This window comes from Rhinoraja longicauda, chromosome 2 (genome assembly GCF_053455715.1).
Source record: "Rhinoraja longicauda isolate Sanriku21f chromosome 2, sRhiLon1.1, whole genome shotgun sequence".
Taxonomy (NCBI): domain Eukaryota; kingdom Metazoa; phylum Chordata; class Chondrichthyes; order Rajiformes; family Arhynchobatidae; genus Rhinoraja; species Rhinoraja longicauda.
The window spans coordinates 72,769,937-73,005,967 of record NC_135954.1 but is presented as its reverse complement, the minus strand read 5'-3'; the positions used below and the strand labels follow the sequence as shown (position 1 = coordinate 73,005,967).

The window sequence follows — 236,031 nt, the reverse complement described above, 5'->3', positions numbered from 1 at the left end:
AACCATGTGACGTTAGAATGATAACTATTCGAGTTTGAATGAAGTTTAGTTTATTGTCACGTGTGCCGACCAAGGTATATGCATGCATTTGTTGCATGCTAACCAGTCAGTGGAAAGACAATACGTGATTACAATTGAACCATCCATAGTGTACAAATATATGATAAAGGGAATAACGTGACATGAAGTGGTCAAAATAAAATCCAATGGCATTTCCTGATACAACAGATGGGTGTTAAATACCCATGGGTGTTAAATGCCCTACGTTACAGGACTCCATGCATTCTCCACTCTCTCAATGCTGTGACTCCTGTGCCAATGCACCAATTGCAAATAAATACCAGCAATGATGTTAATAACTGGGTTCAGTAAAATAAATATTGGGAAATATATTATGGAAGAGATACAAAAGAAACAAATAGGAAATATTTTTAATTATTTCAATTTTTCATTTGAAAATCTCCCATATCACTTTTCCTCTAAGACACAACCCTATACTTGTAAAGGTAACTATTCAAGGCCAAGAGTTTATATTAAGCCGTAATGGTTGATTATTACCGAGTTAACCCTAAATGTACCAAAACTAGCTTTTTCTGCCATCTTTAGTGAAGTATGCTAATTTCATACAATTGTAATAAGAGATACAATGTTAAAGTAAGCTTGAAGAGTTTTTGAAGTGCTTCCAGTATTTCAAGGATACTGGAGTGACAACATATAGATCATGGATCTTAAATCAATATTGAATTCAAGAATGTGGATATTAGTCAAATGAAACATTCCAATCTGGGTCATATCAAATTCTTGAGTGTTATTGTGACTGTGCCTGTTCATGTGAATGTAAAGTTTTCCACCACATCCCTGACAAGAGTTCTAAGGGTTGAGAGCTTCCCGGGATCGTGAGAAGAATGCACATTTTCCAGCTTCTGCCCTGCTCTTGTAGTTACAATATTGATATAGTTGGTCCAGTTCAATTTCTTTGGTCCTCCCCATCTTTCAATGATACTAATCCTGACCTCATTGAAAGTCAGATAAAAATGGTGTGACGATAACCACCAATTGTCAGCCTGAGCTCGGATGTTTACCAAGTCCTACTATAAATGGGACTGAGTTTTGTGGAATCATTGGGAAATAACCCTATTCCTGTGTTTATTACAGAGGAAAGTAATGAAAAGAATCCAGTGACAAGGCCATGAGAAGGCAGGCATGGGTTATTGATTGTGGACGATCAGCCATGATCACAATGAATGGCGGTGCTGGCTCGAAGGGCCGAATGGCCTCCTGCATCTATTTTCTATGTTTCTATCCGCCTGTCCTTTTGTCAGAATTCACAACAGCCTTGTTGTAGATTCCAAAAAAAATTCTCAGAAATTATTTCAAGAATTATTTTGGGAAACAAATTGACAATAAGCAGCTGAAGACACTTCTCTGAGGAATTCCAGTGATATTTTGTGACCACAGTATCTCAGTAAGAAAGTATTCTGTTTGCAATTACTTCAGATTTAGTTAGGCTTTTTGGTGCGATGTGTGGTTAATATGTTGTAGTTACTCTTACCCTACATATGGCACTGTTTATGATTGCCAGATCTGAATCAAGGTTATGATGACATCTGGGGTCAAATTTCTTAGGCAAAATCTGAACTGAGGATCAGTGATCAGATTATTGAGGATCAGTGATCAGATTAATGACATTTCAAAGAAATCCTTCATGATGATTTAGATGAGGCTGGCAAGATAGTAATTACACATTGCCATGTGGCTAATGTTGCAACAGGTTTAGTTTAGTTTAGAGATACAGAGTGAAAACATGTCCTTTGGCCCACTGGATCCGCGCCGAGCAGCAATCATCCTTACGCCAGTTGTATCCTACACCTTAGGGACAATTTACAGAAGCCAATTAACCTACAAAATTGCATATCTTTGGAGTGTGGAAGGAGCACCCAGAGAAAACCCATGTGGTCACAGCAAGAACGTGCAAAGTCCGTTCAGACAACACCCATAGTCAGGATCGAACACGGGTCTCTGGTGCTGCGCGACTGTGCCATCCTCTTTGTTTTGGGAGGCCAGTTTTGTGGAGGACCTACTTTTGTTGAGCAAGTCATTATCTCCACAACTGGGGTATTAACAGGGTATATGCATACCATGGACTAACTGCAAGCAAACAATAGTATTGAAAATATTGCAAATTCTAGCAGATAAAAACAAAATTACACAAACCAACTAAAATGTCTCAGCATCATGAAACCAGAAACTATTTTAACTAAAATGAATGTAATGTTTCTTAAAATTAACCAATTTTTTTCCATAATTGATCTTTAGGTTTACCTTGACTCCATTCTGGTAATGATCCCAAACAAGTCTTCATCAATTTCTTAAAGTAACAAGCATTTAATAAAGTGTTTCTGATTCTTCCCCATTTTTTATTTAAGTCAGGAAACGTCTAAAGGTGATTAGAAATCTCTTACACTCCTGATACTTCCAGAATCAACTATGCACAATACAGGAATAATTGAATGGATTATTATATTTGCATAAGCACGAGTTATTAACCTAAACCCAAAGCACTTACAACTGCTTAGCCAAATAAGAAAAAGTGTCATAAACATATTGAGAGAGAGAGAGATCAGCTGCTAGTGCAGATGATAATGGCGGTTTAATGACATTAAATTATCCTTTGTGACAACTCTGTGGGATCTGAAATACTACTAATTCCCAGTAGCATCTCAGCACAGTTGACTGGTCTCAGCTGTGCTTACTCTAAAAATCTACACAAGGTGCAAATCACGCGCGTTCAGTGTTATACAAACACAATTCGCACTGACAGCCTAAGCTGATTATTAACAATCTGTTTTTTTCCAGTTTTTTTTAACATTAACGAACAGTTTTAATGTTACATTTTTCCACTATCATTGTCTTTTCATGACTATTGCACTGAAGGCAATGCGATTTGATAAAAATTGATGGATTTAAATGTGATTTTAAAATTAAAACCTATAGAATAATGCCAGATCAAAATTTTGTAGACAGTCAATGTAAGTACATATAATCAAAACTGTTATCATTTTAAGAAATTACATTTTAGCCATGTTTTGAAAATATGCAAATAAAACATTTATTCCAGTAGTCTGTCAAAACATTACTACGTTGTTTCTTTTTCAAACCATTCATATTTACATTTATGAATTTTAACTTTATCAGAAAGAGTCCTGAAAATTGTAGTGGACTAATACAGAGCTACTGATTTTTTTTCTGGATATGCTGAGATACATTGTTCTACATTCAAACATTCAAATTTTCAACTGTTAGTCTGGCTCAACTCATGATATTAATGCCCCCATGTCAAAAATATTTCAGGTTCAGGCTCTTTGGTTCAGCAGCATATAATGCAGGTTGGAATTTCAATGTAATGCCGAGGGTTTACTGCAATAAGAAAGCTTCAAACTGAGACTCCATCTGCTGGATCAAGTGAACATTAATGATTCTGAGGCTACATTTGAAGTGGGGCTGACAGTTGTGACGTTCTAGTTAACAGTCATTATCAACTAACAATACCGAAAACTAATTAACTGCCTATTTATATTATGTTAACTGTGGGACATTGGTACGTATACAAGATAGCTGGTGTGTTTACCTGTGTAAAATAGTAGCTTTATAGTATATAGAATAGTTTGAGATGTTTTGTGAGAAGTAACAAGGAACTATTAAAATGCAGATTTATTGTTCTACTTGCTTTGAAACTGCAGCGGGAAACCTCATCACTCATACTTGAAGTCTGGTCATAGTGAAAATAGCACCAAATATCGTAGCAAAATCCTAGAAACAAGAGGTAAATTACCTTTTTACCTGATACGACTAGTGTTACTTAAAGAAAGAATATTGTCTTGGATGCCAGTAATATTTTCTATTTTTCTTTGAGTAATGCTATGAGATCATTTACTTTTATTTGAGTGAGTAGATAGGATGTATTTACTTGAGGAAATTATTTATCCAAACATTTTTTAGTTGTCCAAACTTAGATCCTGCCAATAGATATTGTGAATGGTTTCATAAGATTATGTGATACGAGCAGAATTAGGCCATTTGGCCCATCAAGCCTATTCCACCATTCAATCATGGCTGATCTATCTCTCCCTCCTAACCCCATTCTCCCGACTTCTCCCCATAACCTCTGACACCTGTAATAATCAAGAGTCTATCTTTGCCTTAAATATAGCCACTGACTTGGCCTCCACAGCCTTCTGTGGCAAATAATTCCACAGATTCACCACCCTCTGACAAAAGAAATTTCTCATCATCTCCTTCCTAAAGAACGTCCTTTAATTCTGAGGTTATGACCTCTAGTCCTAGACTCTCCCACTAATGGAAACATCCTCTCCACATCCACTTTATCCAAGCCTTTCACTATTCTGTACGTTTCAATGAGGTCCTCCCTCATTCTTCCAAACTCCAACGAGTACAGGCCTAGTGCCATCAAACGCTCAACCTATGTTAACCTACCCATTCCGAGGATCATTCTTGTAAACCTCCTCTGGACACTCTCCAGAGCCAGCACATCCCTCCTCAGATATGGTGCCCAAAATTGCTCACAATATTCCAAACGTGGCCTGTCCAGCACCTTATAGAGTTTCAGCATAACATCCCTGTTTTTGTATACAAGCCCTCTTGAAATAAATGCTAGCATTGAGTTTGCTTTCTTTACTACCGATTCGACTTTCAGATTATCTTTTTGGGAATCTTGTACCAGTGCTCCCGTCCATTTGCACCTCCGATTTCTGGATTCTCTTCCCATTTAGAAAATGATCCACGCCTTTATTCCTACTTCCAAAATGCATGATTTCACACCTTGCTACACTATATTCCATCTGCCACTTCTCTGCCCACTCTCTCAACCTATCCAAATCCTTCTGCAGAGTCCCTGCTGTCTCTACACTACCTGCCCCTCCACCTATTAAAGTGACTAACCAAATAGAAATACACACTGCACTCCACTGATAATTTTTTTATAATTGCAAATTTAAAAACATTTCTCTTACAGCTATAAATCTATTGTTCCAATTCAGTTACCATGGAAACATATTAATGATATAGCAAATATAAGAACCAACGTATAATTAAATTTATCATTCTGTTCCGTGGGGGATTGTGTCTCATTGAATGAAAACCAATGGGCACAGTTAAAAGAGATGTTCTCTCATCACATAATTATTCTCTCTTAATTTGAAATTTAAAATGTGTTTGTATGTTCACCCATTAGAATCTGATAGTTTTAAGAGCTATCTACATAACATGCAGGATGTTTCATGTCAGGTAATGTAATAAACAGTATGCTTTTATTAGAAACTGGACTGTATTAAATGGGATTATAAAGAACTCCATTAATTCAGCGGGATCATTTGAGATATTTAGCCTTGAGTGTTACATGTGATTGGAAGGAAGGTCTACTTTAAGAGTACATCAATTCACAGTTTAATATGTATAATATAGTTTATAATAATTAACATTTATGAAATGGTACAACTGTTTCCATATTTGACTTAGAGTCAAATTCTCTTGGGGCAATAAAATGTGCTCTGTACATGCAAGTGCTAGTGGTTGTAAATTACATGCATAATGAAGACTCTCCAAATTGTTTGACTAAAGGAACAAGTTAACCATATCTCCACGTCTGTCCATTCATACCCACTCGTCTCGCTAATGTGATTCCGAGAACGGCTGGGGAGAGACCTGAATTCATAAAGTCGTAGAGTGATACAGTGTGAAAACAGGCCCTTCAGCCCAACCTTCCCATAAATGTCCCAGCTAGACTTGTCGCAACTGCCTGCGTTTGGTCCATATCCCTCCAAACCTGTCCTATCCATGTACCTGTCTAACAGTTTCTTAAATGTTGGGATAGACGCTGCCTCAACTACCTCCTCTGGCAGCTTGTTCCATCCTTTGTGTGGAAAAGGTAACCCCTCAGATTCCTATGAATTAATTTCCCCTTCACCTTAAACCTATGTCCTCCAGTCCTCGATTCACCTACTCTGGGCAAGAGACTCTGTGCATCTACCCGATCTATTCCTCTCATGAGTCAATACACCTCTATTAGATCACCCTTCATCCTACTGTGCTCCAGGGAATAGAGACCCAGCCTACTCAACCTCTCCCGATATCTCAGACTCTCTGGTCCTGGCAACATCCTGATAAATCTTCTCTGTACCCTTTTGAGCATGACAACATCTTTCCGAAAACATGGCGCCCAGAACTGAACACAATACTCTAAATGCGGTCTCACCAACATCTTATACAACTGCAAGATGACCTCCCAACTTCTATACTCAATACTCCGACTGATGAAGGTCAATGCACCAAAATACTTTTTGACCACCCTATCTACCTGCGACTCCATCTTTAAGGAACCATGCACCTGCACACCTAAATCCTTCTGCTCTACAACGCTCCCCAGAGCCCTACCATTTACTGTGTAGGCCCTACCCATGTTAGACTTCCCTGAGAGGAGAGGACCCGGCGGTGATAGTGGAGAGGTCGGTGCGGCGGTCGATGATGGCGCCAATCGATGGACGAGGACAGACATGTGGAAGTAAGGACGCCACAGCCGGGGGAGGAACAAAGGCGGACCTGTGTTGGGGGACAGCATGGGGGGAGGGGGGAGGAGAATAAAGGGGGACCTGGTGCGGAGATACTTTGTAATACCCTCTCTATATGGTGACTATTTGCATACCTTAGGTATGCAAGCAAAGAATTTCACTGTGACTTGTCACATGTGACAATAAAGTACTCATTCATTCATTCATTCATTTCCCTCGTCAGTCAAGCTTCCTTACGTTTGTCTGCCTTGCCCTTCACTCTAACGGGGATGTACATATCCTGAGCTTTTGTCATCACACTTTTAAAAACATCCCACTTGGCTGATGTTCCTCTCCCCTCAAATAACCTGCTCAAGACAATTTGAGTGAGAACTTCTCTCATACCCTCAAAGTTGGCCTTACCCCAGTTGGGGAGTTTAACATGTAGGCCCTCCCTCTCTGTCCCTGTCAATAACTATCTTCAACCTAATTAAATATTGATCACTGGTCCCAAAAGGCTCCTCGACAAACACTTAAGTTACATGCCCTTACCAATTCCCAATACTAGATCGAGTGTTGCCCTCTCACACGTGTGGGCCTCTACATACTGCTGGAGAAAATTCTCTTGAACACCTTTAAGAAATTGCATCCCATCTACAACATTCACACCATGATTTTCCCAGTCAACATGGGAAAATTAAAATCCTCCACTACAACAACCTTATTTGACCTGCAGATGTCTGCAATCTCCTGGCATATTTGTCCTGGCATGTTCAGTTAATAATATTGCTTTAATTCTTACAAACAAGTTCAGTAGTAATTTAAGACTGATGTATTAAATGATGTTTATACCCAACCACTGAGTCAAAGTAAGTTTTTTAAGATTACCCTAATCTCATATGTATCCATGCCAAAGATGACAGTTTAAATTATGCTGTTGGATGTCAGTTTTGGTCATGAAACTGAACTATATGTATACAAACTGTTTGAACTTTATATTTGTGCTATTAGAGTAAGTCAAATCTTACACGTTTCTACTGTGCACAGAAGATTATGGCACTGAATAGTTAATCCCGATTTCAATATGCTCTGATTGATTAGGCTGACATCCATTAAATTGCTGCAAAGACTGCTCATAATGGTGACAAAAAGCAGAGCATTATCAAAACCACTCTGCTGTTTGATCTTTTAAAATATGAATAAGCAGATAATTGTTAATAATAGATTATATGTTATTTAATTTGTGGTCTTGTCATTAATTTTAATAAGCACAGTGATAAAAATGTTCTATTCTACATTAAATTGGGTCAGCAAATATTAGCATTGTGTTTAAAACGAGAAAATGGAAAAGTGAAAAGTCCAAATTACCCTTGTATGAAGAAGATGCTGCCTGACCTGCTGAGTTACTCCAGCATTTTGTGAATAAATCGATTTGTACCAGCATCTGCAGTTATTTTCTCATACCCTTGTATGAAGTTCTAATGACGACGAGTCGTTTAACTTCACATAAAGTTCTTTATTAGCCACAAGCATTGGAGACTGCAAAACAGATTCTCACGCTCTCGATTCATTCTTCAAAACTAACATCTTATCAATAAAACTGCAACCACGCATGCGCCAGACACATTCCATGGGATATCAGTCTAAAGACCCGACATGGATCAGGAATATAGTGACTGATCTACCATCCTTACTTTCAGCTTAGGTATTGATTTCAGCCATATTTCAACTCAATTTACATCAAGATACATTTATGGTATTTATTCACAAAATGCTGGAGTAACTCAGCAGGTCAGGCAGCATCTCGGGAGAGAAGGAATGGGTGATGTTTCGGGTCGAGACCCTTCTTCAGACTCAAGATACATTTAGATAAGTACTAGACAAAGTGGACCCGTTGGGCCCAAACCGCTCCTGCATTGGTGCAGCACCCTGTCCTCCCCTCCCTCCCCTCTCTCCTCAACCCCCCCTCCCCTCTCCCTTCTCCCCCCTTCCCCCTCCCTCCCTGCTCCCTCCTCCCCTCCTTTGAAACTTTAAAATGTGAATAACTTTAAAAATATAAGACCGATTTCAATAAAAGTACTTGCATTATCACTAAAGTGACAATGGTGAGTAAGGTGGGCCTAAAATTGTTGCGCTATTGTGTACTGTTTTGGCTGAAGTTCAGTCACAAACAAGATAACAAACGAGAGTTTTAGTGTATAGATTTCAATCTAAACCAACTGATTAAATTGTCAAAAATAGTTTGCTAGATGGATAGCACAGTAGTGGCACAGCTTATAATGTCACTGTCTCACAGCATCAGAGACCATGGTTCAATCCTGACCATGGTTTCTGTCTGTGTGGAGTTTGCATGCTCTCCCTGTGATCACGTGGGATTCCTTTGGGTGATCTGGTTTCTTCCCACATTCCAAAGACTTGCAGGATGGTAGGCTCATTGGCCAGTGTAAATTGCTATGTTTGTAGAGATGACTGGTATAGTTTGGAGAGAGTTGTTGAGAATGTAGGCAGAAATTTTAAAAGAGATTCATCTGGAAGTAGTGTTAATGGGTAGTTGATATTTGGCATGGATTCTATAGCCAAAGAGCCTGTTTCCAAGTTGTAGCTCTGTTTTGTGCATTCATAACTTATTTTGACAATATTTTACACACATCAAAAATGCATTTTTGGGGCCCATGATTACATTTGGTAAATTTTAAATTAAGATGATAGCAGCTTATCTAAGTGTGTATTCTAAAATATTACACTAAATCTCTCAAATCAAAAATAGTCAATGGTTTGCTGTGTCATCGACAACTTCTGTCACAAACCCTAAATTGAAATGAAATTTACAGTGATTGATGTGAGAATGCTGAATCTCATCACAGTGACAGTCACACTTTCTTCTTGGTTCTCAGAAAGAGAGTGGCATGTGGTGAATTGCCATCCAATCAAAGTGAGAGTGAATTTGTGACCAGTAAACAGATATCGAAATGTCATCTACTATGAAAAAAGTTACTTTGCATAGCAGTATAATTTTTTTTTGATATTCCCTGACTAATGCTGACTAGTGCAGAACATTTTGAAGAGACCTTTCACCACATTATACAGGCACAAGCAAAGACAGTTTCACTCTTCAGAAAGAATATCTCTGTGGAGAATCCTGAAACCAAGGTCATATTTCTGATCCAAACTTCTCCCACTTCTTCTCTGATAGCATGAGCACTTTTTCTGGCTGCTCCTGCTGTCTTCCAAATGATTCAATAACGCTTTTATCTACGTGTTTATTTATTTCATTTGTCTCCATCCACACACATTTCTCAATGTTATTTTCATTACTAGACAACTGACAGCTTTGTTAAATTATGATGAACCCACTCAGCAGACTGTAATGTGAATGAATAACTAGTGTGGTTCAGAAAAATATTTAATGAACATGCATAAACTGCAAAGTTGAACTGCAAACCAGCTATAAAAGACTCCAGAAGTACCAAGACAAAGTGAAGAAATCAAAGTGACCTGGTAAATTTTGTGCGGTACAATGTGCCAGTGCAGTAACGTCCAATTAATAATGCAATTACATGTCATGCATGTCATAAATCATTTTAAATTGCATATGCTATTGCTGGTAAACATATTATTTCAAAAGACTGTTTGATATGTTTTCTTATTTCATTTCTGATCTGAGTAGTGGTGAACTGCAATATGAAAAGATAAACTGTGATGAATAGCCAATTATTTTTAAAGAGAATATTATGGCACCCAGCCATGGCCACATGAGTCTGCGTGTTGCAATATTTCATTCTAGTTGATTTACTTTTAAAGCTCTGACAATGCATTATTTATAGTGTTTGCAGTAAGGCTCACAAAAACCCTCATATTGACTGACAATTGCCATTGTTTAAAGTTACGCATTTTCTTTTACTCAAGTGTATGTATTTTTATATAGATTACAGTGTTGTTTTAAGTCCACGATATAGGAGTGAAACTTTAAACAAAATGAAAAGCAGATTTTCACTTACGATTTTAGAATGGTTATGGTACTTTGTGTTTCAATAGTAATTTATAATGGACTGGGGATATATTGAATCTATATCATCTCTCAGCACAGCAATCCCTCCAGTTCCATATCTCTGCTCCTTTCCCATGGCTCTGCATGAAAGTGCCTGATTGACTCACTTTCCACCAGCCTGTAGGCAATAAGATCTATATTACGAAAATCAAAAATAACTGCAGATGGCAAAATAAAAACACCTGTGAAAAGGGAAATAGAGTTACCCTTTCAGACACAAGACCGTTTATTAAATAGTCCTGGTTCTGAAACGGTTCCTCTGCTTTTTCCACAAATGCTAACTAACTTGTTTCCAGTGGGTTACTGTTGCTATTCATGTGGACCCTGGAGTCTGCTCCACCATTCATTCTTCTTGTCCTCAGATTCACGTTTCTACCTGATTTCCCCATAATTCTCAACTGTTCTTTGGTCCAAACGGCCTTTAGCCTGTCTCGCCATGAACAAATTCAATGCCCTGGCCTTCCTCAGTTTGATGAAAAAAGCTTGCTGGACAGAAGTCCACAATGTTGTTAACCGACAAGAGAATTATTTTCTGCTCCATGTTAGACATTATTTTATTAAACATTATTTTATTGTGATGGACTTCTAAAGCATCTATAATTGAATCCCATTTTAACAGCTAATTCGGAGTGTTATTGTTATTTGCTGCGCTTTCCAAAATGAGTTATGGAAATAGGACAGGTCTTAATCACAATAGGCCCAATAATAGAATATCCAAACACCTAATTACAGTTTAACCTGGTTGCGAAATGCAAAGAGGAAAAACAAGTTGTGTGGAGGACTCCAATTTCAAATCATAACTGCCCTCACCACATGTTTCCCACCAGCCTAGTCACCCTGCTCCTTTCTCCTCCTTTGTATGCTTATCTCCCATCCCTGAATTCTCATGTTTCCTTTTTTTGTTCCCCCTCTTTCCTCTCCCCACATTTACCCTGTCCACTTCCACCCATATCCCTCTCTCCAGCTTTACATTCCACTCCTCCTCTTCCTTCCTTATCTGACACTCTTTTGTCTCATTTTGTAATTTACTCCAATGCCAATCACATCCCCTCACCTGTATTTCCCGATCACTTGCCAGGCTTTGGCCCACACTTCCCGTTACTTCCCCCTACAGAAGTGTCCCACCCAGAAATGTCACCTGTCCATTTCCTCCACAGATGCTGCCTGATCCACTGAATTGCTCCCAATCATACATTTTATTTTCCATCTGTTAACCAACTTGAGGGCGTGCAGCGTAGGTTTACTAGGTTAATTCCCGGAATGGCGGGACTGTCATATGTTGAAAGACTGGAGCGACTAGGCTTGTATACACTGGAATTTAGAAGGATGAGAGGGGATCTTATCGAAATGTATAAGATTATTAAGGGGTTGGACACGTTAGAGGCAGGAAACATGTTCTCAATGTTGGGGGAGTCCAGAACAAGGGGCCACAGTTTAAGAATAAGGGGTAGGCCATTTAGAACTGAGATGAGGAAAAACTTTTTCAGTCAGAGAGTTGTGAATCTGTGGAATTCTCTGCCTCAGAAGGCAGTGGAGGCCAATTCTCTGAATGCATTCAAGAGAGAGCTAGATAGAGCTCTTAAGGATAGCGGAGTCAGGGGGTATGGGGAGAAGGCAGGAACGGGGTACTGATTGAGAATGCTCAATAGTCAATAGTCAATAGTCAATTTATTTGTTACATACACATAAATGTGCAGTGAAATGAAAAATTACCCGCAGTTCAACAATAAGACCAATAAAAATAAGCAATAAAAATATGCAATAACACATACAATCATAAACCAACACCAAACAAAAGAAACATCCATCACAGTGAGTCTCCTCCAGTCACCTCCTCACTGTGATGAAAGGCCAGAATGTCTTTTCTCTTCCCCTGCCGTCTTCTCGCGCGGTCAGGCTGTTGAAGTTGCCACATCGGGGCGGTCGGGGCTCCCGACATTGAAGCGCCGCGCCGGAAGGTGAAAGGTCCGCGGCGGGCCGACCCAAGCCCCGCGATTCGGGGCGGGCGAAGACGCTGTCGCTGCCGCTGCCGGAGCTCCCGATGTCGGCCCCCACCCAGGGGCCTGCGGGCTTCCGACGTCCAGGCGGCCAAGATCACATTGAATGGCGGTGCTGGCTCGAAGGGCCGAATGGCCTCCTCCTGCACCTATTGTCTATAACTTTATTTGTTTTAGTGTAGCGACCATAGAGAATGGTCCAGGTCGTCGAACCCTCGGATTGGCCAGCGAGGTCACGTGGGAACGCGACCATGAGGATTGGTCCAGCAAACGACATCGCTGATTGGCCAGCGATGTCAGGTGCGCGTTTGGCGCCCGATTTAGCCAGTTCGGCAAAGTCTTCAAGGAAGACAGTAAGTTTATATTGGTTGTCCTGTAACTTGTTGTTTTGATTCTGTATTCGTGTATTGCGGCTGCAATAAACTTCGTCTACAACTAGCAAGTTTCGGACTCGCCATATTGGTGACCCCGAACGTGATCTGGACGATCACCAACTGAGCAGGAACCCGACGCCTCGTTGACGATGACCGAGCAGGGCACACCGGAGTCAGGCGCGGCAGGCGTTCATCTTCCGTTATTTTGGACGTACGCACCGCAAGCTTGGTTTATCCACGCCGAGGCTCAATTCCACATAAAGAAGGTGTCGGACGATTCCACGAAGTACTTCTACCTCGTCAGCGCTCTATCGCCGGACACAACCAAGCGCATGATGCGGTTTATCATAACTTCACCTGCGGAAGACAAATACGAAACCATGAAGAAGGCATTACTGCGAACCTTCGGGTTAAATAAGCATGGTGGTGCGGCAAAACTTCTGCACCTACCGGAGCTTGGAGACCAACTGCCTTCCGTCCGCATGGCTGAAATGATGGTGCTAGCCGGTGAGCATACGGATTGCCCGATGTTTGAACAGGCATTCCGCGAGAAACTTCCCGAGGATGTCCGACTGCTGCTTACGGATTGTTCTTTTAAGGACCCCGAAGCATATGCAGCGAAAGCGGACGCGCTCATAGCGGGAAAAAACAAGGCCAGTGATTCCATCAACAAAGTCTCGACATCGGTGACCACGCCACAGCGACGGAAAGATGGCGCCACGTCTCCCGCCAATTCCCCGAAAGCCCGCCAAAAAGATCCGCACAAGCGCGGCTGGTGCTATTATCACCTACGATGGGGTAACGAATCCCGCAACTGTCGTTTGCCTTGTACCTTCGCGGGAAATGCCTCGGCCGATCGTACATAGGGGCAGTTACGATTGGCCAGAACCGGCGCCTCTATGTCCATGATCGATTCACGGACACAGAATTTTTGGTAGACACCGGAGCCATCGTCAGCATAGTGCCGCCGACCGACCTCGAAACCAGATCGGGTAAGACAGGTCCCACCCTCATCGCGGTTAACGGCAGCCCAATTCGCACTTTCGGCACACGGAAGATGTCCCTTGCTTTAGGCCTCCGCACGTACGAATGGCCATTCATCATAGCCGACGTCAAACAAGCGATCCTGGGCGCAGATTTTCTCTGGGCTTTTTCACTGGTTCCTGATGTCCGCGGTAACGACCTCCGACCCGCTGCTGAAGATGAGCACGTCGCTCCGGCAATCGCCTCCTCGCCCAGCCCTACTGTCCAGGCCGTCGTCGCGGCCCCCGACTCGTATGCTGCGATTCTGGCAGAGTTCCCAGAGCTGCTCGTCCAACGTTTTGACGCACCTTCAGCTAAGCACGGTGTAGTCCATCACATCCGCACTGAAGGCCCTCCCGTTTTCGCTCGGGCCAGGAGACTACCGCCAGACAAACTGGTGGTGGCACGGGCGGAGTTCAGGAAGATGGAGGAAATGGGAATTGTTCGTCAGTCTGACAGCCCGTGGGCCTCGCCGTTACACATGGTCTCCAAGGCATCTGGGGGGTGGAGGCCATGTGGCGATTATCGGCGTCTCAATGCTGTCACCACGGCTGATCGCTACCCCATACCGCACCTACAGGACTTTTCATCTGGACTGGAAGGAGCGGTGGTGTTTTCCAAAATCGATTTGGTGCGAGGATACCATCAGATTCCGGTGCGACCGGAGGACATACAAAAAACTGCAACTATTACTCCGTTCGGGTTTGAATGGTTGCGTATGCCTTTCGGTTTAAAGAACGCGGCACAGGCTTTCCAGCGACTGATGGACCGCGTGGGCAGGGGTTTACCCTTTGTGTTTATTTATTTAGACGACATCCTGGTAGCCAGCCCCTCAGTGCAAGAACACCAGGCCCATTTGCGGACCGTGTTCCAGCGGCTCCAAGACCACGGGCTCATTATTCAACCCTCCAAATGTCAATTCGGCCTGCCTGCTCTCGATTTTCTAGGTCACAGAATTACCTCTGCCGGCGCTGTCCCTTTGCCAGAGAAGGTGGAGGTTATCCGGGCTTTCCCCAGGCCTACCACAGTAAAAGGGCTGCAGGAGTTCGTAGGCATGGTTAATTTCTACCATAGATTCGTTCCGGCAGCGGCGCGAGTCCTGCGCCCGCTTTTCCAATGCCTTGCAGGTAATCCGGTAGAGTTGTTGTGGTCCCCGGCCGCAGAGTCGGCTTTTACGGCAGCTAAGGCAGCCTTGGCAGACGCCACCATGCTGGTCCATCCGAGCCCCTCCGCCCCCACGGCCCTGACGGTTGACGCTTCTGACGTGGCGGTGGGCGGGGTTCTGGAGCAGCAGGTTGGTGGCCGTTGGCAGCCTTTAGCGTTTTTCAGCCGGCAACTAAATTCGGCCGAGCTGAAATATAGCGCATTTGACCGAGAGCTTCTAGCTCTCCATTTAGCTGTCCGTCATTTCAGGTATTTCCTCGAGGGCCGCCCATTTGTGGCATTTACGGACCACAAGCCATTAACATTTGCTTTTTTGAAATTGTCTGACCCATGGTCGGCCCGCCAGCAGCGGCACCTGACTGCTATCTCAGAATTTACCACAGATGTCCGTCATATCGCGGGTAAGCTGAATGCCGTTGCTGACGCCCTGTCTAGACCTGCTTTTCCCCCTATTTCGGCGGTGGACTGCGAAGTGGATCCCCAGGAGCTCGCGGAGGCACAGCTCCTGGCGGATACCGTTTCGACGTACCAGTCCACCACTTCGGGATTGAAGTTGGCCCAGGTAGCTTGTGGGTCGGAGGGCACGAAAGTCTGGTGCGATGTTTCTCTTCCTCGCCCCAGGCCGGTAGTACCGCCCTCCCTTCAGCGCCGGGTTTTCGATGCCATTCATGGGCTGGCACACCCGTCCATCCGCTCCACCTCTGCCTTGGTGGCAGCGAGGTTTGTCTGGCATGGCCTGCGGAAACAGGTAGCGGGATGGGCACGTTCCTGCGTGCCCTGTCAGACCGCTAAGGTCCAGCGCCACGTCCAGCCCCCCGTACAGGATTTCGAAGTCCCGGCTTTTCGTTTTTTCCACATCCACGTGGATTTGGTCGGGCCTTTGCCTTCCTCCCGGGGCTACACCCACCTCCTCACGGTGGTGGATCGGTTCACCCGGTGGCCAGAGGCTTTCCCATTGTGTGATATCTCGTCAGCGTCTTGTGCTAGGACTTTGGCCCTTCACTGGGTAGCTCGTTTCGGGGTCCCGGCAGTTATTACAACTGACAGAGGACCACAGTTCACTTCGTCCCTCTGGGCCGCGCTGGCGGAACTGTACGGGTCCAAATTGCAACCCACAACTGCATATCACCCCCAGGCAAATGGACTCGTAGAAAGGTTCCACCGCCAACTTAAGGCGTCCCTCTGTGCAAGGCTTGAAGGCCCAGACTGGGTAGACCAACTCCCTTGGGTTCTGTTGGGCATCCGGACGGCTCCTAAGCCAGATCTCGGTGCGTCGTCCGCAGAGCTGGTATATGGCTCGACCCTTCGAGTACCTGGAGATCTGTTTCCGGACACTTCAGCCCTGCTCCCTACAGTCCCATCAGCGTTAGCAGCTCTCCGGGAACGGGTGGGCTCCCTGGCTCCAGTGCCGACTTCACGTCATGGGTGTCCCATGGTACATGAACCGTCTTCCCTGAAGGACTGTGAGTTTGTTTTTTTGCGTAAAGATGCCCATCGCGCCCCGTTGCAGAGGGTCTATCAAGGGCCGTTTCGGGTTTTACGTAAGGGAACGGCTACTTTCACCTTAGACATGGGCGGCAAGAGTGAACTCGTCTCGGTGTCCCGGCTCAAACCTGCCCATTTGGACCCAGATCAACCAGTCCTGGTCGGTCAAACCCCTAGAAGAGGCCGACCTCCGTTAGTTCCGCCCAGTCCACAAACCCCCATTCCGACAGTTCCTCCGGGACCTCCAGTTTCGGCAGTTCCCCTAGGACCCCCCGTTTCGGCAGTTCCTCCAGGACCCCCCGTTCCGGTAGTTCCTCCAGAACCTCCCGTTCCGGCTGTTCCACCAAGTCCGGAACCTCCGGCTCCTGTGGTTCAGGCTGTCCCTCTCCGTACTCGTTATGGTCGCGAAATCCGGCTCCCTGCTAGGTTCCGCACCTCGGGTTCTGGGGGGGGGTCATGTAGCGACCATAGAGAATGGTCCAGGTCGTCGAACCCTCGGATTGGCCAGCGAGGTCACGTGGGAACGCGACCATGAGGATTGGTCCAGCAAACGACATCGCTGATTGGCCAGCGATGTCAGGTGCGCGTTTGGCGCCCGATTTAGCCAGTTCGGCGAAGTCTTCAAGGAAGACAGTAAGTTTATATTGGTTGTCCTGTAACTTGTTGTTTTGATTCTGTATTCGTGTATTGCGGCTGCAATAAACTTCGTCTACAACTAGCAAGTTTCGGACTCGCCATATTAGTATATTATACCCAATTTCATGTGCTGGAACCAACTAATCAATCTCCTGTGTGAGACTTTAACCAAAGCTTTCTGCAAATCCAAGTACACCGAACCCACTAGTTTTCCTCGTCTACTTTACTGGATTCATCCCCAAACATTATTTCCCTTTCATACGTTGATTCACATTTGTCTGTTTTTCTTTTTTTGCATTTCTATTGAAGTTGATCTGAATTCAAGTTTTTTGCCAGTTTACTTTCATATCTACTCTTCCTTTACTTTTCAATTTCTCAGTTATTCTTTGCAGAATTCTAAAGTAATCTCAGTCCTTGGGTGTACTGTTTTCTCTGTCAATTTTATAAGCCTTCTAAGCTTTGGTTTTCTTTAACATCTCAAGTTAATGTAACAATCCATGCCTTGACCTCTTCTCGACGTTTCTGTGCCATAAAATAACATGTATTTGTCATTTGCTGTTCCATTTATGCCAGATATTGCTTATCCATTGCCATCCCCTTTCATAATTTCCAAACCTACCACAGCAAAACCGCACCAATCTCTTGCATTGTTCCGTATATTTATGTTGAAAATCCCAGTTTCTGATTATACGGGGAAAATCCCTGTATAAATTGTTCAGATTATTCCAATGTTAATTAACCCTTTCCCATTGCAGTAAGGTTGAGAAAGTGAGCAGTTTCACACCAGTCTGATCTAGAAATCTCTCTTGTGTACATTCCAGGAATTCATCCTCTACATTATAGTACCAATTTAATTTGCCCACTCTATATATAGATCAGAGTCACACTCTATTCCCCCAGTTCCATGCGCCTTTACTTTCTGAGCGAAGAAGGGTCTCGACCCGAAACATCACCTATTCCTTCTATCCAGAAATACTGCCTGTTCTGCTGAGTTACTCCAACATTTTGTGTCTATCTTCAATGTAAACCAGCATTTTCAGTTCCTTCGTACACATTCTTCCAATGTTCAGTTAAGGGATACAACGCGGAAACAGGCCCTTCAACCCATCGAGTCCGTACTGACCAGCGATCCCTGCACATTAACATTATCTTACATACACTAGAGACAATTTACACTTATACCAAGCCAATTAACCTACATCTTTGGAGTGTGGGAGAATACTGAAGATCTCGGAGAAAACCCACATGGTCACGGTGAGAACGTACAAACTCCGGGTCTACTGGCCCTGTAAGGCAGCAACTCTACTGCTGTACCCTGTTGCTTCTTAGCTCCACACAAATTGATTCTAATTCTATTTCACATTCTGCTTCGCCAATCCTTAATGATTTTGTATTGATGTCAGCACTTACTAACAATGCTCCCCCACCTCCACTTCCTTTTTGCTTGTCCTTCCTAAAATACTTAGTTCTCAGCTTTAATAACCCTGCAGCCTTGATTTTGTAATGGAAATTCAACCATATTCATTTATGACTGTTAAAATCATCCTTATCAGTTTTCAGATGTACTGTTGATGCCTATTTATTCTTCTTGCCTTTTTTCTAATTCTATGTGCAGCTTTGCTTCTCTCTCTCTCTCTCTCTCTCTCTCTGTCTCTCTCTCTCTCTCTCTCCCCCACATTCCCATCCCCCTGCCAAGCTAATTAAATCCCTTTCAAATGCTGTAGAACACTCTCCCATGAGAATATTGGCTTTAGTCCCATTGAAGTGTAATCCCTGTCCAATTTGTACAGGCCTCACCTGCCCATGAAATGGTCTCAAAATCTAAAGTCATCCCTTCTACACCATCTCTCCATTTACACATTTACTAGCTTTCATTTTTATTCCAGAAATTAACAGTTTTGTGAAATGATAACAAGAGCATCCACAATCACCTTTATCACCTCTTTTAAAACTCTGATTTTTGGGCTTTTTCTGTTTTTAGGCTAATTAACTTCTCTGGGAACAAGCCTGGGTGACAGAAAGGTGTCGTAGAGATGCTGCCCTGCAGTGCAAAATTCCCGAGTTCAATTGTAACCTCGGGTACTGGGTGCTGTCTGCTTAGAGTTTACGCATTCTGCCTGTAACCACACCGGTTCCTCCAGGAAACCTGCTTTTCTCCCAATCCCAAAGATGTGTAGGCCAATAGGTCAATTAATTACTGTAAATTATCACAAGTGTGTCACAGAGTGGTAGAATCTGGGGGGAGTTGAAGAGAATGTGGGATGATTTTTTTAATGGATTAATGTAGAATTGGTGTTAATGAATGTGAACAAAATAATGTGAAGGCATGTTTCCCTAATCATCCACATGATATTAGAGATACAGCGCGAAAACAGGCCCTTCCCTCCACCGGGTCCACGCCGACCAACGATCCCCGCAAATTAACACTATCCAAGACACACTAGGGACACATTTGACATTTACCACGCCAATTAACCTACAAACCGCAATTAACCTACAAACCTGTATGGCTTTGGAGTGTGGGAGGAAACCGACACGGTCATGGGGAGAACATACAAACGCCATACAGACAACACCTGTAGTCAGGATCGAACCCGGGTCTCCGACGCTGCAAGGCAGCAACTCAACCGCTACGCCATCGTAGGTGATCTAACCTTTTCAGAGCAGCCTACAATGCGGAACCTATTAGGAAATTAAATAGACTCGGGAGACTGCTGAACCACCTGGCTATTCCTCCTCGTATTTGTGGTCGTCACCCATCTACCCTCTGTCTGCACACTCTTAAGCCTCAGTGTGACTATCTGTCTAAACGCGCCATCTATAGTCCTCAGCCTTGCAGTGAATTCAGCCTTTGCTCCAGCTCTGAAGCAGAGTTCAAACAGTTCACATGCCTCGCCTTTATCTTAATTTATAAAGTTGAAACTTGTCAGAAAATACCAGCAATTCAACCATCAGCTCCATACCTTTCCCTATCATTGCACTTGCATGCTTGAGACTAGTATCGCACTGGCTCTGCTTATTACCAAATTACCTCCTAATTCCCAAAGTACACAGTCTGAGAAACAAGTGTTCAGAGGACTCGCATCTCAGAGTTAAGATTGGGTTTTGTATCCTAATTTAAGGAGAAATATATTTTCTCGATGCGGAACAAATATGATTCTCTGGCCACTAAGTGCTGGAATAACTGGGCAGATCAGGCAGCATATCTGGAGTACACGGATAGGTGAAGTTTCAGGTTGGAACCATTCTATTAGATCTGTTGTTATGTGTAGGAAGGAACTGCAGATGCTGGTTTATACCGAAGATAGACGCAAAATGCTGGAGAAACTCAGCAGGTCAGGCAGCATCTCTGGAGAACATGGATAGGTGACGCTTCGGGTCGAGACCATTCCTCGGACTCAGATTCTCGGGGAGTTTCACAGGATAGAAACCGAGAGGATATTTGGTCTTTTTTTGGGAAATCGGGAACTTCTCCTGGAGTGTGAATCTTTTGAATATCTCAGAGGACTGGCGGCTGACTTGTTCAATAAATGTATAGGAAGTAACTGCAGATGCTGGTTTAATGGTTTACACAAAATGCAGGAGTAAGTAACCTGGTAGCATCTCTGGAGAGATGGAATAGGTGAAGTTTCGGGTCGAGATCCTTCTTCAGTTGTCAGGTGAGAGTCTAGAGAAATGGAAGGATAAGGTGTGAAAACGACAGATTAAAGCAGACGTTGATAAGGAAACATAGATCATTGTTGGCTGAGAGGAAGGTGACGAGGAGGTATACAAACAGTAAAATTAATCAGAACGACAGTGAAACTAGTTGGAGAAGAAGGGTAGGGGAGAGACAGAGAGAGAAAGCAAGGGTTACTTAAAGTTAGAGAGGTGTTGGAAAATAACTGCAGATGCTGGTTCAAATCGAAGGTGTCACAAAATGCTGGAGTAACTCAGCGGGCCAGGCAGCATCTTAGGAGAGAAGGGATGGGTGACGTTTCGGGTCGAGACAAGTTAATCAATATTCCCACCGCTGGTGTACCCAATATTGATTTATCTAACTTCAACACTTGCTTTCCCTCTCTCTCCTTCCCTCCCCGCAGCCAACAATGATTCATTCTACATTTCCTGATCGATGTCTGCTCTGATCTGTCGTTTTTTCACACCTTCCCCGTCTATATCTGTAGACTCCCCGACTCTCGCCTGTTGCCTCTCTGCAGAGATGCAGCTTGTGGTGCTGGGTGACTTCAGCCTGTGGCGCTGGTGCCTGTGCTGGTGCTGGGTGACTGCAGCTTGTGGTGGTGCTGGGTGACTGCAGCTTATGGCGCTGGTGTCTGTGCTGGTGCTGGGTGACTGCAGCCCGTGGCGCTGGGTGACTGCAGCTAGTGGTGGCGCTGGTGCCTGTGCTGGTGCTGGGTGACTGCAGCCCGTGGCGCTGGGTGACTGCAGCCTGTGGTGGTGCTGGGTGACTGCAGCCTGTGGTGGTGCTGGGTGACTGCAGCCTGTGGCGCTGGATGATTGCAGCTTGTGGTGGTGCTGGGTGACTGCAGCTTATGGCGCTGGTGTCTGTGCTGGTGTTGGGTGACTGCAGCTTGTGGTGCTGGGTGACTGCAGCTTATGGCGCTGGTGTCTGTGCTGGTGTTGGGTGACTGCAGCTTGTGGTGCTGGGTGACTGCAGCTTGTGGCGCTGGGTGACTGCAGCTTGTGGTGCTGGTGCCTGTGCTGGTACTGGGTGACTGCAGCTTGTGGTGCTGGGTGACTGCAGCCTGTGGCGCTGGTGCCTGTGCTGGTGCTGGTACTGGGTGACTGCAGCTTGTGGCGCTGGTGCTGGCAGTGGAGCGGTACCTCGCTGCTGCACTCTGAGTCCGGGCTCCACAGCGCCCCTGCTGGCGGCGCGGCGCGGCGCGACCCCAACCCCGCCCCCGCCGGCGGAAATGACGCGTCTGCTTTATGAGGCGGGCGGGCCGCGAGCCTCTTTCTCTTCCGGTTACGGCGCCATCATCGCGGTGAGCGCTCCGAGGCTGCGGCGCCGCTGCATCCGCCGCCATCCCCTTCCCGGGGACCTCGCTGCGCCTGGCCAGCGCCGGGTTCGCGGCGCCCGCCGTGTCGCGGTCACGGCTGCGCGGTTATTAGTCGCAATGGGTGGCCAGGAGGCCGGATGGCGAGGCCTGAGCCGCGGCGGGGTCGGCTGGAGCGGGGTGGGAGCGCGATGGCGGCCTCCGCTAACTTTGTCCCTCTGTTTGCAGGCTGACCGAGGATGGGGGCCTACAAGTACATGCAGGAGCTGTGGCGAAAAAAGCAGTCGGACGTGATGCGGTTCTTGCTGCGGGTCCGCTGCTGGCAATACCGTCAGCTGTCAGCGCTGCACCGGGCTCCCCGGCCCACCAGGCCCGACAAGGCCCGCAGGCTGGGCTACAAGGCCAAGCAAGGTACCGCTGGCGGGCGGGTGGAGCCAGCCTCTGCCGCTGCTCTGGGCAGAGAGAGAGCGAGGGAGGCGGCACTTGGTGGGGTGGAGAGGGGTGTGGGAGAGAGAGTGAATCTGGCACCTACTTGTGAATGTTGGCAGACATTAAAGATGACTGTATTGAAAAGGTTGCAGCGCCTGAGGTACCTGAAAAAAGGTGGGCTGGGGAAAGACTTGCAAGTGGCAGGACACGTTGTCAGAGCTGTTAACGAAAGGAATGTACGATTCTGGACCATTCGTAGAGACAGAGTATAAAACGGAACTTGTTGAACTTTTGTTTGTGTGGAGCAAAGAGGTAACACAGACCAGAAAGCTTTGGAAGAAGTTGTTCACAATCCTCTGATTTTGATTCACCGTTTGTATTTTGAGTTTTATAAAACATTGGTCAGACTTTTGCTGGAGTTTTGATCAGTTCTGATTGGCCTCTTAAACATAGAAAATAGGTACAGGAGGAGGCCCTTCGAGCCAGCACCGCCATTCATTGTGATCATGACTGATCGTCCACAATCAATAACTCGTGTCTGCCTTCTCCCCATATCCCTTGATTCCACTAGCCCCTAGAGCTCTATCTAACTCTCTCTCAAATCCATCCTATTTGGCTTCCACTGTCCTCTGGCAGAGAATTCCACAAATTCACAACTCTGGGTGAAAAAGTTTCTTCTCACCTCAGTTTTAAATGGCCTCACCTTTATTCTAAGACAGTGGCCCCTGGTTCTGGACTCCCCCAACATTGGGGATATTTTCCATGCATCTAGCTTGTCCAGTCCTTTTTATAATTTTATATGTTTCCATAAGATCCCCTCTCATCCTTCTGCACTCCAGTGAATACAAGCCTAGTCTTTTCAATCTTTCCTCATTTGACAGTCCCACCATCCCAGGGATCAATCTCGTGAACCTATGCTGCACTGCCTCAATTACAAGGATGTCCTTACTCAAATTAGGAGACCAAAACTGTACACAATACTCCAGATGTGGTCTTACCAGGGCCCTATACAACTGCAGAAGAACCTCTTTACTCTTATACTGTAACTCTTGTTATGAAGGCCAACGTGCCATTAGCTTTCTTCACTGCCTGCTGTGCCCGCACGCCAATTTTCAGTGACTGGTGTACAAGGACACCCAGGTCTCGCTGCACCTCTCCCTTACCTAACCTAACACCATTGAGATAATCAGCCTCCTTTTTGCCGCCAACGTGGATAACCTCACATTTATCTATATTATACTGCATCTGCCCACTCACGCAACCTGTCCAGGTCACCCTGCAACCTCCTAACATCCTCTTCACAGTTTACACTGCCGCCCAGCTTTGTGTCATCTGCAAACTTGCTAGTGTTGCTCATAATTCCCTCTTCCAAATCATTAATATCTGTGGTAAGCAGTTGCGGCCCCAACACCGAGCCTTGCGGGACTCCACTCACCACTGCCTGCTATTCTGAAAAGGACCCGTTTACTCCTACTGTTTGCTTCCTGTCTGCCAACCAATTTTCTATCCATGTCAGCGCCCTACCCCCAATACCATGTGCTCTAATTTTAGTCACCAATCTCCTGTGTGGGACCTTATCAAAGTCTAGATACACTACATCCACTGGCTCCCCTTCATCCATTTTACTTGTCACATCCTCAAAAAATTCCAGAAGATAAGTCAAGCATGATTTCCCTTTCATAAATCCATGCTGACTTGGACTTATCCTTTTACTGCTATCCAAATGCACCGTTATTACCTCTTTAATAATTGACTCCAGCAACTTTCCCACCACCGAAGTCAGGTTAACTGGTCTGTAATTCCCCGTTTTTTCTCTCGCTCCTTTCTTGAAAAGTGGGATAACATTAGCTGTCCTCCAATCCACAGGAACTGATCCTGAAATCCACAGGAACTGATCCTGATCCTCTTATGAAAAAGACCTGGGTCCAGATAACATTTATGCAATTTTTGGGGGTTGGGTTCTGGAGTTGGAAGATTGTTTGCATCAGTCACGCCTAGGCCTGAGGGAAAGCGGACATGTGTATTAATCAGGCTGTTATCAGGCAACTGAACTGCCCAACCACAACAAGAGAGCAGCCCTGAACTACTATCTGCCTCTTTGGAGACCCTCGGACTATCTTTGATCAGACTTTACAGGCTTTATTCTGCACTAAACATTCCATTTATCGTGCATCTGTACACCGAATGGCTCCATTGTAATGTATTCTTTTCGCCTAATGGTTAGCATGCAGCAAAAGCTTTGCACTGGACAAGTGACAATAAACTATACTGAAACTGACCTAAATTCTATGGTCCTATTCTGGTTTATTGAGCTTACAGCAGGTATTTTCTGTATTTGTTTTAATCAAAGCTGTAAAGAATGCAGATAAGATTTACAAGTATGTTACCAGGACTTGTGACTTCATTTCTTGGAGCACATGAGGTGCTATAAATTACATTAAATGTTCTGGTTGATATTCACAGGCTATGTTATCTATCGTATCCGAGTCCGTCGTGGTGGCCGCAAACGCCCTGTTCCTAAAGGTGCAACCTATGGTAAACCAGTCCACCATGGTGTCAACCAGCTGAAGTTTGCCCGCAGCCTCCAATCTGTGGCTGAGGTATGGTGATTAATCATGCATAATATGCTAACCTTCAGTACAATATGTCTTAATTTGAACATCTGTGGCCACTACCTACAGCTTGGTGTTGGTGTGTTCCCTCAAAGTAGTAAAAGCCTATACCCATTGATGTGATGGATTGCAAAGAGGATTTTATTTTGTTATTCTTCCACTGGATATCAGTGTTCAATAAAACTATTCATGGTCGCTGAATAACTAACGTGGAAGTATTTGTATTTGAAAGAAATTTAATGAGGCAGATATTGTATATTCATTGTGTAGGAAGGAACTGCAGGTGCTGGTTTAAATGGAATTTAGACACAAAATGCTGGAGTAACTCAGCGGGACAGGCAGCATCTCGAGTGAATGAATGGAGACGTTTCTGGTCGAGACGTCACACATTCCTCTCCAGAGATGTTGCCTGTCCTGCTTAGTTACTCCAGCATTTTGTGTCTATTGTAGATTCATTTCTTTTTTATGAATTAAATTGATGGAATAAAGGGACTGAAGATGTGCTTGCAGAGCAGGTGCAGCAAGTACAATGTTACAATTTCTTGCTAGTGGAATTGAATACTAGGTGAGCTTGTTCTTAAGTAATATAGAGGCATTGACTATGTTATTGGTCTCTATTTGAGGATGTGATTGTTGAAAACACTTTGTTTAAATATTATTGTTTGAGAGCCTTTAAAAAGGCATTGTTGAATAATTAAATTGGGAAAAACTCGTTTCTTTCCTTAAGGAACGAGCTGGTCGTCACTGTGGAGGACTGAGAGTTCTTGCCTCCTATTGGGTAGGTGAAGATGCCACATACAAGTTCTTTGAGGTTGTCCTCATTGACCCGTTCCACAAAGCTCTCCGACGCAACCCCGATACCCAATGGATCACAAAGCCTGTGCACAAACACAGAGAGATGCGTGGGCTGACATCTGCTGGCAAGAAGAGTCGCGGGTTGGGCAAAGGTCACAAGTACCATCTTACCATTGGAGGTTCTCGACGTGCTGCATGGAGAAGGCGCAATACGCTGCAGCTCCGTCGCTACCGTTAAATGTGTATCGTCTGTATATTTCACATTGGTAAATAAATTGTTTTGAGGAATTTTCCTGCTTTGTTGGTAAGCTTCCCCTTTTTCGTCCCAAAATGTAATAAGATTTTATGATCAATAAGTTCTTTTGATTTAATAATTGGCATAATTTTAAATTCAGTTTAAGAAGTCTCAAACTTTTTTCTTGGTATGTTCACTTCACATCCATGGGTGCATAGAGTAATTATTAAGCATAGAGCATAAAAGCTCTCATGAAAGCATAGAGCTCTATAGAGTAACAGGTGATGCTGACAAATGGGCCTCGTTTCCCAGTGAAGTTTATCCCATGTATTCCCATCCTATTAAATGCTCTGATCTTTATTCTTCAAATCCACACCCTCTGCCTCTGCATAAGGAGAGGGAATATGAGTTTAGAGCCTGGAAGAGGAAAGAGGAAGTGTGCAAACGGGGTGCGATTTATTTTTAGGATGGCTGTGAGTAAAGCCATGGTGTGATTTGACCAATGATTACATTTAAATTTAGAGCCTGTAAAGATGAGCTGAGATGGAAATGGAAGATGAGTGAATGGATTATTGCGTCAACTAGAAAATGACAGGATTGTGGTTGGCATTGATTGGTTAGGTATATTTTGAGCCTTTGAGGTGGCATAATTGTGGGTGAGACTTTTGGCAGGATGATGTTTGATGGCTGGTTCAGAATAGTTGCTGAAGAGAGGGAAGGAAATGGCTAAGGATCTGTTGTGGAGGCAAAGCAGTGTTGTAATTACTGGTTACAATTATTTTGTTCCGTGAAATATGTAGGATAAGGGGTTAAGAAATGAGCCATGGCGTGGAGAGTTTTCTGTCAACATTTTTATGCAATTTGAGCCAGCATGCTGATTGAAAATAGCAGATTGTTAATAACCCTGGATGTGATAGACTAGGCAAGCTGATTCTAACTTCAAGCCAAGTTTCTTTTGTACAGTCAGAAGAAGGGTCCCAACTTGAAACATTGTCTTTCCTCCACGGATGCGGCCTAATCCACTGAGTACCTCCAGCGTATATTTGCTCAAGGTTCCACTGCTTGCAGTTTCTTGTGTTTTGTACAGTGATCGTTTGAACATAGCCATATGAGATTTCAGGACAGATGACCATAGTTATAAAGACTAGGTGGAAATCCCTGAGGTTGGCCGAGAGTAAATGTAACTGATGCAAATTATTTTTGTACTAAAAGCTAGGATGTGAATTTACACTGGAGGAATAAGCTGCAGTGAACTAATTTATTACTGGCAAATTAAATAAACGGGGATAATAATAATAATAATAATGCATTTTATTTATATAGCGCTTTTCATATACTCAAAGATGCTTTACAGAGATTTAGAGAACATAGGGAAATGAATAAATAGATAAATAAGTAAATAAGTAAACGAACAGAGAAAGGAGACAGAAGGTGAGGTGACCTTCAGTGGTTGAAGGCAGTACTGAACAGGTGAGACTTCAGCGATGTTTTGAATGTGGTGAGTGTGGAGGAGTCTCTAACGGTTTGGGGTAGTGAGTTCCATAGGGTGGGAGCAGCGATGGAGAAAGCCCTGTCCCCCCAGGATCTGAGTTTGGTCCGGATGTGGGGGGATAGGAGATTGGCAGCAGCAGAGCGGAGGGTGCAGGTGGGAGTGTGCCTGTGGAGGAGGTCGGTCAGGTTATGGAGGGCTTTGTAGGTTATGAGGAGGATTTTGTACTGGATTCTCTGGGGGATGGGGAGCCAGTGGAGTTTGTAAAGGACGGGGGTGATATGGTCACGGGATGGGGTTGGGTTTGAAAATGCGCCTGTGCCTCATTGCTTGGAAAGCCAGATGCATAGTTTTTATAATTGAATAATTGGCACAGTCTGGTAGAACAAAAACAAGTTGTGCCTAAAAGTTATCAAAAGGGCCCAACTGAAATTTGGACATTTTTTGAAAAGAAATTTAATCCCAGTCATCCCAATACAATAGAGCCTATAATTTAAAGGAAGGTCGACACAAAATGCTGGAGTAACTCAGCGGGAAAGGCAGCATCTCTAGGGAGAAGGAATGGGTGACAATTTATTACAAATACAGTAAATGTTTAGGAATTCTGTTTTTACAGCAGTTGAGAGACCAATCATTGCTTCCATTGGTAGGAAACAACTGCAGATGCTGGTTTAAATCAAAGATAGACACAATGCTGGAGTAACTTAGACAGATTCTCCGGAGAGAAGGAATGGGTGATGTTTCGGGTCGAGACAGAAGAGTGAAGAAGGGTCTAGACCCGAAACATCACCCATTCCTTCTCTCTAGAGATGCTGCCTTACTCCAGCATTTTGCGTCTTATCTTATTGCTTCCATTAGGATGGGATTTGCTTTTATTCAAAACCAGTGCTTCTGTGCTCAAACTTCCGATGGTAGCCCAAAAATGTCTTCATGTACTTCATCTTGAAAATCTTGTCAATTTTCGCTGGTTCTTTTGATGCAAAAGCTAAACGGTTTCTGTTGTAGATGTTGCCACAAGCAGTGGATCTTTATAGCTGCTTGTAAGTGTTATTTTTAATTATTTCCACTAACCAGCTGATAAACAGATCCAAAATCTATATTAATTTATTTAGTTCTTGCTTTGGTACTCTGCACAAGAACACAAACTAGCAGTCTGGATTTTACTTTAAAGCTTTTTTTTAACAAATGTCATAACTGCAAAGTGATTTGCTGGGTTATAATGATACTTTCATGGCCCAACAGTCTTTAATGAATTCGGTTTGTCCCATTGAATGAATTCGGTTTGAAAATAGATAGTAAATTTTGCATATTAGCACCCTATTCTAAAGAGCGATGTTTTTAAAGATATCCAATTGAATAGGTTAGAGCTCAATTAGAAGAAGCTCAACTAGACCAAGTGGACCCGTTGGGCCCATTCCGCCTAGGGTTTCCATTGTAACTTGGGAAAATCGCGTTTTTCTTTAAAATAAATTGTTTTTGAAAGAAAAAGAAATAAATCTCACCCAGAGCAAGCCATGGACCCAAAGCCCATCCTGCATCGGTATAGCATCCCCCACCCCCACATCCCCCTCCACTTCCCTACCCCCCACCCCTGCCCTGCCATCCTCGCCCACTCCCCCACCCCCACACACATCTGTCATTGAGATCCTCAATATCCATCGGACTGATCTGAGTGTATAGTTTTTAAATGAGCTCTAAAGATTACCATGTGAACAATAGAAATGATTTGAGTATGTATTCAGTTATCACCCACTGATTTGTCGGAATCATAGGCCTACAATTGTTCGTAAATATGAAGAGTATGACGTTGGACAAAACCCATGCTTTATCTGCGGTGGAGTCTGCAGATACAGCATTGGCCTCATCAGCCAATTGGAACCCACAAAACGAGCTGAATCAAGCCATTCTTTCACAGGGAACTGCTAAAGTAGCAAGAGGTAAAGATGTTTCTGTCTTCATGGATAAAGTGATCAAGGAGGCCTATGATCTGCTTACCTTTATTGGATGCGGCACTGTACAAGGCTGGACATCATGTTGAGACGTACAGGACATTGGTGAGACTGCCTTGGGATTTTATGTAGTTCTAGTTGCCAGATTATAGAAAGGATATGATTAACGTGGAGAGCATGCAGGACATTAAATGGATGTTGCTGGGGCTGAATGGCTGTTTATCCTGGAGCAGAGGTGACTAGAGGTTTATAAAATTATGAGACATGGGTAAGGTGGATGATCCCAATCTTCCCAGGGTAGGAGAGAAACGAGAGGGCATAGTTTTAAGGAGAGGGGAGTTAGAGACCTTTTCACACAGGATGGTGGGTGTATGGAATAAGTTGCTAGAAGTGGTAGAGGTGGGCATAATTACAATGTTTAAAGCATTTGGAGAGGTATACAGATAGGAAACCTTGAGAGGGAGATATGGCCCAAATACAGGCCAATGGGTTAATTCGGGAAAGCACCTTGATCATCGTGGATGAGTTAGCCTTAAGGGACCTTTCCTCCTGCCTAACTAACCCCTATGATTTTTCAACCTGCTGTGATCCAGATATTTGGTTTAAATTTGATTGGGTAAGAAATGGGAATATCAAAAACAAACAATAATCTTAAAATCAAACAAGCCATTCATGCGAGAAGTTGGGAAGCATATTTCCACACAAAGGGTGGCACCATCCCATTCCAAATTTGGTGGAAAGTTTCAGCTTTATTTTATTTCCGCCATTCTGATTTCGCCTCACATTTTTCCGCAAAACAGTTGGTAAATACAATTTGTCAGTTCGACTGCTAGAGGTAGCTTGAGGTTCCGCGAGAAATCCTCCGCGAAAATGAGGCATCTAGGCTGGGCAAGGCAGCCAATCTCAACGTCATCGGGACTTCCACGGCCGATCGATGGCTTGAATTTGCAAGAGGTAAAGATGTCTGTGGCTGGGGCTCTGGAACTCCAGCCCAGCTGGAGCCAGCACATCTATCCGCATAGCCGACTTCCTTGGCTGAAAACCAGCAAAGCTCTGGAACCAAGAGTGACAGAAAATCAGTGGTGGAACTGTAATGAGTAAATATTAAATTTAAGTGCAAGATTATACAACTAAATTAATTAAGACGAGGTTAAAATAAAACACAGCGGAAAAGCCAATTACCACCTTTTTGGGCTGATTATCAATTAATGTGTGAATTTACTTATGTTATTAGTATACAGTGACATTCACATTATTTTATAATGTCCGTTTTTACTTTGAAATGCACAAGAAGAGGCTTGAAACTGGTAATTTTGTGTGTAAATTTTCAAAAATGCTCCAATTTTTTTACTCCCGCTGTATGCCTCGCGCAAGCCCTCGGCTCTTTTCCACTTTTTTTAACCTCATTCACACGCGTGCAAGGTTAACGATCGTTAGGGATTCACATACATAGCTCTGTATAAGTGATCTATGCTTTTCAATTCTACTCAAATCCTGGAAGGCAACAAAGGAAAAATAAAAGTTTTTGTTTGAACTTTGAATAAATGACCAAGTTTCAAGGATTTGTTTTATATTGCTCAAACTGAAGACTGACTGAACTGCTACGATATGAAAGTGTTAATAACAAATTAATCATGAAACTTTATGCAAATAAAACAATCTGAAGTAAATCCTTCAAATCCATGGGTCAGAAAAGGGCGTGCTAAGACAGACAAGAGTATGCCTGGCCTTGTCTGCAACTAATTAAGCCTCTTTGTTTCCAGGAACATGAACATTAGTTATCAAAACTACAGAGCTCCCTTTAATTTTTATAGTTATATCTTTTTTTTAATCCTCTTATTCTCTCTTCCCAATAGTTTATAGTTTTTTTTCCCTTTTTTTTTTCCTTTATTTTTTTATTTTCTCTCTTTAAAAATTTAAAAATTGAAGCTATGTAAGAACTCTTTAACAAATGTGCCTTTTATTTCTATTTGTACATTTGCTTTTCAAAAAATAAAAAAAAATAAAAAAAATACAGAGCTCTTTAATGGTTCCCATTGTCATCTTTCTTACAGTTCCCAGCATTGGTAGCCTTTTTATTGGTTATTGCCCTCCAGTAGATTTACCTTCACCCTCTCCTCCCACCACAAGGCTTCACACTTTGCCTCCATCTATTATCCACCTGCCTCTGTTCCCAACTCCACCCCCTCCCTATCTGGCTCCATCTGCTTGTCATTCTTCATCCGTCTCCCCACATACTGCTCAACATTCCTCCAGCTGATTGTTGCTTGGAAGTAGCTACATTATGCCAGATGTACATTACGCCAGACCGCAATTATACATTATGCAAGACTGAAGGAAATTAGATTTTGGCCAACTAGTCCAGACCAAGGTACCAAGCAGGTAAGGTAATTTTACTTTAGAAGCAAACAAACTACAGGTAGGAATGCATGACTGTTATGTCAGTCGAAGTAAAGACAGGCAGCATCTCTAGAGAGAAGGAATGGGTGGTGTTTTGGGTCGAGACTCTTCTGACCGAAATTCATGGGAAAGGGAAATTAGAGATATAGAAGATGATGTAGAGAGGTGTAGAACAGTAAATGAAAGATATGGAAAAATAACGATAAAGGAAACGGGCCATTGTTAGCTGTTTATTGGGTGAAAACGAGAAGCTGGTGCAACTTGGGAGGGGGAAGGGGATGGAGAGAGGGAATAGAAACATTGAAAGTAGGTGCAGGAGTAGGCATTCGGCCCTTTGGGCCAGCACCACCATTCAATATGATCATGGCTGATCATCCAAAATCAGTACCCTGTTCTGTCTTTTTCCCCTGTATCCCTTGATTCCCTTAACCCTAAGCTAAATCTTAACTCTCTTGAAAATGCCGGGGTTACTTGAAGTTGGAGAAATCAATATTCATACCACTGGGTTGTAAGCAAAATATGAGATGCTGTTCCTCCAATTTGCGTTTAGCCTCACTGACAAAGGAGGCCTAGGACAGAAAGGTCAGTGAGGGGAAGGGAAGGAGAAATAAAGTGTTTAGCAACTGGGAGATCCTTTAGGTCCAGGTGGACTAAGTAAAGGTATTCAGCGAAACGACCACCCAGTCGACCTTTGGTCTCACCGATGTATAAGAGTCCACATCTTGAACAAAAGATACAGTAGATGAGGTTGGAGGAGGTGCAAGTGAAACTCTGCCTAACCTGAAAGGACTGTCTGGGTCCCTGGCAGAATCGAGGGAGGAGGTATAGGGACAGGTGTTGCATCTCCTGCAGTTGCAGGGGAAGATACCTGGGGAGGGTTTGTTTTGGTGGGAAGGGATGTTAACCAGGGAGTTGCGGAGGGAACGGTCTGCGGAAGGAGGAAAGGGGTGGAGATGGGAAGATGTGACTGGTGGTGGGATCCCATTGGAGGTGGTGAAAATGTCAGAGGATTATGTGTTGAATGCGACGGCTGATGGATGAAAGGTAAGGACTAGGGGGGCCTCTGTCACTGTTGCGACGAGGGGGAGCAAAGGCGGAGCTGTGGAGTACCAAGGAGACACGTACGGGGGCCTCATCTATGATGGGAGAGGGGAACCCCTGTTCCCTAAAGTATAAGGACATCTCGGATGTCCTGGTCTAGAATACCTCATCTTGGGCGCAGATGCGGCGTAGACGGAGGAATTGGGAGTCGGGGGTAGAGTCTGCCTGAAGCAGGGTGGGAAGAAGTGTCGTTGAGATAGTTGAGGAAGTCAGATTTGTAATAGATGTCAGTCGATAGTCTATCTCCTGTGATAGAAAATGAGATCAAGAAAGGGGAGGGAGGTGTCAGAGATGGTCCAAGTGAATTTGAGTGCAGGATGGAAATTGGTAGTGAAGTTAATGAAGTCCATGAGTTCTGCATGGGGTGCATGAGGTAGCACCCGACTAGGACTGTAAAAGGAAGGTAAGGATGCAATCTGCCGAATTTGAGCTGATGTTTGCGATTGGAGGAAAGGAGTGAGGGGGTGGAGATAACCCAGCCAACCTAATGATGGCGGCATTTTCGCACAGGGGACTTCATTCGGACCTTGCAGTTCTCAATTAAAATACCTATGCTACAACAACTAAATTTTGGTGTTCAGATATTTGAATATATCAGGAAGCAATTGAATTTGATTTAAAGACATTTTTACTTGTGCGGCATGATGGCGCAGCGGTAGAATTGCTTACAGCGCCAGAGACCCGGGTTCCTCCTGACTTGGTGCTGTCTGTACGGAGTTTGTACGTTCTCCATGTCACCGTGTGGGTTTTCTCTGGGTGCTCTGGTTTGCTCCCCATTCCAAAGATATACAAGTTTGTAGATTAATTGGCTTCTGTAAAAATTAGAAATTGTTCCTGGCGTGTGCAGTGTGCGGGGATCGCTGGTCGGCGGGGACTCGAAGAGCCGCAGGGCCTGTTTTCGCGCTGTAACTCTTCCCTGAACTAAAGGTACATAAGTAGAAAAGATTTAGAGAGACATTGGCCAAATGCAGGCAACGTGGCCGGCATGGATGAGTTCGGCTGAAGGTCCTGTTTTTTTGTGTTGCATAATTCTATGTCCGTCTATGATTATTAAGTAATCACGTTCAATTATAGCTGTCCCCCTTTCTGATTTCTGGTTGCCTCATGGGGATGCAGTGCAATCTCTAAGCACAAGGAAGCAAAAGAGAGAACATTCTATTTGCCTTGTGCTCTTCTGGCAATGGGAGCAGGAATGGCTGGGGAAAATAACCACGTCAAGTCCGGTTCATTCTCCAATGCACAAGTACGATGAGGTACGTGCAATAAAACACTTACTTGCAAAAGCATCTCGGCACAGACTCGGACACATACAAAAACATAAATTATACATAAATTATACTCGTGTTGGTGACCTCCTGGGATTACGAATATCTGGTAAAACAAATACTAACAAGATTCAAATGCATTGCTGCAAACACTGTATCAGCTTCAACTTTCCAGCAACCTCACTGGAAAATGGTTCATAGCTAAGTGTGTGTATTGCTTTGTAAAATCACTTGGGATTTTATGCTTGTTTCTTGTCTTGGTTCCGAGCCTAGCCAGGATATAAAATGTAGCAATATAAAAATGCGTCATTGGATTTAATGACTGCTCTATTTCTGTCGCCATTAAACGAGCAAAATCATTATCCAAAATAATACCTAAATACTTTAGGCAACTAAAAAAAATTATCCCCGTAATTAATTCGCTCGACGATCTCGTGCATTCTTTGTCGATCTCGCCCGGGGCGTCGTTTGCTTTGAACTCGCGTCAGAAAGTGTGTCACTGGGGCAAAGGGAGCGCCGGGCGGCCAGAAATGGGGCGGGCGGGCGGGGGGTTGGAGGAGGAGCCAGCGCTAACTGGGTCACATGATAACCCAGAGCAGCAGTCCCTGAGAGACTGAGTCACTGCTCGTGGAGTACCACTGTAAGACGGAAGAGTGGACTGTTGGACGAGTACAGCGACAGTAGTTTCATCAAAACGTACTTAATAGCAGGGGATAAAGTATAGGAAGAAGCTGTCAACGAAACATTTCTGGGCTCGGGGCGAAATCGAAAAGCAGGGTTCAGAAATAATATTTTGTTTGAATTAGAAGGAAGCTGTTCTTAAGGATTCCCAGAAAAAAACCCGGATCTCATCTGGACCTCAGCAAAAGAAATGGATTGCAGTAGCAGCGGAGGTAATGTTATTTGTATTGCAATTTTCTGCGAACGTGATATGAATACATCGAAACCGAATGGAAAGTTCGTCTCTTGCGTCTATTCGCACGTTTCAGTTTGTTCGGTTGTGAATTTCGATTATTTTTCCCCACCCTTAAAAACAAACCCAGCCAAGACGTATTGTGCTTTCAATTTAAGTAGGCGGATAGCTTTTACCCGAGGAGGCTTTTACGAGACGTGTCTTGGACATATTGCTCTTTATTAATTTGGCCAGCGTCTGAATTATTTTGTATGATTTGGGTTCATTTGCGAGTGGGTGTGCATGTAAATAACAGTTTTTCGTTGTGCAAAACAACAAGGTCAGAGCGGGTGCTTTGCCCCTTCCGGCAGTAGCAGCAGCGGCAGTAACAGCAGCAGTACCAGTAACAGCAGCAGCAGCTCCTCACATGGACTTTCTCCCCTCCCCACGTGCGCCTTGTGTTTACGCCGCCGCGGCGCACGGTGCCATTGGCTCAGTGACGATGGGAGAAATGGAACGTTCCCCGGAGCTCGCGGCAGAGCGCACGTGATTGAGGTGGCGCGATGTTTATGTGACCCAGTTTTCTGCTCGGAGCCGCGGCTGAGAATGCTGCAGAACCTGGGTGGAGGAATCCACCCTTTCTTGCACACAGCAGGCCGGGAGCGCCGCCTGTAGCAAGAACGAACGCTTGCACTGTGTGGTGAACACGCTGCAGCAAAATAATTTGCCTGAACCATCTGTGACTTGCAATAATTAGAACAATTTTTAAAGTGGATAGACCCAGAATACATGGAGTAACTCAGCAGGACAGTAACCCTTTCCTTCTCTTCAGAGATGCTGCCTGTTCTCCCGAGTTACTCCAGCATTTTGTGTCTATCCTAAATATTTAAAATGGTGCAGCTTGCAACAATGTCTAATAGTTAAATAATATAAAACGTTAGGTTTTTAAATATTTCAGTCAAATTCTGCTTCTTAAGTGATTTCACCAGTTTTCTACATCATAGTTGCAGTGTTTCAGAGTCTGGAATGCATTTAAAAATATATAATGGTTTCCTCAGGGTACTTGTAGGTTTTAAATTTTAATGACGTTTGCATCGTGACTGCCGCCAAACATCTGCAGCATTGGTAAAATATGCTGAGGTAATCAAGCGGCAATTGACCTCCGACGCGATAGATTTCAATAGCAGCGGAATTCTTGGTGACTGTTCAAATCATTTTTATGTCGCATTTGTCTGAATTTCAGCAAAATAACATTGGTCAGTTATTTTTAAAATTTTAATGGCATATTGTTATGAACAGTTTTAAATAAAGTTTCAAGATGTCATTCCTGACCACGTATTTTGTTTCATTAAAGGACTTTAGTGGAAGAAATCAGCAGATTTTCTGCTGCTAATATTTCTATCTTTGCAATGACTCACTACATTAGCACGGTCATGGAGGAATTTGCTGTGAAATAAATTAAAACAATAGATACTGGAGATCTGAACAAAGTGGAAGATGCTGGAGAGGCTCTGTGGGCTGGGTAGTGTCTCTGGAGAGGGAGACAGTCAACCTTTTGGGTCTGTAATCCTTTGTTAGAACTGGGAAAATATTTAAGTACATTTTCAGAAGGAGAGAAGGGGAGGTATGTGTACAACAAAGACCGTGTGGATCAAAAGGGCTCAATGGTGATCATTTTCAGCACTGTTATCAGTTATAAGCCTTCAGACCTGTCCAATGAGTTGCTGACCAAGAGTAGCCGATCCAGGACAGTGACTGTCTTTCTGTGCATGCTGCCAGACCTAATGAGTTTCCCCTGAATTTTTTGCAGCAGAGGCTACAGATGTGGGCAACCCTTTCCATCCATAGATGCTGTCTGATCTGCTGAGTTCTTCCTGTAGTTTTTTCTTTGCTCCAGATTCTTGACTCTTCTGTCTCCAGGCCACAGAAAAAAATGGTGTAGTTTACTAGTTGCAGGATGAGCAGTATAAGAACGGGTTGCATGCTTTAGTTCCACCATACTGCTGGAGGAACTCAGCAGATCAGGTAGCATCTGTGGATGAAAATGAAGAGGGGATGTTTTGGGTCGGGACCCTTCTGACCCAAAATGTCATCAGTTCATTTCCCTCCACAGATGCTGCCTTATCTGCTGACATCCTCCAGCAGTTTGTTTCTATTCAAGATTCAGTATTTGCAGTCTCATGTCTCCAATTTGCCTACTTTCCTCAGCACCAATAAGAGTAGATTTTTCTTTTAAAAGTATAATGTAACTAAATATAAGGAGGAGGAACACTTGTACTCCTACGACAAAAATAAACACTTGAATGGTGGCAGAATGTAGTTCTTTTTTTTAAAAGTGCCCCATTTTACTTTATTTTATTGCAGGTGGTGTCATTACGTATATCAGTTCGAGTTCTGGTTGTAGTCCAGCCTCTTATCACAGTGATAGTTCTGAGAACAGTTTCCAGTCAACCTCTCCTCCAGTTCCTTCATCGCCTAACAGCTTTGTCTCCGATAATATCAACCTCGGTGACATGCTTTCCGAAAACTGCGCGCTAAAACTTGGAAGCTCCAACAATGCTCGGCTTGTGTGCTCTGTCAAAGGGGATGGATCAAGCTTGGGTCATATCAACAAAAGCACCAGCATCACTAGTAAGTTTGTTAATTTGTTGGAGACTTTATTTCCTTCTTTCACTTTGTAATAATTATACAGCAAGTGGGAAGCTCACCACCCATCTTTTGAGTTGTAGGGGGTGGAGAGTAAATACTGACCTTGCTAGTGCTGCACACATCCTGTAAATAAATTGAGATTGGTCAAAGTAGTACATTCGATTATAGACGGATGAATACAAGCTTTACTTAGTTTCTGATAAGTTGAAACTAATATTATTCTATTGTGTTTTATTAGAAATTAATGGAATGATCCTACTGTGTAAAGTCTGTGGAGATATGGCATCGGGATTCCACTATGGTGTCCATGCATGTGAAGGTTGCAAGGTGAGCAACTGGTGAAGACTTGATGACTTTAGAGTTTTTTAATTTTATCGTTGTAAAAGTACTTGTTTTTTTCTCTCGAGAATATCCTTTTGTGGTCTGGGAAGGTTGGCATTGAGCTTCAGTTTCTGGTAGTAACCCATTGCATTTGCTCAATGGGATAGTAATAAAATCCAGGTTTTGGTTCAGCCTCAGATTTAAGTAACGGTGTAACATGTGAAAACCATGTGGGGTTTGTAGTCTGTTGCTTTATGTGGCCACGTCATTTGCTCGCCGTGTACTCGGATGTGTGTAGTTCAACCAGTCTTTCTCTGCAAAGACGCATGTACATTAGTGGAGATTTCTGCCTTTATTTAAAAAGAGGTATTTCATTTATTGACTCTGAGCATAATTTTTAAGACAAAACAGGGATAAAATCAAGTGAGAATTTTGATCTTGAATGCGCTGCTATTTTACACTATCCAGAGCCAGCTCTTCAAACACACTGCCCTTGTTTACGGATTACATTCCCCTATTTTGTTTTTGGATCCGAATATTTGCAGGTCTTATGGAAAGTGCTGCTTTTATGATTTATTTTATGTAGCAATAGGTTTTGCAGCTCCGCTGGGCACGTTTTTTTAACCACATGGTGGTGCGCACAAGGAAATCAATGTTTCCAATATGGGACAAGTAATTATCCTATCTACAATTTGCCTGATGTTTGCCACTCCAGATATACAAAGTTTTCTAAATGTTTCATGTCTATCAAAACACTTTATATATTTTTTAAAATGCAGCTAGTCTTGTGCAGTTTAAGCGCAAAACAGACTGCTGGAGGAGCTCAGTGCGTCAGGCAGCATCTGTGGAGGGAAATGGACAGATATCAGATGCTGCCTAACCCGCTGAGTTCAACCAGCAGTCTGTTTTATGGTCAAGATTCCAGCATCTGCAGTCTGTTTTGCTTCCTTGTGTAGCTTAAGGTAGCTATTACTCCATTTGTAACATTAACAATGGTTCTAAGGAAGCACAACATGACTAACCTTGCAGATTGACTGACCTTTAATGTTTGCACAAAAGCAGCACAGAGCTGTTTGTAAATTTGATGAATTGGATGAATATTTTTCTTTGTTCTTGCAGGGATTTTTCAGAAGGAGCATCCAACAGAATATTCAGTACAAGAAATGCCTGAAAAATGAGAACTGTTCTATAATGAGGATGAATCGGAACCGATGTCAGCAGTGTCGCTTTAAGAAATGTCTTGCTGTGGGCATGTCCCGAGATGGTACTTACACTAGAGAAGAATCTTATTACAGTATTATCAATAACTGCAAACATAAACATATTCCATTGGGAAAAAAAATTGTGTTTGAGATCAGAGAGCCAACCTTTGTGTTGATAACCATTGTGTGCTGTTTTATAGCTGTTCGATTTGGACGCATTCCTAAGCGTGAGAAGCAAAGAATGATGATTGAGATGCAAAGTGCAATGAAAAACATGGTGAATGATCAGCTGAATGGCTACAGACAGAATGATGTATTACGTGAGGAAAACCCTTCCCCTCCATCACAGCCTGAGATACCTCAGAATAGAGTTGAAGTAATTGGGACCGTGTCGCGGGCCCTCAAGGAAACCTTTTCCTGTACCCAAGATAAGCCAGACAAAATGCGGAAAGAGATGTATTTTCAGAACACAGAAAATTCTCAGAGAAATGCTGATGACAAGTGGCTAACTGGACAACCTATCGATGGGATTAATGGAATCCAATGTTTCAATAATGCAAATCGTGATGAAAGCCACATGACAAATAATAACAAGCACATAGTTTGTCCAAATGATCACACAGAGAGAGTGAGCAGGCCCTGTCACACTCTTCCCGGTGGATGTTTCCAAAATATATATGCAGAAGATGGGTTTTCTCGAAGCCATGTCCCAAGTAAACGTGTTCGGACCACAGAGAGGAGGATGCATCTGGTAAATATGCTTTGATGCTATGCAAATAGATGTACTTTCATTGTAGAGTAATTGCTACATTTTTGCTTGCTTGAGCTACATATAAAGACAGCAATATTGATATGTAATTTGCTTTATGATTCATAAATACAAGCTTAAAACTGCCATTATATATCAACATGTTATTTCTATATTTTTTTAAACTTGAATTTAAAACAAATTTCTCATCAGGATTATTTTGTGTGACTTTTGAACAGGTGTGCCCAATGAGTACATCCCCTTATGTAAATCCTGATAAATCAGAGCAGCAAGTCTGGGAGGAATTTTCCATGAGTTTTACACCTGCGGTTAGAGAGGTCGTAGAATTTGCCAAACGTATTCCAGGATTCCAAGATTTATCGCAGCATGACCAAGTCAGCTTGCTTAAAGCTGGAACGTTTGAGGTATGTGCAAAAGATAACATTTTAAATATTGTGTTCTAAGCAGTTGCCAAGAGGAAGTGAGAATTGCACTGATCCAAGCATAATAAATAATATTTACATCATGACGGACTTTCAGATAGACACAAAAAGCTGGAGTAACTCGGGCAGCATCTCTGGAGAGAAGGAATAGGTGACGTTTCGGGTCGAGACCCTTCAGACTGGTTAGGGATAAGGGAAACGAGAGATATAGATGGTGTGGAGAGATAAAGAACAATGAATGAAAGTTATGCAAAAAAAGTAAAGGTGATAAAGGAAACCGGCCATTGTGAGTTGTTTGTACGGTGAAAATGAGAAGCTAGTGCGACTTGGGTGGGGGAGGGATAGAGAGAAGGAATGCTGGGGCTACCAGAAGTGCCCAAGTGAAATATGAGATGCTGTTCCTCCAATTTGCGTTTAGCCTGACTGACAATGGAGGAGACCAAGGACAGAAAGGTCTGTGGGGAGGAGAATTAAAGTGTCCAGCAACTGGGAGATCAGGTTGGTTCAGGCAGGCTGAACGAAGGTGTTCTGCAAAACAATCGCCCTGTCTGTGTTTGGTCTCACCGATGTATAGGAATCCACATCTTGAACAACAGGTACAGTAGATGAGGTTGGAGGAGGTGCAGGTGAACCTCTGCCTAACTTGAAAGGTCTGTCTGAGTCCCTGGACAGAGTCGAGGAGGAGGAATAGCAACAGGTGTTGCATCTTCTGCAGTTGTAGGAAGGCAAGGGGGTGGTTTGGATGGGAAGGGATGAGTTAACCAGGGAGTTGTAGATGGATCAGTCTCGGCGGAAAAGGGTGAAGATGGGAAAATGTGGCTAGTGGTGGGATCCCGTTGAAGGTGGCGGAAATTTCGGAGGATTATGTGGTGCATGCAATGGCTGATGGGATGGAAGGCAAGGACTAGGGGGACTCTGTCTCTAGGGGTCTCTGTTGCGAGAAGGGCAACAAGGGCGGAGCTGCGGGGTACCGAGGAGACACGAGTGAGTGATTGGGATAATGCTGAGAAACAATGTACACGTTCCTGAGCTTTTTACAGTTACAACAGAGTCCATGGAGAATAATATGAAGAACGGTCTCGACCCAAAACATCACCCATTCCTTCTATCCAGAGATGCTGCCTGTACCGCTGAGTTACTCCAGCATTTTTTCTATCTTCATAATAAATAATCGATGCTCTGATTTACTTGTATTATACATCTTTTTCACTTACGCTCCTGTTGAAGATGTGTGGGTCATTTACCGGACCAGTCGGCACCAGGGTATTGGATTATTATATAGGGAATTACAGCTAAACGCTAACCTGACCTTGCTTGCAATTAAGTGCTGGATGTCGAGGCAAAAATAGCCCCTCCTCCCCCTTAAACTAGGATGCTGGGACCTAGATGTAGCACCCACTATATCATACCCAGAAGGTGGTTAACTCAGCACAACAGGAACCAGGCCTGGGCCTCCTTAGGCTGTGCAGTTCAGCAGGTTTATTACAACCTGGAGGATGTTTCACCAGGATTTAAATGTATTTATTTATTCAGGCAAATTGAAAGTGTAGAGGTTTGGGTGATTCGAAGGGTGGGGAAAAATGTTTCTTGAAGGTAATCCCTCACCCTTGCATAAAAAGAATGTGATGTTTATTCTCTCTCTCCTCCATGGACTGCTGTGACTGGAAAAAGCTCAGGAACTTGTAAATTGTTTCTCAGCATTAGCCCAATCTGAATGTCTGCCTGCATTGATGTTAATTTTTGTTGTCTACTGGTAATTTGTTGCTGTGTCGTTGCCGGACCAATAGGGTTGAAAAATTTTGTTTAAAATATGTATGGTTTGTTGAAGTGTGCCAACTGCACTTCAGGAAGGTGAAGATGCTTCCAATGGAGCAATGGAGATTTGCAGAATGGTTCTGAAGATGAGGGGTTTTAGCTAAGGATTGAGACTGGGGTCAAAACAAGGCATTCTTGCATCAAAAGAGACTGAGGGAAATTGGTTGAGGTGATAATGACTGGTTTAAATGAGGTACTTCAAATGAAGATTTCCTATGTGCTGGCACGGTAGCGCAGTGGTAGAGTTGCTGCTTTACAGCGAATGCAGCGCCGGAGACTCAGGTTCGATCCTGACTACGGGTGCTGCACTGTAAGAAGTTTGTACGTTCTCCCCGTGACCTGCGTGGGTTTTCTCCGAGATCTTCGGTTTCCTCCCACACTCCAAAGACGTACAGGTATGTAGGTTAATTGGCTGGGTTAATGTAAAAATTGTCCCTAGTGGGTGTAGGATAGTGTTAATGTACGGGGATCGCTGGGCGGCACGGACTTGGAGGGCCGAAAAGGCCTGTTTCCGGCTGTATATATATGATGATATGATGATACAAAGACTGGGCAACCAGATTTATGGTTTGGACCACAAATGTGAGGAAGATAATCTTCACACAGTGAGTGGCAGAGGCTTGGAACATTCTAAGACAATGTTAGGAGGCAGACATGATCAGTGATTTCAAAAAGATATATTGGATAGGTACTGGAGGGAAATCAACTTGTCAGGCAACAGGGATTGAGAAAATGCCATTGACTAGATTGCTCTAGTTATTTGCTGAATGGCTGCCTCCTGTGCCACATTGATTCTGACACCAGTACCCTTTTGGCAATGCTGTCAGTAGTCCTGAAGTACGAGGGAAGTATCACCTCAACCAATTTCCCTCAGCCTCTTTACGGTCTGTTGCCAATTAAACATTTAAAAGGAATTTTAAGATCTATTGCTGATATTGCTGGCACTGTTTCTCCATTACATCTGACGGACTCCATGCTTGGAAACTGATGCTGGAATTTTCCCCTCAAAGCATTGTGGCCTCTGATACGAAACAAGAAAATGGTGCAAAACCTGTCAAATTCCTCCTGTTTCTGAAGCTACTTTTGTTCTTGGTTGGGGAAAGTGTGATGAGCCTAATTTATGAAAGCCTTTTTCCAAGGTTTATCCAGAATCTTTCTCGAAATGGTGTTCTGATGAATGGTTATTTCTGTCATTGGCAGGTGTTAATGGTGCGCTTTGCTGCTCTTTTTGATGTGCATGACCGGACGGTCACATTTCTCAGCGGAAAGAGTTATGGGATGGAAGAGCTGCAATTGCTGGGGGCCGGAGATCTGTTAATATCCATGTTTGAGTTTAGTGAAAAACTTAGTGCCCTGCAACTTGGTGAGGAGGAGATGAGCTTATTCACAGCAGTTGTCCTGGTTTCTGCCGGTAAGAGAATTTATGATTTATGATTATTCACATATACTTGTGTCACCGTTACCTTAGACAAAAAAATAATTATCTTGGTTGTATGATTTCAAAATAATTTATCAAACCTAACCAGAACAGGAAAGACAGTGAAAAGCTTCGGAAAAAAATTTGTTACTGTAATTGACATTTAGATGTAATTTTGCATATTGCTATTTGTTTTAATCGTATATAAATCACAGTACAGGTGAATTAACTTTTCTAGTTGGAAATAATTAAGTCTAACTAACAATTTCTTTCTAGATCGTTCGGGAATAAAAAATGTTAACTCAGTGGAGCAGTTGCAAGAAACTCTAATTCGAGCACTCCGGACCTTAATTATGAAAAATCACCCAAGTGAATCTTCAATCTTTACAAAACTCCTGCTGAAATTACCTGATCTGCGTTCTCTTAATAATATGCATTCAGAAGAATTATTGGCCTTCAAAATCCACACTTGAATTTATGGGCCATTCTCTGCATTTTATTTTATTCTATTCCTATCATATATTTTGTGGATGAGTATACATTATTTATGTATAGAAATTTGCATTTTCTCCTGCATTATTTTTGAGCTATGCAAAGTTGTATAATCAAATAACAAAATAGAACTATACAAAAGATATTAAAAGTATATTTTAAGATTTTAACATGGATGTAACTTGAGATGGTTGAAAATGTATAGATATAATTGTGTTTAAAATTTGCTGATCAACGTAACTTAGTTTATTTTTGTTTTGGCCTCCTTTATAAATTGGTTCTTTATAATAATGGGAAAATCTTAAAGCTTTTGCCAGCTCTTCTATGGTGCTGATATCAATAGGATCACAGGATCAAAGAACCTGGACTACTTCCTCAACATAACTTATTATTGATTTTTAAAAAGAACCTTTTTTTAAAAGGCCTTCCAGTAAACTTGTGGAGTTTGTGGTCAGCGTGCACCTTTCTTACTGATCCTTTTTTTTTTAAGTCAACTTGAAACGCGAAGAAAAAATTGCAGCCAGCATGTTTGTGTGTCTTGTCTTTGAATGCTGCATTGGAATTAACAATGTTAACAAATCTACTTATAATGTAACTTGCCACACCTGAGTAACATTTGAATATTGTCTGACTACTGTAAAATGTGCTTCTTGTTTATGACTTTTTGAATGTGAATGAATGCAGTAAAGTCTTGACTTGAAATACATTGTTTCCTTTAATTAATTGACAGGATTTGGGCATTGCTGGCTGGGCCTTATATTGGCCATTTCTTGGTGGTGAACTGCCTTCTTGAAGGCATTGGAATCCTTATGGAGAGGATACTTCCACAGTGTTGTGTAGCGTGTGCCACAGTATTTTATGTGGCTGGACCAATTGAGTTTATGGTCAAAGGAGCCTTCTCCACCTCCTCTTGAGATGCTTATGATGGGGGTCACACCTTTAAATACCCTGGGGCTGGGATGATCAGTCTCCAACAACCATGGTGCTGGCTCGAAGGGCCAAATGTCCTCCTCCTGCACCTATTTTCTATGGCCATTTTCCTATGTGTTGGTTATAATTTCACCCACTGCAATGTTCGAATACTTAATTGTCACGTATGACAAGTCACAGTGAAATTCTTTGCTTGCAAACCCAAGGTATGCAAATAATCGGCCATAAAGGGTGCTCACAAAGTTACAAACCCTCCTCCCTCACAGTGGTTCCCCTGCCTGAACGTCCATTGTTCTTCCCCCTCCTCATGGCAGTCCCCCCATGCTTGGTCCCCATTGTTCTTCCCCTCCGTCACGGCGGCACACCAGGACGGGTCCTCCTTTGTTCCTTCGATTGTTCCATCAATCTTTCCATTGATTTCAATCACACCATGTTTCTTTGATGCCATACTCCGTCAAATGCTGTCATCAGGGCAGTCACTCGCTTTGCTGCTGGAATGCAGCTCTTGGGAATCAGGGTATATGGAAATCCAAAACAGTACATACGTTAGTGGCAATGAATGACTTTGTGCTAGTGTGACTAATTTCTAGAAAGCAAAACCTGGTGTATTTGCCTTGTTTTTAAAAAATAGTTGAAAACAGTGTCGGTAACTGAAACAAAAGCATCCGAGTTAAACTGAACAAGACTCCTCTCCAGAGATCTTGCCTGTCCCGCTGAGTTACTCTGGCTTTTTGTGTCTACAGTTTAAACCAGCATCTGCCGTTCCTGCACAAAACACTGATACCCTATATCCATGTGTCGCCTATGGGAACCTTTTGTAGTATTGTATGTTCAGTAGAGTATGAATTTTCCCATTGAGCAGCATTTACTAACACCATGCTGATGCCTCCAATAAACTAATGGGTGGTGCAGAGCATTGGAGTCAGAGGTATACAGCATAACACACCAAGTGTCCACCTACCTACATGGCTCACAGCTCAATGGAAATGTAGCCCTAAAAATATATTTATTGTATGCAATTACAGCATGTAATTTCATTTCAAAGTAATGTTGGCCATTCCAAAATTGAAATTTAAACGGCAGACAGAAGAAACTGCACATGTTGGAATCTTGAGCAGTTGAGAATCTTGCCCCTCCATAGATGCTAACTGACCTGAGTTCCTCCAGCACTTTTTGCTGTAATTTAAACTCTTGATTAGTTCTCTTTAGTGCTCAAATCCTAATATAATTTGTAAATGTCAGCTTTTCACAAGTTATAGGAGTAGAATTAGGCCATTCGGCCCATTGCGTCCACTCTGCCATTCAATCATGGCTGATCTCTGCCACCTAATCCCATTTTCCTGCCTTTTTCACATAACCCTTGACACCCGTTCTAATCATCTCTGCCATAAAAATATCCACTGACTGCCTCCAGTTCTACAATGAGCAATGAGTTCTACAGATTAACTACCCTCTGACTAAAGAGGTTCCTCACCTCCTTTCTAAAAGAGCGCCCTTTAATTCTGAGGCTATCACCTCTGGTCCGAGACTCTCCCACCAGTGGAAACATCCTTTCCACATCCACTCCATCTTTGCCTTTCATTATTCTGTAAGTTTCAATGAGGTCCTCCCTCAACCTTCTAAACTCCAGCGAGCAGAGGTCCAGTGCTGTCAAATGCTCATCGAATGCTAACCCACTCATTCCTGGAATCATTCTTGTAAACCTTCTCTGGACCCTCTCCAGAGCCAACACATCCTTCCTCAGATATGGGGCCCAAATTTGCTAAATGACCAGTGCCTTATAGAGCCTCAGCATTACATCTGTTTTTGTATTCCAGTCCTCTTGATATAAATGCTAGCATTGAATTTGTCTTCCTTACTACCGATTTGACTTGCAAATTAACCTTTTGGGAGTCCTGCACCAGTACTTTGCATCTCCAATTTCTGGATTCACCATTTAGAAAATAATCTTTATTATTATAAACATGCATGACTCAGCACTTTGCTATACTGAATTTCATTTGCCACTTCTCTGCCCACTCTCTTAACCTGTCCAAGTCCATGCTTCCTCTACACTGCCTGCCCCACCACCTATCTTAGCATCATCTGCAAACTTGGCCACAAAGCCTTCCATCCCCTTATCCAAATCATTAATATACAACGTGAATAGAAGTGCCCCAGCACTGACCCTTGGGGAACTTTTGATGTCTATTGTTGTACAAGTGCTCATGTTGACGATCTTTTATGAATGTTGAATCGTGTTCTTGAAAGAGTAGGAGGTGCTAATTGGACAGTTAAACTACTATCTTGCCGATTTCTTGTCTAATGGCACAGACATTTTAGTTTATCACCTTTTGGCTCTTCACCCAAGAGTTGTGTGTGAATCTTGAAGTTGAGTAATTGGCAAACTAATGACACAATGAAGAAACACCTGTCCCTGCACCACCTCCCTCACCATCATCAGGGAATTCAGCAGCCCTTCCAGGTGAGACATGCACTTCTTTGAATCCCATCTACTGCTTTTGGTGCTCTGGACATACTCTGCCATCTGCGGGACCACGCATAGACTTGGTGGCCATTTAGCTGCATGCAGGGCAGCACAGTGCCGCAGCAGTAGAGTTGCTGCCTTACAGCGCCAGAGATCCTGGTTCATCCTGACTATGGGTGCTGTCTGTATGGAGTTTGTACATTCCCTCTGTGACCGCGTGGGTTTTCTCTGGGTGCTCCGGTTTCCTCATTTCAAAGACGTTCAAGTTTGTAGGTTAAATGGCTTCTGTAAAATTGCAAATTGTCCCAAGTGTGTAGGATAATGCTAGTGTACGGGGATCACTGGTTGACGTACACTTGGTAGACCGAAGAGCTTGTTTCTGTGCTGCATCTATAACAAAACTAAATAAACTAAAACTTGTCCTCAATCACTCAACTGTCCACAACTGTTGGATTTCCCAGTTATTAACCCCCATTTTTGCTGCTCCATCTATGTGCACTAATATTTCCCAGTCACCCTGTTCCTTTCCCCTCCTTTGTACATTCATCTCCCATCCCAAATTCCTCATTTCCCTTTTCGTCTACTCTGCCCTCCCCTTCTCCTTCCCTTTGACGTTACATTTCACTTTTTGCTCCTTATCTTTGGTCTCTATTTACTTTTAGTAATTGTCACTTACTCCACCCATCTGCCAATTAACCCTCCCCCTATTTGCACCGATCACTTGCCAGGCCTTGTCTCTTGCAGTTTTTTTCCACCTTCGGTTTTTAGTTTGAGGAAGTGTCTTGATACAAAACGTCGCCTGTCAATTCCCATCCCAGGCATCTCTTGATACAAAACGTCGCCTGTCAATTCCCATCCCAGGCATCCCAAATGCTGCCTGACCTGCTGAGTTCCTCCAACACTGTGTTTTGCACAAGATTCCAACATCTGCAGTTCCTTGTGTCTCCAGGAATCCCTTCGCTCCATATCCGTGGCTGTGGCTGAAGGTATGTCAATGGTTGAGTCCTGTTTATCAATTGTTGAATAGCAAACAGGAAGATGTGGATGTTTGGTTGGTGGTGGACTTAGGCAGTTGGAGTTGGTGCCTGACGGCGCCCGTGATTTCTCTTGCAATTGTTCCTTAATATAGCAAGCCAAACTGCAGGCTCTTGAGACCCCTATCCATCTCTATAGCCTCTTTCCCGACGGTTCATTCTAACCGGGAATGAGAAAGTTGGGACATGCTTTCCGCAAGTTTCTTTTAAGAAAGGAAAACGTTCAAACAAACCATTGTGTGCATTGTGGCTCAGTGTGTTGATCCAACAGCTGCAGGAGAAATCAGCAGGTGTTTGACAACTTGCTGCACATGTTGCAACTTGTCTTCAAGGGTGAGAAAAAAAGTTAAAACGAGTGAAGGTAAATTATTACCTGGTCCTTGTTTTAATGAAGAAGTGCTAATGACTCCCAGTGTGTGTACAGAGTAATTAAAGGCAATCTAAATTAAACAAATGTTGCATGATAGGTATGCTTGATACTCAACAAATTAAATTAACACAATCACTATTTTAAGCACTCACTATGCGGTCATCATATAAGATGAATACAACTCTTTCCACAAAGTCTTTCTGTCTAAACGAGTTCAAAATATTATGCCTTTAATCTGTGTTACTGAATTCCTAGTGCAAACATTTGGAAATTGATTTTTAAATCAATCTGAACCATAAAATTGTTACATATTTGGATTCAAAAATCCGCAACGGTTCAACGTTTTTATCTGGCTGGAGGCCAGTGTTGGTGGATCTTTAGCGCAGGACTGTTGTTGATTATAATCAAGTTCCATGAAACTACACAAGTAATTTGGCTATTGCAGTAAGAACTAACAAATGATCACATGAACATTTGGACCACTTGTTGTAAAGTTCTCTGCTATTTTAATGGCTGTGGTAAACCACACGTCTCTTATTTTGTGATATTAAATAATACCGATTGGTGTTTATTTCTTTTACAATGCATTTACATGGATTAAGGATGTTAGGTTGAGATGGAAAAAACAGAAATACGTTTTTTTTTGTTGTATAACCTGACAATATTAAGTGGGGGAATTTTATCATTAGGATTTATACCTGATAGATGGGGAAATAGGCAGCACAAGGGAAATCGTTTGCGGCTTGCTTTGCAGCTCTCGCGACCCGAGTTCAACCCTGACTTCAGGTGCTGGCTGGTCTTTGCATGATTTCCCTGTGGGCTCATGGGTTTTCCCCAAGTGCTGTGGTTTCCTCCCTCGACCCAAAGATTTGTGGATTTGTAGGTTAATTGGCCCCTACTGCCACATACACCCCCCTCCCCTCCTCAATCTCTGCAGACATTTCACTGCCATCTGGAATAGATAATTATAAATATTAAAAATGCTGTAAAATAAATTTCTCCTTGCTTTAATCTGAGACTACGATTTTGGTTCTGAATTCTAATAAAAGTGAAATGAAGACAGCAGCCTCTTGGCATCCATCATACTACTTCCACATGTTTCAATCTCTTCTAAACTTCAGTCAAGGCTGTTGTACAACACACACTTCACTTCAGTAATTGATTTGCATAGTCAATTGCCTCCAAGGTACAGTGGCCTTGCTGTTATATCTGCTGCCCCACAACCAAGGTGAACCAGATTCAATCCTTATGTCAGGTGTAGCCTGTGTGGAGATTTCAAAACTTCTCCCTGTGATAGTGTGGGCTTCTGCACACATCCCAAAGATGTGCAGTTTGGTGACTATACATTGCGTACAGCACGTGGTAAGTGGTTGAATGTGGGGGAGGAGTTGATGGGAATTTGGGATGAATAAAATGCTTACTTCAGTTGGTAGACCTGTTGAGCCAAAGGGCCTGTTTCCAGGCTCTATCACTCTATAGGTGTAATCAAAATGGACCATAACTACAATGTACTTCCGGTTTAGTCTTACTAAAGCCTTGTTGCAAGTCCTTCTTGCAAATACTATCCAGCTCCTTGCACTGACGACCCAGGCTTTTATTATTCAGATAGATGATGGCAAATTTATATTTGACTCCAGTAACTCCTCTTTGCTCTGTTCTTGGTATTCCTATTCAAAATTGCTGATAATTAAAGAATTTGTATATACAACTGTGACAAAGATTGAGAGACAAATTTATTTTGCAAACAAGGATTTTTTCCCCTAAGTTTATTTTATTACATAAAATATCTATGCTAAAAGACAGCATCGCAATGACATAAAATATTGTTCTGCACCATTACTAAAACATATTTGATACTCATTACATGTGATTGTCAACAGCAACTACCCCGACAATATTTTACAGTATGCAACTGCATTGTATCCCTCTTTCTTCACAGTGTGCAAATATAAATCCCTATCATTCATAAAGAGTGATTCATCAATTGTCAGCCTAGCTTAGTTATTGACATTTAATTTTTTTGGGGGTTCTGCATTTACATTTATGAAAAAATACCTTTAGTTCATCAGCATTTATATATAGGATTACCAGCTACAAGCATTAATGTGCCTTTTAATAGCAGAATTACAGAAAATCACAATTGCACCAGTTCAACTGCATTTTATTTTTGAATAAGCAGTTAGGGGCTGTTAATTCCAGAGTTTTCAAGCAGTAAATAAGTATCATTTTATTTGGATTCTAACAATTTTTCCTGAATATCAGCAAATGTTAGTCAGTCTATTCATGCAAGATTTCTGTTGATCACAGACACATGAATGCAGGGGTTTGGTTCCTGCACATTGAACAGCTGATGAAAAAATCCATGTCATTAAGATTTATTTAACAGTTCCAGAGGAACCAAATAAAAGGATCAACAGTATACTCGAAGAAAAACAAACATCACAGACTTAAATATCCAAAAGAAGATGCTTTAAATCTGAAATTAAACAAACATATTTGAAATACTCAGCAGGTCAGACAGCATCGATAGAGAAGCAGCTAATGAAAGGCAATAAACAGTTCTGATGAAAGGGCATCAACATGAAATGATAACTCTTTTTCTATCTCCACAATGCTGTCTGACATGGTATTTCCAGAATCTTCCATTTTTATCACCAAAGTAATTTTGGTTAAAAAATTGATTTTGCATCTATCACTTGTACTATTTGTCTACCTACCATTAATACAATTTATCTATCTACCATTTGCAGATTTGTAAGAAACATTTTCTAATCCCTGTTCAAAGGATCAAAGACAGCTTATTTTGCTGGGCTATGGTATAATAACAACTTCAACTACCTCTGCACAGTGTCAGATTTATTTTCACTGGGGACATTACATTTTATGCTTGATATACAGTCAGTAAGGTCATAAAAGTGTATAAATTAGGAGCATTCAGCTCCTTGAAACTGTCCACCATTCATCAAGATCCTGGCTAAACACAACTTTCCTGCACTATCTCATCACATGATACCCAGAAATTTATAGATCTCTGTTTGGAATTAACACTATGACTGAGTTTCCACAGCCCTGTGGGGTAAAAAAACTTCCAAAGACTCCACTCTTTGAAAGAGGGATTTTCTCCTTCTTTCAAGTGGACTGTGACCACTGGTTCTAGACCCCCTCAGTCAGGTGAAGTATTATTACTGCACCACTCAGTTTCGGCCTGTAAGAATTTTGTCAATGAGATGAAATTTACTTTCCTAAACTCCAGAAAATGGAGGTCTAGTCTATTCAATCTGTGGCAGCTCCACCATCCCTGAAACCAGTTTGGTGAATCTTCACAGTACTTCATTTGTGAAAGTGCATCCTTTTTTGGGTATTGTGACCAAAACTGCACACAATACTTTAGATAGTCTCTTAATGCCTTTTATAATTGCGGTAAAATACTCAAATCTTCCTGCAATAACGGCCAATATACCATTTGCCTTCATAATTGCCTGCTACATTTCATATTAGCTCTGTGATTTGTTTACAAGGATATTCAAGTCCCTTTTCCAGCCAACATTTCTCAATTTGCCATTTAAGAAAAAGACACAACTTTTCTGTTTTGTCCAATGAGTGGATGGTCTATCAGTTTTGTACATTATATTTCATCTGATTTGCACATTGCTGCCAATATTCCCACCTTATCATCGCAATGTAACATTTGGTTTCACTCTGTCAAATCACTGATGTGGATTATTAAGTACCAACCCTGTAGTACCCACTGGTCAAAGCTTGCTAACCTGAGAAAGATCTGAACATTACCATTCATTCTTTCTGCCAGTTAACTAATTCTTAATTCATGCCTGTATATTATCCCCATTTCTTGTTGGCCAAATTCCTCTGTGGGATCTTATCAAAGGCTTTCTGAAAATATAAATCCACCTCATCCACATAGTCCCCTCTTATCTACTCCTCTAGTCACAATCTCAAAGAATTTGAAGTTCAGTCAAACATAAACAGGACAAAACTTGTACTGAAATGCATGTTAAAAAAACACCTCGGACATTTCAGCAATGTGGAAGAAAGGTTGAGTGATATTCTTTTACAAAAAAACTGAATTAGTTTAAAAAAAAGCCAGCATATGATTATAAAAGTTCAGTTGAACTCTTACATGGGTGAAATACTGGAAGTTACAGGTATGCTACACATTGCTAGTTTTAAGTGCAGTTCTCCCTGCAGTAAACTTATTTGTATGCTAAATCTTCTGTGTGTGGAATGTTCCTTCACGGTCAGAAAATCAAAGGATGGTGCAATCCCTCATTATCCTGTTAGTTATGCAAAATTTGAACAAGGAAATTATGTAGCACCACTGAGTTTCATTACGATGACAAAGATGTTGAAACATTCTGTTGTTATATATATTATCAACTCCCATATAGGAATAATGGGAACATTTACATTTTACTGAAGGCTCTCCTTTGCATAACAAATTAAGAACTGGAATTACACGAAGCTGCAGATGCTGGAATCTTGAGCAAAACACAAAGTACTGGAAGAACTCATTGGGCCGGGCAACATCTGTGGAGGGAAGGAGGTTGGGACCCTTCTTTGGACATTATAGTAGGGGGAAGAAAACCGGCGGGAATAAAAGAGGTGGTGGCAGAACAAAGATTGGCGAGTGATAGGTGGATACAGTTGGGGGGGGGGGGGGGGTTGGCAAATAGGTTGAGTAGGTGACAGGCTAGAGGTGAAAAGGAGTTAAAAGGGTGTTGGATAACCCAATGGTAAGAACATTGAATTCTCCAATTTCAAGTAATACCCCTCTATCTTTCTAATACCCTCCCCTCCCCACCCTGAGCGCACATTTTTCCACCTCCCACCCTCCCAATCACCAAGCTCTTATCCCCTCCTTTGTAAACTCATCTCTCATCCATGTCCCTGTCCCGTTCACCCATACCCCTCCCTCTAGCATTACATTTCACTCATCCTCCTCTCTACTTAGCTGATACTCCTTTGTCCCTTTTTGACCTTTAGCCTTTGTCACCCATTTGCCAACCTTCCCTCCCATCATCTGTTTCCACCTGTTATTTGCCAGACTTTGTACCGTTCCCATCTCTCTTTTTCAGCATTCTTCTCCCCCCCCCCCCCCCAATAAAAAATATTAAAGGGTCCCGACCAAAATGCCATCTGTCCATTCCCTCCACAGTTGCTGCTGGACCTGCTGAGTACCTCCAGTACCTTGTATTTTGCTTAATAACCGGAGTTTAAAAGAAGCAACATTTGAAAAGGGGAAATTAATGCAGAAAATATCAATAAATAATTATCAACAAGGCTAATTTTTCTAGTCCAAACCAGGGATAAAATTATTTGCATCTGAATACTAAGCCTCCTTGCTTTATAAACATGAAATATCAAATAATCTTTCAGAGAATGTTCTGTAGTTTTAGCTTATAAATAGTGCTTTAATGGGCAACTGAAGCCCCAGAAAATCTCAAAGGAAGTTGATAATGAAGAAAAGCGATGAAACTAAATGAAGTTTACTAAATAAAGTAAATGAGTACAAGTCCTCTAAACCCAACCATTTTCTTTTCCTGTAATGTCAAGATTAATCTTTTGTCGGACTTCAGAATTCAATAATGGTTGGAAAATTATACATTTTAACTACATTTTAAGTAAAGTAAATGGCATACATGTCATAGTAATACTCAAATACAACAGAGTTAGAATCCAATTCTAATTTATAATCTGAATTGCATTTTAGTACTTTCAACTTCTTAGCTTCCATAACACTCTGATAAGAGCCAGTAACTTTCCCTCATTGCAACCAAGACACAAAATGTCTGGGGAGAATTTTACTTTGTATCATCTCCTGACCTGACTTGGATCTGGAATGTTTCAAGTTCAGGGCCTCATTTCAAATTAGGTTGTTTTTCTCATTTACATAATATCAGAGGGCTTTAGAGAGCAGTTATACTGCATGATGCAGTTATACTGCATGATGTGGGTTTACAAGGAGAATAGCTATTGTTTACATCCTAATTCTTTTGGCTCCATTGTAAACCCACACTTAACTATTCTTGGCAACCTCCATTAGGCCCTGAGGGACCTGCCTGTGAGGCTATGATACAGCCAGGCAAACTCTGTTAAGCATCTCTCCTGGCCAATTTTGCAAAATATTGGGACCCATCAGCATACTGACACTGACTATTTTGAAAAAGCTTCCTAGTATTAGTCATCAGCTGGGTAAGAGACAGTTATAATTTCCTGTCTCCATATCCAGTGGAGAATGCAGTGCAAGTTATTTCTTCTTTTCACCCAAATCTTTCTCCTCTCATTTCTAATTGGTAATCCATCTTAAAGTCTTATTGAGAGTGGACTAACATTGAGACAAGACAACATGCTACCACAATCGCTACATGTAAACAGAAAATCATTACTGTCAATAATACATTGTGAACTGCACTTGGAAGGGCAAAGAGCAGTGTGCAATAATTTGCTAAGTTTAATTGAATTGATGATTTTTTAAAAATTGCCTTCTAAAAAAATGATACATTTTAGTTTAAGTTTCATAATTGATCACACATACTGACTAATTTTAAACTGAAAATACCATTAAATGTGGTACACAAATCTGAAAAAATGGGAGAAAAATAAATTGCTCTAAGGCTTGAACTTGGATGTCAACCTGCTCACTGGCTGCAGTGCATATGGGCTCTCTAATTTGATTCAGGGATCTTTTTTATCAACATTCACAATCATTACATTTTATAAAATACACTTTTATATATAGCTCTCATTTAATGTAATAGAACATAAGAGAATTTGATAAAATATCTGAGCATTCAAAGTAGATTCCAACTGTCAATATTTAATCACTCACTAAATATGGTTTTACTTGAGAAGAAGGACTGGAACATTCAAGCATCTGCCTAATTGGGAAAGGTCTTTGTAGACGTTGAGTCAGGAAAGTGACTATAAAGTGACTTTCTTTTTAAAACCTTAATTCTATTGAGATCCAGTAGCAGACTACAATAAAGATAAATATATTAATTACCATTGCTCCTCCAAAATCTCTGTATTGTATTCTATGATAAAAAGAATTCTAACAATTTAAACTCACGACAGGTTATTAAGCCACATTTTTCCATTTTGGTAATGAAAATGGACATTATCTATCTCCAGCCATGTTAGATCAATGGCCAATGGAGTATTTTGTATCTTGGCACATTAGGGCCGATATAAATATTTGTTGGTGGGAAACAGTTAGACAGGTACATGGATTGGACAGGTTTGGAGGGATATGGACCAAACACAGGCAGATGGGACTAGTGTAGCTGGGACATGTTGGTCAGTGTGGGCAAGTTGGGCCAAAGGGCCTGTTTCCACACTGTATCACACTATGACTATGACATGAAGAGATTTCAGAACAGATACTTGAGAATTGTATGGTTTACACATTTTATCAAAGAGACGAATGCCCAGAAATTCATACCTGGTCTGTAGTGCAAAAAGCTCCTTATCGTCACATCAGTGAATTGTATCCTGCCTCTGAAGTTCATTGTATCGATATCATTGGAATGAATTGGAGAGGCAGAGCTCAATGTGCTTAAACAAACTACACAGCACCTTCAGTCCTAGAACCTTGAAATGAATTTCTGAGCAGCGGTTAAGTGTAAAGATTTTGGGAAGTAGTTCCAGAGCTTAGGTTTTTATCAAAGAAAGGCACAGCTGTCGGTTGTGGAGTGATTAAATCAGAGATGCTCAAGAGACCAAAATTCAAGGAGTGCAGATAGAGGTGGGAAAGGCCAGTGGGCAATTTGTTAAATTAACATGTGAATTTGTAAGTCAGGCATTGTGTAACTATGCACCAGCACTGGTCAATGTTTTCAGGGGTGAATGACAACTTGGACTTACTGCAAATAATGGGCAATAGAAGCTTGAGCCTGTTAAAGTTTAAAAGTAACAAAGATGAGGGTTTCTGTATGTGAGATACAAGTAATGTTCCTAAGGAAATAGGATGTCATGGCAATGGCACAGAAATGTAGTTTTTAACTAGTCTTGGGTCAAATATCACACCAAGGGCATGAATGGTCTAGTTCAGCCTTGGGTAGTTCCCAGGGACCAAGATGGAGCTGCGGGTCTTTAAAGTATCTCTTTAGTGCTAATGCTGGTAACCAAAGCCAAATTTCAACAACCCAAACTGAACAGTTGGTAAATAATTTTGATACAAGTGCTATAGAGTAAATTAAACACTTTTCTTTCTTTAGTATACTGCATTCCACTTCTGTTCCCTATAGTATAAAGGATGTTCAATTTTAGTCATCATGTTGATTCACTAAAACCTCAACAGCACATTTTTTTTTGTCATTTAAGTATTAGAAAAAGTTACAATTTAAAAAGTACAAACATTCAAATTGGACATACAAGCCATTTAAAGACCACATGACAAGAAAGCAAATTGATCAGTAGCGCATACTTTAAACTTACAAGCAACTAATGCAAGATATTTCCACATAACATTCAAGCTCATACATGAACCATTTCTCTGCAGGCAGCATAGACTCTAATAGATATACAATGAAAAATACTAGTTTATAAATCTATGTATAAAGAGTAGAGCAAAATTCACTCTATGGAATATTTCTGTAGAGATTTAACAGCTTCTTAAACAGAACACAACCCATTTTCGTACAGTGCAAACTTCAGGCTCTTTTGCCACATTTTGTCAATGCTATCTTCCTTTACACAATGGACATTACAGTACAAACATACTGTCATATTTACATAACAATTAAATATTTATAATTTAAAAATGATTGTAATAAGATTGGAAAGGTGACTTTAGCTTCATTTTAAATTCTATTTTTCAAGTGGTCATTTTTATTAAAAATATCAAGGAAATATCATAAATTTCATTAACTGTGCAAACATCTGGTATGATTCTATCAAAGTGGCTTGTTTTCCTTAGTTATATCATTCAATACTAGTTGATGTACTTTGCATATAAAAATTAGAGTTCTGGCTCCCTACACAGTTTATTTCAGCCTGATTGTCTGTGCATTCAATATTCTTAACCTTTGTTCAGCTAAGTCATGACTATTGGGCATTTGGATTTGCTATCTATTATTTTACAAAGGCATTCAACGTGACCACAATGAACTGACAAAGTATGCAATATTCCAATCAAGCTCTGTTAGAGGGGCAAGGCTTTTTAAAATTTTAGATATATTTTTTCTCAAAAGTACTGCTTAATCACTTAATACCCTTCATGCTTACACCCCTCAAGATCCTCCCCCTTACTTCTCCCTCTTCATCTCATTTAGATACAAATAGTTTTATTGTAGGTTTCTTGCTGTAAGATTTGTTTTACGCAGAAGATATTTCAGGATGGAAAAAAAAATCACGAACACAATAGCTTAGATTCAGTGGTGCCAGAAGCAACCTTACATTTCGTAAGTCTGGCTACTTTTTTGTTAAGTTCTGCACCAAACTTCAATTTTCCATTGATATGTTCCTGCCAGATAATAAAAGAAAGTTGTATTGAAAGCTTCACTCCATCAGCAAAATATTACCAGCAGAATATGGGAAAATGGTCTCATAAAAATACTAAATCCACAAGGCTTATGATCCTGATGTCCTTGTCAGCAATGTTGATCAAGAACTATTGTATTTGAAGAGTATGCATTACTGATACTTGTGAACTATATACATGGCACTATAAGAACCTCAATATCAAGGCATTTAACATTTGCCATTTTTGACGCTATTATTTATTCCCACAGTTTGAAGAGATAAAGCTGAAGAGTTTATAGCTCCACTCACAGGAGGCATGAAAGCACCACTTGCAAACTGATTAGCACCATATACATGAGAGCTCTCTCAAGCTGTGGGGAATTGTTTATGATAATTAGAAATGGATAAAAGCTAAATAAAAGATTACTTCAGTTTATCTATTTGGTATGACGTGGATTTTGCACAGGCACATTCCCAATTAAAAAAAAGTTCCTGAAAAACAACTTTCAGTTGGCAACATACAGACAAATTCTATTCCATTTTTGACATCAGTGGAATACCTAAGGCCATGCTGCTTGATGATTTCATTCTTTTTTTGCTCAATAATGATTTTGGTGTTGAGGGAAGGATGTTTTTCTACTGCTGGTCATTGTAAAATACTTTCAGGAAAGATGCAGCATAGCCATAGCCAGGTGTGAGCTCTTTTCCAATCCCCGATATATCTCAACTCCGAGCTTTGAAAATAAATCCTTATGGCCAAAACGTGAATGTTTCTGCCTAAACTCTGTCTGTCTCTTCAATTTGTCTGATTGGAACTGTTGTGCAAAATCTGTACGACACGTGCTGCTAGAATTGGCAACCTGGTTGAGAATGCTGTTGGATAATATGTTAGTACGTTGATCAAACCTTTATTCTTATGTGTACAAAATGGTGTAAAATGCTAGTTTACTCATGTTTGTTCAATCTACACAATCAACTGCATCTGTATTTCCCTTAATTAACTGCATCTGTATTTCCCTTAATTAGCGGCCTTGGGTACTTGCACAGACAGTAAATAAATAATGATAGTGTTATAGTTCAGATGTTCGTGGAGGAGGGAGACTCCAGCAGTCAGCTTCTTAATATTTAAATTTTGGTTCCAGTTAAAGAACATGACTTAACTTTTCACTTCAGAGCTATTCTGAAATTTCCCTAAGGATATTGAATCAGTTAAGCTTTAGGCAATAGTGACTTATCTGCAACTGTAACTGCAGAGCATTTAGTCATATCAAATTCCATAAAGATCCATGCAGGAGAAAACTGGTACGATACTGGAGTTTGGAATTCCTTACCACAAAACAATATTCTACCATATTGTCCCATCTGAAAACAAACATGAACAGCATCAGTCCACAAGATAAGTGAAAATGTGCACAAAAAAGCTACGTTCACAAAATCACCAGTACCCGCATAAATGGAATGTTTTCCAACATTTCTGGAAAAAGGTATTCTGCGAAGTGCAATTAAACATCGCTCAGTAGTGCTAATGCAGTTTACAGATAGTGACAGACAGGTAGTGTAGCTGTTCAAAATTAATTTCCTAATCTTCAAAGACCTCCAGGAATAATGGTGGAAAAAGTTCTGTTGGACATTCCACTTTCATATGAAGAAAGCGACTTGCATGGCAGGCTCCAATCATTCGCAGGTCTGTCACCTTCATCAGTAGTTTTGGCCAAAAGTGGGCAACATTGTGTTTCCGATAATTAATGTAATGTTCAAAAGCAAGGAGGAAGAACTCCTGGATTTTCTCTATCTTGTCTATGCTTGTAAGGCCAGGTCGATCTACACAAAAAACAAGGAGGAGCGACCATTAGGAAAGCTAGCAGAAAAATGTTAATTTTTTAATACAACCTGAACCATAAGTAAGTAATGAGGTGATGATACCAACAAACGTTCTTCTAAAATATACTTTGGTAGAACAACTTTAATGGAATGTATTCAAAATTGGGTAGTTATAAGCACACTAAATCCAGCACAACTTGTTATGTCACGAAGCAGGAACATCTGGGTTATGAATAAAATATGGTATTGTACATTTATCTGAGGTTGAATATTTTCACAACCAGCAATTGAGCGATTAGATTTCTCCGTCTCCAAACATCTTCAGCCAAGATTTATAGATGTTATCCCTTGTATGGTAACCAGACTGTGAATACAGGTGGTGCTAATGGAGGAAGGATGGTCTTCTTCCTATGTAGGCTCTTTTTTTAAATTAGCTGTGTACACCTGACGTCAGAGGACAAGGACAGGATCTGCCTGTAATTGTATATCATGTAATCTAACGGTCAATGCACAGGTTATGATGTGTGATGATATGCAAATGCCTCAAAATTCAATAGGATGATTAAATTAGACTGAATGAACCAATTGACAAGATAATCTTGTGGGGAAAATAGCTGAGGGTTCTATGCTTTTTGCAGTGTCTATTGACGGCAAACAAGAAAGCAATTGAAAACCAAATAAGGGCAAAATTGCAAATGCTCTGTAGTCATCAATACGAAAATGTTCTTTCTGTCTTTGACAGATTTGCCAGTCATAAAACCTAATTAGTTTCATGGAACAGCATAGCACAGAAACAGGCCCTTCAGCCTACAATGTACATGCCAAACATGATGCCTAATTAAAATAAACTCCTTTGCCTGCATGTGATCCATATCCATCCATTCCCTAGTTCCTTGATTTACTTCATTCTATGTTGCTTTGAAATGAAATTGCATGAACATATCCAATTCATGCTGGTGTCTTGTCCTATTCTTGTTCAAACGATTGACTGGAGGTCCACAAGTTTCCACTTTGAAGAGACCTGCCTCATCTGCTCTTCCTCCTCATTTTTTTCATCAGAATATCTGCTTTCCATTGGAGAATAGGTCCGATCTAGACTCTGTTGAATACATTGTAAATTGCTTGTTTTCTTTCTCAACAGCTGCATGTTTTAAAATCTGGAAGCAACACCCTACGTCCTGGCCACATTGATCACACGCCCAAAATGTCTGAGATTATCCATAAACGCATTGATGCAGAAACACAACCTGGTGTTGTTGGTGTATTATACTGTATGCTTCCTGTTGGGATTAAGACAATTTTAGGATAAAAAATGAATTGAGCATGTACTAATATTTAAAATGCTGCTTCAGACCTGTGCATATTAGATTGAATGGTTAGGTAATGTAAATGTTGTAGAATGTTTTTATACGATGGTCTAGGAAAAGGCATGTACCTGAAGACATCAAAAGCACAGCTTGGAGTAGAGCCACCTCACTGTCATCCAAGTTGAATGTAGACAATGATATTCCCAGATCAAAGATTGCATCAGATACAACCCCAAGGCCGCCGTTTTTTAACTGTTCTCTTTTTACAGCTATCTCACCATTCAAAGTTAAAGTCTCACTCTCAGAGTCATAACGGACTGCTGCCCTGAGGGACATGATTTCCATACAACAGCCTTTCAGAAGGATTATCTGGTCTTCACACGGCAGCTAGAAAACAAAAAAGACATTAGTGTACGTCACCGTCAAGCATCTAAATGGCAAGTTTAATTCTACATTTAAAATCACTATGTTCTTGTTGAAACTATAGAACAAGTGAAAGAGAATCAACCCACAAATTAATCAACTGAAGAGCAGTCCTGAGGGAAACATGCTCAGAATTTCTATCACTTACATATGATGTGAGATAGGAAGCTACATTTGTTTTTCATTCAATTTTTCTCCTCTTTTGAGTGTGCTCACTTTACCACAGAACTGCTTCAAATACATCTGCACAATTGTATTTCACCAGCTGGATGAAGTCTAAAGTAGAGCATGAAACAGCCTGTTTGCATGTCTGAAGCCAACATTAGAGTAACCTCATCAAAAAACTGCAGATGCTGGAAATCTAAAAAGAAAACAGAAAAAGCTAGAAACACTCGGCAGGTCAGGTAACATTTGTGGAAAGAGAAACAGGGAACATGTCAGGTCAATGACCTTTTTTTCCTCTCCTTCCCAGTTCTAATGAAAACACAGTTTAAGCTGCAAAGAGAGTGGAGGCCACAATGGATGGGAATAACTATGCTAAGGTGAGGCTACAATCACAGTGGCAATAGGTTGTAGAAGCCATCAGCCTGCGGATTAATGGGGCAATTGGATTGGGAGAAATTTGTACAGCTAAGTGAGAACACAAAGGAATATTGTAAATATCCAGTTTATGGAACAAGAAGACCCAGCAGGACATACTGTGCCACTGGAGAGAGAGAAAACTGAGGCAATACCACGGATGAATGACTGGCAGAAATGAGGGACTGTTTAGATTTCACAGTGGTGGGAAGAGGTGAAAAGACAGATGTTGCATCCTCTGCGGTTGTTTTGATGCCACACCAGTGGCCTCGTACATGGTTACAACAAGGCCAAAGGTAAGTCTGAGGAACAACACCTCATCTTCTGTGTGGGCATGTTGCAGTCTTGCGGATTCTGTATCAAATTCTACAAGTTCAGTTAACGTATTTCACTGTTTGTATCAGAAGTAGTTACCTCTGCTGTAAACCATCCATTGGTGACATATAGTCTCTCTCCCTCCACCAGCATCCCCTGACCTACACGGTATGCTCTGCAGCCTTACATCTCACATTTTTTACATTCCTTTCTCTGCATTCTCCCTCTCCAACTATTCTCATTTACTGCTTTTCTTTGCATTCTCTCTCTTTAACTACCTCATTAGCCCATTGACCTGATTATTTTGTCTACAAGATGCCTTGGCATCTCTGGCCTCATTCCAACACGTATATTTCCAGTATCCATTCCTCGCCCACCCTCTCTGTAACTTAAATCTACTGTTTTCTCTTCAGCTCACTTCTGATGTTGTCATTATCACTGTTTCGCTTTTCACAGGTGCTGCCCTGCTGAGTGTTTTCAGAATTCTGTGTTTTTATTACAAAAACATCTCGTTTTGTGGACACACTGATGATTGCATCCATGATTTATATGCAAGATCCCTTTGAATATTATGAAAATTAGTCAATAATCTGGTAAGAAATGTAAAAAAAAGATTAAAATCTTCTCTCAAAATATGAAAAAAAGACAAACTAAAGTTATTGTCAGTCCTTTATTTAATGAGACAGGAGAAATTATATTGAGGAATATAAAAAAGTAGAGAAATAAAATGTCTAGAGTGAATGGGGAACTCAAATAAATTGGGAATAGTTAACGAAAAAGCATTGGAGAAATGAAGGGACAGTAAGGTGATAAATCCTCAAGCTCTCATAATCTTCATCGTTCAGACTTTGATGCTGGAAGTTATTATTGAGGAGATGGTAACAGGACAAAGTAAAACACAATTGGATTGAGCGGATGGATTCATGAATGGGAATTCATGCAAAATCATCTACTTTGCATTATATTTTAAACAATTAGAGAGATTGAAGAATGTTGCTAATCTGGGGGACATGAGTGTCCTCTACACATGATCCTCTCAAAATCAACACATGGGCACAGCAAGCAATGAATGTGGGGAATTTTATGTTGGCCTTTATTGCAAGATGATTTGAGTACAAGAGTTGGAATATCTTGTTCCAATTATCAAGGACCCTGTTAAGATTACATCTGGAAAACTGTTTACAGGTCACCCAACCTTATCTCGGGATAGAGGGAGTGCAGCCAAGGAACACAAGATTGATTCCTGAAATGGCAGGTTTGTTGGATGAGGAATGATTAAGTAGGCTTGGCCTATGCCCTCAAGAGTTTAGAAGAATGTAAATTGACCATTGAAATGCAGAAAATTGATAAATCACCTGATGGAGTAGATGTAGGTTTGATGTTTCCTGTAGTTGGGGTGTCTGGAACTGGGTCATAGCCTCAAAATAAGTTGTTGTCAGGACAGGTTTAGGTTTATTATAGTCATGTGTACTGCAGAACAGTCAAAAGCTTTGCTTTGCATACTGTGCTCTATGATAATCCACAACACTGGTGCCCTGCAAGAATGCATTCCCAGCCCTCTGCTTTACTCCTTATACACCCACAACTGTGCAGCCAAATACAAATCCAATTCAATTTACAAATTCGTAGACAATACCACCATAGTGAACCTCGTATTTCATGCCAAGACAACAACCTTTCCTTCAATGTCAGCAAGACAAAGGAGATAGTGATCGACTTCAGGAAGCGAAGCAGCACACATATCCTGGTATGGCTGAAAGTTTCAAGTTCCGAAGAGTAAATATCACCAGCCATATCAAAGCAATGGCTAAGAAAGCAAACAAACGTTTCTACTTCTTTAGAAAGCTTAGGAAGTTCGGCATGTCCCCAACAATTCTCACCAATTTCTACAGATGTGCTGTAGAAAACATTTTATCAGGATGCATCACAGCATGGTTCCTGAACAGCTCCATCCAAGACCGCAATAAATTGCAGAGTTGTGAACACAGCCCAGACCATTGCACAAACCAACCTCCCTTCGATTGACTCCATCTACACCTCATGCAAGGCCACCAGAGTAATCACGGATCAGTCTCACCCTGGTCATTCCCACTGCTCCCGTCTCCCATCAGGTGTGAAAACGCATACCTCCAGATTCAGGGACCGTTTCTTCGCCAGCTGTTATCAGGCAACTGAACCATCCTATCGCCAACCAGAGAGCGGTCTTGAGCTGCCATCTACCTCATTGGAGACTCTTGCACTATCTTTAATAAGACGATACTGGACTTTATCTTGCACTAAATATGATTCCCTTAATCCTGCATCTGTACATTGTGGATGGCTTGATTGTAATCATGTATAGTTTTTTGATGACTGGATAGAACGCGACAAATAAGGCTTTTCACTGTACCTCGCTACGCGTGATAATGATAAACTATCCAAACATTGGATACATCATACAAAAATACAATCAAGTCAAACTCAAGTACAATGGATAGAGCAAAGGGAAAGGTACAGTGCAGAATATAGTTTTCAGCATTTTAGCACTTCAGTTTCACATACAAAGTCCAATGTCTGCAATAGAGTAGAGGTGAATTGTACAGTACCCAAGCCTTTGGAAGCACCATTTAGAAGCCGGACAACAGAAGGGAAGACGCTATTCCTGCGTCTGGCGGTGCATGCTTTCAAGCTTCTGTATTTTCTGCCAGATGGCAACAGGGAGCAAAAGAAATGACCTGGGTGGGACATAAACCACCCCCTCCCCAGGTACTTTCCCCTGCAACCACAGGAGATGCAATACCTGTCCCTTTACCTCCCCCCTCGACTCCATCCAATGACCCAAACAGTCTTTCCAGGTGAGGCATAAGTTCACCTGCATGTCCTCCAACCTCATCTATTGTGATCCGCTGTACCAGATGTCAACCTCTCTACATCGGCGAGACCAAGCGTAGGCTCGGCGATCGTTTCGCTGAACACCTTAGCTCAGTCCGTCTCAACCAACCTGATCTCCCAGTGGCTCAGCACTTCAACTCCCCCTCCCATTCCCAATCTGACCTTACTGAGCTGGATGATCAGCCATGATCATATTGAATGGCGGTGCAGGCTCGAAGGTCCGAATGGCTTACTCCTGCACCTATTTTCTATGTTTCTATGTCCTAGGCCTCCTCCATTGTCAGAGTGAGGCCCAGCGCAAATTGGAGGAACAGCTCCTCATATTTTGCTTGGGCAGTTTACACCCCAGCGGTATGAACATTGACTTCTCCCACTTCAGGTAATCCCTACTTCCCCTCTCTATCCCTTCCCCCTTCCTAGTTCTCCTACCTACAACGGGACCCCACCACTGGCCATATCTTCCCATCCCCTCCCCTCTCTGCGTTCCGCAGCGACAGTTCCCTCCGCAACTCCCTGGTCCACTCGTCCCTTCCTACCCAAACCACCCCAACCCCGGGCACTTTCCCCTGCAACTGCACGAGATGCAACACCTGTCCCTTTACCTCCCCCCTCAACTCCATCCAAGGACCCAAACAGTCTTTCCAGGTGAGACAAAGGTTCACCTGCACCTCCTCCAACCTCATCTATTGCATCCGCTGCTCTAGATGCCAACTTATTTACATCGGCGAAACCAAGCGCAGGCTCGGCGATCGCTTCGCTGAACACCTGCGCTCGGTCCGCATTAACCAAACTGATCTCCCGGTGGCCGAGCACTTCAACTCCCCCTCCCATTCCCAGTCTGACCTTTCTGTCATGGGCCTCCTCCAGTGCCATAGTGAGGCCCACCGGAAATTGGAGGAACAGCACCTCATATTTCGCCTGGGCAGTTTGCAGCCCAATGATATGAACATCGACTTCTCCAACTTTAGATAGTTCCTCTGTCCCTCCCGTCCCCTCCTCCTTCCCAGATCTCCCTCTATCTTCCTGTCTCCACCTATATCCTTCCTTTGTCCCACCCCCCGACATCAGTCTGAAGAAGGGTCTCGACCCGAAATGTCACCCATTCCTTCTCTCCCGAGATGCTGCCTGACCTGCTGAGTTACTCCAGCACTGTGAATAAAAACCTTCAATTTGTACCAGCATCTGCAGTTATTTTCATATACTTCTCTCCTACTAGTCTTCCTGTCTCTGACTACATCCTATCTTTGTCCCGCCCCCTCCCCTGACATCAGTCTGAAGAAGGATCTCGACCCGAAACGTCACCCATTCCTTCTCTCCGAAGATGCTGCCTGACCCGCTGAATTACTCCAGCATTTTGTGTCTACCTTGGGTGGGACATGTCTTTGATTATGTTGGCTGCTTTTCTGAGGCAGCATGAAGTATACATGGTGGCAGTGTTGGAATGTCTGGTCTGTGTAATGACCTGGGCTACGTCTATAACTCCCGACAGTTTTTTTGCAGTCTTAGGTAGAGCTGTTCCCAAACCAATCTGCAGAGGTTTGTCAGAGTCAATGAAGACGTGTGGAATTTCCTCAATCAGAAAATGAGAAGAAAAGTCGTCACCCATATAGGGTAGTGAATCTCTGATAAGTATATTCAGGACAGACAACAACGTTTAAGATATGAAGAGGATCAAAGGATATGGAATTAGTGCAGGTGAGTAGTGCTGAAGTAAAAGATAATCCATAATTTAATTGAATGGCGGCAACATCACAGTCTGGTTTGGGAACAGCTCTGCCCAGGACAGGAAGGCCCTGCAGAGAGTAGTGCGTTGGGCAGAACGCACCATGGGAACTACACTCGCCTCCCTGCAGGACCTATACATCAGGAGGTGCAGATCGAGAGCAAGCAAGATTATGAGGGACCCCTACTACCCCAGCAACGGACTGTTCCAGCTGCTACGGTCAGGCAAACGCCTCCGCTGTCATGCTGTGAAAACGGAGAGGATGAGACGGAGTTTCTTCCCACAGGCCATCAGGACTGTTAACTATTACAACTCCAGGGACTAAATTTTCTTTTCTGTATTAATTTTAACTTATATGCTGTAATTGTAATTTTATTTTTTTTGCACAATCCGCAGGCATTGCCACTTTCATTTCACTGCACATGGTGTATGTGTATATGACAAATAAAATTGACTTGACTTGACTTGCATACACAATGAGAGAATGCTGACTTCTACTTCTATTTCTGATGTTCCTCTGTCTCTGACATAATTACTCCATCCCTAATTGCTTCTCTATTGACAATTCAGAGTTAATCACTTTGGTGGTCTGCAGTCACATATCGACCAGGCCAGGTAAACTTCTGTTCCTGAAGGACATCGGTGAACTAGATGATTTTTATGACAGTCTGGTAGCCTTGCGGTTACTGTTACTGAGATTGGCTTTTTCCCCACAAAGTCATTTAATTACCTATATATGCAGATTTCTCCAATATATTTCAATTCTCTCGACTGAAAATTCTGGAAATGTTGAGGATAGAGAACAACAGTTCCAGGTAGCTTTGGACTTTCAACAGCAAATTGGACCTGCACAATTGTTTCAATTGTTTATTTTTGACATTATTTGATTGACTTATTCCTCTCATCAATTTAAATCGATACTTACAGTGGAACTAATACAAAGCCTGAATCTGTGCCTAAAATTAAAGAACTGCAGATACTGAAAATCAAAAATAAAATATTCAGCAGGTCAGGCAGCTTCTGTGGAGAAGTAAAGTTAGCATTGCAGATCGATGAATTTTCATCAGATCTAATTAGGTCGTTGACTGATTTCTTGCCTTTCTACAATAATTTGAGTAATTCAATTATTCGCCAGCAGCATTAAAAATATCAGGACTTTCCATATTTTGTGACATAGGAGGTCATTTGGTCCATCAAGCCATTGCTGCTCATAAGGCGATCCCTTTTATGCTACTAAAATTCTCCATAACATATTCCTCCCATATTCCCATCTACCTCCCCTCACATTCTACCATGCACCTACACATTAAGGGCAACTTGCTCACCCTTGAGTTATGAGGAAACTGGAGCACACCAAAGGAAACTCACGCAGCCACAGAGAAAATATAGCAACTCCCTTGAACAACACTGGAGTTCAGGACTGAACCTGGGTCTATGAAGCAGCAACATTACCTGCTGCACCACTGTGCTACCTATGCTTTGGATGAATAATTTGTGAATTTTGCACTCTTTCCAGTTGACGGATACAAATTGCCCCCTTTGTATGATATACAGCAGAAAACAATTTTAAAGCAAAATGAAAATATTCTGCCTTCTGTTCAAGGATTTCTTTAAAATCCTCCCACCAAAGGCTTTGTCATCTCTGAAAACTCCTTGAAATTTGGCTTTGTGCGAATCACCTTGGGCCATTTTCTCATGCTATCAACACTACAAAGTGTCAGTTGTGAAAAACATAACTTCAAATAATCCTTCGGTGAGCTTTTCCAACGTCAGGAAGGAAGATTCCAATATTACATCAAAAAAGTATAAAATTAAAGAAATGAAAATCCTACCTCACAGAATATTGGTAATTTTTTGGCAAAATCAACCACCCTTGTAATTGCGGGCGTGATAATTCTTGTAAACTCACTGAAGGCCTCCAGGTCCACCTTGCTCCCTTCAGGTGCATTCTCTATTGGCGCCTGCCCAATTTCCTCAGGCTGCAAAATGAACACAATATCACGTGTAAACATATCGTGCATTCCTAGTTACGAAGTCACTATGGACTTTTTGCTGCAACAATTTAAGATTTAACATTAAGCTTGTCAATTTACGAAACGTGACATTTTGCGCCCTAATTTCTCTAAGAATGCAAGGTACCTTTGTTTAAATTTAGAGTTGAAATACTGGCATTTTCAGGGAAAGGAAAAATCCTCTTGATCCAAAGCCTGGCTTTTTTTCACAAACCGACTTAATGTAGTGATATTGTTGGGAACACGCATATCCATCAATAAGGGTAATCCATATTATAATCCATCAATAAGAGTGGCACATTGGCATAGTGGTAGAGTTCCTGCCTTATAGCGCCAGAGACCCAGGTTTGATCCTGACTACGGGTGCTATCTGTACAGAATTTGTATGTCCTCCCCGTAACCACTTGGGTTTTCACCGGTTTCCTCCCGCATTCCAAAGACGTACAGGTTTGTAGGTTAATTGGCTTCTGTAAAATTGTCCCTGGTGTGTAGGATGGAAATAGTGTAAGGGTGATAGCTGGTCATTGTGGACTCGATGGGCCGAAAGGCCTGTTTCCAAGCTGTTTCTCTAAAATCAAAACTGAAGCCCAGCAAACCAGGGATTAGACCAAAGTCCCAATGAGTGGATAATCAGGAGTGCGAGGCCAAAGAGATGTGCCTGCTTAACTCATCTGCCATCTATGGATGTCCATTTGAAAATGCCTGGACGCTGTCCTCGTCTCCACCTGCCTGCACTCATCTTTACCTGGACAAGGTGGTTGAATATTGTTAAAAAATATTTGTGTTGAACTGATTTAGAACCTCTTAGTGAAGAATATTTGCAAATTCTCACATCTACATTTTTCCATCTGGGGAGGCTTTCTTTCCTTAAACCTTTGTGGCTGAAGATGGAATATGATCAAAACATTTACGACACATGGATGGGCACAGAACACAGGTTAAATCAGGAAGTGAACGCACGGTGCCTAATTTTTTGCACGTTGTCAAGGAACTTGCCAGAAATTTCCGTTTCTGTTTCCAATGGTCTCCTTGAGCATTAGTGGCGACGTGAGCCTCTGTCACTGTTCGTATAAGTTCCCATTCCTCTTCTGTTGGCTCAGGTTTATCAACAAATGTTTTTGTCCGCTCCTCTCGACGCCTCTTCTCTCGGTTCTCTTCTATTAGTTTACGTTTTGCTAGCCGTTTGCCATCATCCAATACCACTAATTATACAAAAAAAGGAAATATTACCATTTTTCCTACAATCATCACTGTTCTTACATTACTGTGACTGGAGAATTGTTACTAATGTCAATTTAACAGGTTCCCTTGACAAACATCCAGATTACTGTGTCGACATGAATTTCATCAGTATATTATCTTCCAGATGCTATCAGTCTTTTATGAATAAAATGAAAATCATGAATGGTAGAAACCTGAAATTAAAAAAGTGTTAAATAGGCACAGGAGATCAAAGTGTTCAAATCCTATAATTACTTGAAATATTATCGCTTTTATCGCCACAAAAATATTGTTCATAAAATTTGTAAATACGAAATACAGCGAATACCTATTGTCATTTTCAGCACAAATAATATCATTGCTGCTTCTGGCATTAATGTGCATTTTCAGCTTTTGGTGTCTACAAGGAGAGAATCCAATGATTCCTGTAAATATTCATGCACTCGCTTATGTAAATCATTTTAGAATGGTAACCGCAGAAGCTTTAGAGGGAAGGCTAATTTTGAAACAGAAACAAAGTAAACAGTTAAAGCAGTGATGTAAAATTTGCTTACAGTCAGTTGCCATGCCGACAGCAATGCACTTTTTAAACCGGCATTCTTGACATTGATTCCTTGTAACTTTATCGATCATACATTTGTCTTCATGTTTACAACTGTAGGTTGGATGAAGGTTTTTCTGTATAGTTCTCCTGAAAAAGCCCTAAAATCAAAAGATCAGGATTTATAGGGAAATCTTCCTTTAGTTCATCTGATGATACAGTGACATTGCACCCAAAAAAACTGAAAACTGCTATTATTCCTTAATTTCTCCTGTGCACTAATCCTGTAATAGGAGATTATTTCATTCTGTAAAGTCTGGGCATCGTTGTGAAGGCCAACATTTCTTTCTTATTCCTAACATAGGTAGTGGTGAGCTGCATTGCTGCATTCCTCCTGGTGACGATACTCCTGCTAGGGATTCTCAGAATTTGGACCCAGTAATCACGGAGCAACAATGATAATGTTGTGACTTGGATGGGAACTAGCAGATGGTGGTGTTCCCATAGACTTTCTGGCCTTGTTCTTCTCGGGTTTGGGAGGTGTTGCTGAAGGAGCCCAAGTAAGTAACCAAATCTATAGATGGTATTGGGAATGAGTGCTTAGGATGCCTGATGGACCACCAATTAAGTGGGTGTTGAACTTGTGAATTGTTGTTGATGTGACATTATCTAGATAAGTGGTAGGTGTCCATCATTCTCTTGATTCATGTCTTGTAGATGGTGGAAAGGCCTTTGGGTATCAGGATGCAAGTCTCTAGCCACCAGATACCTAGTCTCTGATTTGTTTTTGCCACCACAGTATTTATGTGGCTGGACCAGTTGAGTTTCTGGCCACTGGTGACCTCCCAGATGTGTGGGAGTTGAATATCAAGAGTGGTGTTTCGGCTCCCTCGTGTTGATGAGGGACACCACCCAGGACTTGCATGATGCTTTGGTACTTGCCATGTATTAGCCTGTGCCTGAATGTTTATGTCTACTGCGTACAGGACAGGTTGGTTCTTTTATTGAGGAGTTATGAATGGAACGATAGACGGAACAAACATTCCCAGTTCTGTTCTTGGAAGGGTCCTGGAGAGGTACAGCACAGAAATGGGCTCTTTGTACCACCATGTCTATTCCAACCTTTATCCATCTAATCATATTTCTTTACATTAAGATTGAATCTTTATGTGCCTTGCATAGGTAAGTGTTGTCTTTCTAAGTGCCTCTTCAGCACAGCAATTGTATCTGATTCTATCACCTTCTCCGAAAGGACAATCCAGATATTAACTTCTCTCTAAAAAAAATCTTGCCCTTCAGATCCCCTTTAAAATTCCTTTCTCACTTTGAATCTATGGCCTCTTGTGTTTAATACCCCTATCAAGGGGAAAATATTTTGACTATTATACCTCTCATAATCTTCTATACATCAATACACCTCTGCCCGAGCCGCCTATCATTTACTGTGTTAGATTTAGCTCTTAGGACTAGTGGATTCAAGGTATATGGGGAGAAGGGGTACTGAATCTGGATGATGAGCCATGATCATATTGAACGGTGGTGCTGGCTTGAAGGGCCGACTGACATACTCCTGCACGTATTGTCTATGTTTCTATGTTTCCACTCCTACCTGACTTCCAAAATGCATCGCCTTGTACTTGCTAGGATTAAATTCCATTTGGCAATGCTCTAAAACAGTTGAAGATGGTTAGACTACCACCAAAGCCTCAAGGAACTCCTGCAGTAATATCTTACGGCTATGATAACAGACTTAGAACACTAATAATTATGTACCCAGGCATGGGTTGTATCTTCAACTACTTAGTGTTTTTCTCTTGATGCTCATTGGCATCAACTTTGCCATGCTTCCTTGATGTTGTCTTGATGTCAAGATTAGTCCCTCTTCCCTCATCCTTCTGTGAACCTGGGCGATTTCCTACATGTTTGGTTTGATGCCAGTGCTGAAACTCTCTTACAAAAGTTTGGTAATAGATGCAGCTAGTTCTGGATCCCATGTCTTCAGTACAGCAGCTGGATGGTATTGAGCTCCATAGACGTTCCTGTGTCCAGTGCTCGCAACAGTTTTCTGATAGCATGTGGAATGAATTTATCAGCTAAAGACTGGCTTCTGGGAAACTGGGGATCATCGGAGATTGCCCAAATAGATTATTAGCTTGGCACTTCTAGCTGAATGTGGTTGTAAATATCACAGTTTCACTTTTGACCTTTACATGTTGCATCTGTGATTTCTGACGATTGGGAAGTTTTGGAGCCTTCGCTTTTGTGAATTAGATTCTGGCCCTGTCAAATCGCTTGTGTGAATTAGATTCTGGCCCTGCCAAATCGCTTGTGTGAATTAGATTCTGGCCCTGCCAAATCGCTTGTGTGAATTAGATTCTGGCCCTGCCAAATCGCTTGTGTGAATTAGATTCTGGCTCTGCCAAATTTCAATTTGGTATCACCTTGAGGATGGTGGAATTTTCTACAGGAAATCTCCTATTTTTGTCTTTTCTGGAGAAGACGGAGGATGGATTCTAATCATGTGCACTTGCATCAGAGAACAGTGCCTAAAGACAGTACAGTTAGGACATTTACATCTACTCTGTGAACGAGGGTTGACACAGGTCATGTTGATCGAGCACTCAGAAATTTTATTAACTCCACCTTTTGTTAATCCAGCATCGTGTGGTCAATTATCCAACCTGCTGGTCAGATGTACTGGCATCAGTCAGCACAGCCAACTGTTTTATTAACTGTGCAGCTCTTCAGCAATACTGTCTCAATATATCACATATACAAAAATACACATTAGATTAAAAGAGGAAATATTAAATATTGTTTTGAGTATTGGGAGCAGCTCCATCCAAGACTGCAAGAAATTGCAGATAGTTGTGGACGTTGCCCAGCCCAACAAATAGTCCAACCTTACTTCCTTTATTCCCGTTCTGAATCTGAGAATACATTTAATTATTTAAAATCTACTTCTGTATCAAGACATGAATAAAATCTCTAATATCGCTTTTTTTTTAAAAGGCATGGGACATAACAACATGATCAAGATCTAGAGAGGAAAGGATGGTCTGAGAAGTTAACATGAAAGAGGACTGATTTAAGGGTCAGTTTAAAAAAGGGGAGACAATAGAGGGAAGTAGAGGGAAGTACTTACAATGAAACAATGTTGTAGGATAACACGCTGAGGTCTGTGAACAGTTTTACAGCATTTGAGATTGCCGGTGTCCTTACCTTACACCCTTCACAGGTGATGCAACGATAATGATACCCTGTGGCCTTGTCACTGCACACAACACAAAGCTCATCTTTGTCAAGATAACTTGGAATATAACCTTCAAAATGACACAAAGGGAAATAACACATGTTACAAAAATATCTACTAAGGTGCAATGACTAAAATAAGATCACTCAAGTCCTCCATGAATGCCTATGAAGAAACCAAGGTCAACATGTAACCTTTCATCAAAGGGCAGACATTTAGTAATAGAATGTCTCTTGACAGTTTTTTGGAAAATGGGTTTACACAGTTTTAACCTTTTCCTTGACTTTAATTGAATTTATACCAAAAACAATAAAAACATATATGTGCTTAGATCTGTAAACATATAGGACTAAATGTTAAATGTTTCTAATCAAGGTACTTGCCTAGAAATAATAGTATGTTGGAGAATATAGATATTGACCAGTGTGAGGTTTTCAACATTTGTAATACTTTTGCTTTGAAATTGAATAAATGCTTGCAAGATACCCAGTCTTTGTTTTTGTCGCCAAAGTACTCATATGGGTTTCTGGTTACTGGTGGACCCCCCTGATGTGTGGGAGTTGGCTACAGTAATGTAATTGAATGTTAAGGTCGGATGATTAGGCTCCCTCTTGTTGATGCATTGTTACTTGCTACATTTTCGCTGTGAATTCTACTCTATCATTGAATTTGCTGATCAGTTAAAAGCAAATGGTAGCCAAAACAAAATGTAAAATGTTCTCGTATTTCTTTCTTTCTCACCTTCTTCTCAACAAAACTCACTACCTAATCCCTTCCCTCTGCTGGGGATTTGGAAAGGACCGTAGTTGTTCAATGGGTAGATCTCCCATCCGCCACCACTCTCTTTTCCAAAAGGTGCCAGTTTTTACAGAATATAATCTCACCAGGCCCAATTGTCCTTGTTTCAGTATGAGGCTAGATTGGGAAGTTAATTGGTCTTGGAAATCACAACCAAGTCTAATCTTATCCTAATGCGATTTCTTCATCTGTTTTTCCAGCACAGATATAGATAAAATTAGAAAGAAATGGCCTATTTTTTCTTTGCTAACCAAGGCAGGCATGAAGCCAATTCTAATATAATTGAAGCAAAATATTACAGGATTCTTGGCTGGTAGCACCAAACAAGCAGCGTTGTGGCAATTATAGTTCAAGGCTGAGGAAGGCACAATGTATGTTTACCACTCTGTGGTATATACCACTCCAAATCCACAAAGCATAGACACTTATAGAATAATACAGCATGGATCCTATAGCCCACTGAGTCTGTGCTGACCATCAAACACCTGTTTATACTAATCCCACAGACCCCAATTCCCATAAATTCCCCCAGATTCTAACCCCTAAAACACTAAAGGGGCAATGTACAGTGGCCAGCAATATACCCACATGTATGTCTTTTGGACGTGGGAGAAAACCAAAGGGAACCTACATGGTCAAAGGCCAAATGTACAAATTTCACACAGATAACACTGAAGGTCAGGATTAAACCTAAATCGCTGGAGCAGTATTGTAAATGATAATTTTTAGGATCAAGTTTCCAATAATAATTTCATGGTAATATTTTTTGAATATTTTAGCTAATGAGTTGCACTTACAGCCACTTTATAGAATCTGCATGATTCAAGATAAATATAAACATAATTAAAATGAAATCATATTTTGAGCTCATTAATTATATGACTTTCTTCTGTGATGAGTTTATCTGAATCTGTTGCCCAGGTTAGAATCTGCAACAAGCCATGTGCATCCATCACACTCATACTTGCTCACTCTGATTTTGGGTCACAATTCTCATCTCTGCTGGCTCTCCTCTAAATTTTTTTTCCCATATCTTTCCTCATATCTTTGCTGGTGCTGTTTCCCAAAGTTCCGGTACCCGTCTGCACCAAACATTGCTTTTCCCCCATGACTTATTTTTCTACAAAGCAATACGCAACCAAGTCAAAATGATTCTTACAAATCCAGGGATACTCTGGCAGCTTCCTTATAATACTGGGCTGAACACAAAAATACTATAATGGGCACCTGATGTACGATTTATTTTTAAAATTGTAGCTTTCAGCCCACCTCGTTCGATCGCAACCTTTCCTCTATTTGATATTATTTAAGTCAGTGCCCACCTTGTGTGTGCCATCCAGGTTCCAAACCTCCACTTCACCATCAGAACTCTGGCGAACCATTTCAAACTAGTGTTTGGTGTTGGCAAATCAGTACTTTTTGATTTACTTTGCTTTCTTTAAAAAAAACCTCCAGCAATGTGGCATGTACACTGGCACTATGATTTTTCAGTATTATTTTTTTTTAAATCACAAAGATTGGTACAAATATGTATGAACTAGGAATGACCTCAATGGATAAGAAATGCTGTTAAATCTTTGCATTGTGAAGTCTTATTTTCTGTCATAATGCCATTTATTTAGAAACGTACGTCTTTTTTCAATACATTTTAGTGTACAGCACTAAGCTCCCGACAAATTAAGTTATATCTTTTTTGCTATAATAAAGTGTGGTGTGATTGTACTATATTAAAAATAGACAACTTTGTATTTTCAACATAGAGCTAAAAATTATGAATGAAATTTTGATTGGCTAACCTTTTACAGAATGGCGAGTAATTTTACAGCACACCATTGCAGAATCCTAAACATAATTTGCCAACTTAAGAGCTTTTACTTTCATACTTTTGTTAAAATACACCAAAAGTAATTGCTTCATAATTTCGCGTTAAAATAGTTTAAAAGCACAAGCATGAACTTGGGTGTCAGGCATCTGATAAATCCTCACGCACATCGAAACATTCAACAGCCACTTCAATTCAGGGTTAATAGGAAACATACCAGGGCAAATCAGTAGATTAAAAATAGATCTAACAATGGACTATACCTTTTTTCGAAGCGAACAATGGTGCTTCATCTTGACAAAAAACATCTTTTCCATCACTAAAATATTCAGCCTGGCCGAAGCGATTCATACTTGAATATATGTTACAATACTCGTTCTTGAACTCGTTTCCAGGGAAACTGGAAGGCTGATTCACTATCCAGGTTTGGTCCATGCAAATGTTCCCGTGAGGAGCCAGAACATCACAACAGCCATAAACCTGGTTGTCCTCTCTCCATGCAAAAATCTGTTCGCTACAAGTAACATTCATCATTGAATGTTGCTTGTGCCTCATTTTCTATCTTGCATGCAGTGGTTCATTTTACTGATATTTCTGCAAGATTATATGACACTTCCTAACTAAACTAAGGGGACCGATTAACGTGAAAAATATTGGTATAAAAAATGTATATCAGTTTTAATAATATCAAAGTTATACATTTCTGGTACATGTACACCACTATGTGCCAAAATCCCATTTATATATAGGTGCTGCCAACACTCCCCTCTGATGAACATGCAAATAAGGAAGCAGATGAATGACAATCAAAGATAGGCACAAAAAGCTGGGGTAACTCAGCGGGACAGGCAGCATCTCTGGAGAGAAGGAATGGGTGAGACCCTTCTTCAGACAACCAAAGCCAAAATCCTTGATCTGTCAGAGGGTCCAATTACTGTGACAGACAGATGCATAGATGGGATGGGATAGCAGCACATTTGGAAAGTGGTGAAATCATTGGACAAAGTCAGCATGGATTTATGAAATGTAAATCATGTCTGACGAATTTTTCGAGGATGTAACTAGTAGAGTGGATAAGGGAGAACCAGTGGATGTGTTATATCTGGACTTCCAGAAGGCTTTCGACAAGGTCCCACATACGGGATTAGTATGCAAACTTAAAGCACACGGTATTGTGGGTTCAGTATTGATGTGGGTAGAGAACTGGCTGGCAGACAGGAAGCAAAGAGTTGGAATAAACGGGTCCTTTTCAGAATGGCAGGCAGTGACTAGTGGGGTACCGCAAGGCTCAGTGCTGGGACCCCAGCTATTTACAATATATATTAATGATTTGGATGAGGGAATTGAATGCAACATCTCCAAGTTTGCGGATGACACGAAGCTGGGGGGCAGTGTTAGCTGTGAGGAGGATGCTAGGAGGCTGCAACGTGACTTGGATAGGTTAGGTGAGTGGGCAAAGGCATGGCAGATGCAGTATAATGTGGATAAATGTGAGATTATCCACTTTGGTGGCAAGAACAGGAAAGCAGACTATTACCTGAATGGTGGCCGATTAGGAGAAGGGGAGATGCAACGAGACCTGGGTGTCGTGGTACACCAGTCATTGAAAGTAGGCATGCAGGTGCAGCAGGCAGTGAAGAAAGCGAATGGTATGTTGGCATTCATAGCGAGGGGATTTGAGTATAGGAGCAGGGAGGTTCTGCTGCAGTTGTACAGGGCATTGGTGAGACCACACCTGGAGTATTGCGTACAGTTTTGGTCTCCTAATCTGAGGAAAGACATTCTTGCCATGGAGGGAGTACAGAGAAGGTTCACCAGATTGATTCCTGGGATGGCAGGACTTTCATATGAAGAAAGACTGGATAGACTCGGCTTGTACTTGCTGGAATTTAGAAGATTGAGGGGGGATCTTATAGAAACTTACAAAATTCTTAAGGGGTTGGGCAGGCTAGATGCAGGAAGATTGTTCCCGATGTCGGGGAAGTCCAGAACAAGGGGTCACAGTTTAAGGATAAGGGGGAAGTCTTTTAAGACCGAGATGAGAAAGTTTTTTTTCACACAGAGAGTGGTGAATCTGTGGAATTATCTGCCACAGAAGGTAGTTGAGGCCAGTTCATTGGCTATATTTAAGAGGGAGTTAGATGTGGCCCTTTTTGCTAAAGGGACCAGGGGGTATGCAGAGAAGGCAGGTACAGGTTACTGAGCTGGATGATCAGCCATGATCATATTGAATGGCGGTGCTGGCTCGAAGGGCCGAATGGCCTACTCCTGCACCTATTTTCTATGTTTCTATGTTTCTATAGACAGGTAGACTACCATCAGACAGCAAACTCAAACTGAAACAACACTCTCCAATCCACTTTGTCAAACTCAATATTTTCTAACAGCTACTCTTATCCCCCAAACCAAACTATCAAAGTGTTTATGAGAAAAACATTGATTCAAAAATCTTGTTCATTTTGTGATGTTAATGAAGTAGAAGCAATTAATTCAGTACAAAATTCTGCTGAAAGCCACTTATTGTTAAATAAACCATTTTATGTTTAGAACTCAGCAACCATCACTTTAATCATTATTATTAAGTGAATTCTTTATTTTCAAAGTATTAAGATGTATTGTAATCAAACACAGTAACTAATTGTTTTAAGACTGTGATGGAAGTCTCACAGTTTGGTCCACTAAACTGATAATCAATTACAGGCTAAAACAATTCATTTATTTTTAATTAAAAAAAATAATGGATAAGCAGATTTAGCGGCTGAGAATAAAATGCCAAAAATCAATAACAGCATGTACCACTGACCGAATACTAAGATTTGTAAAAATTCATTAGCTTTATTTTTTTATTTTAGCCTTATGGCAAGTTAGTCCAACAGTGATGATTATATTAAGCAGATGCCAGTGGATCTTTACAGATAAAGATATGTTCATTTCAGCAAATTAAAACCAAATAAAACTGGTTTTAAATAAAAATAAATTTCAATTTTAATGTTTCATCATTAAATTGAATTAAATTAAATTAAATTGAGCTGTAGAAATCTGGAGAGGAATCTATTTTGTTAATGTGGGATGTTGTAGTAATATAAGAAATTCAGTTTGGGCAGCAGGAACTAGTACTTGGTTCCATTAAAAAAATGTGAAGGATTGGGAACTACAGTAAAATTGAAACACTCTACAGGTAAATAATACAAAAAGTGCAAGGCGCAACATAAAGTTATATTGCTACACACGCACAATTTTATACAGATCTTATGCAAACATTTTGTAAAAAATGATAATCGCTGTGTAACAAGAGTCAGGCAATAAGTCTTTAAAGCGATCAAATCTGACATCTGTTGGTTTTGAGGTACTCTAAGCTCTAAATCTGTAGGAATCAGGCGATTATACCAGTTTAACTTTTTCATGAGGTGAAATCCTAAACAATGCTTTAATCTTTCCTATGGATGACAATTCTACATCAAGTTCAGCTGAACATTTATTTGCTAGATAAATTCTACAGAAATAAAATTTCATTCATTATATCAATGTTTCTTTTGATTAATACCAGCAAAACATTGCTACTGATAGGCTATGAACTAGATAGCTGGAATGAGGTCAACCTACTAAGAATTTGTAATTTATTAATCTAAAAACAATGTATATTGAGTACCAAAGAAGAAACTAATGAGAAATCTCCATAATTAAATACGAACCTAGATTTTGATACCAACACTCCAACCATATAAAGTTTCTGCTTCAATTTGTCAGTAACCTCTTACTATCGACAAATTACCTTTCTCCTCACCATTTTCACCTTTAATGAGCTGTTTTGATAAAGACAAGTGGATTTCAATACTTCTACTTTCAAAAACCCATGCAAGAGTTATGGATGACGTAAATTGCATAACATATTTTCTGCAGTCAGATTGGTCCGCTTCTTCCCAGGTATACCGCTCTCCAGTTTCGGATGCAGCAAAGAAGAAACAGCTTTTGGAGTTGTTGCAATGTAAGTACGCTTGAATGAGATGAACAAAATCGTTCTAGACTCTGCCATCGTTCCCCGTAGAAAACCATTTTCGGTTTTGCTGCTGCGATTTTCTGACGTTATAATTGTATGTGTGCTTCTCCTGGTTAAGTTGGATTTTTTGCGAGTTGAACAGTTATATTCTATTTTTGGTGAAGAAATCATTACGGCCTTCATGTCTGCTCCTGCACTTCCATCTTCTAGAGTTCTTCCAAACAATGAGATTCAGAACCACAGCTTTGCTGAATTTATTATGCAGCCTAAATGATCATTTGAGGACCTTGGGTTCAAAGCCGGCCATGTACAAGTTTCAGAGACTGAGGCTACAAAGGAAATGGACTCAACCTCAACTGACATTGTCTTTATCGCAGGCTGTCCTAAGACAAACCCAGATGCCCCACTATGACATCTCCTGGAATCTCACAGTATCCTCTGCATTCTCTCCAATGCTTTAAATGTAATGAACATCCATTGTATTTATTTATTTAAAGAAACAGCCTGGATAGGACCCTATGGCACACCGATTCAACACCAATCATTGATCACCCATTTACACTAGTTCTGTGTTACTCCACTTTTGCATCCACTCCCTACACACTCGGGGCAATTTTCAAAGGCCCATTAACCTACAAACCTGCACATCATCGGAATGACAAAATTGTTGAGGTACATTAACCTTTAAGAAAGCACGTTTAAAGTGTGAGTCATACATAATTGTGTGTTTGAAGATAATATATTGTAAAAATTCTATCACAAATGCCAGATTAAGTGTATTTCCAGCACAAAAGAAACTCAATCAGAAGATAGATTTAAATTGATTTGGTAAATCGTGGCTAGATTTTATACAAACATTGAAAATTGAAAAATGCTACAAAAAATGAGGGAAAGATGTCATTCAATTTACCTTCATGTTACAAGGATGTAAATGTACATAACAATTAGGGAAGCAAAATCCCTAAGAATCTTTAAAATATTTCAAAGGCCAAATTATTTTATCTTTCTCTCCACAATCAAATATAAATTTAAAATCCACTAGTTGATCTCTCTTCTCGCTCTCCCTTATGGACTGCAAATATCCACCGAGAACTCAAATAATCATTTACCAGTAATGCACAAGGACAAATCAGTTTCAAGTTAAAATGCCTTCACTGAGTAAAATAAAGGACCAAAGGTTATGAGGACAATGCAGCGGAAGGTCAAGTCCCATTGGCCCTCGGCAAGTAGGAACAACAATAAAACCTTGATTCAATGTGGAAATGGGGTCAAGGAAAGAGCGTTCACGTCACAGCCCTGTTTCCACCAATCTTTCCACCACTACGCACAAGAAACGCAAGACACCATAGTCTTCAGATGTCGAGAAGTGTGTTCAGCTCTGGCTAAACAATTTCTAATCTTGTGATGTTGTGATGTGGACTTGATAAGAAGAATGTGGAACTGGGCTCCATACTAGTAGATGACATTTAATATCAAGAAATTTTGATAGTCAAGTCAGTTTTCATAATGATGATTATGGAAATTCATTAATGTGACCTGTCCAATTTTAAGCCGTCACATCCTCCTTTTGATTTCATGCACCAAAATCACCCATCAGGTCAGTGAGTGTCTCCAATGTGCCCTTTCCATATCCTACAACTGAGAGTCAGTTGGTCTATTCACCCATTCTCCTCATCCATCCTTTACCCAGGAGCTGAAGGGAAAGTTTCAAATCCATATCTCGTGTGTTTCCTGATGTAGCTGTTGGCCTCTGGCTGAAGGCTTCATTGATGCATCCTCAGGTTTTCTGGGTTTAGTTGCCTACAGTCCTAAAGGATCAAATTTCCAGACTAGAAACTTGAATGTGTCCCAATGGATACGCAAATAGGTTACTGTAAAAATGCAGCAAAAAATTATTTTGCTTGTGATCCAATTTCCATGATGGTGGTTTTGGCAAATATGTTTGGCACATCTTACTAAACAAAAATGTGTCACCCAATGAATGAGGGCAGGTTGGGGGATTTTGTGGAGGAGCAGCTAGGGTGGACAGAGAGCTGGTAGAGGGGCAAGCAATAGATAGGTCGGCAGGGTAATGGGGTGGGGACAGTGAGGTCAGGGCGCCCATCTGGGGAATTAGGAAGTTGGGGACTGAACAAATCAATGGGTCAATGAGAGTGAGTTCAGAGTGAGCCCCAAAAAATCATTTTTTCAGTTTCTGCCCATCTCCCATCGTTAGCTCCCCTCTTCTTCGAAAACATTACCCTCACAACCTTTGCTCCTTCCCTTTTTGGTTGGTCTGAGGCTCACAATGCCCTCAATATCCAACACAATTCCTCACTCCTCTATACCTTCCTCAATCCTGGTTGAAACAATATTTCACTGACAGAGATTGAGAAATTGGCCACATGAAGAAAAGCAATCAACTATGATATTGTAAAGAAACTTCAGCAGAAAATATCCTTCATGCCTCAGCTCTTGAATTGTGATCCATGTCATTATTTACAGATAAATATAATAGATAATATAATATAATAGGTAATATAAATACAACCATGTTGTGAAATAAAATCTGCCATATAAATAGACAATAGACAATAGGTGCAGGAGTAGGCCATTCGGCCCTTCGAGCCATCACCACCATTCAATGTGATCATGGCTGATCATTCTCAATGTACCCCGTTCCTGCCTTATCCCCATACCCCCTGACTCCGCTATTTTTAAGAGCTCTATCTAGTTCTCTTTTGAAAGCATCCAGAGAATTGGCCTCCACTGCCTTCTGAGGAAGAGAATTCCACAGATTTACAACTCTCTGACTGAAAAAGTTTTTCCTCATCTCCGTTCTAAATGGCCTACAACCTTGTTCTTAACTGTGGCCCCTAGTTCTCGACTCCCCCAACATTGGGAACATGTTTCCTGCCTCTAACGTGTCCAACCCCTTAATAATCTTATATGTATCAATAAGATCCCCTCTCATCCTTCTAAATTCCAGTGTATACATGCCTAGTCGCTCCAGTCTTTCAGTCCCGCCATTCCGGGAATTAACCCAGTGAACCTACGCTGCACGCCCTCAATAGCAAGAATATCCTTCCTCAAATTTGGAGACCAAAACTGCACACAGTACTCCATGTGCGGTCTCACTAGGGCCCTGTACAACTGCAGAAGGACCTCTTTGCTCTTATACTCAACTCCTCTTGTTATGAAGGCCAACATTCCATTGGCTTCCTTCACTTTATATCACTATAAAATTCATTAAAATATTGTTTGCAATAGATTCATAAATTATTCAAAATCAGAACTGCAAAGACTATATATAGATTTATCCTTTTAAAATAAATATGTATTCTGATTTCTGAGCTCATAATATTGTCTTTTTGTTTTCCTTTGGAGTAAAACTTCCTTCAGATCATGCCACTACTTTAAACTATCCATGCCTTATTTCCCCATACAGAAGAACAGTCTTCTAGGTAATATCATCTATGACCTTGCCTTATGATTTCATGTTATCTGATTTTTGATAGGAACGTAGCTTGTAATTGTGAATTCCGAGACACCTTCACTTATTATTAGAAACACTCCCACAAAATGTTTACAACTTCTGGCACAGCCTCATTCTTGAAAAATCTAAATGCTTTTGGTCAAATTAAAACTTTTGTCTCATTGCAGGTTATTTGTAAATAGATTCCAGAAACTGCATGAATCATCAGGAATTGAGATTAAATCTTGATATTTTAAGACATCCCATCATATATGCAAATGCTTGTACATTTTTAATTATTTTCATTATAGGCATTAAAAAACACCTATACATATGAATGCTGTCATCATATTTCTCTGAAAATATAACTCTTGTACTCTCCACTTTGTAACTTCAGCACTATATCCACCATAGTTTCATACATCTATGTCTTTATCTCAGAAAAATATGTAGACCAATATTAAAGTCTCTGAAGACAATGACTTGCTTTAACCTAATCATTTTTAAACAATTCCCCTTAGATTACAATGGATTTTTATTAAAAACTGGTTTAAACATTAATTTGAATTGTCACCTCCCAATCCAAAATCATGATGTGACTGTACATTGTCACTAAGTGTTTATTCTTTCAACAGATGGACATCTATCCAGCAAATAATTTTCAATTCTTCAAGTTAATCTTGTTCATAATGATGTTAACAAAACCAAATCCAATTTTACTTCTAACCCCAAGGGAGTTACATATGATGCTAAAACACCATTTATTTTTAATCTCAATTGAGATTTTTACTTTTTTTATGAATTCTATTCTCTTAAATTGATTGCCCCTGCATCCTATAGAAATATTATAATATAAAAATTCAGAAAAAAATAAAATGGATCTAATGTACGTTTGCTTGAGCCCGTGATGCAATTTATTCAACATCACTACTATTCTAGATTATTTTCATTACTTTGTAGATTACAACTTATTTATGAAATCTGGTCAAAAATTTGCACATAGATGAGACATAGCAAATACACAGAGTCCATTACCTTAATGAATATAATTTTGATTTGTTTTTGCTGTAAAAATATTACTAAAGCACTTCCGGTGGCGCTATGGACTGAGTAAGTCGCACGCCAACTAGCTCCGTGAACATTTCGATTTAAGGAGAGAGGAACGGGACGGGCCCGTTGCAACTTACCGGCAATTTTCAACGAAGGGTGGGTGACGTCATCAGATCGCGACTTTTAATAGTAAATGTCGACAAGTCGCACCCCCCCGTTAAAAAAGGAACGGTTAGAACAAGACTGTTGGAAGAAGAAGAACCAGGACAGATGGAAGCCTCTGCTGCAGCCCAAACTTCAGCGTTGACTCAGGAAGAAACTTCCAAACGAACCCGGAATCCACAGCCAAAAAAAATTGGTTTGGTAGAATTTCGTAGCGTTGTTGGTGAGGAGCTTTCAGGTATGAAGTCTCAAGTAACGAATATGAGGGTTGAACTCCAAGAGATGAAAGTTGAATTAGTATCGCTTAAAGGAATGAAGGGGGAAATACTAACTATTATTAAGGATCAGTTGGCTTCATCAAAGGCTGAAATATGTGAAATCATGGATGAACACATGGAGGAAGTAACCTCCAAGCTACAAAAGTTGGACTCCGATTTTTCGGGTAAGGTGAACCACATCACTGCGTCAATACAACAACATGATGAGGCTATATGTGAGTTGGAAGCCTTAGCCGAGACGAGTGCTGAAACAACAAAAGCAGTATTGACGGAGACTCAGCGTTTATCTGATTTATTAATGAAATTAACTGAAAAATGTACTGACCTAGAGGGTCATTCTAAACGACAAAATTTAAGAATTCTTGGAGTTAAAGAAGGTAAAGAGAAAGCTAAAAACCTTCGTGACTTTACTGCTGAGCTGTTACAAGAAGTTTTGAAAATGGATTCAAAGCCCGTGCTGGACCGAGCACACAGAGCACCGAGAGCACGTCCAGGTGCTAACGCCCCTCCAAGGCATTTGATACTGAAGGTGCATTATCCTCACGTTTTAGAAGATATGCTGTCGAGAATTGCTAGCAACAGAACTTTATCATTTCAAGGCGATGAGATTCGCATCTTCAGAGATTACCCTGCTGAGGTGGTCAAGAAAAGAGCATTGTTCAATGAGTCAAGATCTATTCTTAGGAAGATCCCATCGCTCAGATTTGGTATGTTGTATCCAGCAAAACTCCGAGTTACCTACAATCAAATAGAATCCTTTTTTACTGACCATAATAAAGCACTGGAATTCGCTCGGGAGATCGAAAGGTCGCTGAAGGGTTGAATATGACTTCACGGCTTTATTAATTGGCAGACAACTGATTGGACTTTAAGATATTAAAACCTAAAGATTTAAGCTTAGTGTATATACTATACGAATATTAACCGTAACTAATTACTATTAATCAAAAAACATATATACTATTATTAATCATTACTAATAAGAAGTACAAGTAATATTTGATTTATGTAAACTTTACTTCGAACACTTAATTAATATACCTTAGACAGAAAAATCGATTTATTATAGACTAATTAGTTTCGGGCCTGCCCCGTTTAACTCTCTTTTATTAAAAAAAACCAACAACTTCGTTAAAAAACGGAGCTAGTATTATTATTTTTTTACATCCCACGGAAGTCCTTAGATTTTTTGTCACCTTAGGGTGGCTATCACTAACTGCACTAATTGTAGTTGTAGTTTTAGTTGTTTCTTTTTTTTTCCTGCACTCTTTTAACCTTTTATATATTGATTTCTTTTTTAGATTCAGTTTTTATTATTATGTCATTTTTCAGAATTTATATACCTTTGGGAGATATTTCCGGGAGACATTCTACGTAGTACAAAAGATCATCCACCCTTCATTCAAGAAAAATGTTGTAGTTCGGGTGCCAAGCCATTTGCTTTATTATAGACTATTTATCGGTTAAGATGCAAGATACTACTATGAAAACAGGGGGTAAAGGTATTACATTTTGTAGTTGGAATGTCAAGGGTATTAATGAACCAATTAAAAGAGGTAAAGTACTTTCACATTTAAAATCTATTGATGCTGATATAATGTTCCTTCAGGAAACTCATCTAAAAAATGTAGCACATAATAGATTGAAAGGCAAATGGATTGATAAATTATTTCACTCATCATTTCCCTTTAAATCAAGAGGTGTTGCCATTTTAATTCGTAAGGGTATACCATTTATACATACCTCCTCTATAGTTGACATTGAAGGTAGATATGTTATATTAGTGGGAGAACTATACTCCACAAAATTGATATTGGTGAATGTCTACGCACCAAATTTTGATAATCCGTTATTTAAAAAATATATATTTAATACCATTCCAGAATTTGGACAATATAACTTGATAATTGGAGGAGATTTAAATTGTACATTAGATCCTTACTTGGATAGATCGTCAACTCAAAGGAAAACAAAATCCAAGTCGTGTGAATTATTAAACTCTTATATAAATAGTGCAAATATAAAAGATGTTTGGAGAATTGAAAACCCAGCAGGCCGAGAGTATTCATTTTATTCACCAGTGCATAAAACTTACTCAAGAATTGACTATTTCTTGGTGGACTCCAAACTTATTCCTTATACGTATAATTCAAAATATCATAATATTATTATATCCGATCATGCCCCTTTAACATTTAGGGTAAAACTCCAAGGAGTAACGGGGAAACAGACCAATTGGAGATTTAATCCTCAAATTTTAAATGAAACAGCATGTTATAACTATCTTAAATCGCAAATTGAAACTTTTTTTTACGCAAATGACCTCCCTGAAACACCTGCGTCCCTGCTTTGGGAAACATTTAAAGCGTTTGTGAGAGGATGTATTATTGCCTTTCAAGCGTCTCAAAACAAGAAGAAGCGGGTTGAACAACATGAGCTAGAAAGTCAGATAAAACAGTTAGACATAACAAATGCCATCGCTCCCTCTATTGAAATACATAATAAAATCGCAGCTCTCAAATATAAGTTAAATTATATACTCTCAGCTCACATTTTAAGGCTTTTTCAATATACTAAACAAAAACATTTTGAATTTGGAGATAAACCACAGAAATTGCTAGCACGTCAACTCCGTAAATTAGAAGATGATTCTACAATTCATAAAATTAGATCAGCAAACGGAGATTTGCTTAAACTACCCAAGGATATTAATCAGAGATTTTTGCAATTTTATCAGACATTATATTCATCAAAAATAACAGATAGCTCTGCGCAGATGCAAAACGTTTTGCAGGAATGTAACCTCCCTGGTTTGAATGTGAGTGACAGAAATTTACTGGGCGCAGAAATAACTATGAAAGACGTTGAAGAGACCATTAAATCCATGAAAAATGGGAAGACTCCTGGCCCTGACGGCTTAAATAATGAATTTTATAAATAATTTAGTGATTTGATCTCTCCACGTTTGCAAACTGAACAACAGAGATTACCACAAACTCTGACTGAATCAACAATAATACTTATTCCTAAAAAGGATAAGGATTCTGAAGATCCTGGTTCGTACAGAGCGATAGCTCTTTTAAATACTGATCAGAAGATATTAACGAAAATCTTAGCTCATAGATTAAGTCTAGTTATAGATAAATTGATACACCCCGATCAATCAGGCTTTATAGCTAAACGATATTCATTTTTCAATTTGAGATGCTTGTTCAATATAATATATTCAAATAGACTATTAAACGAAGATTTAGCAATCATTTCGCTAGATGCTGAAAAAGCATTTGATCAAGTAGAATGGCCCTATCTCTTCTCAGTGATGGAAAAATTTCAATTAGGTGAAAATTTTTGTTCATGGGTGAAACTTTTATATACATCCCCAACAGCTAGAATATTAACTAATCAAATGCTGTCATCCAAATTTCATTTATTTAGGGGTTGTAGACAAGGATGCCCACTATCTCCGCTTCTATTTGCCCTCGTTATAGAACCACTTGCTGAGAGTATTAGATCAAATCCAGACATTCACGGTTATAACACTAAACATACAACCAATAAAATTTATTTATATGCGGATGATGTATTAATATACATTACAAAGCCAGAAAATAGCATCCCGAATTTATTAAATCTCATAACTCAATTTGGTTCATTTTCAGGTTATAGAATTAACTGGTACAAAGTGAAATTATGCCAATAATGGAACAAAATCCGGCCATACTTCAACAATTTCCTTTTAAAATTGCCTATGAAAAGTTTAAATATCTTGGAATTTTCGTGACTAGGAAATATACTTCTTTATTTAAATTAAATTTTCCTCCTTTACTTACTAAATTACACAGAAATATCCAATTTTGGAAAACACTTCCTATATCATTAGTTGGTCGTAGTAATGCTATAAAGATGATCTTTCTTCCACAGCTACTATACTTATTTCAAGCAATTCCGATCTATCTTCCAAAAAGGTTTTTTTTAAAAATCAATTCAATTATTATTAATTTTATTTGGGACTACAAGACTCATAGAATAAATAAAAGACATCTATGTAAGTCTAAAACTAATGGAGGAATTGCCTTACCTAACTTCTTATTTTATTATTGGGCGGTTAACATTAAAAATATAACCTGCTGGTTGGATGAAACTGATCAACAACCGGATTGGTTAAAGATGGAGAAAGAGGATTGTTTACCATTTGATATTGGTGCGATCCTCTTAGCCCCAATAAATTTAAATAAAAAAACATATGGAGGTAACCCGATTATACACAGTGTTATCCGTACCTGGAAACAATTAAAACTTACTTTAAAACTGAGTAAATTATCTGCTTTCCTCCCTATTGCGAATAACCCTTCTTTTAAACCGTCTGTCTTAGATAGAGGATTTGCTCAATGGAAAAGTTATGGAATTAAAAGGGTGGGAGATCTTTATCATAAGGGAACTTTTCTTTCTTTTCAGGAGTTACAGCGGAAGTACGGATTACATGTTAATAATTATTTTAGATATTTACAACTTAGAGATTATGTAAAATGACACATGCAAGAATATAAATTTAGAGGTCCAGAAACTCTTGATGTATACCTGAATCGACATAATTCAAATAAATTAATATCCTTTATTTATAATACTCTCCTAGATACTGACATTCCGTCATCAGAATCATATAGACGAGCATGGGAGGACGAATTGAACCAACTCATAATGCAAGATATATGGGATGAAAGTTTACAACATATACACCAATGTTCATTAAATACTAGACATTCCTTAATACAATTTAAAATAATACATAGATTACATTATTCGAAGATGAAATTAAATAGGATTTTTCCTAGTATCTCTCCTATTTGTGATAAATGTCAATTTCAAGAAGCTAATTTAACTCATATTTTCATAACTTGCATAAAAATGCAAAATTTCTGGTTGGATATTTTTAAAATAGTTTCTAAAGTTATCGACAAGCAATTGGATATGGATCCAAAATTAATTATATTAGGATTATCAGAACATACTACAAACTTTACAACAAGTCAGGTACATTTTCTTGATTACAGTTTAATAACTGCGAAAAAATGAATACTTAAATTTTGGAAAAAACCAATAACCCCCACAATTAAAATGTGGACTACGGAAATGACCCTGCATTTGGAAAAAATAAGATTTGCCTTAATTGACAAACCTGATTTATTTTTTTAAATATGGTCTCCATTTATTGACTTTTTAGAAAAGTAAATGGGTTTGACACAGGACTAAAATAAAAATTTTAAATTAAAAGTTGAAACTTGAGTTTAGGGTTGGATGTACATCTGTGGTTATTGTCTCCCGGATCTACCCCCTTTAATTTTTATAGTTATACCCTTTTTAAAATTTTTAAAAATTATTCTCTCTTCCCAATAGTTTATAGTTTTTTTTTTTCTTTCTTCTTTATTTTTTATTTTCTCTCTTTAAAAATTTAAAAATTGAAGCTATGTAAGAAATTTGTAAGAAATTTGTCTTTTATTTCTATCTGTACATATGCTTTTCAAAAAAAAATTTTAAAAAAAAATTAAATAAATAAAATAAAAAAAAATACTAAAGCACGTCTTTCTTTCTTGGAGTACATAGTAGGTGTCCTGATGATTCTCAATTTTTCAACAAAGCAATAAATCGCTAAGGAAACCTGTGGTTATGCATTACAAATTTCTTACGCTGTCAGCTGTCCTTTATGTTCCTATCTTCTCCCTCGTTGAATATTCTTAATTGTTTCTTTAGTCAGCAGCAGCTCCTTTATTGGCTTTCGTAGGGATTGCAGCTAACAAACCAGTTGTCAGCAATCAGATAATTGGTACAAATTTGTTCTTTTGTGCAGGAGAGTGCAGACGAACAATCACCTTTATTTCATGTACCGTGATAGATCAGATCCTAGAGGAGTTCATGTACTTTTTAATATAGCTGTCAGGTGTACTGGTGCTGATAACTCCCAAATTCTTCTTCTCATTAAGGAAAAATGTATTATCCTATAATACCCAAATGGATAAATTACTGACCAGACTTCATAAATAAGTTATACTGTCATAAAAATAGTCTAGAATATTAGTGATCTCAAATTAATTACATCACAGTCTGTACATTTGAGCCAATTGTTTTAATTCGCTAGCAATTGAAAATAATTATCCTGACCATACAGAGTTTACTGTAGGGTTTGGAAATCACCTTTTAATGTTTTATCATAAATAATTGGTGTTTTGGGAATATGTGCTTCACAGGCATTTAAATGCCCTTGAAAAGGTGGTGGCGAGCCTTGAACTACTGCTGTCCCTCTGGTGGAAATCTGTTGGATAGGGTGTTCCAAGATAGACACTCAGCAATGACGAAGGACCAGTGATCTACTCCCATGTCAGGCAGGTGTACATGTTTTAGGTGATTCAACAAATGATGGCGTTCCCATGCATTGCTACTCGTGTCCTTTGTGGTGATGAGGGTCACAGTTTGGGGCATGCTGTTGTAATAACTCAGGCAAATAACTACAAAGTATTTTTTGATGATATATACTGCAGCCACTATGCACTGGTGGTAGAGAGAATGAAAATTTTTCATTCACTCTACCACCAGTGCATAGTGGCTACAATATATATAAATCAAAAAATACTTTGTAGTTATTTGCCTGAGTTATTACAACAGCATGCCCCAAACGGGATACATATCCTGCAGGTTATTTTGTCCTGGAGAGTGTTGTGCTTCTTGAGTTTTTGGAGCTGTACTCATCCAGGGTGAGTGGTTAATATTCCCCTATAACCTTGTACGCGGTACGTGAAAGGTTTTGATTAGGGGTACTGCGGAGGTTTACTATTTAATGGATTAAGTAATTCCTATAAAAAATAACGTGGATGAGCTTGAGGCTCAGTTAGACATTGGCAAGTATGATGTTGTGGGAATCACAGAGACATGGCTACAAGAGGAACAGGGCTGGGAACTGAATATTCAGGGGCACACAACGTATAGAAAAGACAGACAGGTGGGCAGAGGGGGTGGGGTCGCTCTGTTGGTAAGGAATGATATTCACTCCCTTGCAAGGGGTGACATAGAATCAGGAGATGTAAAATCAGTATGGATAGAAATGAGGAATTGTAAGGGTAAAAAGACCCTAATGGGAGTTATCTACAGGCCCCCAAACAGTAGCCTCGACATAGGGTGCAAGTTGAATCAAGAACTAAAATTGGCATGTCGCAAATGTAATGCTACGGTGGTTATGGGAGATTTCAACATGCAGGTAGACTGGGAAAATCAGGTTGGTAATGGACCCAGGAAAGGGAGTTTGTGGAATGCCTCCGAGATGGATTCTTAGAACAGCTTGTACTGGAGCCTACTAGGGAGAAGGCAATTCTGGATTTAGTGTTGTGTAATGAACCTGATCTGATAAGGAGACAAGGTAAAAGAGCCATTAGGAGGCAGTGATCACAATATGATGTTTTACTCTAAAATATTGAGAGGGAGAAGGGAAAATCGGAAATGTCAGTATTACAGTATAACAAAGGGGATTACAGAGGCATGAGGCAGGAGCTGGCCAGATTTGACTGGAAGGAGGCCCTAGCAGGGAAGATGGTGGAACAGCAATGGCAGGTATTCCTGGGAACAATGCAGAAGTTGCAGGATCAATTTATCCCAAAGAGGAGGAAAGATTCCAAGGGGAGTAAGAGGCACCCGTGGCTGACAAGGGCAGTCAAGGACAGCATAAAAATAAAAGAGCAGAAGTACAACAAAGCAAAGAAGAGTGGGAAGCCAGAGGATTGGGAATCTTTTAAAGAGCAGCAGAAGATAACTAAAGAGGCAATAGGGGGAGGAAAGATGAGGAACGAGGGTAAGCTAGCCAATAATATAAAGGAGGATCGTAAAAGCTTTTTTAGGTATGTTAAGAGAAAAAAATAGTCAAAGCAAATGTGGGTCCCTTGAAGTCAGAAGCAGGGGTATTTATTATGGAGAACAAGGAAATGGCAGACGAGTTGAACCGGTACTTTGGATCTGTCTTCACTAAGGAAGATACAAACAATCTCCCAGATGTTCTAGTGGCCAGAGATCCTAGGGTGATGGAGGAACTGAAGGAGATTCACATTAGGCAGGAAATGGTGTTGGGTAGATTGATGGGACTGAAGGCTGATAAATCCCCAGGGCCTGATGGTCTGCATCCCAGGGTACTTAAGGAGGTGGCTCTAGAAATTGTGGACGCATTGGTGATCATTTTCCAATGTTCTATAGATTCAGGATCAGTGCCTGTGGATTGGAGGGTAGCTAATGTTATCCCACTTTTTAAGAAAGGAGGGAGAGAGAAAACAGGAAATTATAGACCAGTTAGTCTGACATCAGTAGTGGAGAAGATGCTGGAGTCAATTATAAAAGACAAAATTGCAGAGCATTTGGATAGCAGTAACAGGATCGTTCCGAGTCAGCATGGATTTACGAAGGGGAAATCATGCTTGACTAATCTTCTGGAATTTTTTGAGGATGTAGCTAGGAAAATTGACAGGGGAGAGCCGGTGGATGTGGTGTACCTCGACTTTCGGAAAGCCTTCAACAAGGTCTCACATAGGAGATTAGTGGGCAAAATTAGAGCACATGGTATTGGAGGTAGGGTATTGACATGGATAGGAAATTGGTTGACAGACAGAAACCAAAGAGTGGGGATAAATGGGTCCCTTTCAGAATTGCAGGCAGTGACTAGTGGGGTACCGCAAGACTCGGTGCTGGGACCGCAGCTATTTACAATATACATTAATGACTTGGATGAAGGGATTAAAAGTACCATTAGCAAATTTGCAGATGATACAAAGTGTGTGGTAGTGTGAGCTGTGAGGAAGATGCTATGAGGTTGCAGGGTGACTTATCATATATATATACAGCCGGAAACAGGCCCATCGGCCCTCCAAGTCCGTGCCGCCCAGCGATCCCCGCACATTAACACTATCCTACACCCACTAGGGACAATCTTTACATTTACCCAGCCAATTAACCTACATACCTGTACGTCTTTGGAGTGTGGGAGGAAACCGAAGATCTCGGAGAAAACCCACGCAGGTCACGGGGAGAACGTACAAACTCCTTACAGTGCAGCACCCGTAGTCAGGATCGAACCTGAGTCTCCGGTGCTGCATTCGCTGTAAAGCAGCAACTCTACCGCTGCGCTACCGACTTGGACAGGTTGTGTGAGTGGGCGGATGCATGGCAGATGCATTTTAATGTGGATAACTGTGAGGTTATCATATCATCATATATATACAGCCGGAAACAGGCCTTTTTCGGCCCTCCAAGTCCGTGCCGCCCAGCGATCCCCGTACATTAACACTATCCTACACCCACTAGGGACAATTTTTACATTTACCCAGCCAATTAACCTACATACCTGTACGTCTTTGGAGTGTGGGAGGAAACCGAAGATCTCGGAGAAAACCCACGCAGGTCACGGGGAGAACGTACAAACTCCTTACAGTACAGCACCCGTAGTCAGGATCGAACCTGAGTCTCCGGCGCTGCATTCGCTGTAAAGCAGCAACTCTACCGCTGCGCTACCGTGCCGCCCTTTGGTGATACGAATAGGAAGGCAGATTATTATCTGAATGGTGTCAAGTTAGGAAAAGGGGACGTACAACGAGTTCTGGGTGTCCTAGTGCATCAGTCACTGAAAGGAAGCATGCAGGTACAGCAGGCAGTGAAGAAAGCCAATGGAATGTTGGCCTTCATAACAAGAGGAGTTGAGTATAGGAGCAAAGAGGTCCTTCTGCAGTTGTATAGGGCCCTAGTGAGATCGCACCTGGAGTACTGTGTGCAGTTTTGGTCTCCAAATTTGAGGAAGGATATTCTTGCTATTGAGGGCATGCAGCGTAGGTTTACTAGGTTAATTCCCGGAATGGCGGGACTGTCATATGTTGAAAGACTGGAGCGGCTAGGCTTGTATACACTGGAATTTAGAAGGATGAGAGGGGATCTTATCGAAACATATAAGATTATTAAGGGGTTGGACACGATAGAGGCAGGAAACATGTTCCCAATATTGGGGGAGTCCAGAACCAGGGGCCACAGTTTAAGAATAAGGGGTAAGCCATTTAGAACAATGAGGAAAAACTTTTTCAGTCAGAGAGTTGTAAATCTGTGGAATTCACTGCCTCAGAAGGCAGTGGAGGCAACTTCTCTGAATGCATTCAAGAGAGAGCTAGATAGAGCTCTTAAGGATAGCGGAGTCAGGGGGTGTGGGGAGAAGGCAGGAACGGGGTACTGATTGAGAATGATCAGCCATGATCACATTGAATGGTGGTGCTGGCTCGAAGGGCCGAATGGCCTACTCCTGCATCTATTGTCTATTGTCTATTGCTTGGGCAAAAATAAATATTGTCAGGAAATTGTGTTCTGTATAATATTGATCTTTCAATACCTTTGATTTCCATGGTTTCCATGTGACTAGAATTAAAATCACAAAATCCTTTGGAGCTGTTCAGAACTGGAGACAAATAATATTAATGTAGTTTTTACAATGAAGTGTGTGTACTTTTACAGTTTCAACAAGTATTAAGTAAACTAAAATATTTAGAACAATGTTCTCACTATTTCACCAGCTAAATAGTTCAATTTTCTGATGCTGAGAACCTCAGTAATTGTCAGTGAGCTACACAAAGTGCAGCGACTGAAGCTGAAACCTTTTAATGAGCACAAGAACAAAATGACTGAACTTAAAAAAGGATTAAATATGGCACCCCTGGTCAATCAATCGGTGTCAAAAACACTTTTTTATCCACATGATTAGAGCTTATACATCTGTTTAAGTTTTATCGACTTACTAAACACCTGATTTTGTATTTAAAGTAGCTTTGACAACCAGCAGAGGAAATCACCGAAGTATTTTTAACATCTAAGCAGAAGCTGATGTCCAATCTTTTCCTGGTTATATTTTGCAATATTTTACACTGTACATTAATGCTTAATTTCCATCTCAGTCGATAGCTATTTGATATTCATGTTGCCTCTCACCAAATACGGATGTCTAAACAATATCAGCCAAATGTTTACTGTAAGAAAGGACCTACTTAAAAATATTTAAGAAACTGATGTGAGATATTAGAACCAAAATTAATCTTTGAAAATAAATTTTGAAAAAACTTTCACCCTTTGTACCATTTGAGAAGGTTGTTGGCTGCAACCTTTCGCCCCATTGACGAACTGTACACTGCAAGGGTCAGGAAGCGAGTGGGCAAGATCATCTCTGACCCCTCTCACCCTGGCCACAAACTCTTCAAAGCACTTCCCTCTGGAAGGCAACTCCGGACTGTCAAAGCAGCCACAGCCAGACATAAAAACAGCTTTTTTCCCAAGAGTGATAGTTCTACTCAATAACCAAAGACTGTAGTCTCTTTTTTTGCTCTGATTTATTTTCACCCACGTTTAGACCGTAATGGTGTATCCTTATTGTTTTGATGTGTTATGCTTTATTCTTAATTGTTAACTGTATGTTTGTGTTGTCATTTGTGAGCAGAGCACCAAGGCACATTCCTTACTTGGCCAATAAACTTATTCATTCATTCATTCATTCATTCATTCACTTAACAATGTGCAAACAACAAAGATTGTGTCAACTAAGAAATCAAAGCTATGAATTTGATAGCATAGGTAATTAAATTAAATCCTGCTTAAAATACTTTAAACTATTAAAAAATTTCTTTTTGTTTAAATAATCTTATAATTGGAAACTTATTAACACAGATTTTTTTTCAAGAGCGTATAGCATTTATCAGAGCACATTCAGAAACTGCCCTGAGTTTATTTAATGGTTTCTCCCTTGGTCCACTGGCTAATAGGAAGGTAATCATATTTGAAGTTTAAAAGTATTTCTCTTTGCTTGTTTCAGTGGTGAAATAATACCAGTGCCCAGATATAGCTTTACTACTTTTTAAAGGCACTCCAACTGCAAGGGCTATTTTTACAAAGTTTAAGAAACACGGGCAAAATTAAGAATTTGAGTTGAGGTTCGCGAGCCGTAATATTGGGTTTCCCTTTGTAATTCTGGTCTTACTAGTTTCTGCATAGCCTATTCTGTCAATCTACACTAGGTATTCACAACTCTTAGCATTTAGTATCATGGGTGCAATTTTGCATTCTTCGTAGAACATACGCAACACAAGCAGCACTTTCCAGGTGTAAGGAATGTTAAACTTTAATGAATGGATGCTGCAAAGAAGCGAGGAAGATAGAATACTCAAGGCGGGTTCAAATGGGTGGTGAATAGCAGTGCCAGTGTGAGGTGTTCTTTGTGGAAGGGGCTACTGAATATTGTATTTGCTGGAGATTAAAAGAATCCCCCAGGCATGCAATTAGAAAGTGGAAGAACAATTAGGAGATGAAAAAGGCCACTAGACATTTGAGTCTGTTCCACCATCTGATAAGATCATGGCTGACGTAAATGTAACATCAATCGACCTGTTGTTATTCTCCCTGCTTGTTTATCAATCTCTGCCTTAAAAAGAATCAGGTATTTGGTTTAACTCCTCCCCCCCCCACCCTTTGAGGCAGGGAGATCCAAAGGCTCATGACCCTGAGAGAAAAAAAAACCTTATCTCTGTCTTAACCGGTGACCACGTATTTTTGAACAGTAATCTATAGCTTCCTCAAGAGAAAACTCTCCATATCCACCGTGTCAAGATCCCTCAACATCCCGAATGATTCAAACTGCTATCACTCTTCTAAATTCCAAGAGTTATGGTTCCTCATAAGGCCTTCCTTAGATATTAGTTGCGTAAACCTTATGTCAAACTCTTCCAGATATTAACATCCATTCTTAATTAAGGAGATTGATAATGTTCACAAAAACAGTTATTCTTACCCCTGCCCTATATAACTATATAACTGATGCCTAACTCCTCAACTTTTGTAATCAATTTCTCAGCTATAAATTATTGTATTTTATTCATTTTCCTAACTTACTGCAGCTTCATAGTATAGAAGATAGAAACAAGGAGCTGCAGATGTTGGTTTATACCAAAGATAGACAAAGCGCTGGAGTAACTCAGTGGGTCACGCAGCATCTCTAGAGAAAAAGGATGGGTGATGTTTTGGGTCGGGAAACTTCTTCAGACTGAATTCTCTGAAGAAGGATCCCAACCTGAGACGTTACCCAATTTTCTCTGGAGCTGCTGCCTGACCCGCTGAGTTACTCCAGCACTTTGTGTCCAGCTTCAGAGTAGCCAGTTTCAATTGTGTACTAGGTTACCATACCTCTCTAGGGATAGACAGAGGTCATCGCCAGGAAGTTGGTCCCAACGGACTGACGTAGGGTTCAAGAAATTTAATGTCATCAAACAATAGTCATGATCAGTGTTCCACACGTGGTCACAACCAGCTAGGACAAGATAGGACAAAGGGCTTCCTACAGTAGTCATTTCTGTGGCTCCAACATTTGCACAGTGGATTAGGGATATGTTGTATTTTATTAAATTGGAGAAGATTAGGTATACTGTTAGTGAATCAGCTGACAAGTTTACATTGACATGGCAACCTTTTCTTGGTTGTATTGATGCTTTAGGCTCTGATAATTTTATGGTTGAGTAGAGTCTTTGATATGTGTGTATGTGATTAAGAGTGGAATTGAAGTATTAGAAGTATTTTCTGCTTCCCTCTTCTGTTTTTATGCGTGTTAGTGCCCTAGATAATATGGTGTACTGCTTTAAACCTCTAACAATTTATCTTTAAAAAATATGTATTCTTCATTTATTTATTTATTTTTGTTAATATATATTTTTTTACTTTGTCTTTTTTTAATGCTTATGTTTATGTTTACTTATTTACTTATTTTCCTTGCATATCTTAAGTTGTATACCCTCTGAATGGTATTGAGAGTGGGGGGTGGTGGGTGGGGGGATATCTATCAGCACTAATGTGTTCATGCATTGAATTGTCAAAGCTGTATTAATAAAAAATTAGAAATAAACTTTGTTCAAAAAAAAAGAGCTAAAGCTTCCTATGGTCTGAAAATACAAGATCACTTTCAGCAGGATGACCCCCGACCCATGTGGCGGGGCATTCAAACAATTTCCAACTACAAGAGAAATAGCCCTGATGCCTGTACAGATGACGATAGCTCCCTGCCAGACACACTAAATTCTTCCTACACACGCTTTGAAGCCACCAACAACAAGCCAGCCCTGAAGACTACCCCCTCCCCCCCCACTAAATGTCACCCATCTAGTCCTGTCTCACGTAGAGAATAAAAACACCTATTCATCGACTTTAGCTCAGCATTTAACACCATCATCCCCCAGACCCCAATAAGTAAGCTGAGCTCTCTTGGTCTGAGCACCTCAATGTGCAATTGGAATTTGGACTTTCTAAGTAACAAGACACAGATGGTCAGAGTCCACACTCGGTCATCTCTCAGTGCCAGTGTGAACACCGGAGCCCCCCAGGGCTGTGTGCTAATGGATTTCAATGCGGATATGTGCGAGGTGTTGCATTTTGGGAAGTCACACCTGGGCAGAACCTTCATAGTGAAAGGGAGGACCCTGGGGAGTTTTGTAGAGCAGATGGACCTAGGAGTATAGTTGCACAGTTCTGTGAAAGTGGCGTCACAGGTAGATAGGGTGGTAAAGAAGGCTTTTGGTACATTTGCCTTTATCAGTCAGGGTATTGAGTATAGAAGATGAAACTTTAGAGATACTGCATGGAAACAGGCCCTTTGGCCACTGAGTCCGCGCAGACCAGCGATCACCCCGTACACTAACACTATTCTACACACTAGGGACAATTTACAATTTAGAGAAGGCAATTAACCCACAACTGTTTCTGTGCTATGACTTCAGAGCATCTGCTGGCAGTATTGCATGTGCAAAGCTATGGGAAGACGATGGGAGAAGATTAAAGTCCTTTAATACAGCTGTTATATTATATGGCTCTTGGGTTCTTTGAAAGAGGAATGCATTATAAATGCAAGGAGTTAAGTCTAATCTGTTATGAAAGACAGATTTGGTTTCAATTAAATTCTGGTGTTTAAGTCTGGACATCAGCTTACTGAAAAGAAGATAAAGTTCTGAAATGGGTGCAGAAGAATGTTACCAGTGTGATTCCAGTTATGTGGAGGCACTGGAGAAGCTGTGTTTGTTCTTATTGTAGTATTTTTTAATTTGACAACCATAGGGTACAAAGAGAAAGTAAATGGCAATTGTATGTACAGTAAAGTGTTCTGATCTGAAATGTACTGGTGAAGCTCATGCCTGATCCCAAGGGACTGCTGATGAAAGAGACAATGTGATTCAAATGCAGTGGAAGCAGATTCACAGAATTACATGAAAATGGACAGGGCAGAGCAGACCATTTGGGCCAACATATCTCTCCTCTTGTTTGTGCTGCACATGTGCATCCTCCCGCTGTTTTACCCAGTTTAGTATCCTTCCATTGCTATTTCCAACAACTGTGTTTATCTAGTTTCTGTTCAGACTGCTATCAACTATCAAGCTAATATTGATTTTCTTATTTGATAAACTGAGAATTGGGACTTTTTAGAGGATTTGACAACATAATTTGCTTGAAATAACTTAAACACTTATTATAGTGGGGAGTGTTTGATCTAGCCATAACTCCACTGATTTTAAAACATTCATGCTTAATATATTACAAATTTAGTAGTTAAAATGCGAATAACAATGCAAACTACAATATAACTTGGTATTGTCTAATGATCGCATTATTTTCTACCAGTTCTCTTTCGAGATCATATTAAATTAAAGCTTTTGGCTTTGGTGTCATAAGCTACCTACCAACGTGTCCAAATAAAGATTCTCATTGGCTGATTAAAATCACTCCCACTCTACCTCATCACCACTCACCAGTGAGAATTTAATACGTAGAACACTATTTCCAAGGCTTCTGGATAACCAATGAAAACAGTTCTCCCACAGCACATGTTGCAGATGGAGGGTTTTGCCATGATCTGCTTACAGCTCTCTGTTATTATAATTTCATCTCCAGACTTTGCTTTCCTGCTCCATTTATACATCTAGACCCTGGCGTGCTACTGAACAAGTAGAGTAAAGACCTCAGAGAAACAAGGAACTACATATGCTGGTTTTCCAAAACAAAACAAAGTGCTGGAGTAATTCATCAAGTCAGGCAGCATCTCTAGAAGACATGAATAGGTAACGATTCACGTCAGGACTGAAGAAGAGTCTCGATTTGAAATGTCACCTATCCACGTTCTCCATAGATGCTATGTGACCCATTGAGTTGCTTTGTACTTTGCTTGTTTTTATTTGAGTAAAGTCCACACTTGGCATCTCAGCAACTTCTTGAATGTAGGTCATTGTTTAACTATAAGACAGTCATTATTGCAACATCGCTGAGCCACATTGTTCTGTCTTTTGAATGCTTACACATATCATAGAGAAACATGCGGCAACTAAGTCCTCGAGACTGTGTCAGTGGCTCTGGGGCAGGGTGGAAATAAGCATGTAATGAGTTGTGTGTCATATACCTCCGACATAGCTGCATCAATGGTATTTGTCTCCACTGCTCCACGTGATAATGATCTCACATGCCTAATTGCAAGAACAGTCACAAGTCCATGCCTAATTGCAGCAATAGTCACAAGTACATGCTTTTAACTCTGAAACACAACTTGCTCTCACCAGACAAAACGACAGAGCTGTTTATGACATAACTCTGGCGTCCAAAGCTTTTTAATCCTTCAACAAATACTGCGTTCTGTTCAATAATAATAGTTGAAGATAAATATTTGAAGGAGAAAAGATCACAGAGATATTAGGAAAGAGCAAATTGGCTAGCTACTAAAAAAAATAGAAAAAGCATGATGGACCAAATGTTTTGCATCATTCCATGTTTCTCAGTTCAAACAGGGCTGGGAGTCAAACTGGCCAAATTTTAATGTTGCGGCTAAACTGAGTTTGAATGTTGTGTACAATTGAATGAAATGTCCAAAGTAACAAGGTGGCAGCAAATAGAAGTAAACAACACGGGTGAGAGTAGGAGAATAGCCATAATCTTGGCAAACAAGAAAGTGGATTTGGGAAATCAGGCTTTGGAAATGGAGAAGAGCAAAGACAGCTGCCATTAAATCTGAATGGACAGCTCTTCAACGTTGTACCAATAAATCATGGAGGTTGCAACCTGCGGTCTGATCCTCGCCGACCAGCAATCACCCTGTACACTAGCACTATCCTACACACTAGGGACAACTTTACCAAAGCCAATTAACCCACAAACCCGTATGTCTTTGGAGGGTGGGAGTAAACTGGAACAACTGGAGAAAACCCACGAGGTCACAGGGAGAACATACAAACTCTGTATGGACAGTACTCATGGTCCATGTCTTTGGTGCTGTAAGGCAGCAATTCTACCACTGCGCCATTGTGCTGCCCTAAGTTGTTGAATAACAGCCTGACATTTGTGCTCTATTTGTCCAATTGGTCCAGTGCAGAGTGGAGAGCCAGCAAGATCGCATTCCCCATTGATCTAATGTGGCAGTAGACAAATTGTAGAGGGTCCAGGTTCTTGCTAAGATAAGAGTTGATATGCGCCATAACCAACTTCTCAAAGCAGTTCATCAACACAGACAAAAGTGCCATCAGTTGGTAGTCATTGGGGCAGGTCACCTTACTCTTTTTGGGCACCAGTATTATTGATGCTCTTTTAAAGCAGGTTTTAAATCTCAGTGCCCAGTAATGAGAGGTTGAAGATGTCCAGACTATTGGTCCGTGCAGGTTTTAAAAACGCGACCAGGTACACCATCAAGTCCAGATGCCTTCAGAAGGTTCACCCTCCTGAAGGATCTTCTGACGTTGGTATCGTCGACTGAGATCACAATGCTGTTGGGGGCTATGGGGGCATAAAACCATTTGTGGAGTACCTCTGCTGCCCATTCTTACTTTCGACATGTAGCACTTTGTAGCAATCTGCATTTCACCTGGCATTGTCTGTTCTTTTTCCAGCTCATAACGTGATCTGTGTATTTCTCCCTAGAATTAAATTGCCCTTCAGTCCCACTGACAACTGATGTTCCCAAATTAGCCTTGCTGTACCAAGTGTCACAGGGATTTATTTCTTTCTGCAAATACCCCCACCCCAATTTAATATTTTCAACTCTAATCGTAAACACTGAAAACAGTTTGGAGGATTTTTTAGGGTTTTTGGAGAAGCTAAAATTTAATTGGTGGTGGGGTGGGAAACCATGCAGGAATACAGAGAATGCTGAGGGAACCAGGAATGTTAAAAAAAGTCAAGTTGAAAGACTGTGTGTCCTAATCTGTGGAGCTTTCACACCGATGGATAAATTAGTGATTTGTCTGCATCCTCGAGCAATGAAGGAAAGTGGCCTTGGAAATAGCAAATAGATTGATGATCATTTTGTAGTACTACTACTTAAAGAAACAAGGAATGAGGAATTACAACCATTTTGCCTGACATAGGTAGTGGAGAGTATGCTCGAGTCCACCATTAAAGAGGTTAGAGCAAACCATTTGGAAAACAGGGATTGGTCAAAATCATCATGGATTTACAAAATAGAGATCATGCTTGACATATTTACTGGAATCTTTCGATGGAACTAATAGAATTGATGGGAGGGACCAAAAGGTATTTGGTCTTTCAGAAAGCTTTCAACCATGTCCCACAGAAGAGTGTAGCATGCAAAATAAAATCATATAGTGTTGGGAGTAATCTACCACCATCGATAGTGAGCTGGCTGACTGACAAGAAGCAGAGCGTAGAGAAATGGATTCATGGCAGGCAATGACTGGTGGGGTATGGCTGTGTTCAGAGTTTGGATCCCAGCTTTTCACAGCATCTGTTATCAAATTAGACCTAATTACTGGTTGAGAGTTAAACATAATATTTCTAGCAGACAACACAAGTTGAGTGGGAGATGTGAGAATGAGCTAGTGGAAGCTCCACAGTGATCTGGACTGGTTGAGTGGGTGGGCAAGTACATGACAGATGTAGCACCATGTACATAAATGCGAGGTTATCCATTTTTGTAGCAGAAGCAGGAAGGCAGATTATTATCGAGCAAGTGGTTAGGAAGGCAAATAGCATTTTGGTCTTCATTCAATAAGATTGGAGTTTAGAAGTAAGAAAGTGCTGTTATATTTGAACAGCATGATGGTGAGGACACACGCGGAGTACTGTGCTCAGTTTTGCTCCCCTTATTTAAGAAAAGATACACTGGCATTTTAGGCAGACCAAAGGAGATTCAGCAGACTAATTCCTGGGATGTGAGGGTTACCCTATTTCAAGCAACTAAAGAGATTACATCTATATTTTTTGGATTTAGAAGGATGTGTGGTGATCTTGGTGAAACATGTAGGGGGCATGATAGATATCAAGATATTTCTATTGGTGGAAGATCATAAAATAGAGGACACAGTTATAAGACTAGATGATGATCATTTAAATGTGCTGTCGGACTTTGTCTCACTAATGGTACCTAATCTCTGAAATTAATTACCCTTGGGGGCTGTGGATGCTATGTCATTGAGGGTATTTAGAGAGGTATTTTGAAAGACATGGGAATTGAGGGTAAGGAGAACAGGCACATTAGAAGAGAGATCAGTTCTGATCATATTGGATTGTGGGACTGGCATAAGGGGCACTTTGGGCTTTCCCTGTCCATTCCTAATTTCTATGCTTTAGTGTTACACCTCTTCCTATTATTTGGATTTCTGCTGACTGGTTAGCACGCAACAAAAGCTTTTCACTGTACCTCGGTACACGTGACAATAAACTAAACTAAATTACATTTCATAATCCCTAGGTTTAAAGTGATTTTAATTCCAAATTAATGACGAAAAATTTATATAATGGCTTCAAACACAGTAACCAGAGCACTTTGGCCGATATTTCCTGACTTAACTGATCTAAAAAGCATTTAATGGTTTGCACCCTTCAGCACTTCTTAAAAATCCAAATGAAGATTTATCTGGATTCCCAGAGCATTAAGCTTAATTAATAACCTCTTAGGTGGATGGTTGCCAAACGCCTTCTGGAGGTCCAGATGCGGCATGGTTTAAGATTTATCACAGTCTAATTGAGATATCAGTGACTCAAAGATATCATGGAGATTAAATTTATTGAAACTTAATTCAAATTTGTATAAAGTAATACATATGGGAACTAAACATGGGGAACAGAATAATGATATGCATGGTGCATAAATACCTGAATTCTACTTAACTAAATGTCTTCTGAATGTAGAACAAACCAAGGGCGGTGACAGACATGACATGCTAAAGTGGAGCAACATTGAATTAAACTAATGCTGTTCCAATATTAGGTGGGGAATGTTTAGGTGGGGGAATAAGGTGATTCACATGCTTAATCATGTGAATGGTACTCAGGAATGTGCATAGTTCAGTTTAGTTTATTGTCACGTGTACTGGGGTGGAGTGAAAAGATTTTGTTGCGTGCTAACGAGTCAGTGGAAAGACAATACATGATTCAATCGAGCTCTCCACAGTGTCCAGATACATTATAAAGGGAATAATCTGAATAACGTTTAGTGCAGGATTCAGCCAGTAAAGTCCGATCAAAGATAGTCCGAGGATCTCCAATGAGGTAGATAGTAGCTCATGGCTGCTCTCTAGTTGTTGGTAGGATGATTCAGTTGCCTGAGAACAGCTGGGAAGAAACTGTCCCTGAATCTGGAGGTGTGCATTCTCACACTTCCATACCTCTTGCCTGATGGGAGAGGGGAGAAGAGGGAGTGGCCGGGGTGGCGACTCTTCCTTGATTATGCTGATACCTTGCCGAGTAAGCATAAGGTATCAATGGAGTCAATGGAAGGGAGGGTGGTTTGTGTGATGGTCTGGGCTGTGTCCACAATTATCTGCAATTTCTTGCAGTCTTGGATTGAGCTGTTTCCAAACCATGTTATGATGCATCTCAATAAAATGCTTTCAACAGCGCATCTGTAGAAGTTGGTGAGAGTTGTTGGGGTCATGCCAAACTTCTGAAGGAACGTCTTCTAAGGAGGTAGAGGTGTTGGGTGTGCTTTCTTGGCCATTGCTTCAATATTGGAGTTCCAGGCCAGGTAGGAACTTGAAGCTTTCAGCCATTCTTCTTTGGCACTATCAATGCATACCGAGATATATGTACCACTTTGCTTCCTGAAGTCGATCACTATCTCTTTTGTCTTGCTGAGATTGGGAGAAAGGTTGTATCGTCTACACCAGGTTACAAGGTTCTTAATCTCCTTCCTGTACTCTGTCTCACCATTATTTGAAATCTGGCCCACAACGGTTGTGTCGTCTGCGAATTTGTAAATTGAAGATAGATACAAAATGCTGGAGAAACTCAGCGGGCCAGGCAGCATCTCCGGAGAGAAGGAATGGGTGACGATTCGGGTCGAGACCCTTCTTCAGACTTTGAAGAATTTATAAACTGAATTGGATTTGAACTTGGCTGCACAGTCATGAGTGTACAAGGAGTAGAGAAGGCATCCTTGCGGAGCGCCAGTGTTGAGGATTATCATAGAGGATGATTTGTCCCCTATCATCATTGATTGGGGTCTGTTAGTCAGGAAGTCGAGGATCCAGTTGCTGACTCCAAGTTCCGTGAGTTTGGTGATGAGCTTGGATGGGATAATATTATTGACAGCAGAGCTGTAGTCTATGAATAGGAGTCTGACATAGGTGTTTTTCTTATCCAGGTGTTCCAGGGATGAGTGTAGGACCAGGCAGATGGCATCATCGTGGACCTGTTGTGGTGATATGTGAACTGCAGTGGGTCAAGGCTGGATTTAATGCGTTCCACAACTAACCTCTCAGAGCATTTCATGTTGGTGGAAGGTCACTGAACGAAAGTGGTTAAGGCATGAGATCTTGATTTTCTCCTGGTCTGTGCAGTTACTAAGGATGCAGCCAGGGACTCCATCTGGGCCAGTTGCTTTCTGTGGGTTCACCTTCAGGAAGGCTGATCTAACCTCTGCAATAGTGACCCTGGGAACACACTTGTGTCTGAAGGGACGGATATCATTGCCCTGTTTGTTTTCTTCTCAAAGCGAGCATAGAAAGCATTAAGTTCATCAGATAGGACCACACTATCACCAGTGATGTTGCCTGACTTTGCTTTGAAGCCAGTTATAGTATTCAGACTGTGCCACATTCTGTGTGTTTCCGAATAATTATACTGGGACTCAAGTTTGTCCCGGTAGGATCAAATTAATACCATCTGTGGCTATAAAAAAGACACAATGTCCTGGAGTAACTCAACAGGTCAGGCAGCATCCCTGCAGAACATGGATAGGTGATGTTTCAGGTGAGGACACTTCTTCAGATCTGACCCAAAACATCACCTTTCCATGTTCTCCGCAGATGTTGTTTGACTCGCAGTGCTATTCCAGCACTTTGTGTCTTTTTTTGTAAACCAGTATCTGCAGATCCTTGTTTCTACCATCTGTGGTAATGTGTTTTAGATGTATTGATCTATTGAATGGGGCGAATATGTTCCCATATTTCTATTCTACATGGCTGTAAACTGACAGTAAACTAGCAATAAGAATTCATTATTCTTCATGTTAATTTTCTTTGCATTCTGTAACAACTACAACAACAAAAAGTGTTGGAAGCGGCCAATAGGTCAGGCAACGTCTGTGGAACAAGAAATAAAATGAATGTTTCAGGTCACTGAGCCTTCATCAGAACAAACAAGTAGTTTTATGTTGCAGTGAGGGAGAGGGCAGTGAGAGCAAAGGGAATGTCTGCAACAGGGTGTACACCATAATTGTTATGGTAACCAATACTTAAACTCTGGCAGCAATAGCCAGGAGGGTAAGTAACTAGGAAACTGTAATTAAGTTATCCAATAAAAATTAAAGCTGGTTACCTGAAAAATGTTAAATTTAATTAGGAGTCCCAAGACTGGAGTTTGTAAGAATAAGGGATGATCTTATTGCAACATACACGACCCACTGAAACATGATAGGGCAGAATCTCTGATGTTTTCACAAGTTGGAGTGTCTCAAACCAGGGGATATAGTTTCGAAATAAGGGCCAAGCATTTAAAACGGAGGTATCTAGTCATTTCTTCTCACAGGGGGTAGTGAATCTTTAGAACTCCACCCAGAGAGTTGTCGAGGCTAGCACGACAGAAGCATTTAAAATAGAGACAAGTTAATTTTGAAAGGTTTGAAGGTTTGAGAGGTTTGGGATCTGGCACAAAGGAGTTGAAATGCCAGCCATTATAATTTTAAACGGCAGAGAAGCTTGTGGGGTCATTGACATGTGCTTATTCTTATCTGCTTGTATTCTTGCGTGATCTATGTTTGGAGAGAGGAGAGGGGTGGATGTGAGGAATATCTTCTTGGGACCCTACCCAGCATGGTGAAAGACATGCCAGACAAGGAAAAAGGAAAACATTTCAAAGGCACTGGTGTGGATAGGCTCATTATCAAACAGATATAACAGAGATGGAGAAAATGGGATAATGTATTAGAGTTTGTCTGGAAGCCGGATAGAAGGAGGTGTATTTAACATACTGGGACTTATAATGGATATTGGTAGTTGTGTCCCCAGAGATGGCAATGATGTTGTCAAGAAAGGGAAGGGAACTACTTCTCCAACTTTCTATGTTAATATCACCATTTACCAACAAGTTCAAGCCCATTAAGTGTATTACTGCCATTTGAGGCAGAAAAGTAATAAGCGAGTGTGACTTCCCTTTACTTCGAGGCAGTGTTTAACCAGATGTGACATTAAGGAATCTGGTAAACAAAAGTCTAATGATATCACACATAAATACTGCCATTCTTGGTTGTTCTTTGCACATAGGAAAATAGTTGGAGGTCAATCACTCCTTTCCCAGAACATCACTGCAGGAGTTCCACATGGCAGTGTCCCAACTTCTCCTGTTTCATCACCAACCTTCTTTCCTTCATTATGCCAGTAATAGGGTATTGGTGATGTTTCAATTCCATTCACAACTCCTCAGCAAACAGACTAGTCCATAACTGTGTGCAGTAAGAGCTAAACAACATTCAGGCATGGGTCAAATAACACTTGCACCTAAAAGTATTAGGCAATGATCATCCTCAACATGAGACAATCTAACCACCTTCTCTTGACCTTCAACACCCAGCCTTAACCTTTAAAGGGCATTACCACTGCCAAATCCCCATCATCAACACACTGGGGATCACCAGTGAGCTGAAACTCAACTGGTGCAGCCACAAAAAAACCGTGGCAACGGTAACAGGTCAGAACCTAGGAGTTGTGTGGCAAGTGATTTACCACTTGGGACCCAAGGACTTTTCACCAACCACAGGCCATGTCAGAAGCATAATAGAAAACTCTCCATTTGCCTGAATGGAGGCTACAACTCTCAAGATGCTCAACACCACCCAAGGAAAACCATCGCACTTGATCAATATCCCATCAACCATTTGTTTCCTCCAATGGTTGAGGTTAGTATCTTCTGTGATTGCCCACCAAGGTATTCTTACACCTCCTCCCAAATGTGCTATCTCTACCACCAAGGATAAGGGCAGTGGTATATGGGAACAACATCACCTGCAGGTTCTCCTTAAAATGACGCACCAACATGCATCATTGGGGGTTGCGTCCATCAGCAGCCTGCGTGTGTTGAGCAGACCAGCAAACAGCGCAGCACGTCATTTTCGACTACACTGTCCTCCGACCCCCTGGTGGAGGGGTAGACCTCATGGCCCTCGACAACAGCATATTGCACTGGCTACAGCGCCTGGAGGGCATTACAAAATTCTGCCTCAAACGCAAGAAGAAGGAGAAGCACCATCATCGCCCTTCAATGTGACCTGGTCTAAAGGAGATGCAAGGAACTGTAAATGCTGGTTTATACACAAAAAGACAAAGTGTTGGGATAGCTCAACGAGTCATGCAGAGACACTGGAAAACCGTCCCAACCTGAAATGCCACCTATCCATGTTTGCTAAAGATATTGCCTGACCAGCTGAGTTACTCCAGCACTTTGTGTCTAGACTTGGTTTTAATCCTGGTACTCCCGACTGAATAGAACGGTGGGAGCACCTTCATCAGAAGGACAGTAATGTCATGGCCAATTGGGGAAGGGCGATAAATGCCAACCTTGCCAGAGGCACAAGAAAATTAATATATTAAATAATGACATCACTGTTTTTATAGTGAAGCTCAGGAGTTAAGAAAAGACCCAAAGCACAGGATGCCAAATGGAAAAACAAGCAAGGAAAGTTGATATCAGTTAAGAAAATTTGTGATGTTCATAGCACTTGGGTCTTTGAAATTTAACAGACTTTTAATAACACTTTTAATAACACATGGTGAAGAGTACATTGAAGAAGTGAGGGATTTTGATAGTTTGGTGTCTGTAGAAAGAATGAGTTAGATTAAATGTTTATTCTTGTTGAAAGTCATATCAATTGCATACCTGACATATTGCTTGGCGTTACGGGTCAGTGGTCATTGTGTTGCTGGCATTCATCACACCACCTGTAAAATATAAAAATGATAATGAATATCGTATAATGAAATAATTAAAGGAAAACATATATATAATATAAGAATGAAAAGAAAAACAAAATGCACAACAATGCAGGCAATTTGTATTCAAGGAAATTGGACTAGTCTTCAATGGAAGAAAAACTGAGCTGATTATCTGAAGGATTTCACTGTTATTAATGAAAAAGAAATTAAATGTAATATTATTCACAACTGATAATACATGGTTTTCTATGGTTTATGCCTACTGCCACATTAGAGATATGTATTTATGACAACACAGACAGTTAATGGGCATTATCCATAACTGAAATAAATATTAATAATAAATGGGTGATCTCATTGAAAGGTAGTAACTAAATAATCGCAATACTAATCTGTAGGCACTCCAAGAAGTAGGCTTGTTTGGAAAGGGCTGGGTATTAAAGGAAAGGATACTGCTGAATATCTCCAATGCTGAAGGATATGAATTCCAGTAACAATAGTAATTGTGAAAACTGATCCTCTGTCCATGTAAGTCAACACTAAAGAATAAAGTTAAAGAGTGGGTAATATGGATTTTGGCAGAGGATAGCGGGATCTCAAGTTAACGACTTAGTTGTGCCAGATCTCAGAAATGAGAACCAGATCGAGAAAACAAATGGACCAAAAAGTGGGGCTACAATGATGCAATTTGAGAATGTGTTGCTCTGGAAAAGGGCAGTCTAAAAATAAGAGGGCATAGGTTTTATGGTAGAGGGGAAATGTTTAAAGGAGTTATGAGGGGTAAATTTTACACACAAAAAGAGTAGTTGGTATCTGGAATGAGTTACAGAGGAGTTGGTAGAGGCAGGAACAGTTACAAAATTTAAGAGACATCAGTATAGGTAACTGAATAACCAGGGCAGGAGCGATGTGGAAATAATGCACACACGTGGATTATGATAGAAAGGCAAGATGGTCTACATATATGTAGCAGGCTGAAGGGCCTATTTCTATGCTATATTTCTATGATTATGGCATTACATCCTGTCTTGAATGATTCAAGAATGAGCCAGCATGGACCAATTAACTAGAGTTATTGTTCAACCCCTTTTAGTATGGTCTGAGATCTCCACCGTGTTTTAAAAGGACATTCATAATCGGTGTCCAAGAGGACCAAAGTGACATCACTCAATGAATACCATTGTTTTGAAACATTTCTTATGAAACAAATCAACTCCTGCCTCAGAATTGACCTTGGACTCACTTCAATTCATCAACAGCCATAACAGATCGACAGCGGATACAATCTCACTGGCTTCCCACTCTGCACTGGACTACTTGTACATCAGGAACAACCTATTGTTCATTGACTATAACTTGATGTTCAACATCTTCATCCCATCCAAACACATCTAATTCAGGAAATCTGGTCTTTGTTTTTTTAGTTGTTTTTTTTAGATTTAGAGATACAGCGCAGAAATAGGCCCTTCAGCCCACCGGGTCTACGCCGCCCAGCCATCCCTGCACACTAACACTACCCTACACCCACTAGGGACAATTTTTACATTTGCCCAGCCAATTAACCTACATACCTGTACGTCTTTGGAGTGTGGGAGGAAACCGAAGATCTCGGAGAAAACCCACGCAGGTCACGGGGAGAACGTACAAACTCCGTACAGACGGCGCCCGTAGTCAGGATCGAACCTGAGTCTCCGGCGCTGCATTCGCTGTAAGGCAGCAACTCTACCGTTGCGCCACCGTGCCGCCCTTCCTATGTAACTAGATCCTTGGCCACCTCATTGGCAGACAGCAATCAGTACGGATTGGCAACAACACATCTTCCATGCTGACCCAGCAAAGCCACCTCACAGCTGCGTGTTCACTTCCCTGATCTACTTTCTCTACACCCATTACTGTGTACATAGATACATATCCGATACCGTCAATACATTAGCTGACAATACCACCGTCGATGGACGAATAATGGGGAACAACGTGTTACGGTACTGGAGGGAGTTCGATATTCTGGATGTTTGATGCCAGAACGCGAGTAAAAGTGTTTAATTGTCATATGTATCTAAACAGAACCATGAAATTCTTACTTGCAGCAGAACAGGTTGGTAAACATAGTACAAAAAGAAAACCTAACAATCTAAAAAAAGTTTGTTAAATAAAAAACCCAAAATAGTGCAAAACAAAACAAAGCCCTAAGTGCAACCAAAACTGTTTTATAGCTTGGAGTTTAGTTGGAGTTCATTGTGTTCAATAACCTGATGGTTGTTGGGAAGAAGCTGTTCTTGAACCGGGAGGTCATGGTTTTCAGACTCCTATACCTTCTTCCAGATGGCAGGAGTGAAATTTGAGAATGGCTAGGGAGGTGTGGGTCTTTGATGATGTTGCCTGCCTTTTTGAGGCAGCACCCTGTACAGATCCCTCACTGGTGTGATCAGTACCTGTGATGGACTGGGCAGTGTCCATCGCTTTTTATAATCTCCTTCATTTCTGGGTATTCGAGTTGCTGAATCAGGCCGTGATGCAACCAGTCAATATGCTCTCTACCGTACACCTGTAGAAGTTCAAGGGAACATTCGTCAACATACGAATGAATCGCCTCAATCTTCTTAGGAAGTAGAGGCATTGATGGGCTTTCTTTATGGTTGCATCAATGTGCAGGATCCAGGACAAATCTTTAGAGGTACGTACATACGCCTAAGAGCTTGAATTGTTGACTTTCTCCACCACCGATCCATCGATGAAGACAGGTTTGTGGATCCTCGGCCTTCCTCTTCTGAAGTCACCAAACAGCTACTTGGTTTTACTGATGGCGAGTGCAAGATTATAGTTCTGGCACCAACCAGCCAGATAATCGATCTCCATCCTCTACTCTGACTCATCATTATCCGTAATTTGTCCAACAACGGTAGTGTCATCGAATGAATTTAAAGATTTGGAACACTGTCTGGCTACACAGCCACGAGGTGCTCCTGAGCAAATGGTTATCGAGGAGAAAATATTGTTGCCAATTCATACCACTGATGCTGCTTGGGCATGTACTCCACAACATAACGCTAAGGGTCTGAGAATCGGTCCAGGCCTGAAACATCACCTATCTATGTCTTCCTGAGGTGTTGCCTGATACACTGAATTACTCCAGTACTTTATGTTTGAATTTTTTGGAAGATGCACCTGTGATCCAATGAGTGGAGTTTGATGTCGCTTTTGATATGAGATACACTACAACTGCTTCCTATTTCCAGCATGATTCAGAACTACTGTTTCAGTTTCATGGAGAGGCAACACTGATTCAAACAGACCCTTCAATAAATCTTAAGCAACTCCACAGAAAATTTCCTTTATTCTAATTGCCAGTAATCGGTGGCACTCAGTGTCGAAATTCAATTGCTTGCATCAACATATTTGAAGTTTGCAAAAATATATAATGTTACTTTTGTATTTTAAATATTAACTGAACTTTTGCGAACTGTCAAATTCAATAGATTGAATTGCATTACCTAAAACATAATTTTACAAATTTCTTTATTTAAGAAAACAATTTAACATGATATCAGCTACTTGCTCCACTAAAACTGAGTGATGAAATGCAACAACAGTGAATTAATCCATTCAACCAATAAAGTGTTGCCCAAGTCAACATCTATGGGCTTTAAAATCACATTTGAAGGAACAATCACAGGATGGATCTACAGTGACACCTTGTGGTTATATTAAAGTAAATAACAATAAAAGTAAAAACAGTGACTAGAAACATCAAACTGGAAAATGCAGTAATTTATTTGGACGTAAGCATTGGTGAATTTAAAATATTTGAAAATAATAATGACTTGGAATAATCTACAATGATAATATGCACAATCATACGGCGTGGAAACAGGGCCTTCGGCCCACAACATGCCCCATCTACACTAGTCCCATTTGCCATAACTTGGGCCATATCTTTTTGTATTATGACGTTCTCAGTCAATATTGGGAAAGTTTAAATCCCCCAGTACGACAACCTTATTAGTCCCACAGCTGCCTGCATTAGCACATGGTGCAGGAAGCAATCCGGAGATCACTACACTGGAGTTCCTGCTTTTCAGCCTTTTACCTAACTCCCTATACTCATATTGCAGAACCACATTCCTTTTCCTACCTTCGCCATCTGTGCCGACATGCTTTCCAGCTGCTCCCACTCCCCCTTGAGGATGTCATGTGGTTGCTATAAGGCATCCTGGACCCTGGCACCAGGGAGGCAGCGCAACATGTTGGAGTCCTGACAGCTGCTGCAGAATCTCCTGTCTGCACCCCCTAACCAAATAGTCGTCTACCACTATGCTGCTGCCTGACGTCACCCTTCCTTGCTGAGCCTCAGTGCCAAGGCTGCTATCACAGCCCTGCCTTCCACTGCTGCTCAACCTTGATGTGTTGACTCCCCCTGACAGCACCCAAAGGGGTGTACCTGTTTTGAAGGGGGATGATGGCCACAAGGGTTACCTGCAATGTATGTCTAATCCCCTTCCTCGTGCTCACCTACGTTCTCTCATCCTGGACCTTCGGGGTAACAACCTTGCTATACATCCTGTCCAAGAAGCTCTCATTTTTCCAGATGGTCTCAAATACATCCAGCTGCTGCTCCAGTTCCCTGAAGTGGTCCTTAAGGAGTTGCACCTGGACACACCCCACCAGAGTAGCAGCAGTTTGCCTAACTTCCCACATTTTGCAGCAGGATCATCGTACCAACTTACCTGCCATCACCACTGCACTGAACCAAGGAGGAGCGAGAAATACATAACAGGGCAGTGGTGGTTTGATTGAATTATTTTCAAAAGGGGTGTCCGATATACAGACTGATAAAACACTTGGAGGCATTCCACATGCAAATAAATACTCCAGAGGGCAGACAATGACTACAAACGGAGCAGGGCAGATGGGTGGAGTTGAAAAGCCTGATTGCAGGAAAGATGCAAAATAGCATTAAGTGAACATCAGAGAAAGGAAGGCACAAGAAACTGCAGATGCCAGAATCATGAGTAAAAAACAAAATGCTGGAGGAACTTAGTGTGTCAATAGACAATAGACAATAGGTGCAGGAGGAGGCTATTCGGCCCTTCGAGCCAGCACCGCCATTCAATGTGATCATGGCTGATCATTCTCAATCAGTACCCCGTTCCTGCCTTCTCCCCATACCCCCTGACTCCGCTATCCTTAAGAGCTCTATCTAGCTCTCTCTTGAATGCATTCAGAGAATTGGCCTCCACTGCCTTCTGAGGCAGAGAATTCCAGATTCACAACTCTCTGACTGAAAAAGTTTTTCCTCATCTCAGTTCTAAATGGCCTACCCCTTATTCTGTGGCCCCTTGTTCTGGACTCCCCCAACATTGGGAACATGTTTCCTGCCTCTAATGTGTCCAACCCCTTAATAATCTTATACGTTTCGATAAGGCAGCATCTGTGGAGGAAAATGGACAGATGATGTTTTGGGTTGAGACCCTTCTTCAGGGCTGTCAGTCTAGCTGCATTACACTTGGACAGATCTGCTATAGAATCCCAGACATGAGAGGAGGAGTTGGCATGATCGTGGATCTTAACTATATGATGACCTTAAAAATGTGAGATTTCAAATCTCTGCAAAATGCTTCACAATGTTTGAGAAACCAGGGAGAAAGCCATTAACTTTCTACTTGTGCCCAGAGAACTAATTATCCACCTTCCCCAACCATCACCTGCCCCCTCTTTTTACTCGAAGACAGACACCAAAAGCTGGATTAACTCAACAGGTTAGGCAGCATCTCTGGAGACAAGGAATAGGTGATGTTTTGGGTCGAGACCCTACTTCAGATTGAGAGTCAGGGGAAAGGGGAACAAGAGATATAGTTAGGAGAAATTAATGGAAAATCTGCAAAAAGCAACGATAATCAAGGAAATGTGGGGCCCATATTAGGACATTGATGGGTGTGGGAGAGGTGTTAATGAGTAAACAGAGGGAGTCAACAGGACGATGTTAAAACTAGTACGACGATGACTGGTGGGGAAGGGATGGAGCGAGGGATTGCCAGGATATTGCTCGAGGATTCATACCGCTGGATTGTAAGCTGCCCACTCTCTCCTTATCTGGTGGTTACGATATGATGTGATAGAACTTTATTTATCCCAGGAGGGAACCTGATCTGCCAACACTAGATACATGAAAGATTAAATTAAAGTGACGAGTAGAAAGGGGGATGTGCAGATTGGGGAGACAGTCTCAGTCTACTCCACGACAGAAGGGGAAGGATTTGTGCAGTTTGATAGCCACAGGGAAGAAGGATCTCCTGTGGCATTCTGTCCTGCATCTTGATGCAACCAGTCTGTTGCTGAAGGTATTCCTCAGGTTGACCAGTGTGTCATGGAGGGGGTAAGCTGTATTGTCCAGGATGCTCCGCAGTTTGAGGAGCATCCTCCTCTCCAAGGTCACCTCCCATGAGTCCAACTCTTCCCTCTTCAGGACGGAGCCAACCTTCCTGATGAGTTTCTTGATTCTATTGCCGTCCGCAGCCTTCGCCCTGCTGCCCCAGCACATGGCAGCGAAGAAGATGGCACTGGCTACCAACGATTGGTGGAACATCTGCAACATCTTACTGCATATGTTGAAGGAGCGGAGCCTTCTCAACAAGTACAGCCGATTCTGTCCCTTCTTGTACAGGGCCTCAGCATTCCTGGACAAGTCCAGTTTACTGTCCAGGTACACTCCAAGGTATTTGTACTCTCTGGTAAACTGCACATCTACACCAGGCAGGATGTCTTCCACATCACAGGAACCCTCTCCAGGCTCAGGCTCCGGTTGTAGATATGCTGGAGTACTCCACACAACTGGCTGGCACACGCCTTGAGTACCCTAGGGCTGACACCATCAGAACCCGTGGCTTTGCCTGGGCGGAGTCTGCTCAGCTCCTTCCTCACCTGCTCAGCCTTGATGGTCAGGCGTAACAAACAAAGGGCAGAGGGAGTGAACCAGGGGGATTGAGGGGGAGAGTCTATCGGGGAGCAGGGGGGAGGGTGGCAGAGGCCCCACCATCAAATCTATAAAAAAAGCAGGTTTAGCTCATTGGCCCAGTCCTGATTGCTTTCCCTCCCCAGGCCACTGGTCTTCTTGTAGCCTGTGATGTTCTTCATACCGCTCTACACATCCCTCATGTTGTTCTGCTGAAGTTTCAGCTCCAGCTTCCTCCTCTAGTTGTTCTTGTCCTGTCTCAGCCTCACCTTCAGGTCTTTCTGCACCCGTTTCACCTCCTCCTGAAGGCCCTCTTCTTCCGGTTGAGAAGCGCCTTTATGTCACTGGTGACCCAGGGCTTGTTGTTGGGGAAACGGTGTACAGTCTCCTCAGGAACAATGTTATCCACACATAACTTTATGTAGCTGGTAACACAGTCCATAAGTTCATCAATGTCCTCTCCATGGGGGCTAAAGAGTACGTCCCAGTCTGTAACCTCAAAACAGCCCTGAAGAACACCATAGGCCTCCTGTGACCACCTCCTCACTGACTTTGTGGTCACAGGTAGCCTCTGGACCATTGGCTGATACCTGGGTAGGAGATGAACCAGGTTGTGGTTGGATACAACCTGGTTGTGGTTGGATACAACCTGGTTGTATCCATTATGATGGTTGCCACCCATCATCCACCAACCTCTGTCTCCCAGCTCCACTCCTTTCCCTCCAGCTCCCAGTCCCATCTGTCCATCATACCCCTCCTCACCTAGTTCCACCCATCTCCTGTCACCCTCTGTCTCACCTGTACCTCTCACTTTATACTGATTACATCCTCTCTACACTCTCAGATGCAGTATCTCGATCCAAATGACCTTTGCCTCCACAGATGCTGCCTGACCCATTGCGTTGGCTTTTGCTACTGATTACAGCATCTGCAGTCTCCTGTGTCTCGTGGATGATGTTATTAATGTAGCAACACTATTAACACCAACGATCCACACAAAACTGTTCATCTGCTGTCTACATTAAACTCGCCAAATATAAAAGTCAGTGCAATCAGCCTCAGAAAATCAGTATCTCAATTGATGTACATTGTAAATGGCAGATGGTAATCAATGGGTGCTGATATACTCACGCAGTCAACAGCTGTATGATTGCTGATTACGCATATCACAACTTCACTGGCAATGTCAAAAGTATGTTCTCCAAGGATGCTGCCTGACCTGCTGAGTTACCCTAGCAACCTGTGTCTTTTCGCTTGTAAACTTGCATCTGCAGACAGTTCCTTGTGAGCCATTAAATAGTTCATTCAGTATTTATAATGAACACTCAGTACAATATTCCTCAGAATTTATATCTCAGATCAACTTCAATATTCCTCTCTTTTGCCCCCATGTTTTCCTTACCTCCAACTAATTTTGTTATTAAAATAAGTTAAAGAGACAAGAAAAAATCCAGAATGGGTTTCAGTGAAATATTTCTGAATATAGGAATTTATAACAGTCTTCAATGTTCTAATGAAAATATCTGTATATGCATGTCAGGTGAGAAAAATAAGTCTCAGAAAAATATTGTACTCCTTCCAATACTTGGTTGCAACAGAATCCAGTGCAAAATCACACCATGAACTCTCTGGGATTAGTGTGGAGAAATCACAAGGAAAGAGACCAAGTAAGTTTAAAAAAAGAAGCTACAATCTAAAAAGTTTCACATATGATGCTAAAGTTAGAATAGCGTTTAGCTGGAGTGTGCCAAGAAAAACATTCAACATGGATGGAAATCCAACAATACTATTGCATTTTCCACATCTGGACACAAAATGCTGGAATAATTGGGTTCAATCCCGACTACCCAGGTTCAATCCTGACTACAGGTGCTGTCTGTACGGAGTTTGTATGTTCTCCCCGTGACCACGTGGGTTTTCTCACAGTTCTTCGGTTTCCTCCCACACTCCAAAGACGTACAGGTTTGTAGATTAATTGGCTTGGTATAAGTGTAAATTGTCAGTGTGTGTAGGATAGTGTTAATGTGCGGGGATCGCTGGTCGGTGTGGACTCGGTGGGCCAAAGGGCCTGTTTCCATGCTGTATCTCTAAACTAAAAAATCTAAATTAAAAATTGAGCGGCTCAGGCAGCACCTCTGGCGAATATGGATCAGTAACATTTCAGATAGGGACACGTCTTCAGTCTGGTTCAGCCTTAATCAGTCTGAAGAGGTGTCCCAACCCAAACCGTCACGTATCCATGTTTTCCAGAGATGTTGCCTGACCTGCTCAGTTACTCCAGCACAGTGTCTTTTTTTGTAAAACAGTATCTGCAGTTCCTTGTCCCCCAATCTGAGTGTCATGTTTTTCACAGTACAGAAAGATTTAAAAAAATTACTTCCCTACATAAAGTAAGCACAAAGGGAACCAACTCCTAGGCACATATCTGGATTAGTTACATTAATTGATCAATGCATCTCAAGTATGTTTTTTAATAATTAAAAATAAACATTAGAAACATTGCAGGACATAACTAACTTTAGCAATTGGAAGCATAAATCTTTAAATAGAACTAAACATATTAAAGATAAAGTTATATATTAGTGTAACTTTATCTTTATATATATATGAAAAGCTGAAAGAGTAGTTCTGGCAGAGTTTGAGGCATTCCTAAAATGGAGACTTTTGTGATTGTACCAAGGTGAAGCTATGCATGTGGATGAGGTCCAGCTAATGTCACTGTGCATTGGATATGGGTTATGGGAGGAGGGAAATTGGCAGCTTGGAAAGGATGAGGCAGGTTGCCAACAGTCAGCTACAGCTAAAGATTAAATTGGACTTAGGATGGAGACACAGGCAAAAATAGCCCACAAGTATACAAGGATAAAACTGTCATGGTGGAAACAGGGTGGAATATCAAATGACATTCTCTACTAAATAACTAAGCTAACAAAATACATTTGAATTATAATCTGCTGTAATAAAGGAAGTACATGGATGATTTTCTCAAAGCAAAAGCTCATAGACAGGAATATGAGGAAGATCAGATATTCTTATAATGCTGAGTATAAATATTGGTCCAAATATTGGGGAGAAATAATGGAGAGTGCATCTGGCACATATGGCACACAGAGACATTAAAAAATGACTAAAAATCAAACTAATGAGAAATATTGTTGTTAAATATTTTGAAACAACAAAAAATAATTTGAAACAATAAAATTTACTAAAGTAATTTTTATGAATATAAATCATCTAACCTTTATCTTATTCTCTTGTTGATAATATATTTCAATTCCAATGAACAGTGCACAACCTGTATATTTGCCATAATTTTATACCACACTACAGGATTTCATGAGAACTTAAAATAGAAAAGGCTGGCAAAAAAAGTCACCAAGAGGCTCAGATATCCATGTTTAAACCGATTGGCTGTTCAGCACGGAAAAATTGATAATTGCACAATATTTGCCTTGTTACGGGACTTCAACTGAAACTAAAACTGAAACTGAAACTATTATGTTAACAATTCATTAGTGGCAACATTCATTATGGATTTCCTTTGAATTGGAGAATTCAACTATGACTGTAGAATAGACAATAGGTGCAGGAGTAGGCCATTCAGCCCTTCGAGCCAGCACCGCCATTCAATGCGATCATGGCTGATCACTCTCAATCAGTACCCCGTTCCTGCCTTCTCCCCATACCCCCTCACTCCGCTATCCTTAAGAGCTCTATCCAGCTCTCTCTTGAAAGCATCCAACAAACTGGCCTCCACTGCCTTCTGAGGCAGAGAATTCCACACCTTCACCACTCTCTGACTGAAAAAGTTCTTCCTCATCTCCGTTCTAAATGGCCTACCCCTTATTCTTAAACTGTGGCCCCTTGTTCTGGACTCCCCCAACATTGGGAACATGTTTCCTGCCTCTAATGTGTCCAATCCCCTAATTATCTTATATGTTTCAATAAGATCCCCCCTCATCCTTCTAAATTCCAGTGTATACAAGCCCAATCGCTCCAGCCTTTCAACATACGACAGTCCCGCCATTCCGGGAATTAACCTAGTGAACCTAGCCCTCCATAGCAAGAATATCCTTCCTCAAATTTGGAGACCAAAACTGCACACAGTACTCCAGGTGCGGTCTCACCAGGGCCCGGTACAACTGTAGAAGGACCTCTTTGCTCCTATACTCAACTCCTCTTGTTATGAAGGCCAACATTCCATTGGCTTTCTTCACTGCCTGCTGTACCTGCATGCTTCCTTTCATTGACTTCATTGAATGCTGCATCTAAGGTTTCAATATTGAATATAACACAATATTTCTCTGTTAAATCTGATGAAAGTAATCTATTGTTTAGCTGATTAAAGAATAACATAAATGTGCCATTGCAATTGTCACAATAATGTGATGTGATCAATTCAAAACTGAACTCAACATGGAACTACATCTAACTGAAATAATAACCACAAAAGTTGTTAGTAAAAATTTCCACTCCTATGTCATCCTCTTCAATTGATAAATTCTAATACTGCAATCACTCAATCCGGCTAAGTAAGTGACCTTACTTACTGGCATTTGCTAACTGGCATTAAACTAGCAGGGCAGGAATATTCAAACCTATTGCCATTTCAGCAATCGTTTGAGAGAGATGGCTGGAAGAGAGAGTGAGCCAGAGGGGCCACAGGAAATGTAATAATCAGTTCTTTATCATTTACCTCCAGGTGTGCAGATTTCCCTTGATGCGAGAAAACTGGTTCAACTGTTAACAGTAAATGTTAAAATCTAGGGTTCAAACAATCAGTAATCATGGAAAAACAATTTATTAATCTTGCTATTTTCTTTTGCAGAAATGATGAAAACAACCAAAATTGACCTTTTTTCAGATCCCCATGCTATGATATAATTATATTTTACTATCATATATTATTCTGAATCAAATTTTTGAATCTTAATGAAAAGAGTTAACTTATTGTGCAATATTGACAAAAAGTAACCTTTAGTGTGATTCTGAGGCTATTTGTCACATTGCCTTTAAGCATTTCAAGATGCTTATTTCATCTTAATTGCCACCAAACAGGAATCAAATTCTTCAGCTAAAGAAACATTGAAAGAGTGGTTGGTGGAATGACAATGATTAATAACAGCAAATTGTTAATTCTATGAGAGCCTTAGATGTTATTCATTGGACATTTAGGATATTTAGGATAATCTTCGTACAAATATCAAATGCAAAACACTGAACACAGAATGGTTTTGCAGGTTTTAAAATAAATCTTGAATAAATTATTTTACAACAATATTCCAGCAGCATTCAATAAAATCTAGAGGTTGCAGTGTCACTGTAAGCTGGATTTTGAAATCATTAATGAGAGATATTGATATTAAATTCCTGTCATTGGCATATTTAATTTGGCATCCACCAAACTGGAAACAAGAGTGCAATTTTTAATCCAGTGGGAAATAAATGACTTCAGAAAAGCTTTAAAGAAACAAGCAAAAATGCTTGATAATAAATCAAATTTCTTTATCGTACTGTTGGAGAATTAAGAGTACATTTATTTAAACATGTGGTGTGGTCTACTAATTATTTCAGATGACAAGGCAAAAAGGACCTTAATGAAAATGTCTTGCTGCCCTTTAACAAAGCACACTTCTTTGCCTCTGTATGGATTAAAATACATTCCTTTGTAGATGGTTTTACTGCAGAATGGAAAACTTGAAGGTTTCTATCTTAACAGAAATGTATATCATTTCCATCACTTTTCCCCCGAATAAACGGAAGTAACTGCAATGGTGATATTTAAGCAATGACCTTTCCCTTGCAAGTTCATCTCAGCACCACAAAGCTGATTTTTACTTTCCCATTTCACTAAATTGATGACCTTACCAGCTACTAATTCAATTTACTAGAACCAAATTTGCATTGAATTAAATCCTTTCAAAACAGCTTTGTTTAAATTGACAATTTAAAACATGACCGCATAGATATTAAAGGCACACTCTTTGTTGGTATGTCCTTCTTATATGCCAATATGGCCTTTTCATTTTCTATACTTGTTCGAGTCTAATGATTGTAACAGATTGGTAAACAGACTCAACATTTCTCCAGTTGCCTTAGAAATAAAATCAGTGCAAATCTCCAATACAGAGATCCACTTCTTGTTCTCTTGACCTCTAAATATTATTCAATGCTTCTATCATTGTACAATTGCAATTATCAATTGCCATATAATCTGCAATTACCTTAGATGTTAATAACTAATTAAGGTACTTTAATTTGAAAAGCCTAATAGTATGGGATTACATCAACATGATATATCTAGTAGTTTATGAATGATATCAATTTAAAATATATTAAGAATAATTATTGTATGGGTAGACATTGATAACTTTATTTTTTAGCAGTTTTACAATGTGCAGTAGTTAATTCATCTGAGATGGGGATTCATCTGAGCCAATTAGAAGATCATCGTGGTTGCAATAATTATATTTACTTCCTATTTCAAACACCAGAACATTCTTATAGTCTGTGGTCCAGTGCCTGTTTTAATGTCACAAGACTTTGCTCAATATTATTGTTTTCATTTTTCAGAGTCTGAAGGAGGGTCCCGACCCAAAACATCGCCTATCCATGTTCTTCAGAGATAGAGGTACTGCTTGATACGTTGAGTTACTCCAGGACTTTGTGCCTTTTTCTGTAAACCAGCATCTGCAGTTCCTTGTTTCTACATTCTGTGTTAGTTTTTTCATGCTATTTATTTTCAGCTTTTCCTCTTGCTGACTTATCACTTACAATTAATTGTTTTCTCCACCACCTCCCAAATTAAGTGCTGTGTTTAATAATTCATAACATATAGCAGAAAGGTTAATATTAATAATTGTAGTTACATGACTCCTGAATAAAGGTAAAGTATTAACATTTACCTTTTGATGCCATGCATTTAGAAAAGGGCACTCTCCTACTTGTCCTGCAAGTTTCCTACTTACTGCCCTTTGCCTGCATCCACAAAGCTCACACTTGCTGCTTGTTCAGAGCAGATTCAGCCACCAGAGTAGCAAGCATCTGAGAACGCTGCAAATTTCCTTGGGTAGACATTGATAACTTTATTTTTTAGCAGTTTTACAATGTGCAGTAGTTAATTCATCTGAGATGGGGATTCATCTGAGTAAGGGCAACCGCATTCAGGAACTCTTAAAAGATCAAAGTCTATAATCCTCGTGACTGTAGACAAATACAAAGTCACATTGCAAATAAACATCCTATTTTATAATTACTTGCAGTTTTTTTTATACCAGTCATGTAAAAAACATTAAAAACAATTTTAAAAGAACCCTTACCCTCAAAAACATATATATCATCTCTCTAACCGAGTAACAACCTTTGTTTACAACTTTCCCTTCTGTAGGTAGGGGGTGGGGGGATTCATGACAACATTCATCTGTCTGCAGCAAAAAAATGCATTTAAAATATATTGATTAAAGATATGCACATTGATAGCAAATTTAAATTATGCACCCTGTGGACAAGAATTCCAAGCATAAATAAGCATCTCTCTGACAGATTTTAAAATATTTGCATTCGTTTGTGGATACCCTCAAGATCAAACGAGATAAAATAAGAGAGAAAATGTTGGTAAATGAGAGTAACTGGTAAAATAAGAGCAAAGGCTTGGGTTGATGTACAACATTTAGTCATAGTCCAACTTCCTTGGAAGCAGAGTGCAACACATTCTTTGCTAAAGGACTTAAGGGTAAGCATAAAATGTAACAGTTCAAATCAAAGTACTTCAGTATGAGTCACAATCTGAGTGTTCATCTATGTTGCTGAGAAATTGCCAATAAGTCTTCCAAGTTAAATTGTACTGGATAATAATGTAGGTTTAAATGAAACCCGTGGACATAACTTATTTTTCTTTAAGAAGAGCAGGCATCCCTGGGGCTTTGGATAATATCCAACAATCAGTATTTTTTCCAAAACCACCATGTGGTCTGCTATCCACTATAGGATATCAACAAATGAACCCTGTGAGAGCACCATGGAAGGATTATTTGTGCTGGTTTAAAGCTAATGGTGCCAAAATAGAATATATTGAATGGGGAGGGCTGGTAGTGGAATAGACAAATTAATTCACAATGCTTTTCTGTTCAAAATAAAAGTCTGAATAGTAGCCTCTTGAAAAAATCCGGCAACCTATCAGGAAGCCTGCTGGTTCGTGAGGAGACTGCCATGGTAGTGGTGGAATATTTCATCCCAGAGTGCAACAGATTTGGCAAGTAATGACAACTTATGGCATAACGAAATTCAGAACCAAAATCAGAAGATTAAAAACAGAGGGAGAGAAGGAGAGGGAGGAGGAATCGTAGACGCAGGATAACATTTTAACAGTAATTAATCAGGATGGAGAAACTTTGCTTTCTTTAAATTGCATTAAGGACTTGAAATAGTCACAGGACAGTCAATGAACCCAAACATCTAGTGGTGAGAACACAACCTGTGTTTAATCATGTGTCCTTTGTGGGCAGGAAGTCAACATTTTAAAAGTGACTGGCCTAATTCTGCCGCAAAAATAAAAAAATGTTTCAACTTTATCCTACCCTTACATTTAACTTGACAGACATCCAAACAAATTTGTATTAGTGTTTAGTGTCATGCAAGCTCACTATTCCCAAGAGTATTCATCTCTTACTGTATTGCATTTGAAAATGGGAGTGTTGACAGCACAGAGTATGGTAGCAAAATAAATGCAACTCAATTGTTACAATATTCAAAAGAGCCCAGATGCAACCTAATAAGCTCCAGAAATTGTTTTTGGTGAGAAACTAATTAAATTTCCTGCAAGATTTTTTTGAGGAAACACTTCAATATATTTTGCACAATTAATACACAATTTGCTGGAAGAACTCAGCAGGTTGAACAGGATCTCTTGCGGGAAAGGAAAAGTAAATGTTTCAGGTCGAAATCTTGCAACTGGACCATTTGGGGTTTTGACCCAAAGAGTTGATCATTCCTTTTCCCCAACTGTGCTGCTCAATCTGCTGAGTTCCTCCAGCAGATTATATGTTGCTCCAGACTCCAGCATCTGCAGTATTTTGTGTCCTCACAAATTCAATAAGGTTACAGTCATAAAAGGAAACTTATTTCATATAAAATGAATAAACCTAAAACTATATCTAACCCACGATTATCTCAACTACAGGTACAAATTACCAAGTACAATAAACATCACAGTTCAGCACCACAATATATGTAGATATTCATGTTACATTCTTCAGTTTGATTTTGCTTCATAAAGGCATAAAACTATGAAAAATTACCAATGTGGTAAATAGGTAAATAAAATTAAAGTCAAATTAGTATTACCCTTATGCATTCATGTAACAAATGTTACAAGATGCTTTTGACAGGGTGGGGGTGGGTTGAAGGGGCAGTATAATGCATTAATTGCTAGAAATAACATTTGAAAACAGGTATATTAACAGGTTTGAGAATTCAGGAACAGATGTTGAACAAACTTTAAAATAATTGCACTTGAAAGAACTTTAGAAAAGTCCCAAGCTGCATAAATTAAGAGCTAAAATGATTTCACAATAAAATTTACCCATCAAACCAGATTTGATACCATTTTCTATGGTGCATTTTCCATTTTCATCCTCACTACAACCGCTATTGACCAACTTCCGTGGTATTGCCCTGTGAAGTTCCATTCTTGCCCAACCACAGAATTACAGCTTAGAATGGAAGTGAGAAGCACATGGAGGAGGGAAACCATTTTCATCAATTGGCGTAAGGAGGCGGGGTGGATATTTAATGTCGCCGAGGAACAGTGAAATTACAGTAGGGGAGCAGGAAAAGTTTTTCTCAACCCAGAGATTGGTCAGGAACTCAGTATCTACATCGGCAATAGAGGCAGACACACTCATTATCTATGCAATCATGAAGAGCTGTGACAACAGGCCTGTTGCTAGAAAGTAGGATTGCTTCGTTAGGTGTTTTGGAGATGGTTTGGACATGAGGCGAGCTCATGCATGTCAAACATTTTAGATAACTCCAGTAATATAATTTCCTTATAAAAACCGATTTAATATACATTTTGTTCATGGAGGTGCAGCTAAGTTTGTGCAATAAAATATGAGAATTTAGTAGATTGTCACAATGGAACTAAAAATTTATTAAAAAGCTGACACAATGTCTGGGTAGTATCACAGGGAAGAAACTTAAGCATAAAACTCCGCTTTGCATGTTACTGAATAGGTAAAAAGTACATTGTCACTTCTGACAAGTTAAGTACTCTAACTCAATGGCTTTCTTTTTATTTACTTATTGGCTGTAAATGTTATTTTTGTAAAAGGCATGAGAATGCAGTAGCTGTCTTGGCACTCTTTTCCCATTAAATCTCCCCCCCCCCCCCCCCCATCTCCCCTCTCCCTCCATTCTAATGCTGTCCTTATTCGAGGATTCCAGTTCTCTGCTAAATCTACACATTAGGTATCCAACAAGAAGTGCTTATGGTAACTGATTGCACAATGCTCCTTTGTCCAAATGTGGAGACAAGTGCCAAATCTGTAGAACCTAGCCAAGGTTCATTTTCCAGGAAACCACAGTCAGCAATCTGTCTTGTATTGCTCTGCCACCATAAACTAGATAGGTTATGCAATGTTTTTCAATCAGAATATTTAGTTTCAAATAGTCAAATGACCAAAAATAAAAACATAGGTAGTCAAAGCCAATTCCTTTTATGACCAGCATCTCCCAAGATTAACAAAATTCACCTCAGAACACTTTTAGCTGTCAGAGAAACAGTATTTATGAAGAGTTCATAATTTTCACAGAGCTATTTATCTTTCAGTTAAATTTGATAATCAAAATGACAGATTTACAAATTGCACATTCTTTATCACCACTTATATACCTGCTTATTTTCACAAATTGGACTCAGTGTAAATAAATGTTAATGTTTCCCCCAGGTATTGAGAGTAATTCTGGGATTTCTAAGAGTGCAAAAACTCTAAGTCATGTCCAGCAATTCACCTTTGTTCTGATGCCTGCTATCAGAAGCTGGGGTCTTCGTGGCTTCAGAGTTCAGTTTGGGAGTGAGAAATTACAGTAATTGCCCACAACTTAATTTGTAAATTAACTTAATGTACAAGCAGCTGAAGAGTCTGCACAAACATTGTGCTTTTTTCAGCATTTATTATTGCATGAAAATTAGTATTACTCGTTAGGCTTTAAAAACGTATTTATATCTTAATTATTTATATATTTTTAGGATTTAGCTTTTGAGTGTTATTTGATGGTCTTATTTGTTTCAGTAGTTAAATTAAGTGCTTGACACCACTGATATATGCATAAAATTCTATGTTGTACATTACTGATATATACAAAGTACACTGTTACTGTTGACAAGTGCTCTCACAGAAATGGTCTATTTGCATTTACTTATCGATTGTAAAGGTTTTAGTTCTAAAAACACAAGAGTTAAACGTTAATCTGACAACACTGACAATAAGACCGTTATTGGCAACATAATTCCTCTTCAGTGAATTACCATAACAAATTACAAAGCACTAGGCTAGAACATGTTTTAAATTGCAGACAAGGTGGAACAAAGAAAATGTTTGTGATTGAGTGGAGGCCGAAAGAGACAAATGAGAACAAGAAAGAGAAATAAAGTGCTGGAATTGTGAGACTGAGTTACTAGTAATCTGAAATAAAAGAGAAAAGACAATAAAAAAAGAGAAAAGATAAAAAAGGGAAAAGATCAGCAATTAACCCAAGAGGGAATATAAAAATATTGTATGGATTTGTAAAAACTTAAAAGCAATGGGCCTGGCCTGCTTAGTGACAATAAAGGGATCTCATCAAGGAGTAATATGGCAGCATAGTTATATGACTCTGGATACAGTACAAATAACATGGGTAGAAAGGTGGTGCTAAATCGGTTGCTGGGGCGGCACAGTGGTGCAGCGGTAGAGTTACTGCTTTACAACGAATGCAGCGCCGGAGACCCGGGTTCGATCCCAACTATGGATGCTGTGTGTACGGAGTTTGTACATTCTCCCCGTGACCTGCGTGGGTTTACTCTGAGATCTTTGGTTTCCTCTCACACTCCAAAGATGTACAGCTTTCTAGGTTAACTGGCTTGGTAAATGTAAATATTGTCCCTAGTGGGTGTAGGATAGTGTGTTAATATGTGGGGATTGCTGGTTGGCGCGGACTCAGTGAGCCGAAGGGCCTGTTTCCATGCTGTATCTCTAAACTAAACTAAACCGTCTACATGGTACAGGTGGTTGGTATCCTAATTTGCTAGATGAATCCAGGATGGCATTAGCATAGGTTCTTATCACAATCTTTCATCTCTCTTTACAAGAAGCATATGTGTCAGAGTATCAGGGAGACAAACGTGATACACATATCAATAATAAGAGTTATAAACCTGGAAAGTATAGACCAACCAGGTTAATATTAATGGCAGCCGAAGTACTAAAAACCATTGTCAATGGCAAAATACATTATCATTTTGAGTGGTATTGGATTGAGGATGCAAGGATGCATTGGCTGAAGCCAAGTCACGAGTTTATGATGAAGTTACATACAGGGTTGTCTACAACAGTGCAATCGCTGTTCCATGGCTGAACTTTCAGAACTATAACCACACAGATACATGGATGGAGAAGTACATCAGATTAAAGGGATCTTAATAACTTAGGTAGTCATTGGCTAGTGAATAATGCACAGGCAATAGTGGTTAATAATGGTTAATTAGTAGTACATTATGCAGGGTGTTCATGTGGGCATGTGGTGAGGCAATTAATTTTTCTTCTTATCTGATCATTTCTTCAATTTGGCTAAATGGAATCTAGATTCAAAGTTTATGGATGGCGTAAAATGGAGGAACATAGAAGTAATTGTCAGGTTATGGTAAAATGGAGTGAAGATCAGAGCCACCAGCAGGGGAATGCTAGGCTGTATCTTTGGATATTTAATTTCAGCAACGTTCAAGGAGAAGATATGAAAGATAACAAGGTAAGAATAAAGCTTACCTTAGTGGGATCCTAATCCAATCTTTCACAATAAACACAAAATAGTACTGACATAGCTCCAGGACAACAGGATCTATTTTCTCAATATCACTCCAATAGAATGGGCAGCAAAGAGAATGATGCAATTTAATATACAGATACACTCAAGCGATTTGCATGGATAGTTTTGAGTTAAAGTGATTCAATCTGAGTGATGTTAAACAACTCAGAAATGAAAAATATTTCCCATAGACACTGGACTAAAATGAATAGAATTGATGTTGTGAAAAAAGAATACAAATGCCAAAGAACTTAAAGCTCTCAGCCACCATGGTGGAATACATGCACGAATCAGCATCTGTGGTGCTAGAGTGGAAATGGCTGAGAGCTTTAAGTTCTTTGGCGTTAATATTACCAGCCATCTATCTTGGAACAACCACATTGATGCGACAGCCAAGGCAGCACATCAATGCCTCCACTTCTGAGGAGACAGTGGAAATTCGACATGTCTCCAATGACTCAAACAAACTTCTCCAGATGCACCATAAAAAACATACGGCCAGGTTACATCATAGCTTGGTTTGGTAACAGCTCTGCCCAAGACTGCAAAAAACTGCAGAGAGTTGTGGATGTGGCCCAGTCCATGACACCGACCAAACTTTCCACCATTGACTTCTTCTACACTTCATGCTGCATCAGGAAAGCAGTCAACGTAATAGAAGACTTGTCCCACCCTGGTCATTCTTACATCTCCCTGCGTCTGCTGGCAGAAGGTACAGAACGTTGAAAGTGCACACCACCAGACACAGGAAGAGCCTCTTCCCCTGCTGACAGGCTTCTGAACAATCCTTCCCTGATCTGGGGTATTGTCTGATTCACCTTGTGACATTGGACTTTTTCTCTGGAAACGTTTCGCTATAATGCTGAAAATACATTCTGCACTCTGTATCTTTTCCTTCACTCTACTTATTGTACTTGAGTTTGGCATGATTTTATTTAAGTATTGTATTATCTCATTTGATTGATAGCATGCAAAACAAAGCTTTTCACTGTAACTTGGTGCATGTGATAAACCTAAACCCACCTTAAACAGATTCTGAGATTAATATATTTTGGAGAGTAAGCAAATCAAGCAATATGGAGAAAACTGGGTGAAAAGTAAACTTGAGGTACAGGATCAGCATCATATTGAAAGACTGATCAGGCTCAGGGGGTTTTAACATAAGAAAGTCACTTGCCCAAAGATTCTGTGTCAATTCTGACGAATTGCAAGTAGTGTTTTACCATAGATTTCAGTTTAAGTGACTGCCTGCAAGAGAGAGGGAGAAAAATGTCTTCAAAATTAAAAAATAAACATATGTTGGAAATTTGAAATAAAAACAGGGAAAAACTTGGAATTACCAGGCAGGCTTGGCTGCAAGTATGGAAAGAGAAACAGTGTTAGTGTTTCAGTCACAGATTCTCATCACATCTGTTATTCTTAAAGCACTTTTTTATTTAACAAAAACTCTTCTGAAAAACTTTTGATTTAAATAAAATCTTTAAGAGTTTGTTAATTTTGATTTTTTTTAAAGTTCTTAAGAAAGTGTTTACATTTTTAAAAGTTTAATTTAAGCAGTTCTTGCTTGGATTAGGAATATGTCTTAACAAGTCCAAATTTGATTGCATTTTGATTTCGATTTTGATACACGAGTACGCCATGTCTTTTACATTCACTCAATGCACCCAGCGCTTTGTCTGAATGGACATTGGGGCACTGGGATGACAGGTATGTGTGTGCCAACAATAAGTGTAACCTAGATTGTTTCACCTGTTAACCATGTCACTTTATTACAAAAATAATCAGGAATGTATAGGGAAAACATTAAAGTGTTAATTATCAAAATTACCAGAACATTTTTTGGAAAGCTTGCTTCCTACATTCCCCTCTGTGATACTGACATTCATCACCAACTTTGATTATTTATCATTTTCTCTAAAACCTTTTTTATCTGTTTTTAGCCACTGGTATTGGGAAGCAAAGACACTATTTACAGAGTTAAACTGATTCCTTCATCTATCTGCTCAGAGTTATTAAAGAGGAGACATTAAGAATATCATAATATCAGACAACATGGTGAACAAGTTAAAGTAAGCAATGATAGAAACCTGTAGAAGTGGAAGAAATAATCAGGAATTAAAAACATAAATTTGGCTGAAGCCCATCGATCATTTGTCCTGGACAGTATTCACAGTAGAAAGCCAAACCTGTTTTGATTAATCTGAAAGGTATATTGCAGCTCCAGTTTTTAGACTTGTTCCATGACATAAACCACATAGAAGGGAGGTGAAGAAAATGATATAGCTGACAATGAGGGATAATATGAGATAGAACAACAGTTAATATACAAAAGGAAACTAAAATCCACCACCAGCACTTATATAGTAACAGATTAGTAAAAGGCATTAAGAATGTGATGCATGCTTTGAGGTTCAGCGTAGGGCTGTAATGTACTGTAATATTTAATGTATTGGAAGCGGATGCTGACAAAATATCTGAAGAAATAAAGGCGAGAGGTAATATATAGGGTTATAAGTGATAAGCAGTATACATTGATGTACATTGGAAAGGTTGGCGACAGATAGAGTGGATAGGTTTCATTTTGCATGCAGATTGCTAAAGGATGTTAAGGTAGAGATAGTGAAGGAACTTGCTATTACCTTCCAATGTTCCCTTGGTACAGTGTAGCTACCACAGGATTAGAGAGGCGCAGATGTGGCATCTGTTTGATAAAGGGTACAAAAACAACCAGTTTGACATAGGTTGTGGGAAAGGGTTTAGAAACAATAATCTGAAAAAAATGAACTGTTTCTTTGAGGCAAATTAATTCAAGAGTCAAGTCTGCATGGATTTCTCAGTCAGATTACGTTTGACTAACCCAATTTGAATATTTTAATGAAGGACCAGAGAAGGTTGGTGTGGGGAATGCAGTGGATGTTGTCTGCATAGAGAGCATTTGACAAAACACTACAGTACATTAAAATGGCTCTTCTACAAAATTGAGGTCAGGGAATAGATTAAAAATTTGGCTTCAGGACAGAAAGTTGAAGATTGAGGTAAATGAATGTATTTCAGTCAAGAGCATTGCAGATGAGGGTAAATGATAGCTTATCGATTTGTAAAGTGCTTCATAGACCAAAGTTTCCCCAAGCTGGCAGTGTGACAAAGAGTACAAACTGAGTGCAACGGAGCATGGATAGACAAGCACAGTTTTTTTTTGTGCTTGAATCATAACTTGCCAGTCCTATAGCAGGGTCATCCACCTGTAACATTTTCTCTCTTCACAAACACTGCCTGATGTATGAGACATTACCAGCATCCTCTTTCTGGTTTGGGTATTAGCTGCATATCACAGCAGTAACAAGCCCCTTTGTTTTCTCTCTATTTACCTGCCCTCGTAAGGTGGCACGGTGGCAGCATGGTGGCACAGCGGTAGAGTTGTGCCTTACAGCACTAGAAGCCCAGGTTCGATCCTGACTACAGGTGTTGTCTGTATGGAGTTTGTACATTTTCCCCGTGACCTGCATGGGTTTTCTCCGAGAGCTCTGGTTTCCGCCCACATTCCAAAGACGTATAGGTTTTTAGGTTAATTGGCTTGGTGAAATTATAAATTGTCCCTGGTGTGTGGTATCGTATTAGTGTGCAGGGATCGCTGGTCGGTGTGAACCCGGTGGGCCGAAGGGCCTGTTTCTGCGCTGCATCTCTGAAATAAACTAAACTAAACTGAAACCTGCCCTCATTAATTCATTAGCCAGACGGTTCAATGAACAGTCTTGGCATCACTCTTTCAAAGCTATTCCCTTTTTCCTATCTATCATTCCCTACCTTCACTGCATCTTAAAACCAACTTGTTTTCTCACTTTTCCATTTCTAAAGGGTCTTCAATCTCAACACCGACCCTTTATCTCTTCCCACAGATGCTGCCCTGCGGAGTGTTTCCAGAATTTTCTGCTTTTACATTAGACAGACAGTTCCAGATGCAAGTTAACTCTGATTTTGAAGAACATTTTTGTGCAGTGATTGGTAAAGACCTGTAACTTGCTGCACAGAAGAATGGTGGAAGTGGTGACAATAAATAACTTGAATAGACACTCGAGGGAAATAAACTTGCTGGGATTGAATGGGGTAATGCAACTGACTACACTGCTCCCCAGAGATGACAAAGATTCAATATACTGAATGAACCTGCCCCTGTATTGCAAACATTCTGTGACATTCTATGATGTTGGCAAATAACATAAGCAAACGATTAGTACTTAGCAGGAGGACAGCTGAGAACATTGTCAGCACAAAAGAAATTATAGCTATCGGAGGACATTTAGCCAGAAAGCAGGAAAGGTATGAACTCAAAGCCCAAGGAACTCCACATGTCCAAAGGTGTCAGTAAGAAAAATAGTTTAAGGCACGGAGACTAATTTCCTTAATTTACTGGCACGGAGCCTTTCCTGGATAGAGTGTACAGTGTGTATTTTAAAATATTTACTATACGAAGCCAAAGGGAAGGTGTCAAGTCTGGGAAAATGATTTAAAAGTTTACAGAATATTCATCACATGAATGGAATAATATATAGACACTGCACGGTCTGTTAGGAAAAAAACTGACTATGTTCATTTTCCTAAATCAGAAAAAAACCAGACATTCAGGCTTAATCTATCCCCACGGAGGGTTTAGATAACTGGAACAAAGACTCTAGAAATGGATCAGATATATTTTTCCAAAACATTATTCATTCTCTTGAACTGGGTAAGGTTAACGCTTAATCCAGATCTCTGGCAGTCCTGTGAAGATGGTCTCACGTCTTCAAACTCCAAAATCCGACTTTACTTTGCTTCGCTACAACACATGACCCTGCTTTAGGCCAATTATTCTTGATCAGCAATCATGTAATTGCTCCATACTCTTGCCGCTCTTGTTCCCAAAACATGAAAATGTTCTATTGGTCCGATTTGCAATCTACCCTTCAATTCCTTTATGCTCCACTTACAACTGAGACACTTCCAAAGTTAAATCATATATTTTACAATGTCGGAGAGAAAATTCACAACATAGAAGGTGGCCTTTTGGCTGGTCTTTTGTTAGTGTTGTTTGAAAGGGTCTTTTGCACCTAATCTCACCTTCCATCACTTGGCCCACAACTCTGTATGTCATGGCTCTTCCAGTATACATTAAATGCAATAATTTCTGGCTATGTTATTCTCCCAGGCATTGTGTTCCAGACCCCTACCCATCTTCTGGGAGGAAATAGTTTTCCTCATCGATGCCACACAGCGCCAAAGACCTGGGTTCTGTTGTGTGGAGTTTGCAGATTCTCTCTGTGACCGCATGGGCTTCCTCTGGTTTCCTCCCACATCCCAAAGAAGGGTGAGTTTGTAGGTTAATTGGCCTCTGTAAAAATAGTTGTTCCAATCTGTAGGAAGTGGATGAGGAAGTGGGATAACAGAGAACTAGTGTGAGCGGGTGATCAATGGCTGGTGTGGACTCAGTGGACTGAAGGGCCTGTTTCCATGCTCTAGCACTAATCATAAACATCTCTTCTTTAATCGTTCTACCAATTTACTCTAAACATTGATTTAAGAGTGTATCATCTAATCTAACCAATGCAACAAAAAGTTACAATGATACCACTTCTTGTGCCTTTTACCAGGGTAAGATTAAATCTGGAGCTCTCAGATCGGAAATCTGAAGGATAATACATCTAACAAAAGTGTAACATTCATCTTTTGCTCAGTAATCTTCCAAATTGAGCCAAGGCCCCAAATCTGGCAAAAGCGACTAGTCCCATTTGCCTGTATTTGGTCTACAGCCCTCTAAACCCTTCCTATCCATATATCTGTGCAACTGTCTTTTAAATTTTAACTTATCCATTCCCATCATGAACCTATAAACCCTCTTCAGTTTCCTTGTCTCCAAAGAAAAAAAATCTGGCCTATCCAATCTCTTCCTATAATTCAGCCCTGCAAGCCCAGGAACTACACACAGTCCTCCAAGTGTGCTCCACCTCACGTGCGTCAGAATTAAATTCCATTTGTCATTCCTTGACCCACCTTCCCAACTGATCTCCATCTTGTTGTAAACCTAGATATCCTTCCTCACTGACTGCCATACTATCAATTTTGGTGTCACCTGCAAATTTATTCAAATGTTAACCACCAGCTTTTACCTTGACCAATTATTATTCTGTTTAATCTCATTTCCATTCTCACAGGTTTTCCCTTTTATTCTTTCCCCTTTTCCCTGATTTCCAAGGTACAGTATTTGTTTGGAGTCTGTTACATTTCCAAACATTTTGCAGTTCGTAAGCGAGATCACATGCCTGAAGTCTTAACTGTATTTTCTCCCACTGCCAGAACGGTTGAGTAATCCCAGTAATTTTTCTCCAGATTTTTAACAGAAGCAATATTTTGCTTTTGTATTCTAATTATCCTACTCAGAAGAACACTCAGATTCGTGGATTGTCAAGAAACGGCAATGAGTATAGTTTCTTGAAAATTCCCAATCCGCAAACTGTATTTATGCAAAAAAAAAGCATTGTGCAGGCAAATGCAAATATCCTTTAAGCGGCCATGGCGGCGCAGCGGTAGAATTGTTGCCTTACAGCGCTTGCAGCACCGGAGACCTGGGTTCCATCCCGACTACGGGTGCTGCCTTTACGGAATTTGTACGTTCTCCCTGTGACCGCGTGGGTTTTCTCCAAGATCTTTGGTTTCCTCCCACTCTCCAAAGACATATAGGTATGCAGGTTAATTGGCTTGATGTATGTGTAAATTGTCCCTAGTGTGTGTAGGATAATGTTAATGTGCAGAGATCGCTGGTCAGTGCAGACTCGGTGGGCCGAAGGGCCTGTTTCCGCGCTGTATCTTTAAACTAAACTAAAAATAGTAGGGCAAGGAATAGAAAGCTTTGATCACTATAAAACCAAATAAATGTGATTCAGTTACTCTAACACTGTCAGGATTTGAAGTAACATTCCCTGTAGACTACCAATAAATGCCTAGAAATTGAAAGAATTATTGCCAGTTTTCATACATGTGTAGTGCATTAAAAGTGTTTAGGATGCACATTTGTGAATATTTCCTGTTGAAATCTTGCTGTCACTTGTGATTCATTCAAGTAGTTTTACTGCTGTATTTTCTGCATGGGATACCATCAACATGAACAGTATCCATTAATTATTTACCAACAGAAATTGGATGCAAAGGTTGCATTTTATAACCTTTGTACTAATTCACAGTTCAACAAGGAGCACATGACAATAAACTTGTGAACCATATGTGATTTAAAATGTACTATATTTTTGGCTTTTATAAATCTCTCTCCCCCCAATTCACATAAATATGTTAAAAATATGATTGATGACAGTGACGAACACAGATTGAAGCACAGACACACAGGATTCTCACAGCTGTGGTCCTACACATGAGTTCCAACCAACAATCCTGTGTCATACAGTACTCACCGATTCTGACAAATAATGTTGTCTGCTCTATATTGCACAGACAGGGGATGCCAAATTTTCCATAAATCCAATGGTGCAAGACAGGGGATTCCCATTACAGCCATGTAGGAAATTAACTGCAGATGCTGGTACAAATCGAAGGTATCACAAAAAGCTGGAGTAACTCAGCGGGTTCGGCAGCATCTCAGGAGAGAAGGAATGGGTGACGTTTCGGGTTGAGACCCTACTTCAGTCTGATGTCAGGGGAGGGGGCGGGACAAAGAAAGGATGTAGTTGGAGAGGAAGACAGTGGGAGAACTGGGAAGGGGGAGGGGAAGAAAGGGACAGAGGAGCTATCTAAAGTTAGAGAAGTCAACGTTCTTACCGCTGGGGTGTAAGCTGCCCAAGCGAAATATGAGGTGCTGTTCCTCCAATTTGCGGAGGGCCTCACTATGACAATGGAGGAGGCCCAGGACAGAAAGGTCAGACTGGGAGTGGGAGGGGGAGTTGAAGTGCTGAGCCACCGGGAGATCTGGTTGGTTAACGCAGACAGAGCGAAGGTGTTGAGTGAAACGATCGCCGAGCCTGTGTTTGGTCTCACTGATGTAGAGAAGTTGACATCTGGAACAGCGGATACAATAGATGAGGTTGGAGGAGGTGCAGGTGAACCTCTGCCTCACCTGGAAAGGCTGTTTGGGTCCTTGGATGGAGTCAAGGGGGGACGTAAAGGGACAGGTGTTGCATCTCCTGCGGTTGCAGAGGAAAGTGCCTGGGGAGGGGGTGGTTTGGGTGGGAAGGGACGAGTGGACCAGGGAGTTACGGAGGGAATGGTCTCTGCGGAAAACAGAAAGGGGAGGAGATGGGAAGATGTGGTCAGTAATGGGATCCTGTTGGAGGTGACGGAAATGTTGGAGGATAATTTGTAGTATTCGCTGGCTGAAGGGGTGGAAGGTGAGGTCAAGGGGGACTCTATCCTTGTTACGAATGGGGGGAGGGAGAGCAAGAGCGGAGCTGCAGGATATAGAGGAGGCCCTAGTGAGAGCCTCATCTATAATGGAAGAGGGGAAGCCCCGTTTCCTAAAAAAATGAGGACATCTCTGATGCCCTAGTGTGAAACACCTCATCCTGAGCACAGATGCGGTGTAGACGGAGGAATTGGGATTAGGGGATAGACTTTTTGCAGGAGACAGGGTGGGAAGAAGTGTAGTCAAGATAGCTGTGGGAGTCAATAGGCCTGTAGTAGATGTCGGTCAGTAGGTTTGTAGTTGATGATCTCACCAATTCTGGCGCTCTGCCCTCTAATGCCTCCAACCTTATCGTTCCCCAGCCCCGCACGGCCCGATTTTACCTTCTCCCTAAAATCCTCAAACAGAACTGTCCCGGCAGACCCATTGTTTCTGCCTGTTCATGTCCCACCGAACTTATTTCCACCTACCTTGACTCCACCCTATCCCCCCTGTTCAAATCCCTCCCCACCTATGTCCAAGACACCTCACATGCACTCCGTCTCTTCAATAACTTCAGGTTTCCAGGCCCCCACTCCCTCATCTTTACCATGGAAGTCCAGTCATTCTACACCTCCATCCCCCACAAGGATGGTCTTGAAGCCTTCAGATTCTTTCTCGACTGTAGAACCAGCCAATCTCCATCTACTAACACTCTCCTCCGCCTAGCAGAGCTGGTTCTTACCCTCAACAACTTCTCCTTTGACTCCTCCCACTTCTTCCAAACCTGAGGCGTAGCTATGGGCAATCGCATGGGCCCTAGCTACGCCTGCCTCTTTGTCAGGTACGTCGAACAATCCCTGTTCCAGACGTACACTGGACCCATCCTCCAACTCTACCTTCGCTATATTGACGACTGCACTGGTGTTACCTCTTGTACCCATGCAGAACTCACTGACTTCATACACTTCACTTCCAATTTCCATCCTGCCCTTAAATATACCTGGACTATCTCCGACATCTCCCTCCCATTTTTCGACCTCACCATCTCCATCACAGGAGACAGACTAGTGACTAACATCTACTATAAACCCACTGACTCGCACAGCTATCTGGACTACACTTCTTCCCACCCTGTCTCCTGCAAAAAGTCTACCCCCTGCAACACCTGTCCCTTTACGTCCCTCCTCGACTCCATCCAAGGACCCAAACAGTCTTTCCAGGTGAGACAGAGGTTCACCTGCACCTCCTCCAACCTCATCTATTGTATCCGCTGTTCCAGAAGTCAACTTCTCTACATCGGCGAGACTAATCGCAGGCTCGGCGATTGTTTCGCTCAACACCTTCGCTCAGCCTGCCTTAACCAACCTGATCTCCCGGTGGCTCGCACTTCAACTCCCCCTCCCACTCCCAGTCTAACCTTTCTGTCATGGGCCTCCTCCATTGTCATAGTGAGGCCCACCGCAAATTGGAGGAACAGCACCTCATATTTCGCTTGGGCAGCTTACACCCCAGCAGTATGAACATTGACTTCTCTAACTTTAGATAGCTCCTCTGTCCCCCTCTTCCCCTCCCCCTTCCCAGTTCTCTCACTGCCTTCCTGTCTCCAACTACATCCTTTCTTTGTCCTGCCCCCTCCCCTGACAACAGTCTGAAGAAGGGTCTCAACCCAAAATGTCATCCCTTCCTTCTCTCCTGAGATGCTGCCTGACCTGCTGAGTTACTCCAGCTTTTTGTGATACCCATTACAGCCATGGCTCCTTAATTGAAGCAATGGGTGACATGATCACCCATTTTCTCACAATGACCGGGAAGAGAGCTACACCCACTGTGGCTGAGGACTTATCCCCAACCATTTCCTGAACATCTGGTCATTGATCAGGACCCCAGTGTTGCCAGACCCTGGCACCAGGTCCATTCTGGAGCTGATCCAGCTCTAGGCTGGCATTGACTGCAATTTCAAAGAGTTGTTCAAGGAAAAACAGTTACGTTTCTTTGAAATACTGACCCTGCCTGGCTTCTCTCGCAAATCTTATCCTTGTTAGAGATAAGTATATCCACATGAATTGGAAGGATTCCCACATCTCTCTTCCCTTCTTGATCTCTCTGTCTCCATCCCAGGGAATTGAATATCAACTGATGTCTACTATAAACCTACCGACTTGCACAGTTATCTGGACTATACTTCCATCTACCCTACCTCTTGCAAAAACTTTATTCCCTACTCTCAATTCCTCTGTCTCTGCCACATCTGTTCCCAAGATGTGCCTTCCCTTTTTAGGACATCAGAGATATCCGCTTTCCTCAGGAAATGTGGTTTCCCCCCTTCCGTTGTAGATGTCTCCTCTGTGTCCCATGGTTATATTCTCGATCACCCTCCCGCCAGACAGAACTCTCTAGCTTCACAATTCGCAACTCTTTAATCCTGTCTCTCACACCTTCTGCTTTTATCTCTGGGCTTTGTTCCAACCATCTGCCTAACAAAAAAACCCTTGCCTGCGTCCATGCTTTGTCTTGCCTCTCACTTCTAGCTTTCTTCTCCCCCCTACAAACAGACTGAAGAAGGGTCCCGACCCAAAACATTGCCATTCCATGGCCTCCAGACATACTGCCTGACCCGTTGAGTTACTCCAACACTTTGTATCTTTTACAGGCAGGAAAAACGTTCAGCTCATGCCTGGTACTCCTATCCGATATAATGGGAAACATGGATGACAAAATCAACTATTGCTCCAGTTATGGAGTCGAGGTTGTCATGAGGATTCCCAGCCCTGTGCCCGTGCCTCTGTTTGTTTCTTCGGCCACGTTTGGATTTAACATATAGTAAAATATAGTAATCACAATAACTATTTCGTAAAACAAGAATGGTCTAATTTTATGATTTTGTTGGTGGCCCGATTTGATAATAGGCCAATTTAGCACATCAAACATGGGAGAAACACATTTTTTTTATATTGACCATAAAAGCATAAACATCATCAGAGGATTTGAAATAAATTCTTTTGGGAAATATCACAATTTAAAATGATAGGAGGCATCCGTTTTCATTGATTTAATCTGTAATTATCTATAATTAAGCATTCCAATGCAAACCCCAACCCATACAAGGAAAGGAGCTGGCAATATTCAAAAGCCACTTGTTATTGTGAAAGGGGTAGCATTCCCATGGCATCTTGTTGGTTTTACATTTCACACCATCACCTTGCGGAATGTCAAAATTTGGATTGTGGTACAAAGTAGTAATATATAATTCATATTGGCCTGGACTGAACCAAATCAATACAAAATTTGTGAGACAACTTGTCCATAAACAACAGGTCCATAGATAATGCAAGGAAACTGAGACGACACGTTAACAATCAGTTCATTGCTCTTGATACGCACAACATTTTTGCTGAAAAGGTTACAGGAGTAGGGAGCTTTAAGACAGCAAGTCTTAAATTAGTTGGTCAATAATCACCCGAAAGCTCAAAACAGATTTTGTAACACTGAAGACCAAGAAAGTACTGTTTTTTCCCCTAACAGTCCAAGAATTGGTTGATACACAAATATAAACAAACAATAAAAACAAGTTTAAATTAGCACGTTCAACTCTCGCCAGAACCCTCCACACATGGACTCGAAATCAAGTAGCCTTGCCAAAAAAACTTAGAATAACTGAAAATGGCACCACAGTTAAGACGAGTTGTCTTATACTCTTCAACACTTGCTCTATGTATTCATTTGACAAGATGCTTATTAACACTGTTGTCAGCTAATCCTGACAATTCAAACAAAGGCTTAAAAAATACATATCAACATGTTATTAGCAAGAGTTTCTGTGAAATACAACATATTGATCATCTTAGTAAAAACATACATTATTGATGTTTAAAGGATGGAATAGAAAATAGTTGACAAATTACTTATACAAAATCAAACCCAGTCACGTGTGGATTGAAATTATCCTGTTCCAGGCAGGAATATTTGCAGCTATTTTAACAAGGGTTAGATTTTTAGGAAGCAATGAAGAGTTGCAAATAAATCCATCAGGCGATGTTGGTTCCATATTAGTTCTCTAGTCCGCAGTGTTGATCTCTGTGTAGGATGGAACTGCAGATGCTGAAATTTAGAAGGATGAGAGGAGATCTTATTGAAACATATAAGATTATTAAGGGGTTGGACACGTTAGAGACAGGAAACATGTTCCCAATGTTGGGGGAGTCCAGAACCAGGGGCCACAGTTTAAGAATAAGGGGTAGGCCATTTAGAACAGAGATGAGGAAAAACTTTTTCAGTCAGAGAGTTTGTAAATCTGTGGAATTCTCTGCCTCAGAAGGCGGTGGAGGCCAATTCTCTGAGTGCTTTCAAGAGAGAGCTAGATAGAGCTCTTAAGGATAGTGGAGTCAGGGGGTATGGGGAGAAGGCAGGAACGGGGTACTGATTGGGAATGATTGGGAATGATCAGCCATGATCACATTGAATGGTGGTGCTGGCTCGAAGGGCCGAATGGCCTACTCCTGTACCTATTGTCTATTCTATTGTGCTGCAGCAAGTAAGAATTTCATTGTTCTACCTGGGACATATGACAATGTAACTCTCTTGACAGAGGTAATGTCCTCGAATCCAGACAGCATTCTGGTAAACCCCTTCCATATCTTTCCTGTAATGGGGCAACCAAAAATGCTTAGAAAAACAGATAAAAGTTGCTGGTTCCAAGAACAGGAATGTCATTAATCTCATTCCCATTCTTCTTATTTATCTGTACTTTCCGAAGAAAAGGATTGCAGGTGTTAGAAATCTGAAAACAAAAAGTCTAGAAATACTTAGTAGATCAACCAGCATCTACGAACGGAGCAAAAGAGAGTTAATATTAAAGATTGATGCCCTTTCATCAAAAATCACAGAAGGTGCCATTTTTCTTCTCTTTTCTTTGGCTACATTCACTTTAGCTGCTAAGATTTGGCCTATTTTTTTCTTATTATTCCTCAATTCTGAGCTGCCTTCTTCAGTTCCAAATTCCTGCTTAATTAGGTTTTGGAACTTAAATTGCAAATATTTACAACCAGAATTGGCTTCAATGCAAATCTCGACCTGAAGCTTCACCCATTTCCTTCTCTCCAGAGATGCTGCCTGTCCCACTGAGTTACTCCAGCTTTTTGTTTCTATCTCTACACTATGACTTCTCTAAAATGTATACACAAAATAGCCAATTTCACAAAAACTCTCCAGTTTTTCTCTGACCTTCCTTTGATTTAGCTGTCTGGTAAGTAACGCTATCAAAAGATATCTATTTACTGCAGCTGCTTCATGGTAAATAATCAGGGATCAAGTGTTTTCACCCACTTACTAAAGCTTTTACTGTGATTATTTCTTTCAATGCACACAATAATTGATCCAGAGGTGAATCTGTTGAATTTGTGCCTTGCATTTGTGTAGAACTGCACAAGTTTCTCCATTAAATTAAAAACAAGTTTGAAGGAATATCAAGGAAAAATAAAAGACGAGGCATTTTCTTAGGAATCAATGTTCTAATTTCATGATCTTTCAACAATGATAGATGAACACCCTGTGTACACAGTTTTGTAAAATTGAATAAGACCCAGGTGTTTGCTTAAACTTAATCACCCTCGAATCCCTGAAATGTCTGAAAAATACATCACTAAATTCTCCAGTTTATATGGTCAGACAAGCTCTTCTATGAATCAAACACACACCTTTGTCAATTTGTGAGAGATGGCCTGTAATCATTGACTTACACCACCAGTCCCAAGAGCTCTTCTATTTATGAAATAGAATATACTGTGTTGCCACAGTGCAAGATGAGCTTTGTTTGTATAAAACATGTACAGAATACTTCAGAGCCTTGGCTCGAGAGACTTTGGCCAAGAGGCTGAGCAGAGGGTGTTGGCAAGGTTAGGTAAGGAATTTAAAAAAAACTCTCTTCTTTAGTCTTAGTTCAGTGGGGATAGCAGAAAGGGCAGGATGTGGGAGAACAGGGAAACTTCCAGTGTCCCTGGTGACTACGCTTGTGGGAAACGTCTATAGCTGCAGCTCCCGACTGACTGCACGAGGGAATGGAGCTGGAGGACCTCGGGATAATCTGGGAAGCTGAGAGCCTCATAGATAGGAGTTTTAGTGATGTTGTCTTGTCTAAAGCGCTTGGAGAAAGTAGTAAAATAAAGCATAAAAGGAGCAGGCAGAACTTGTGGGAATCCTCTGGCCATTCCCTCTGAGAGCCTCCCCCTGCCAATCGTTTAAATCCTCCTGAATAGCACTAACTGGAGGCTTAACGGTATGGTGGACGATCTCAGGGCATGGATTTCCTTGGGGGTCTGGGATATTATAGTTATAACAGAAACAGGTCTGAGAGAAGGGCAGGGCTGGCAGCTCAACGTTTTAGGATATAGATTCTACAGACAGAGATGCAGGCACGAGGGAAGAGGGGGTTGCCTTTCTGATGTGAGAGGATATAATTACAGTGCTTAGAGGATATTCTTGGGTGATCATCCAGTGTGACGATAGAATTTAGAAACAGGAAAGCAAATTATCATTTTGATAGGATTATATTCTAGGCCCCCAGATAGTCAGTGGAAATTAAAGGAGCAGATGTACAGCAATAGTACAAATAGCTGTAAGAATAATATCATGTCTTGAGTGGGAGATTTCAACTTCCCTCTTCAAAGACGTCACCATGAGGATTGATGAGGGTAGGGCCGTGGACGTCGTCTATATGGACTTTAACCTTTGACAAGGTCCTACATGGTCGGCTACTCTGGAAGGTTAGATTTAGAAGTTGGGTAGGTGGAATGGCAGATGAAATTAAATTTTACAAGTGCAAGGTCTTTCATTTTGATATGTCAAACCAGTAGCTTCACCAACGCCTTGTACGATTGTAATATAATGTCCCAACTACTATATTCAATACCGTGACTGATAAAAGCGAATGTACCAAAAGTCTTCTTGATCACCCTATCTACCACTCTCAGTGATGCCACTCTCAGGGAACTAGTGCCTATACTTCCAGATCCCTCTGCTGCATAATATTCCCCAGGGTTCTATTATTCACTGTGAAGATCCTGTCCGAGTTTGACTTCCCTAAACATGGTACCTCGCACTTATCTGCATTAAATTCATTAGCCATTCTTTAGCCTACTTGCCCAGCTGATCAAGAGCTTGCTGTAATTTTTGGTATTCATCTTCACTGCCTATGATACCACCCACTTTAGTGTCATCTGCAAATTTACTAATCTGGCCTTGTACATTCTCATCCAAATCATTGATATGAACCACAAATAGCAATAGGCCCAGCATTGATCCCTAAGGCTCACCACCTGTCCCAAGCCTCAAGTCCGAAAAACACCTTTCTACCTTTGGGTGGTTGGAATATAAGTAACTAATTAATTATCAGGATACCGATACTTCAGACATAATAGATTAACAGTTTTTACCTGACTTGCTGAATATTTCTCGTATTTTCCGTTTTTAGAATTAACGATAATAGTTGCTTCATCACCAAAAATGTAGAATCTAAGACATAATAGATAGAAGTAACTAATTCATTATCCCAAGCATTTCAAATGATTTATGATTTGATTAACTTGCAGATTGTATTGCAAGGCAGCTTTGGCTTACTGACATTGTCTTCAGTCACTAATTCAGTTACAAGAAAGCTGTCTTTGTTACTTGCATCTATTACTACACGCTGCTGACGGTGGCCCTCTGTCCTCCTCAGTTTCCTGGACAATATTTACTTGTCAGTGAGCAATAAAACAGATTATCTGCCTAGTGTATTCTTTGAATTACAAAAGGAACTACGATTCAAGTAGTTCATTGGCAATAAAGTGATTTGCAATATCCTGTGGTTGTTAAACATGATTCAGAAATCCAAGTGGTGCCCATGATTATAGATTTTCTCACAGAGTGTGCTGAATTTCTGGAGGTTTCTCCCCACAAGGTTATAGATAGCTATATCTTTGGATGTATTTAAAGAGGAAATAAATAATTATTTGAAAGATTATGGAATTGTGGGCTGCAATAACTTGACACAAAAGGGATGAAGCCTGGGGCAGATCTGGCTCGAGTGGCCGAGTGGCCTACTCCTGCTCCTATTTATGTAGCCAGGTGAAACCAGGTAACCAGGTCCAGGTTATGCCTTAGATTCTACACTTTTGGCAATGAAGCAACTATTATCGTTTATTCTAAAAACAGAAAATACTAGAAATATTTAGCAAGTCAGGTGGAAACAGAGTTAATGAACCAGATCAAAACCTGATAGAACATTAACTCCAGACTGAGCTCATGCCAGACTAACTAAACAGACAACCATCGATTGTAGCAAAGCTTGTACATTATAATGGGCTACAAAGTGAAGTTGGGGCAAATTGCTGGCACAAGCGAATCCCTTCCCAATGATTTCAATGCATTCAATGCTCAGTTTGGTCTGTGGAATGACACCTGCCCTGAAAGAACTGGGTGCACCTGTACCAGCGGCCATCAAAATTGTGGTTTATTATTGCTACGTGTACTGAGATACAGTGAAAAACTTTGTAGACTATTCAGTCAAATCGTACCATAGATGGATACAATCAAGCTGTACACAAGTTCAACAGGTAGTGCAAAGATTTATCACAACTTGAATGAAAACTGCTCAGCCCAAAACTGAAAAAAGTTGCAGAGTAGTGAACGCAGCCCAGTCTATCACACAAATCAGCTTCTCCCCCCTCCTCCATCAGCTCCATCTATACTTCACGCTTCCTCAGGAAAGAAGCCAACATAATCAAGGACCACGTACATCCTAGTCATTCTCTCATCTTCCCTTTCCCGTCAGGCTGATGATACAAAAGTCTGAATTGTCAAACAACTTCTTCCCGACTGTTATCAGACTCTTGAACAGACCTCTCATAGGCTAGGGATGAATTTCCCGATATTTCAGTCTAATTTGTTACAATTGTTTTATCTGCACATTATCTATAACTGTAACTGCACCGTTTATTTTCTCTTTCGCACAATCTCGCCGACCTAGATGCCGCATCAGAGCTAGTCCAATTTGCCTGAATTTGGCCCATATTCCTCCAAACGTTTTTAAAATCCCTGATTCTGTTCAAATGTCTTTTAAATGTTGTTATTGTATCTGCCTCAACCACCTCTTCTGGTAGCTCATTCCATATATCCACCATCAGCTGAGTGAAAATGTTGCTCCTCAGGTTTCTATTACATCTTTCCCATCTGACCTTAAACCTACATCCCCTGGTTCTTGATTTCCCTACCCTGGGTAAAAGACTCTGTGCATTCATCTTATCCATTCCTCTCATGATTATATATTTGTCCTTAAGATTAATCCTTAGGCTCCTGTGCTCCAAGGAATAAAGTCCAAACTTGCCCAATCTCCCCTTATAGCTCAGACCCTGGAGTCCTGGCAATATCTTTGTAAATTTTCTCTGCACCACTTTCCAGCTGACATAAATGAACAGGATGTTCTGTTTTTAATTTCAGATTTCAAGCATCTGCTGTTTTCTGCATTTCTAGTGGCGCTGATCCTCCCCTACAGGATTGACTTGGTACAGGGCCAGTGGGGACTAATCTGGAGGGCTGGTCTGGTCCAGCATCATTCTTCCCACAAGTCATTTGCAGCAGTTATATCCATACTAACCTTATCTCAGATTTGCAGGGGATAAACATCTCATTCTTCCTCCATGGTTTCCCCCTTCAGAGTTAGGTTCATTCTTATTCTGCTTTGCACCTTCAAAAATTTGCTTTATTTTTGCTTTACAACAATCAGAATTAAAAACACAATTCTGTTTGGTTAATTAGAAAGCATTTGGAAGACCTCGTGAATTTCATTTTGCTGTTCTAGTTATGTACCCAATGTGTTTCATTAGTTCACAGAAAGTCGCGACACTCTAAATGATATAAATATTATTTCTTGATTTCTTTTAATTTGTCAAAGGCATCCAAATTAGTAGTATAGTCATACAGTAAATAGTAACCCAGCATCTTCAGTAGTGCTGGACTGGTAGATTTTATGAACTATTGGAACTATTGGATCTTTTCCTATTACTACCTAAAAATAATTTTAATTAACTTTTTAAAAAAATTACACATTAATAATCTAATGAGTCCATAAATTTAAAAGCGTGGGAACAAGGGTGCTGGGATATTTAAAGGAAGCAGTGGAAACAGGGTGTTGGAGAGTTTAAGGGAGTGGGGTGATGAAGTCCTAGTGAGTTTAAGGTTCTGCTGGAAGCTGGACTTCAGTGAGGTTTAGGGAACTTGGGAAATGGAGCCCGGGTGAGTTTAATGGGAAATGTCACCTGTGTCATTGAGACATTTGAAAAATTGAATAATTCATTATTGAAGTTTTACTGTGATAACAATAGATTTATATCAAACATTATAGAAACTCCTTTAAGTCACACCTCAACTACAACCATTTAACAGGCTAAAAGCTTTAAGATGGACAGAAAATGTTGCACTAATAAAAGTATTGAAGCAATTTTGGTTTTTCACACAAAACCCCCAGAAAATGCTGGTTAACTCAGGCTACGACAAGCTACGACCCTTTCGGAGACAACTGAAGACAATTCACCTCATTTTGGCCTCCGTACCTGTCGCCGGTTGACGTAGGTAGTCTCCAATGGAATTCACCAAAGTCAGCAACCTACGTCATCTGGCGACAACCTACGACAGCACATATGTCAGGAGACGTCAAGCTCAATAGTCAATAGCTACGCTCATTGGCGTCAAACCCACTGTCGCCGAAAAATGTTCAACATTCTGAAAATCCAGCAGCGACCAGAAAGATGCTACGACTCTGTGGCAGAAGGCAGTGGAGGCCAGTTCGTTGGATGCTTTCAAGAGAGAGCTGGATAGAGCTCTTAAGGATAGCGGAGTGAGGGGGTATGGGGAGAAGGCAGGAACGGGGTACTAATTGAGAGTGATCAGCCATGATCGCATTGAATGGCGGTGCTGGCTCGAAGGGCTGAATGGCCTACTCCTGCACCTATTGTCTATTGTCTATTGTCTTTGGAGACAACTCACGACCACACAGGCGACACCCCGGCGACAGCCTAGTCGCCTGTATTTATTCATAAAATGCTGTAGTAACTCAGCAGGTCAGGCAGCATTTCAGGAGAGTGGGTGACGTTTTGGGTCGAGACCCTTCTTCAGACTGATGTCAGGGGGGCGGGACAAAGGAAGGATTTAGGTGGAGACAGGAAGACAGTGGGAGATCTGGGAAGGGGGAGGGGAAGAGAGGGACAGAAGAACTATCTAAAGTTGGAGAAGTCAATGTTCATACCGCTGGGCTGCAAGCTGCCCAGACGAAATATGAGGTGTTGTTCCTCCAATTTCCGGTGGGCCTCACTATGGTACTCACTTTAAAAATCGCCTAAGTGGGACAGGGGTTTTTATAACTCTTTTGCAAGCTGCATTTATGGAGATCCAAATACAGATGCAAGAACAAAATTGTCAAAAAACAGAACAAACCAGAAAAAACAAATTGAATGAAAACTAATTGAGTGTAATGGTTAAGATAGCGTTTTTTTGATTTTTTTAAAGTATGGTAATCGGCTGATTTACACCGAAGATAGACACAAAAAGCTGGAGTAACTCAGCGGGACAGGCAGCATCTCTGGAGAGAAGGAATGGGTAACGTTTCGGGTCGAGTCCCTTCTTCAGACGTGTTGCTATGCATTTCAATTTTGGCAACAATATCAGTGGACCTTAAATATTTTCTTGGGAGGAATGAAAATGATGGGAAACAGAACTGAGATATGATAACTACATTTAAGTATATGGATAAACACAAATTTATGTGATTTTTTAAAACTAATCTTACACTGAATTACAAGCACCGGAGATGCAAACTTCCCCTTGCAGTGTGAAAACGTTGTAATTTATGTGTGCAAAGGTGCAATGCTTTATGTGAAAACATAGCCAGGATCAACTGTGACTAAATAAGCTGTGGACACTCACCAAAGCTCTCCCAGGAACAGTGGCTACTGACTGTACATCATGAACAGACTGCAGAAAATTGAAAATCTTTAAATTATTTTTAAAAATATATAAAAATAGCCTTTAACAATATTCTTTCATAGAACTTACACCCATTCCCATATTAATTTGGCAAATGACACTTGGAAAACAGGGTTTAATAAATAAAAGCCAAAGTAAAATTAAAAGCAAGCTAACTAGAGGGACATGAATATTCCTTGACATTCATGAATATTCACAAAAGAACTCTGTATTACACAAACGCTTTCACGAAGGTTAACATGTACTCACACATACACACAAACTCTATAAAGTCTTTAAATACATTATACCATTCAAATTAAATTATGTAAAACAGTCTACATTATCAAATCTGTTTCTTCCCATTGATTTAACCTGGTGCACGTTTAGTGAAGCGACTTTCTAACTCAGGAGCTGGGTAATAGATAAATCACTTGGTTCCATTCTTCTTTTGCTGCAGGAAAAATCTTAAACTCATATTTTTACATTGGGTTAGGATGAACTGGTGTTAACAGTTGGGAATTCCGAAGAAGAGTCCAGGCTCGAAACTTTTCTGCCTATTTCCCGCCAGCAGCTGGTTTTGTGCTCAGTTGATTGCTTTAAAGGGGGCAGGTCACAGTGAATCTGCAGGTTAGTTTTATCCCCTAATTTCATCTATGTTATCGATGCAAGCTGGTGAGTTCAATTACTTATATTTTGGTATGAGTAGCTGAGTACCGAGCTCAGCAGAATGCAGCAGAACACCCAACATATACAAGCACACACACCATTGTTCCTAGAATACCTTTATAAGCTATCTTAACGATAATAAATGGAAATGGCTGGTCAAGTGACATTGCAACTAGATCAACTTGAATGTTCAGTTACTTTGTTGGAATATCAAACCCTCTGCGTGGCCTGCTGAAATTACCAGCATTCACCCACGCTTCTGTTCCACAAATGAATGATTGGCAGAGTTGCTCATCCATCAGCAACCTGCCACTCAAAAATAAAGCTGGCTCTGCACTATGTCACTGGGACCTCACTGTTGCCCAATCGCAGCGAGGTTTTGGCAGACACCGAGTTGCTGAATGATCGGTAGTCTATGATGAGTGAGATCCGGAGAAGTAACCGGGTCTCTGGATCAGGTGGGGATTCAGTGTCAGGAGTATTGAATCTCCCATGGGAGAAGATGTGTAGCTGGATATTGTTCTGAATATCATGATAATGTATTTGTGAAACAATAAATGTAATCTCTGTCACAGTTGCCACCTATTTTTACAACTCATAATTTTCCCTCTAAAGAAAATGCATTATTCTACAAAATACATTATTCTACAAAATAAATTCACAGCAGATTACAGATTTTCTTCTTAAACTGCAATAAAGATAATTCAAAGAAGTTTTACTTTGCAAAACAAATGATGATTTAGGTATTCAGTCTCCTGATTTATTTAATTATGATTCAAAATTACGTACAGTAAAATTATGTCCAGTACTTTGGTACTACTGACGTTATTCCAATTCATATTCCGACATAAGTTTAATTCACTCTTTTTAAGATGTAATGTAGTAGCACAAAACAAATTATAACAATCTTGATAAGTTATGGGGGGGGGGGTGTAGAAACCTGAGGCCTCTGTATGTTACAGGGATTGTGAATAAGCAGACAATGAGCCACATCCAAAACGGTCAGGATTTCCAGACAATTGGATATTGGATTATCAGAGCTGACTGTAGTTAGCAGGCTACTTTAAACAAATGGGTAAATGGCAAACCAAACTAGATTGCAACATTATTGCATTATATTAAACTTCATATTTTCAGTCCGCATTGAGTGTTTATAATCTGGTTTTCAGTATTTAAGATAATTACAGATAGACACAAAAAGCTGGAATAACTCAGGCAGGCAGCAGCTATGGAGATAGAAGGAATGGGTGACGTTTTGGGTCGAGACCCTTCATCAGATAATTGTTTTCCACCATGATGTGAACCATATTACCATTCTTCAACCATGTATAAAATACTGGGATTCTCTCCCACAGACTTTCCTTTCTGGAATGAATTCAGTCTTGCTGAGATATGGTTTTACTGGTTAATGCTGAGCTAGCCAAAATGCCAGGTAGCCAAAGTACTCGATAGTAGACCTGAAGGCACACTTACCATTAAACCTGTGATTTTCTAACAGTCATCTTTGGCTATTAATCGGGAACAGGAACTCCAGCTGAGTTTCTTTGCTGAAAGATTTTGGGTTAATTTTTGTGGATGGACGGAGGGGAAAAACTCATTCCATAGTAAAACTCGTTCCATAGTTGGCACTTCCTTGATCTTTGTAATTAAGTCCTGAAGCAGTAGGTTAATATAAAGGAGACTTTAAGGGTGACATTCTTGGTGTCGCAAGAAAGCAAGTCATATGGTCTTCTGTGCACGCACAATGAGACCAATGCATCATTGAAATCACTGGTGCGATGGAATACCTGGCAGCTTTGAAAACTCAGACGGTTCAGCAAGGGTTATTGAAGGGTGTCAGTGAACGACGGGTTGGACATTCTGGCTTATAATTTCAGCATTGGCAGCAAAGCAATTAAAAGGAAGACCTTGACACTGATACCATGCACTAGAATCCAATTAAAAATTAACTATAAGTCATAATTTCCATGCATGGGTTGTTATAATGGAGCATGTTCCCTTTTTGTTTAGAAAAAAAGAGCTAAACCTTCACAAAACAACAAACTCTAGGTGGTTAAGTTTGACTAACCATAGCACAATAAAGCACTAAACCCAAATATTAGCCTTGACAGATGCCTGGCACAGGATTTCTTTCCACTGAGTGATTCCAACAAAAATTGATGTGAACAACACTCTCTGCCTGTGCCAAAGATGATCAGCAAAAAAGCTAGAACAACACAATACTGAGATAAACGTACCCTGTTAAAATGGGATTGACTGAGAAGCATTGGGGAATTTATTCCTGTTTATATGGGATGAGGGCATCACAAGCAACAAACTGTTGTGATATTTCAAGGACTATTTTATTATATCACAAGGACTATTTTGTTTGCCCGCGTAGCAACATGTATATATGAGAAGATTCAAGATTCAAGATATCTTTATTTGTCATCCAAAAAACAAGTTTTTTGGATGAAATTTAGTCACCCACAGTCCAATAATAAAAGCAATAAAACAAGCAAATTACACAACCCCAACCAACACACAAAAAAAGAAACATCCATCACAGTGAGTCTCCTCCAGTCCCCTCCTCACTGTGATGGAAGGCCAGAATGTCTTTCCCCTTCCCCTGCTGTCCTCTCCTGCGGTCAGGCTGATGTCGTTGCCACGTTGCAGGCCGCGCCGGACGGTGAAGGGTCCGCAGCGGGCTGACCCAAGCCCCGCGATCCGGGGAGGGCGAACACGCTGCCGCTGTTGCTGCCGCTGCTGCTGCACGTCGGGGCGGTTGTGGCTCCCGACACTGAAGCCCCCGCCGAGCAGAGAAAAATCCCGCGGCCTATTTCAGGCCGCGCCGGACGGTGAAGGGTCCGCGGCGGGCCGACCCAAGCCCCGCGATCCGGGGAGGGCGAACACGCTGCCGCTGCTGCTGCACGTCGGGGCGGTCGTGGCTCCCGACACTGAAGCCCCCGCCGAGCAGAGAAAAATCCCGCGGCCTATTTCAGGCCGCGCCGGACGGTGAAGGGTCCGTGGCGGGCCGACCCAAGCCCCGCGATCCGGGGCAGGCGAACACGCTGCCGGAGCTCCCGATGTCGGCATCCACGCGGCCCGAGCCTAAGGCGAGTCGCAACCGCTCCCGAAGCTTCCGAGGACGGCCGGCTCGGCTGATGGTGAGTCCGGTCCGCGGGCTCTGCGAACCGGAGCCCTGGAGGCCGCCAGCTCCAGGAGTTGGGCCGATGGTAGGCCGCAGCAGGAACGGAGACCCGACCCAGAAAACAAAGGTCGGGTCTCCGTTCGGAAGGGACACATCTACAATTTTACAGTTCCCCCCCTCCCCCCCCACACACACACACATAGTACACAAACACAAAAACACGACATCACATCTACAATTAAGACAAAAAACCCCATCAAAACACAGAGACAAACGGAACGCAGGTAAGCCGCAGCTGCTAGGGCAGCGCCGCCATTTTGGGTACATTGATGTGATATTGGCGGGCACTCTGGTTCCAGGTGGCCGTGAAATAAACTGAGCCTGGATTTATGCTCCAGCTTTCAAACCCCTAAATACGTGTACTTGTGGTCATTCCAGAGTCATAGCAACGGTATAACAGATACCAGACCACGAAGTACAACATGGTGGCAGCGCTTTGTGTGATTTAGCCCTAGAAAGGTAAAGAGAAAAAAAAAAGAAAAAAAAGTAGACAAAACAAAGAAAGCCCTAGAAAAAATGAACGCTTTCCAGCTCAGTAAAGAATGCGAGGAATGCATCTCGACAGGGCCACTATACATGTAAGTACCTGATAAGAAGACAGCGCCGAGCTACCGACGGGACGCTGCAAGCAGCTGAGGGTGGTGAGTGAAGGCCCACATCGCGCCCCAGCCCTGTGCAGGCCCGAGTTTGGAAACCGGAGGGACCGGCCACACACGGAGATGAGTGACCACCTGGATATGAGTGACCACCAGCAGATGAGTGACCACCAGCAGATGAGTGACCACCAGATGAGTGACCACCAGCAGATGAGTGACTTGAAGAGCGCAAGCAGCGAATGAAGGCGCATTTTGACAATTCGGTCAAAGAACTTTGGTGTTTATAAAAAACATTTGTGTTTAGAGTTTTGTTTGTTAAATATATTTTATTTTATATAAGACAAGGGGGATGTTGTGATATTGCAAGGACTATTTTATTATATCACAAGGACTATTTTGTTTGTCCGCGTAGCAACATGTATATATTAGAATGACGTAATATTGGCAGGCACTCTGGTTCCAGGTGGCCGTGAAATAAACTGAGCCTGGATTTATGCTCGGCTTTCAAACTCCTAAATACCTGTACTTGTGGTCATTCCAGAGTCATAACAACGGTATAACAGATACCGGACCACGAAGTACAACACAAACTAGTTGCTATTTCAGTTCTAATTGTTCTGCAGAAGGCGTTGACAAGCCTCTGCCTGGAATCATTGTAATTTACACGGTGAAAGTATCTCACAATGCTGTCCAGTGAGTTTGGAGAATTTGACTGTACGATGAAGAGTGGACTCTGCAGGGAATGGCTTCCTCGTCTGCTTGCAGCCCGTTCTGCCAGGTGACAGAGGTCATGGATTGGAACGTTGTTTCAGTGCATTTGGTAAATGATACACTCTGCAGCCACAGCATGCGCTTAGGTTGGAGGGAATGAATCCTTGATTGTGGATGGAGTCCAAACAAGCAGCTGCTTTTAATATTAAGTTTTGAGTGTTGCTTGAACCAGAGTAATCCAGGCAAGTGGTCAGCCTTCCCTCAAACTTCTGACTTGTTTCCAGATGGTGGGAAGAATTAAATGTCGGAAAATGAATCAATTGCTGTTGGATGCCTAGGCTTTGAGTTGCTTTTGTAGCCCCAGTATTTATGTGGCTAGTCCAGTTAGATTTCCTGTGACTCTCAGGATGTTGTAAATGGCAGACTCCATGCTAGTAGTGCCACTGAACGCCATGAGACATTCTCTGGTTGGAAACAGTCACAGGTTTACACTGCTCAAGTCACCTTGTACTTGGGCATTGACTAATTTTGTCATAGGTCGGAAAGAAAATCAACAAGCATCACTAATTTTAGTCTTCTGATGGATGAATATATTGGGCGTAGACAGTGCCCTGTACCTCCAATTTCCATCCTGCCCTTAAATATACCTGGACTATCTCTGACATCTCCCTCCCGTTTCTGGACCTCACCATCTCCATCACAGGAGAAAAACTAGTGACGGACATTTACTACAAGCCCACCGACTCGCACAGCTATCTGGACTACACTTCTTCCCACCCGGTCCCCTGCAAAAAGTCTATCCCCTACTCCCAATTCCTCCGTCTACGCCGCATCTGCACCCGGGATGAGGTGTTTCAGACTAGGGCTTCCGAGATGTCCTCGTTTTTCAGAAAACGGGGCTTCCCCTCCTCCATTATAGATGAGGCTCTCACTAGGGTCTCTTCTACATCCCGCAGCTCCGCTCTTGCTCCCCCTCCCCCCACTCGCAACAAGGACAGGATCCCCCTCGTTCTCACCTTCCACCCCACCAGCCAGCGGATCCAACATATCATCCACCAACATTTCCGTCACCTACAACAGGACCCCACCACTGGCCATATCTTCCCATCCCCTCCCCTGTCTGCGTTCCGCAGAGACCGTTCCCTCCGCAACTCCCTGGTCCACTCGTCCCTTCCTACCCAAACCACCCTAACCCCGGGCACTTTCCCTTGCAACCGCACGAGATGCAACACCTGTCCCTTTACCTCCCCCCTCAACTCCATCAAAGGACCCAAACAGTCTTTCCAGGTGAGACAGAGGTTCACTTGCACCTCCTCCAACCTCATCTATTGCATCCGCTGCTCTAGATGTCAACTTATTTATATCGGTGAAACCAAGCTCAGGCTCGGCGATCGCTTCGCTGAACACCTGCGCTCGGTCCACATTAACGCAACTGATCTCCCGGTGGCCCAGCACTTTAACTCCCCCTCCCATTCCCAGTCTGACCTCTCTGTCATGGGCCTCCTCCAGTGCCATAGTGAGGCACGCCGAAAATTGGAGGAGCAGCACCTCATATTTCGCCTGGGCAGTTTGCGGCCCGGTGGTATGAACGTCGACTTCTCCAACTTCAGATAGCTCCTCTGTCCCTCCCTTCCCCTCCTCCTTCCCAGATCTCCCTCTGTCTTCCTGTCTCCACCTATGTCCTTCCTTTGTCCCACCCCCGACATCAGTCTGAAGAAGGGTCTCGACCCGAAACGTCACCCATTCCTTCTCTCCCGAGATGCTGCCTGACCTGCTGAGTTACTCCAGCATTTTGTGAATAAATCGATTTGTACCAGCATCTGCAGTTATTTTCTTATAGTGCCCTGTACCAATGTCCTTGGGTTGAGATGATTGCATTCCAAAGGTCACGACTACCTTATTTTCTAAAAGGTATATCTCCAATGAACACATTTTTCCTTCATGCCAACCGATTTCAGTTTCAGCATGACTCCTTGAAATAATATTCAGTGGCTTGCTATCAATCACTCATCCCAGATATTCAGGTTAATCCTGCGTGTTTAGACCAAGTTTGTAATAAGGTTCTTAGCCCTGGGGCCTTGGTGAAATGCAAAATTAAGCACGCAAGAAAGTTGTTAAAGTGAATGTTCTGGATATTTAAACCTCAAAGAGGATGATGATTCACTAGAAAGAACTGAGAATGTGACAGATGAAAGCAAATCAAAGGAACAGGATAAACACTGAAGGGTAGAGAATTCAGGGGATGGAATATCCTTAAAATAATAAAACAATAAGAGAAACACCAGTTTATCTTTGGAATGTCACGATTTATTTCTATCTGAACAGAGAACTATTTTTGTTCACATCTCTTTTCAAGTTGGTGCTTAATTTTCATACACAGTAATATCATGAAGATTTTGCCTTGATACTTAAGGCTTGGATGTGCCTTCTGACCTAGATGTTATCTGAAGCTCATTTCGAGGTTAATCATCCCAGCATTCATAGCTCAAGAGGTCCTCAGGACAATGATCCAGGCTTAATCATCTTCAGCTGCTTCCTTCTACTCCAAGCGTTGGTGTGGGAATGTTCACCAATAATTACATATTCAATTCCACATGCACTCTACCATCTCCAAATACAGAATGAAAACAATTATATATGATGTTCAACACTATTTATCGTTTGCCCATCCACACCACCATGAACATGAAACTCTTTTGGTTCACCACCTAGGTAAGTGGCTCCAAGAGTCTCCTGCCATCCTAAAACCTTTATCATGTACAAAGCACAAGTCAAAGGTCTGATAGAGCAATTGCCACTTTCCAGTTTTGTGCTGGTGCAATAACATTCAAGAACCTTAAAGTGTGTAGGAAGGAACTGCAGATGCTGGTTTACACCAAAGATAGACAAAAATGCTGGAGTAACTCAACGGGTCAGGCAGCATCTCTGGAGAAAAGGAATCGGTGACGTTTTGGGTCAACCCAAAATGTCACCTATTCCTTTTCTCCAGAGATGCTACCTGACCCGCTAAGTTACTCCATCGTTTTGTGTCTACCTTCAAGACACTTAACACCATCTAGTAAAAACCAGGTTGCTCCTTCCACCATGAACATAATGTGACAGCAGTGTGAATCATCTGCAATATGTAGCGCAGTTACTAATCGAATGCTAACAGTACCTTTCAAAAGCCCAATCTCTACTGGCAAGAAGCCAGGGAGCAGATGCAGTTGAACACCACCTTTTGTACATTCCCCACAGGTCATGCAAGTTCCATCATCAGTGGTTCAAGAAATAGAAACATCACCTTTCCCAAACAGCAATATAGGAAGGACAAGAAATACTGGTATCCCACGCTTTCAGAAATCAAAACGAAAAAAACCCAATGGCACGAAAAAGAGAACTTAAATACAATGACGATAAATGGACTAGTTCTTCCTTCCATCTTAACATCTTTTATATCGAGATCAGGTAGGAGGAGCCTTGAGGTCGGATCGGGATGAAAAAGGGACGAGTACTTTTTGTAACTCTGTCGGTGCCTTTGTGGCGACTCTTTTGCATACTTTGTAAGCAAAAACAAAGAATTTCACAACACCTAGCTTGATACAAGTGACAATAAAGTATCATCGGCATCATCATATCTCTTCCAATTTTTAGTTTTTAACCCCCATCGTGACTTCTCTGGCATGAATTTCAGCCTCAATTACCTTTTCTGTACCTCTTGCAGGGCTTGGAATTTTTCTTTACAGTATTCAGGGTGGGTCATATAAAGAGCATGTTCAATTAACTCAGTTCAGTAATTTTACGTGTTTTTTGAGTAATGCTTAGAATTGACACCCATGGATATTCTTGAGACAGTCAGTTTGGAATTTCTCAGTGTCTTTTTGGTACCTCTATTAATTAAGCTATCTCGAACTATCTGTCTCTGTAGTGAATTTCATTTTCAGTATCTCAGCCACAATTTTTTTTAAGTAACCATCAAGTTAAATTGTTAGGTTTAAGGTATTGTAAGCTATTAATGTCATGTAGATCCAGAGCTTCAATTTTAAAACATCATATATCAAAGCTTCATTTTCTAATTAAGATGTAAAGGTCTAGAACTATTTATTATTTAACTATTATTTTATGTTAAATTTTGAAATAAAAATGCTAGATTTACATAGCGTCTTTCAAACATTTCAAATCTACACTTTCATTTTTTGAAAATTACATGTAACCAATTCATGTACACCAAAGAGTCCCACAAAAGAGTCCCACAATTAGTAAATGAGAATCTGGCCATTGATCTGGTCTGGGATGAGGTATATTGGAGTTAAATGCTGACCATACCAATGCCTTCAGTCTGAAGAAGGGTTTCGGCCCGAAACGTCACCCATTCCTTCCCTCCAGAGATGCTGCCTGTCCCGCTGAGTTACTCCAGCTTTTTGTGTCTATCTTTGGTTTAAACAAGCATCTGCAGTTCCTTCCGATACATTAAAAGTGGCTAAGTACTTTGATTCAGCTTGATGCGGTGAAAAGGTGTCAAACTGCTTAACCCCTCCCCTTCCCAGCTGATGAGATTAGGACAACTGTAATGACTTTGGGGTTCTTCTGGACTCTAGAGCCGAGTATCACTATCATTCATTAAGGCGCAGCTTCAAATGAAAACAATATTTACTTGTGGCAATTGGTCTTCAACTGAAGTGCAAGCAAGATGATGTTATGGTGTTAGAAGTCAAAAAGACACACACAATATTTCCTTCTTTGAAAAGGGAATAGTGGTGTATAAATGGCTAATCATTTACACTCTGATTAGTTAGTTATGCACAGTTAGTTTATGAAAATACATTTAGTTTTAGTGAAACAGCATGGAAACAAACCCTTTGGCCAAAGAGCCCACACTGACCATTGATCAGCTGTTCACACTAATTCTATGTTTATCCCATTTTCGCATTCACTCCCAAGACATTGGGGGCAATTCACAGACTGATCTCCAGACATGTTGACTATGTCGGCCCAGGACCAGGAAATGCCTTTCATTACTGAATAACACCTTTCTCCATCCCTCACATATGCAATCTTTATATTTTAAGGCCCAAAGAAAATCTTTATATTTAAAAAACAGGTATGGTTTATTTATCATTGCATTAGTTGTTTTTTCACAAGAAAACATCAATGAGGCATTAGTGCAGGGTGCTTGAACATAAGACTCCTGCTGCCTCCAAATCTTTCTTCAGGGCATCACTTGTCTTTCTCCGATCCTTCCTACTTTCCCAAATCAGCAAGGCCTCATCTCTTGGAGTCATCTTCTTTTTCCAGCTGCACCTGCCTGTCCTCTTGGGCAGTAGCGATCCTATTATGTAGACCATCCTGGATACAATTGCGTTGCTCACCCCGACCAACTTTGTGATCTCCCACTGTGACTTTAATTAATATGGAAGCAAGTTTATAATCTTGGTTCACATCCTTGGAGTGATACCCACCTTGTGCATTGCTCGATATCCCTTTTGTGAATTGTTGGACACATTCTTCTCAAATGATGATAAATCACTAGAAATGAATACCCGGAGAATGAAAAAAAAAAAGACCAGAAGAACTTTCTGAGAGATTTATAGGTTTTCAGAAAAGTACAAGAACAAATCTCAACAAATAAAAAAAACAAAACCAGCCAGTGATTCAATTAATTTCCACAAGGATTCATGTTGTCTACAAAGTGGATAACCATGAGTTGACCCTTAATTTCTGTTGCTTAACTCCATTTCAATGGTGATTCCACAATCAATTCTTTTTCAGGTTCAATATATGCAACACCAAAAGAAGGCGTGAAATGTCTGTAGGATTCATAAAGATTTTCAAGAGGTCAGCCACAAACTTGTGTTGAAGTTTCTTAAAAGGGGTCATCACCTTTGATCAGATAATTACATTTCCAACTACATGAACCTCACTAACTCTCCAATTCCTGCTCCAAAATAGAATTGACTAGTTCTTGCACATGATAATGTCATTGAAGACAAATCATCCAAAATATTCGCTGTCATATATGTCAGTGTTCATTCTGGCATTTCCTGCAGCTCAGTTACATCTCCAAAAAACTTCAAGTTCCATCTGAAGACTTGGGTTGCAAATTTATGATAGAATGATGCAGCACAGAAACAGACGTGTAGGCCCACTATGTTCACACTGACCATCATGTGCCCAACTATACTTGTCCCATTTACTAGAACTTGGTCCACAGCCGTTTATACATGAGCAATTCAATGCTTGTCCACATATTGTTAAATGTTGCAAGCGCTTGGCTCCTCCACCGGCTTGGATCATCACCGGCTGCCTACGCCCAACTCCAACGGATCTCCTGCCGGTGCTTGTAGGTATCGCACCCGCCAAGCTTCGCAGAGAGTTCTTCACTCATAGGCTGGTGTGCAAGGCCCCATCGGACGCCAAACATCCTTTGCACCACCACGCCCAGGATTCACAGCAACTGGGACCTCAACGCCTCTCATTTTGTCACCCTTTCTCCCGTCATACAGCGACTCTCTGTGGCTCCGGTTTCAACATACTAGGAGCATGGAGAACCAGCTGGGAACAGACATCGCGACCTCCTCAATTCACTGTCGCACCGAACACCACAGCCCCACCCGGCTCGGACATGCCCCCGCAAAGAGTGGGTCGCCCTGAACCGGCTCCACACAGGGGTCGGCCAGTTCAACGGCAACATGCATCGTTGGGGGTTGCGTTCATCAGCAGCCTGCGTGTGTGGAGCAGACCAGCAAACAGTGCAGCACGTCATTTTCGACTGCGCTGTCCTCCGTCCTCCTGATGGAGGGGTAGACCTCACGGCTCTCGACAACAGCACATTGCACTGGCTACAGCGCCTGGAGGGTGTTACATAATTTCTGCTGCCTCAAACGCAAGAAGAAGGCGGCGGCTCCTCCACCCCCTCAGACAGTGCTTTCCAAACTCCAAACCTCAATTTCTTGGTGAAAAATTCTTCAGATTCTCTACCGAGGCATCACGGCAGTAGAATTACTGCCTTGCAGCACCAGAGACCCGGGTTCGATCCTGAATTTGTGTGCTTGTCTGTACGGAATTTGAACGTTCTCCTCGTGACTGCATTGGTTTTTCTGGGTACTCCGGTTTCCTCCCATTCCAAAGACATCCAGGTTTGTCGGATGATTGGCTTCAATAACTATTGTAAATTGTCCCTGGTGTGTAGGACAGTGCTAGTGTATGGGATCGCCTGTCAGCGCAGACTCGGTAGGCTGAAGGGCCTGATTTCGCACTGCATCTCTAAACTAAACTAAACTCTTGACACTTCCTAGCCCTTGCAGTAAACCTATGCCCTCTAGTTTTAGATCTTTCATTACAGAATGAAAGAATTTTTTCTTCCAAAGAAAGTAATTCTTTGGCCACATTTTCCATTATATTTGAAATGAGCCTTATGATCACTGCGATACTGCACTGCACGGCACAGAAATGCTTCTCATTTTTTCTCTCAAATAGTTTGTTTAAATTCATTCAATTGCTGCTTCATGCTTTAAAAACTGGGCAAAGAATTGGAACAGTCCCACCTTTTAAAAAATTTGCTGTTAGTTTGAAGTCGGCGTTTGTTCTTTCCAGATGATTTACATTATTTTATAATTGGGCTGACTGTCAGGCAGCTTTGCTCAGGCCTCCAGTATTACCCTTGCAAGCTATTGTAACACTTCTCAACTCTGCCCGATTCTCCAGTGTTTGGTTTTCCCCATCAGAAGCAATTTTGGGGTTTCTTTATCTCAATCTGCCAAACTCCCATCCAATTCCTCCAGAAACTGCTCTGATTGTTGAATATACGAACTTCAATTTCATACTTCCCTGATATTTTGAATTGCCCTGGTTTTGAAGACATCAGTTTTCAACATTTAAACATTGTGTAATCCCCAATTTTCAAATACTGCCTGTCCCTAATTTGTGACTCATTCCTGCAGTCATTATCGACAGTGTGCCCTTCCCACTATGAACCAAGGGCAGAGTTGGCATCATCCATGGAATGTATATCACTCAACATGCATTGTTTTGCATCATTAAATTCAATGGTATTCAGAACCTGTCTGGGGTGGTTCAGTCAGTTTATTTTGTACCTTTGAACAAATGGTTGCAAGTTTCGATCAACCATGTTTTGTTTGCTTCAGAAATGTTACAATTATGTCCAATAATGCCCAATAATGCCCAATTATAACAGTGGGCTGCATTAAATGGCAGAAGGAAGCGGTGAGGTTTCCCTTGCATGACAAACGGCAGGAGGCCAAGCTACCAATCAGGTGACCACCAATACTGGCCCTCTTGCTTTGCCTAATAAGCTTATATTTGCAGCTGGAACCAGTTGAACTGCTGCATATTTCTCAGTGCCAGTTCCAGCAGAACTAATTTTCATTGCCTTCAGAAAAAGAGTACATATTAAAATGATTGGTCTAGTTTCTCTTGTCACTCAACCATGCATTCCATGAACATTCTGAAATTACACTGCCCGGCAGTTTCTCAGACTGACTGCACAATCCCCAATGACCTCTGGTACACACAAGATTGCCAGGATCTACACTCCATCTGGCACCAAGTTATGAGTACCAAGCTTCTAAGTCCAAAATATTTTCTTGCGGTATTGGACTGAGCTTTGTTTAAAATGTTGCTAAACGGAACATCTAGTGCGCCACAATGCCGACATGTTTGCAGCATCTCATCAGCAATGAAGTCAACTTCCATCAATAAAATGGCACGACCCCCTGCCACTCAGAGACCATCCCGCTTTGTTCAAAGCATCACCTGCAGACCAATATCTCATGTGATAACAAGCAATCTCTCTACTGACCAGGCCAAGGCACTGAGGGGCAAAAATCGAGCTGTCTCATCACCATGATGACAGACAGGGGAAGGTGCGCTTTGTGTAACAAATTCAAATTTGGGAGAGTTTTATCAATTCACTCAACAAATTAACATTTTAAATAATGCAAATAGCAAAGTATGCAAAAGAATGAAATCCCTCACGATTCTAGCAGCCAGGCTGGGAGCTCTGGATCATAGAACCGACCAAAGAGAAAAACAACAGGATATATTTTTGTGCCAAAACTACTCAGCTGTTTTCTTCCTGTGGGGGTGGACAGTCCGGAATAAAACCCGAACCCAGATTTTGCAGCAGTCTGTGGGCTTAACTGGTATCTTTAGGTTTTACTTTTTGTTACAAGTTTTTGAGAGCACGTCATTTACTTTGCAGTGGAGGCAAACAGTACACCAGAGTGAATGAGACAAGCACTGTGAAGATCCTTAACAAGATTTCGCAATTGTGACACGGAGGAACAGAACAATAATTAAAATGCAAAAGTAGAATATTGGGAAAACTGAAATAAAAACAAAATACTGAAGATATTCAGGTCAGGCAGCATGTGCACAGAGAGAAAAAGGATTAACCTTTCAGGTCAATGACCTTTAAGAGTTGGCATAGACATCATGCATTTTTCCTCTAAAATTAAGTGTTTGAAGTGTCACACAGAATAATCAGGAGTTAACCACACTGATGTATATGGGAGTGACGGACTGGGCAAACATCATTGCAACTGTGGAATGAATGATCATTGATCTGAAAAGTTAACTCTTGCTCCCTCACCACAGACGGTGCTTGACCTGTTGAATGAAGGTGAATTATTCATCAAATCATAAAGGGAGTAGGAAAGATTGTCACTCTGTCACTAATTATTGAAAAGAAAAAAATCTTCAATAACTAACCGTGGAAGGACTCATTGCTACACACCGAATAATTCTTGCCTGTATTTACTTCTCCTATAATGTACCATCTCAGTCAACTACTTTTAAAAAGCAAAGTAAAATCAGTTGCAACATACACCTATAAATCATGTTCCCATATCTTTACCAACAATTAATGCTAACTCTGAAGATATTTACAACTTAAAATGCAAACTTCCTGGCAATAGTCATCAAAGCGCAGTACATCCTATTACTGGGTTATTGTGCTTTTACTTTTAAATTACTATCTTCTAAATTTTAAAATCAAATGTTAACATCAGATTACCTCACAGCATAAGATATAATCTTATTGAAACATATAAGATCATTAAGGGATTGGACACGCTAGAGGCAGGAAACATGTTCCCGATGTTGGGGGAGTCCCGAACCAGGGCCACAGTTTAAGAATAAGGGGTAGGCCATTTAGAAAGGAGATGAGGAAGAACTTTTTCACTCAGTCGTGAAGCTGTGGAATTCTCTGCCTCAGAGGGCAGTGGAGGCCAATTCTCTGGATGTTTTGAAGAGAGAGTTAGATAGAGCTCTTAATGATAGTGGAGTCAGGGGATATGGGGTGAAGGCAGGAACAGGGTACTGATTGTGCATGATCAGCCATGATTACGGTGAATGGCGGTGCTGGATCGAAGGGCCGAATGACCTACTCCTATATCTATTGTCTATAACTTAACTCACTCACCTGGGCATGGGTGATTAAATGAGACAACTGCATTAGAGTTTGCCACCCCTGAAGCAGAACATCCTTTTACCGAGTTATGTAGACGTAACTATGTAGAGTCACTCTGCAAGGAATAGATACAGTCTGTTAGACAAAACAAGTGGAAGGAATGAGGAAGAGAAAAGACTATAAACTGAAAGGTTATTAGCCTAAAGTGCAATGTGGCTGTAAACTTCCAGCTGCTCATTGAAAGAGCATGTTTGTGCAACAGAATAGTGGTAGCACAGTAGTAGAGTTGTTGCCTTTCGTATCACAGAACCAGGTTTGATCCTGACTACAGGCGATGTCTGTATGGAGTTTATGCGTTCTCCCTGTGATTGCATGGGTTTTCTCCGGGTGCACCGGATTTCTCCCACATTCCAAAGACATGAAGGTTTTGTAGGTTAATTGACTTCTGTAAATTGTCCCAGGTGTGCAGGATAGAACTAGTGTACGGGTGATCGCTAGTTGGCGTGGACTCAGTGGGCCGAAGGGCCCGTTTCCACATCGTATCTCCAAAACAACATGCAAAACTCTTATTACTGGAGACTGATACACATAAATACTGTAAATAATCAAGCTACAATCCCTCTGCAATGTGAAAGTCAATCCTACAAATCCTAAAACTTGGAAAAAGAAACAAAAATGCATAGGATACTCAGTAGATTAGTTAGCATATTTCAGGCTAATGACTTCAAAACTGGAAAAGGAGGTAGAGACATTCCTTTTGAAATTTTATCCAAAACTTTCTGATTAAGAAATAGCATGGAATACTCACGAGAAAAATAAGTTTTCAATACAGCACATAGCCGGTATGGTATTATATGTGGGATCAACCACTTTGTTTGCAAGAGTTAGATTATAAGCATCTGGGTCAACTGCAAATGTCCCAGAAATCCACTGGCAAAGTGAATTCTAAACTGGTAGCATGCACTGAAACTTAAATCACGTCAAACCTCTTTGTTCTGGATGCTTCTGTGGTAGCCACACAAGCTGCTCTGCACGATCAGGTGCAAAAGAGATCTTGATTGCAATGGCAACACGTTGTTGGACATTAACTGACGAGGAAGATGCTATTCCCATTTTCCTCACCCATCCTCTAGAAAATTTCTCACTAAAGTGTAGAGGTGGTTCATTACCCAAGGAAGAAATTAACTTTAACAGTAAAAGCTTTCAGGAAAATTATGGCAGACAACTGTCCCTTTCTGCAGAGATTTGGCCATATATGTGCCAAGACCCGACTGCCAGTAGAAGAAAAATAAGTAATCTGTGCTTCTTAGCCATCGTATTACGGCAGGTGGTGAAGTCTGACCATATCATTTTGTAGATCACTGCTGCTTGAGACACATCACCAATGAACTCTTACTCAAAGAGACTCTCCTTGTGTAGCAATAATGAAACACTCTGGGCTTCTTCAGAGTCCTGAGAATGCAATTCCCATCAATCGATGACCATACAGCTCCTACAGTCATGACATGATGGCTCTTGTAGGTCATGCCACTTAACCTGGGGCAGCATACCATAATTCTAAAACAGTCATATTACATGGGATGTTGATGCCAGTAAAGCCATGCTAGCATTCATACTCCACTCAAGCTTCCTTCCAACTTTCCTCATCTAAATTTATCTGTGGATCCCTCCATTCCCTTTTTACTTGCATGCATGTCCAAACATCCCTTAATGTTTGGTCCCTTCATCAACTCATTTATTGGTGTGTCCACAGTCTCACTATTTTTGGGTAAGGATCATCTGAATTCCCTCCCAGATTTCTTGGTGACTGTCCTGTAGTAGGGGCCGCTAGTTATATATTGCCCTTGAAGTGCAACATTTTTTCTGTGCTCATTGCCAAATCATTCATAATTATAAAGACTGCCAATGAATCATCCCTTCGTTTCTTAAAAGCAAAATATAATTTGATAATCCACACAATATATGTATTATAGAAGGTCAGCCTGCCTGTCAATGATGAGCTAGTTCTTGAAGGACAGGGGGGGTTCCACCCTTCCTTCTCTTAGCTGCTCACCTGGTCATGCAAGACAGCAGTGCTTCACAGGTTTCCAAAGAACTAATATCCTCAGAAAAACAACTTGCCTCATTGTTGTGTTAAATAACCCCTTAGCCCACAAAATGACAGAATGTGAGTGGAATTGAACATAGTTGTTCGAAATGAAAACAAATCTCATTTTAAATAATATCATCTTAATTGTCTCCTTATTTCACCCTTTCAAAGAAATTCCCTTCGTTCCAGCCACTGCCCTCTCACCTTCTCTGCTGCTAACGCAGAAACATTAACCATTTCTCTTTCCACACATGATGTCTAACCTACTGAGGTTTTTTTTCAGGTTTTTCTGTTTTATTGTCAGATGGTATTTTTATTATGGCAAGGGTTGACATTTTGGAGGTCAAAACTTCAACACTGCAATTAGGATCTGACAGTTTGCACTCTTCTCCTAATGCTACTTCATTTTAGCTTAATCTGGGTCTGCAGTGTAGACTTCCTGGCTCCTTGATATGCAGCAACTCCTTGTTCAGTTGTAGATAAGCTGCAACCAAGCAAGTTCCAATGCAGAATAACTTCCAGTAAAGGTGTGAATGAGTGGTCAGCACCTGATGTCAACCAGCACAGGACCAGTTTCACAGATGCTCAGCTTTTGTTAGGTGATAAGTACTTGGAGTCTTACAGCATGGAAACTCCATTTTACTTCCACAGGTGCAGAGTGTTTGTAGCCTTTTCAATTTTAAAAGTAATATTATAAGAACACTCCAATAATATATGTACAGTTATACCTTTGTTGCTGCTGGATGTGTAGAATGTAACATTACTATCACTGTCGTAACAAAACAAAACCCCAATTCTCCAGGTAGTGCAAACCTTTGAAGGCATTTTAAAAAGTATGGAGTACTAACATTTGTAATAAAATATAAGGCACTTAATTCTTTAAGAACAAAGGAATATTTGTGATTTAAGAGAAATAAATTCAGCAGCACCAGCTGGACTTTGCCATTGGTGTGTGTCAATTAATTAAAGAATATATCCCAGTATCCACCTCCCCTCACATCCGGAATCTTGGAATCATCTTTGATCAAACCCTCTCCTTCGACAAACACATCACAAAGACAGCCTTCTTCCACTTCAAAAACATCGCCCGTCTCCGTCCATCCCTCTCCTCCACAGCTGCAGAAACCCTCATCCACGCCTTCATCACCTCCCGTCTGGACTATTGCAACAGCCTCCTCTATGGCTCACCCTCAAAAATCATCAGTAAACTTCAATACATTCAAAACTCCGCTGCCCGTCTACTCACCCACTCCCCGATCCGTGACCATATCACCCCCGTCCTTTACAAGCTCCACTGGCTCCCCATCCCCCAGAGAATCCAGTACAAAATCCTCCTCATGACCTACAAAGCCCTCCATAAGCTGGCCCCATCCTACCTGACTGACCTCCTCCACAGGCACACTCCCACCTGCACGCTCCGCTCTGCTGCTGCCAACCTTCTGTCCCCCCCCATCCGAACCAAACTCAGATCCTGGGGGGACAGGGCTTTCTCCATCGCTGCTCCCACCCTCTGGAACTCACTACCCCAAACCGTCAGACTCCTCCTCACTCACCACATTCAAAACATCACTGAAGTCTCACCTGTTCAGCACTGCCTTCAAACACTGACCGTCACCTCACCTTCCGTCTCCTTTTTCTGTTCGTTTACTTATTTATCTATTTATTTTCTTCTCTATGTTCTAGTAATCCCTGTAAAGCGTCTTTGAGTGTTTGAAAAGCGCTATATAAATGTAATGCATTATTATTATTATTATTATATGCTATGTAAATTTTTAAATTTAGCATACAAACTCAGAATATCAAAGATAATCCGAGGTCAATATTGTACTAACATAAACACTAACAAAATTATGCTTTATTAAACGAATAATATAATAGTCAAAATTGAAATAAGCCTCCATTATGAACCTTATGACCCTCATTGGAGTTTTGGGTGCTGTGGAGTACAGCAGGCCATGCTTCTACTTCTCAGCACCAGTTACCACTTTTGATCCTAGCTTCTAGAGTTGTGTGGAGTTTGCATATTCTCTACAATCGCAAGGATTCCCCCAGGTGCTCCGGTTTCCTCCCTCATCCTAAAGATACGATGCTGGTGGAGTCTACAGTGTGGAAACAGGCCCTTTGACCCAATTGTCCCACACCAACCAACATGTCCCATCTACACTTGTCCCAGCTGCCTGCTTTTGGCCTCTATCCCTCTAAACCTGTCCTATCCATGTACCCATCCAAATGTTTCTTAAACGTTGTGATACTATCTGCCTCAACTACCTCCTCCGGCAGCTCGTTTCATACACCCACCACCCTCTGTGTGAAAGTTACCCCTCAGGCTCCTATTAATTGGAAGCTTAATTGGCTACCATCAATCTGTCCCAGGTGATATGACAATTGGGTGAACGGGAAGAGATGATGGGCACACAAGAGAGAATGAACGGGAGATTTGGTTAAAAGCCAACATAGTCCCAAATGGATGAGAGAGATGACAGTCAGAAATTGTAGTATTTTGAAAAGAAAATAGCAGTGCCCTGAACATTTATTGTGATCCTAATGATTGATCCCGTATTTGTACACTGTGGATGGTTTGGTTGTAATAATGTATTGTCTTTCTGCTGACTGGTTAGCATGAAACAAAAGCTTTGCACTGTACTCCGCTACAGTAAACTAAACTCAAAGATTCCTAAAGCGTGATAAACATACACATGTATGGCTGTTGATTTAATGCGTTAATATTCCAGATATCTGATGGCACATTGAGAAGACAGTTTCTCCAGCATGTGTGATATTTTGTAGAAAGTGAAATGAAGTAATAATAAGGCCAAAGTCTAACTGATAACCAAACAGAAATCTAAGGTCAGATTACAAGACGTTCAAGGAATAACAAGGTGTATTGTGTTTCAAAAGTCTATAGCCTTTTAGACTCCATAATCAAATTATTTTTTGGGTAACAAGTATCTGGGAAATAGTTATTTCCCTCTGGTGTTAATAATCTGAACAGTCCTTCCATAAGCTAGGGTGCTATTTGATTCACCTCTACCCCATTGTGGATATTGTCTATGGAACTGATGCACTACAATGCTGAGAACTAAATTCTGCACTCTTTTACCCTATCTATTGTACTTGAGTTTGACTTGACTGTATTCCTGTATTGTATTATCGGATCTCATTGGATAGCATGGTGGGATAGCAATAGAGCTACTGCCTTACATCGCCAGAGACCCGGGTTCAATCCTGACGACAGGTGCTTGTCTGTACAAAGTTTGTATGTTCTCCCCATGACCTGCGTCGATTTTCTCTGACATCTGCGGTTTCCTCTCACACTCCAAAGATGTACAGATCTGTAGGTTAATTGGCTTGGTATAAATGTAAAATTGTCCCTATTGTGTAGGACAGTGCTAGTGTGCAGGGATCGCTGGTCGGCACGGACTCGTTGGGCCGAAAGGCCTGTTTCCGCATCGTATCTCTAATCTAAACTAAAACGAAACTAAGCATGCAATGCTTTCCATTGTCGCTGGATACAGCTGACAATAATAAACCTAAACTGATGATGACATTTCTGAAAACACATTTCATTTTTTTCATCCTACGCTGTAAAATTGCAATTTTTCTTTTGCCTTTCACCCTTTCCTCCAATCTGAGGATTTTCGTAAAGGATAATTTGTCCCTTATCCTCACTGATCGTGGTCTGTTGGCCAGGAAGTCGAGGATCCAGTTGCACAGATGAGTGTTGCCTCCAAGTTCCACGAGTTTGGAGAAAAGCTTGGATGGCTTAATGGTATTAAAAGTAGAGCTGTAGTCTATGAATAGAAGTCTGACATAGGCATCTCTCTTATCCAGGTATTCTAGGGATGAGTGCAAGGCCAAGGAGATGGCATCAGCTGTGGACCTGTTGCGGCAGTAGGCAAACTGCAGGAATCAAGGTTGCTGGGTAGACAAAGGGCCCATTTCTGTGCTAAGAACATGTAAAACACACCAGCTGCACTGACGTTAATACACTTTGTTACATCTTCAAAAGATTTAATCAAATTGGTCAGACAAGATCTGCCCTTGACAAAGCCATGCTGGCTATCTCTGATAAATCCCTGCCTTTGCACGGCTGAAACTCTTAGTCCTCTCTTAGTCTCCCAATCCTCACCTTAAACCTATGTCCTCTGGTTAAAACACTTCTGCAAAGGGAAAAGGTTTCTCACCATTTATACCCCTGGATTTGGAGTCCAGGTACTTGCCTTCAAACTGCATCTGACATTTTACGATGCTGCGATTCCCTAGAGGATCATTAATCAAAAGATCTCTTACTAGTGCTATCTAATTACACAAATCAAACTGGAAATGGTTTATTCACAGATGAGTTCCATAACACATCGTTCCAAGAAATAATCCCTAATGCAGCTTAAAAGTTCCTCTTCCGTGCTGCCCGTGCCAGGTTGTTCAGTCCAGTTAACACACGGATTAAAATAACCCCTGATAATTGCAGTTCCCTTCTCATAGTCAGTGATACAGTGTGGAAACAGGCCCTTCGGCCCAAATTACCCACACTGGCCAACAATGTCCCAGCTACACTAGTCCCACTTGCCTGCATTTGGTCCATATCCCTCCAAACCTGTCCCATCCACGTACCTGTCTAACTGTTTCTTAAACGATGGGATAGTCCCAGCCTCAACTACCTCCTCTGGCAGCTGGTTCCATACACCCATGACCCTTTGTGTGAAAAAGCTACCCCTCGGATTCCTTTAAATCTTTTCCCCTTCACCTTGAACCTATGTCCTCTGGTCCTCGATTCCCCTACTCTGGGCAAGAGACTCTGTGCATCTACCCGATCTATTCCTCTCATGATTTTGTATTCGTCTATAAGATCTTCCCTCAACCTCCTGCGCTCCATGGAATAGAGACCCAGCCTACTCAAACACTCCCTAGAGCTTAGACCCTTTAGTCCTGCAACATCCTTGTAAATGTTTTCTGAACCCTTTCAAGCTTGACAATATCTTTCCTATAACGGTGCTCAGAACTGAACACAATATTCTAATAGTCTGAAGAAGGGTCTCGACCCGAAACGTCACCCATTCCTTCTCTCCAGAGATGCTGCCTATCCCGCTGAGTAACTCCAGCATTTTGTCTACCTTCAATTTAAACCAGCATCTGCTGTTCTTTCCTACACAATATTCTAAATGCGTTCTCACCAACGTCTTATACAACTGCAACATGACCTCCCAACTTCTATACTCTATAATCTGACTGATAAAGGCCAAAGTGCCAAAAGCCTTTTTGACCACCTCATCTACCTGCGACTCGACCTTCAAGGAACCATGCACCTGTACTTCTAGATCCCTCTGCTGTACAACACTACCCAGAGGCCTACCATTTACTGTGTAGGACCTGCCCTTGTTCGACATCCCAAAATGCAACACCTCACACTTCTCTGTATTAAATTCCATCAACCATTCCTCTGCCCACCTGGCCAGTCGATCCAGATCCTACTGCAATCTTTCACAACCATCCTCATTATCTGCAAAACCACTCACTTTTGTGTCATCAGCAAACTTGCTAATCTTGCCCTGTATGTTCTCATCCAAATCATTGATGTAGATGACAAACAGTAACGGGCCCAACACTGAACCCTGAGGCACACCACTAGTCACAGGCCTCCAGTCCAAGAAGTAACCTTCCACCATCACCCTCTGCTTCCTTCCATGGAGCCAATTTGCTATCCATTGAGCTATCTCTCCTCGTAACCCATGCGATCTAACCTTCCAGAGCAGACTATCATGCGGAACCTTGTCGAATGCCTTACTGAAATCCATGTACACAACATCTGCAGTTCTTCCCTCATCAACCTTTTTGGTCACGTCTACGAAAAAATCAATCAGATTTGTGAGACATGACGTACAAAACCATGCTGACTATCCCTAATCAGCTCTTGCCCATCCAAATGCCTGTATAACTTACCCCTCAGAATACTCTCTAGTAACTTTCCAACTACAGGTGTTAACCTCACTGGCCTATCGTTCCCAGCATTTTCCCTGCAGCCCTTCTTGAAAAGAGGCACAACATTTGCCACCCATACACTTGGCTAAATGTTTCTTAAACATTGTGAGAGTACCTGCCTCAACTACCTCCTCTGGCAGCTCGTTCCATATACCTATGATCCTTTATGTAAAGGATTTGGCCCTCAGGTTCCTATTAAATTCCCCCCCCTCACCTTAAACCTGTGTCCTCTGGTTCTCGATTGCCTGCTAAGATCACTCCTCATTCTCCTGCACTCCAATGAATAACCTGCTCAACCTTTCGCTTAGAGTCCTGGCAACATCCTCGTAAATCTTTTCTGCACCCTATCCAGCTTAACAACATCTTTCCTGAAACAGGGTGACCAAAGCTGATCTTCAAAATACTCAGTAAGATTTGTGAGACATCATCTCCCATGCACAAAACCAAGCTGACAATCCCTAATCAGCCCCTGTTCATCTAAATGCATATATATCTTATCACTTACAATACTCTCTAGTAGGTTTCTGACCACAGATGTTAGACCCACTGGCCTGTAGTTCCCAGGCTTTGCCCTGCAGCCCTCCTTAAATAGAGGCACAACATTTGCCACCCTCCAGTCTTCTTACACTTCACCCGTATATAATGATTGCTCTCAGCCAGGGCACCTGCAATTTCCTATCTAGCTTCACACAGTGTCCTCAGATATACCTGGTCAGGTCCAGGAGATTTGTCTATCTTCTTACATATAGCTTATATGTTCGGAATCAAATCTTCAAAACATATAGTTTACATGTTACTCATTAGTATAGCAGAAAAACATTGAGAATTGTTTATAACACTTTATACAATTCATATCCACTCGAAGTTTACTGATGACCATTTCTGCCTCCCTCCCCCTCCCTGAAAAGAATGACATTCGGCCTAGAAATGTAAAGCTAGAGTAAGGGGCCTGTCCCACTTAGGCGTTTTTCTAGGCGACTGTCATAGATGTAGCAGGTCGCCGAAAAATCGACGACTGGACCACCCTACGCCACTGTCTACGACAAGCTACAACAATCTACCACCTAGTCAACATCAAGCTACTGACAAACGGCGACCCAATCGTCGCAAGTAGGACGTCCACCTACGACCGCACTCACGACAAACTTCGACAACCTACCACCACAGAGGCGACAACCTACGACAACCGAAGTCAACCTACGTCCACCCGCGACAAGCTACGACAAGCTACGACAAGCTACGACCCTGAAGACCGAAGACAACTGAAGACAATTCACGTTTCACCCAGTTTCCCTATAAAAGGGGGTGTACGATAGGGTTTCCAATCATTCTGCATCATGACTATTTGAAAGTGATGCCATGAGAAACTACTCTGAAATACAATAACTTCATCCATCAATTTTCCATCATAATGTCAAGAATTTCCTTTATTGATATTGAAACAAACACATTTTTTTAAATGGTTGATAAGAACATAAAACAGTGCATTAAAAAATATTGTAATAAACTTCAATAAATTTCAATAAATTTCAAAAACTTTATCATTCAAACTTTAAACAGAATACAAGTGCAAAAACATACAAAACCAAACCTAACATCATTTATGGACACATTACACTGATGGGTGATCAGATCAAGTCCACACTTGGAATTTACTGAAGTCAGCACCGGCGATAACCTACGTCACCTGGCGACAACCTACGACAGCGCCTACGTCAGCATACGTCAAGCAACGCTCATTGGTGTCAAACGAATAGTCGCCAAAAAATGTTTAAACATTTCAAAATCCAGCGGCGACCAGAAAAACGCTACGACTTTTGGAGACTACTCACGACCATACAGGCGACACCCCGGCAACCGTGTCGCGACAGCCTAGTCACCTGTAGTCGCCTAAAAAAAAAATCGCCTAAGTAGCCCTTGCAAATCTCCACCGAGGATCATGGTTGAGGTGCAAACTGTCTCTCTCGTACATGTCACCGCTGCCCCAGAAGAGATCCCAATGATCCAAAAACCTGAATTTGAGACTCCTTAGCCACACATTAATTTGCCTATTCACCTTTTCACTCATATGTGGCACTGGTAGTAATCCAGGGATTACTGCCTTTTGAGGTCCTACTTTTACTCTCCTGCCAAAAATCTCTGTACTCACTCAGCATGACCTCTTCCCTTTTCCAACCCATGTTGTCGGTAACAATAGATACAACGACCTCTGGCTGCTGACCTTTCCCCTTGAGAATTTTCTCCAACATCTCAGAAACTCTGGTGCCATCACTTTGATGGGGTTATGCTGTAAGCCCCACAACAGTCATCAGAAATTTGAGGAAGAAATATGCAGGTAAATCACAGAAAGCTGCAAGAATAAAAGGGTTGTAAAAGTGGAGGATTTTAACTTCCAATTATTGACTGAGACTGCCATTGTGCTAAAGATTTGTATAGAGCAAAATATTTTCATGAAAATATTTTCAATCGGTATGTAGAAGGCCCTGCCAGATATTGGGCCTCCTCAACCTTCTCTTGGAAAATAAGGCAGGGTAGAGAGATGGAGTGCCAGTGGGGGAGTACTTTGGGACCTATGACCATAATTCTATTAGTTTTAAAATAACTATGAAAAAGGATAGTCTAAAAGTGGAAGTCCTAAATTGGGGGATTGGGAACTTTGATGGTGATAGGTAGGAATTTTCAAAATTTGATTGATGAAAAGCTGTTTGCAGATAAAGGGTAATCTGGCAAGTGGGATGCTTTTAAACGTGATATAGGAAGATTTCACAACCAGCATGTTCCACTTGGAATAAAGGGGAAAGCTGGAAACAATAGAAAACACTGCTGGTCAAGAAAACGAAAGCATGTGTCAGGTATAGGCAACTCGGATCATGCAAATCCCTTGAAGAGTATAGGGGAATATAGTATTTTTTTGAAAATTCAAAGAGATTCTACGAGTACATAAGGCCAAAGAGTAACTGGGGAAACAATATGGTCTCTTGCAGAAGACTGAAATAGGTTTGAAGATTGGGACTACACTCCAATTTATAGGACCATTCATTGGTGAGGAAAGAGCTGCTCCCGAATCTGTTGGAATTAGTTTAAGCTTTTTTTAATCTTCTGCCAATGGGAGAGGGGAGAAATGGGAATGACTGGGGTAAAAACGGTCCTTGTTTATGTTGACTGCTTTCCTGAGGCAGCGTGAAGTGTGTGAGTGGTGCAGAAATTGAATATTTATCTGAAAGCTGTCTACAGTCCACTGGGGCCTGAGAAAGTGGTAGAGGTGGATACAATTAAGACTTTTAAAAGCCACTTGGAAATGTGATAGAGACGGTTAGGAGGGATATGCAGCCTGGCTCAGGAAATGGCACTTGGTCAGTGAGGCAATTTGTAGGGCCTGTTTCACACTCCATGACTCAATTAAAAAAATCTCCTGATGGGAGAGTTTAGGATAAAAATCAGGGGGAAGCCATTCAAGAGAGTAATTGGGAAGCACTTTCTCACCAGCACAGAAAAGTAGTAGACATTAGCACAATTTGTACTTTTAAAATCTGGGATCAATAGGTTTTTGCCGGTTAAGGGTATAATGGGATAATGGAGCCATGGCAGATTTTGAACATAGTGGTGGAGTTTGAACTGCAAATCAAGCATGAACAATGTAAAGACTCAAGGAATTGAATGCTTACCTGCATGTAGCACTAATCAGTCTATCTCAACATTGCAGATTTTTTTACTTCCTTGAAACTAGGCAGATGCTGGAAATCTGAAATTTAAAAAAAAATAGAAAATGTTAGTCAGCAGATCAGGCAGATAGGTGCTAAAGAGAAATGCAGTTAACATTTCAGGTGAAAGATTCTTCATCAGATGCCCCCTGACCATTTCCAGCATTTTTGGTTTTCATTATTTGGGTTCAAAATAATTTAGATTGGAGCACAGGCCTCAAAACTTGGTACCCTTCAGAATGTTCTGTGCAAGGAAATCAACTTACAATTATGTTGAGCTCTCCAATTTGACGCCATAGTATACACACTGTTTCCAAGAAGTGTTTTCAAAAATATTAAAGCTAGAGTACTGTGACTTGAATCAAATGCAACAGTTTGCCCAAGTTAGATGTGAATGAACAAATTCGAACTAGTAGGACAATAGACAATAGGTGCAGGAGGAGGCCATTCGGCCCTTCGAGCCAGCACCGCCATTCAATGAGATCATGGCTGATCATTCTCAATCAGTACCCCGTTCCTGCCTTCTCCCCATACCCCCTGATTCCGCTATCCTTAAGAGCTCTATCTAGCTCTCTCTTGAATGCATTCAGAGAATTGGCCTCCACTGCCTTGTGAGGTAGAGAATTCCACAGATTCACAACTCTCTGACTGAAAAGGTTTTTCCTCATCTCTGTCCTAAATGGCCTACCCCTTATTCTTAAACTGTGGCCCCTTGTTCTGGACTCCCCCAACATTGGGAACATGTTTCTTGCCTCTAACGTGTCCAACCCCTTAATAATCTTATACGTTTCGATAAGATCTCCTCTCATCCTTCTAAATTTCAGTGTATACAAGCCTAGTCGCTCCAGTCTTTCAAAATATGACAGTCCCGCCATTCCGGGAATTAACCTAGTAAACCTACGCTGCACGCCCTCAATAGCAAGAATATCCTTCCTCAAATTTGGAGACCAAAACTGCACACAGTACTCCAGATACGGTCTCACTAGGGCCCTGTACAACTGCAGAATGACCTCTTTGCTCCTATACTCAACTCCTCTTGTTATGAAGGTCAACATTCCATTGGCTTTCTTCACTGCCTGCTGTACCTGCACGCTTCCTTTCAGTGACTGATGCACTAGGACACACAGATCTCGTTGTACGTCCCCTTTTCCTAACTTGATACCATTCAGATAATACTCTGCCTTCCTATTCTTACTACCAAAGTGGATAACCTCACACTTATCCACATTAAACTGCATCTCCCATGCATCCGCCCACTCACACAACCTGTCCAAGTCACCCTGCAACCTCATAGCATCTTCCTCACAGTTCACACTACCACCCAGCTTTGTATCATCTGCAAATTTCCTAATGGTACTTTTAATCCCTTCATCCAAGTCATTAATGTATATTGTAAATAGCTGCGGTCCCAGCACCGAGCCTTGCGGTACCCCACTAGTTACTGCCTGCCATTCTGAAAGGGACCCATTTATCCCCACTCTTTGCATTCTGTCTGTCAACCAATTTTCTATCCATGTCAGTACCCTACCTCCAATACCAAGTGCTCTAATTTTGCCCACTAATCTCCTATGTGGAACCTTGTCAAAGGCTTTCTGAAAGTCAAGGTACACCACATCCACCAGCTCTTCCCTGTCAATTTTCCTAGTTACATCCTAAAAGAATTCCAGAAGATTAGTCAAGCATGATTTCCCCTTCGTAAATCCATGCTGACTCGGAACAATCCTATTACCACTATCGAAATGCTCCGCAATTTCGTCTTTTATAATTGACTCCAGCATCTTCCCCACCACTGATGTCAGACTAACTGGTCTATAATTTCCCGTTTTCTCTCTCCCTCCTTTCTTAAAAAGTGGGACAACATTAGCAACCCTCCAATCCACAGGAACTGATCCTGAATCTATAGAACAATGGAAAATGATCACCAATGCGTCCACTATTTCTAGCGCCACCTCCTTAAGTACTCTGGGATGCAGACCATCAGGCCCTGGGGATTTATCAGCCTTGTCCATTAGTCTACCCAACACCATTTCCTGCCTAATGGGGATTTCCTTCAGTTCCTCCGTCACCCTAGGATCTCTTGCCACTAGAACATCTGGGAGATTGCTTGTATCTTCCTTAGTGAAGACAGATCCAAAGTACCGGTTCAACTCGTCTGCCATTTCCTTGTTCCCCATAATAAATTCCCCCGCTTCTGTCTTCAAGGGACCCACATTTGCCTTGACTATTTTTTTCCTCTTTACATACCTAAAAAAGCTTTTACTATCCTCCTTTATATTATTGGCTAGTTTACCCTCGTATCTCATCTTTTCTCCCCGTATTGCCTTCTTAGTCATCTTCTGTTGCTCTTTAAAAGAGTCCCAATCCTCTGGCTTCCCACTCTTCTTTGCTTTGTTGTACTTCTTCTCTTTTATTTTTATGCTGTCCTTGACTTCCCTTGTCAGCCACGGGTGCCTCTTACTCCCCTTGGAATCTTTCCTCCTCTTTGGGATAAATTGATCCTGCAACTTCTGCATTATTCCCAGGAATACCTGCCATTGCTGTTCCACCGTCTTCCCTGCTAGGGCCTCCTTCCAGTCAATTCTGGCCAGCTCCTGCCTCATGCCTCTGTAATCCCCTTTGCTTTACTGTAATACTGACACTTCCGATTTTCCCTTCTCCCTCTCAATTTGCAGAGTAAAACTTATCATATTGTGATCACTGCCTCCTAATGGCTCTTTAACCTCGAGTCCCCTTATCAGATCAGGTTCATTACACAACACTAAATCCAGAATTGCCTTCTCCCTAGTAGGCTCCAGTACAAGCTGTTCTAAGAATCCATCTCGGAGATACTCCATAAACTCTCTTTCCTGGGGTCCATTACCAACCTTATTTTCCCAGTCTACCTGCATGTTGAAATCTCCCATAACCACTGTAGCATTACATTTGCGACATGCCAATTTTAGTTCCTGATTCAACTTGCACCCTATGTCGAGGCTACTGTTTGGGGGCCTCCCATTAGGGTCTTTTTACCCTTACAATTCCTCATTTCTATCCATACTGATTCTACATCTCCTGATTCTATGTCACTCCTTGGGTCGGCCCGTTGCGGACATTTCACCGTCCGGCGCAGCCTGGAACATGGCAACGACAACAGCCTGACCGCAGGAGAAGACGGCAGGGGAAGAGAAAAAGACATTCTGGCCTTCCATCACAGTGAGGAGGGGACTGGAGGAGACTCACTGTGATGGATGTTTCTTTTTGGGGGGTTTTGTGTTGGTTGGGGTTGTGTAATTTGCTTATTTTATTGCTCTTATTGTTGGACTGTGGGTGACGAAATTTCGTCCAAAAAACTTGTTTTTTGGATGACAAATAAAGATATCTTGAATCTTGAATCTTGAATATCATTCCTCACCAACAGAGTGACCCCACCCCCTCTGCCCACCTGTCTGTCTTTTCTATATGTTGTGTATTCACTTCCCAGCCCTGGTCCTCTTGTAGCCATGTCTCAGTGATTCCCACAACATCATACTTGCCAATGTCTAACTGAGCCTCAAGCTCATCCACTTTATTTCTTATACTTTGCGCATTTAAATACAACACTTTAATTTCGGTATTCACCTCCCCTCTCACACAATTGGCCCTGACCTTACACTCTTGTCCCTTCTAGAACTTATGAAGAGTCCTTTGCAATTTCTCCTGTATTCGCTTCCCCTTTAACTCCATCTTCATATTCCCAGTTTGTCAACCCCTTCCCCCCACTACTTAGTTTAAAGCCACACTTGTAGCACTAGCAAAGGTAGCACTAGCAAAGGTACACTTGTAGCACTAGGAGACGGGAAGAATACAATAAATAATTTTATTGACCAACATCAAGTAAAAGCATTCTTAAAGAAAATCAAATATTGCAATTGGCACTAATGTTTCACTGTACACAGCCGTCAGATAAATATCTTCCCCCTCATGCTAAATCTCAGGTTACTTCAAAGTGTTAGGAAAACACGAGAACCACCTGTTGTGTTGTGCAGCTTAATCTAACCGCTCTCAATTTATTAAACTTAATACTAATTATAACTTGCCGTGCAAAAACTCCGACAATGTTGTGTAAAAGGTTTGACTCAAGTACACGAACAATTGAAGCAGTTTGACATCTGACTTTCAGTGAAAAACTTGATATGGCATTGAAAAAAAAATAGAAATATTTCTGAAACTGCTTACCAAGAGTTATATTTGAATATTTAGTAAATCTCATCGCTTAAATAAATTCAGTTTAATTGAAATAAGCAATTTTGATGTACAATGTTTACCAATTCTTTTAGAAAGAAGTGTGCTCTGTTTCTTTACACAAAGGTACAGATTTCTTTAAGAAAACCACAGCACACAGATAAATGTAGACATAAGACACTGCAGATGCTAGATTCAGGAGTGAAAATATTAACAGCTGGAAGAACGCGGGGCCAAACAACAATCTGCGGAGGAAAAAGGATGGTTAATGTTTCAGGTCGAGACCTTGCATTCGGATTCAGAGTTTAGAGATTTATCAGTAAATAGAAGTGAGAGAGTGGGGCGAGACAGAGGCTGGTATGCAAATGGGCAGGACCAGGTAAGGGAGGACTGATGGGCAGATGAAACCAGGTGGGGGAGAGGGAGGTGACAGGAAATGTGAAGAGAGAAGAGAAATGTAAGGTAGGTATGTGGATGATGGGCAAATACAATCAGATGAGAGCTGGTAATGAGCTGGATAATTAGGGGGGCTCAAGAGATGAATAAAGGGAGAGGTGTCCTGGATGGATTGGTGGGAGGCAAAATGAATACATGATATGGGTAGCCAAAGTTCTTCCAGCAGTTTGTTTCTTTGCACACAGCATATTGTATTTTTCTCATTTACCCTCCACCACATTACATTAATAAAAAGTTTCTTAAAACACGAGCACAATTTTGCAAATGCCTTCCTAGAGAGGTTGATACACCACTGTATTGGATTTATTAATTGATTACAGTTCTCTTATGCTCATACATTAACCTCAAAACATCACCTGCTTCCAAAGGTTTGTGCTTCCCTTGACAATTCCAATGTATGCAGTAGATTTACCATTCTGTTCTATACCACCAGATTGAAGAACACTGTCTTCCCGCTGTTAGACTATCAAATGGGCCTCTCATAAATTAAATATGTATTCCCAATTTCTTCATCTACCTTGTTGCAGCCATTGGATTTGTTTTAATTTGTACTTTTACTGTAGCTATCACATTATCTTTGGCACTCTTTTGTTTCTCATTTTGCACTGCTTGTAGTCAAGTATGGCTTGATTTACCTGGAAGTTTTTCACTACATTTCAGCACACTGATAATAATGAACCAATACTACACAAGGCCCAGGAGTAACATATTCAAGGCAGCCTAGTCCTGATAAATGCATTAATATTGGTTTTTAATTTCTCAATTTTTCTCCTCATTATAATCAATTTTATCTCATTTTGAAAATCAATCAAATAAAGTATCCTGTAATCAAAGCCCTTAATTTCCAAACTACACTGCTGGACATAAGTACCATCCAACAACATGACCTTTAAAGACAACAGAACTACAACTGATCTCCAGCAACGGGATCAGAACATACACAGTGGGGTGTGGATTTGAGCCACACACATCAAAGGAGCTGCCTGTAGTGCCTTGCCGAGGAACAGTTTTAATCCAGAATTTCTGCATCCGATTGCCTAAGCTTGAAGTATGTTTTCTGAGGGGTGAGCGCCAACATTGAGAAAAGGAATCTGGGGAGAGGGCGGACAGCATTTTACTTGTAGCTACAGCAATATGCACTGCATCTTGCATTGTAGTTAACTGGTTTCACACAGCTTCACTTTACTGTTGTCATTGGAATAAATGCAAACAAAATATCTGAAGATTATTCATGTACACGAACTCCAATGAACAGACATTTAATTTTTGGTGTTTTTGTAAGCAATCTGCTGAGGTAAATTGCCAAAGGTTACAAAGGCCTGTTCCTGGCAGTGTTTGAAATGAGGCAGTTATCCCACAACATGATGGGACAGGCAGTGATTATTCAAGTAAAAACATTACACTGTAAGAAAATAAGTCTGTTGCATGTCTTTATTCAAAAAGCCTTGCTTTAAATCTGCCTTTAAATCATACCTTTAACATTTAGACACTTCAGATGCATATGCAACAAAATTGAATGGCAAAGGGGTAGCATCAGATAATTTAAAATAAACTTAAGGGGAGAAAATGCCAGAGGAGTGTGATATGCGGGTGACACAGTTGTCAACTGTGAACTGCCAATAGTGGGAATGCATAAGAGATCACAATCAGGGGATTGGAAATTGAGATGGTGATGAATAAGAGAATTATAGATGCAAGAAGCACAAGGGGATTAAACGGAAGGGTGGAATTTTAAATTAGTGGCACTGAGAGCCTGCAATACTATATAGGTCAACAGAGACCAGTGGAATTGGTGAAGAAAAAATCGTGCCAAAAGAATCGTGCAAGAGATTACATCAATACAGTGCAGAAGAACTGGTGGTCAACCACAAATACACAGGAATGCTTGATTTAAGCTGCATTTATAATCATATTCTTGTGCAAATTAATTGAATCACGGGTTGATTTTGCTATTTTTTCATATGATGAGTTTCTATGCCCACCATTTGTTCTTGTATTTAAAAACAATAACATTCAAAATAAATTAAAGACTAAATAACAAAATCTTACCCCAGCATTGCATGAGTAATGCATCAAGGGCCAACTGTTTTATCATCATTTAAGAAGAACACAGGCAATTCACAAAATAGATACCATTCCAAAGAGGTGTACATGTATCATAACTTTCCATCAACATTGCACGAGTCTCAGTGAGAGATTGCAAAGTTGGTGGGAAGAGCCAAGCTTCTGTATTCAGGATTGTCAAGCAAGTACAATACCAGGTTGGCATACAATGCAAAGAAACGGCCCACTGACTCTTTATACAATAGACGCCAGATTTTGGTGCCATTTCACAGTCACAGCTACTGCTGGCCATCAAGGCCTGTTGCAGCCATTGTCTCTGTCCGGTGGACCTGCGAACCGTCATCCTTCTCCTTGCCCGGCCCATCTTCAACCTTCACACCCCAAGGCGCGGAAGGCAAGACCCCCCACCCAGTTCTTCCCACTATCCCTTGTCCAATGTCTGCCACCCGATTCCCCCCACCTCCTCTCCAGTCCTGGACTTCGGGACGAGCAGGGTCCGGGCTGGGTGGCTGCCGCGGCATCACCGTGGCCCTTAGACACAAGCAGCAGCTGCTGCTCAATAAGCTCAAGCTCTGTGTGCCAACGCCTCATTGAAATCAGTGGAATAGCCCGAAGACCTGTGAAAAAACATCTAACTGCTGGGGTGAAGAAGAAACAATACCAATGGGCCATAAAATATATTGATTGGACAAGCGAGGACCGAAGGTACTATTCAGTGATGAACGCTGTTTCCTAGTTTAGGGCCAACCACAAGATGTTCAGAAATCAGCCTGGGAGCCGGTGAGAAAATGCCACATCGACACAATCGTCAAACATCATGAAATGATGATGTTCTGAGGTTTGATTCGGCTTCTATAGTGTTGGTCCGCTGCGCCCATTTGATGGAATGAGGATACCGCTGCAGTACATCACTGTGTTATCGGGAAGAGGGGTGCCGGAGATGGCAAAGACTTTTCCAATTGGATCTGTGATATTCTAGCAAGGCCTTGCACTGTGCCACACATCAAAGACGGTGACCTAATTTTTTTCCAGCAGGAGGGGATGTCTGTCTTGGACTGGCCTGGTAAGCAACCCGACCTGAATCTGTTTGAGAATTTGTGGTCAATTATCAAAGAAAGCAGGGATGTATTGGAGTATTGTCAACAGTTTTAGGCCCCATATCGGAGGAGCGATGTGCTGGCGTTGGAGAGGGCCGAGAGGAGGAATATGAGAATGATCCTAGGGATGAATGGATTAACACATGATGAGCATTTGATGGCTCTGGGCCTGCACTCGTTGGAGTTTAGAAGGATGAGGGTGATCTCATTGAAACCTACCAAATAGTGAAAGGCTTGTATAGAGTGGATGTGGAGAGGATGTTTCCAGTAGTGGGAGAGTCTAGGACAAGTGGGCACAGCCTCAGAATTAAAGGACATACTTCTAGAAAAGAGATGAGGAGAAATTTATTTCGCCAGAGACTGGTAAATCTGTGGAATTCATTGCCACAGACGGCTGTGTAGGCCAAGTCATCGGGATTTTTAAACCAGTGATTTAGTAAGGATGTCAAAGGTTACGGAGAGAAGGAGGGAGAATGGGGTTGAGAAGGAAAGATAGATCAACCGTGATTGAATGGCAGGTGTAAACTTGATGGGCTGAATGGCCCAAGTCTGCATGACATGGATTTATAAGACTATACCACAATACAGAAGCTCATCGAGGCTATAATTCAGCTGTGGTATTGAGATGAAAAAAATCTTCAGAAACTGTCAGAATCTGGCCGATTCCATGCCAAATCGCGTCGAAGACTTGATAAAGAACCTGATGGACAATGTAATGTACTAAAGATATAATGGTAAGATGATAATGAATGAAAGGTAGCTCTGTGACATGTATATTGACTTGTGATTTACGAGTGGATGCTCGATTCAATTATTTTGCACAAGGGTGTAATGTGAATACAGAGTGAAAATAAGTGAAAAAGGCAACAATTTTTTTTCTCCCAAAACTGAGACCACTTTATGCACCCAAGATCTAGCTTTGTGGACTTATACCCTTGCAAACAGACTGTAATTTAATCTGCGTCTGGCAGTTACCGTATTACCTGTGACAAGTTTAACTGCAGCAAACACCGTGAAGAAAACACTGCACATTTCACATTCTTATTTTCCCAAAGCACTTTATAGCCGATTAAATATTTTACAGTAACATTGTTATACTAAATTGGCAAAATTGCTCACAGAATAAAGTATTACTTAATAAGATATTACCCAAGTCAGAGGCATATACACGGTGTTGACGATGCAGTACACCTGCACCAGGCCTCGCCGGCTCTTCCAAAGCAACTTGCAGTTTTAAGTTGCCACATCAAAACGTGGGGCTGTGAAAAGGGTGATTTTCTCCTTAATTAGTTTGTGGATTCTTATGGAGCCAGGAATTAGAATAGGAATGTCAAAACTTGTACAGGTAGTAAAGAAATGAAAACCGGGAAGTAAAGGAAAGATAACGTAACGAAGTGCACTCTAGATAACCTCCAATAAAATTAAAAATCAAGTGACATCACTTTAAAACGTTCTGCCCCATATGCTGTAGTTTCACTTCCTGCCAAAAAACATTTAGACGAATGGAAAAGGCGCGATTTTCTTTCTGAATTGTTTGTTTTTACTGGGTATCTAATGTCAGTGAGGGTGGGCCGAAGGGGCAGTGTCTATGCTGTCGTTTAGCGTGATGGCTAAAACATCTCTCTCCCTCTCTTTCTCGTGTCTGCCAGATTCACACCCCTGCATGTGAACACAGTAGCAAACACCTGCCCGGCCGGATTTTAATTCGCCATTACTTCTCCTGCAATCCAATGACAGCCAGCGTGTCTGGGTTGGAGGTACAAATCCAGGCTATGAAGGGTGGGTGTTACGGTGGGTCGCCTGAAGGCATCATTTACTGCCACCGCGGAGAGGGCAACGTCGCCTGCACTCAGAGCTCGGGCTGAACTCCCCCCCCAACAAATACAAACAAGTTACTGCTGAACCAGACTGCAAAATATCATTCAACACAAACAACTAATTAACAACAATACCGAGACTCCCCACAGAAATGTCCAAGAGCAAAACGCTCGACTTCAACTACCTCAAATCAGATGGACACACTGGGCGTTGATCGGCTGTACACAGCACAGCGCATTTTTGTGGACGCCCGGCTGCTGATTGATTCGTTCCTCGGCTTTTCAGTATTCTGCACACCGATCCATATTAGCGCTACCCGCTGCATCTACCTATTCGACCGTACACGAAGTAAGCGTCAATCGTCACACCAGGAGCGTGAAGACCAACTGAAAAACCGCCTTCACGTTGAGTTGAAGGAATGCGCTGGGAACGCCAGTCCTGCACTTTGTACAATCCCTCCCCGCCAACGAGCAGAGTAGCAACGCAACGCAACGGGACCAAAAACCCAGCCAAACAAAACCAATTTACTATCTGAAGGATCTGCAAGAAGGGATTGCATTGCATCGCATCCTGATGTGCTGCTGTAGTAAATCAGCAAAGGCATTTAAAACCAGAATCCAACAAAACTGGACAGACTGGTTTTCTCCGCTAATGTTGCAAGAAGACAACGTTCTCACAAACTAAAGACAGACACAAAATGCTGGAGTAACTCAGCGGGACAGGCAACATCTCTGGAAAGAAGGAATGGGTGGCGTTTCACAAACTACACGTCTCATCTCGATACACAACCTGATGAAATTGCCCAAAACGAAGGCTCCTAGTGGCCGACGTGTCATTTTTCCCCGCCAGCTACTTGCCAGGGACTGCCTTAAAATTGCTGCACATAATGTGTGCGTGAGGGAGTTTGGTGTTGGTGGGCGGGGTGGGGGGGAGCTCTGTTTATAACAAGCACTCAACGACAAAATTACTTTTCATGTATTAAATAAACGTCGCAGTGCCCTGCAGCCAGTGGTGCTGCCAGGCCGAGCTGGGCTGAGCAGAGCCAGGCTGGGCTAAACTGGGCTGAGCCGAGCTAGGCTGAGCCGAGCTGGGCTGTGCTGAGCCGGGCTGAGGTGGGCTGGGCTGAGTGGGGGGCTGAGCTGGGCTGGGCCGAGCTGAGTGGGGGCTGGGCTGAGCTGAGTGGGGGGGCTGGGCTGAGCTGAGTGGGGGGGCTGGGCTGAGCTGAGTGGGGGGGCTGGGCTGAGCTGAGTGGGGGGGCTGAGCTGAGTGGGGGGGCTGGGCCGAGCTGAGTGGGGGGGCTGGGCCGGGCTGAGCCGAGCCGAGCTAAACTGGGCTGAGCTAAACTGGGCTGGGCTGAGCCGGGCTGGGCTGAGCTGAGCTAAACTGGGCTGGGCTGAGCTGTGCCGAGCTGAGCTGGGCTGGGCTGGGCTGTGTTGAGAGCTGAGCTGTCAGCGAGGGGCTGCGGCCACAATGTATCTCCCCGGGATTGAACCTGCGCTCCAATGTAACGCCTCACAGCCAACCTCCGGCGGGCGGGGACTCGCTCCCCCCGCCTCCCCTGTGCGTCCGGGACGCGGCAACGCTGGCGGGATGGGATGGGCTGTGCTGTGGGCACAGAGTTAGAGCCACATACCCGGGGACCCATGCAAACCCTGGCCGCCATTTAAAGGCAGCGCTCCGTCAGACGCCAGTCAGTGCACCCACCCCTACCCCGGCTGCAAGGTTGATGTCACCCTGGCCTGGCCTGGCCTGGCGGCTAGTCAATGCAGCTCCTCCCCTACAAACCCTGCACGTCAGCGAGCCCGAGTGAGTGAGACTGTTACTCACGTATCTAGCAGGCGCGGGCGGTTAAACTTCTGTCCTTTCCATTTCCCCACCCAAACAGCCGCATCAAAGCGCACAAACATTTGCAGAATGACACGCCTCGCTGCTGCTTCTCCCTCCCTCCCTCCCCCCATCAAGACAACATACCCCTGGGTGGGGGAGGGAAGGGGAAGGGGGGTACCGTGCAGAGCGGCGATGACAAGACGGGCCGGGCCGGTGCGGTCTTCCCTTCCTCAGGCCGGGTTGCTGTTGCAAGGCGCCGCTGCTCTGAGTTGACCCACCAGCCAGAGAGAGAAAACAGCGACCTTGAGCCGGGGGACAGTGAGCGAGAGGCGGGGGCTGTGCGGCCAGCAGGGGGAGCCGGCGAGCACAGCAACATGAGTGCCAGGGCCATGCAAAGCCAGAGCCAGTGGAGCCGTGGAGCCAGAGCCATGCAAAGCCGGAGCCGGTGGAGCCGTGGAGCCAGAGCCATGCAAAGCCGGAGCCATGCAGAGCCAGAGCCCGTGGAGCCAGAGCCATGCAAAGCCAAAGCCAGTGGCCTCAGCGCCCAGCAGGCCTGGCTGGTCCCACACCATCACACTTTCTCCACATTCTGCATTTTGCAACACTGTTTGTACATTACTGTTCTTATAACACTAATAATATTAACCGTATTTTATAATGCTGTTGGACGAAACATGGTGTTATTTTAGTTTGCAATTTTTCTCGATACGCATGCATACCAAACAAAATAAAGTGTTAACATGTGTGAGAAGGAACTGCAGATGCTGGTTTACACCGAGGGTAGACGTAAAATGCTGGAGTAACTCAGCGGGACAGGCAGCATATCTGGAGAGAAGGAATAGGTGACGTTATGGTCGAGACCCTTCATCAGACTGATAATCGGTATTAATAATGTTTAATTGTACTGATGCATATCAACTGGAGGCAGTAGAACATTTCCATCTTTAGCCAGACAGAAGTGTCCGAACATCCATTGAGGCTGGGCGATCCCCTTTATTAATTGTGTTTTCAAATAGTAATCGTTGCTTCACCATAAATCAGTAAGTCAAAAGTCAGTTCAGTTTGGACTATCATAACTACAACTAAAAGTTATCAAACAATGTTGGAGGAACTCAGCGGAGCTGTGGTAGGTCTATGGTAGGGTGATTCAGTTGCCTGTTAAAGACCCGAAACGTCACCCATTCCTTCTCTCCCGAGATGCTGCTTGGCACGCTGAGACACTCCAGCATTTTGTGGCTACACTGCAAGATGCAAACATAGAAACCTATAAAATAGGTGCAGGAGGAGGCCATTTGGCCCTTTGAGCCAACACTGCCATTCATTGTGATCATGGCTGATCATCTACAATCAGTAACCTGTGCCTGTCTTCTCCCCATATCCCTTGATTCCACTAGTTAGCTGCAAAAATAGGATGGCCAGGTTACAGTTTGCCAAGAAGTTCGTAAAAGAACAACCACAGTTCTGGAAAATGGTCTTGTGGACAGATGAGACAAAGATCAACTTAAATCAGAGTGATGGCAAGAGCAAAGTATGGAGGAGAGAAGGAACTGCCCAAGATCCAAAGCATACCACCTCATCTGTGAAACACAGTGGTGAGGGTGCTATGGCCTGGGCATGTACGGCTGCTGAAGGTACTGGCTCACTTATCTTCATTGATGATACAACTGCTGATGGTAGTAGCATAATGAATTCTGAAGTATAGATACATCCTGTCTGCTCAAGTTCAAACAAATGCCTCAAAACTCATTGGCCAGCAGTTCATTCTGCAGCAAGCCAATGATCCCAAACATACTGCTAAAGCAACACAAGAATTTTTCAAAGCTAAAAAATGGTGAATTCTAGAGTGGCCAAGTCAATCACCCGATTTGAGCCCAATTGAGCATGCCTTTTATATGCTGAAGAGAAAACTAAGGGGACTAGCCCCCCAAAAAAGCATAAACTAAAGATGACTGCAATACAGGCCTGGCAGAGCATCACCAGAGAAGACACCCAGCAACTGGTGATGCCCATGAATTGCAGACTTCAAGCAGTCATTGCATGCAAAGGATATGCAACAAAATACTAAACATGACTACTCTTATTTTGCATGACATTGCTGTGTCCCAAACATTCTGGTGCCCTGAAAAGGGGGGACTATGTACAAACACTGTTGTAATTTCTACATGGTGAGACCAAAATGTATAAAAATGGCCTTTATTAAAATCTGACAATGTGCACTTTAACCACGTGATTTTTTTTCTATTACAAATCTCAAATTGTGGAGTATAGAGGCAAATAAATAAATGACGGGTCTTTGTCCCAAACATTAAGGAGGGCACTGTACTTGTCACCGGTGTTGCAAAAGATGGGCCTGGCTCCGATGCAATGTGCCAGATGCTGCACACGACCACACGACCTGTCCCCTGTGGAAAGGTTCCTCCCGGCCAGCACCTTTGACCATAAGTCCATTGGGCAGTTGTCAGCATGGAACATCCTGCAGGACAAGGACTTGATGGATCCTGTGGCATGGTTCCCTGAGCAGGCAGCCCAGTTTGTCTGGCGAAATGCCTCATTGCTAGAATTCACCAACAAGCACCAAGACCTAGATGTGAGAGGGGCCCTTCTAGACAGATCCTTTCTTCACTGTTGGAATCTTACCACCAATGCACAGTGCCCTCAGGATGGCTGCTATAGAGAGGAGATGGTTGCCCACCTCTTCACAGAGTGTGGATTTGCAACAAGAGTCTGGATTACGATGCAAGGGTCCTTGTCACAATTCATCCCATCCCATATCAGTAGAATCGCTGATTTACGGACTGTTTCCAGAGACACATTCGGAGACGGACATCAAGTGCTGCTGGAAGATAATCACCTCGTGAAAGATGCTCTTTGGTCTGTTTGAAACATGTTGATCTCCCAGCAGAGTGAGATATCCTTCAGGGAATGCCAATGGCCCATTCCAGACTGCAGGAGTACGTGCTGAGGGACTCGCTGAATCTTGGTGCAGCCGATGCTCTGTGGGGCAGGACTACAGTCTAGGGTCCTTCCGCTGCTGGACATCGGGGGCAGGGTCTGGTGGACAAGCTTAGATGGGGCATCTTGGTTTGCATGGATGAGTTCGGCCTAAGGGCCTGTATTTGTGCTGTATCACCCTATTGTGGACAGAGCACAGGAGATCTGCATGCCCGTTAGCTTATCCTTTCTGGTCTCTTACCTTTTTATTCCACTTCGCCTCTAGCCTTGATTACTATCTCCACCCATCTTCCAATTATGCCTCCTCATCTGTTTATACCTGTCACTTGCCAATCAAAGGTAGACACAAAAAGCTGGAGTAACTCAGCAGTCACTTGCCAATTCTTGCCCCACTTTCCCCTGACCGCTCTCCATCAACTTTTACTCCTCCACTCCAACAGTCTTAATTTTCCAGATCCAAAACATTGTCCATTTCCCTCCACAAATCCTTCCTGGCCTGCTGAGTTCCTCCAGCAATTTGTTTTTTGCTCAAGATTCTTGTTTCCAGTCTGGTTTGGACTCGTTGGTGTAGATCAGCACAGGATGTAGTCGACTATAATCAGTGTTCTCGGTATGGCCTCCCATTCCCACACTAACTTGTCTATCCTCAGCCTTCTCCACCGCTAGTGTGAGCCCCAATGCAAATTAGAGGAACAGCCCCTCGTATTTCACCTGGGAAGTCTACAACCCAGTAGTGCGAATATTGAATTCTCCAATCTTATGTATCCCTGACCTCCTGTGTGTCTCCTCTTAGTCCTTCCAATACTTCTCTGGTGTTCCCATTTTTGTCTGCTTTTCCACAACCCCCTCCAACCCCTTTTAATGTTTTTGTATCTCTTTCACATAGACTAAATGTGGTGTCGACTCCTGGTTCCACCCACACATTTCATCTGCCGACTCCTCCTTCCTTCCCTGGCTCTGGCTCCATCTGCCCACCACCTCTCTCCTAATGGTTCTCATTATCACTACTTACCAAATTCCAGCACTGGAAGCCTTTGTGTTCCTAGTGTCTTTGTATCTTTGGTTGCACAACAGGGATTCGGATTTGTACTATTATGGTTACCTCATATTACGGTTATTAATTTATTGTATTATTGATTATTATATATTTATCTGTGTTTTATTGTATTTGAGGGCCTCTTAGGCTGCATCAGGTAAGGATTTCATTGTTCCTCTGCTGGCACACATGACTCTTGATTTTTAAACACTCTTGACTTTTAAAATAATTTGTTGGTGCTTTTTAAGTCTGAGTCCACCAGGACTTGAACTGAAATTACCCAAAGCCAAAAGCCATTTCACCTTATGATCTTTGGGCATGATTTCCTTACAATTGTTTGGTGAGCCAAACCAGTGAACTGGAGTTAGAAAAGAGTAGAACATTTGCAAATTGAGCCCCAGTTTCACCACAGCTGGAGAAATGTGAGGAGATTAGGAGCATCTTCTTAGGAAAAGTATTTTGTGCTGGAGAGAATGGAGTTTTAATCAAAATGTTACACAGGTACATTACAAAGTGAGGTACAATCCAGAGTTGTAATCTCTAGAATTTAAATGGTGATCTGAGTTATTATAACTTTGGGTAAATATGAACATAAAAGTAAGGAGCGTGGATAAGCCATCTGGCACTTTAAATGCACTGTCGTTCAGGAAGATTATTGCTGACTTTCTACCTCAAGACTATTTCCACTACTTATCCCTTATTCTTAAAAATATTTAATATTCAGAAATCAATCAATCCCTTGGATAAACACAATAACAACATTCACAGCACTTCCTGGTAAAGGATTCAAACAGATTCACCACCCTCAGTCCTAATTGCTCTACCTGTGGTTCAAGATTCCTCAGCTCAGGAAACTAACTACCCAGCATTCATTTAGTTGAACACTAAACACAGGTTTAATGAGATCATCTCTCAGTCTCCGAAACTTTCAGACATCCAAACACAACTTGTTAGAGGAAATCAATTGGCCAGGCATCATTGGTGGAGGGAAAAAGAGAGTTACTCAACAAGACACAACTATATTTAAGGTAGCTTTTCTTCTCCAAGAAGCCCTTCTTGCTTAAGTCCATACTCCGCCACTCCAGTTTAAATTCCATTTGGAATATCTTGGTGGATCAAGAACCAAGAATCTGTTGAGAGCAAAGGTTGAGTCTTCTGCTCATACAGCAAATCACCATCACAGGAAATGCTGTGACTCTTCATTGCAGTCCCTCTCTGGCAAGTAGATCCTTTTTTTAGTTAGGGATAGCAAATCAGTGTACAATATTCTTTGTGTGTTCTCCACATGTCTATTTTTTCCAATATCACCTTGTCTTCTACACTCAAATTCTTTCACATGTAAGCTCTCAGTGACTTGTATTCAAGGAGATCCAACTATCTTTGAATAACAATATTTTTCAACCTGTCGTCATTTAAAGAATATGCTGCTTCTCTGCATTGCGGATTACCTTAAAATTTTCCACATTATAATCTTTCTATCCTATGTTTACCAACTTATCCATGTCCTTGTGAAAATCCCCAGACATGTGCCTCATTCTCATAACCCCATCGGGTTTTGTATCTTTAGCCAACTGAGTAAAATGATTGTGCACCAAACCACAGACATAGATTCAGAATAGCCAAGCATTTAAATGGAACCTTTACCAGCATGCTTGATATGAATGATATGCTGGCAGGCATGAGAGTAATAAGTCAGTTCTGCATTTTTTCATTGGAAATAAAAAGAAGGATTATGACCAGTTACAAAGTACTGCTATTGCAGGAGGTATGTCAAGGTGAACTTTCCATAAGTATAAAAGGTTCAATGGTTCAATGGTCCTTTATTGTCATGTGTACCGAGGTACAGTGAAATTTGATTTACCATACAGTCATACCAAAAAAGCAACAAGATACAAAACTACATAAAGATTAAACATAAACCGGACTCCAGAATGTTCTCATGGCGCGATGTCCCCACAAACACTGAGATCATTGCACTCGCGGCAATCCCTCCGAGTCCCCACCAGTGCAGGCAGCACGTCCATCTTGTTTTTCGGCGACCTTACATTCCCCACTGTGATGGAAGGCAAATAACTTTTACCTTCTTCCTCCTTTTCTCCCACGGTCGGGGCGATCGAAACATCTGCAGTCGGGGCGATCGAAGCTCCCACAGTCAGTGATCGAAGCCCCCGCAATGGGGTGATCGAGCCACCCGCGATTGGGGCGGCCGAAGCTCCTGTGGTTGGAGCTCCCAAAGTCGATCCCTAACAAAGGGACTGCCGGCACCACGATGTTAAGGCCGCAGTGCGAATGGAGATACGATACGGAAAAAGTCGCATCTCCGTCGAGGGAAGAGATTTTAAAAAGTTTCCCACCCCCCACATAATACAAAAGTAAAGATACACTAAAACATACAAATAAAACAGACTAAAAACAACAAAAGAAGAAAGAGACGAGACAGGCTGTTGGCGAGGCTGCCACTTACGGCGCCACCTGGTATAAAGAAGGTGAATAAAAGAGACAGGGAAGAAAAATGTGGTGTAGACTTTGAGTTTGGAAAGGGAGAATCAGAGGAAGAGCTTAATTTATTATATTATTATATAATAAACAGATTTTTTTCAGCATTATGTTCATTGTTGAAGGTCATGCATTGAACCATGACTTATATGTGAACTATTTGGGAAACCATTCAAACGATCAAATCTGAGAGTGGCTCAGGAGGAAATGATGTGTAAGCCCAGCAGACAGTCAGGCTAGTCAAAGAAAATAGTATTACCCTATTATCACAATTCTCCACAATTAACACACAATAATATTGTGTAGTGATTTAGTATTCTAAACTAAAAATAAGATATGCTTGCCGGAGTGGGAGTGCAATGAAGAGTCTCGAGATTAGTTCCTGTGTGAGCTATCAGGATGTATACACTCAGGAAGAAAATGGTCTGTGATCCCAGTGCGAGGGGAGCACTAGGGAGAATAGAAATGGTCTGTGATCCCAGTGCGAGGGGAGCACTAGGGAGAATAGAAATGGTCTGTGATCCCAGTGCGAGGGGAGCACTAGGGAGAATAGAAATGGTCTGTGATCCCAGTGCGAGGGGAGCACTAGGGAGAATAGAAATGGTCTGTGATCCCAGTGCGAGGGGAGCACTAGGGAAAATAGAAATGGTCTGTGATCCCAGTGCGAGGGGAGCACTAGGGAGAATAGAAATGGTCTGTGATCCCAGTGCGAGGGGAGCACTAGGGAGAATAGAAATGGTCTGTGATCCCAGTGCGAGGGGAGCACTAGGGAGAATAGAAATGGTCTGTGATCCCAGTGCGAGGGGAGCACTAGGGAGAATAGAAATGGTCTGTGATCCCAGTGCGAGGGGAGCACTAGGGAGAATAGAAATGGTCTGTGATCCCAGTGCGAGGGGAGCACTAGGGAGAATAGAAATGGTCTGTGATCCCAGTGCGAGGGGAGCACTAGGGAGAATAGAAATGGTCTGTGATCCCAGTGCGAGGGGAGCACTAGGGAGAATAGAAATGGTCTGTGATCCCAGTGCGAGGGGAGCACTAGGGAGAATAGAAATGGTCTGTGATCCCAGTGCGAGGGGAGCACTAGGGAGAATAGAAATGGTCTGTGATCCCAGTGCGAGGGGAGCACTAGGGAGAATAGAAATGGTCTGTGATCCCAGTGCGAGGGGAGCACTAGGGAGAATAGAAATGGTCTGTGATCCCAGTGCGAGGGGAGCACTAGGGAGAATAGAAATGGTCTGTGATCCCAGTGCGAGGGGAGCACTAGGGAGAATAGAAATGGTCTGTGATCCCAGTGCGAGGGGAGCAATAGGGAGAATAGAAATGGTCTGTGATCCCAGTGCGAGGGGAGCACTAGGGAGAATAGAAATGGTCTGTGATCCCAGTGCGAGGGGAGCACTAGGGAGAATAGAAATCTGGCAGCAGATGGAAGGGGAAGGAGATTGCCAATTCACAACAGAAAAAGAATTGCGGTTGGCAAAGAAGTTCAATAACTATGTCGACACGTTCCCAGTCTTAAAATAATAAGATCTTTGGAGTGCAGATCTCATATGTGGGAAGTGGAGAACATGTGTTTCAGATAATGGAGAATTGGAAGATTTTGAGTCGTAACCGCAACACATTCCAAGAGCTTTGTCATGGCACACAACATGCCATGTGGACATAGAAACATAGAAAATAGTTGCAGGAGTAGGCCATTCAGCCCTTCGAGCCTGCACCACCATTCAATATGATCATGGCTGATCATCCAGCTCAGTATCCTGTACCTGCCTTCTCTCCATACCCCCTGATCCCTTTAGCCACAAGGGCCACATCTAACTCCCTCTTAAATATAGCCAATGAACTGGCCTCAACTACCTTCTGTGGCAGAGAATTCCACAGACTCACCACTCTCTGTGTGAAGAAATGTTTTCTCATCTCGGTCCTAAAAGACTTCCCCCTTATCCTTAAGCTGTGACCCCTGGTTCTGGACTTCCCCAACATCGGGAACAAACTTCCCGCATCTAGCCTCTCCAACCCCTTAAGAATTTTATATGTTTCTATAAGATCCCCCCTCAGTCTTCTAAATTCCAGCGAGTATAAGCCTAGTCTATCCAGTCTTTCTTCATATGAAAGTCCTGCCATCCCAGGGATCAATCTGGTGAACCTTCTCTGTACTCCCTCTAAGGCTAGAATGTCTTTCCTCAGATTAGGAGACCAAAACTGTACACAATACTCCAGGTGCGGTCTCACCAAGGCCCTGTACAACTGCAGCAGAACCTCCCTGCTCCTATCCTCAAATCCTCTTGCTATGAATGCTAACATACCATTCGCTTTCTTCACTGCCTGCTGCACCTGCACGCTTGCTTTCAATGACTGGTGCACCATGACACCCAGGTCACGTTGCATCTCCCCTTTTCCTAATTGGCCACCATTCAGGTAATACTCTGCTTTCCTGTTCTTGCCGCCAAAGTGGATAACCTCACATTTATCCACATTATATTGCATCTGCCATGCATTTGCCCACTCGCCTAATCTATCCAAGTCACTCTGCAGCCTCCTAGCATCCTCCTCGCAGCTAACACTGCCACCCAGCTTCGTGTCATCCGCAAACTTAGAGATGTTGCATTCAATTCCCTCGTCCAAATCATGAATATATGTTGTAAATAACTGGGGTCCCAGCACTGAGCCTTGCAGTACCCCACTAGTCACTGCCTGCCATTCCGAAAAGCACCCGTTTATTCCTACTCTTTGCTTCCTGTCCGCCAACCAATTCTCTATCCACCTCAACACTGAACCCCAATACCGTGTGCTTTAAGTTTGTACACCAATCTCCTATGTGGGACCTTGTCGAAGGCCTTCTGAAAGTCCAGATATAACATATCGACTGGTTCTCCCTTATTCACTCTACTAGTTACATCCTCAAAAAATTCTATAAGACATTTCCACTACCGAAACAATCAGGCCAGCTTCTAAGAGAGTTAGTGGTTTCCAGAGTTAGTGGAAACCACAGTGCCCTGACCACCCTAATACGACTCTTTCACAATGTCTCCAATGTTTGTTTGAGTTACTTAACCTATGGAGGCTCAAACTAGCAACAGATTTAACCCTTTGCCTTAAACTAGTGAGTTTCCTAAAGTGGTAGCAGATGTTGCAATTTCATTAAAATGACAATATTCCTGTCTTTATAAATCCTGAACTCTCAGACAGTGGGTCCTTTGCTCCGTGTAAGAAGGAATACTGGAAATGGATATCCTGGGGCAGCAGTTTCACTGTGAAACATGCAGAGTTACCTGAGCTCTTGTCTGGACCTTCCTGAGTTGTAACCCCTGTGAGGTTAAGGAAGTAATAAATTAAAGCAAATATGACAAACTATCCCTTAATATCTCCGTCTCTGGTGCATCTGCTCCCAAGATGAGACTTTTCACTCTAGGACATCCGATATCATTTCTTCCCCCCTGCTCTTGTGGGTGGATCCCTCACCTATGTCTCCTCTGTGTTCCACAATTAGACTTTAGATATTAGAGATACTGCATGGAAACAGATCCTTTGGCCCACTGAATACTCGTTGACTAGCAATCATCTCGTACCCTAGCACAATCCTACACACTAGAGAAAATTTACAATTTACAGAAGCCAATTGACCTGTAAAATCTGTATGTCTTTGTGGTGTGGGAGGAAAGTGGCACGCCCGGAGAAAACCCACGTGGTCACAGGGAGAACGTACAAATTCCATACAAACAACACCCATAGGCAGGTTTGAACCTGGGATTCTTGCGCTGTAATGCAGTAGCTCTACCGCTGTGCCACAGTGCCACCCCTGCTCTTGCTCTCCTTCCCATCCCAAAATGAAAAAGGATAGTTCCCCAGTTCCTCACCTTTCATCCCAGTAGCTTCCAAATCCAAAACATTATTCTCCAACATTTTCATCACCTCGACATCATCCCACTACCAGTCACATCCTCCCATCCCCACCCTATTCCGCATTTCACAGAGGCCGCTCCCTCCACAATTCCATTGTTCACTCATCCCTTCCCATCAAAACCACCACTTCCCCAGGCACTTTCCCTTCAACTGCAGGAGATGTAACCCCTGTCCCTGCACCACCTTCCTCACCTCCATCCAGGATCCCCAGCAGCCCTTGAAGGCGATACAGAGGTTCACATGCAGATGCTGGTTTATACCAAAAATAGACACAAAATGCTGGAGCAACTCAATGGGTTAGGCAGCATCTGAAGAAGATGGATAGGTGACGTTTCAGGTCAGGACCCTTCTTCAGTCATGAGATTCACATGCACCTCTTTTAACTAAATTACTGCATTCAGTGCTCCCGAGGTGGCCTCTTACATCGGTGAGGCTAAGAATAGACTCAGTGACTGTTTCACTGAACACTTGCACTCGGTCCACCAAGACCTGCTGGATCTCCTAGTTGTTATCCCGTTTAACTCCCCATCTCATTCTCATACTGACCTTTCAGTCCTGGGCTTCTGGGCCTCCTTCATTGCCAGCGCAAGGCCACATGCAAACTGGTGGCAACCTTTTGTCTCCTTTTCATCTCTAGCTTTTGTCATATACTTCACCCATCTGCCAATTAAACCTTCATCACCTCTTATCTACCTATTACTTGCCAAGCTTTGTCTGGCCCCTCACCTCTTTTCCAGCTTTTTTACCCTACTACAATCAGTCGGAAAAAGAGTCTCGACCTGAAACATTGCCTATCCATTGACTCCACAGATGTTGCCTGACTGGCTAAGTTACTCCAGCACTTTGTGTTTTGCTCAAGATTCCAGCAGGAAAGTCATCATTAGTTGGCAATAAAAGTTGAGAACCCCCCCCCCCCCAGATGCAGGAGCTTGATCGTCCCGACGAGGAAGGCCCGCTGCCGGCTTCGGGAGTCAGGATCGTCCCGTCAACGGAAGGTTAGAGGCCCCCGACTGCTGGAGGACAAAGAAGGGAGAGATCGAACTTTTTTTTGCCTTCCAACACAGTGAGGAATGTGGAGGAGTCACTGTGGTGGATGTTCAGGTTAAAATGTATTTTGTGTGTCCTGTTGCTTTTTATTGTTATGACTGTATGGCAAATGATTGTGATTGTGATTAAAGTTCCGAGGGACAGAAGCGACTGCAGATGTTGTAATCCTGGCAAAAACAAACTAATGGAGGAACTCAGTGGGTCAGGGTGTGTCTGTGGAAGGAAAGGAATGGTCAATGTTTTGGGTCAAAACCCTGTCCTGATGCAAGGTCACGATCCGAATCCTTGAACATTCGTTTCCCTGCACAGATGTTGGTTGATCCACTGAGTTCCTCATGTTTTTTTACATAAAAATCAATTTATTTTTTGCCCATGGTCAATGTAACATTATAGATGCATCTGGCTATAAGGTTCTGGGTGAGAATGAAGTAAGACAGATGGAAGTCATTTACCTCTTCATGAACAAGGCAGATATATCCAGTTTGTTCCACTTTCACATTCTTGTGCCTGTTGGCCTGTAAGTTCAGTTCTTGTAATTACAAAATTCCTTTTTCTAAGTTTTAATATTTTTGAATCTGCTATCAACACTTTCAGCCAGATTCCAGATCATAACAATTGAATGCATTCCTTTTCTACTCATCTCCGTTCATTTTTGCCAATTACTAACATCTAACTCTACTCCTACTAGAAATGCTGTCCCCTATTTGCTTTACCAAAATCCTCAATATTTTGTGTAACTATCAAATTTCTCCTTAACTTTCCTGTCCTTCAGATAAAAAATACATTTTTGTTTAAACATCTCAACTAACACTCTAGTTAAACCCCTTGGCACCATCTCCAAGGTCTTGGTATCCTTCCAAAGTGCGTTATCCAGATTTAGTCATAATACTCCAATCTCGCAAACACTTTATCTTACAGTTTGGGTTAGTTTCTTACTGTAAATTTCCCCGGTGTGGGACGAATAAAGGAATATATTATATTATTATTCCACAGCTAAAGCTAGGAATTGCTTACAAAATTTTAATAAAATTGTCAAGTTCTTCTGCCATGTTCAAAGATCTATGTACTTCCTTTGCTTAATATTGCCATATTCTTCCTGTCAAAATAAGTCACTTGACACTTCAGCATTAAAGTTCAAATAACTCATCTCTGCCCATTTTTCCAGCCTAGACATGGTGGGTTAACGGGCCTTGGTTTTATCAAAAGAGTTTGAGCCGAATGGTAATATAAAGCATTGGCTGGTTTGGACATGGGGGGTCGAAATGCTGTTTGACTATCATTCCATGTGTTCAGATTGATCCTCCTTGCATTTCTGAGTTTTGTACCATCTGAAAATTTTGATTATGATAAATATTTCCACATCCTGGTTATTAATGTATGTCAAAAAAGGCAAATTATCCCAATGTCAATGCTTGGGGGAGACCATTATACTTTTCCCTTCGGTGTTGTCTTTTAGTCAATTTCATACCTATATATTGAACATAAACATTTGCTGATTAAACCTCACCCACCCTTTCTTTTATTTAATTAATTAACTCATCAAGTTAGTTACGTACAAGTTAGATCCCTGCCACATTGTTAATCCAGTCCAGTTTCTTCTCACCTGCAGCAGCTCGAAAGGCCTCCATCACTTCAGCAGTTTTCTGTTGTGTGGCCCCAAGTGGTCTATTTTCACCAAAGATATCCAATACCCCCTTAAACCCCCAGCACAAGCTCTTCACTTCTTCTTTGAATGCAGCCTCCCATCCTCCACCCACACCACCACCCAATGCTTGACTGGGCATTATCTATGTGACCACATGGAACCATAGCATCAAATAGCATTTTAACCCAACATATCCAATCCATCCAATGCTTTACTTTACCATTTTCCTCAGCTCCTTACTCTTGATAAAACCAAGGCCCTTTGGCCCACCATGCCAATGCCGACTATCAAATATTTATCTATACTAATCCTATTTTTCAGCATTTGGTTTGTATATTTACATGCTTTGAGAGTTTGTGTTTTTCTAAAAGGTTGTGACAGTACTTGCCTCCATCACCCCATCAGGCAGTGTATTCCTAAGTGAGTACCCACTGGATGATAAAGGTTTTCCCTCAGATTCCCTCTAAACCATTTACCTATCATTCCTTGCCCTTAACATAGGGGCCTCTAGTTTTAGATCCATCTGCCATGGGGTGATGTTTCATACAGTCTCCATACTACTTCCTCCTATCGACCATCTACTCTACCTATGCCCTTTATAACCCTTACCGTAATTCCAATTATTTTGTCCAAACCATAGTTCTAGCTAAGGGTACTGACATGGGTCTGAGCTATGTCTGAGTGGGATATGTGGAAAAATTCTGGCATCATCCTCTCTTTCAACTATGTTTCAATACATTATTGGTTGCTATAGTGCTATTTTGTGCTCGTGTATAAAGCAACACAATTTCACCAAATTGTTGCCAATTTTACAAGGTAAAAATGACTTACTCTTGTCTGATTCACATCCACTTCAGGAAACAGACAAGAATGCAAGAGGCTTCAGAGAGTGGGGGGCAGCCCAGCCCATCAAGGGCACACCACTCCCCACCATCAAAAATATCTACATGAGGCATTGCCTCAAATAGCTGGCATCTATCAACAATGATCCCTACCACGCAGTTCATGTCCTTTTCCCACTGTTACCATCGTGCAGGAGATATAGAAGCCTGAAGTGCACAACACCAGGTTCAGGAACATCTACTCCAAACATGTACAGGCTTGTAGGATAAGTGGCTTGGTATAATTGTAAATTGTCCCTCCTGTGAGTAGGATAGTGTTAATGTGCAAGGATCTCTGGTTGGTGCAAACTCGGTGGGCCAAAGGGCCTGTTTCCACACTGCATCTCTAAACAAAACTAAACTAAATCTCAATCTCCCCTCAATCTCTGACATTCCAGAGAAAACAATCCAAGTCCATCCAACCTCTCCCTGTGGCTGAGACCCTCTAATCCAGGCAGCATTCTGGTAAACCTCCTCTGCACACTCTCCAAAACCTCCACACCTTTCCTGTAATGGGGCAACCAGAACTGCGCACAATATTTCAAATATGGCCTAGCCCTATAGAGCTGCATCATGACTCTTGTGTTCAATACCCCACAATGAATGTGGCCTGAAATTCTCTCACTGAAAACCTAAAATAGATTAATAGATTTAAAGTTTACAAGTTGGCCAAGGCTTGCTGTAAAAATAACAAAATGGTAATGACATCATTAAAATGCACCCAGATTGTAAATTGGAAGGATTAAGGGATTCATCGATTTGTGAATTTCCAGAGTGTGCTCTTTGATTTACATTGTTTTTCTGCTGTGCACAAATGACATGCCCCCCTGGAGTCCCTTACTTTTTAAAAAAAGTGCTGAATTTGTAAATTAATTGTCCATGAAACTCAACAAAGAAAATTAAATCAGATAATTAACAGCTCAAGCACTTTTTAAACAAAGTGGTGATTGTTTATATAATCCCAATTAATCTTGTGGGCAATTGAACAATTAAATAATCCTTTCAGAGAAAATAGCTCTTTGAAGTTTTAACATATGTTTAAAATATATATTTTTTGCTTAGTTTTCTTTCTGTCAATAGTTTTCTGTCGCTTAACCCAATTGTAGACAATAGACAATAGGTGCAGGAGTAGGCCGTTCGGCCCTTTGAGCCAGCACCACCATTCTATGTGATCATGGCTGATCATTCTCAATCAGTACCCCGTTCCTGCCTTCTCCCCATACCCCAGACCGCTATTCTTAAGAGCTCGATCTAGCTCTCTCTTGTACTTTCACTCTTTAATTCCCAGTGTTGTTTTCCTATTTTCCCCCGTACCCATCATTTTCAGTGGTTAAGAAGTGAAATTGTGTTGTTGCACAATCTTCCATTCACTACTTCACATTTTCAATGCATTTTTGTGTATGTGAGCTAGAAGATTTAAAAAAATGATGAACTGAATACAGTGTTAGATATCCATTCTATTAAGGCCAACCAGTAGACACTATAAAAATCAATCCATTCTGTTTTTAATCATGGTCCCTGCACACGCCGTTTGTTATACCACAGTTATCGATAAAACAAAACAAATTCTAAATATTTAAAGGGGGAAAAGATATTTGAAAAACATCCAGATTAGTTCTGGGAAATTGTAAAAATTGTGGATGGCACAAAGGACAGGGAAAGATTGGTAAAAATGCAGCCACATTCGGGTAATATTGAATCATACCAAATTAAATTTAAACTGAAGTGAAATTAGAAATCTTGGAAAGAAATGTAAGGAGAGCTAATGAAGTACACTGTCCAATGTTAAAGTGTGCAGAGATAGGAAAGGATTGAGGGCTCAAATACATAAACCTATAAAGAGGCCTTCTCTTTTGATGTGTAGCTTATAAAAGCAGGGAAATTATACTGAACTTTTATGAATCAATGTTAAGGTCTCTTGGAGGGTCACAATTAATTATGGGTGCCACACCTTTGGGAACATGGCTTCAGAGAAGGTGCAGAGGAGGATCAGCAAAATGGTAACAGGATTGGGGTACAGTATCTCAATATGCGGCAAGATCCATATACATCCTGGATCAGAACGGTTTGATATTTAATATCAGGAATGATATTGAAAGTAAATAGGAGAATTTACTTCCAATGATAGGCCTGTCAAAAATGAAAAGACAGAGATTTAGGAAAATCAGAAAAAAAATCCAAGAGAAAAATTAGAATTTAATTTTTTTTTCCCACAATTAATTAAATGAACTGTTGGCAAAGATAACGGAAGTAGCCTACTTGCTACAAAGAAATGGGTGCAAATGTAGCAATCTGAGATTTAGTAGCTCTTTCAAAAAGTTGGCACGTATATGTTTGTTAGATTAGATCAGTTTAGTAAATTGTCATATACACCAGGTATTAGTATTGGTATTGGTTTATTTTTGCCACGTGTACTAAGATGCAGTGAAAAACATTGTTTTGTGTGCTACGCAGGCAAATTATAATATACATAAGAACATCAAGTCGTGCAAAACTCTCACCTTAATCCTATGTCGCTGGTTATTGATTCCCTAACTCTGGGTAAAAGGCTCTGTTCATTTAGCCTTTCTGTTCCCCTCATGATCTTATACATGAGATCAAGTCCTTTCAGAAATCCTTTCAGGAATAAAGCCCTAGCTTGCTTAATTTATCCCAATATCCCTTGAGTCCTGGCATCATCCTTGTAAATCATCTCTGCACCCTTTCTAATTCAACAACATATTTCGTATAACAAGATGAACAAAACTGAACACGCTTCAAATGTGGCCTCACCAATGTCTTGTACAACATAACAACCCAACTTCTACACTCAATACTCTGACTGATGAAGGCCAATGTGCTGAAAGCCTTCTTGATCACCCTATCTACTTGTGATGCCACTTTCAAGGAACTATGTATCTGCACTCCTGGATCCTTCCGCTTTACAACACTCTCCAGTGCCCTGCCATTTTTGTGAAGGTCTTGCCCAGGTTTGACTTCCCCAAATGCAACACCTCTCACTTATCTGTGTTAAACTCCATTGACCATTCCTCAGCCCACCTGCAACTGATCAAGAACCTGCTACAATATTAACCATCTTAGCTATCTGCAATGCCACCCACTTTCATGTCATCTGCAAACTTGCTAACCATGCTTTGTACATTCTCATCCAAATCGTTGGTATAAATCATAAGCAGCAAAGGACCTAGCACTGATCCTTGAGGCACACCACTAACTACAGACCTCCAGTCCGACAAACAACCTTCCACCATCACCCTCTGCCTCCTTCCATGAAGTCAATTCACTATCCAGTCGGCTAGTTCTCCCTGGATTCCATGCGATTTAACCTTCCAGAGAAGCCTACCATGTGGAACCTCATCAAATGTCTTGCCGATGTCCATGTAAACAATGTCTATGGCTGATAGTATCTGGGGAGTGTGCTCCTAAAGTTAGCTTGATTGAAGTCACCGGTGATAATGAACAGGGTATCAGGGTTTGCTATCTCAAGAGAGTTGACTTCTTCCTCTTCTTAAGCCCTTTGCTTCTCTAGGGAGCATAGGCCATTGACAAATGTCCTCCACCTCACTTGGTTGTTGGTGGTTCTTTCGAGATCTCCCCAGTTGAGCCCACTCCCAGACATTTCTGCTTGGACACCTCTTCTCCAGCTGTTCCTGGGGCGACCTCTTTTCCTTTTTCCTTGGGGGTTCCATTTTGGGACTTGCCAGGTGATGTTTTGTGGCAGGTTTTCTGAGGGTGTGTCCAATCCAACTCCATTTTCTCCTTCGAATTTGTAAGTCAATGGGATCCTGGCTTGTTGACCACCAAGTATAATTCATTCAGTGTAATCTTGACATTGGCTAGAGGTGGTATGTGGACTGCCAAGGTGAAATCCCTCAGTAGATAAAAGGACAGTATTTTATGATCAGGTATTCCAGGTCAGGGGAGCAATATTGAACAAAGTCCTTCACATCAGTGCACCATGAAGCGTAGATCATAAACCAGATGGCTTTGCCCTTGCCTGAGGAACCATACAGTCTATGTGATAAATGGAGAAAACATAAAGTTGTACAGCAGGGTCAGATGAGTCCAAGGTGCATCATGTTTCAGTGAAACAAAGAACACAACAGTTCCTGATCTCCCTTTGAAACAGCAGTCTTACTCTCAGCTTTTTAAGCTTGTTCTTGAGTAATTGAAGCTTAGCTGGAAGTGTGCTAGGGAGATGAGAGGGCGGGGCTGAAATCCCCATCGTTTCAGCCACACCTTAAGCTTGCCTTGACCGCCACATTTTCTTGTTTTGTTAGTATTCACAGCTGTGCCAGAGGCATCGAGTTTAAATGTTGTTAGTTCTGAGTGCTGCTTTGATTTAATGGTGATTGACAGGAGATGTTCAATGTTTTTGGTACATTGGTCTCCAGTAGTCAGGGAATTGAGTAGATATGTTGGGGGTGTTATTTTAATGTTGTACAAGATGATAGTGAGGCTGCACTTGGAATAATGTGGCGGGTGGCGCCAGCAAAGGCTGCCTCGCCAACAATCAGTCTGTCCCTTCCTCCTTTGTTGCTTTAATAGTATGTTTTAAATGTATGTTTTAGAGTTCTTTAGCTTGTGGGGGGTGGGGGTGTTAGGGGAAACTTTTTTAATCTTTTACCTCGACGGAAATGCGATTTTTTTCTGGATCGTATCTCCGTCCGCACTGCGGCCTAACATCGAGGAATTGGCGGCCTCTTGCTGGAGATCGATTTGGGAGCTCCAACCGCAGGAGCCTGCGGGACTTAACATTGTGGAGCTTGCAATTCCTTTGCCAGGGATCGACCGGAGCTCCAACTGCGGGAGCCTAAGGATTTTAACATCTTGGAGCTCACAGTCCCTGGTTAGAGACCAACTTCGGGAGCTCCAAGCCGCAGGAGCTTCAACCGTCCCGACGCAGGAGCTTCGATCGCCGGCTGCCGGAGCTTCGATCGCCCCGACGAGTGGTTCGACTGCCCCGACTGTGGGAGAACATGGAGGGAAGAAGGTTGGACTTTATTGCCTTCCATCATAGTGAGGAATGTGGGGAATCGCCTGTGGTGGATGTTTATGTTAACCTTTATGTAGATGTGTGTCTTGGTGTTTTTTTTTTAGTATGGCTGTATGGTAATTCGAATATCACTGTACCTTATTTGGTATACGTGACAATAAAAGACCTTTGAAACCTTTGAATTTTGGTCACCCTGCTATAGAAAAGATGCCATTAAACTGGAACGAGTACAAAGAAAATTTCCGAGGATGTTGAGGGTGAAAGCAATGGGGAGAGCTGGGTTAGTAGGACTAAATTGGTTGGAGCACAGGAGTCTGAAGGATGATTTTATAGAGGTGATTAAAACCATGAGGGAAATAGACAGGGTGAATGCACAGAGCTTCCTTTGCCCAATGTAGGGAAATCAAGAACTAACAGGCATTGGTTTAAAGTGAGAGAGGAAAGAGTTAATAGGAATTCCATACAGAGAGTGGTGGATATATGGGATGAGCAGCCAGATGAGGTAATTGATGGAAATACTATAACAACATTAAAAAAAAACATTTGGACAGGTGTATCGATAGGAAAGGTTGAGAGGGATATGTGCCAAAAATGGGCAGGTAGGGCAGGTGTAGATAGGTTGGTTGGCATCAGCAAGTTAGTCTGAAGGAGCTGCATCTGTGCTCTATCTCAATGATGAACCTGAGCGGCAACCTTTTCACACAGAGGATAGTGGATATATGGAACTATCTGCTGAAGAAAATAAGTGAGGTTAGTACAGTAGGAACATTTAAAAGACAGATACATGGATAGGAAAGGTTTAGAGAGATAGAGGCCAAATGCAAGTAAATGGGACTAGTGTAGATGGGGCATCTTGCTCTACATGGATGAGTTGGGCTGAAGGCCTGAAGGGCCTGTGTTTCCATGCTGTATGATTTGATGACTCTCACCCAGAGAGTTGTGAATTTGTGGAATTCTCTGCCACAGAGGGCAGTGGAGTCCAAATCACTGGATGAATTTAAGAGAGAGTTAGATAGAGTTCTGGGGGCTAGTAGAATCAAGGGATATGGGGAGAAGTTGGGCACAGGTTACTGATTGTGGATGATCAGCCATGATCACAATGAATGGCGGTGCTGGCTCGAAGGGCCGAATGGCCTCCTCCTGCACCTATTTTCCATGTTTCTATGATTCTTACTCCGTTATCTAGGTTTTTTTGATAAACAGATGCATGTTGTTTATTTTTTGATAAAAGGAAAGAACAAAACAAATTTGGGAAATCACTGAAATGAACTGAAACAGGTTCATCAAATTCAGAAATGTTTTTTCAGGATGAGTACATTATTAAATCAAGGGCAATTCCCCAAAGAACAGCATCATTCTGAATCCAAGTACACCATGGCTGATTGACACTTAGATGACAGAGGTAACCAGGATGGAATTTTAAATTGAAATGCTGGTTTAGTCTGCATTTGTTGCAAGGCACTGTGGGTAAATGAACTGCCACATGCACCAGAAAATGACTTAACAGTTGATAATTAAGCAAACATTTCACATTTGAATTGCCAGCTAGTGCTCGTTAAGAAGGCTGCATTTTGTGGACTGCATTTGACCTAATTTCCTCTTCTAACAACAACCAGCTGAGCTGGACTACTTCTGATGTTGTAAAGTTGTGCAAGCTTGACGTAAAACTATATTTCATTTGCTTGTTGTTGAAGGAGGATTTTGAAAGCAGTTTGGAGACTTTCTTGGATAGACTGGTCTTCACCAACACACTATCAGTGATATTTTGTCAATTATCGAGTGACTTCACCTAAATGGAGTAAATGTTGTGGAATTCCACCTTGTTATTATCTTGTAAAGACAACAAGAGAAAGAGAATTCTTGATCGAAAGTATCTTACTAGAGTCTCTCTTGGTCAACCGAATGAGGCCTTGTGGAGTCATATCTGCTTCTAAAGCAGCAAGGATCTCCTTCCTCAGTGCAGATGGAGTGCACATTCATCCTGGAACCTTTGTTACCTCATATAAAAACATGGAACACTACAGTGCAAGCACAGGCCCTTCAGCCCACCATGTCTACACTGTTAGTATGTTGGTGAAGAACAGTCAGACTATCCAAGCCAATCTAATCTGCCACCCACACTCTCTGATTTACTGGGCATTTCTTATATCCCAATGTGCATTTCACAGCTTTTATATGTTTTTTTAAAATCCCTTGCTAACATTTCTTATTAAATTATGAATTAGATGGCTTCATCAACCACTTATCACCATGACAACACTGTCTTTGCCCAATCAGATGTATTTTCTTTGTCTTATCCCTGCTCCTCCAATCTCTGTGTAACAGAAACTAACACATTTGCTCTCACCCCAGTTCTGTTGAAGGATCATCAACCTAAAGCATTCAATTTTCTCTTTCCATAGATTCTGCCTGCCCTGCTGAGAGTTTCTGACATTCTCTGACTTTATTTATTATTCTTTTACTCTATATTCCATGTAATAGAAATCAACTTTCTTTTTACTTCTTTTTGATTCAGTGTACTTGAAAGTTAAGCAAAGAAACCCAGATCTCTCAATAATTAAACAATATTCCACCTTCAAATTCTTACTATGAAATGGCAAATAGAAACAAACCTTGCATCTCCATTCATTGAACATCAGGAGTTTTTTTGTTGCATTCATTTAATCTTTCAATGTGTCCTTGGGATGCTTTGTGTCCTCCTCATAATATAACTTATTTTCCCATCTATCGTTGTACCAACAGTAAACATGGTCACATTACACACTGTTCCTTCATTAAAATAAATTGCAAATACCATCTTTAATTCCCAGGGCACCCGCCATTTCAGCTTGTCAACTTGAAAATGGCTTGTTAATCCATACGTTTTCTGCCTCTTACTCAGTCCTTTTAAAAGCTATTACTTTCAATCCCATAAATCCATAACTTACGCACTAACCTTTGATGTGGCACCTTAGCAAATGCCTTTTAGAAATCCATACACAATACACCAACTACATCCAAGTTTTTTCGAATAATGCTTTTGCATTTGTAGTTTTCATCCACTGGAACCTTTCCAGAGCTTTGGGCATTATGGAATGTGACAGCTAATGTATCCATTACTTCGACAACTGCCTCTTTGAGAATTGTAGGATGCAGGCTGACAGGTGCCAGGGATTTGTCAGCCCTTGGGCCTATTAGTTGTCATAATATTTATCTGTTGATATTAATTGCTTTAGATTGCTTATTTTTCTTTTCCACCTTGATGATGTATTGCAATCATTGGCATCCATTCCACAAGAATACTCCTGCAAGACCATCTGTGGAAGTGAGCCAGAAAGTCAAGCAGAGAAGTAGATGGCATCAGCTGTGGACCTGTTGCGGTGGTAGGCAATTGCAGTGGATCAAGGCTAGCTGGGAGGCTGGAGATGATGCAGGAAGCTGGAGTTGATGTGTAGCATTACCTGCCTCTCAAAGCATTTTATGATGGTGTACTTCAGAGTCATGAGACGGTAGTCATTAAGGCATAGTTTCTTGTTTTTCTTTGGAACTGGAAATGTAGTAAAGCAGGTGGTAATCTCAGATTGGATTCGGGAGAGTCATAGAGTCATACAGCATGAAAACAGGCCCTTCGGCCAAACTTGCCTACGCCAACCAACATGCCCCATCTGCGCTAGTCCAATCTGGCTACGTTTGGCCCATATTCCTCTGAATCTTCCTATCCATGTACCTATTAATAATATGTACCTATTACATGTACCTATTTATTAAACATTGCAAAAGTACCTGCATCAACTACCTCCTCCAGCAACTTGTTCCATACACCCACCACCCGTTGTGTAAAAATGTTACCCCTCTGAAATAGGGAAAAATAGGAAAACATTTGCCACCCTCCAGTCTCCGGCATCTCACCTGTATTTAATGATGACTCGTAAATCTCAGCCAGGGTACCTGCAATTTTTTCTCTAGCTTCCCACAGTGCCCTCAAATATATCTGAGGTTAAAGATATCTGTGAATGCTTCCAGCTGATCTGCACAGGTTCTGAAAACTCGGCTGGAAACTTCATCTAGGTCAGTTAATTTCCGTAGGTTCACTCTCAGGAAGGCCGGTTTCACGTCTGCGATAGTGACCTGAGTACAGGCACTCACAAGACTGTTGGGGTCAAAAGGAATTCCTTGTTTGCACAAACCCCATGGTGCCGCGCGGCTGCCCTTGGTGCAGCATATACCCTCTGGCAGCAGGCCTGGTTCACTTGGCGTCCCCGAGAGGCAAGCCGCTCAGCCCTCCTCTGCTCCTTTATTGCCCCAGTTATTTACAGTGTATATTAATGATTTGGACGAGGGAATTGAATGCAACATCTCTAAGTTTGCGAATGACACGAAGCTGGGTGGCAGTGTTAGCTGCGAGGAGGATGCTAAGAGGCTGCAGAGTGACTTGGATAGATTAGGCGAGTGGGCAAATGCATGGCAGATGCAATATAATGTGGATAAATGTGAGGTTATCCACTTTGGCGGCAAGAACAGGAAAGCAGAGTATTACCTGAATGGTGACCGATTAGGAAAAGGGGAGATGCAACGTGACCTGGGTGTCATGGTGCACCAGTCATTGAAAGCAAGCGTGCAGGTGCAGCAGGCAGTGAAGAAAGCGAATGGTATGTTAGCATTCATAGCAAGAGGATTTGAGTATAGGAGCAGGGAGGTTCTGCTGCAGTTGTACAGGGCCTTGGTGAGACCGCACCTGGAGTATTGTGTACAGTTTTGGTCTCCTAATCTGAGGAAAGACATTCTAGCCTTAGAGGGAGTACAGAGAAGGTTCACCAGATTGATCCCTGGGATGGCAGGACTTTCATATGAAGAAAGACTGGATAGACTAGGCTTATACTCGCTGGAATTTAGAAGACTGAGGGGGGATCTTATAGAAACATATAAAATTCTTAAGGGGTTGGAGAGGCTAGATGTTCCTGATCGGGAAGATTGTTCCCGATGTTGGGGAAGTCCAGAACCAGGGGTCACAGCTTAAGGATAAGGGGGAAGTCTTTTAGGACCGAGATGAGAAAACATTTCTTCACACAGAGAGTTGTGAGTCTGTGGAATTCTCTGCCACAGAAGGTAGTTGAGGCCAGTTCATTGGCTATATTTAAGAGGGAATTAGATGTGGCCCTTGTGGCTACAGGGATCAGGGGGTATGGAGAGAAGGCAGGTACAGGTTACTGAGCTGGATGATCAGCCATGATCATATTGAATGGCGGTGCAGGCTCGAAGGGCCGAATGGCCTACTCCTGCACCTATTTTCTATGTTTCATCCCCCAGGCCTGGAGGAGGGTAAAGAGATCCACCATATCCACCAAGCTCACAGGCCATGGGAGATAGTGCAGTGCACCGCGACGGTGGAATGGGTCGCTGGAGGCCCTACAGTAGCCTAGGGCTCAGCTGGATCGGGTGCCGCTCCAAGAGGCCGAGCAGGTGGAGTGATGGAGCAGCAGTGATGACAAGCAGTGAAGGACTACGCTTATTTATGGTTTATTCCAGATGCACGAAGCAGAGTGACTAAAAGCTGCTTCACCGTGCTTTGTTTTTTGCTTTATTTTCGTTTTATTTTCTAAATTCAGGCATGGAAAGGAAGACATGTATAATGTTGCTGCAAATGACATTCATTTTGAACTTAAAGGATTAGGAACTTTGAGTAGAAATTTAATGGTGGCTGGATGGGGCAGAGGTGAGGATTGGCTCACCTTACAATCTCATCAGTGCAGGTTTAATTGCCCATTTGATGCTGAACATTGAGCTTTATTGCAAAAGAGCCAGTCTGGTGGCAGCAATCAGTTAGCAAACAGTAACTGAAACGGGGCCGGTGTGAGAGGGGAAGAGAATACCAAAGTAAAGGTGTTGTATTTGAATGCGTGCAGTATAAGAAACAAAGTAGATGAGCTTGTGGCACAGTTAGAAATTGGTAGGTATGATGTTGTGGGAATTACACAGGCGTGAATTCTGCTTCTATCACTTATGCTCTTATGATCTGAACAAAGAATAAGACATTGGTGGCTTCCTGCTGCAATTACTGGGGAATATCAGATGAATGCACTTAGAATTTAATTGAACAAGTCCATGCTGTATTTGTACTGTCAATAGAGACCAGCAGAGGGAGTGACCTCGCATTGTAAAGAATGAAAATGTGGGTCTAATACTATTTGGGTCTGTGTGATCTTGCTGGAAGTGGGAAAGTTCCTAGGAAACTAAGAAAATTATGTCCTGGAGTCTACTTACAACTGAGTCCATTTAAAAAGAAACCATAACACAAAGTGCTGAGCAACTCAGTGGGTCAGGCGGCATCTCTAGTGAGAAGGAATAGGTAACGTATTGGGTGGGGACCCTTCATCAGACCATAACTTCAGATCAAGTTGTTGCAGGGCTACTTTTCTTCACAATAGCAAAACAAAAAATGCTGGTGGAACTCAGCAATTCAGGCAACACTGTGGAGGCTGAGTGATGGCCAACATTTTAGATTGAGATCATGCATCAGGATTAAGCGTTTAGTGTGGAGATAGCCTGCGTAAAGAGAGAAGAGAAAAGGGTGAGGCAGGAAGTGGCAGGGGAGAGTGAACTAGATAAGCTGATGATGGTAAGTAGCGAGAGGGGAGAGCAGAAGTAGAGACAGAAGCTGGAAGGTGATAAGTGGAGACTTGTTGGCATAGACAATTTGGCCCAAAGGGCCTACTTCTGTGCTGTATGACTCTGTTTAGTGTTATAAAACGCATTATGGTTTTGACCGCTGCATTCAAAATATAAGCACAATTATTCGGAAACAAAGTAAATCAAATCAGTCCCGCAAAGAAAGAAAACTCCCAGGCTGAAGGCTAGGAAGGTAGAAAGCTTAACCTGCAAACAGCCAGTCTATTGCCACATTGGAGATGAAGTTGTATCATTTTCCACAGCACACTCTCAAACAGAATCTCAATCTGGATTGTACTTTCAAGAAACAGTCACATGGACTTACTTATTTATTATGTGCATTAATCTCTCCATTAATGCCAGCGCCCTTGCTTTTAGACAATAGACAATAGACAATAGGTGCAGGAGTAGGCCATTCGGCCCTTCGAGCCAGCACCACCATTCAATGTGATCATGGCTGATCATTCTCAATCAGTACCCCGTTCCTGCCTTCTCCCCATACCCCCTGACTCCGCCATCCTTAAGGGCTCTATCTAGCTCTCTCTTGAATGCATTCAGAGAACTGGCCTCCACTGCCTTCTGAGGCAGAGAATTCCACAGATTTACAACACTCTGACTGAAAACGTTTTTCCTCATCTCCGTTCTAAATGGCCTACCCCTTATTCTGAAACTGTGGCCCCTGGTTCTGGACTCCCCCAACATTGGGAACATGTTTCCTGCCTCTAACGTGTCCAACCCCTTAATAATCTTGTAAGAAAATATAAGAAAATAACTGCAGATGCTGGTACAAATCGATTTATTCACAAAATGCTGGAGTAACTCAGCAGGTCAGGCAGCATCTCGGGAGAGAAGGAATGGGTGACGTTTCGGGTCGAGACCCTTCTTCAGACTGATGTCAGGGGGGTGGGACAAAGGAAGGATATAGGTGGAGACAGGAAGATAGAGGAAGATCTGGGAAGGAGGAGGGGAAGGGAATCTTGTATGTTTCGATAAGATCCCCTCTCATCCTTCTAAATTCCAATGTATAGAAGCCCAGTCGCTCCAGTCTTTCAACATATAACAGTCCCGCCATTCCGGGAATTAACCTAGTAAACCTACGCTGCACGCCCTCAATAGCAAGAATATCCTTCCTCAAATTTGGAGACCAAAACTGCACACAGTACTCCAGGTACGGTCTCACTAGGGCCCTGTACAACTGCAGAAGGACCTGCACACAGTACTCCAGGTGTGGTCTCACTAGGGCCCTGTACAACTGCAGAAGGACCTCTTTGCTCCTATACTCAACTCCTCTTGTTATGAAGGCCAACATTCCATTGGCTTTCTTCACTGCCTGCTGTACCTGCATGCTTCCTTTCAGTGACTGATGCACTAGGACACCCAGATCTCGTTGTACGTCCCCTTTTCCTAACTTGACACCATTTAGATAATAATCTGCCTTCCTATTCTTACCACCAAAGTGGATAACCTCACACTTATCCACATTAAACTGCATCTGCCATGCATCCGCCCACTCACACAACCTGTCCAAGTCACCCTGCAATCTCATAGCATCTTCCTCACAGTTCACACTACCACACAGCTTTGTATCATCTGCAAATTTGCTAATGGTACTTTTAATCCCTTCATCCAAGTCATTAATGTATATTGTAAATATTGGCATATGGTATCCAGATCCAGATCGACATGAAAATCAGCCCTAACAGGAGTTGCTTTGGTCAATGAAACATTTAAAATGTATTTTGTGTGTCTTGTTGTTATTTATTGGTATGTCTATATGGTAAATCAAATTCCTCGTATGTTGCAAAAGATACTTGGCTAATAAAGTATGATTATGATTATGAAATTCCATTTGCTGCCATTTCCATTGTTAGGCTTAGGTGCTGATGCCCTTCCCACACCCTGATACTCACTTTTTACCAACAATCTCTATTAATCACCTTTCATACCTGGCATTTGTGTATCTCAAAATAGAATAACAAGGAACTGCAGAAGGGGAGGGAGAAAGGGGCTATTTGTGGGTTAGTTACCTAGAATTGGAGAATTCAACGTTCATACTGCTGGGATGTAAGCTACCCAAGATGAATATGAGGTGCTGTTCCTCTAGTTTGTGTGTGGCCTCACTCTGGCAATGGTGGAGGCCTAGGACAGATAGATCATTTGGGAATGGGAAGGGGAATTAAAATGGTTAGCAACCGGGACATGCAGTAGGCTTGCGCACTAAGTGTTCAACAAAGCGATCATCGAGTATATGTTTGGTCTCGCTGATGTACAGCCAGAAGGCTACAGCGGGAACATCGGATGCAGTAAATAAGGTTAGAGGAGGTGCATATGGGCAAGAAAGAATAAGGACAGGTGGTACATCTCCTGCAGTTGGTGGGTAAAGTACCTGGGGAGTGGGTGGTTTGGGTGGAAATGGATGAGTGAACCAAGGAATTGTGGAGGGAGCAATCTCTGTGGAAGGCGGAAAGAGGTGGAGATGGGAAGATGTGACTGGGGTGGTGGAATCACATTAGATGTGCCAGAAATGTCAAAGGGTGATGTGTTGGATGCGGAGACTGGTCAGCTGAAAGGTGAGGACTAGAGGAACTCTATCTTTGTTACATCTGGAGGGAGGGGGAGTGAGTGCAGAACCACGGGGCAAACAGGGGATGTAGATGAGGGAGACAGTTGGGGGCAAACCACATTCACTATAGAATGAGGACATCTCGGATGTCCTCGAATCGAAAGCCTCATCTTGGGAGCTGATGTGGCGGAGACAGAGGAATTGAGAGTAGGGGATAGTGTCTTTGGAAGATGCAGGATTGGAGGAGGTTTAGTCCAGATAACTGTGGGAGTCAATCGGTTTGTAGTAGATGATTTTACCAATAGTCCGTCCAATGTGATGGAGTCAGAAAGATCATGAATTGGGATAGAGTTGGCAGAGATAGTCCACGTGAAATTGAGAGCAGGGTGGAAGTTAGTGGAGAAACAAATGAAATCAATGAGTTTTGCAGGAGGCAGCCTTGATGCAGTTGTTGATGTAATGAATAAAGAGTTGGGAATTGGTGCCAGTGTACACCTGGATCAAGGACTGTTTAACATAACCAACAAAAAAGCAGGCATAGGTGGGGCCCGTGCTACACCTTAACTTGGAGAAATTGTGAGGAATCGTAAGAGAAGCTGTTGAGGGTGAGGATGCTCTACTACAAATATTAAATTATTATCATATTATTAAAATAAATACATTAAATATGAAAAAAAAACTATGTTCCACCACAAAGGACATCAACGTCAGACTCCTCTTTAGTGAGTATAGCTTCACTTTTAACACCATTAATCTAACCAAACTCATTTCCAAAGTACTGGGTCTAAGTTTCAGCACCCCTCTGCAAATGGATACCTGTCTTTCTGACAACATAAACCACAATCAGTAACGATAGGCAATAACACATGATAACTCCATGATAATTCTCAACATTGGTGCCCCACAAGGATGCATTCTCACCCCCTTAACATATTCCCTATACACTCATGAATGTGCAGTCAAATTCTGTTCTAACTCCATGTTTGCAGATGACACCGATGTAGTGGGCCGGTCCTTGAACAATGACAAGACGGAGTTTAGGAAGGAGATAGAGAGACAACACCCTCTCCCTCAATGTCAGTAAGACGAAGGGGCTTGTTATTGACTTCAGGAAGCGTGGTTGAGTACATGCCCCAATCAGCAGCAATGATGCCAAAGTAGAAATGGTTGCGAGCTTCAAGTACCTAGATGTAAATATCACCAACAATCTGTCCTGTATCAACCACATGAAAGGTCTGGCCAAAAATGCACTCCAAAGCCTCAACTTACTCAGGGGACTAAGGAAATTTGGCATGTCTCAAATGGCTCTTACAAACTTCTCTGGATGCACTGTAGAAAGCATGCTGCTGGGTTGCATCACAGATTGATTAGGGAGCAGATCTGGCCCAGACCTCAAGAAATTGCAGAGTGCTGTAGATGTAGCCTAGTCCATCCCAAAAAAACAGACTCCCCAGCATTGTCTGTACACTTTATGCCAATACTGATACCAATACCAATATGGATATACGACCCTCTTCTTGCTGCTACCTTTGGGCAGGAGCTACTGAAGGTAGAAGTCCCACACAGCCAGGTTCAGAATCAATTACTATCCTACAACCATCAGGTTCTTGAAATAGGCACAAAATGCTGGAGTAACTCAGAGGGACAGGCAGCATCTCTGGAGAGAAGAAATGGGTGACGTTTCAGGTCGAGACCCTTCTTCATACTGATGTCAGGGGAGTGGGCGGTACAGAGATAAAATGTAGTCAGAGACAGTAAGACTGGTGGGAGAACCGGGAAGGGGGAGGGGATGGAGAGCGAGCGAAAGCAAGGGCTATTTGAAGTTAGAGAAGTCAATGTTCATGCCGCTGGGGTGTAAGCTACACAAGCGAAATATGAGGTGCTGTTCCTCCATTTTGCACTGGGCCTCACTCTGACAATGGAGGAGGCTCAGGACAGAAAGGTCAGATTGGGAATGGGAGGGGGAGTTAAAGTGCTGAGCAACCGCATAACTCTAATCTTACATTGAACACTCTGGGTTACCTCTTGCACCACCATGGAGTTGTTTGGTGTGAACTGGTGTTGGAATTAGCAAGCCAATTCGATTAATAAATGTGGGAGTGGATCCTCTCAGTTTGTTCTTTGTGGATTTTGGTTTAGTTTCATCAGACTACTGCAACCGTTGGAGATCTACGAAAGAAAATGTTTTGTCCAAAACAATATAGAAAAATAGGATTTCTGAATTTTGCAAGTTAGTAATTGTATCCCAAAAGTTAGTTATTGTATCCCAGATTACAAAGGTCAAATCAGTCATTGATGTACTTTGTGCAGTTCAGAACAATACCACTAGGTGGCATGGCTACCTCTTGTACCCATGCAGAACTCACTAACTTTATACACTTCAACTCCAATTTCCAACCTGCCCGTAAAAATACCTGGACTATCTCCAACATCTCCCTCCCGTTTCTGGACCTCACCATCTCCATCACAGGAGACAGACTAGTGACGGACATTTACTATAAATCCACTGACTCGCACAGCTATCTGAACTACACTTCTTCCCACCCGGTCCCCTGCAAAAACTCTATCCCCTACTCCCAATTCCTCCGTCTACGCCGTATCTGCGCCCGGAATGAGGTGTTTCACACTAGCGCTTCAGAGATGTCCTCGTTCTTCAGGAAACGAGGCTCCCCCTCCTCCATTATAGATGAGGCTCTCACTAGGGTCTCTTCTACATCCCGCAGCTCTGCTCTTGCTCCCCCTCCCCCCACTCGCAACAAGGACAGAATCCCCCTCGTTCTCACCTTCCACCCCACCAGCCAGCGGATCCAACGAATCATCCACCAACATTTCCGTCACCTACAACGGGTCCCCACCACTGGCCATATCTTCCCATCCCCTCCCCTCTCTGCGTTCCGCAGAGACCGTTCCCTCCGTAACTCCCTGGTCCACTCGTCCCTTCCTACCCAAACCACCCCAACCCCGGGCACTTTCCCCTGCAACCGCACGAGATGCAACACCTGTCCCATTACCTCCATCCAAGGATCCAAACAGTCTTTCCAGGTGAGACAAAGGTTCACCTGCACCTCCTCCAACCTCATCTATTGCATCCGCTGCTCTAGATGTCAACTTATTTACATCGGCGAAACCAAGCGCAGGCTCGGCGATCGCTTCGCTGAACACCTGCGCTCGGTCCGCATTAACCAAACTGATCTCCTGGTGGCCAAGCACTTCAACTCCCCCTCCCATTCCCAGTCTGACCTTTCTGCCATGGGCCTCCTCCAGTGCCATAGTGAGGCCCACCGGAAATTGGAGGAACAGCACCTCATATTTCACCTGGTCAGTTTGCAGCCCAGTGGTATGAACATCGACTTCTCCAACTTTAGATAGTTCCTCTGTCCCTCCCGTCCCCTCCTCCTTCCCAGATCTCCCTCTATGTTCCTGTCTCCACCTATATCCTTCCTTTGTCCTGCCCCCCTGACATCAGTCTGAAGAAGGGTCTCGATCCGAAACGTCACCCATTCCTTCTCTCCTGAGATGCTGCCTGACCTGCTGAGTTACTCCAGCATTTTGTGAATAAATACCTTCGATTTGTACCAGCATCTGCAGTTATCTTCTTATAATACCACTAGGTGGCACTGCTTGTTCATACAATCTCTTAAACTTCTAAAATTTATGCACTTCATTTCAAATGAGGTAAAATGCATTTGTACCTGCCACAATATACATCAGAACTAAAACATGAATATGTTACTAGACTGAATAAATAGTCCAGAATCATGAGCCCAAATACCATGGTGCTGCTTTGTGATTTTGAATAAATGTGATAATGGTGACAGTGAAGCTTGCAAATTGTTACTGAAAAGCTGAAGAGATTCACTATATGAATGAAATGCTTAGGAACTTCTCGTAGAAGGTGACATATCTCTGGAATTTGCTAGCCTGGAGGGTTGTGGAGACTGGGAACTTGAGGGATATTTAGGACAAAGAAAGTTTTGAAAGATCAAGGGATTGAAGGCTGTGGGGAATTGGTACAGAAGAGGAGATGGGGTGTGGGGCAGATCAGCCATACATATTCATAGTATTTAAAGCTTAGTGGTATAAAATGCATGAAGCATATCATTGTCCATAATATCCAGATAATGAAGTGAGCACATCAATTAATAAACTTCCAGTCAGTTTATACCCACCATCTCTGGTGCTAACTCCTCTAAATTTGGCTTGTTGGGACAATACTAACTTTTAACATAATAGTGAACTTTTATGTGTAGGGTACAGAAAGACTAGTTGATGTGTATTGATTTTATAATGCCTCTTTCATAAACCAATTTACCTTGAAATAATGTTCAGGAATATTCAGATTATTTCATACAATGTGTTGCATCTTATGCTTCACCCAGTGAATATGGACAGAGTAAATGGCTTTTGAGTGTGAACAAAGCTGGTGTGTGCACATCTTTGTCAGCATTTCTTTGTCAAAGTGTCATGCTAATGGTATTGTGATGATTAATGTGGATCTGATGACAAAGGGACAGAGCCTTCTCTAGTCCTGCACAGTCTTTGACTCCACTCATCCCTTTCCAAAACACGTGAGTTGCAGGGAGCAAAGAGGACAGCATTCAGGGAGCAACAACTGCCTAATTGGAAGTGCATCCGAAATTCAGTGAATTGTTGTACATTGAGCTGACATTTAGTAATCTTCAGTGGCTTACTCCATAGTGTCAGATTTAACTGAATTTCCATGTAGTCACAATTAACCATACATTTAAAAGATATTCTTTACTCTCTGGAACTTGAAGTCATTTGGCAGATCCCATTACCCTGCCCCACGGAGAGCTGATAGGAATTTGGGGAGAATAAAATGGATTTGTAAGATTAATATAAATGGGCGCTTCATTGTCAGACTTGGTGTGCTGAAGCATCTGCCTCTATGTTGTTTGGCTTTATCTGATGAATTTGTGAAGATAGCCATGATATTATTGGATTGTCATATACACCTTAACCAGTTGCCTCATATCCCTTAGGGAAGGAGATCTACCATTCTGGCCTATTTCTGATCCATCCAGACCCACCAATGTTTGACCCGACCGTTTGTCAGCACTGGGCCTGTACTCGCTGGAGTTTAGAAGAATGGGGGTACCGCATTGAAAGTACAGGATAGTGAAAGGCTTGGATAGAGTGGATGCGGAGAGGAAGTTTCCACTAATGGGAGAGTCTAGGACTAGAGGTCATAGCCTCAGAATTAAAAGACATCCCATTAGGAAGGAGATGAGGAGGAATTTCTTTAGTCAGAGGGTGGTGAATCTGGAATTCTGCCATAGATGGCTGTGGAGGCCAAGTCAGTGTGTAGCGCGTCGATAAAGGCAGAGATAGATAGGTTCTGATTAGTATGGGTATCAGGGGATATGGGGAGAAGGCAGGAGAATAGGGGAGGGTGAGATGGATCAGCCATGCTTGAATAGCGGAGCCATGCTTGAATGGTGTAGACTCGATAGTTGAATAGACTAATTCTGCTCCTATCACTTATGACCTTACATTCAATATTGATGTTCACCTGGTTCTTCAGCTGAATGACAGTTAGGGATAGACAATTAAATTGTCACCAGGACCAGTGCCATTGACATATCACACATGAAGAAATAAAATGGTGAATGTCACATTAATCTTATTGAAATATCATGCATCCACTTATATTCTTGGGATGAAACACCAGCTATACCTTTCCCACTTATATATATTGTATAATATTGTTATGGTTCATGACATTTTCATTGTTACACTGCACTTTAGCAAAATCTTGGGCCATGGGGAATCTGCTGCTTGATTGTGTGACACTGCCTATTTTCCACGGGGCAACGGACAGGACCTTTCTTAGCTGTTTGGTGCCTAAAGTTCAAATCAAGTATAATCAGCGTTCAAATTACCTTCACAGCAATAAGTGGGTCAGTTCTAGTGCTGGATGTTGTCCGTAGATGCGGCCTCCAGGATGTCATTTACAGGCAGCGGCTTTCCCTTGAGGAAAAGGAATGTAAAACCAGGTACCGTCAGTTCAGCCTCGCAGTGATGGGGTCTCAGCAGTGGCGAAGCTTCGCGGGCCGAAGGTCGACGGTCGATGTATGCGTGGGGAAACCGCTGTGAGGGGGGAGGGGCAGAACAATGGAGGACCCAGCATGAGGGGACCGCTGTGAGGGGAATAACTATGGACAATGGAAGACCCGGCGTATGAGGCCCCCTGTGAGGGGGAAGGGGGGGAAACAATGAACAATGGAGGACCAGGCGTGGGGGGAACGGCTGTGAGGGGGGGAAACAATGAACAATGGAGGACCCAGTATGAGGGGACTGCTGTGAGGAGGGAGAACTATGGACAATGGAAGACCCGGTGTGGGGGTAACGGCTATGAGGGGGAGGGGGTGGAAACAATGAACAATGGAGGACCAGGCATGGGGGGGAACCACGGTGAGGGGGAGAGGGGGGAAAACAATGAACATTGGAGGACCCGGCGTGGGGGGAACGACTGTGAGGGAGAGGGGTGGAAACAATGAACGACCCGGTGTGGGGGGACTGCTGTGAGGAGGGAGAACTATGGACAATGGAAGACCCGGCGTGGGGGTAACGGCTGTGAGGGGGAGGGGTAGAAACAATGAACAATGGAGGACCCGGCGTGGGGGGAACCGCTGTGAAGGATCGGGGGGGGGGGGGGGGGGGAAGAATAAAGGAAGAGCCAGCATACTTTGTAACTTTGTCAGCCTCTTAGGTGGCCCATATTTGCATACCTTGGGTATGCAAGCAAATAGTTTCACTGTGCCTTGTTACATGTGACAATAAAGTATTCCATCCCATTCCATTCCATTCTATGCTGCCACTAGGACACATGGGGTGTGCCAATGGTGAACATGTGGCTGCTGTGCTAATTTCAGTTGGGAATTTGGAACCTGAAGGGCATGAGTACCTCTACATCTCCCTTTGCCTCTACTCACCTGCCACTGTCAACTGATAGCACCCACTGCCATGTCTTGCAGTCTGCCATGTTGAGGTATGTTGTTAGTACTCAGTTTTTAGCTGCTGGAAACCACATTCATTTGCAAAATAAATTCTGTGTTTAAAAATTCATCAGCAGTAGCAAGGATGGTAATGGAGAAATGATAAGTAAGTGGTACTCCTTGCTTCAAAACTGCTCGAGTGAACAACCGAGGAGCTCAGAGGTCCCTGGATTATATGACTGAGAATCATACGGAAGTTGAGAAGGCAGCAAGTACTTGATATTTATCATGGGAACAAATTAATTATGTTAAGACCTTTAGTGTCACTTACATTTACATGCAGTCCTGTACATGTAACGACTTACAATACAATAATAAAGTATGTGTATAGTTTATGATTTATGCAATTTCTTAAATATAAATTAAAGAGTAACATTAAAATATAAACTTACCAATTCTAAGAGGCATGGTTTTAAACCATTAATAAAACATTTTTTTTACAGTGCTTTTCATTTCATTGCAAAAGATTCTCAGAGCCTATAGTCAACAGAATCTTTCTTAACTGTGATATAAATTAAATTCATTTCTAATCAACAAAGTGGAAAAAATGATAATGGTATTAAAATCAATTGTAATTCTTTGCAATTAAATTTGAAAGAAGCGCTAATGGTGCCTGTAACCCAGTAATCATAGGGATTATTATTTTTTGAGTTCCTTAAATGAAATTCTTGATAACAATGTATATCTAATTAGTTCCAGAAATTCATAATAACTAAAAGTGGAAGAGCAGCCTGTTGTGATTCAGCCACAATATGAAAATGTTTGTACGTTAATTTTGTGACTGTATGAATTACATCCTCAAGATGGATTTGATGATCTTCCATATTTGGACATTTATCGTTAAGGTATAAAAAACATATAATTCCTTGAGGCTTTATTTCTCCGAGTATAAATCAGCTTTTTGATGGGTGCCTTTTAATGTTTTTATTATTTTGAGCAGCTGCTGTTGCTGCCTGTGGAGATTAGGTGAATAGCTGACTACAGGACAGAAATGGTTTATGCAATGCGTGTAAGCAGGCAGTGGCATACATTCTCCAGTAGCATCTGTGCCTTTCATTTCAGTTTCCATTCTGACACATAATGCATCTTTTAACTGAGCATGCATGGAAACGAGGAGAAAAGTCAGAACTACAGTTGCTGTTTTATTTGGAATACATAACCATTAAGAGATTTAATGGGATATTTTGCAAATGTGTAATTTTTGATTCTTCTACTTAATCAGAAATGCTGAAATTATAGTTTTTATAGTTTATATTGTACAAGAAATCCATATGTCTACATGGCTATAGAGAAATCTTAATTTGAAATTTGTAAACACAATTGGTAAGACAGTATGTAGTTGTGTTTTGCAGCTATACTGGTTTTGCAGCTATACTGATATAGCTCATGGCCTTCAATGGTGTGGATGATCTAGCAAGATATTTCACATGACAGCTCATTCCTTATATCACAGAGCATCTGTGAGTGAATCAGAGTGCAGGAATCACCATGTAAAGTACCAAAAATGGTACCAAACAAGATGAGATGTATACATGCAAAAGGAGGTAGCCTAAGAAGGAACAGTACCTCTGTTTTGGACCAATATAGGAAAAGAGATCAATTTTCAGGCAATAAAGTGGAATGGCAGATAAGGTTATTAAAGGATTATTTAGGGAATACCATGCAAAATAAAAATTGAAAAGCAGTCAAATGTGGATAAAAATTCTTCACACCTAAGAGGAAAAGAAAAAGGAGCAGTAAAGGTGGACTGAGGGAAATGTTCTTCTTTTGTTCCTTCAGCCTCCTCTTTCTCTGCAACTCTCTACTCCTTCTCCTGCTACATATACTGTAGGAAATGGGCATGCGTTGTATCCTTATGGTGCCCAGATTATCCAGCATGTAGTAAATGAAACATGGTGTCAATATTTCTCTCCCTGCAAAATGCCTCCCGATCTGTGAATACTGGAAAATGACCTTAGGAACTGTAGGATTTGGCCTATACTTCTGGACTTCCTGAGAGGAAAATTGCCCTCATCACAGACCCATTTTTTCCCTTCCTTCAAGATAGGTCCTGGTTCTTGGTGATTGTAGGAATGACTTTTAATCTTGATAATGTAATGATTCCATGTGAGTCTGCTGGGTCAAGGCATTTACTTTTTTGACTTAAATTGCTTGGTGACCTGATAATATAAAAGTAGCATCAGATATTGATGAGTAAAAGATTAACATTTAAGTATCAGCCATTGCATTGTAGAATATATTAATGGATGAATATTACCTCAGTATTTTCAAGATTTACTGAGCAGATGTGTTTTAATTATCATCACGGCATAATAAACAAATATTTTTTTGTTATGAAACTTAATGAGGTACTGGTGAAAGCTGAAAATAAATATTACTCATGTACTTTTGTAAAAGCCACACAGATTATAAGCATGATGAAAACAGATTAAAACAATATTTTTTCATTTACATAAGTTCTAAAACTATTAAAATGTGACGAATGTCATGAGATTCATAATGTTCCTCCATTTGGGCTGATAAATGACAAACATGTATTACTTTATTTCTGCCTGAGAATTATTCTTTTGGTGTTGGCAAACATCATTCTCTTTGAGGTTGAACGTAAAATAAATTCTATGGGGACATTATCTGTCACAGTACATGTTAACAAGAATTATAAAATACAAATTGTAAAAATAGTAAAGATTTGTAAAAATATGTAAAAATTGTCCCTAGTGTGTGTAGGATAGTGTTAGTGTGCGGGGATCACTGGGCGGTGCGGACTTGGTGGGCCGAAAAGGCCTGTTTCCATGCTGTATCTGAAATATGAAATAAATAAAATATAATATGAAATGAATATGTGGATAAAGAGGGGGAGAACTGATGATCATGTTCCACTGGTTGAGATTAATTTTGTCTCATTAATTATTTTGTTGAAGATCAAATCATTTCCCAGTACAGACAAGTTGCCACCAAGGCCTAGAAGAATAACAACTTTAAAAAAAAGACAGAAATGGCTTTCTTTATGAAAGAAGGATTACATTTTTTTTCTACCTTTCTAAACATCAGAATGCTTCAAAGCACTTTGCAGCTGGCACTTTACTTTTGAAGTATAGTCACTATTGTTTCATAGATGGCAGAGAAGCCAATCTACTCATAGGAAGCCCCTCAAATAGCAATGTGAAAACGATCATTTTAATGATGTTGGTTAGAAGAAAAACAAAGGATAAATCTTTGTATCTTTTGAAAGGTCAGAGTGGACTTGAGTTAAACATTTTATCTGACACTTCAGCATTCCCTCAAAGGAGAGTCAGCATGAATCCATCTCTGGAGTATGATGTGAACCCTCAATGTCCCTACACAGAAGTAAGAATTCTTCATTAAATCATGGCAGACACGACTGGAGAAGTGGTGGGGCTGGCAGGTAACTCACTAGTTGAATGTACAAAGTCAGGAAACCGCCCATTGGACTGGTTCTACTATGTGACTTTAATTTAAACAAAGCTGAGAGCATTTTTTAGGTTAGTATACATAAGTTCATAAGGGGAGATCTCGAAAGAACCGCCAACAACTGAGTGAGGTGGAGGACATTTGTCAATGGCCTATGCTCCCTAGAGGAGCAAAGGGCTTAAGAAGAAGAAGATACATAAGTTCATAAGTTCATAAATTATACGAGCAGAATTATGCCATTTGGCCCATTGTCTCCTCTGCCATTCAATCATGGCTGATCTATCTTTTCCTCTCAACCCCATTCTCCTGCCTTCATGCTTCACGATGGTGTGGATGATCATGCTTCCACTTCTTTGCTGTATGTGTGCATGCATGTGTGTGACTGTGTGACGATCACCTAGATCCAGAATAACTTACTATGGAGAAAAGATTAAAAAAACAGAAATTTTCAAAGACAGGCAACGAGTCTTAATTTTAAAAAACTCTACAGAAAATTCACACGGCAGTGTTTCTTCAAGTGCGTGGAATTCTTAACATTTACCTGGATGACACATTCATAAAATTTCAACGCCATTCAACTCACCAGTGTTGCAGCTGCTGAACTCAATAGTGCTTTTCACAGCCTCGACGTACCCCAAGACCGAAAATCAGTGTCATATACTGCGGCCTTGGGTTATTTTGAGGTCATGAAAGACACTATATTAACATGTTCTTCAGAAATGGATAAGATAACAGGTCATGAGGTCCTGATTAACACCAGGAAAGAAAAATGCTGCTGGATTGGTGTGAATATCCAAATGGTTCACCATTGCCTTCAAGAAAAAGACCCTTTTCTATTTGGCTCTACTTGGCTCTTTAAACCACAGCTCATGATTGTTGCTGAATATCCTTTGATGTGGTCAGTGAGCCAATTTTTAAAATAATCACATCTGATTGCACAAGAAGGAACTGCAGATGCTAATTTAAATTGAAGCTAAACTCAAAAAGCTAGAGTAACTCGGTGGGTCAGGCATCATATCTATTATCAGAGTGAGGCCAAATGCAAATCGGAGGAACAGCACCTCATATTTTGCTTGGGCAGCTTACAACCCAGCGGTATGAATATTGATTTCTCTAACTGAGGAATTTTTTTTCAGTCAGAGAGTTGTAAATCTGTGGAATTCTCTCCTCAGAAAGCAGTGGAGGCCGATTCTCTGGATGCTTTCAAGAGAGAGCTAGATAAGGCTCTTAAAGATAGCGGAGTCAATGGATATAGGGAGAAGGCAGGAACGGGGTACTGATTGTGAATGATCAGCCATGATCACATTGAATGGCGGTGCTGGCTCGAAGGGCCGAATGGCCTACTCCTGCACCTATTGTCTATTGTCTATAACTTCAAGTAACCCTTGCATCCCCTCTCTCTCCGTCCCTCCCCCACCATAGTCATTACACTAGTTTCACTGTCATCTTGGTGAGTTTCATTGTCTGTATAACTCATTATCATCTAGCCCACATACAACGATGGACCGTTTCCTTGATCATCGTTATGTTTTTTGCATATCTTTCATTCATTTGTTCTATATCTCTCTATATCACCATCTATATCTCTTGTTTCCCTTTCCTCTGACTCTCAGTCTCGACCCATCACCTATTCCTTTTCTCCAAAGATGCTGCCTGACGTCTGATTGTGCTTAGAGATGGGCTTTAAAATTGGCTATGTTTGAGCTGCTCATAACCTATGAATAAAGAAATCAATGGGAATAAACTTAATAACTAGACCGCGAATCTACCCAGTATGAGTAATGTGTGAGATAATGTCCAGGAGAATTAATATCTTGTGTACTATGTTGAATACCAGCTTTATTGTGTTGGGAAATGGGTATAAAAACACAGAAAATGTAGAACTGTTGGGCCTTCCTTCCAAAGGAAGAAAATGCGAAAACAATTTATTTGCTTTGATTTACCCCATAATATCAAGCATAAAGATAGAATATTTCCCCAGTGTAATATCTGAAGGGAAATCATAAATGTGGTCTTCATGATACTGTTACAGAAAGGGCACAAATGAAATATTTGACCTCAGAGTCACTAATTTAATTTCAAATATGTATTTTCTCAGAGTATTTTCACCTGTAAAAGTTATTTTGAAATTGCTTGCAGATTGGTGGGTTTCATGTTCCCATGTACTCCTTTTATGAAGAATGAATTGTCATTTGACATCCTTTGCTCGGGGCATTCTAGTTACATTGTGAATATTTGGCACGGCTAATATTCCCAGTGCGAAGGATGAAGGAAATATTTATTTCCTTATCTAAGGTAATGGTGCTGAACAGCTTTTGTTTCAACCCTTGTTCAATACTCTTTCTTGAAATTTCAAATCTGACTGTGCATGGAAACAGCTTTAGAACACTGTTTCCAATGAAAACCACAAGACCAAATGTTTCTCCTTGTTAACTTTGATTGTGCATTTTGCTAATGCAAGGAAAAAAAATCATGAACTTTATCAACCATTGCTTTGAGTGAATTAAACATTTCTGCACAATTTAATGCATTATTAAAATAAAGCACTTTTTTCGAGAACTTATTCAGATCCTTGTTAACGTTCCTTCATGAAAATAAGCTCTTGAAATAATTAATGTATACCAGAGAACATTGACGCCAAGTACAAACTCATTAAAAATGTGGCATTTTCTAGTGAAATGCTTTAATTAATGCTGCCCTGCTTGCATTGACCTGGAATCACAAATTGTTGACAGCAGTTGTTTGCTATTATATGATAATTGAAGCATAGTGCACATTTCATGGGAAAATATCACCTGATTAGGTCTGTACATAACACTGAAGCGGTAGGTATTCACTTATCCATTCTTTCAGGTGCATGGGTAGGATGCCCATGTCAATTTGTCCTACTGCTACTTGGACTGGAAATTTGTTTGCGAGTTTGTGTGGTTTTGTAGGCTAATGCCGCACTGAAAATGCTCTTTGCCACATTAGTGCATAATGACAGGGAGTAATTTTAGTCACAAAATGCTGGGGTAACTCAGCAGGTCAGGCAGCATCTTGGGAGAGAAGGAATGGGTGATGTTTCGGGTCGAGACCCTTCTTCAGACTGATGTCAGGGGGCGGGATAAAGGAAGGATATAGGTGGAGACAGGAAGATAGAAGGAGATCTGGGAAGGAGGAGGAGAAGAGAGGGACAGAGGAACTATCTAAAAGTTTCTATTTTAGATAATTTTATCTAATTGATCTAATTTTAAAAAATTTAAATGATCTAATTTTAGGACTTCCTGGGACCAATTAAAGTAATTGATGCCATAGCTGCATATATACAAGATCATTGAGTACAACTACTGTTGAAGTCATAACACAGCCTGGCAACACTGAGAAGGAGATAGACATTGCATCTCTGATGCTGATCTAGACTTCCTCGTCAAAGGAGGTGAGAACACGAGAGAAATCTTGCAATCCCAGGACCAAAGAGGCCACTCATGATATTAGGGTTAGGGATCGGGTTAGGGTTAGGGAAAGAGGAGACAGTTGGAGGAGGAGACTGGAGAGTTTAATGGCAGGAGATGCTCCAGGACCTGGAACACAGTCCAGAATGACTGCACATATTTGAACAGGATGGTCAATGCAACACCAACTTGTCCTCCTAATACTCCACTGGTCGACAGCAGAGGGATAATAACACAAGTGCCCTGACACTGTGGAGATTTGTGTCACTTTGTACTCTCATTTATTCTTGGGTGGCTGCAATTTATTAATCATCCTTATAAACATAGCACAAAAAGTAAGGAAATTTGTGTTTGGTAGATTATTTCTTTGTTGTAACAATGCTTCTTGGCAATAAATCTTATACCGTTGGAAAGCCTGTTTATTTCCCTTTTAAATGGTGCCACATTTGTAAGGAACATGCATTTGTGGGATGAGCAGCAGAGCTGAGTATATGGGTTGCGCCCATGAAAAACTTGCCAAATGTTCTCTGCCAATGCCAAACAGCTTATTCTGCTGTTGCTATTGACTCTTGTTTTGAGCTTCTGGTACCCCCAGGTGCTGACAATCAGGTGCCTGATTGGCACCTGATTGGCAGCATCTGTGAGCACGGGCCCTGCTACAGTGGTCAGTAGGTGTCTGCTCCAAGAATCGGCATGTCACGTTTGACTGATCTGGATAGGGCCCGTGCGATTGGGCAACTTCAAGCTGGTGACATTGCTCGCCTCCACAGAGCAGGGTTTCTCAGAGACTACCTCCAGAATTTGGGAGTGGAGAGGATGGAATGGCCTGCCAGCAGTCCTGACCTCAACCCCATTGAACACTTGTGGGATCAGCTTGGGCGTGCTGTTCGTGCCAGAGTGACCAACACAACCACGTTGGCTGACTTGCGACAAATGCTGGTTGAAGAATGGGATGCCATCCCATAGCAGTGTGTGACCAGGCTGGTGACCAGCATGAGGAGGAGGTGCCAGGCTGTTGTGGCTGTGTATGGTTCTTCCACACGCTACTGAGGCTCCTGTTTATTTAATGAATAAATTGTTAAATTGCCAATATGTCTTGTTTCTTCAGACTTCAATCATCCAATCCACCAAACAACACCGAACAAGAGTCAATGGCAGAATAAGCTGTTTGGCATTGGCAGAGAAAATTTGGCAGATTTTTCATGGGCGCAACCCACATACTCAGCTCTGCTGCTCATCCCACAAATGCATGTTCCTTACAAATGTGGCACCATTTAAAAGGGAAATAAATAGGCTTTCCAACGGTATAAGATTTATTGCCAAGAAGCATTGTTACAACAAAGAAATAATCTACCAAACACAAATTTCCTTACTTTTTGTGCTATGTTACATGGACTTATTTCCTAATCTTCTGAGGTGAAGGGATCCTGAAATTATCGCTATAAGGAGCTCTCTAAAATGAAGAGTAGGTGAGCACTCAGGTGAGCACTCAGCAGAGGATATATATTTCCAAGGAAAGAATATATGAGAATTGGAGTTTCCCTTATGAGAGTTTCCTAAGCAATAGTTTGAGTTTAGTTTGGTTTAGTTTAGGGATACAGCATGGAAACAGGTCCTTTAGCCCACCGAGTCTGCGCTGACCAGCGATTCCCCTTTACACTGGTTCTACCCTACACACTAGGGACATTTTACAGAAGCCAATTAACCTACAAACCTGCATGTCTTTGGAATGCGGGAGGAAACCAGAGCACCCGGAGAAAACCCACGCTGTCACAGGGAGAACATACAAACACAATACGGACAAAGTCCGTAGTCTTGATCAAACCGGGGTCTCTGGTGTTACATAGAAATAGTGTGTGTTTGTATTCCAAGTGATCGATGGTCAATGTGGAATTGAACCGCCGAAGGGCCTATTTCCATGCAGTATCCCTAAACTAACCAATCTAAACTCAAGTAAACTAAAGTAAACAAAACATTCAACAATCATGTCCATTCACAATCGGGGAATCCTGTTATCATTGTCAAGAGTATGTTCAGTGGATTTGTGTATGTTCAGAAATGCTCTATGTTTTCAGTGCAGCAAAGCAGGACACATCGCAATGACTTGCAAGAGCAGGCACAACACTAGAAGCAGCATTTCCTGATGGTACTGACCCGTAGACACAAATCAATTAGACATGGGCATAGAGAACAATGGCTAATGCTGAGATGGATGAGGATTGTGCACAACACAGTTCTGGCAGGGGGTCTTCATGGAGACTCACAGTCTTACAATATGGAAGCAGGCCCTTTAGCCCACTGAATGGGGCAGAACCTGGTAATCCCATTTTATTCTCCACATTCCCATCAAACCCAGATTCTACCGCACACTCTCATTCTAAGAGAACAATTTACAGTGGCCATTTAATCCACCAACCTGTATGTCTTTGTGGAAGGAAATTGGAGCACCCAGAGCAAACTTACATGGTCACAAGGAGAACATGCAATCCCGATACTGATATCCTTGAAATCACCTTCGGAAATCTTCACTACACTCGCTTGCTGGCAAGTACAACATTTTTTCGGTAAGGAGACCAAAACTGTACACAAAGTTGTAGATGTGCTTTCACCAATGCCCCACACAATTAAATACTTAATCCCTGCTCATAGAAGGCGTGATTGATGAAGTGAGGTCTATCTCTGCAATACATGGGCTAACAGAAGAACGTCTCAAACAAAGGACCACATTTGCGTTTCAGCCAGTTCCACAAATGTCAAACTTTGAATTCATAAAGTAAAGTGTTAAATGGTGGGATCGATTGATTCTTATGGTCAAATAAATAACTCATAGGTTGGTGAATGATAGGTCCATGCAGCACTAAACAGCTAACTTCCTGTTAGCCTACAGTGCAACACCCCAGTCGAGATGCTAATGAAAAGTGGAGG

At 41.6% G+C, this 236,031-nt stretch overlaps 3 protein-coding genes across 14 annotated transcripts; 2 read left to right on the top strand and 1 right to left on the bottom strand.

Annotated features, from left to right (window-relative positions):
* Positions 1-22,191: 22,191 nt before the first annotated feature.
* rpl15 (ribosomal protein L15) lies at positions 22,192-26,415 on the top strand. Its single transcript, XM_078421185.1, has 4 exons — positions 22,192-22,275; positions 22,516-22,698; positions 25,180-25,316; positions 26,056-26,415. Exons 2-4 carry the CDS (start codon positions 22,527-22,529, stop codon positions 26,359-26,361), a joined length of 615 nt encoding a protein of 204 aa, XP_078277311.1. The 5' UTR covers positions 22,192-22,275; positions 22,516-22,526; the 3' UTR covers positions 26,362-26,415.
* Positions 26,416-35,151: 8,736 nt separating this feature from the next.
* nr1d2a (nuclear receptor subfamily 1, group D, member 2a) lies at positions 35,152-45,061 on the top strand. 4 transcript variants are annotated; one of them, XM_078421156.1, is made up of 8 exons: positions 35,152-35,455; positions 37,819-38,085; positions 38,342-38,430; positions 39,544-39,688; positions 39,827-40,377; positions 40,614-40,799; positions 43,833-44,043; positions 44,326-45,061. In XM_078421156.1, exons 1-8 carry the CDS (start codon positions 35,434-35,436, stop codon positions 44,520-44,522), a joined length of 1,668 nt encoding a protein of 555 aa, XP_078277282.1. In that variant the 5' UTR covers positions 35,152-35,433; the 3' UTR covers positions 44,523-45,061. The 4 variants fall into 4 exon arrangements, with proteins under 4 accessions (XP_078277282.1, XP_078277299.1, XP_078277290.1 ...); XM_078421173.1 differs by lacking the exon at positions 35,152-35,455 and adding an exon at positions 35,941-36,009; XM_078421164.1 differs by lacking the exon at positions 35,152-35,455 and adding an exon at positions 36,058-36,594.
* Positions 45,062-54,275: 9,214 nt separating this feature from the next.
* thrb (thyroid hormone receptor beta) lies at positions 54,276-191,395 on the bottom strand. 9 transcript variants are annotated; one of them, XM_078421097.1, is made up of 11 exons: positions 191,239-191,395; positions 179,563-179,639; positions 167,845-167,947; positions 134,545-134,606; positions 111,839-111,900; positions 74,858-74,958; positions 71,649-71,796; positions 70,870-71,075; positions 69,694-69,840; positions 62,079-62,337; positions 54,276-60,643 (listed from the first exon to the last, which is right to left on the bottom strand). In XM_078421097.1, the coding sequence occupies exons 5-11, from the start codon at positions 111,843-111,845 to the stop codon at positions 60,402-60,404; spliced, it is 1,110 nt and encodes a 369-aa protein (XP_078277223.1). In that variant the 5' UTR covers positions 111,846-111,900; positions 134,545-134,606; positions 167,845-167,947; positions 179,563-179,639; positions 191,239-191,395; the 3' UTR covers positions 54,276-60,401. The 9 variants fall into 9 exon arrangements, with proteins under 9 accessions (XP_078277223.1, XP_078277191.1, XP_078277261.1 ...); XM_078421065.1 differs by lacking the exon at positions 134,545-134,606; XM_078421135.1 differs by lacking the exon at positions 134,545-134,606 and having other exon boundaries at positions 62,229-62,337.
* Positions 191,396-236,031: the final 44,636 nt, after the last annotated feature.

Bases quoted from the DNA above. Each gene is read 5' to 3' on its own strand.
- nr1d2a (XM_078421147.1), top strand. From the start codon at position 36,674: ATGTCGCATTTGTCTGAATTTCAGCAAAATAACATTG. The intron at 38,431-39,543 runs GTGAGCAACTGG...TTGTTCTTGCAG, and splicing joins ATGCATGTGAAGGTTGCAAG to GGATTTTTCAGAAGGAGCAT. The intron at 40,378-40,613 runs GTAAATATGCTT...ACTTTTGAACAG, and splicing joins CAGAGAGGAGGATGCATCTG to GTGTGCCCAATGAGTACATC.
- thrb (XM_078421097.1), bottom strand. The intron at 69,841-70,869 runs GCAAGTTCCTTG...TTCATTTTGCAG, and splicing joins AACAGAAACGGAAATTTCTG to CCTGAGGAAATTGGGCAGGC. The intron at 62,338-69,693 runs GTAGGATTTTCA...TTTGTTTTCTAG, and splicing joins AATTACCAATATTCTGTGAG to CTGCCGTGTGAAGACCAGAT.
- rpl15 (XM_078421185.1), top strand. From the start codon at position 22,527: ATGGGGGCCTACAAGTACATGCAGGAGCTGTGGCGAAAAAAGCAGTCG. The intron at 22,699-25,179 runs GTACCGCTGGCG...TGATATTCACAG, and splicing joins GGGCTACAAGGCCAAGCAAG to GCTATGTTATCTATCGTATC. The intron at 25,317-26,055 runs GTATGGTGATTA...TCTTTCCTTAAG, and splicing joins GCCTCCAATCTGTGGCTGAG to GAACGAGCTGGTCGTCACTG.